Source organism: Camarhynchus parvulus, chromosome 4A (assembly GCF_901933205.1).
Source record: "Camarhynchus parvulus chromosome 4A, STF_HiC, whole genome shotgun sequence".
NCBI lineage: Eukaryota > Metazoa > Chordata > Aves > Passeriformes > Thraupidae > Camarhynchus > Camarhynchus parvulus.
This window is the reverse complement of record NC_044600.1, coordinates 7,179,294-7,437,454: the sequence shown is the minus strand read 5'-3', so window position 1 is coordinate 7,437,454 and position 258,161 is coordinate 7,179,294. Positions and strand designations below refer to the sequence as shown.

General features: G+C 46.0%; 2 protein-coding genes across 7 annotated transcripts; both read right to left on the bottom strand.

The window, feature by feature from the left end:
- Nucleotides 1-9,506: 9,506 nt before the first annotated feature.
- Nucleotides 9,507-101,375, bottom strand: MBNL3 (muscleblind like splicing regulator 3). Of its 6 annotated transcripts, none has more exons than XM_030967982.1 (10): nucleotides 101,245-101,375; nucleotides 68,044-69,050; nucleotides 42,245-42,409; nucleotides 34,127-34,327; nucleotides 32,462-32,698; nucleotides 24,812-24,962; nucleotides 22,537-22,572; nucleotides 20,360-20,454; nucleotides 18,915-18,988; nucleotides 9,507-17,049 (listed from the first exon to the last, which is right to left on the bottom strand). In XM_030967982.1, exons 2-9 carry the CDS (start codon nucleotides 68,215-68,217, stop codon nucleotides 18,932-18,934), a joined length of 1,116 nt encoding a protein of 371 aa, XP_030823842.1. In that variant the 5' UTR covers nucleotides 68,218-69,050; nucleotides 101,245-101,375; the 3' UTR covers nucleotides 9,507-17,049; nucleotides 18,915-18,931. The 6 variants fall into 6 exon arrangements, 4 of the variants coding, with proteins under 4 accessions (XP_030823842.1, XP_030823844.1, XP_030823845.1 ...); XM_030967984.1 differs by having other exon boundaries at nucleotides 24,812-24,857; XM_030967985.1 differs by lacking the exon at nucleotides 22,537-22,572 and having other exon boundaries at nucleotides 24,812-24,857.
- Nucleotides 101,376-119,999: 18,624 nt separating this feature from the next.
- On the bottom strand, nucleotides 120,000-246,772 carry HS6ST2 (heparan sulfate 6-O-sulfotransferase 2). The gene is made up of 2 exons (XM_030967320.1): nucleotides 246,162-246,772; nucleotides 120,000-122,844 (listed from the first exon to the last, which is right to left on the bottom strand). Exons 1-2 carry the CDS (start codon nucleotides 246,671-246,673, stop codon nucleotides 122,142-122,144), a joined length of 1,215 nt encoding a protein of 404 aa, XP_030823180.1. The 5' UTR covers nucleotides 246,674-246,772; the 3' UTR covers nucleotides 120,000-122,141.
- Nucleotides 246,773-258,161: the final 11,389 nt, after the last annotated feature.

The following is a 258,161-nucleotide window of genomic DNA, read 5'->3' as shown; positions in this document are numbered from 1 at the left end:
GGCTTCACCTCAGTTACCATCTAGCTGGGGACGTCATTTGCGTAAATACATGCAAAACCAGCTTAAGGCCCAGTGTCCTTTCTTCTCTGCCTCTTCCAGAGGTTTTGCTAATCCACTTATTGTGCCTTATGGTGTTCAGCAGGGAAGCTGCAGGGTAGGACCAGCTCCTCAGGGCTCGAATGGCTACTGGGGCACCGGGGGCTGCTCTCACATGCAGCTCATTCAAGGAGGTCATGTTACACCAGTCACATAACCGCAATGACAGCTTTTGATCCCAGCCCTGTCAGGTTCCAGTAAAATGTGTCTTAGGGGTTGAATGTGTCCACCTGGCCCAGACTCCTAATTCTGGGGCTGTTTCAGAGCCTGCAGAGATGCTTTTCTTTTTTGCCAGCTTTTCCTGCCAATATAGAGATGACTCAGAGGCAAATCCTGAGGACCTTTCTCAGAAATTTCTGATTTTCTGCCATCCCTCAGCTTTTAGCCATTACTTTAGTTGCAACAACAAGCATGATGGTGCTTCAAAAGAGGTAAAGGATATTTTCCAAAGCAATTACCAATTCTGAAGCAGAAGTAGGGCTGCACTGAAATATAATTGATACAACAAGGAGACTGTTGGGATTTCTGAGAGAAGCATCTCTCTCTGGCTCACAGACATGGTACCAGATCACCAGCCATTTAGAAGAGCTTGGCCCTGGTGCTTATCAGCACCACAGGCAGCCGCAGTCAGTGCCTGCAGCCCCTCAGCTCCCCACCAGCCCTCTCTCCCGGTTGTCCCCTCTGATGCTGCACCTCCTGCCCGCAGGAGCAGCATCTCTGTGTCTCTGGGTGGTGATGAGTCACTGCTCCACGTGAGCCGGCCGTGCTGGTGAAGCCAGCAATGTGCTTTCACGGGTCATTCCTCTTCCTATTTTCTCCAGACGTCGAGATGAGCTCTCTCCTCATTGCCCTTCACAGTCCAAGCTGCTGTAATCCTTTCTGCGGTGCCTGGAAGCGCCTCCAGCTTTTGCTCTCTGGGTCTGTTGGGCTCACACCGAGCTGCAGCTCCTGGCTCTCAGAGTGGCCTGTCCTGCACACGCCCAACACGATGCCAGCACAGCACCCTCTCCTTGGGTACCACCTTCCACAAATTTCTGCAAAGCTGAGCAGGGCTGTCCTCAGATTTGCCTTTGTTAAATCATCAACACATGGGACAGCCTCTTCATAGAAATACAAATACATATTTCAAAGTTTCTAGCCCACAGTAGAGTAAAACTGAAAATACAGCTCCTTAAGGCTAAAAAAGGCAACAGTGAATACATAAAACCAAACCTGTTGCTTTAAACTCCAAATGAAAAGAAAGGAGGGGGAAGGTAAATACCCAGACAATATATATTTTTAAGATTTGTAAGTATAAAACAATTTTAAACTGATGTCTTACAGAAAGGTTTCCATTTGCTTTTAGAATTCCATGTGTTTTCCTTTTTTTATCATATTCCTGCAGCATTTGAAATTCAAATGCTACAGAAATGTGTAACCTTGCTCATGAAATTTGCTGGCCAAATGAAGCAGACAACAATTAATTAGAGTGAAACCCCCTGCTTTACTCCCATTGGTGAGAACAAGAGAGAGAAAATGTAAAATTCAACCCAAATGGGGTATTGAGAAAATACTTTAATATGATGTTGATCTTAATAAGCAAAACCATTTCTTTCCTCCCTCCTTTTTCAGTAAATTGCTTTTCACTTGACAATTTCCTCACAGAGAAGTGACAAGTATTATTCCGAGTCGTTAATTCCTCCATGCAGGCTCTGAGCTCATTAAAGCGTGCCGGGTCCCGGGGCGGGCACTGCCAGGTTGTGCGGTGACCTGAGACCAGAACACCCCTGCCTTGTGCTGTCCCCTGCCCTGGACAGGCAGTGTCACTGAGACAGCCGAGCACCTCGTCCTCGTGGCTCCCCAGTGCCTTGGGTGGGTGACACGGGGACATTTCTGTAGGAATACTGGTGGCCCTTTCCTTATTGTGCATGGGATGCACAATATGTGAGTCTGGCAGCACTCATGGTGCTTCATGGTGTGGGAGATTCTTCCCAGGTGGGCAGTGCCACTGTCACCAAATGCTGCAGGGTGGCACATCCCACTTGATTTAGAGTCATGGAATATCAAATCAGAATATCACAGGCCATCTCCCAGGCATGGCCCTGTTGCCCATGCTGAGGACTCTCACTTTCCCATCCAGCTCTTTTCCCCAGCCACACAAACACATCAGCAGAGTCCCCGTGCCTGGCACATGTCCCCAAATGGCCACCCTGCACATCTTGGATGAGCTGCCTCCAGAGATCAGCCTGAGGCCAGAGGGAAAGGCTTTCCATAGCAGTGCAGTGGCAGAGCCATGGGCAGTGGGAGCCAGGCAGAGCTTCCCCCCAGGCTGTCTTTGCCAGCAGCCAACAAAGCATTGCAGAGCAGGAACACGGCGAGCTCATTATGAGACACTTGATCAGCTTTCCTGTCAAGGGAGGCCGATGGGACAGAGCTGTGTGTCCTCCACACCAGAGCCTGTCAGCTCTCCTGGAAAGAACACCTGGCTGCTTGGAGACAATCCAGACACCAGTAAGGGTCTTCATAACACCCTGGAGATCTGCAGCCTGGATGACATGTGGCATCCATCATCATCATCATCATCATCCAAGGGAGCCAAACCAGCAGACCTCAGAGGCTGACTGCTCCAGGAGCCTGGGAACCAAGGGGTTAAAGTGGTTGGCCAGGGAAAGTCCTGGGAGGAGAAAAGCACCGAAACTACTTAATTAGAGTATTCAAATTAGATGGGGTTGCAAAGCAGTTAATTTCTCGACTTGAAAAAAACCAAAATTAATATTTGCTAGCCAGGACCAGAAGCAGTGGGAGCCATCGACAGCTTTGCTGGGGCTCCTCATGCTGAGAGGACTCCAGAGGTCTCTGCCATAATTACCTGCAGTCTTTAGTATTTTGTTCTGCAGTTTATGAACTGCTTGAGCATTTTGTGGATAAAAGCTGGTGATCCAAACCCCAGCTGTATTTCTGCTTAAAGAAGCAAAGGGCTGCTGCCTGGCATTGCAGTGTGACACTTCGGTGTTTCAGAGTTTCCTAATTTGCACAGTCTGAAAAGGATCAAACCAGTGGCTGGTGGAAGCAAACTGTGACTCTGCCAGGCTGGTGCTCCCTCCCAGCCTCCAGGACCAGGCAGGCACTTTTCATCCCTGCACAGATGGACCAACAGCCCTGCATGGGCTGAGCCACCACTCAGAGGGCTCACTGCCTCACTGATCCATTGCCTCACTGATCCACAGCCATGGGCACCTCATTGTCAGCAGCCCCTGAGCCAGTCCAGCCATGCCAGTGCCAGGGAGAGGATGCTCTTCCCTCTGCCTTGTGCCACAGCTCCAGTGTGGGAATGTGGACTTGGGATGCTGTGGGGACAGTGCTAGGACTCATCCCTTGGTTAGTCCTTATCCACAGTCCTTGTCTGTGGGCTGACAGCTTTCCTTGCTCTGGTCCATCTGCCTCACCCCTCAGGCTTTTCTCATCTGCTTTTTTGCTGGTCTAATCTTTTCCCTAATATTTAATCCCATGCCAAATTCTTTCCCATCATCTTAAAATTCTGAAATTCTCTAAATTTTTTTTCCTTATCTTGTCTGCATAATTGAGAACTATCTTGAATCCCTCTGTGTTCAGACTTTATACCTTGTGCTGCCACAATGCTCCAATCACTTAAACATGAGATCTTTGCATATTATTCCTGTGGAGACAAATTTTTGCATGTTCCCTAGAAAGAAAGTTGTCCTCCATTAGCAAGTGGTGAATGAGAGGGGATGTCACAGCAGGAGCAGAGGCAGCAGTGGAGAGTCCCACCCTGCACTGTGCCTCAGAGTGATACTGATGTCTGAGACAAGCTGGGGTTTCTTTCCCAGCAATATCTTTGCTCTTCAATGGCTGTGAGTGAAAGGCTTTGACACCCTCCATCAGCAGAGCACCAGGTGAGGGCTGGCACACGTTCCCTGCCACCCTCCCTCTGGCAATGCAGCTGCCACTGCCCCTGGTGCCACCCACCAAGGCTCAGCACAATGGGAAGGGAAGGAAAAAGCCACTTCCCCCTGCACAAACACATTGCACCAAGAGCAGAGAAAATTGATCTCTGGCTGCTGAGCCTCTCTAGCACTTTGTGTTGCTGAAAGGAATAATCAAGCCTGGCCCTGGAGAAGGCAAAGACAGAAAGGAAATTAAAGCTTTCCCTGTCTGATGATTTTTCTCTGGGGTTGGGGCCCTCCCTGGGGACCCCAGTGGTGGTTTTGGGAGAGGCTTTTGCTCTGGGGCCTGGTTCAGCAGCAGATCCACAACAATCCCACAAAATTTTGCTTTTCCTGCTCATGCAGCAGCTCTGAGGGAAAAGGGAAGAAGCTGCCAGGGCTCCCAGCTGAGCCCCCAACAAGGGGGCTGCCACATGCACCTACACTGGGCTTGCCTAGGGATGTCACTTGAGCCACAGCACAGCTTCTCTCCTGTCCTTCATGAGCAGCCATGGGCTGATGCAGAAGCCAGGCTTTCTCCAGGTTGTGGCCCTCACAACAACTGCAGGGGTTGGAGTTTGGGGACAAGGATCCAAGTGGTGAAGTGTCACTCACGAGGCTGAGCAGGGAGAGGAGGCTCCTCACTTGCCCTCAAGCCAAGGGTTGAGCTTTGCCCTCCACAAGAGTGTGGGCCATTTGCCACAGCCCATCACCAGAGGCTCAAAATCTCTATCTAATACTCTGTTGGCTGAACAATTACCAAATTAAAAGAAAAATCCACACTGAAAGGGGAGTCCAGAGGCTCCTCCTGGCTCCCAGCAGCAGACCCTGAGCTGGCCCAGCCCCAGCTTCAGCTACTTACAGTCCAGGGGACACACATTTCCTCAGGCAGCCCCCTCAGCCCCATCCTTGCCAAGCTGTCCAAGACCCAGGGGTAGAGCTGAGGCAGTGTCAGACACCTGCGAGCAGGGCTGGGAGGGCACCATCACATCCCCACACTGGTCCACGGGGGGTTACTGTCACCTCAGCCCCAGGTAAGCGCTGCCTGAGGGATACCCCATCATTTGGTGCCCTGTGGAAGAGGCAGGCTGGTGAGGCTGCAGGTGGGAGAGGCAGAGGAGGAGGCAGATCTGTCCCAGCTCCTGCTCTGCAGCCCAGTGCCAGGAGTGGCCAGGCTGGCTGGGGTGGGCGTTGGTGACTCATGATCCCTGCTCACCACCAATGACACATTTACTGCCAGCAGGATGGATGGGCCCCCTGCCAGCACAGCAGCCCTGCAGCCTCACGGGAGGGTGGCTGGGCTTTGCCAGCAGCTGTGCTGATGCAGAGGGGTGGGGAGGTCACCAGCTGCAGCCCTGGGATGCACAACCTGAGGTACCCCCTGGCTGGGTGGGTAATGGGGCACACCAGGACTCTCTGTTCCAATGTTCAGCGGGGGAGCACAGGGGCAGGGATGGGACCTGGCCAGGGCCAAGCACAGCAGGCCTTGGAGCCAGCCCAGCTCCCTCACCTCCCCCAGCACCCTCCCTGCCTGCCCAGAGAGCTGGCTCCCAGCAGCAGGCACGGTGACAAATGCCTTTAAAACATTCTTTATTAAGTGAGAAATCTCACTGTGCTCCCTATGCCAAGCCCTAATACAGTGCAGACCTAAATACAGCACTAATGCAAAAGCTTAAAGGATTTCCCATAATTGAGCAAAGCTGGCAGAGGGGCGAGAGCCTGGTGGGGGGAACTGCAGCCCACCTCCCTCCTCAGCGTGGGCTACCCTCAGTCTATCCCCACTGGTCCAAGTGTGGCCACAGCCCCCACCCTCAGACTGTTCACTGTAGAAAATTAAAATCTTCCAAGGCCTCATCCTCCCCAGCTCAGAGCCCCAAGTTGCCCTCGTTGCCCTCACCCAAATCCCCTTGATTTATGCAATAGCACAAGTGGCATCGTGATGTGTGACCTGTGCGTCACCCGTCCTGCTGCTGCCAGCACTGCTGAGGCCCTGCCTGTCCCAAACCTCACTGGGGGTCACAACACAGCCAGGACAGCAGGGCTGGGCACATCCAGCTTCCAAAGCACAAGGGATGCTCCAGACAGGGGAGCTGCTGAGCCAGCACCTGCTGCTTCTGCACACCCCAGCATCATGGGGTGTGGGTGGCCACCAGCACCTTGCACCCCAGAGAATACACGGTCTTACCTTTGTATTTGCTCTGCCTTGGCACAGCCACACATGGCTCTGAGAACTGCGATGGAATATCCTGTGTCTCCTTAATAGCAGGGTGTGACCGTCAGGCAGGCTCACCCCACAGGGCAAGTGGCTGATGGCTTTGATTCAGGCTTCTGTGGGGGAAAGCAAAACACAGTTTCCTTCAACAAGAGTTTTCCAGAAGCTTTACAAAGCACAAGCACCTTTCCTTTGGTGCAGCCACATGCAGCCCAAAACACCCCCAGCGCCCCTTGATGTGATCACCAGGAGCTGTTCACCACTGGCAGCCCTGCCAGACATTCAGGTGCACTGTGCTGCAGGTGTGGGGGCAAAACTGGGGGCTGGCAGGGCTGTGGGGCAGGTGGGGCCATGGGGGGCACAGGACATGCAGAACTGCAGCAGAAGCACTGCCATGGAGATGGGCTGAGGCTTGGTGCTGTGAAGCATTAAAGCAGAAGCAGCATCGATTACAGACACAGGCTCAGAGCAGGCAGTGGCTGCCGAGGGTGGGAGGCAGCAGCTCCCTTGGGAAGGCTCTGATAACATTTACCAGCAAATCATTTGTACCAGCCATGGAGCAAAGCAGAAATACCTCTGTGGAGCCCAGCTGTGGCTGTGAAGAGAGAAATGGTGCAGCAGCACTGTGCCAGGGCCTCCTGCCTCAGGCAGGGGATGAGGTGTCAGTGCCATCCCCTCGGGGCTGGGCTTACACATTCGATCCAGGGGAAGGGCAGTGGGAACAGCAGGGCAGATGCCAGGGCATGTGGTGCTAAAGACTCGCAGCACTGCCCTGAAAAGGCGAAAGGAGGAGGGAAGGGCAAAGCAAACATCTTCTGACTGAGCCAGGCCTTGCTGTGACCCATCAGAGCTGGGTGGCTGCTCCTCCAAGCCTGTCCCCCATGGCCTTCAGGCTGTGGCTTTTTCTGTCTCCCTGTCCACAGAGAGCTCAGAGGCCTCCCAGCCCACTCACTGAGCATGGGAGGCCTCTGAGCTGTCTGTGGACAGCAAGTGCTGCCATCTCAGAGATGTGCTCAAGGCACATCTCACCTGGGCTGGAGGAGGCACCTGAGTCCATTGTCTGCAGTAACAGCTCAGAGCACAGGTGAGAGGGTGCAGGCTGCTCCTCACACTGCCCTGCACTCTGACACAACCCCTGCTGTGGGCTGCTTGTGTTGGAGAGCATATTTTAGATCCACAACTCATTGGGGATTAGCCAAACTTTTCTCCATTCTCTTATTTCTCATAATAAATAGATCAAAAATCATCTATTTATCCAGCACTAAGACCAGATTGAATAAAAACTGGCTTTGGACCATCTGAATGTGGAGCAAGTCTGGAAAAATTGAATTTTTCCCATGTTCCCCACTGAAGCTTCAACAGCCAAAGAGCTAAAAGAGGTTTTTGTATGAAACTTGACTTTCCTGCACAAACAAGCCCCAGTGAAAAAGTAGATGGGCCAGGTGCTGCAAGACTTCAAAATGACACATGCTGTAAATAGAGCATCATGAATAATTTTGGTCAGATCCTTTCATCCAACTCCACCTATAAAGCAGTTTGCAGCAGCTCCTCCTGTAACTTCTGCAAATGGACCCCAGGTAAAATCCCACATCCCTGGCCCAAGGATGCTGTTTGGCCTTGAAACACAATTTAACGTCTCTTGTTGATGGATTACCCTCAATTTTTAGTTCTAGTGTGGGACTCCAAGCCCCAACCTCCTCCATGGGGAGGCTTCTGAGCAGAGCTGGTGTCTCCAGGCAGCCAAGGCCCAGCCCATCCCAAATCTCCATAAAATGCATCACTTGAAAGCCCCTGTCTCCATTCTGCATGGAAAGAAGGTCAGACCAAAGCTAGCAATAGAAATTATGAGTAACCATTCAGGAAAGATCCCATGCTTCCACAACAACTGCCTAGAAAAGTTTCAGTTCCACTTTTTTTTCATCTTAGAAACAATTCAGACATTTAACTGTGCCATCAGATGAGGCAGGAGTCATTTATAGAAGAAAGCTCTAAGTGGCCTTGACACACAAATAGAGTCAATTAACCTGCAAAGATAAGTCAGGGGAACAGGCTGATGAAAAAGCAGCAGTTACATAATTTGTCCTGGGCTCAGTCTGTCTGTTCTCAAAGTCAGCAGCTTGTCCTACTGAGCAGTGTCTGCCCAGCCTCCCCTGGCCACCACTCCTGCCCCGAGCAGCTCTACTGCACCCACATCCCCTGAAACACATCCTCAAACTCCCAATCCTAATCCCTCTCCCAAGTGCCAGGAGTCAAATTCTTAAACTCCTTCGGGAAAACAGCCAAGGATCCCTCCCCTGCTGAGAGGGGACTCCCTCATGCTGGCACCAGGCTGCACCATCCAGGCTCACCCGTCACAGCCGTGTCCCGTGTCCCATGTCCCGTCACGGCCGCCCGGGTGCTGAGGCTGCACCGCCACTGACACTCGCCCATCACAGGGGCAGTTACTCACACCCTCGGGGCAGTTACGTCCTTGGGGCAGTTACATCACAAGGGCAGTTACGTCCTTGGGGCAGTTACTCACATTGGGGAAGTTACTCACATCCTCGGGGCTCCGACGCTGTCCTCTGCCTCCCGTGAGCCAGGTGACACTGTGGCCTGGCACAGCCATGTGTCCTGGCCTGGGTGACACTGTGGCCTGGCACAGCCACGTGTCCTGGCCCGGTGCCTCCAGCTTTAAGCCTTGGTGGAGCACGTGGTGACGGTGAGGCAGTTGAGGGGTGAAAGCCCCTCTGACGCAGCACTATTGGTAACAGGATGGTGACCAGGGTGGCCTCACTGTTGAGCAGTTTTTCTTACATCTAAATCTACATAATGTTACAGAAAGCACAAACAAGCTCATCAAGAAGCAATTTTCTCTTGCAGCAGCCCAGACCCAGATCGGCCAGGGTGGCTCCAGACCATGGTGAGAGGCAGCCCCAGTTTGTGCTGGCCAGGCAGCCCGGGATGAGCTGGGCACTTGGAAGAGAGCTGGGGAATCCAGGCTGCTGCCAAAGGGGAGCTCACTGCTGTATTATTGCACTGGGACATTCAAAATGGCACGAATGCTGAAAGAGAAAAATTAATACACAAACCACTGTTCTACAAAAGCTGCAGGCCTTTGAATGGGAGTTGATTCATTCTTCATGGTTATCTTCAAATGCACAGCTCTGATCTCCTCTCTAATCGCATCACAGACAGGGTCAGAAAGGAAGCATGGAAAAACACAAGCCAAGCAGACCACATCACATGTGTCTCCAAAGGTCTAAGGCACGAGAGAAACCAAAAGGCAGCATCTGGAAAGTTTTACTTTTTATTTTTCTAAAATACAAATGTCTGTCTTGTGTTAGTAACTTTAATATGATAGGCCGAATGCATCCAGTAAAAAGGAGGCACTGGCTACAGAATTCAAAATACTGAAGGTATTTTCTGGAAAGAAATTTATTCTGTTGATCTACACTTCAGATATAACATTGATTCAAATTCATTAGTTATTATTTTTACATCAGAATCTTTGAAGTTTGGGACTAATAAACTGGAACTTGAAAAGTTTTTAAAGTAAACTCCTATTAATGTGTAGATATGGATCCATAAAAAACATAACCAAGAATTTTATACACTTTATTAAAAGATCAAAAAATAAACAATAACAATATAGAAGTAACATACTAAAATGAGTAGCATTATGCACATTTCTAAAGCACGTACAAGCACTACAGCAATATAATGTGGCAAAAAGAAACATAAATTCAAAGCGTACACCCTGTTGGTAGCAGTTGAGGGAATGAACTATCCTGTTATGGAACTGAAATACTGCATTAACCTACGCCTGTCTGGATCCAATGATATTTTAATTTCTTACAATTCCACAGGGCTAAGTGTAATCATTTGTATATATTTTCTAAACTATTCCATTAAATTGATATCTAATGTTTCCCTTACATTGTTTTACCAGAAATGCCTATGAAAAGAAGAATGTGCTTCAAAGATCTACTTTACACAGTACAGTATAAATGTTTTTATATATTTAAATTAAAAATTGACAATTTAGGAGAACATTCTCTCTTTGATTTTAGTGATTGCCTAAAATACAATTCTCTATTTATAAAAAAAAATAGTGATCTTTTGTCAGGTGATGTAATAAAGGGTGAGGAGTCGGTTCATTTTCATGATCTAAAAAAAAAAAATTAAAACAAAGCTAATTGGAAAGAAAAAAAAAATCCCATAATCCAATCTAAGAATGGTCTTATCATCCCCTCATCTGCTAGGATACAAAAGCCATGGCAACAAAATCATTTGGCTTCCACCACTATCAAATAGCATCTGTGTACAGTAATAAAGAACTGGAACCTTGTAATTCGGTGTCAGGTAATTCTCTCTGTTGTGTGTTTGGAAAAATAACTTCATTTTATTTAACAGTTGTGTTATTTTGCATGTTTAAATATCTCCTTTGAGAGGCATATAGAGTTATTTTTGATGATAGAGGATGTCAGTAAAGATCACTAGCAAAGATTTTAGCAGTGTTGTCATGATCATGCTCATACCCCGACAAAGTTTGACCAGCTATGATTCATTTCACATAGTGCAAAATATTTTTTCTCTCATAATCCTAGAAATGAGAAAGAACTTGATTATAGAAACTGATGATGGCAAAGGGAAGCCATTATCGTGTGGTGGCTTGAACTAGCTGATTATTTTGTATTAAAATCTAGGTTATTACATAACACCATGGAGAGAAGCAACATCTGATTTTTCCTCATTTTAAAGACCCTGGGGCTGTTCCAATTCAGCAAACCACCACTTGCACAGCACTGTGGTGCAGAGTGGGCAGGCTGGGCACAACTGGCATTGCCAGGGGTTGGGAATGCTGGCCAAGGAACAGCTCTTGTGCTTGGCAGCAGCAGCTCAGCCCCCAGCCCTGGGGCATCCAGCAAAGGCTGACAGTCACATCGGATGCCACTTCCCACCAGTTCTGCTCTGGGGGACTTGCCCCTCACTGCTCGAGTCAGGACCAGGCTCATGGCAAAACCAGTTACTTTTCTGAAGCAAAACTGGGGCTTGGGTTTTGCAGAAAAAAAAAAAAGAACGTAAAAAAAATCCAACAAAAACCAAAACTTGTTCCAATCAAAAATAAATGGGTCAACACAGGCACTTCAGCTGCTCCAAAATCCCCCAGCACTGCAGAGTCCCAGCAGTACCAACACAAAGAGGAGCAAGAGGCTGCTCACTGAGGACCCACAGCTTTGCTCTCCTTTGGTGGCAACTCAAAGGGGCTTGTTAGTCCCAGCCTGGAGCACCCAACTGGCCACACTGCCACCAGCCTCCACCTCCTTGTCCCAGCAGCACTACCTTGTGCCTTTCAAATCACACCATGGCTGTCACACAGCAGAAAGAACTGGTCCCAGACAATCCCAACCCATCCCTGCCCATCTATGGTTCACCAGCTCCTTCCGTTTTGTTACCTTGCCCCAAAAGGTTAAAAAAAAATAAAAATCAAGAAGTTGTGACATTTCAAATTCACTCTGAGATTTAAAACACTCACCACAATGACAGTCACCTCCCACAGATAAACACTTCAAGACAGAAATAGGATTAGGTGCTAGGAAAAATGTGTGTGTGCTGCCACGGACCTACCAGTCCTAATAGGATTCACCGAGAATACAACCTATCAGAAACATGACCTAGGGTGTGTTTGAAAATGTAGGCTGATTAAAAAAAGTAATTTGAATCTTTGCTAGTGACCTTACTAATTAATTCCACACCGTTTCCCATTCTCTGTGCTGCAGGTTGGAGCTGACCTGTTATCAGTCTGCTGTATAATAAGCTATGGCAAACTACAAAGCTTTTACAACAGCAAAGCAACATCATGCTTTCAGATAAGTTTTATAGCAAAAAACTCCTCCTTTTCAAAGCCTTAGTAATACCTATCTCTTTTACAAACTTTTCCTGTATTATTACAGACTTTTTATATTCAAAATAAGTTCCAAGGATTTCTTTCGTGGACTATGTACATAAGTGCAAAAAAGGTGTGTCTCACACATTCGTACACTAACTGAATCAGTTTAACTGCAGCATATTTGTATCTTCAACACTGTTACGGGGTCATTCCACAATATTTTTTTTCTTATGTACAGTTTTTGCTAATATAAATTAGTATTAAAATAGTTATATGCTTAATTATTTAGCCCTGATCGTAACGTAATCGTGTGAGTGTTCAATTCCTGGAGAAAAGAAAATTGCAGGCAAAGCTACAGTACTGAAACTGATTAATTCTGAATTGCCACCGTGTGAATGGATGTGAAATGAAAGCAAGACCGGTCACTACGCTGTAAATACAGGCTGCTGTGTTTCCCAAGTGAAAATACTGTGGAATAACCCTTGCCACACAACAATTTCTACAAGCTATAAAACCTGACTCTAAATCCATGTGTTGTAAACTTCTTGACTGAAAAAGTGACCTTAAAGACACAAATTCAGCGTTCACATGGGACTTTGGGATTTTAAAAATATTCAATCATATCTTTATCTGACAGTATCGAACTGTACCTTTAACAAGCTCATACTGTTACACATCACTTTTAATTTACATGTGAAAATTTCACAAATAATGTATACAAAGGTAGCCATGTTGTAGTTTTGTTGCCATAGCAACAACAACTTAATATAATTAGTTAACAATGAATCTATCATTGTAGGAGTTACATACAAAGTTAATTTTGTTCTTAAACTGTAAACTATACAAACTAGTTATGGACTGTATTCTATACCTTACCATGCTTCAGTGTTGGTTTAGAATATAACTAAATGGGCTGAATACATGTATTAAAAATTTTAAACTTTCTCTAACTCTCCTTCAAAATTAAATTCATTAGTTACTAAAGATATCAAAAAAAGCAATAATGAAAACCTTAAAAACTAATGGTAGAGAAATGAAAATATATGACATGAATTAATGCGTTGTAGCCTAGTAACAATGAGTTGTAGCTCTATTTACATTTGGATTAGGCTATCAACTATTTTTTTTTAAAGTTATTACAGTCTTTAACATACAGTATATACTCTAAGGCCTTCAACAGGCACATGGTAAAATCAGGTCAATATCAAACTAAATCCATTCAACAGGAATGGGAAATTAGATTTTCCTCATAAATTTCACCTTTTTCAATTTTCATGTCTGTGAAATGTACAAGGGATAAACAAAACGAGGACTCCAGTTTCTCAATCCTTGTGTACCCGGCGTGTCCTAGAGCTACTCCTACCGCGCCAGTGCCAGCCCCAGCCGGGCCAGGGGACGTCACCGTGTCCTGCTCCGGCCACCTGTGCCACCGAGGTGCCCCCGGCTGTGGTGCCAGCCCCGCAGGGTCCCCGCTGCAGGGGACAGCGGGAGGAGCAGCGGGAGGAGCAGCAGGACCCCAGCCCAGCCCCAGCGCCGCGGCCGCCGCGGGAGAAGCGCGTCGGGAACCGGCGCGGGCTGCCCGGGGAGGTAACGGCTTCTAGAACGTTGCGATGCAAAAATACACAGTCAAAAATCATCAGCTAAAAATTTCCAACTAAAAAACACGGCTGATTGTGAAATCATGTTCCAAATTACTAAAAACACTGTATTTAACAAAAATAATCTTAATAGTTTTATGAATCCATTTTATTTTAAATCCCTCTTTTATTGTCTGCTTATGTTACAGTTTAGTAGTAGTACTCTTTATTGAAACTACTAACAACCTTTTTTCGTGAAAATGATCAATCTCAGCTTTCATTTTCCCTCTGCATGACCCGTTTTATCCAAGTTTCAGCATTTCTTGCATATTGTTTGCATAAGGCTGAGAGAAATGGACAAAGAGAAATAACTTTGGATAAATAAAAAATATAGGTTCATGGAAAGTGGGAAGCTTATAAAAATGTCACTAAAATTATATTGATTTAAACAAACTTACATACATCTCTTGTCAAATAAAGGATGATATTCATGCTTTTATGACATTTGTTTAGAGTCACTAACTAGCTCGGTGACTTTGTAATAGTCTATTTAGGAAATTTATAGTCTGGCGACTGGTTTTTTTTTCTTTTCTTTCTTGAACAAAGAAAATTAGAGCAAGTCATTGCACAACTAGTTTAAATAGTGCTACCTCAAAATGGCATTTTTGCCGAGATTGTTTTGAATTTGGTGAAGTTTAGTGCTTCAAGCTTTTCTTTCCTTAAACTCATTTACAAATTAACTCTAAATTTGCCAGCAATATAAAAACTGTTGTGGCACCTAATATAACTACCCTGAACATCCCTCATTGGACCTCTTTAATAAAAAATAATCCTTAAACGCCTTTTTTTTTCAGTGCTTTAAATGTGACATGAAAACAGCTGTATTCTAGGTTTACATTCTATGCACATCTATGCCAGATGTTTAAGTCGATAAATAAAATAGGAGGTTACATCAAAGTTTCAAGATATACAAAAATCCATTTAGCACTGAAAAAATTTCAACCTCCTTGAACTCATAAAGCCATACAAGCTTGAATGCATCCTTTCTGGCTTAAGAAGATCAGCTCTGTTCTTTGTTGAGGCACTGGCACAGGTTGTGCAAAACCCATTTTTGATACACAAATAATTTCAAACAGGAAGTACTCAAATCCACTTTTTCCACTAACAATGTTATGGTTTCGGGAAACAGAAACACAGTGGTGAAAAGAACAGGTATGTGGTCACCAATACAAATGAGAGTCACTGATTTCACCCCTCTGCTTGTGAGCACAGATGGCTGGGGAACATCCACGGACACAAGCGACTATCAAAACTCAGGGTCCATAAAGGAGGTTTGGGGGGTATGTTTTTATCCCCTTTCTATCAGGGTTTGGTTCAAAGTCTGCTGAATTGAACAAAAAGATTCCTCAAAGCTTTCTTGAGCTGGGCTCCTCAAATTTTCGTGCTATGAGTGAGTCTCCATGGGCAGATGGTCAGAGCCTGCCCTGGGCTCACAGGCTGTGCCCTGGGTGTGCCACCATCACTCGTGGCCCATGGAGATACACATCCAGCAAACTGTCTGTGCTCATACTGCAGGAGGGGGAACATGGAATATCAAACCAAGGCCAAGGAACTGGGAAAAGAGAAGAAAATCTGGTGTCTGAATTTGGCACTCTACAGGACCACTCTGAGCTCGGGGTGGTCACCCCTCCAGACACTGTGAGCTGGCCTCTTGCTTGATTCTCTTTCTCCCTGTATGGAGTTTGTGAATTTACAGCAGCAAATCCACCTCTTCCATAATGCCAATGATACTGTAGAGCTATAATAGGGATGAATTTGGCAGTATCCTCAACCAAAATGCATTTCTGCAGCCAGATTGTTCAGCAACGCAGCATAACGACAGGCGGGGCTGTCCAGGGTGCACGGGCTGAAATGGTTTTATTCGTGCGTATGAAAAGGAGGTATTGAGAACTAGCCCTTGTTGTGCAACAAACATTGCTCTTGATCAAGTAGAAGGTGCCAAAATAAATCCACTTGGTCAGTGGCACCTTCTACAGGAACTCCATTAAGACAAATGTTTATCTTCAGCAGAAAGCTTATGCTGAGCTTTTTGCTGCTTTGTTACTGCTGTGTTTGCTTTAAAGGGCCAGAGATCACAGGGATGGGGGAAATAATCACCCACTTATGGAAAATGGTGATTAAATAAATGGGGCATGCTGACAAAATTTCAACAAGAGACACATATAAGATTTCAGGCCAAAATGTTTCAGCATGCTTGGTGGAGACAAGTCCCAGGGCTCGGTGCTGCCCAGCCTGGGCTGAGCCACGGCCCCGGGCCCTCCCCAGCCACGGCTGGCACCTGCTCCTCTCCAATGCAATGAGCTTTTGCCCAACTGAAGCTGTCTCACTCCACCACCATTTTTTTGTTGTTTGTTTTGACTGCACCACGAGAACAGCGAGAGAGATTGTGCGCCGTTTGCAGCTGAGAATGCACTTCAATGGACAACAGAGCTGCAGAAATCCCTTGATGCTTACCCCTGTCTGAGCAAATTGTTCCTGTCCCCTTACTGAGCCTGGGCTTTTGTGTTTGTTTTTTTCCCCCAAAAGTTTCCAGAATCAGCTCATTGTATTGAAAGAAGAACCCTGAACTGGACTAAAATGATAGCTGTCTTTTCACATCACTTGTACTAAAAATTTGGAGACTATCTGAAGGCAAGTTTTAAATGATAAAAGGAGCATTTAACATAAGCAACTTTAGCTGACATTAACAGCAAAATCCAGCAAAGGGCAGAACATTCTGTGTCGTGTTTTTCAAGCACATAATTCCTGTTTCCCACAATAACATTTTTAGTAAAAAACAAACAAAACCCCATAAAACCTACAGTATATGAAAACTTAAGACATAACAATAATGAAAAAATGGTATTGAGTATACTTGATAATGATGTACACTTTAAAACAAATCAATAGACTATGATGTAAACAAAACAGTAAGATAACACTTTAAAAACAAGACAAACATTTATCCATCGATAGTATACAGTAAACCAACAGTCCGCTGTGCAGATGCACTTATCATGATGGTAGTCATAAAATGATTAAGTGTGTTAAAGTAATGTGTTATAAAAGTCTATTATAATTTCCTACTTGTATATCTCATATAACAGAGCGCTGTTTGTTAATTGTTTCTATAGTGCTTTTTTTTTCTTTTTTTTTTTTGACATTCCCATTGATCAGTTTTTGGTTAACATGTAGGCTGCAACAGGCTTACTGTAGAGGTGGTAGAGAATGATAGAAGAGGGGAATATATACAGAAAGGCCATGCGCAGCTTCCCACCAAGAAGTCCTGGTGCTCCATAATTTCACTGTTCAGAATTTCAACATGGTCTGCTGCAGGGGAAAGAAAAAAACAACAAAGAAATAGTGAGAAGTTAATACATCTATATTTTAGAAGTCATTCTAATACATTTACATCCTCAATGTGTTGCCCAAGAAGTTGTCATTAGTGTGTTGCAGACAGACATTTTATTCCATTAATTTTCTGATGTAGGGAGAAATTGCCAATAACACACTTGGCATCCTCTTAAATCTGCACTTTTGACTCCCTCTTTCACACAATGACAGGGCAAATAGTGAAAGAGGGAGGTGAACAAATAATAGTCTTGATTTTTGGATGGGATGCCAAGTAGAGGGTGGCTAAGGAGAGGGCCAAAGGAATCTCTGATCTGTGTTAGCTCTTGTTTCCTTTAGACAGTCACGTTAAATCTGATCCTAAGGATTTAGGCTACTGAGCCCAGAGATAAAACACTGATACAGAAACCCTGTGCTCAGGGGACCCTCTTCTGGGAGCAAATTGCCTCTTTGTGATGTACTCATGAAAAACCTCCACTGAAGGACCCAACAACTTATTTCCTGCAGAGCTAGACCAATCAGCCTGGCTACCAGGACTACTTCAACCATGGAGGAAAAGAAAAACATCTGTCAGAGCAGTGAGGGTTTCAGTTACCAAAGTCCCACTGAGGGAAAGTCTCCTGAAAAAATGCTGAAAACATTCAAGATGAAGCTCTTCCAATCAAATGATCTCCTTATTAGGTACAAGAGGCTCGTTTACACATGTTATGGAAATGGCTTAACATGTCATGTCTGTCTGCCATTTGGAACAGCAGTACAGTCTAAACTGAACATTTTCACTAATGTGGATAAGCTTGGTGTCACCCCTCATGAACAGGGTCCACAGCCACAGTTAGCAGGTCATGTATACATATGGTATTTAATTAAGTTCAGCAGAGATAAGGGCCACCACTGAGAAAGTAGTTTCTGTTGATTGCTAATAGATATCATTACTGAATTGCTTGCCAAATTAATTTCCAGTATTTAAGGACTTGCCTGTAATATGTGACCTAAGGAAGAAATGGGTTTGCATATCTGCATATACTAAATGGCTGCTTTGAGAAAGACCTCTTGTTGAATTGGCTGAACTTTCTTGAGGTAAAAAAAAACACAGTCAAGAACTGAAACTACCCAGAGATTTTAGCTCATGAACATCAGCTGAAATTCACAAAGAAAAGCAATGGAAAAATGACACTGCTGCTATGGCCGTGAAATAGTACTCTGTAACTCCAAGGACAAATTCCTCCATCATTCCCCTCAGAGAAAACTATCATCTCAGGGAAGCCCAGGATCTGCAGGTGGGGTGAAGACTATGTTGCTTATGACATTCATTCTGGTCTCCAACCCACCATGAGCCAAGGCCCTCTCTGCAGCTGACCAGCAGAGAGTTCTGCCCAGACTGAGCCAGCCTTGCAGATGCACAGCAGCTGCTGCTGACCCAATCCTGCTTACCCCAGGAAAGAAAATATGTCACTAACAGCAAAAGAGAAGTTACACCTTTTCAGCGGACTCATTACCAGAGCAGTCTCTGCCATCAACACTGCAAATCCCTGACGCATCTGCAGGCAGCTGGGAGCTGTGCAGAGCAAGAGCAGCCTGTAAACAGAGCCATGGGACTGGGGGATGCACAGGGAGGCTGTGACCACCACAACACAGGTACCTGAGACACAGGAAACTCGTTATAAACCACAGGGCTGGTCTGTGTCTGTGCTGCAGCTGCTGAATTCCTATTGAGTCAGCAGAGCATGAAGCCAATGGGGTCCCATGGGCTCAGTCCCTCTGCCTGAGCCAGCCCTGTGTTTAGGGATGCAGTGCCCATGTACAAATCAATTCACCATAAAGAGAAATACCAAAAAGGAACTTACTGTTCTATCGGGAACTTCTACATCTGTGAAACAAACATGCTGCTACTCAGTTCATCTACTGATAACTGGGATATCTACAGCAAAAAAAACAAAGAACACAACACATTAAAACATTGCCTTGAGATCAGGCTGTTCATTCTGTCTTCAGCATCAGATTAATATGTACATCAGTGTCTTATAAAACAGGATCCACTCCCAAGCCTTTATTTTGCTACACATTAAATACAATGTAGCTGCACCACTACTGATGCCTTGTGGAGTAGCTGGTGATTGTACTGGGATTTTGACTCCATAGACTACAAGTAAAACAGAAATGCCCTGAAACTATCTGGCTCAAACAGGACTCACACAGCCACAGAGCAACGCTGCACAGCAATTTCTGCTTTCCTCTCATGACCAATACAAGTCTGAGTAAGACCTGCTCTACCTGAAAATAACAACAAAGCACAGAAAAAGACTGGCAATTCCTATTGCAAGCAGTAAAACACTGCCTAGGACTTATGCAGGCAAAATTCCTACTGAAATCCTCATGACCTCACACCAGCAAAAGCCTAGAGGATGCCCCCAGAGATATTACTGGTATTCAGCATGGATAACAGCCTCCTACAGAGCAAACTGACACCCTCATTCCTTTGCAATAGCTCTAAACCTGAGAGCATGACAAATAAAAACGCTAAAATTAGTCCTGGGGGAAATATTTTTTGAAAAGTGTTTGAAATGTCTCTGGTCTAACCGGGAGAAGTTGTGTCACACCAAATTATCAGGACGCATCACTAGGACAGGTTGTGCATATACAGTTCAGGACTGGTGCAGAAGCAGCCATCACACTCAGTATCTTCAGAGGAAAGTTCTGGAGAGAATTATGGCTTGGCACACATGCATGGAATCCTGTACACTTATGGCAGTGCTACAATGGCACGTACTGCACATCCAGAGTCCTCTCTGTAGGGATGGGTGACATGCTATTGGCATAAAAAAAACTGTACACTTCACAGTCTCACCACCGATTTTTGCTTTTTGGTTGTTTGGGGATTTTTTGGTAGTTTTCAGAGCCCAATTTTGTGGTGGTGGGGGGAAGCCACTTTATATTTCCACTTCCACTTTCCAGTCCAGAGAGAACAAGCCAAAATACCATAGGGAAGGATGCTCAGGGTGGTATTTCTGCTTGAGACTGAAAGCAGAAGCGCTGCAGGGGTTGCGTGACTCTACGCTCGGCAGATTCACCGCCCGTTGTTTTTGAGGAGCCGGGGAAGGTGTGGTTTTGGAGGAGAGCCTGCGGCCCTGCCAATCGCCCATCCCTACGCTCCGGCCGGGCAGGCAGGAGCGGCCCCTCTCCATCCCCGGCCTCACGCTCGCACACACGCACACGCTGCATCTGTGGGACCAGCCCTCGCCCGGTCCTCAAGATCTGAACACGTGAAAGAAAGCCATTGAAAGGGCCAAACCTGATTGGCGGTAGCTGTTGCAGCGAAGGGGACGCTGGTGGCAGGAGTTGTTGCTGCAGACACAGTGGTGGGCGTAGCACCGTGCATCATGGGCACTTTCGGAAGGGAACCATGGAAGCGACATACAGGAGGGTGGAGCGTATATATATTTTGTTTGTTTGGTTGGTTTTATGTAACCATGGCAATATGTGGTGGATTTGGGGGCGTGGCAGGAATCACAGCAACAAGCCATGTGACATCGTCATGAAGGACACATCGGGGCGCAGCATGCAATCACAGTGCAAAGCAAGACAGCGTTGGGAAAAAAAATAAACAAGAGAGAAGGGGAAAAGCCAATTACAATTATAATTAAGGAAAAAACCAAAACATTCTCAACACTTAGTACATTTATAAGCAGAACAATGATGTATTAGACTCCGAGGGCCAAATTTCCAAAGGGGGGAGAGGATGGGTGTGCTAGCAAAAGCCCACGTCAGCTCGCACCCGTGGGGAGTTAGACACAGCCAGTGCACGTTCCTTTGGGTGGGGACATTTTGGCAAGCGCACCCTCCCGCCCGCCTGGGAAAGCTTGTCCCCTTCCCTCCCCACCCCGTCCCCGCCAGCAACCAGAGGTACATGATGCACTTTGCAGCGGCTGCCGCAGCCCTTCCACCAGGTTTTCTCGCCTCTCTCTAGCAGGGACAATGTTTTGGCACGGGACAGAGCTGGAGGCACGGCAAACGAGCGGCTGGCAGACTGAGCTCTCTGTACAAATTCAGCATGCTCCCTTTCCACCCTAATTCTATAGGATTTGGCAAAACTCCCCTCTTGCAGGGTGGGGGGATGGAGAGGGGAAGGGACAGAGAGGGGAAAAATACACAAATGCATCTGAACAGCTACAATTTGCAGGAAGAGCATCCGAAAGGACAACACGGCAGCAGGGAGCTTGGCAGCCTCCTGAAGCTGCACGTCCCGCAGAGCACAGTGCTGGAAGGGATGCTCTGGTGCACACACGGGCATCCCCCAAACCCAAGGGGGACTTGTGGGGTCGAGGAGCCCCCTGGAAGGCCCAGCCATCCCCACAAACATGCGGTGGGGAAGCAGACTTGCCTTCCCCTCCACCCCAGCAACCACGGCCAGCCCCAGCAGGGAAGGAGCGTGTGCCTGTGGCTGGGAACACTCCGGCCACGAGATGTTGGAACGTGTGGGTTGGGGTTTCCTACAGGCAGAGGTGCATTTGAGGGACTCAGCTCCCTGTCATGCAAGCAATGTGTCCTCCCTGTACTACAGGGATAGGCAGGTTCAAGAGCAGAGTGTTTAAGCCATTCATGCCAGAGCTTCCAGGCCTGCTCTTGGAAAGCTTTGCATCCCCCCAGGGCTCCTGCCTCTCTCCCTCTGGCTAAAGCAGGCACACACCTGGATGCTGGTAGTCTTGCATAACCTTGGCTAGAGGATGAAAGCTCAGCTTTCACCTGCCCTGCTGTGCCCAGCAGCTGTAGACAAGAGGAGAAGGTCCTCAAAGGCCTGCAGAGGTTTCATCAAGACCCAGATGCTGAGCCTGAACAGAGTGGATCCCTGCAGCACTAATGAGCACATACTCACTGCCTCCCTTTATCCCACGTGCACTTGCAGTGGTACCTCCCTATGATCTCCTGTATCTGCACACCTAACACTGTTCTACAGAGATGACTCTCCAGCCAGTCCACGGTCCAAACCCTGCTTCTCTTGCTTTACAAGCAGCACCCTGCTCTGGCAGAGGGGTTGACCCCAGATGTGCTCCTCCTGAGCACCTTGTTAAACCAGTCTCCTAAAATATCCTCAGAAGGACAACTAAAAATCCAAACTTAAGTCCGCCTGTTGCTTGATACAAAATAAAACAAAAATAAGCCAACAGGATCCTCCCACTTCTATTTCCTTGTGTCAGATGACTTAAATGGGTTGTAAAGACATTTAAGTGACAGATTCTTGTCTTTAAAGCAGAACTAAATAGGGGTGGGAACACATCACCTTGGATTCTCTTATTGTAAGTCACATGAAACACTGCACAGAAATTAAAAGGGATACAACCATTTAAGCCTCAAAGAAGACAGCAGATAGACAGTCACACCACTCAGCCACCCAGGTTCTCACTGATGCATACTAACTTGCAGTCTCTTTCAGATTAGGAAAAGTTGAGAAGTTTGTGTAGAAAAACCTACCAACGCTTGCAGTGGGTGTCATGCACAGAACTGACCCTGCACACCATGCATTGAAGCGTGGAAAGATGAACAAAAGGGATATTTCATTAGTGAAGCTTCAGTGTTAGATATCACTTTAACTAAAAAGCAGGTATTTTCTTTGCAGCATTCAGTATTTAAGCACATGCAACCAGATTCTGCATATTGGTACATCAATAGTTTAAACTCAGTTTAAAGAGATCATAGCAAACCAAATTAATTCTTTAATTCTTGGATAGTGGAGAAAAAACTCCTCCCACCTTGGTATTAAATGATATGATTGATCCCAGAAATCAGGGTTGTTTGGGATTTTTTGGGTATTGGGTATGCTGATTTCTTTCTGATCGTGTCAACAGAAAACAAATTGCCCTTAGAAGAATGTCACACTCATGTTAAAATTGACTTTCCAAAAGCAATTTACTCCCGCGACCAGGGACCGTGATTCAAAGTCTCTAGTTTAAGCTGAAAGAGGCATTTATTTTTCTGGACTCGAAAAAATTGCAGTGGTGATGCCATTTTCAAGAGACAGCCCGACTCCCCCCTGCCATGGCAACCCATGATGCTGATCTCTCAACAACTGAACAGGAGATACTAAGAAAAGCAACAGCTCCCTTCCCTCCCCACAGCGAGAGCTGCGACATGCCATCTCTCTGCTTTGCCTTCCTGAGCACTGCCAAGGCTGAGCCCAGAGCTGGAGCCTGATGTGTAACATAAATTCATCACAGACCTGTCCTCTGACTGGAAATTTGCTGCTCTGCCCAGCATTAATGTCTTCAGACAGAGCAGGTGCCAGTAAGCAGCCCTGTTATGGATCAGCCCTGTGTGTAATTTCATTGCCGTGAGCCCGGTACCAGCGCAGCGAGGGCTGGGCACAGCTGATCTATGGTGCTCCATGAGAAATGCCTGTCCTTATGTCAACTTTGGCAACTGTGACCTTGAGGAGGAGCAGTGTGTAGCCAGCTGGGGACTTGGCATTCCCCAAGGTGTCCATTTTTCCTGAAGAAGTATTTCACTTGGCACCTTCCAGAGCTGTGGGAAGGTCAGCTCAGCCCAGCCTTTCCAAGGTTTTGCAGAGCACAAGGTAAAAGGCTACTACTCCATCTCTGCATGAGATTCTGCTTCCCTGGAAAAACATCTTGGTAGCTGCTGAGTTCTGAGTGTTTCCAAGGGCTCTCATAACAGAAAGGCCACACAAGGACAGGGTTTAGGTCCCTGCCCCCTGGACCTACACTCCACTTTGCTCTCAGGACCAGATTGTCTCTAAAGCTTTTCCCCTGACTCCAAAGAACAACAGTGCCAAGGTGCAAGTCTACTGTGTGTTCACCTCCAGGGGTCAGCCCAGAGAAACACTCTGTGTATTTTTTAAAGTATTATCTGACAAGTAAATACAGCATTAAACATTAAAAACACAGGGCATTAATTTTCCTATAATACTCTGAATGATAATAATGATACTAAAATATGAGCTATCTGGAATATTCCTAATTCAGCCACTTATAATACTTTCCACTCCAAGCAGGTTTTGTTTTCCATTTGGCTGCAGTTAATTGGCCAGTCAGAAGACAGTCACATCTGCCATATTAATATTTCCAGTTCTATAAGAATTACTGAACTGCATCTTTCAATTTAACTCTGAGACCTTAAAGGTACAATAAAAGCTGGGAGTTAAATTGCTTTTAAAAAGCTTAGGGTATTGTACTGGTCAAAAGACAAGGAAGAGGGAAATATATGCCTTTAAAGAGGATTATATAATTTGTATTTACTAAAGACTAACCATTCCCTCTATAAACATCACAGCTGCTGCAATATGTAGGTCAGTGAGATACAAGCTCAGGGAGGTGCCTACAGCCTCAAAAGAGCTGCCATAGACGTCTATAGACATTTTAACATGAGTCCAAAAGAGCACTACACAAGAGTCAAAGAATTAATTTGGGATTAACCAGTTGAACCATAAGGAGGAAAAACAGAAAGTATGAATTCAAGAAACATGCAGACATTTTTCTTAGTTTGACTGCTTAAAAAAAACCCCAAACCACACAAAAAGGGCTAAGAAGGATCTTTACATGTGAAAAGCTCTACATTGTAGTAGGTGAAGGGAAAAAAGTCAAACAACAGATGTTAATTTTTCATCCATTTTTAACATGAAACTACACACCAATATTCTTTTGCTAAAGACTCTTACAAAACTGCTCATTAGCTGAACACCAAGGTCATAAAATAAACAACCATGATGATGGGAAAGCAAGGAGACACTTACCTGTAGGGATGAATGTAGGCTGTTGCAACTGCATGTTGGCTAGAGCCTGTTGGTAGTGGAAAACGCTTGGGTTAAAGACTGTGGTGGCACCATTGTTTTTTTCAAGTGCTGGCCTCTTTGGTAAAGGTTGAAGTGCACCAGGCGGCAGGGCCTGTGGATAAGGGAGTCATTAAAGACAAGTGGAGTAAATAAAGGGGCCCAGATCTGTAGGTCAAGCATGCAATAAATAACAGGGGGTCTTGGCTGCAAATCACCTGCAACTCTATCAACTTAGCCAGACAGGAAAGAGAAGAGCAGCTAAGTCACACTACAAGTAGGAGGTGAAACAACAGCTTCACTAGGTGAGCAGTTAGTAAATGCACCAGGAGGAGGGGCAGAGTCCAGAAAGAGGAGAGATGCTAAGGAGCTTTTCAGCAGGACTGACTTGGGTACAGAGGGAGAAAAAAGCACTGGGAAAAGGAAGGGGAGAGGTGATCACCTGGACAGGATGCTACAAAGAGCAGTTGCAGGCAACAAGCATTAAAAACCCCAAAACAAACAGGAAAAATATAGTAGATGACTATTTAAAACCCAAGAAGATTAGCATAAGCAACAAATGCCATGGAAACAAAATGGATGCTTGCCTCTGGTTCAACACCTGCCTACATGTATGTGTGCATGTGTGGAAGCGTGTACACTGTGCAGCTAACCCATGTGTCCAGATGGTAAAGCTGTAGCTGTTGCCAATTACACACATAACTTTACATTCACAGTAAAATGCATTTCCACTTGTTAGTAGAGAGGCCGAGCAACATGGTCAAGACCAGGCCTGATTCTCCACCGCTCACACCAGAGGCACAGCCCACCACCAGCAGATTTGGACCAGATCCCACTTTAGAGAAGGTGGCCTACATCAGTCAAATTCTGCTCACTCATTATTAACAGTGGAAAAAGCCATTGACAAATCCCTTCTTTTCATTCTATCACACCACCGGGCTTCTTCCAGCCCGTCAAACCTGTTTCATGATCGGACTTGGTAAAAAGCATTAACCCAACTCAGGAACTTTTCTCAGTGAGTTACTCATCATTCATCCAAGCATGTCTCAACAGCAAAGTAGTATGTCAGGTTCTTAAGAGACAGGAATGTTTCTAATGATTTACAGCTTTTCATTGTACCCAAGTAAGAAACCACATTTTTTTCTCCACATTGTGATAGAAAAGGGTCCTTTTTAATTATGCCCCGCAGTCCTTTTGCACGTAACACTCCCATTGACGTCAATGAGATTTACGCACGTGGAAGTCATGCAGAATCAGGTCATTTCTGACTAGTTGTTAGTCTGTATCATGTAGCAAAGCAATGGCTGAAAAATAGGGTTATCACTCCTACTTTTATTTTAATAGGTCACAAATGAATGGTAGGTAATGGAGAAGGTTTGGCTAATGAAGGGTTAAAGCTACAAACACACAATACTCGGAAGGAAGGACACAAGTAAAGAGATTTTAAAGAGTTATGAAGTTCAACACACAACAGAATGTAAGTGAAAGCTTGCAACAGTTTGTTGCTATCTAGAAACAGGTTTCACTTTAATTTGCTATAGGAGACTGCTCATCTGAGAAATGTTAAGCAACATACTTCCAGGCAAAACATTACTCCATCCTATCTCTACTCACATGGTTGCTTTTGGGTGGTTTTAATATTAAAAAAGTAAATGAGAAGAAATTGCATTTGCAAAACTGCCCTCAGACATGCACACATCCTTTGCCTATGCTAGTGGGCATCCACTCTCAGCACTAGGATTTAATTTTCCCAGATTTCTTCTGGTTGCTACCAAAAGACAGCAGTCAAAGATGGGACAATATTCTCAGACACAGACATCAAAATTTTTTACTTAAGATCCATATTTTAGGATGATGTATAAGTTTTCATTTCTAGGTAAGCTTTCATTGGTATCTGTGTTAAATCTGCCTGTTATCTACAACTTGTCTATTTAATGATGGCTACATGAACGTTCCTCCAGGCATGGGACAGATCTGCAGCTTACACAGTCTGGAGTAGTTTCATGTACATCACAGAGGTTTCACAGCTTTAGAACAACTCAAGACCTTGCTACTTAAATTCAAGCTCCTTATGGTACCCAATTGCTAAATAACCCTTTCCAGACACTTCCAAAATCTGCCTCAGAAGAAGAATGTACTAATTATAGCAAAGCAACTGTGTCAGGCACATAATGGACTTTTGACTCCCTGCTTCTTGGCCAAAGGCTGTCACCACCCCAAACCCCACAATGGCAGCGCCAAGAGCAGAACAGCTGAAGGCTTTGAGACCTTGCTGTCTTGTCCTGGCACATCACAGGACAATTCCAAAGCCAGCAGTGCAGTCAGAGGGAGACACCAGCAGGCCCCAGGGATGTCAAGACACATCAGACTACCCCATCACCCTCCCTCCTAGCCTGCTACAGCCCCTTGGGAGCAAGGGAAAGAAAGAAACTATAGCAGCCTCTCTATTGCTCTCTCAACAGCAGACAAGGGGAGAAACACAAATAAATGCAACATTTCCAGAGTGTTGTAAAGAAACAGGCACTCTGCAGCAGCTCCTGTGCCACCTGATGTCCAGCTCTCACATGGGCTCTGCGGGCAGGGGAGCAAGGAACCCATCCTGATCTGCTTCTGGTTTGATCCAGCCCTGTGGGTCACCCCTCCACCCCAGCAGCTGCAGGAGTGTTCCCACAGGATACACGAAGATGTATTGGCTCCTCCTGTTGCCAACTGATCTTATTTTAGATGCCAAGGTGTAGGAGGGCCCAAGGAGACAGAATGATCTGGCTTCAGCCCTTTTCCAGCCTGTGTGCTGAGGTAAGAGCCTCAGGACCATGCTCACTGAAAGGTCCATCTATAATGCCTTGAAGAGGCATCTAAAATTGCACATGATGAAGCTGGGCCCCTACAGCTCCTGCACGGGAAGCTGGCAGGGACATAGGATAAAACAAACGTGTCTCATTTGACATGGGCTACAATTTTTGTATCACTCAGGACCTGCAGGAATTGTAGCAGCTCGAGGAGATACAACATTTCATTCTTGCACCATGTCCTGGTTCTGAAGGAATCCTACAAGCAGAATATACAAAAGGCAACAGAGACTCCGAGCGACCAAATTCTGTAGCCTGTGTCACACTCCAGCAGAGGAATTAGACTAAACCCTCCTAGTAAAGAACTTGATGAGTTTACCTCATCCAGCTGCTTGTGCTTTCCCTCTGGACAAGCTCTGACCACCACAACTACAGCAGCAGCTCTTGGACAATAATTTTTTCTGACATTACTTTTTCCCTGTGTGTTTGTGTGCACACATGGGTACGCAACCTTTGCAACAGGATCTGGCCATCTGCACCGGTGAAAGGGTTAAGTCAGTTTAGAATCCATGTGATAGTCCTGCATTGATCCAAACTAACAATTTCCACTAATTAAATGCCAGGCAGCCTCCCATTTTCAGGCTGGGAAAGCCACATTCCTGCTCAAATGAGAATCTGAACAAAGAGACTTGTGCCACTGCTCTGCATGGCATGGAAAGCAATTCTTCAGCAAGACTGACAGACAAAAACACACTTCATCCTAAAGTCAGAATTTCCCACGTGCTGGTTAACAAACCTCTCGTTATTTTTTACAAGACAAGAACTGGATTAAATCTTTGCAACAAACAATTTAATTGCACCTCAAACTTCCCCTCAGATCTCTATCTCCTGGGACCAGATCACACTTTTACCCTTCTGCACTCAGCAAGGAGGGGCTGGGTCTGCTGCCAGGCATGACAAACAGAATTATCTGAGAGAGGGCAGAGGTAGCACCCGTTCCCTGGCAAGCAGCAGAAGCCAAGTGAGCAGTTTCCTTGGAAGACCAAACATGCTCTTATCACCCATGAAGGGTTCAGAGGCGGTGACATATCCTAACGAGTGGCTGCCAACCTTTGATGGGTCAGAGCATGAGCACTCCCTACAAGCAGCTTCTCTTGGAGGGTTTGTTCAGTGGGGGAGCAGTTATGGGCTCTCCCACTCTCTGCCAAACTGTGTCTCCTCAGAGTGGTGGCCCTTGGAGAGGGCAGCTGTGCAGGTCCTGCCTGTGCTGGCTCTGTGTCAGCCGTGAGCAGAGCGAGTAAGAGGCTGTGATGCCATTCACAGCATCATTCCACCACAGCTGCCAGAAGCTGGGCCCCAGCAAGGCTTCCTACTGTTGCTGCCTAAAACTCTGATAAGGAAGCCTCTTGACTACTTAAACCCAGAAATAAGTCTCTGAAGAGGAAAGGGAGCAGATCAGCTTCTCCTCCTTAGTTCTAGCAATGAGAAGCAACATCAGCTTGATGGTTTCACAGCTCCTATGTGTCCACTCTTCCCTCTCCCTGCTATAGCTGGGCAACAGGAGCTCTTTCTTTTAAAATGTATTGTATCCCTTATCCTTTGGGAAAACAGGGAGGCATTGTCTTCTATGGAGCCAGGACTGACAGCACTGTGAGTATGGCTTTTGCCTCACTATGAGCATCATAAAGCCAAGTAAAACATATTGAGTCATAAAACAACCAAAGACAGCATATATGAGGACAGGCAGAAGCTCAGGGAGCAGATTCCATGCCTGAGACTGAAGCAAAACACATCCAGAGCAAGGTCCCTTTGGTGACATTATCCCACTGGGGAATGGGGAATGAACCACAGACAGAGCCAGCTGAAGGGCCAGCCACCTCCCCAGGTTACCCAATGCATGAGCCAAGTCCCACACTGCACCTGCTTCAGTTCCTAGCACAGATCCCCAAGGATGCTGTTTAGCCCTCTTGCCCCTAAATCTCAGTTGTGCTCATTCACAGAATGCTCTTGTGCAGGGCAGTTACCAGCATGGCACTGCCAGGCAAGGCTGTGATGTTGGGAATACAAAGAAAAGTTACTGGATCTGTCCTGTAACCACGCAGTCCTCTGGCATTTAGAGCACACTGCAGACCTAATGAGCTAAATGCTTAAATTCTCCCTCAAACATTGCATCTTGTGACTCCAAAGCTGCCAGTGTTTGGAAAAACACTTCAAAAGCCAGAGCTGCCTCCCCCCGAGATTATTCATTGTCTCCAAAACACATCTAGGCTTCAGGAGGCAAAGCTCAGACGTTAATGGATGGTATGTGGGGCACAGGATTGGCATGTCTGAACGCACACTGAGCATTTCTGGCTGGGATGGGCAGTCTCCCCAGGCACTAACACCACAGACCAAGAGCAGAAGGCTTTCATGCAGATTAAGATGGTTACGTGCAAAGCGAGAAGGTGAAAGGTCCAAGTACCAGGTCAAAGGTTGCCTCGAGCGGTCGCTTCAGTGATCTGACAGCTGGCTGAGTCTTAATTAGCAGGCAGCGAGCACATGATGGACATGGGCCGGGGAGGGGGATCAAGCACAGTAACAAAAACAGCAAGCAGAGGTGTGTCAAGAGAGAGCAACAATTTGGGAAGGCGAAGAGAAAAAAAAAATTAAAAAGTGAATGCGTTATACAATATATTAAAAAGATGAGGCATGCACAACATGGGGTGGCTGGGTAATTACCTGGCCTAGTGGCAAGTCAGTTATTTTGCCTCGGTAAGTTTTAAAAGTAAAGAAATATCATCACAGGACACATGTTTTGGAGCTTTGTCACATCAGCTAGCACAGCAGGGCAGGAGTGCTCAGGGATCAGCACCTACACAGGGACTGGGCTCCAGCCCTCATGCTGCAGCTACACACCATGCAGAGGCCAGCAGAGCACTCGTGGTGGGGGAAGGACCACTGGAAAAGGAGGGAGCTTCAAGCACATGCTTAAGTGCTGTCCTGAACTGGGGACAGAGCCTTACCCAGTTCGTCCAGTGCTGCACTGACTTCAGCCAAGCAGGAGTGAGTAAAGCTGCTACTTGTGCACATCAAGTAACTGCAGGATTGGGTCCCTCAGAAATGCTGAATTTAGATTTGAAGTCATTCTAAATCTGTATTAGAACGTAGACCCATAGCCTGGCATCTGTTTTCCCCTCCAAAAAAATGGAGCACCTTTCTTCCCTTTAATAAAGTCTTACACGTCAACAGGTACAGTAAATGCATCAAACCTTGAAAAGTCAATGAATAATGTAGGCTGTTTTGGTAGCAGGGGTGATGCAACAAGCCATCAATAAATATTTTAAAGGTTCTCGTTAACAGCATACAAATGGGGTTAATTACATTTTTAAGAGAAGCCAGCTGGATGAATAAAACATGCATTGGCTTTGGTTAAGTAGCAGTGTCCTAGATAATTAGTGAAAAAGTAAAGATTCAATTGTGAAGAATACAAGAGTTTCATTTCAGAAGGTTATTTTTCAACAGACCTGGACTCTTATTTCAACAACAATAAAAACAGTAAGAAAACTAATAAATAAACTCTGCAAGACAAATAAATACTGCAGTATAAATTAATTGTTCAAATTACATTCCAGGTAATATTGATGCTACAAGGAGGGCACTTGTTTAATTTCTACAACTGTCCTGGCTCTGCATTAAATTTCATAATGAATTAAAAGCAACCTCCTTTAATATCTTAAAAAAAAGAAAAAGGTATTTAGAAAAATTTTAGTGGCCTTAATTCTAAATCAAAGAGGAAGCAAGAGCCTTTTTAATATTAATTATAAAAATTTTAAAAAATCATAGAAGAGATGGAAGGGACCTCTAGAGATGAGGTAGACCAACACCCTGCTCAAAGCAGGGTCAACTACAGCACCTGGCTTGAGACTCCATTCAGGTTCAGATACAGCTTCTCAGTATCTACTAGGATGGAGAATCCTGTTGTAGTGCTAGATCTTTCTTTGGTAAATAAGTTTTTCCTTATGTTTAAATGGAATGTCCTGAATTTCAGTTTGTGCCCATTGCTTCTTATCTTTTCATTGGGCACCACAGGGAAGAGTTTCCCTTCACCTTCTTTACCTCCCACATCAGGAATTTATGCATATGGATAATATCCCCTGGGCCTCTTCTTCCCTCCCCAGCTCTCCCATCTCTGGAATTAACACGTCCCATTAAACCCAACTCAACAGAATGGCAAACATTTATACAAGCTAGGGGTCACCTGGTGAGACTTCCTTGACTCATGTTCAGATCTGTAGATATAAGTAGTCACAATTCAACTTAAAATGCAAGTGGGACCATCTCTACCAGGTCCAAAGCATCAAATAGGTCAGGAAGTCACCCTTGTTTTGTGTGTTGTAATTTCACTAAGTCTTGGCAAAGGTATTGGACACAAGTTTGCTAAGCTCAGGCAATTGACACCATCTGCTTTTTGCAGAGAACAGGCCAGGTTCTCCCTGAAAAGGATATATTGTGTATTGAGGAAGCTGAACTGACCCCTATGACTCAGCCAGGGAAGGTGTTGGGCGCTGCTGCACTTGCATTCATGTCACATCACAATGTCATGTCAGCAAATCACAGAGCTGGGCACCATGTCCCTACCTGGTGAGATGTTCTGATGTACTGTGCCACTGAGGGCTTCATGCTGTGGTGAGCACAGAGACAGGATGAAGAGATGGGATGCATCTTGCACATGCTCTCAGCTCTCTAGTCAGCCATTTACAAAGCTCTCTACTTTTCCACAAATGACACATATGACACGTGGAATCTCTTAGCAATGGAAATGCAGCTTGACAAGAGCTCTACTTACCATTGCAGCTGCAGCTGTCTGGTTCACCTGGTGTTGAGCTGCCTTGATTTTGGCTTGCAGGTGTGCAGGGGGATGAAAGTACTTGCATTTCTCCCTAGAGCATCGACCTTTGATGTAATCCATGCAAACTGTAACAGTATTTTCATTTGTGTCTATCATTGCAATATCTATAGGGTGAGCATAGCGGCAATCATTCTCACCACGTGTGCAATTTCCACGCTGAAACTCTCGACAAACCTTAAAAAAAAGTCACATTGTTGAGCAGAACATGAAGTTACTTTTCATTCAGTTTTTTCAACACAGAATTATCAGTTCAGTTGGCCACATTAAGCCATGTGTATATTCTAAATCCATGCTCATCTGGGGTAGCACATATATCAACACACACAGGGGCAACTAGTTCTACTCACAACTGCTTCAGGGGGTGAAAAGAATCACAACATTAATAAGGCAAATCACCAAATGCAAGCGAAGTACAGAATTTGTGCAGAATGGACAGTGACCCCAAAAAATCAATGTCATTTTGACAAAACTTTTGCAGCTCAGGATTCCTCCCCTGCCTCTAAAGCTTAAATGTTAACAACTCTGCCATTTGTGTCTCACCTGGATTATGTATTTGTTATGGAGCACACTCTTAGGCAAGACATTTAATTTTAAATGTTACATGCTACTGCTATTTGCAACAAGTACTTTTTCTTAAACATAAGGTGCCTCTTTCACATAAATAGTCTCCCTGCCCTTCACAATAAATCCCCGACCCTGGCATTACGTGACAGCACATTTGGTTACACAGCAATGTGTTTGAAAGTGCTGCCAAAATTACTAGTTGTACTAGGATCTCACAGATCCTCCTAAGTTACGACCACTGAAGCATCAGAGACAGACAAAAAGGTTTCACAAAAAATCTGCAAGGTTTCTTGTCTGAGGAACTGAGAGAGGTTGTTGAATAATACAGCAAGGGGCATAGCTCACGTACCAATGTGCAATCAGACTGAGTGTGGGGAAAGGTGAGACATCAGCAAGGCAAGATAAAGTACATAACACAGAACAATGTGTTTTGAAATTACACCCTTCTCTGCTATCTTCCTGTGTTACAATTTACACCTGCAGGGGCCTCTGAATTCAAGTCCTCAGCCCTTATCTCCTGCAGAGTCTCTGCTTCGGGTTTGAAAGACATTTACAACTCCTCCACTGTTAAGTCCCAGCATGTCCAGCCAACTGGGGAGGGAGAGATGTCTTTCCAACACCACACACTCTCCACTCCCATCAGTGTAATGCCTAAAGTTTTCTGTAAAAGCTCAATAAGCCCATCTCTAGAAAAGGGAAACATCTGTTATCGCTAAAACATCTCCCACCCAATGAAGTTTAAGAGCAGACCATCTACTTGGCTTTTTGGGGTTTTTTAAGCATGGCAGATTCACATACAAAAAACCAATCCTAACCCTGCTCTAATACCTACTGATACCAGAGGAGTGAGTTTTCCCAAATTTCCAAAGATTTGGGAAAAGGCCCCGCAAAAGCATCTGCTCTGGTAGAGAGCAGCAGCCCTGTGCTAGGAAAGCTGCAAGTACTGTGCTGCATCAGGTCATTTTAGCAGAGAGCAACAGCTGGGAGCACATGTCCTGTTCATGCCTGTCAGCAGTATTGTATCAGATGTCCAAATACCTCCAGTTTATCCGTACGCATCAGTTTCTGCCCAGCAGAGCCTCCCGGTACTGTAACAGTAGGATTTCCAGAAACCAGGACAGGAGTATTTGGTAAAAGCTCTGCAGGAACTAAGCCCATCCCAGGAGAAACATGACTCAGGTAGGGACTAAAAGCCATCGTGGGGCTTGTTGCAAGCGATGGAGTCACAGGAAATGTTGTCTGTGTACAGAAAGAAGAAAAACAAAGTATTAGTTAAAAAGTTCTGCCTTGGATTTCCCATCAAAGCCTTGCATCACACTTCAATCCTTTTAGACAATTTGATTAGTCACATCAAAATGCTGTGCTCTCCAATCTATTCATTTATTGCCATTTATTTGCCATCCATTCGCTTCTCCTGACTCACAGATTTGTGACTCATCCTGAATACAAGGCATCTTTATTTGTCAGATCAAAGCATATTGATGATCTTTATAGTTTAATGACACAATTAAGGATTTCATGCCAGCAATTAGGGCAGGCCCAAATTAAACAGACTTCTCATTCCCAAATACACATCTCAGCTTCCTTATGCCTACACCGCAATGCTGTAGAGAGACTTCAAGGTAAACTGCAGCTTCAGGACCTGGAAGCAGGTAACCCCATTAGCTGCACTGCTGCATCCACCATCAGCCTGCCCTGAGCTCCATGTTAGCATGGCCAGTGGGTTTCAGGTTAGACCAAAGGCACCATTCAGTCAGGTGATGTAGCTCTGCTTGCAGTACACTCGGTTGGTCAGGCATCCTGCACATCTGGAGGTGGTTTCAGAGTGCCAACAGAGTCCAGGCAAAAACATTTTGGAGAAGGATCTAAGCCTATGCTCCATGTGAACGGCAGCAAGAGGACACCAAACTCATTAATGTCACAACATGATTATGTCACAACAGATGAGATGGCTCAGGTGGACTAGTGTGAGGTCCAAAACCCCACCTGTGCTACAAGGAGCCATATTCTCTTTGGGACAGAACAACAGACCATAAAGATCTCAACCACTTCAGGTCCCTCCATTGTGTTAGGCAGGTCCTCTGAGTGCAGCAGAGCTTCAGTGCTGGGGGCCAGAAGCACTTCCCTGACCTGATGTGACCCAGCAGGGCTCATGTGGAAAAGGAGCTGCTGTGCTGGCAGGCAGGTGAGCACAAGGCTCCTAAGCAGATGCTCAGTTTAAAGTCTGGGACTAGCCCCTGTAGCCAGGGAGTTTGTGAGGTTTTAAAGCACCAGATCCAAAGTATTCTTGGGAATGAAACCAATTCCAGCTTGATGAAAGTCTCCACCTGACCTCACTGAAGATGACTGCATGCATGGCAGCACTCCTGTTCCTGTAGCAGGGGCTCGAGCACCCCCCAGGGAATGCAGCCTGAAAACTGAACCATTCTTATTTTCCCTCCTGTCACCTGCTCCACTGTGAACTCCGGGTTCCAGTTAAAGCTGCTTATATTGGCAGGTGTCTATGACACCATCCTTGGAAGCTACAGCCTCTATTTGGCAATAAATACAAGTGTGCTTACACAATTGCCTGGGGCAGTTTTTTGGTCACACACATCATTCCCTCCTTTCTTTTGTTTTAGTACTTCTAGTCCTGTGAACTTCTAAAAGAAGCCACATATGGACAGTGTGTTCCTCAACAGCACCTTCATCCTGGTACTTCCATACTTTGCTTGTTGCAATGTGGAAGAAGTTAACCTAGCCCAGCTTTAGCTTAACAATTCCCCTTCCTAAGGTCAGTGACAGCAAGCAGCTCCCCAGCCAATGAGAGAGAGAATAATTGACAGAATATATCCCATTTTCACCTCCTCAGTGAGGAGAGACAGCTTCCTGCACCAGTGGTGCTGGATGCTTTAAATGTAGCAGAACTAAATAATTCTTTTTCTGGAAGGGATTTCCAATTTTCCTTCTTGTGAGCCTTAGTCAAGCACTGCTTCACCTGTTGGGAGACTTCAGCCACTAAAGCCAGAGATCCCCCAATCCACAGCCCTTTATTAAATAATTTTCATCTCTCTTTCAATTCTCTGGTGGCTCCCAGATATTTTACATCTTTTACTGCTAAAAAGGCTCTTTAGGATTTTCAAATCTGTGACTCCCTGAACACTTTAGTGAAAAAGCAGCATCCATTAGTCTGTTTTCTTTTGTGCAAGTGCCAGTAATTACAGTGGTATCTGCTGAACTTCCATCACCATTTGCACCATAAATGCTGTTTTAAGGAGCTTCTCCTGTCCTGCCTGGCCAGTCTGCACAGGTTATAGTGGGGCCTGACATGTTGTCAGCATTTGTTTTATGTACCCATAGTAACCTAAACCTTGCACTACACATGGCTTGCACAAATGTGTGGGCAAACCTACCCTATGTTTTTCAGCACAGCAGAAGTATCCTGACTGAGCAGGTGTGGCACAAACACTGCTCCAAAATGCCAGGAGATTCTTTAAAGCAAGCTTCTCCTGCTTGGTTGGGTTCAAACACAGCCATCAGCCAGGCCAAGGACCTTGCTGGCTTCTGAGACAAAGGGAAGATGTTCTCCCATTGCTGAAGGAAGGATTTGTGCAGACTGTGGGCTTGCAACACCTCACACTGAATGAATTCACCTGAAACATTCACTAAGAGATGGTATACCAGCCTCTTCACCAAAGCTGCTACAAAGGTGGAAGCAGGACTTGCTCCCTGAAACACAATCCCCAACCCCCTCAAAAGCAGTTCCCTCTTCTCACTGGGAGCAATCAGCAGGGGCTAATGGATCCAAACTCAAGCTGAAGTGAGTGGAGGAAAGATGTGCATGAGGAACAACTGAGTAGTACAATCCACTTGCGATCCTGAAGACCCACAGAGGGATGCTTGTAGGAGCAGGAGGAGTTTTTATTGCTGCTGCTGTTTGTTCACCCCTTTCTGTGCCCTGACATCTGCTGCTGCCTTCCCAAGGTTTCCCAAGGCTCCTTCTGCCTGCCTGTACTGAGTGCCTGCTCCCCTAATGGGAAGTGCCAGTTGTGCTCCACACCCTGCCCGCAGGCTGGGGCTGCCGCTCGCAGCCAAGCGGGTGCACAGCCAGGGAACAAGCAGACCTCACTCAACAGATTAAACCTACAAGAGCTGGGGTTTTAAGTCTGGAGTGTGTGAGGCACTCTGAGAACTGTGCCTTTGTGAGCTGGCACCAGGGAGCTCTGTATTTATTGTGGCTGATGAGGGGAAAAGATGGGCTGTGCTCACTGCCAGACCCGGCTGCCTGTCTTGGATTGGGAAATCCAGTCTGGCTCATGCATCAGTACCAGTAATAGGGATGCTGCCAGCCAATGCTTCCCTCTACGTCTGTGCAGGTCCCCCATGTCCTCAGGGAATGTGAGCAAATTTCCTCCTTGCAGCCAGAACCCAAATGTAATTTTTACTCCAAACAGCACTGCCCTCCTCAACGTGCCTCCTGTCCACCTCCTGTGACAGCTTTTGGCTGGGATACAGCAAATTTTCTCCACAGTAGCTGGTATAGGGCTGTGGTTTGGATTTGTACTGGAAACAGTGTAGATAACTCAGGGATGCTTTTGCTGTTTCTGAGCAGTGCTTACATAAGGTCAAGGGTTTTTCTGCCTCTCACCCCACCCAACCAGCAAGGCGACTATGGGGGCAGCACAAGGAGTCAAGAGGGGACAGAGGACAGCTGACCCCAGCTGACCCCAACTGACCCAAGGGATATTCCAGACCAAATGGCACCATGTTCTTGATATAAAGCTGTGTGAGGAAGAGGAAGGGAGGGACAGGAGACCTGACAGAGCAACGTTACAGCTGTACACTAAAAACCATATTCTCAACTTAATTGATTGTGTGCTCTAGGGCAAAACAGAGGGATTCAAAGTATCAGCACTTACTCCTGCTGCCCCCCTTCAAGCTCTTTCTAATTCAGGAAATAAAAAGACAGGTTTGCTAATTCCTTGCAAATTAGCTTTTACAAATCATAGCACGGAGACACTACCAGTAACTCCTGTGCAGAGGGAAACAGGTTACAGTGCAGCAGCAAAGGGTTCAGGCTGGTAGCAGCTCACAAGACTGGTTTACTGAGTATTAAAATGCTTGTAAGAATAGTAATAATTTTAAAAAGCTGAAATGGCTGTTGTGAGAACACATCTCAAGGGGAGGGAGGGCTGCCAAGGACTTGGACAGCTCTGAGCTCCTCACAGACCTCAAAGCATCGAAGTTGTTGGGTTGAAGGTGTGAGCAGAGAGAAGGAACCATCCCAGGGAGGGGGATTTGTCACCACTGGCGACAGCAGAACCTGGAACAGCTGATTTTGTTAACAATCTAGAAGTTGCATTCGATTTGGCTAGCAGAAATTGTGCTAAAGCTAGAGAAGAAACACAGAGTGGGTGTGAAGAGGAAGGCAGAAGAGCGGTTGGTGTTTTGTCAAACACAAGCACTGTCTCAGCCAGGAAGTGTTGATTCTGAGTTACCTCAGACCCTAAAAAAGGGAAAGCCTGAAAATGAGAGGCCCACTGTAAATACAGAGGTGATGATAGCCTGAAGGAGGGGAGACAGGTCACTGCTAAGCAGCTATATATGGAAAGCACACAAAAAACAATGGCAGCTTACAGTCTGGTGTTAGAAACTGAAGATAAAGATCTCATACTGACAAGATTGAAAACCTTGATATTAAAAACATACTTGATGCTGTCAGAAAACCCAAAAATCTGCCTTCCCCCCAGTGTAACTTCATGGGTGTGGCTGGCTGCAAAACCACCCTCCAACACGAGGGCTGAGCATGCTGGAGTGAATCCAATGGGCCAAAGCATCCAGCTACCTACCACCACAGATGCTCATTTCCCCAACCAGACTGCAAAGACACACTCCTAGCTCAAAAGATCTCTCATTTGTGGGCTGCTGTACTGTAAAAGACAGGTGTTAACACTCCACAGCACTGCCTCTTGGCAGATACCAGCTCCTGGGTGGGCCAGGATACCTGCATTTATTCATTCCTAGCATGTCTTTGACTAGAGCTGAGATATAAATCAGGTTTTTGCTGCATAGAAAAAATGCCTGTGCAAAGCACCTGTTGAAATCAGCTCCAGCACTTGCTCATAGCATCACTGGCCAAGCAAGTTGCTCACCCTCTGTTTTAACTCCTCCATCAGCACCAAGGAGTGGCAGCAGGATCCTGCTGCCCCAGGAGGGGACAAAGGGCTGGGTTAAAGTCTGGGCTGTCTTCAGGGGCATGGGTGACTCAGAACTATCAAAATTGTCCTGTCTACAAAGACCTTGGCATGAAGAAAAGACAAAGAGCTTGAAAACAAAGAGAGGAAACAGCTTCCCTAGGCAGCAGCAGAGGCAGCTGCAGGGCAGGAGTGGTGGCAGGTGTGTCACCACTGCCATTCTCCATCAACAGTTTGTTCAGGCACTGGGCAAACCAGTGCCCTGCTCCACCATGTCACTTGGACTCTGGGCTGAAGCACCTCCATGGTCAGCTCCAAAAGTCTGCCCCACACTGCTGCAAAGGGATAAAGCAGGATGGAGAGGGTGGGCACTAGGCCCAAGGTGCAGCACTGGCACACACAGGACACAAAGTGACCATATCTGGGAAACCAGACATAACATTGACCAAAGCAGCTCTTCCTATCAATGCCAGAGCCCAGCTCATAGACAGACACCATTTCAGGAAGCCTGGTGAAAAACTGCTCTGTCAAGTGCTGGTTTGGTTTGGATTTGGTGGGGTTTTTTTGGTGGTGGTTTGTTTTTTGTTTTTTTTTTAACTCAGTAGCTTTTCTGGTGCAACTGCACTTTAAAATGTCTAAGCATTCAGCTGCTGTTTGGAGCTATTAAATGTGCTGTTTCAAATCTCATCTCTGGCAAGCATCCCAATTAAGCAGCCATCCTGTTGATCAGCTTTCTGATCACATGGGATTTGTTCTGCTCTGCATCAGATACAATACTTTCTGCTTTGACGAATTTCATGTGTACCCAGAAGGAGGCCCCACCCTTCTCATTTAGAGAGAAAAAAATTCTCAAAGCCAGCTTCCACTGACAGCATCTTCGGGAAATCAAAGGCAGTTGAAAGAGCAATCTCTTGTCTGTCCTGAAATTGGTGTGGAGCAAGTTGGGCAGCAGGAATCAGACCAAGAGCTTGTTTAGTCTGAGTAAAGTGTGGGAAAGCACGAAGGGAGCAGTCACTGCAGAACAAATTTTTATTTTTCTTCTTTGCCCATGTCTCCCTCATGGCACAATTTAGAAACCAGGGGCCTTTCTCATCAGATAAGGTTACTTCTGAAATGAGAGCACTAGCTAGACAAACCAACATACTCAGTCTCAGAGGCAACTTAAAAGGCAGGCGTAAAATTCAGGAGCATACTGGACCTGCAAGATTGCAAAGTGGGAAGATGGGAACTTTCCAAAAAGGAAATCCCAAAGATGCTTTGAATAGCCAGCCAAAGAACATCCACTGTGAATTCCTCACAGAATAGGAAGGGCTTGCTTTTGGTACAGGGCTTGGAAACCAATGTGTCACTGTTTTGTGGGAATTCGGGATTCCTTCTGATTTAGACATACTTTCAAGCTCCACAAAAATGAGGTGCAAGACTACAGCAGATAAGAGCCTAAGGTACAGCACAACTAAAGACCCTCTCTGTGGCCAATTTTCTCTTCTGTCTCAACTTTCCATCTTTAAAATGGGAAGAATAAACAGCATTTTCTTAGCTTATAGGGCAGGATAAAGCTACTAGCAGACACACAAGATGATCAGAGTGATGGCAAGCATGGAAAACCCCCCAAAACACAGGAGGAATATGCCAGACTGAGGAAATAGCCCAGTCTTGTGGCAGACCACCATCATGAAAGGACACTGACCAGCTTTCCCTGCTAAAACAGGGAAATCTCCATCACAAGCTCTTACACCAAACATCACAATAGCCTCTAATGAGGAGGAATCCTTCACTGTTCTCTGGTGAGAATAAACCAGAAACACCTGAGCTTTTCAGCTGGGGTGACAGATGCTGTGTCCCACATGGGCAGAGAGGCCAGGCACTGTAGGTGGGACACCAGGAGGCCAAGTTCAGACTGGTTCACAGACTTGACACCTTCAGGCTGGAAGAGCTTGCCCAAAGGATCTGGCCAGTCCTTCATAGGCATAGCACAAAGAGCCTCACCCAGCTACAGCACACTAAGTGCACACTGCCCCAGGAAAGACACTCAGTCCCAGCTTCAAACTGAGAACTCCTAATTAACTCTCAGTGCAGCTTATTCACATCAGCATTGAAGAGCTACTTCAAGACCTCTGACAGCTCTTAAAATAGACATTGTGACAGACTAAAACTCAGCTGACAAGTGTCATCCCCTCCCAGATACACCAGCCAGCAGACACAAGCCATCCTCTCCCTGGCATAACAGGGCTCTCCAGCCTGAAACCTGTTTTAACTGACAGGCAAAAGCAGGGACAGGCAGTGAAGGCTTCTCTGAACAACCTGCTCTGCAAACATCTATCTCCCACAGGCTTCCCTTCCTACCTGAAAAGAAGCAAATCCTTCCTGCTCTAACTCTAAATCAGCATTCCTGTGAGAAACAAGTGACAGGGCTGTGACATTAGTACAACTCTCTGCTGGGACAACTGCAGTGAAATGGTCTCACTCCCAGACATTAAAAGCTTAGGTAGGATTAAAGTCTAGGTAGGATTCATCTTCCCCAGTGTTAGTCCAACAGTGCCACACAGCTAGTCCAAGGGAGTCAGCATCATCTCAGTGGAAAACAACAATCCAAAACAGGATCCATTGGAATTGAGCCACTCAGAACTTCTGGGATGTACATCAGTCAGCTGGTCAAATAAGCACCTGGTGGTAAGACCCTTCCACTTGAAGCCCTGAATCTCACAGTTCCTCAGTTATCAGAGGAAAAGAGAAGCACAGCTTTCAAGGAGATGCAAAAGTAGCATCAGACACCCCTCTAGAAGATTTTGCCCAGTTCTGTGCAGCACAGACAATGGCCTGAGCTCAGGCACAGGGCTGGGACCTCTGTGAACAGACAGGGAGGGACAGGGAGCAGTGTGAGCCCAATGGGCCAGGGCTGTAACTCACAACTGGCTGTAGGGACAGGGAGCAGGGCTGTAACTCACAACTGGCTGTAGGGACAGGGAGCAGGGCTGTAACTCACAATTGGCTGTAGCTGTGCGCCCGGGAGCATGAACTGCATCTGCTGAGCAAACATGGCTGCGGCCGTCTTCTGCTGGATCAGGTTGTTGCGTCCATTTATTTCAAGCTGTGTTTTTAAATGTGGGGGAGGGTGGAGATATTTGCAGTTCTCTCGGGTACACCGGCCCTAAAAAACATAATGGAACAGCATTTCAGTGAATGTAACACCCAGGGCAGCCAGAGAAATTTAATTAAGGATTGTTTGGGTTACTGGAACAACACAATCATCGAGGCGGAGGCGGCTAGGTAGCTACTGCGCCTCTTTTGTGATTTTTCTATAGTAGGTGAAGAGAAGAGCAACATGACTTCTCCTGCAGTAACACTAACTGAATACTATCAAGCTAAACCAAAAAGTCAGGCTTCCTGATGTTAAAATGATTGTTGTAAGAAAAAACCCCAAACAATCTAACACAAACACCAATACTTTCAGAAACTAGTGGCAACAGTTCCAGAAACAACAACAAAAATTCCCTGTTTCCTTGCGTGGGTTGCTTTTCCCCTCCCTCCCAACACCAGACCACTTAACTGGCCCTGACAACCAGACAGAAGAAACAAAACTGTCTCTACCACTTCCCCAGCTGCACTGGATGAAACTTTAAGAGGACAGCTCTGTAAGGTAGCACCTCTGATCCACAACATGTGGGTACCCCAAAATGCTGAATGATTTCCCCCCTTCACACTTTCATTTGTCAAAAGTGATGTGTGTTGCATCACTGACTCCCTCCCCCCTGCAATAAACATAAGCACTAGCCATGCCAGTGGCTCCTAAAAGACAAGAGATCACTGATGTTATCCCTGCAAATCAACTGAGATCACCACTTCAAAAACATGAATAAACTGTCTTACTTTAATAGTGTTTGCAAGTAGACATAAGAAGATAAGTATCACTAAATAAGAAAGTTAGTAACAAATGTTGTCATTAAGATGAAACAGTTCTTGAAAAATAAGGTTTTCTCTCTCCCACCCTTTCTTTTTGAATTTCTTCCTCAAGAAACAAGAGGCATACAGAAAACATGAAATACTTAATATAACTTTATGCAAAAATTGTGACTTTTTTGAGGAACAAATTCTTTTGAGCTATTCAAAGCTTATTATAATAAGGCCAGACCTGGAGGCCACAGAGCAGTTCCATGACAGATAATTAATAACAGCTCCTGTAGCCAGCAAAGGTACAGGACCATCCATTATCCAGCCTATCCCAGGCACAGTCATCAAAGGGCTGGACACAGAGTTCTCAATCTCAGTGTAATTAAATTTGTTTCCCAAAAGGGGGACTTCAGATGACCCCATGTACCTGCCCCTGTTAGCAGGATCACGTGCAGCAGAGCTGTAACCCCACAACCAGGTCCACAAGGATATCAATGTTACACACCACTCACCCAAGGCTCAGGTGGGAACCTCCTGGGATCAGCCCCTGGTGCATCCTGGATACTCCCCTGGGGGTTCTTTAAGGCTTTTGCAAACATACAGGTGAAATCACCGGACAGTCCAAGTAGCACTGCAAAAAGCCAACACCATGACCCACTGCAGGGGCTGGTTTTGAATCCCCAGCCAGGCTCCCCAGCATGCCAGGCTGCTGTAGAGCAGCCTGAAATTTCCAAGCTTTACTCTGCCTCCCTTCCTGGTGGGGATAACAGCTTCACTTGAGAGAGGGCTGCAGAGCTCGACTGCAGCTTAAAAGGGGCTGTTTGACATGTGTCATGGGAACAGGCTCCTCTCATCTTCTCCAAGGAGATCAGAGTTAAACAAAAGGCAAATAATTAAATGCAAGAAGTGATGGGCTAAAGCCAGTGGGACAGAAAAAAATACTTCCAAACTTTAGCAGCCTGGCTTGCTGGAATGAAACCCTCTGCCCTGCTCCTAAAAGAGCCCAGTGGCTCCCAAAAACCCAACTCAAAAGGAAAGAGGCTTTTTAATGCTATTGTTTTGGCTTCTCAGCAATCCAACAGCCCCAGATCCCCAGCAGTGAGTTAAGTGCTCACAGGCCCTGAGGACACGAATCTTCACCCCCAGACACTTTCTCACATCTGTGTGAAGTGAGGGCAAAATGGCACCACTGCAGCTGGCTGGTGCTCAGACAGCCAGCGCCACTACAAAGGAAATAACTGCACTAATCTGCAAGGAGAACACTGGGCAGGTTTGGGTCATCCTTCTCATGCTGCACAGGACCAGGCATCTCTACAGCCTTTCCCATCCTCTGGGACCCAGCAGAAGTCCAGGGTTCAGCCTCAGAGCATATCTGCAGTGTCCCACCTCCACAGCTCCTGGAGGGCTGCTGCTGACCAGGAGCACACCCCATGGAACCACAGGCTGCTCCAGCCTCAGAAATTCCTCCTGACTGTAACTTGGCACAAGTGCTTTGGGTTGGGGAAACACTTATTTCTACCAAATTTGGAATAAATCTGTGTAGATGTTTCTACACTGCAGGAATGGAGAAGATGAAAAAAAGAACTACTATTTTTTGTAAACAATACTTACACAGTTGACTTCAACTTGAGAAGGATTCTGCTATTTCAACTGAAATTGTGAATATCATTGATACCAGCAACCCCAGCTTGGTGTGAAGCTTTGTTCTATTTTTTTTTTCCTCAAAGCAGTTTGCTTAATTCCAACAGGGGGTTCTACAAACAGAATATTTTTACTACCAATAAAAAAACCACCATGCAGCACGAGGCGTTGGTCTTGCAGACAGAGTCTGTAAGCTGAAACCAGTGCCCACATAGTGCTACTGGTTTCAAGGACATGTATTTGTAAGAAACACAGCTGTGCAGGTGCTGCTGCAGAGCAAAGGCTGTGAAATGCTGTCAGTCAGGCCTGTGAGGGCTCAGAAAGACTAAATGAATCACTGCTACACTCAGATGCAAACCCATGCCTTTGGTCTAACTCCTCCCCACTAACATTTTCATCCTGAGCACCATCAACCACTGTGTTTCACTGGGGCATACTGGAAGCCATAGCTGAGTTGAGCTCCCCTCTACAGCACCACAGTAAGTTCTTCATCTCTCAGACAATGAATTTTAGGAAGTGGTGATGGGACAGAGTGACACAAAACGTTCCCAGTTTAGACATCTTGCTCTGTAACAACTTTCAAGATGCTCGCTCTATAGTGATGGGCACCACCAGTACCCCTTGAACTCCAACACTGGTAGGGGTGAGCCCTTCTTCTCCCCTTCCATCACAACACCCAGTTCTTGGTACTTCTGAGAAATACATACTGTCTTCAAGACCAATTTCAGCTCTACAAAAGCTGCCAGAAGGACAGAGGAGATGACATTTTTAACTCCTCAGTACCAGCTGCAACACAGCAGGGAAAGCAACAGGGAACTGGTAGCAAATCTGCTGTGTGGATACTGGGCTGGGGATAAATAAGGACAACTCCATTTTATACCTGAGTGGCCTAGGAATACAACATGAGAAAATACAACAAAGAGTTAGCCCTCCAATTTTAGAGCATATTTATGCTACAAGGCACAGCTTTCCTGCAGGGACTAGCTGTGGCTTCAGCATAACAAAAGCTCAGCACAAGGCACAGGACAGTTCCAGACCTGTGCACAGAAGACCAACTGAGGCATTCTCCAAGCTGAGTGTTGCACCAAAAAGCACCATTACAGCACCTGGAGTGGCCACTGCACATGTTGGCAGGGGGCTGGTGCTCAAAAACTGATCTGTGCTGGCAAGCAGCACACTGAGCCTGCTGGCACCAGTGCACCATCCTCCTGTAACTGGAAATCTGAAATTTGCTGCTGTCAATTTAGGCTCAGTACTAACTCCAGGACAGGCACATTCCCACCCTGTCCCGGGTGGCACACAAGGCTGCAGCCAGGGAATCACCACCCAGTAACAGACTGCTGCTGGCCTTGGCAACACGCTAAATATAGCTCTGTTTTCTGGCTCCTCACAAAATGGAAGGAGTCTGTAGGACCATGTTCATCTGCTTCTTTGCCAGCTACAACCAGGAGGGAAAAGCATATGGACTGCACTTTCCAAGGCTTGAAAAATGGATATTAAAAATAAATCATTAAAGGATTTTATAAGAGTATCTTCTCCCCATTTCTTCCCACACACTCCCCCACCCTTACAGTAGGCTGCTGGCATGTGATTGACTCTGTGTTGCCAACTTAAGTCATGCTGTGATGGCGTATACTGTAAATGGCTGGCATCTGACACCAGCTAACGTGACAGCAGCTTGCACTGCAACAAAGCCAGCTGTTTGGAGTGCAGCACTGAAGGCAGCACACTGAAACCCAGTAAAAAAGCTGCATTATACCTGGTTGTGTGGAGTTTGCACCTTGTCATCTGCATCCTAGCTCAGCGGGATGCAAATAAGAGCATTCTGGGTACTGCACCAGGCTGGATGAACCTTCCCTAAGCATGTTGCACAAATTCTCTCCTCCCTGGCTGCTGAAGTGAGTGGAACTGTGCTGCAGAAACAAGGCTCCCAGCACAAGCCCCAAGGCTTGCTCACATGTGCACCAGTAATGCACTTTGTTACAGTCTCTTTAATCCCGGACACCAGCGAGAGGTTCCAGACACACATTTCTGGTTTTAATGACTGCACACTACGTCCCATCAATCACAAGCAGTTCTCATGTGAAAATCTTCAAGCTAATGCGGCTGTTCACACACTGGAGGCTGCAGTAGGTTGGTGCCCTGACTGTGCAGTCTTTTCCACAGATACTGATGACATGTGCAATGACTGACAGCAAAAAGAATGAAAAGAGACCAGGCAGGAAAGGATTTCCATGTTTTGCACAAAACCAGGCACCAAAACACAGCTTGTCTACATAACTTTTCTCCGCATGAAGCAGCAGATCTCCACCTCCCCAAGAGGAACTCAGTGGAGAGGCACATTCAGAGATGTGCTGGCCCTGCTTACTCAGTGCCTGTCGCTCCAGTGCTGAGGCATGAAACGCTCTCTGCTTTCCATCCCACTCACCACATGCACACAAAGGCTCTCTCCTGGCCATGGATCCTTGCTCCTGCCACAGCCTTGCATGGCTTTCTCATACACAATACCACCTCAGCCACCATGGTGTCTGCTCCACATTTGCAGGGCAGGCTGCAAATTCATGCCATAGAGCATGAATTGTCCTGCAACAGCGGGAGGCAGAAAGTGGGGAGCTCAGGGTTGCATCCCCACGTCCAAGCAGCACAACTAAGAACATTTACTGAGCAGCATGTGCTGCTTTAGGTCTACCTTCCTGCCACCTGCTCTGTAAGAAAAGAGAGGTCCTGGAAGGCAGAGTTGGTACCTGGTGCCCAAGCTCTAAGTCCTCCACCCATCCTATAAGAACCTGCAGCTTTGAAGTTACACTTCTAGGACAGCAAATCACCAGTGCACCACCTCTACTCAACTGCTCACTGCAGTTTGTCCCTAAGCAACCTGCTCCAGGGCTGAGCAAGTGGCATGCTGGCTGGATTGAGTGGCTCATCCTGCCACCTCCAATGCTGCACCACACTCCTCTTTCCACACAGGTAGAGAGCTGTGCTGGAGAAAGGGAGATAGCTGTCCATCTCACTGCTGGATCAAACACCTTCCACTGGCAAACATCAAATAGCATGGAAATAGCATGTTTTCAACTGGAAAACAAAGGAGGCTGGAGCTGACAAGTCAGTCTGATCATTAGCAAGTGTTATGTCTCAGATAGGTGTTCATGCAGCCCAGCTGTCACTCGCTGCAGTTCAAAGCCAGCCATGAACACACCTTTATCTGCAAGTCCTTTCTACAGGCTAATGGAATTTCAGAAATTATGCTGGCAACTGAATCAGTGAGAACTGCAACCTCACAACCTCCCTTGAACATTGACCCTGGCCAATACATCAGGTAACTTCTGCTGAAGAGCAATGCTTTCTTTCCTCCTAGCAGTGTTGGAGCAGCTCACTTTCACAGAGAAGTTTTAAAGGGAAATGATGTAGAAAGCACTCCTTGAATATGTTCTCATGGAAGGCTGTTAGACCCCCCTACAAGCATCCTAAAATCCAGGTCTAGAAGGATATAGTGAAGTGATATATCTCCCCATTGCCCACACAGATCACCTATTTGCTTTGTTCCCATTACTTGTGTATTTCCCAGACACAGGACTCCAACACATCAGTCTCCTCACAGCTGATTTTCAACTGCAGTTTTGCTCCACTTGCAACAGAAACCTAAAACTTTTGATTTAGGCCAGAACAGGAATTATTCCTTTCCTCCTTGAGGAAGGGCCCATACTTAAAGGCTGTTGTCACATCTACTCCCCTTCCCTGCTCTCAGCTCCAGACTATGCAAACCATCCTCTTCCAAGTCTCCCTGCACAGTCTCCCAGTTTTTCCCCCAGGCTACTCCCCCAGTCCCTGCTGCTGTGGGCACCTGCACTGTGCTCCACCTAACCCATGACCAGTGCTATACAGGTACACAGATTTTTTTCCCAAGTCCTGCAGATGACACTGCTGCTTTTACATCCCTGCATGGCATTTTCTTTCCTACTAACAATGTAACACTCTTTGATTCACTCTCAACAAGCCTTTCCCAGAACTACTCCAGACCCAGCTACGCTGCTCCCTGTATGAGGCAGCTGATTCACTCCAACTCTGTATTTCATACTGCTTTTATTGAACTCACTCACCTTTTTATGGATTACTTTTCCAACCTGTCAAGACTATCTGCAACTCCACACCTGGTTCTCTAAAGAGTGTCTGTAGTTCCTCCCAGCTCAAAGCACACTACCAATTTAACAAGCATACTCTCTCTATTCCATCATTCAAGCCATCAGAACAAAACAAAACTGAGCAGTCCTGTCAAGCACATCCTTCCAGACTACCACTGAACTCAGTTTTCCAAGCTGTTGTGGGTAGTCACATAAAAATTTATCCTATGCTTTGTTCCCTGTCTTGTTTGGAAGTGGATTTGTGCTGCATCAAAGACTCCCAAACCTAATGCCAGCACTTCATTCTCCCTCTCTGAAATAACCCAGCACAAAGGCTTTCCAGTTCTACTGCTTTTTCTGCTCCTTTTGGGACAGATGTTGGGATTCTGGATAGTCTGTGCTCTGCATCCCTCCTACACCAGCAGCCCTGCTTAGACAGTATTGGGTACAAAGAAGCTGGTGGTCCAAAGTTACTTGTAACAGCAATAAAAAATACAGCACAGCTGGCTGCTGACATTTTTCAAATGCAGGTGTAACACCCATTTACAGAGAGCCCAGAGACTGCTGTTATGGTGAGGATCCTGCTGTGAACAGATCATAGCTGGAAAGAAAAAGCAAAATGTATCTTCTAGTTAGCATTACCAGATGGCAATCAGCCTCCAAGGCAAGGGAAGCAACACAGACTTCCTACCATACAGAAGCTTCAATTTCAATGTGTGTGAATAAAAATGCTAGAGTTAAGGTTAATCTGGTGGTTTCCAGCTATGGATGATACAGACCCTGTGAAATTCATGTTCTAGCCAGGAAAGAGTACAGTTCATGAATACAGAATTTGCTGGAAATAGAAGTCAAACAGCCCATGAAAAGCACAAACCACAGTTTTACAATATCTCTAGGGTGAGTTTTGCCTGACACTGAAATTCCCACCTCTGAGTATAAAGAGCCACCTCCCTGAGCCTGCGCAGATGAGAAGAAAAATGCTAAAAACTGCCCAGGTGTTATTTTGGCCCATCTCAGCTCCCCTGCAGTCACTGGAGAATCGTTTGCAGATTTTGTGCGGTTCTGAACGATGCTCTGAGCTGCAGCAGCAGCATGTCAGCTCTGACCCAGGGCTGCTGAGGTGAACAGGGACATGTCTTTTGTCAGGATACAGAGGACAAGAGTCAGACCTGCCTTTCCACACAGCTTCAGTGGAAAAATGAGAATAGTTATCACAAGCTCCCAGGGCTACCAATGTTCCCAGCACTCTCAAGGCAGCCCCAGCTTGTCACTAAAACAGCAACTGAATTTCATGGCTTCAATGAATGTTAGGTCAAGCCCTTTCTGAGCAAGCCTAGACTTGATCTTGACTGAATGAATGAACCTTGATGTTTTGCATGATTCCAAATGAAAGCAGGTGACATTTGGCAGCTACAACAAGAGTTTTGGGGCCTTCTGAACTGAGAGCTCAAAGCAAAGCTCAGTGGCACATACAAGCACAAAGCAGCTTGAAAACCCTCAGAGCACACCAAGCAGACATTCTGTGTTCACCTCACTGAAGGGAGGCTGGTACACTTTGCATAGTCCCAGTCTACCCAGTTTTCCTCTGCCTACAGCTGTGGGGCAGAGCCTTGGGAAGCCAATCAATGTTTGAGCTTAAAAAACCTAAAACATTATATCCCTCTGCAACAGTTCAGTGAAACACAATCACTTCACAGTCCAGGTAGGCTCTAGCTCTGTGTCCAGGGAGTTAGAAAAATGCACAAGGAATGAAAACAATCCCTGGCTCTAAGACACTGACGCTGCTCTTCAGCCTCCCCCTGTGACTGTTCTGCTGGGATATTTTTGCTTTGCAGGGAAGATGGAAAGAAGGACACACAAGGTAAAAAAATCCAGCATAATTTCTACAAAAGGTATTCAAGTCCAGAAATAAAGCTGCCAACAGCCAGCTGAGGAGAATGCTGAACAAACACTGCTAAAGAGCCATAACACTTCCATCTGTTTGTCATTCCAGCCTTTGTCCGTGAAAGACAACCTCTACCACAGACACAAACCAAGCTGTAGGGGCTGTGTTGTGTGCCACTGGCTCAGGGGGATGTGCTGTGCTTGAAGGTTCTCTCCCATCACAGGACTGGAAAGCTGCTCCTTGCCACCAACACACGATGACCAACCCTGTGGCACATGGCGAAGCTGACAGGGCTTTGGTGATCTACTTATTGCAGAGTTGCACAGGTCACCACCTAAAGGCACATAAGGGATAGCAGCACTTTGCCCAAGCAGGGGACACATTTCCCATCACATGGCACAAACAGTTTAGCAGCTGAACAATTTCACCAGGATATTAAAGATGTACCCTGAGCACATCACAGTGCTTCCCTCGCACCAGGGTAAGAGAGTGATCAGGTGCAAATGCTGGGAACAAACAGATGCACAGCATGGCCAAGCCCTACTGCACATGCCAGTCCTTTCAAATAGTCTGTATAAAAGTGCAGAGCACTTGGACAGGGGGGTTGCAAAATCAGATGTGCTCTGCAGGAACTCAAACATGCTTATCTGGGACTCGCTTTAAAATCTGCAGCCTCAAAATGCTTGTCAAGCTTGTTTTTGTTACATAGCTCAAAGCAGAGCAGGAGACAAAAACAAAGCAGCATTTCTATGTCCTCATCTCCCTTTTTGGTAGCACCTTAACTGGTGACAGCCACTCACAGCCATTGCCAATCACTTCAAACCACTGACCTCGGCAAGCAAATCCAGCTCCAGAAAGAAACGATGCCTTGTTACCACAGAGCTCAAGTACTATCACCCTGACATTTAAAAATATATTTTAATTAGGAACAGGGGGGACATGCAACTACTGCATTCCAGTAGATTCTAAGCAGCCACAGGCACTAGCCTAAATTCCCAAATCCTTATTCACCTGGCAATTAGGGAAGCTGAGAGCTGCTGTGAGTGAAGTTTTGCACATTGCTGAATACAGCAATGTTCCACTGAGTTTCCCCAGGACAGCACAAAGAGGTCATGGCTGTCCTCCTGCTCTCACGCAGGATTTTCATTCCAAGCTGTTTGTTATACTTGAAGGTTCTTAAAAACTCAGAGCAGTTATTTTGCTGGGGAAAAGCCCTGTAGCTCCTTCATTATATTTTTACATCTTGACAACTCTTTCCACCTCTGTTCCCCTGCCAAGCTCTCTTCTTTGAGGCCAATGGCACGCTCTGTTATGCTCAATGAAAAAAGTGTATTGATTTTAATGTTTTTGGTTTGTGGAACATTTAGCTTGCTCCAAGCAATGGACAGTGTTTACCAAGCCCAAGAAATATATATTAAAAGAGTATGGCACTGTCAAAGTATGTTTTTTGAGCTGTAGAGCCACAGAGCAGAAAAACATGTTTATCTGAGAGATTACTACTTCCAATAACAGCAATCTCATGCCACAAAAGACAGGAATAAAGACTCCATCAAGCCCTTTTCTTTTGTATCCACCAATACATTTTGATTATGCCATGTTTGTGAACCATATCAGTCTGTTACCACCACATATTTGAAATTAGGTTTAAACAGAGTAGAATTATCATCATATAGAGTTCTGAACTGAGCATTTTTAATGTCTTCCAAGTATTATTCCACTACTCTCCTAGGTTCAGGAATGTTAAAAAGCACAATTAAATAGGCTTCTTTAACACAGTATCAAGAACAGGCTCTCTCCAAGGTCTTTACAGACCTGCCTGGTCACAGAGCTACTGAAGGAAATGATCGATAACAATTACAAAAGGAGGCATTTAGTGTCCAGTAAAGACAGCACGTTTAGGAGCATGTTTAGCCCTGGGATCACTGCAGGTACAGAGCAGGATGTGGAGGAGGTGACATCCACCAAAGTTAATATTCCTGTGGGTTTCAATGTGGGACTATTTCTAAGTAAAAAAAAAAATCAATTCTACCTGGAAGATAGAAACACTGGCAAGTCATTGATTTTTCTTCTATAATAAATTACAAAAAAAGCCCACGCCAGCTCCCTGGAACAATACTGCACAAGTGCTGTATTAAAAAAAAAAAAAAAAAAAAACCACCACAAAACCCCAAAGAAAAACAAACAAAATTAAACTTCACATATGTCTTCTACCTTCCATCCTCAATTGTGTCCCTCCTGATTACTATTATACCAGGCCAGCATTTGAAAACAGCAAGTGCAGTTTCTCTTGTCCCTTAAACCATCTTTTCATTGTAAATCCCATAATCCAATTCTATAACTTTCACCAGCTGAATCTGTCAAGGTCATATGGAAAGTTGATGCTTCTGACATTCCTCTACCTACAGCGTCTGTTGAATATTACAGTTGCAGCAGGCAAACCACACGTAGACAGAACCAGGCAAAGTACATCAAAGCCCAGGAGAATAAATGTTAAAGTACTGTGTTCATGAATACAAATATCGGACATGTGACCACCTTTGGCAGCCTCATGGCTCAAGTTTACACAAGGGAAAAGGCAAATAGGGAAGAGCAGAGATTGATAACTAAGTGTCTGACCCAAACCCTCCCTCCTGTCCTGCAGAGGGCAAAGTCATGCTCAGAAAACCTCATTCTCACTGTGATTCAGAAAGCAAAATGAAATTGCAAATAAAAAGATATGGAGGTGGCTATGTTTGGTTGGGTTTTTCTAAGAATTTGGCAGAATACAACCATTCCCTGAGCAGGGAAGGATGTGGCTGGGCTCTGCCACTCTGGCTTTCCACACTTCAGGTGGAAAAACCAAGATATGTCAGAACATGACATGACAGTCCCTCTGTGCAATAGCTTAAGCCAACAAAGGAGGTGAGTGAAGGGCAACAGCAGATGCAGCAGCACAGGAGGGTGATGGCCTCAGTTGCCACCACAGGATTTGCTCCCTGGTATCTGTCAGAGCCAAGGGTCTGATGTTCCAAGGCACAGGACACCTTTCTGCTCTTGGCTAGGATTTTGCCCCACGGCACAGAGCAAAGCCAGCTTGCCCTGCTCTTCACCCTGATGTCCCACTGATGTCCCCAGTTGCTTTCTCAGGCTATGGCTCAGTTCACCAAAGACCAAGCTTTGTCCTCGTGCTCCTGTTTCAGCTACACGTGCCAGGCATTTTTGTGCACAGCAGCACTTTTCCCCTCTGCTCTGGCTTTGCAGAGAAGCTACCAAGCCACAGAAAAGGGCTGACTGTGTGCCACCAACTCCATGCAGCTCCAAGAAAGGACCCCAAAGCTTTCTGATCCATGCCAGGCCTCAGATTTCATGCCCACGGTATAATGAACTTGCTGTTGGTCAAAGGATTAAAGGTGCAGATACAAAAAGTACCTTTAAGAGAGGTCCTGCAGCCTGCTAGGCACAGCAGGCAAGGACCACACATCTCACATGGACCTTGGCTTCCAAAGAGGACATTCAGGCCAAGTGACATTGAATCACAACTCTCCATCTAGGAGGTAGAAAGGCTTGAAGAGAAAGGAAGAAAGAGAAAAAAGGAAAAAAACAAGCAAAAATAAAAAGAAAGCCTGCCTTGCCCTAGGCAAATATTCCACCCCAGTCAGCTTTTGCAGACTGATCTATTTAGTGAGTTGTTTATTACAGCCAGTAACATATGCACATTTAAGTCACAGAGGGGCTTTTTCTCTTAAAAAACACCTTCAGAAGTGCTCTTTAAAAAGCACCTGGCACTAGAAAGCAGATATGTGACCAGTATTTGCTACCATCTCTAGTGAAAGGAAGGTTAAGGCATTGTAAATGTTTGCTAGGAGCTGAGCCCATGGAGAAGGATAGCAAGCTGTGGTGGCAACAGGACAGACCTTTTTCCACAGAGGCAAACATGATGGGCTCACAATGCCAAAGATAATACACTGACATCTCTGTGGGCAAAAGGAGAGTTTGGCAGAGACAATTCTGGGATAAAACTGCAATTAGTGAGACATATTTAGGTGCAGTTCCCATGCACTAGTCACAAGTGCCACACCAGCAGCCAGCTTTAATGAACACGATGCCCAATTCTGTGCCAACATCTGAAAACCTGCTAATATACAATGGATTTATTACAACAACCTTGGCCAGAGCAAAACTTCTACCTGTTCTAATTACAACACTGCTCACAGATCCTGGTTCTCACAGTCTGTTATGCAGTCTCGTGAGGTCTGTGCAGATTCACACTCCTAACCTCACTCAGCCAAAGCAGATCCATGTTACAAACTAACAAAGCCCGGCAAGGAACAGTAAGCCAACACAGATGCTGCAAACCACACAGCTCAAGGGGGCTTTCTGCTTACCCTGCATTCCATACTGACCTAGATAGCCAAAATTTGGGGTCTGTAGGTCTCTACACTGACATACAGCCCAAAGACCCCAAAATCTAGCAAGAGTGGTCTGCTTTCTCCATGTGACGCCAGGAATGGGTATTAACTGATAATGCATTTTGCAGAAACCTTGATTTCAGCTGCTGAGAGATGAATTCCATGTAGCCACTGGGATCTGTTCCCTTCTGTGTAACAAGAGCTGTAGGACAGGACACTGAAAAGGTTGTATGCCTAGTTAGGTGGATGTATTCATTTACTCCTGCGGGATGCAACTTTTGGTCTGACCTAAATTCTCCTCTGCAGCACTGGTCTAAGTGCCAGAACAGCTAAGAAAGGAATGTGTCCTGCGTGGGCATACATGTGTGTCTGTCCATCCATCTGTCCCAGCTGACCAACAAGAATGGAACTGATCAGGGCTTTCCTTCCATTTACTTGGTGCTTTGGAGTTCATGTTTTTAATAACCTCCAGATTCACTCACTTAGGTTTGAGAGCAGAAGAGAAAAGCTGGGGGAGGCAGAAGCAACTAAAGCATATCCATGTGGATGTGCTTGCTTATTCAGACTTGAGGCACAAAAGCAAACTGATCAAATTACCATGGGGTTTTTCTGTCCTTCCTGTATTGCTGCTCTGCTTTCCAAACTCCTGCCCTGAGCTGCTTATCCTTGTCCTGTTCACCAAGTGCAGTACAGACTGCCTGAGATGCCCAACCTTTCGTAGATGAGGAGGTGTGCAAGGCTTACCTTTTGAAGGCTGCTTTCTATTAGAAAGCAATCTTAACATGACTTCTTTAGGCAGCAGACACCTGATCTCACGTATTTTGCTTTTGCTACTGACAAGAGATATCTTCAGATGCAGCACAATCCCTCCCTAAAAGGGTAGCAAGAAAAAGACCTTTCACTGCCCTCACCGGGCACAGTCAGGATGAGTCAGCTGCAATGCAAATGTTCATTTGTTTTTAGGTGGGATGGACCCATATAGATGGGGCTGGGAGGGATTGGAGAGATTTTTTCTGCAAGGAAGAGTGACCTTTCTTGAGGACATCTGCAGTCTCTCCGCCACGTGAGACGAGTAGCTGCAAAGAAGCTCCAGGGTCATTAGCAAGTCTGGAATGCAGCAGGACCAGTGCCTACGTAAGCAAACACTTCAACACTGCTGAAAAAACGCTCTAACTGGTTTAAACCAAGATAGATGGACTTCAGATAGGGCCCCGGCAGAAACCCCTGAACAAACTTCTCTTCAAGTGCCTCTGATACAGGCCACAAAGTAAGAAAAGTGCTAACACTTTTCCCCTGATTGGGCTAAGGACTGAAAGGATGCTTAAAATCATTCTCCAAGAATTAGCACAATCAAAACGGGAAAAAAAACAGTTTTGAGTAGTGTTTTTGTCCTACCTAATGTGAGCTCTATTCCAAGTAAAGACTTCTAAAGATTTTATATTACTGTGGACTCTTCAAAAACCCATGCAGAGAAACACAAAACAACAATGAAAATCCTCTTAATTCAATCTGTGCTTTATCGCACAAGGCCGCAGCAGGGGATTTCTGGCTGTGGGAATACAAATACTCATCAATGCTACAGCTCAGGGTCCTGCTCCAATTACTACTCAAACACAAAATGAGACAGTCCCAGCCTGAAGAGTTTTCAGTCTAAATACACCAGACTTGGTGGAAAAACCCCAGGCAGCCAGGGGAAGCCTCAGCAACACCCAGACTGCATTCCAGCTGCTCTGTCCTGAGCTGGTGCAGCCGTCATGCCTTTGATGCCTCCAAGCTCCTTCCTCCCAGCAGCCTGCCTTGTCCCACCTCTGCATCACTAGGTAAAAGTGATCCTGTCCATTTGTCTCCCACCCCCCAAGGGATTTCCCCCTCCCCTCTCCCGAGGATGGTGCAGAGCAGTTTGAGTGGGCTCTGGTGACAGGAGTGAAGTGGGCTGTGCGGGGAAATCCACGCCCTGCCGTGACATGCCAGCAGATGCTGACAGAGCTGGCAGTGATGGGTGGCCGGGGTCCCTGCCACATCCCCAAGCTCCCCAGTCCTATGGGAAAGTGGCTTGGGCAGCTGCATGGCTCCTCCCCAGAGTCACCCCCACCTCCCTCCCTTGAGGTCGTCCCTTGCAGCTCAGAGGTTTCAGACATCCCTGCCTTGCTTTTATCAGCCCTGACGGCTTTCCAGCTTCAAGCACCAGAGTCACTCAGCCTGCCTGCCTTGCTCCAGCTCCCACCCTGCAGCACATCACTGAGGTTTTACAGGCAACAGGATTGACACAGCAGGGAGTCAAAGTCTGCAGGGAGGAAACCATGATTACATCTTCATCTGCAAGGGCACCAGATGCACTGAGAAATAAAAATGACTGCTGAAGCAACAGGAGAGGAGTGCAAGAGACTTGTCAGGCTGCCTTGTACAATCCCTGCAGACACTACAACAGGGACAAAGAGGACAGGGGAGCTGCACTATGGCTTGGGGACAAATAGGCCCAGAGGGGAGGAGGAAACAGAGCAGAAAGAAGAAGCAGGGCATTAGAATAAGGCTGCAAGTCTTGGACCATCGGAGCAAGATTTGGGAGGGTTTCTGCATAAACAGGGGCATCTTTTAACATCTTCCCCTACAATGTTTGGGAAGGAGCAACATTCCCTCCAAAAACAACTGTCTTGAAAGTCCACTGGTTTATGAAACAAAATTCCCTCACAGGGAGGAAAGAGCTTTCCTTCGTACAGCTGACCTAAAACACCATTATCTCTGCCATGCCTGGATGATCTTCCAAGCCCTCCTTAAAGGCTCATTTCTATGTCTGGCTTTCAACTCCTTGGGACCCTGAGCACTAAAGTGCTACAGCATGGGCTGAAATGTCCAACCCCATGAGGCTCTAGCTTTCTCCTGGCAAGCTCATCCTGGGTTTGCTATCTGCAGCATCACGTGGAAGGGACTCTGGGAGCAGAGCCCAAGCACTGCACGCAGCACAACACTGCACAAACCAACCATTTGGGATCAAGAGCACATAATGGCTGCAAGCCTTACCCATGCTCTGATCCTTTAGGAATGGACAGCAAGAGGAAGAGACATAGACCAGTGGGATCAGCCAATACCGTTGGGATTACACACTGAGGTTTTGTATTCAAACTGTGCTCAGCTGAAGCAGGGCTCTTTAAGGACCTAATCTCCGTGTGACTGTTCCCAGCACCAGCCATGCCCCTGTGGATAACAGGGACTTAGGGAAGCAGCGTCATGACAGCCACAGTCTCAGGCACACAGGCTGCAGCTCCACTGTATTGGTGCTGCCTGGCCACCTCTGAACCCCCAGATACTCCACACTTTCCCAAACGCCCCTCTGTTTGAGAGGTGTCTCCCCTCACTATGCACCCAGAGCTGATCACAGCACCCAGAGTTCCTAAGGCAAAGAAGAAGTGATGAGACAGAGTTAAAGCACCACGTTTCAGCCTATTGGAGTAAATCCCCATCAGAACCTGGTGTGGGTACTGCTGGGCAGAGATGTGGACATCACTCATGCAACTCAACTGGATTTCAGCACTCTTATCTGTAGTGGTTGTTTTGGGTCTTTTTCTGACACCAGTGTAGGAGAACAGCTGAAAGTTAGTGCTGTGCTAATGCAGAGCCAGAGGCAAGATAAAACACAGACCACTCAGCAGTCACCTGGGCAATGCATTGTGATACGATACCCATTCTGGAGCACTAGCTAAACTGCTCCTGGTTCCCATTCCCAGAATTAAGCAGAATTTGCCTCTATTTTTAATGGTGCTCTGTGCACCTACCTCAGCAAGGGGTGGGGGCCAGAAGCACCCCTGCAGCAGTTATGCTGGAGTGAGTGGTGGGTCTCTTCTCTCCACTGTGCAGCCATACTAATAAACAAAGTAGCTTGTTTTAAACATTCACATTCCACTGCTGCAAGAGGAAAACTTCTCCCCAGAGCACAGGCTGCCACCTTCCAAACAAGGTCAGACACTGACCTCCTCCCCCACCACCAATGACCTTATTAGCACTGATCATGGTTCTAATAATATCCCACATTGTAAGCAGGCCATCTGCTGTAACATTTCACTACAAACTTGGGGAATTGCTTGATTCGAGTATGCTCCTGTCCCAGCAAGCCAATTGTGCCCTCTCAGGAATATGCTTCTTCATCGCAGCTTTAAGCTAAATGTTGCAGAAAGGCACCTCCAGGACTCAGCTTTCCAGCTTGGAGCTGAAGCACGCAGGGAACAGCCTCGAGCCATTCCCACGTGCTGGCTTCAGACAGAGGAGGTAAAAACACAGAGTTAGTGCTTAATAATCCCTGACTCCAGTATCCAGCTCTTCTGACAGTGGAGACATCAAGAAACCATGTCACTGCAATCCTAAACCCAGGCCAAACACTAACCAGACATTCAGAGAGCCAGATGCAAAACCCAGGGCTCCCGAGAGATCAGCATTCCTTTTGTGCCATGTACTTTCTGCTGTGTGGACGGCAGAAAGATTTTACTATCCTAACACATTAGCTATGGTTAAGCTGAATATTTTCACTGCCATTACAGAACTGGGGGCTTTCCTAACAGGCAGGCAAGATTACAGAACTAAGCATCTTTGATAGCTATTCCTCTGGAAGGAGCCAGGGTTTGAAATGCTTACTCAGTCAGGACACCTGTCTAAAACACCCAGAGTCTTGCTATTACAGCAGCTCAGCTACACTCAGCCTTTGAAGACATTTTTTTTGTACTGCTCCTGTGAGGTCAAAAAGTGCAATTAGGCACAGAGACCGACATTACAACACCTTGAAGCAGTTTGCATCATCACAAGGCTCTGAAAGGTGGTTTTCCAAATCCTTGGTCTTTCCTCTAATCAAAAGACTGTCATCAGACATGGCACAAGGACTATAAGGGGTGAGGAAGGGGGTCAGTGCCTGGGTCCCTGCTGTTTTATGAACAGCAATAAAACAGTATTAATAAGCCAGAAGTAAAACTGTGCCTGTATGGGGCAACATTCACCCAAGGTCTTCAAAGCATTTATTTTAATACCAGCAAAACAGTACTTATAGGGGCAGAATTTCAAAGAGCTCAGCTCCTCTCTTGGAAATCTAACCACTTATTGAAATGCTCTGTGGGAGATGTCAGGCGATGGGCCCTCCAAAAAGCCTGGCACATCTTGTTTATATTTGTTTTAAAGCTTCTAAACAGCTCAATTACATAAAAGCATGTTACTGCACCCTCCTTCAGAAGGGTGAACCAAGTGGCAGAAAGCTATTGTCAGCTAAGGGATTACATCAAACTGATGCTATGCCACCGAGGAAATCCGCCAACTCCACATGCTCCTTCAGTCACTCCCCTTGAAGGCATCTTTCACCACCTTCCCCCCAGCTCATTTTGGTGGCCTAATGCAATCAGGAGCATGAGAAGTCCCTAGGTAGTTTCACAGCCAAGCATCTTCTTTGCCCCAGACTCTGTCCAGGCACAGAGGCCGGTAGGTTTGGTGCTTCTATTTCAATCCCAGTGTTAGCTACTGCTACACATCAGGGCTGGAAAATGTAATGTTTGAACTTCTTCCCTAGAAGAATTTGGCAGTGCCACATTTTGCAACATAGCACCATTTGAGGTGCCAGAGCTCACTGTACACACACACACGCATCCTTTTCGTGCTCCCTTGGCCAACTTCTGACTCACAGCAGGCAGAGCCAGCACTTGCTATCTGGGCCCAGCACCTCATCTCCCTCCTCCCTGTGCAGAGGAAGACCCTGGGGCTCACAGAGCATCCCCCTGCAGTTGTGCTGGGTCACAGGCATGGAGCTTGTGGTGGCAGATCCCAGCAGGCTTGTCAAGACTGCAAACTCAAGGTGTGCATGTAGAGAAACTCCCAAAAGCCAAAGGTGGCAGAGCAAAGAGCTCTCCCCCTTTATGGACTGGCTGAGATGACTACTTCCGACACTCAAAACTTGATGCAACAGCTCACTCCAGCACAAGGAGCTCTCTGCTGCCCGCAGGAACTCTACAGCACTTAAAATCAGGCTTAAGTATTTTGCAGAACCAGAACCTTGGTCTGGAGGGCTTTGCTCTTCAAACAGGAAAGCAAGCCTCAGGAGCAGGAGGTGGCATGCCAGGGCCAGTGGAACATTGCAATATGCCCATAAAAGGTTTCAAAATGTATCTGCTAAAGCACACACAGAAGCTCAGAAGGGTTTAGAGTCAACATCCCAAAAGAATTCCTCTCCTGCTTTTTTAGGCAAGTGTGAGCAGCAGTCAGCACTTTACCATCATCTTCCCAACCAGAAACCCAGGGTTACTCTTGGCTAATATTAATAATGTAAATGCTGCTGGCTTTACCCTTTGAGGATGGTGGCTTGCTCACACCACAGGGAAAAGAACAAGGCAACATGAGCTGCAGGCAGGAGCAGAGGCCCTGCATTGCCAGGGCTGGCTGGTGAGGAAGGGAGAGGCGAGGCTGGCAGCAAAACCCCAGTGCTGAATTTGCTTGGCCCATCTCCCTGAAGAGGCTGGCCTACAAATTGTGGTCTCAGGAGCAGTTTGTGGGCATAGCTCTGCTTTCCAACACATACAAGGGGAAAAGCACATCAGTCTGAGGCCAAAGGAAAAGCTGCAATCAATTAATCAGCTGTAAGAAGATGGACAAGGACGGTGTTCCTGTCCTTGCCCCTTGCACTGGGAGAGCTTCCCAACTTACCAGCCTGTGCCTACACCTCTGCCAGCCTCTTGAACCTGTCCCAGAAACATCACACATGAGACTGGCACTCACACACAGGCAACAGCAAAGGCATCTGCTCCTGTGTGGGCAAGCCCTCAGGAGAAATGTGGGGTCAGGAGGTCTGGGGCACAGATGGTGCTCTCCACCTACTGCACAGCAAATACCCAATCACCAAATATCCACCCTCTGCAGGAATATGAGCAATGAGCTGAAAGAGAGCATCCCTCCAGGGTAGCACCAGAACTAGACTATGCACCAGGAAACCTACATATATCTCATCTTTCTTGCCATGTCACCATGGACAACACCAAGTTTCAAAAAGCCCATGTCCTTGTAAATGTAAAGGCCAAGGTAGTGCTCCCTGCTGAGGCTGCTCAGACACAGAAAGACCTGGCAGAGATAAGGCCAACCTCTTCACTCTCCATAACACACCTCAAAGATCACTTCCTTGCTTTAGAGCACAGACAAGAATTCTTGTCAAGGACTCTGTCTTACGCCTTTGCAAATGGCTGGCAATGAATAAGACCTTCCTGCATCTCCCTGTCTATTGCTGTCCTTGCAGCACAGTCACCAGGTAACACCAGCCTGCTCCAGTTACACGAGTTCATCACCCAGCAGCTCTGCAGAGAGCAGGACCGAGGGAATTCCAGCTGCTGGATTTTGTATTCAGTGCCTAAGGCTCTTTGTCCTCCTCCTAACCCTGCCACAGTGGCAGCAACCACTGCTGCAACAGAGCAGCAAGGGGACAGCTCAGAGCAGCAACCTTCCAAACCATGACTGCAAAACCCACCAGTGCTCATCTGCCATGGATCAGCTGTCAAAAAGTCACAGATAAATGAAATGTGACTACTGGGCCATCGGAGGAAGCATGGATAACACTAAACAAATCAAACATGCTGCGCACAGTCATCTGTCCCACAGAAAGATCAGCTAGGCAGATTAAAGGAAGAAGGTGTATCCTTTCCCTGGAAAGCTGAACACACCTAGGGAGGTCACACATCATCTTCATGTAACCAGCCTTAACCCCACAGAGAATCTGCAGCGCAGACAATGGGGCAGGCCTGGGAGATGCTCAGCACAGGTAGAGCCAGGTGAGCTTCTCCATCAGTGCTCTCCATCCCAGAGATGTGCCAAAAACTTCTGAAGACACTAGAGAGAGTATAGACAGCAAGTGTGCCAGTTAAATTAAACTGTGAAAATGTGGAGCTTGTTATAACCCATAGATGAGAAGGGATCATGCCTAAATTATTTTTCCCCCACAAGCTTTCCTGTTCTCCTTGAAATACCAATTTACTTCAGAGAGAAATACAAAGAGAAATATAGAAATCAAGAGAAAAAGACAGAGAAATACAGTATTAACAGCTTTTATACATAAAATTGAGTCTAAATACATTTTCCCCCACTTTAAGTTGTTTGATTTAAACAGTAGTTTTAAAAAGCACTGATGACATGCTGTAAGACACACCAGCACCCAGAGTGGACAGAAAGCTGCTGCAAATCTGCTGTTGCCACACAGGTAAGTGGCTTAATGACCAAGGAAAAGTGGATTTTGTCACACAGGTGACTTGGCTCAACACTGTTCTTGTGGAATATTTACATCTCCATCACACTGAGCTGAGACATGGAGTCGGAATGTCTCCAAAATTATCACTATGGCTTTGTTTGCTTTCTTCTTCCTCTCTAAAAGTGTAACCATATGCTAAGTTTAGTGGGTGTTTTTAGTTGTTTCTTAATTTGGAGTTTATTTAAATCTAAAAAGAAATAGATTTGATTGCCAACCAGTAAGTCAGAAATAATTCTAGTCAAGTCAGCATAAACCAGGTACAAATTAGCATGAAAACTGTGAGGAACAGCCTCAGGTACATCGGTTTCAAGATCATATAGTACATCCATTGCCCAAGCAGTATGAACTTTTCAGATTGCCTTGGGATTTTGAATATTATTACGAGAATAACACTTCTTTTAGAAAATAGACAATTTAGACAAAACTACTTTTAACTTCTTTTTATGCCTGTTCAGAGAAAACTTTTCACCTTTTTTTTATTGAGTACTGCTTGAAACATGCAATAGTTTAACAGTGTTTTTCACATTACACCTCCCAAAGTCAAAATTCATATTACTGAAATTTTTCACCCCACTATTTTCACCTCAAAATGCTCCCTGAAGCTTCAATTCACATTAAAATTCAAAAAGAAAATTCAAAAACCCCTCAACAGCAAAAAGCCCCAGCTCACACCTCACAAAGCTGCATTTGTAAATTTTTTTAAACCTCAAGTCCTCAGCACAGATACCCAAACTGTGAGCAGTATAAATCAAAGCCTCTGTGAACACCTGATGTGCATTACCTACACATTTTTATATAATGTCACCATCTCCTAATGCCCCATCTCTCAGCTCTCTGCTCCATTAGTGACCAAAGATGATGCTTTTTTTTCCTTCCTGACAACACCAGAAACTGAAAACACAACCAATGACTGCTGGCCAGGAACTAAGAGTCAGACAAGCTCATATCCTGCTCCCCTGATCCAGCCTGAATAGGAAAGTTAATGACTTGATGAGCAGCCCACCAAAGTGCCAAAACAAACCTTTGTAGGAATTGCCATGAGCCAGCAAAGCATGTCCCAGTCCTTACAAAAAGCACTGGCTCTGCATGGACGGTGCACACTCAGCCTGGGAGAGAGGCAATGAATGAACCCAGAGGCCACCCCAGTTCACAGGGATGACATGACATTCCTCTCCTTTGCTCAGAACATCTCTGAGGTGCCACAGGACCTGCCTAGGAGGTACCAGAGAGCACTGGCCACTGACCAGCAGCCCTCGTGGTCACTTCTGGAAGCAGGGTGGCCCAGCAGAGGCAGCTCTTGGGCCTCTGGATTGCCCTGCAATCAAGCAGTGCAGACTCTCCTGCCATTCACACAAATTAATTCAGAGAACACTGCTTCCAGAATAACAAGGAGGGATGCATGAGTAGAGTGAGAGCTCTCTTGGCATCTGATTCAAATAGCAGCTTCTTGCAAGGAACTATTTTTAAGTTTTGTATCAATCTGCTTGAGAAAGGTTCCTTCTGCTGCCTACAAATGTGCAAACTCCCCCTTTGAAGAAACACAGCTCAGGACAGCAAGATCCAGCCTAGCACTCTCAACCTGATCAAGACCAGATATTTCACAACCAAAGCATTGCACAACACACACCGTTCCTGCAGAGCATGTTCTGGTGACCCCCACCTGAGTATCAGTGAGGGCCCCCATTAATTCAATGAGTCCTGTGTGTTCTTCACAAGATTACAGGTAGCACACAGTTAGTTACCCGTGAAACAACCTACACTGAGGCACTCTGACTGCTTCTGGAAGCATCACTGCTTTTTCCACTGCAACAGGCATGGAACTGCTATTGGAGATTAAGGAAAAAGGAGAAAAAAGGGCAATTCAGTAAGCCCTGGATGCTGCGCATGACCTGACCAGTGAGGTGAAACCATTGTTTGCTGGGTTATCAGAAGTTCCTGTATGAAGGCATTGTTCAAGCTTAAGAGGTCTGTGCGAGAAAAAAAACAAGCAACAGCAGCACACAATGGATGCAGATAAGCAACGTCTGAACAAAGCCCTGGGCGGCTGCAAGACAACGGGAAAACTTATTAGCCACAAGCATCCTATATCCTGCCTCCCATAAAGCAACACAGATGTTCTGCTAATGCAGGGCGTGAAAAGACAAGAGAACACTAAGCAGCCATTGAGCCCTGCACAGGAGAGAGGGTCGGTGTTCCACAGCTGCTGGGCACAAAACCATCCTCAGGATGGGCACAAAAAGCCTCTTAAATGGTCTGAGAATGTAACACCTCGCTGGTGACCGGTAAGGGTGGCTACCCTTACAGCCCTGAACCCCTTAAGACCACTGCAAACAGTGCTTTGCAAGCCCAGCTCTGGCCCAGGAACAGAATGACCATTGTTTGAGGGTTTGGTCCCCAGGGGAGTTATTTCCACTGGGAAATTCATGGCATTAGACATGCACACACTCAGGCTGTAGCACTGGGGACCACAGCCCTCCAGGGCACAGGGAAACAGGGCTCTGTCCTGAGAGCTGCTGGATCCATGGGGCTGAAGGAAGTGCTCCAAGACCCACTGTCTTGTCTGCAAAGAGGGGTGCAGAAACAGCCCCATCACCTTTGGCCAAAGTGCTCTGCATAAGTCAGACCTCTCCTCAAGTACTTCCCATAGACAGAGCTGTCAGCCCTCCATGAGGCTTTCCCAAGCCCAAAAAACCTATTCTCTGGAAAATTCAGGCCATTCAACCAGCACATACTGGGCATCTGCTACTGTGTCGTGAGGAAACTGCAACCAGCAGGTCATTTAACAGCCAGTTACACAGGAAACACTCTGAGCTGTAGAAGATCACATTCTGCTCCTTTCCCTGAGTTTTTTTTGTTGTTTTCTTAACATGGTGTTCCCCATCCCATCCCCACTGCTGAAGTGGGGGAAGTGTTTGCTCATTCCAGTGGGTGGGATTTGAACCCCAGCTGCCCATGGACTTGGTCCTGCTGTGCAGAGAGGGGCTGGCACAGCTGGGTGTGCTGCCGGAACTGCACTCAGCACCCATGGGCAAGTGTCACATACGGGGTGACAGCACAGCTCAGAGCCCAGCCAAGCTGGGTGGCTGCACAGGGACATCTCCCCAGGATGCTGCAAACCAACAGCAAGGGGAACAAAACTATCCTGCACAGTGTGACAGCCCTCCTTTCCATTCACAAATATACACTGTAAAATATGAACACATTAATCTCTTCATTAAAAGTGTCTGCACTGCCACTGGCTACAATTCAAAAGTTTCAATGGCATAAAGAACACAATTTTTCCCCCCTTCAAAAAAACGATATTTGCCTCTCACTGTCAGCAAACCAGCAATGTAAATGAACATTTGAAAGTCACTGTATAACTCAAGAGTCATTTCACATAATCAGATTAAAAAAGAGAAAACTGAATGCAAACAGAAAACTTGAGCTTCTTGGGAAAAGAGAACAGAAATGAAAACATGAAGAAGCCACTAACAGGAACAAAATGGGTAAACCAGTGTTAGTCCAGATCCAGTCCTGGTCTGAACCTCTGCATATATAACTCTACCAGTTCTGTTACTCATTATGTTCATAAAAATAAAGTCAAATATTTTCAAGCAATAGTTGAAGTTCAAGAGAAAACTTATAAGATTATAAAATTTTCCAGACTCTTTCTAGAAATTTTAACAGGTTGATTACTTTGGTCAAAACATTAAACACAATGTCACGAATTCTCATCTGCTATCAGTTATCCATATAGTCTTAGAGTAAAAAATACTTTTGAGGAGTCATACATTTGGGGAAAAGAAAAAAAAAGAAAAAGTGGATCTTCCTTTCCCAAGAGCCATGGTGAAGCGAGGCCAGAAAGAGATGCCCACATCCCCCTCCTGTGAGCTCCTCCACTCCTCTCCCTGACTCACAGTCCAGGTCTTTGGTATTTTTGAAAGTCATCCCTGGAACTCCAACATGGACAAGCAACCAAGAGCTATTTACTGCCTCCAAATTCAACTCTGCAAGGATAAGCACCAACCTCAAGGCTCAGCCATAGCTCCAACAGGCCTGGCAAAGCCACTGAGTTCGTGTGTCCCAAGCAGAAAGCACTTCCCCAATGACCATTTCTGGAAATGTTGTTGTCCAAACATTTCGGCTGGTCCTCATCTACAGGACAACCTTAAAGTGCATTTGCAACTCTGTCTCCAGGAAATACATGTAAAGCTGATTCATTAACTTAAAATGCTGCTTTCATTTTTGCTCATTAAAAACACATTTCAGATCCCTGCACCAAATGCACAGCTGACGTGATCGGGACACTCAAAACTGGATTTCAGTTCTCTCTACTCCTCTTATTTCATTTGCTGCCCACAACCTGTGTTCTCTGCTTCAGGGACAGCTGTATCAGACCTGAGCTACCACTCAAAAACGCCCTGGATAAAATCCTCTCTCCCTGCAATGCCTGGCACTACAGGCAATGGCACCCCAAGTCAGACTCAGCCTAGATTTCAGGAGCAGCATCCTCCCTGCAGACACAGAGCAACAAACAGCTGTTCTGCACATCCCACACCCCTGCCTGAGCCACTGCGAAGGGAAAGAAAAACAAGGCAGCTTAGGCAATGCACGCGTTACAGTCCTCACCTTTAGGGAGTCAAAGCAGGCAATAACTCGACCATTTTCCACATGGCAACTCCGTGACGGATGGGCGAACTTGCACTCTGCATCAGACCGAGAACAAGTCCCTCTCTGAAACTCTCGACACACTTCTAACGTCAGCCATTTTGTATCACGAACCAGGGACACGTTTACAGCCATATTAAAAAACAAAAATTAAAATGCAAGCAATCGTACCCTTCCTCAGGGTAATGTTTACTGCTGATCTTCTTTTTTCTTCTTTTTTTTTTAAAAAAGGGTAAAAAAGTGAATTCAAGTTAAACGTGAAGAAATAACTAACTTGTTGCTTTGGTAAAACTCCTATTCATCAGCACTTAGGTTTTCATTTAAGTCAAATCGTGTTTCTTTAAACAAGAATTAAACATAAAGCCAATCATAAAATAGAAATCTTATCAGAACAACTGAAAATCAAATTAGAGGCCAGCTCCTAAAAGTGCAATTGTAGAAGTTAAAATACAAGTGTTATATTTTGTGCCACTGCCAAAGTTACTTGCAAATAACTGGCAGACTTTCAAAAGAATTCTGTGCTCTCCAGTTAATGGTTTCAATTATTCTTGCAAAAAGCATATGCTGCTGGCAGCACTTCAGTTTGTGGAATGGTCTCGGTCCTTGGGGAGAAAACTTCGGGTTTGTATTTTTTTTTCCTTCTATTTCTTGCTTCTAAAAATTATGGTTCACGAGCATCAAAACAGGCAAAAGGATGTCTGATTTTTTTTTCCTCTTTCTTTTCTTTTAAATATTTGCTACATAGTCGGGGGAAGGAAAAAAATAAAATGGCTGAGCAAACTGCGTGTAAATGGGGAGCAAAAAAAAAAAAAAAAAAAAAAAAAAGGGCAAGGCCGGAGGAGCCGCCGTCAGGGCACGGACTGCAAGCAACGCCGAATTAAACAGAGAGGGGGGCGAGGGGCAGAGAGAGGCAGCCCTAGACAGAAATCCAAGCAGCGGTGGCTTCAGGAAAGGCACTTTTCAGCAACCTGCAGGAAAAAGAGAAATAGAATCAGCCAGGAGCCTGCGACCCCGCTCGGGCGGGCGAGCGGGCGCGGAGCGGCGCCGGCGGCCATTGCGGGCACGGGGGCACTGCCCGCGCCGCGCTGCGCATGGGAGGCGGCGCCGGCCAACGGCGCTCGCCGTTGCAGCGGCAGCCGCGGGCAGCCGACCAATAGCAGAGCCCGTTTCATAGCGCCGCGGTGGGCGCCGCAGCCCCAGGACCCTCAGGGCCAGCCCCGACTCCACAGCGGCGGGGGCTGCGCCGCGCGAGCCCTCCCGGAATACCGGGGAATACTCTGCTCTACCATATTATTTGTTTTAAATTAACATTAACTAGCCCATCCCTTTTCTGTAGGAAACGTTGAGGCAGGAAGAGCAGCTGGTGGCTGTGTTACATGCCGGGGTCCAGCTCGGCCTTTCCAAGGTGTTCCATCAAACCATGCCCAGCGCGGGGCTGCTCCTGCGATGGCTCTGGAGACAAACGGCTGGCTCGGAGCCGCTCCTCCATGGATTCAGACCCTACAGAACTAAGAGCAAACCCGACAGGGAAACCTAAGCCACACACACACACACACACACGGAAAAAATTAACTCATTGCTCACAGCTGTAGTTTTCCACCAGACCAAAGGCAACTCGAATTACTCTGACTCCAGCAACTCGTGTTATACAACAAACAACTTTCAATGCATTCCAGTTGAAGGCTTCCTTGGCATCCACTAAAATGTTAAGCTGTCTCTAGAGTCTCCCATTCTAATATTAGCTGTACCATTGCCGCCTGACAGGACTGGGCTGTTTCCGAGTTCCCAAAATCCAGCCCTTTATCTTCCTAAAGTAGGAGCGTCCACTTCTGCAAACATTTGACAGGCGCGGGATGTTGCCTGTGTGACTGCTATTAAGATTTCAAGCTTTCGTAGGAGAAGAGCCTTCAACTACAAAAAAAGGAAGCTTAAATTCCTCTTTCATTATTGGTGTGTTATTGCAATTACACTGATCAGTAACTGAAACCTACTGGAGCTGGAAACAATGGAAACAATGCTACCAAGGAAGAAGTGTGGGAAGAGGCTGTCATCAGCAGCAGGGGATGGGGCACAGAGGCTGTTTGATTCACAGATCGAATTATTTCAATTTAGAAAAAACAACACTCGTTAAACCTACACTGCAAGTACTTTCTAGGCTTAATTAGACTCAAGTTAATAACAAAACCTGCCCAGATCCCTGCAATCCAGCTTGAGGTATCATCACAAAGCTTGGTCTGACCCATGCTTCTGGAAGGACCTTTGCATTTTTGCACATCAGGTGGGGAACAGACACTGCAAACGTCATATTTGTTAAGCGTGTTTTAAACTTCAAAGAGAAGGAAAAAAGGCACACCTAACCATGCTCGTGTCTTTTGGGTTTTGTAAAGAAGAGCTGCTCTAAATTAATTCCAATTTTGCAAATAGGGCAAATTTATACAGGAATCCCATTCACTGATATGTGGGCTCCCTGTTCATATGAACTCAGAAAGCAAAAGAAAGGTAAAGATGGGCAGAAACCTTCTGCAGGGAGCTAAGGACTAGCTGGGTGCAGCTCTTAAGAACGAGCTAGAACAGGTCAGATATGGGTGGGGATTAGAAAGAATGCACTCTCAAAAGTTCTTCCGAGAAGACTGAAATACAACCATCTTGTGGATTAAGTCCCTATTCCACAGCTTCAGACTCCCAAGGGAAGTGAGGGTCTCTTAAAGCTGGGGATGGAATATGATGGGTCTGACTTAACACACAGTTACACCAAACACCAAGATGTCCAAACTGTGTAGTAACATTTGCCTTCCCAGCCCCTGAACCTCAGGAAATCCCAGTGTAACAAACCAAATGCTGATCTTGCTCTTAAGCCATGCAGCTCAGGATCACACACTGCCCACAGGTACATGGCTGCACTAAACTGCTCAGTCCTCAAAATGAAGGGCATCATGTTAAGGAAAGGTAAATCAAATGAATTCTACAAAACATTAAACTACAAATATCAAAACATTCAGACACATGTAACACGGTGGATATTTTTCTTTACAACTCCTGGGGGAAGAAACAAATCAACTGATGGAAATTGCCCCTGCACCACACCCTGCAGAAGGGCACACTCATCTGTGCAACATTTAAGAGACAAGAAATTTTCCGTGCTGTGGAAACAACCCCACCTCCCTGCAGAAGGATTGACTCATCTCAGACCCTGGCACTAGAGCTCCTGTACTGGAGGGATCCAAATTAATGAATATATTTTTCATAACGCAGTTCTGCAGCCTGCAAGGCACCTGGCAGAGCACTGCAGCAGCACACACTGCCCCATCACTTGTTTGCTGGGCACTCAGGAGAGCAGTTAAGCACATGCTTAACTCTGAGCATGCCAACAGTCTTTCTGGAAAGAAAATCTGAAGCATGTACTTAAGTGCTTTGCTGAATCAGGGCCTAAATAAATGAATCTGCTTCACAGGTTTATCAGGATGGGAGGCCAGCAAGCACAGGCAGCAGTCATCGTGCTTCGGCTTACATGACCACAGCCCAGAGGAGCACGAGTTAGGCTTTTCTGCAAGTCAACAAATACAGTTCTGTCAGTGTTTGGATTGCTGCAAATACCTCTCCATGTGGTCACGGGGAAGGCTGGAAACGCGTGCATGCAGGGCTGACATCACAGCGAGCGCTGCACACTGCTGCAGCAAGGCTCCCACGCACAGCCCAAGGACAGCACACCTCACCAGGAACCCGCCACTGACAGCACACAGCTCCAGCTCTCCAGGTTCCACCTCCTGGCTGCAAACAACTGATCTCACCAGAATGCACCCTTACAATTCCCTTGTATTACTCTTTTTTGGGGAGGGAGGGTGTGGGGTGGCTGGTATTTTATTCCCTTTGTTCTCCTGTATATTTCAAATAAGAGGAATTAAAAAAAAAAAAGCATCTATGCCAAAACCAACATACAACCTACAAGGATTAAAAAGTAGCTCCAGAAATCAGGGGCTTCGTTAGCTTGCAGGAAATACAACAAAGGGTAGGTGCTGCCTTTTGAACCCTTCCCACCAAGCCAGACCCGTCTGGCAGGGCTCAGCTCCTCCACTACCAGATGAGCCAATCTCATTTCAACGGCATCCGCATCAAAGCTGGAGAAAGCAGCAGAGCAGAGAGAAAAGCCTGTGGCCTTTATCCCTGTAAAAAACTACAATATCCCTGAAGCCTTTGCTCCAGGGCCACTTGCTGGGCCAGGCTCTAATTGCCTGAGCTGCAGGAGGATGGGGCTTGCTCCAGATGTCAGCCCCAGCCTTACAGATACCAAAGTGCAGGGGAACAAGGGCAGTCTGAGGAGCAGAGGTCACAGCAGGGCTCGCCTCTGGCGGGACTAAGATGCCCTGACTGCTTGAGGTAACACGAGGACGAGTGTATTGCACTTGACGCTTGAATTCCTCCTGCTTGCCACGAAACTGATCCCCTTCCACTGACAGCCCCCATGGATGTCAACTTGTGAGGACACTTCCTGACAGCCGAGTTCAGAAATGGTAATTTATGTGACAGGACGGATTCGAGCAGCTCCCAAGTGTAAATGATGCTATTTAAAAGAGATTTTTTTTCTTCTTTTTTCTCTCTTTTTTTTTAAAGAAAAAATGACTCGGAAGAAGTGCCAAGGTGTGTTCTTCATTTACTGTTTTTCAAGGATTTCTGGGTCACAACTGCTCAGTTGGGAAACAGAAGTGCTGTTGCCCTAACTCACAGTCCAGTGAGTAAGAACAGCAGCTATTCCCTTCACCTGAAGAGGAATAGGGATACTGTAGACACACTGGAGTTTTCCCAAGGTTAAGTTCCAGCTATGCCTGTTTTTTATCATATGCAATGCTGTCCATGCTCCTCTTCCACTCAAACCACCAGCCCATGACCATGGAACTGAGGACTGGCTCTCCTGAGTCCAAGCTCAGCCCTACACTGCCAGGCTGCAGTGTGCTTTACCTGGTTTTGCAAGTTATGGTGAATGAAGGCTCGGATCCATCATGGATGGATGGATGGATGCCCTCGAGGCACAGCAAAAGAGAAACTGTGCTTGCGAAATCAAGACATCCAATTTTATACCAATTCCACTAAAACTAAATATTGCTATTAATGTTCACTGAGTGTCTAGATACTGTCACAGCCCAAAAAAGACTTTAGTCTATGGGTTTTCCTCAAAGCACTAAATTCAGCTGGCGGTACAAATGCCACACTCACTCATCAGTCCTTGCACCTTTGAGATGATTCTGTAACTTGGGCTTTTTATTGCACCTAATGAGTATGGAAGAGCTTGGTGTGCCTACCACCACATCCTTAATAAGCCAGAACAGGGAACTCCTCACCCAAACAGCAGTGAGATGTTTCCATTATCAAACAATCTTCCAAATAAACACAGTGTTCTTGGAAACACTGCAAGGCAAAGAGAAATGGGAGCAATGAAAATAGCACACTGAACTGTTTTGTTCTGAAAGAGAAAGAAAACTCTGTGGAGAATACCACCACCCATCCAACAGCCTCCCTTTCTCTTCCACTTTCATAGCAAGTAGTAAAAAACACATGAAACTATATCCTTGCTTATCAAAGGAACCAAAAAGTTATAGTCAAAGGCAAGGTTTTACTGAAAAGCGTTCTAGTGTTACATTTATTGGCAGTGAGGCATGTGTTAAGATAATGCACATTTCCAAGTTAGTGAGGAGGTGAAACAAAAAAATTTAAAAATCTTCATCTAGGGTCTACCAAGCCAGGAACACAGTGACATTAGTTGAGTTGGCTGACATTAGAGATGTTCATTTTGGGCCTCAGAAAAGCCCATGACAAGGTAGGTGCTATCACCATTGGACCACAAGGCTTTACTTGGGACTGCTGCAGAAGTGCAGCCTGATGACAGCCAAAGAAACCACAAAAATAACCCCCATAAAGTCCAGGCATGGAACCTCCATTGCTGAAGCACCAATGGCAATGCTCTTCCCCTACCTCACATAAAGCACAGCAGTGCTCAGATTCCCACAGACACGACTCCTTTGCAGGTGGAACAGTGACAGTTTGCACACAGCGCGGCTGTGCACTGGCACCGGAGCCATCCCGGCAATGGCAGCTTCTCCAGGGCTCCTCAGCGCTTGTGCCCTTAATGGGCTGCAGTGTCAGGACCAAAGAAGGTCAATTTATTTTCTGTCACCTGCAAGAGGTATTTTTGCTTTTGCAAATTAGAAAATAATCTTCTATTTTTTGCTCTGGCCCTCATACTTTAAAACAAACACTTCAGGGACACAGCAGACACTTTGAATATTTCCTTTGTGAACATTCTGTACCTGGACACTTTCTCCCTCAGGGAACAGTTTACTTAATTTAAGGTAGACCTTTACAGCTAAAAGAAAATAAACCTCCTTTTGTTCTTCTACCAGTTACTCAGAAAAAGAGCAAGTTCCCTCTACCCTGGGCATGCATGAAAAGTTTCTGTTCAAGGTCTAATCACAGATGTTGGGGGCCGTGAATCACCAGGGGTCACAACGCGTGCCAAAAAGTCAACTCAGCTCTGAGCGCCGTCTGTTCAGAACAGGATGGCAGAACCCAGACAGAAATAATAAACCCACACAAGTAAAACAACCCCCCAATGCTGCTGCAATGGAAAAACCTCATTTTCAGGACATAAACCCACTACAGAAGTGACAGGGTGGATGTTTGGGCACGCAGACACCACACAAATCTGTGCTGAAGGAACCACTAACACTTGTCCTTCTTTCCCCACACTCCCATTTTGCTGGCTTAGGCAAACTTTGGAGAGTGGCCATCACTGGTTGTGACCTCTCTGGACAGAGCAGCACAAGGAACATCCTCCTGCCCCTCATGGGGGGAAGGCTGTACAAACTGCACCCCATCTCTTCAGAGGCTCGCCAGCCCTGCTGAACTCCAGGGTTTATGGCACCCTGGGAGATGGCTGTGGGGCTCTGCAGGGCCAGCACTGCCCTTGGGAAAATGGATCATGCATCACTGGCCTCTGTGTGCTTCCCACTGCTCTTAGCTGCCCTGACACAACCTCAGCACCTCTCTTACATGCAGAGGTGGGCAACTGAAAAAAAAACAAGGGGGGGAAGGAAAATATGCAAAATAAAGTAGTATGAGGGAAGGAAGCCCTTCATTGCAGAGAAAAAGAATGTACAAATGCAGGGAACTTTATCCTCCCTTGTGTACATGCAATTCTCCACACTTACACCCTGAAGCAAACAATCACAGGAAAAATTAATGCTGAGTTTAAGGAAGTATGGAAAAAATCCCTTTGTTTTTGAAATCTACCATTCTTCAATGTGCACTATGGTGCTCCTATTCCCTCAGCCACCTGAAATCTTCAGTCTGTTTTCCTTCCTTCTGAATCTTCAGCTGTTCTTGTCCACCAAAGTTCAGGGAACTCCTCTCTCCTTTACTCCTACAGGATTAGTTCCAAAATGCTTCCACAGGCAAATGGCTGGGAGTTATTTCTCACTATCTGCTGGGGTTTTCTAAGCCAAAAATGCACTACAAAAACATTGCAGTTTAAGGAGCTTTTTTGTTTATTTGTTTGTCTTTGAACAAAGTCACAGAAGCTGCTGTGCTGGACCCACACACGTGCCTTGGCAGAACAAATACCTTTCCATAGGGTGTTCCAGGGCAGCATGCATTGCGGTGCTTCAAAGGGAACTTCCCCTCTTTCACTAAATAGATTTGTTGTTAGAATAACCACATGTGCACATTTCTGTTCTTTTGGGCGTTTGATTTTCTGCCATCAGCTTATTTGGAGCCAGTTAGAGGTCAAGACCCCTTTCCTACTCCAGCTCTCTACTAGGACTGATAGTGACCCACTGCCTGTGGGATCTGGGGGATGCTCTGCTGATCACAGGCAGCCAAGTGGGAGTTTTGCTTGACTAAGGCCATCGCCAGTAAGAGACACATGGAGAAGGATGCTTCCTTCTATTAGGACCTGCCTGGCAAATCCCTTCTGGCCTCCTACATGAGGCAACTTCCCAGTGCAGAGGGCCAGGGACCCGCCTTACAGCAGGTGGCTGACCCGAAAGGAGCATTTCCTCTGCAGTGCAGAAGCAGCTACTGCACTTGCTGTGAAACAGTGCTAAAATCCTCTCCAGTGCCAGCACCGCTTGGGAGGGGTTAGGACCACAATTACACCAGCTGCAAACACAAAAGAAAAGGGAAAAAAAATTGTTGGCAGGGATCTCTGGAGGTCAGCTAATCCAAACCCCGTCTCAAAGCACAGCCAGCTTCAGAGGTGGATGCTTCCATATCCAAGCACAAAGAGAGCTGTCTCGCACAAAGGGAGCTCAACTGAGTCAAACAAATTTGCAGAGGAGACAGGAAAGGCCAAGGCTCATTAAGGCTTGTTCCCCACCACGTAATCGTAAGAAATAGGATCAAGCAGATGTATCCCACAATCTATCTGATTATCCTACTCAGTGTTCAAGAAACCCCCAAGGTCCTTGCCAATCAGGTAAGTGTCTGCGTGTGTTTGGGACAGCTGAGGGGAGGGAATGCTTTTACCCAACTGCCCTTCCCAGGATTCTGTTGACAGGAACAACCTACAGATATCTCCTAAGCTCCAAGCATGATCCTAGCCCTCAAGACAGGCAATATACTCTGTCAAGCAGGAGAAAAACCGAAACAGGAGCTCAGCTCAGCCATTTACTGTGCTGCAGAGGCAGCCTGGGACTTTCAGGAGGTATCAGATGTGTTCTATATACAGAGGAGACCAACCCAGGTCTGGTGTTTCAAAGGTACCTCTGCCCAGGCACACATACTTGTGCCTGGAAAATTCCCACTCCAGACTTCTCCATCACAGAGCCTTCTGCTCAAAGAGACAGGTTTTTCTCCAAGAAAAAGGCACTTTCCCTGCAGGTCCCATATTATATCTTCTATAAGCACATATATGCTCCTACACAAACACTACAACTGAAGGCACTTCAGTGTTAATTGCCCTACCTGGTCACCACAGGCCTGCAGAAAGAGGAGACAGCATTTGGACTGTGGTTTGAATTCTTTCTCAGCTGGAAGAATTCAGAGAAAACAAAAAAAGTTTTTCTTTTAACATTCTTTGTACTGAGCGCTTGGATAAGCCATAAGTAACTTGGCAGCAAACCAGTTTGGTACAAACACAGCACACCAGAACACAATGCAGTCATCACAAAGCCACTGCTCTGGGCCAGACAGTAATTTTCCCCTTCGCACAGGGCAGGCCTCCAAAGTCTTTGTGCTCCTACATTCGAGTCCATCTGAGTTACATGAGGTGTTAAAAATGAGACTCATGCACAATAGGGAAAACACCTATCATTTATGGGCTACATGGAAAGCACAGAGGTACTCAAAACACATTTCTCAAACAATTCAGGACTGGAGAAAGTAAAGCCTTGACTTATTTCTCAACTCAGACCTCTAAACATCATCCTCAGGTTGCAAATCAAATACGCAATGACGGAAGGAGACTGAAAGGCTGGTAACAAAAGCATCCAATGTATTTACAGTAGTTTCTTTCAGAATTAAAATAAATAAGTTAGAACATGTAAGAAAGCAGGAAGACCAAACATAGTGGCAACTGAGAGCATATTTTCCACTTCCATATACCAGTGAAAATCCAGACCAGCCTAGTCCTGAACCCCAAAGGCATTATCATTGCACAGGTAGTCATCACTTTGACAGGAAAGATGCTCTACTGGGACCCTGGAAACAGGGGCTCAAACACTGCTGCAGCCACTGATGCCACAAGTGACAAGTCACTTAATCCCTCTGCAAAGGGAGGTTGTTACTTCCCCACCTCTCAGTGATGTCTGGCAGATAAAACACAGGAACTGCAATCAGGCATTAAGAAACTGCTGCGGTAAAGGCTGCACAAGCAGCAGATGAACAGATCTGTTTCAGACTCCACAGCCATTACAGAATGAAGCAGGATAGAGGAGAGAGAGCAGAAAGCATGCACATGCACAGAGATCTGCCCCATTAATCCAGCAGGCTGCAACAGGATGAAAGGCACGTCCAACAATTCCAATCCTGCTTGCGCAGCAGCAAACACCCTCCCAGTGTGCAAGGGAGGCACTGCTGTCATACTTACAGGGCAGCAGCCAAACCAAAAGGCACCTAGAGGTGTAAGGGCTAGTTCTGGCAGTATACTTTGGCACCAAGCACCATCCACTCTACTCTCTGTCCAGTGCCCCTGCGGGAAACAGGGTTCAGGGTGCATGCAGAGAGAAGCCAGCACAGCCAAGCCCTAAAAAAGGCAAGAGGAAGTCAAAATCACCCTTGAGGCACTTCCCAAGCCATTCAGAGTTAGTGTGTTGGCCTCTCCTGCCTTCCATGCACCCCAAAATCTGTTATTCATTACTCTTCATCTCACTGCCAGGTGGATGAATCAACTTTTCAGGGACTGAATATCCTCTGTTTTTCCTTACATGCCTGAGTCATTGACACCAACTGAAATCCTCAGATCTTCAATTATCTCATTACCCTCCTGCATCTGTAACACCACAACCTGTAACTCCTCTCCCCCTGGAAGTCTTAGTGACCTGAATTATTTTCAATTTCCCCCTTAATGCCTGTGGGCATGCTTTTCTTCAGAAAGCATCTGAATCAGCATGAAACCTCTGAATCAAAACCAGGAGCCCAAGAAGGTGGGCAGATGTACAGATGAACAGTGTCTTCCATGTGCCCCACTCTTCCTGCTAGCAGTCTGCAGCTCCCAGCCACATGCGAACACACAAGAACCCACCCCTACTTGGATGTGTGTCTGTCCAAGCTGAATTTTAAAGTTGGCAGAAAAAATCCCAAGTAGGGATATATTCTGTTAAACCTTGAGCACATGCACTGAACTACCATCCATTAATGCACTTCTGTACCCCGACCCAAGAAAAGGAGCTTGGGTGATGGCAGAGGGAAGATGGGATAGATGGCAAGCGAAGTCTTTGCTTTAATTGGCTGCTGTTAAGAACATTAGAAGGATGTTTGAAGGAGAATGATTACGGGCAGAGTGCAGAGGAGGTAATCAGAGGTGTCCAACAAACTGAATTTATGATGTGGCTTAGCAATCCATCACCTGGTTATCATTCCTATGTCCACGCACATACATAAGCCTCAAAATACACTTAGCTCAGAGAGTCTGGAAAAAAGAGGCTTTTCTTGCAACCCCAGCTAACAGTACTTTGCTCCTTATAATATTACAGAAGCAATCTTCTTCCAACAAGGGGGGAAAATCAGATATAAAGGATAAATTGTTTTAAATTCTTCTTAGTGTGAAGACAACTTTGTTTACTAAACGCATACGAGGGAACATATGTGTACAGCACAAACTCAGCAGTGGAAATTTGGCTCCCTGCAATTCCCTGTTATATAGATGCATTTTTTCCAGAGGAAGTCCAATGGTCTTGTTTGTTTTCACCACTAATAGAGGAGTTCAATGAAATTTTCTATTGGGAAAGTCTAATGAGGTCAGAATAAGAGAACAGAGTAACTAGGAAGGAATGTCATTGCGTTTTATTTTTAGAAGAAGGATAAAGGTGGGGCCTCACAAGAGGCAGGGGATGGGCCTGTTTTGGCACAGAGGGCCAGGCTGGAACGCTTGGTCCTGTGAGCCTGAGGGGGTTTAGAGCTTTTTATTTTTTTTTTGCAACAAATCCCTTGCCAAAATCAGTGACTGAGTGGAGGGGTCCAGCTGGGAGAAGAGCAGAGTGGTGCCTGGGGGTGCACAGACAGCGGGGTGGCAGCAGCCCTGGGAAATGACTGAGGGGCAGTTCTCAGCCACACTCCCCTCCCCAACCTGATTCCCTGGGAAGATGAGCCCCTCGAGCAGCTCCACTGACCTGTGGATCTCACACTGCAATTTAAAAGGAATCCAAGTTACAACAGCGTAAACACGGAGGGAATCAAGTGCACAAAAAGCTCAGTGCAGAAGTGCAGAGGGGCACATGGCTCTGCAAAGAGAGCAGTCATGACTATGACAGGAAACAGGACTGACTGTTGTTAAGGCTGGATGTCAAAACCCAGAGAGGCAGCCTCAGGGAGACAAGATGGGCCAGAGTAAGGCTGTGAAAATGAAAAGGAAGGAACAAAGCTAAATTAAAGAACCGAGGCAGAGCGGAAAGGGGCTTGACTGGGATAAACAGGTAAGGAGGAAAAAGGGTGCATTCAAGAGCAAGCAGGCCGTGGTCTGTTTCCTGGCATCAGCTAATCTGATTGGCACAGAGATACAAGAAACAGAGGCTTAAATAGCTCATGGGAGCAGACCTTCAGCTGGAGAGAGCCATCATCACTCAGCAATTAACTCCCTCGCAGGCTCTGCCCTCAAACCCGAAGTGCAGAGCTGACCCTGCTGAGCACTGCCAATGCAGAAGGAAGGAGCACAAGAGGAAGTGTCTTTCCAAGGGTTAACAGACAGCAGAGAACAAGCTGTTCCATGCATTCAGGTCACAAAAAACAGAACTGGGACTCGCCACACGCACCATGCAGACGCTGCTCTGCCAGGATCACCAGAGCTCAAGTGCAAGAGCAGCCAACTGCCTGCTAGGAATGAGACTGCAAGGAGCTTCACCTTAAAAACGTGCAAGGACAGCATTAACCCAGGGGAGTATTATTTAGGGAACATTGAGGCATCTGAGAAGACCAGAGACTAGAATCTCTGTTCTGCCTCCTTATATTCTGTCTAGGAAAGGAGTAAGGGAAAACTCTTTAGAGGGAATGTGGACCAGGATCAGGCATAAAGCACTCTTTCACCTTTCCCGTGCTGTCAGGTGCTGCAGGCTTCCTACTTGTGCTTGTGTTGAATATATAGGTAGAAACAATGCAGAAGACTGGAATCAGAAGCCCAGGAATCATTCAGGGAGGGCAAGAAAATTCTCCTTGACAGGGAGTCATGAGAGGCTGGACTTCCCCTCCAGCATGCAAGCCCTCAAACATCGTGTTTCAGAGTGGTGTGCTGTTTGTGGGTCCTTCCTCTGCTCCTGTCCACAGGCAGGCGTGGGCAAAGAAGGCAGGAGCAGCAGGAGTGTGGAGGAATGACCCTCCTTCCAGCTGGGCTACAGCAGGTGAAAACCATCCAGCAGCCCCCAGAGATGCCCAGGAGTAACAGCACAGCAGACATGCACAATCTCCCACCCTGGTGCTCCCACTCCTTCTGAGGACTCCTTAAGCATGCCACTGTTTCCCTTTTGGCAAGAACCTCCAGAGCTCCACCATGACCCATGAAGGGAAAGACCTCCTGTAAGTCCCTAGCCACAGGCACGCCCTTGTGATGTCCCTGCCCTTCCCCTGGCTGGCTTTATGATATTTTATGATATGCCAGAGACTGAGCATCAGGCTCTTCCCAGAGACTTTGGGGCTTCTAGTATCAGCAATGAACTAAAAATCTATGTACAGAGCTTTAAAAAGCTTATTTTCCTGTTAGATAAAGGGAAGGGGCAGAGTGAAACAGAGTAATTGCAGAATGAAATGCCACAATTTCCAGCCCTTTCTGAGAGCTTGACACAGCAAGTCTCATTTCCAACCCCAGACTTGGGAGAAAGCTTGCAATTAAAAAAATTAACAGTGACCTTGAATACAATGGCTACAGCTTAACTAACCCGCATTCAGTCTTTGTTAATCAAGAAGCCCTTCTGTAAACTACAGCACAAAGGCACTTTTCCAAAGATCAGGTTACCTCAGCCCAGCCACACCACGGTGGAAATTTTAGAGACCTTTATTTAAAAGCTCAAAAGGGTTCTCCACTGCTGAAACAACCCTATTTGCTCTTCAGCCTCTGCTCTGCAAGGAGCAAGGTGAGCAGGAGCCTGGCTCAACCCATGGCTAAGGCAGGGCTGGCAGTTAAGCAATAACAACCACAAAGCCTTTCCAAGGCACTGATGACCAGCTGGGTGGGGTTACATCACATCCATGCACAGCATCTCAACCTCTGGAACTGCACAGCAGAGGCTGCACCACGATTATAAAACAAAATGAGAAGATACTCTTAAAACATGCATCTTTCAAGGCTCTGGAGAGCCTTACAGCTACAGCTTCACAAATAATCACATCACAGGTAGAGGACAAGGTTAGCAAGGAAGTGCCCAGAGCTAATGAGCCAGTTTATCCATTTTATCTAGCAGAGAAGTGGTTTCTACCCTCCATTCCATAGTAATGTTACCTTGACAGGTGCAGTGCCCACAGTAAATACTATGTCTGTCCCATATTCTGAATTATCCCTTTAGGGATGAAAGCAAAGATACATATTCAGGAAATGGATGTTTCCTGCACAGCTCCTGCACAGCTTGCAGCATCAGAAAATTAAGATGACTGGAAGAGCAAAGCCTGATGCTGCTCCTAAAGCAGAAGTTATTTGGTATCATTACTCATAGGCCAGTTAAACTAGGGAGTTGGTTACTCTGGACTCTTTTCTGCTTACTTTTTTATGGATTATAGAGCAAAAAAAAATTTCAAAGAAATGCCCTGGAAATGCCATGTGCCCTACGCAAAGCCTAACTTTGCCCCTCTCCTTAAGTTGTTACCCTTAACAAAATATCAACTGCATGCCTTTGCTCTTATTGACCAGCTGGAATACCACTGAAATGTGGTGGCAGTTGGTAACTAGTATTTTTAACTCTTGAGAAGTGTTTTTTATGGCAGTACTTCCTGCTGGGGTTGGTTTAAACACGTTGTCCTCACTCCTCTGGAAGGCTCACCAAGACCACATCAGATGTCAACATCTGTGCATGTGGATGGACCAAGGTCTTAGAAGTGTTATCAGACTACAAGAGAGCTATGGGGTCCAAATGGTCTTGTTTCCATCCAGGCACATGTTCAGCATTCTAGATTTGTGCAGTTTTCCCATCATTCTCCTCTCTTGGCAGTTTTAATTGCTAGATCAGCACATCCCCCAAGCTCCACACTATTTCTGCCCAGCCTGAGCTCTGCCTGCAGACAGGAGGGCTCTTTTTGTCTGGATCTTTGTTCTTTCAACATAATCTAAATATCACTCCCTTAACACCTGATTTAGTATTTCAACCCCTCTAATTACACACAGTGAGATTTTATCGGAAATCTGATTATTGTTTGAAAGTCTGAGCATTTCATCCCAGCCTCAGAATTGATCTATTGACTGCCTTTAAATCTCACATTTTAATTTAACATTTAACACTTTTTACCCACATTAATTACATTTCCCATGATCAATATCAACAAACACCATCTCTGCCCCTCTCCTGATAGAGAGACCTTGGAGACCCTGCTCTGCCAAACACTCAAGACAGCTTTGCTCTTAAATATGGACATTTACGGGGTTGATCTATCCAGTGGACGAGGAAGAAAAAGGAAAAAGTCATGAGAAACAGCAGTAGTGAGTAAGTAGCAAGGTTTAGTAAGCAACACCACTGATGATGTGCAGGTACAGACCTGGCCATGGTGTTGGCACAGGGACTGGCCTGGCCCCAGGACGGGGGGAGCAGAGACTCCAGCCAGCTCCAACAGCCACCTGTCCCACCCCCACCTTGGCTGGAGGGCTCTGAAGCAGGGACCCACCAAGTACAGGCTCCACTGTAATTCCTGTTCACTCCAAACAGTGGGTGAGCTGGGCTTGGCCTGTCCAAGAACTGCACGCAAGCCCTGGGCCACAGGAAATGCCTGAGTGGCTCGGTATCTCCTGGCATTTAACCAGCCTGCAGGTCTAGCCCCCCGTTTGCCTCCACACAGCACAACAGCAAGAGCAAAGTGCCCCTCTGATCTCCAAGTCTAGCAGATCTCTTATTAGCAGACACAAACTGCACCGACTAATTAAGGAGACACCCATCATGCTGCCTTTCTATCCAGCCACTGCCAGTCTCAAAGGTGGCTGCTCTAAGGCACTCGATCCAGCTTTGCCAGGAGGACTGTACCAAATATCTTTCTCTAGGCCATAGGAAGCAGAACTGGCTGTGCTTGAGGAGGGCCACGTCCTCCTTGTACCCCATCTGCAATGCATTTGTGTTTGTGTTGTGACTGGAGATGGAAGATGACATTGTCCCCAGTACTGCAAAAAATAGGAATATTTGTCCCTGAATAGTTTCTCTAGCATATTAAGCACAAGTCATTCTTATGCAAAGACTGCCCTGTACAGCTGCCAAGGTCAGTGAGACCTTGCTTTATTTGCTGCATAAGGGCTGGCTGCGCAACTTTTACCTTGTACATATTTTTCCATGCGTTGTCTTAGATTTCCCTGCTGCTAGTGTCTATGCATCTTGCTGTCTGTTCAGTAGGTCATGCTACCTTCTCTGGCTGTTAATAATAACTACCCAATACCCAGTGCTCCAGAACAGTCAAAATTCCAGCAAACCAACTCTTACAGTATGTTTAATTCAAAAGACAGCAAGAACAACATTGAATAACAATTTTCAAGGAAAACATGCTCCACAGCTTTTGCTAACAACATCAATATGTTTCTATTTTCAGGGGGTCGTGACCTGCTATCCACTCACACAGACATCACTGTTCACATTCTAGTATCTACATACAGATGATTTTTTGTGCAAGGATTGCATTCAGCCACATGGCACTGCCTGCACACACAGGCTCTGGATTACAGTATCAGTGAGTGCAGTCTTCAGGAAGCAGCCAAATACTGAAGAGCCTGCATTTAATAAGATTACAGGATCTGAAAATAATTCCTTATGTTTTTTAAATTGTGCACACATTTTTACAGACTACAGCCTATAGTTATACCTAAACTAAGGATTGTCCCTCTCCCCAGTTTACTAAATCTTCTAACACTGCAGGTGCAACAGTCAAATTCAGATAGCCACACAAGGAAGAAAAATAGTATTTTGAAACTGTACAGTATCATGATACTGCACAACTCAAAGTTCTTGACATTCAACCCAAGCAACTCCTTTGCAGAAGAACAGAATTAAGTGATCTACCTGAGGTCAGTGGCCAGTTAAGAAAACTTGTCAACAGCCTGCTTTGCTCAGGAAGCCTCCTGCCTCACCCCAGCCTCTGAACCCAAATCAGTGGGGAGATGACAAACAGAAATTTCTAACACATCCCCTGATTGCCAGGAGCAGTGCAGCATAGTCCCCCAGCAACCTTGCTGGTTTATTTCCCCACATCTGATCCACCACAGCAGCATTTGGTGCTGAGCTCCAGCTTATCAGTGTGAGGAGATCTGCTCTGGTGAGAACAGCAAGCCAGGACCCCAGACAGTGGATCATACATCCTTCTCCCAGCTCAGAAATCAATCTGGTTTAACTGTCTCACTTTGCTCCCCAACATTTCTTGAACCCCATTCCCAATTTACAGTTAATAACACTAATATCACATCACCCTGAGGGCTACAAGCTCCTCGGGGTAGAAATCCTCTTCCCCTTTACCCTGCAGCAGTTTCTGACCTTGGTAAAGCCCCACAGCCAGTACCAGTAACACAAACCATCATTCAAACTTAAACACATCCTGGTGCCAGCAGTCTCTCAACTGGAGACAGGCAGCATTACAATGGGGCTGCACAGAGGGGTTAAGAAGCACTGCTGAAAAGGGATGCAAACAAGGACTCCAGGCTCTGAGCAAGCACACTCTGCCATACAAAAGGTGAGCATCACTTGTGAGCAAGAGCTGTCTGGCTGAGTATACTGCCTTTGTTAACAGAGAAGGCTGCATGATGGAGTGGGCTAATTACCTGCATTTTACTTGGGGAAACCCAGGCTTAAATCCTGGCTCTTGTCACAGTTGAAAATGAATTTAGGGACCAGAATAAAGGCCAAGATAATTTATTTTCTACAAAATCATCAAATAGTTGCCTGTCCCTTGACAGAGAGGCCCAGAATTCTATGTGAGGCCACTACTGCTTATGCAGTTATTTCTCCAAATATAAAAGTTACTGACTGATGTGAGTGGTGATCATGCTATCCATGCTGCTTAGCTGGACTGAGCACCCCAACGTGATGAATCACACCATCCAACATGGCCTGTGCTTTGTCATGCAGTGCCACATGGGTTGCAGGTCATACAGGGAGCGGACATCATGCCTGGCAGGATTTAAAATCCAATTTTCATTTTCAAGGGAGTCATTTATCCCTTAACTTTGAAGAACTAAAGCACAGCTCTGGTGTAACTCTAGTTACTTCACTGGAAAACCACTAGGACTGGTTGTGGTCCAAGGGAGCTGACGGTAATTTCCCCACTTCCTCCTGGCTGAAGGCTGCCCAGCAGAGCCACGAGGGAAGCAAGTACTTTCCCCATAAAGTCATTCTCTATTTTTATCATGGTAAGAAAGTTTTTTCATTTGGAAACTAAAACTCCTGCTTCAGAAAGAAGCTAAGCACCCTCTTCCTTTCTGATTTATACCACATAAGTGTTCATCCAATCAAATCAGCCATTTTTTCTGAAAGGAATCATTGTGGAAAAAAATCAGAACAGTAGACCAGCTCCTGAAGGTCTCCAGGCAAGAAGTAGAGATAAATCACATTCCTGACCCTGAAGGTGGCATGTTCCTTCACACTACTGTTTGCAGTGTCGCCTCACCCATCCCAAAGGACAGAGATGCCCAGTGTCAGAGCACTTCTGAGAGCCACATTCTAATGTGTAAGCAGCAGCTAATGATAATGAAGCACAGTTTTGGGCACAATATGCTGTTCTACCAAAGTATGGGGTTAGTGCTTCTGAAGTGCCATCACCCCCCCCCTTTCCTTCTCTCTCAAAAAAGAGACAGCCTTCAACATCCTCAGCTACCTGCACAACTGAATTTGGGCAGGAAGACACAATGGAGGTCAAAACGAGCACGGAAACATTTTCTGAAGCAGCTTCCAGCACATAATGCTCCAGCATAAGGCACAGCTCAGCAATACAGCACCTTTCATCTGCACCAAGCAGGAGACCCAGACACTTAACCCTCCAACACAACAAAGTGAGGGGTGGTTGTTGTCATCACAGCAGGGTTTTACACCAAGCCAAAGCTTTGTGTGGGAGGCTTCCCTTGAACAGCAGAAGAGGAAAGCTTAAGTCAAACTTCTATCCAAAAAGTCAGACTCAGTCAGAAGACTCCCAGGAACTGGAGAAGCAGCCACAGAGAACTCAGGGACCAGGAGGTCCCTGCTCCCAGGCACAGCCAGATTCCCACGGCCAACCCAAGTTCTGCAATTAAGGGCCACACATCTCCCTTCACTGTTATCTTTAAATCCTCTTTACTCTGCAGAGCTATTCTCCACCCTCCTTCCCTTTTAATCAGCCCTGACCTACAGATGTCAGCCTCATTTCGGCTAAGTCAACACAAATGCCACATCTAGGATGCTGTTACAGGAAAAAAACCTTACACTCCTGGCTGGATTCCAGAGTCTACTTCTTGGTCTAGACCTGACCTCGTTCCTTTTCTGCAAACTTAATCCTACACCTTAAGGGCACAGGGAACACACAGTGACTCCAACGTGGGCCTGTCTGTGCTGTCTCCCCTTCAGCCTGCAGAGACTCTTTTGATCACCCTACACAATTATCAACCATTATTGACAGGAGGCTCCCTCTGAACTGATTGTTCTTAAAACCACACATGTTCAAAAGCCAAAAAGCAAACAAAACACACAGTACTTTCTGAAAGCTGAATCCTTACCCTAGAGCTCACCCAACAGGATGTGAACCTTAAATCAATGGTCCCCAAAGTTTCCTCAGAAGCAGCTCTGGCCTCACACTGAAACCATAGCCAAGTTTGGTATATCCAGCTTCACCTAAAAGTTAGAATGAAAAAAAAAATTTCTTTCCAATGCCTCTGTCATGGGCAGGAATACCTTCCACTAAAACAGGTTGCTCAAAGCCCTATCCAACCTGGCCTTGAGCACTTATTCATCCTTTGTCAGAAATACAAGTCAGGACACCAGCTGAACACAAAGCACTTCAGCCAGGTACCACAGCACCTTACCAGGCACAGCTCAGTGACCTGCTGCAGTGGAATAGTCCAAGAGGAAGCTCGCTCCTCTACTCTGCCACACATGGCCTGGTCCCCGCTGTCCCCACCCCATGTGGCCAATATGCAGGAGGCACAGGCTAGAGATGGATGGACAACAGCTTGTCCCGTCTTGCCCAAACACACCATACAAACAGGGTATCAACACTGAGTGGGATCCAGCTCCTGCACTCCACCTTGTGACCCAAAACCCTCATGTATCAGTAGCAGCAGTGGGAATATCAAACCACAAATAAGGTATTAGTAGCTAATTTGTTATCTGCTTATTCCAAGAAGGCACCTAGCTGTGGATTCCACCTTCAGGCAACAAGGCAGGTTTTTGTTAGCTCTCAAAAACATTTGCACAATGCTTTGTTAAGTGTTTGTGGGCGATGTTCGAAACCCCAATTATCTGTATCTGACACGGTGCTGAACCAATACTCTCCTAATTCACAGAAGCTATAAAAGCAAAACTCCATCAAGGCTAGGAAGAGCCTTTGGATCAAATTGTCTGAACTCTGAAACAGTCCTTGACTATGTGCTGCAAGAAATCCTCCATACAAATACACCTTTCATATTGTGGGAGTAGGAGGGGAGGGAGAGAAGAAGAGATTAAAACCAAAAGCCAGATCCTCAGGTAACAGAAAAATCAGAAGTTCTCCCTCAGTTTACAGTACCACAGATTTGAGCCAAAGATGCTTTTCAAGTCCTTTCATGAGATATTTTAATTTTTTTACCTGCTATGTGTGCAAGCTAGGCAGTGCTTTTCAGACAAATTATTTATTCAGCTTTACAGTGACTAACCTGAATTTCCAGACTGCTTCAAAAGAAAAACTAAAGCATTTCTTTACAAAAGGCAAAGAGCATTAGATTTCCTCCCTCCTTGTTTTTCCTTTTCTTTTTTCCTCCATCCCTCAGCTGAAACATCTCTACCTCTCATCTAATAAATAAACAAATTATGTATCTTTCCATAAAAATATGATCTTCCCTTCACCTCTATGCCAAAAATGTGCTGACAATTCTTTCTTTTTTCTTTTATTTTTCTTTGCTGATGCCGCTTAAAATGGAATAAATTCCTTTCCTATTTTCTTTAATTGATTTTTCAGCTTAGCTACATACATGAAAAAAACCCCAGCAAGTCTTACATCACTGGCTGCAGTTTTACAACCTGGAATAAACTGAACACCATGCTGAAAAGCATGGGATTACCATGGGCTTGGCATTAGTGGGATACCCTAGGAGAAACAGCCACAGCCAAGAGGAAATTACAGGGTCAGTGAAAGTGGCCACCCTGTTGCATGAAATGCCTCAATGTTACTCCCCAGTAAGTAGCATCACAACACTTCTATAAAATTAAGGCTTTAATCCAAGCCACCTAATGAAGGACCAGTTCCAAAAGGCATGGACTCACCAGGATCCATTTCCTGGCACCCGGGGTAGGTGTCCTGAGGACAGGGAGCTCAGGTAGCACACACCTCTCTTCACCATGCCTTCAGTATGTGCCTGCCACAGGGGAAGCAAAGTCACAAACAGCAGGTCTGGTTTAAGGCAAGGTTTAAGGTTCTTTAACTGTATTTCATCGGGAGCAAGCTCCAATTCCGTGATGTGGAGGGTGGATGTACATTTCCTTGGGTGGAGATGCCCTCTACTCAACCCAGCCTAAGACCTTCACTTACACGGAGCTGTGATTAGGGGATTCAGGTCATAAGCAAGCAGATCTCACGTTTTAATTCTCTCTCATTTTGGTTGCCTGGATCTCCAGGATGAGCAACACCACATTCCTACAGAGAGCTGAGCTCGCGTGCAGCAGCTCTCTCCCTCAGAGGAGGGAAATGCACGAGGCTGATCATGATAACCTCCCACCCAAAGATGTCTGATGTGCCACAGCACTCCTTCCCCACACTGAAAGCTCCAAACAACAATCCTGAAGCCAGTCTTGCCTCCTCACCTCCACAATCCAGCTAACAATACTGCATCAAATTCATCAATACCATTGCATTTGTACCCTCCCGCTCTGGTAAACCATTCAGAAAGTTGTGTATCCAAAACTACAGCAGCCTGCACCCTCTCACACTCTTTCAGTTTCCTCCCGAGATCACCCTGCTGAGAACCTCTTCGGCAACACACAGGTTCAAGACCATCCTAAAACCACCCACAAAAGGATACCAGATTGCAGCCCTTGTTTCACTGTCCTGTAAGCATCTGGCAGGATTAACCCCTTGCTAAATGATCTGGGACTATGGTAACATGATCTCAGATTCGCTATTTATTTGTGGCAGCTTTCACTACCTTCAGATGCTGTCCAAAAATACAGGAGAAAAATGTGTGCCCTTGGGAGCTCAAAGTATAAAGGCAGAGGTCAGGAGAAACACTCTGTTCTTATTAATGCAGTTCTACAGAGAGCTGGGAAAAAAAAGGAAGCCACGTCTGTATGCTTCTCAGAAGCAGATTATGGTTAATAATACAAAGATTACCGACATTAAATGAATTTAAATTCATTCTTCTATCATTCAGAATATTAAGGTTTTTTACCTTCCTCCCAGAATCACTCCCATTTGTAGTCAGACTCACTTTCTGCCTATCACAAAGTTATTAGATTTGGACAATAATCACCACAGTGGACTTCTCCCCCTTGACAGTTTTGTTGTATTAGGCGTCTTATAGAAAAAACTATTTGTAGCATTACTTTAACCTAAAAAAAAAAGGGAAGATAGGATGCTTACAATTGCTGCATAAATCTCTGAAGATGTTTCTGCAATCCTAATGGGTTCTTTGCCTATCAACAGGCAAGGGGAAAGTCTCACTTGTGCTGTAGTAGTGTCAGTCCTGCAGACAGAACGAGTGGTGCTCAGCCCTGGGCTCTGCCAGGGAGAGGGAGCTGGCACTCACCAGTGTGGAACATGCCACAGCACCAGCACGTGTCACAGGCACATGGGACCAACAAGAAAGTGTGTTGCTGGTGACCAAAACATGATTTTAAATTCCGGTTGCTCCTTACTAATGTTCAGATTCAAACTGAAGACACTGCTCTGCACCACCCCACTAGGAATTTAATGGTTCTACAGCCAGCACCAGCAAACTGAAGATGAAGCACAGTAAGAGCAGCAAAGCCAAACTCAGATTTATTTTCATGAGAAAAAACTCCTTTTGAAATTTAAGTTCCAGTTCAACGCTAAAATCCTTCTCTCCCCAGTCATCATGACACTGACAGAGAAGTATCTGAGGATGCTCAAGAGAAAGCCATCAGACAAGCCAGCCACCAGTCACGTGTTTGCTGCTGAACATCACAAATGACTGCGCTAAAAAAGCGTCTCACAAGGGTCTGAATCTACATTTTACTGAGAGAAAGGAAATCTCATGTCAAAAACCTGCAAATCACTGCCAGTCAGTCCCAAATCTGGCATGCCTGGCTGGTCTGTGGCATTCCCCACTTGCTCTCCTGGTCCCTACGTTGGGAAGTCAAGCCACCACATCCCCACACCTACAAAACCAGAATCAGTGGGCAGCTGTCTGAAATGTTGTGTGTGGTGAACTGCCACTGCATGAGATCAGTTCAACTCAACTGTCCAGTCCTTCTGTTTCAAAAAGGGAATTACTGCTTTTAAAAGGCACCTGCCTTAGCTCATGGCCTTATGCAATGGATGCTCTAAGCATTTTTTAATTACATCAGTACATAATTATTAGAGTGTTTTACTGAACCAAAAAAGCTCAGCACCTTGCAAAAGCGCTAGATACTGACTCACCTCACCCATGCAGACGCTCTCCTGCAGCACTGGGCATCCTCCAGCTCTGCTTTCATCACCTTCTCCAGCTGACCCAAGCACAGGCTGCATTGGCCCAGGTATCATTCCTGCCCTCTCCCTCAGCCATGACAAGCATTCATGGCAAAGCAGGGGAAAGAGGAGAGCAGCAGTGAGGAAAGAGAACACACCTTTCAGTGCCAAAAAACACACAAAGTGTGTGAAGGAGCAGGCTTAGGTCCTCATGGCACCTGTGAAGCCAAGAGCACTGGGCATAGCCTGGGAGCTCAAGCAGCAAATGGCTCTGCCTTGGCAATGTCCCATTGTCAAGAGGTTTCTACCTCTTGTCCCAAATACACATATTCCCCACAAGATGTTCCAAGACCTAGGGGAAAACTTTATCATGTAAGCTGGCATGCAAAATGGCGTCACTACCCAACCAGGGGCACCTACGACAGTCTCTGCACCTGGGCTGAATTTAGAAATCCACTATCTCTAGAAAAACAAGAGGGTGGCACTGTACAGAAAATAAATAAATCTGTTATTAAACACGTGAGAAGCTTCCCTGTACCTTATTAATAGATCTCAAGGTCTTATCAGAAGGACAACCTTCCACCTAACGCAGGGCACAGAATGAATTTGGCGTTCGCCAACAGCACCCTCATTCCAACCTTGGCACCTGAGCATCAGCTACTGAATGAGTCATATTACAACACAGTCACCAGAGCTGGAAAGTCCCCAACCCAGCAGGTCTTCCCCTTCAGCAAGGTTCATAAAACCTCATGCAGAATCCGCCCTACATGCCATATTCATCTCCACAGTCTCAGAAGAAATGTGGATCACAGCTACTCAACCTGCTGCTCTGCAGACCCTGAAAATCATGATGAAGGTGGTCAATCCTGTGAGAGAGCCACCCAAGAGAGGTGCCCTGGGCAGACTGGTCCAAGGGAGTGTGCAGGGCAGGCATGGGGAGGAGTGGGGATAACCTGCCTGCACTTGTGAGCAAGGGGGAGAGGCTGGTTGCACCCAGAGGCAGGAGGGGAGGTGTCACCTCACTGAGGAGATGCAGGAGGGAAGGGGCTCACTGATCATCCTGCAGGAGAGCAGCCCACTCTGGTTCCCTTATTTACATGACCTGAAGTGCAGCTTCCTCAAGCACCTTGTGAAAGGTGCTGCTTCATTAGCCAGACCACACCTGGGCACTTGGGACACCGCCAACCTGAGCTCGTTACCGAGGCTCTGCTTAACGAAGGGCACTGGGGTTGTCACACCGAGTGCTTCACTGAGTAATTAGTCAAGGCAAATTCATCAGTGATGGACTTGGAACGAGCAGAGTACACAGAATGGAGGTGTATGTTTGTGGATCCAGGATTCAAGTACAAACACAAGGTGGAGATGGCAGTGCCAAAACCTGGGCAGTCTAAGGGCATGGAGGCTTCACAAAACACCTCTGCACTCTGACTTCCTCAGTCAGATACAACTCCAGCATCTGGAGGCTTAAGAGAAAGGAGGATAAACCACCTGTAACCCTGCTACTGTTTCTTTCCTGTGCTACTGTTTCTTTTTTGTACTTCAAAAATAACTTCACTGAAATGTATCTGAATGCAATACAAGTCCCCTGGGCCAGCACTACTTATTACTGTTTATATAAAAATGTTCAGACCATGAAGGACCCTACTGATACCTGGTATGGCCATAAAAAGATTTATCCATCCTGACTTGCTGGTTCCAGAGTAGGAGAGCCTACAACTGAGTAACTTAAGAAGAGTGACCAGCATTAATTAAGAGTTTTGACCAGATTTTGACGAGAGAAATCCAAACACTTCTGCTGCCCAACCAGAGAAGAGCCTAAAGAGCCTGACTCTTTCTTCTCCATCAGTTTTGCACCCTATGGCCTGTGGTGACATTTTGCATGCTGTGGACTAACCCAGTGCTCTGGAGAACAGCTCCCAGCAGCAGCCCAGCAGTCAGCCATGGCTCAGAGCTTGTCCTTTACCGGGCAGGATTTCCCATCAATGACACGGGGATGTTTTACAGCTCACCACTCCAGCCTTTAGGACCACTTTAACAACTGGTCCATCAACCCACACAGGTTCCTCCCAGCATCACAGACCTGCATTGCACAACCACACCTCACCACCACACAGCCCCAGAACCTTCCACCAAAACATTACTAAACGCTTCAGGAGCACTAATGAATTAAATCCGAGCACATCCCAATTAACTCCAGGAGAAGAGAAAGAGGCTGAGGTGTCCCCATCTCCCTGCAAGCCTGCTGAGGATCCAGGCATGGCAGACAGACATGCCAGCTCCCTCCCTCTGCTCAGCTACAGACCTGTAAGATATTTCAAAGGCTCTTTCCAAAACAGAGGGAAAGGAGAAAAAAGAAGAAGCTTTCTGTTTTCCTTGAAAAGCAGGTCGTGCAACAAAGAAAGCACTAATAAAGGTTTCACCATCCAAATTAAAAGTCAAAGGCAGCAATGAAGTGCCTCTGAAATATAAGAAACACGTTGTGCATGGTGTAAAATTTATTGCTGCCTAGCAGAATGAAGCCAAACATCTTAATATGGAAAAACACCGCTTCTTTTGACCCAAACAGATTGGGAACAGGAAGTAAAAACAAATCACCCAGCTGCGGCCTCCCCACACTGAGCGGAGCAGCAGCCAGTGCTTCCTGCCCACCCTCGCCCTGCCCATGGCTGCCAAGGGCTGCACACTATTTGCTCAGGGGCCAACCCACCTCAAACAGTTTGTTACTAAAGCTGTTGTAGGCAAGATCAGGCCTTTATTGAAGGCGATTCAGCTGGGAAGAGCCAGGAAAATGGAACTGCAGGAATCACCCCAAATGCTGCATCCATTTGCTAACTGCACAGGAACAGGCACCCCTGCAAGGAGATTCCCCTTCTTTCAGTGGCTCTCTACATTTTCAGCAGCCAAATTCCTGACTCAGGACAGGCATATTGCAAGAGTTAATTTTGGTTTTACTACATCATCACCAACAAACCCTGAGAAATTAAGTCAAGCCTCAATTGGCTCAAAACATAATTGCATTTCTCTTAAATAATAGCTTTGCATTATTTCTTTTTTTTTTTTTTTTGAGCTCGTTCATATTACATTCTAATTATATTTTAAAGCTTTCATTTGCAGCTACAGGAATAACCCAGAAAGACATACAGATGAGCTAATTTTCAAATCATCACTTGACGAAGGACATGAAGCTTTAAAAAAGTGACACATAGACCAAAGGACTTAGAAAAAAAAAGAGAAACATGCAAAACTGAAAGTCCATTATCTCTTTTGTTAAAGCCAGTAACTCAGTGCCAAAGAGAACGGCTTTAAGACCTCGGCAGAGCAAACACTGAACATCACATACGTAATGCAGCAGAAAATGCCATTTACACAAATGCTACACACTGAACAGTAGCTCAGAACCTGGTATTCTGACTAAAATTCTGCTTTCCGTAAATCTCATAAGTATAATTTTTATCAGCTCAAGAAGATTTTTCCTACAAGATTTTGAAAGATTACATGCCAGGTGTAGAATACTTCATAAAGCAGAATTAGATTTTTGCCTTGCGTGATTTAAAAAAAAAATGTATACATTTAATAGCAACCAGCAAATTACAACCATTAGTACAACACTGCCTTCACAGCAGATTTATGACAACATTACCAAAAGCAGAATTTCATCCAACAACACTTCTGGATAACACAGACATCTGCAGAACCAAGGGGGGAAAATGCACATAAGCATGCACAACCACACATTTTGTGCATTACCATCCAAGACTTTTACAAGGATGGGTGCTTTGTGCCACTGTTCTGCAAGACAGTACCCTGAGCACGCACAAGGGTATGGTACACTCTCCTGCACACAGCGACCTCCAGTCCTACCTCATATTCTTTTAAATCCCTCACCTTCATGCTCATAAATACAGCTTTGGCAGAGGAGCTGCACTGCAAGGAAGGAAACTCACCCCACACTCCTGTTACAGCGCTACATGAAATCCTCCTCCCTCTGCCCCAGCAAGCTCCCAGCAAAAATATCCAAGTTTATCATGCCGAGGAAAGAACAATAAGTGGGAGTCCGAAAAGGCAGTCAGAAGTACCGCCAAAAAATCAGAGCTCTTTCTCAAAAAAAGGCCCTCCCTTAGGAAGCCTGCCAATCAAACCTGATCACGAGGCTGTTTTCCGAGGGTGAATAGAGTTCTTATTGACACAGCTTATGTCTGCAGCATGCAGCCCTCCACAAGGCTTTCAAGAGCAGATCGGATTACACAGACACATTCTCTCTGATTTTATGCATTCAGAAGCCCTCAGACATAAAATACCCGGCTCAGAAGGCCACTGCTTTTTCAGCTTGCTATCAGCCTACGTGCTTTTACAAAAAAAAAAAAATAATACCAGGCAAACAGATCCTGGCACCTTTACTTGGGCTCCCAAAGCCCTCACCCTCACTCAGCAGGGCCTTATAATTTGCAGGCCAAGCCACAGATTTGCTCCATGTGAATAATACAAGACGACTCATTCCCATGGTGAGTACTTAGCATCAAAATGAGAGAAGGGAAAAAACAAATATCTGCTGACACCATTTAAAATGGGAGACGATAACATCGCTCTGGGTAGACAATCCTTCCTGGAAGATGGCATGGAAAAAGGGGAGGATGCACACCTTTTAAAACTGCACAGCTTAGCAGAGAAGAGGTGACCAACTGCAAAAGCATCAGAAGGTAAATCATCTATTCAGGGGTAGCAATTTGCACACATGGAAATCTGGAGAAAACAAACTAAAAGGATCCATTTATACAATTTCTATACTTAGGGGGCACAATAAGGAATTCCATTTCAGCAGCAGACACAGATGGAAAGCCTGGGAAACCTGTGGTGTTGTATTAGAGGTGAACAGAGAATTACAAAATGTTTTATTATAAATCTTCTAGCTTAAAGGCTGAATTTCAGCAAAAGACACAAGTCTGTGTTTAAATAATATGACAAATTAGAACCTGAGCACTGCCCTAGAGATGGATGCATGCATTGCCCAGAGGTCTGAAACTAAAAGAAGCTCACAGCCCCCGCTCCAAAACCAGTCTAAAAAGCAAACAAGTACAAGCAAAACACATGGGTAAGTGGATCCCTAACACCTAAAAAGAAACTCTTGCATCAACTCAGCCACACTGAATTGAAACTTCTCACTGAAATATTACATATGGCAAACACAGCAAATCAAGCAAGCTTGAGCTTCAGAGCTTTTAAGGGATTTTAAGAGCAAACACACACTGTTCAATAAAGACATCCTCTCTTCCCTGCTTCCAGGCTGCAGTCGCTCCCCAGCCAAGATTTTCTAGCATTTTGCAGAAGATTTTTCTCACATTTTCCTGATGGCTGCTAGGAGGCTGGAGCTGGGCAATGGAAATGCAAGATGCCATGTCTGTCTGACATGGCAGTTCTTTGGTTGGATGTCTGCACTGTTCTCAAAGCCCACCAAGAGAGCCATCACTCCTATGACTACCTTTGAATATTGAGATCTAAGCAAACTGTGCTTTGCAGTGCTCAGCCTCACTCTCAATGAGCAGCCTCATGTTTCTAGTACTCAGTTTCCACATGTGACTTCTAGTATGTTCATGGTCCAAAAAGCTTGCTCCTATGAATGCTCCATACTCTTTCCCAACACATCTGAGTCATGCAATGGTTCACTCTACCAACAAAGCCAAGTTGTAACCACCAGCACAGAAGGGGTGTCCTGCTGTGGGCATCAGTCACCAAATCCCAGCTGAAGATTCATCATCTTCACGTGTACCTGCATTAGCCACAAAGAGAATTTTCATTTGCTTTCATGCTCCTGACTGAGCTGCAGACACTGGTGACTAGGCCAGCCATGGTTTGACTTGTGCCTTTAGGAAGATCCAGACATTAGCAATGCAGTTATGCCATGGCCCAGCCTCCTCCTGTCCTGTCTGGGCCCCCCAAGTCCTTGTGCCAACACAACCATTTCTGTGGCCACGTGGAGAAGCTGAGTGATGACTAAAATGAGCGTCCTTTTTTTCCTTGATATTTTGCAAGATTATTCTTAAATTACAATGAGGAAAGAGACTGGAGGGAAAGGCCAGAAGCAAGACCACTTCCACAACAGCACCAGCTTTGAAATTGATTTGCAAGCTATCCTGCAAAAAGCAAGAAAGCCATCCTCTCTCTCTGCAGTCACAACTTTTTGAGTTGCACCTTGAGATTCCCTTAAATGTGCAGAACAACCCCTCAAAACTTCATGTGATGGCATCATAAGTGCAAAATTCTAAGCTCCATATATTCCTCTTGCCAAGATGGGACAAGCCCAGAAGAAAATTTCTAGGTCTGTAAAATTCTAAGAATAACGTGTAAGGCTTATGCCAGTCATTCCCCAACAGAGAAAAAGAGGGCAGAGCAGGCCCCCATTGATGTGGAACTGGGCACAAAAACCACTAGAAAATCCTCTGTGTGGATTCAACATCTCAGAGGGACAACTGCCCAGCACCCCTACTGTCAGTAACCTTCCTGCAGCACATGGTCCAGCACTGGAGGGAGGATTGACAGGTCTAGATCCACTCCCTCTTTCCCCATGTGGGTCCCTCACTCCCTCACAGCAGTGTAAAGGATGTGGCACCCTGAATTCTGCTGACCTGGCCAGATGCTGCAGGAGGCTGAGCAGGACAATTTACAGCACTGTGGAGCTAATTTCCTTGCTGACCACCAGGTCTGCTTTGGGCCCCTGCCAACACATCCCAAAAGGCTCATAAGGCAGCACCAGATCTGCAGCAGCCACACAGCTGTAAACAGCCTGAACCAGGTGCACACATAAAATTCAGCTGCTCCTAGGAAGGCCATCTGAGCCCAAAGTAGACTGCTCCTTCTCCTGTTATCACCATATCCCATATTACCTAGAAGCTTCAGCACAGTCCATTGTCTTTGAAAAAGAAACACTCAAAACACTGAAATAGTTCTCAAAACTTTTCTGGGCCATCTCTACTTTAAAATGACTTCGTTTAAATATGTGCCATGTCTATATATACACACACACACCAGGGGAAATCAGCACCCGTGAGCAGAGCTGGTGCCCACACACTGTACTCTGCACAGCCTCCAGGTCTGCCTGTGCAGCTCCACACCAGAACAACCCCACAGCAAACCAGAGCTGCCTGAAGCCACCCCAGAAGATCCTGCCCCACTGGCAGGAGCACTGAAAAGACCACAGTCTGCAGGCTCTACACTGGACTTGCTACCACTCGTCTTTCTTGGGGTATGGAGAGTAATGGGGACAGGGAAGTTTTAAGACCAAATTACAGAGTCCTTTAAGTCCTTCACTTCTGCATGAAGCTGAACCCCCAAGTCCCCCCTTCAGGATTTTCTTCCCTCCCAGGACCAAGATGCATGATTTGGACGTTCTTTAGCCAATTAAGCTCCAAGGAGCAGGATTGTGCCATGTAAGGCTTTTCTCCAACCTAGAAAGCAGCACCATTGCAGCCTCCACATATTACCTTAACAGCAAAACACCCGCAAGGAGGACCCATAGGGGAAAAACATCTCTGCAACCCCATGGAAGCTGCTCTGTGGAAACTTTAACTGCATTACTTCTGCTTCTGTATAATCCCAGAATAACTAGCTTAATTCAGACTGATCCAACACAGACACCCGATAGTTTCAACATGATATAGACTATAACCTCACTCTAATTACAGGATCATGTTACATGTCCAACAACTGCTGCAATTTAGTCTTGCCTGATACACCCCAGCTGAAAATTGCTCATCCCACCTCTTACTCTCTTACTTTTTGGCAACCTTTGAATGGAGGCAGGAATACCTTGCAACACCTCAGCATCTAACACACTCGCACCCCAAGCCCCATAAAGATTATTTCCTTGCAGTAACAAAGGCAATGACTTCCATCAGTGCCGAATAAACTCGTTTTAGCCAAATAGCACAGACACGACACTACTGTTCATACACCTCTCTTTGCAAACGTAACATAGGATTACAGCTAAGAGCCACAACACCACGAATTCGCACATCACTCCCCGAGCCCGCTGCTGATCGCACCGGAGCCTATCTGAGCAAGAGGGGAGTTCTCAGAGGCAAAAGCTGCAGGACCAGGCAGTCGGACTTTCACTACCTCAAAGGCAGGGGACATTTCTTACAGCAGCGCATGTCTTGCCTTTGAGCTCAAAGCTGCATCCGCGGCTCCCGCTGCCATGAAACGGGAAGGTTTCTGCCCGCAGCCGCTCGCCCGCGCCTGAGCCGAATGTTAACAGGTCTGTGCCTCGCGTCAGCTCCGCCACCGCCTCATGCTCGGCCGGGGAATGCTCCGCTGCCCGGGCGGACGAGCTGTCCGGCCATGGCTCGGCGATGATTCAGCAAGGGGGTGGCTCCCGGTGAGAAGGCACACCTCCTGCGAGCTGTCACACCGCGGGGCCGGGGCAAAATGGGAGAGAGAACTTGCTCTGTCTATCATGGCTGCACTTTTCAAAATGCGCAACCTGGCCTGCTAGGGGCGAGGGGGGCGAACGGGAGAGGCGGGGAGGGTGTGTGTGTCCATCAGCAGGCACATGGGAATAACTGAAGGAAACATCTCGAGGCTTTTACCGAGGGCACAAGTAAATGAAAGAAAAGAAGAAGAAAGAAAAAAAAAAAAGAGCCAGACACTTCGGGAGCCAGCATCAACTTCGCCAGGCTATGTTCTTTGTTTCTAGGCAGACTCCAGTGCGGTGGCAAGAATGAACAAATGCGCATGTCTTCATAAGAAAAAAAAAAAAGAAAAAATCCCCCCTTCCCTCCGGCCTCTCTCTCGCCGCTGCGGCGGCCGGAGCCCTCCGGAGAGTTTGGGCTGCTTTTCCAGAACTAAAACTCCGCTTCCCGCTACTCCGAGCAAGGCTTTGCCACGCTACCAGGAGTCCGGGGGTACGGCAGCGCCTGCAACACTTTCGGCTGCAAAAATTAGTTCTGGTGTGGGCTTTGTGATTTTTTTTTTTTCCTATTAAAGAACGGAACGCCGCCCCCGCCACGCTCCTACCGCGCCAGCCGCCCTCCGCAGCCGCCCGCCGGAGCGGAGCGAAGCCCGGCCCGCCGCCGCCAGACAAAGGAGCGATGCGGAGCCGCGCCAGCACCCGCGGTCAGCCCGCCTGCGCTGCTCCCGGGACAGCCGCCCGCGGGACCGGGACCAGCCGCCGCCGCGCCCCTCCCCGGAGCGCGCCCCCGTCCCCGGGCGCCCGCGGCTCGGGGGCACTGAGCGCCCCGCGGCCGCCCCGGCCTTACCTCGCAGCGGCGGCGGCGCTCGCAGGCAGCGGCGGCCGCTCCGTGCCACGCGCGGCGGCGCGGGGCGAGCCACGGGGGCCGGTTTAGCGCGGGGCCGCCTGCGCGCCGCCATTTTAACGCCTCCCGCCCGCCCTCCGCCCCCTCACCCCCCCCCCCCTCACCCCCTCCCCCCCTCTCCCCGCGGCCACGCGCGGCGTGGAAATGCCACCCAGCGTCCCCCCTCGTCCTCCCCGTCCCCTCCGCCCCCGGTCCCCGCCGTTACATTGACGCAGCGGCTCCTGGTCGCCGGGCCCGCCGCGGCGGAGCTATAGCAGCAGGGCAGCAGCAGCAGCCGCCGCCGTCGTGGCCCCTCCGCCGCCGCCTCCCGCCGCCGGGCGCACATGGTACGCTCCGGGGCCGCGCCGCGCCGCGCCCCGCCGGCCGCGCGCGCCGCCCGGCTGCTGCCATGGCAACCGCCCCGCGACCCCCGCCCCGCCGGGACCCGCGGGACGCGCCCGGAGCCGCCGCTCCCGCCGCTGGCCGCGCTGCCCGGGCACCTCCCGGCACCCGCACCTCTGCCCTGCCGCTGTGCACGGAGCCACCGCGCTCCCGCGCCGAGCCCACCTGTCCCCAAAGCCGCCGCCACCTGCTGAGCGGCTGCATCGCCACTGTCCCCAAGGCACCGCCATACGTCCCTGCCGTGTCTCCTCCACCCCCAGCTGTCATCACAGCTCCCTGGCGTGTCCACGCCATCCCCAAGGCCACCATCGCGCCTCCCTGGCATGTCCCCTGTATCCCTGGAGCCACTATCACCCTCCTTGCTGGGGCCCCGCTATCCCCAAGACCACCGGTGACATCCTCCCACTGAGGGGCTGCATCCCTACTGTCCCCACATCACCATCACGTGTTCCTGCTGTGTCCCCTCTGTCCCCAAAGCCACCATCATACATTCCCACTGTATCCACACTGTTCCTAAAGTCACTATCACATGTTCCCACTGTGTCTCTGCTGTCTACAAAACTGCCATCACACTTTCTTGTTGTGTCCCCACTGTCCCCAAAAACACCATCACATCCACCTTCTAAGGAGCTGTAGTCCCGCTGTCCACAAAGCCACCATGATACCTTCCCACTCTGTACCCTCAGTCCCCAAAGCCACTGTCACAGCCCCCTGATGAGGGGTTGAATCCCTACTGTCCCCAAACCACCGTCACATATCCCTGCTGTGTCCTCTCTGCCCCCAAAGCCACCATCACACCTTCTTGTGTGTCCCCGCTGACCCCAAAGGCAGCATCACATCCACCCACCCACCCACGGAGGGGCTGCGTCCCCATTGTTCACAAAGCCACCATCTCACCCCCCATTGTGTCCCTGCTGTCCTAAAGTCACCATCACATACCCCCCACTGTGTCCCCTCTATTGCCAAAGCCACCATTACACCTTCCTGCTCTGCCTTCTCTGTCCCCAAAGCCACCATCATATGCCCCCACTGTACCCAAAGTCACCATCATGCCTTCCCACTCTGTACCCTGTGTCCCTAAAGCCACTCTTTCATGTCCCCACCATATCCCTGCTGTACCCAAGGCCACTATTACACCTTCCTGCTCTGTTCCTGCTGTCCCCAAAGCCACCAGCACCTCCCCATCCTTATGTCCAAAGCCATCACTGCACCCCCTCACTGAGGGGCCATATCCCCCTGTCCCCAGGCAATCACCGCATCCCCCAAACACATCCCATTTGTCCTCAAAGCCACCATCACAGCCTCCCGTCGCCGAAGCGGTTGTCACTCCATCCCCCCCGAGGGGCCGTGTCCCTGCCGGGCTTGGCCGCCCTTACCTGGGCAGCGGCACGGCTCTTCCACGCTGCAGTGCTCATTTTCACTCCTGTTTTGCAACAGAAGATTGCGTACGCCAGGACAGTCGCGAGGGAGAGTAGGCGCAATGTGAAGCAGATGAGCGAGTAAATCATGAAGCCGCCGTACATGTTCTGCATACTGCAAACGAGGAGCTAATTTCCTGGCAGCCGGCTTCAGGATGCTTCCAGCCAGTCTCTGCCGATGTGGCCCTTAAAAACCTCTCAAGCTGTGGCTGCAAGCAGCCCTGCTCCTTTCTGACTTTAGCATCTAATTCCCACAAATATAGATAATTGAATTATGCATTTCGTTAGGGCGAGCGGAAAACAACCAGCAACCACTGGATCACCGAGGAAAACAAAGTCAGTCACTTTTTTTGTTTTTCCTTAATTCAGCATTTTTTGGGGGTTGGTGACATTTTGTCAAGCATGAACTCAACCAGAGGCAGAGAGAAGCAGCTGAGGGTTGTTTATTGCACACAGAGTAGCCCTCCCTGACAGCAGCACTAATGGAAATAACACTAATAAAGCTGTCGTGTTCATGGTCTGAGCAGCAAAATGGGAGCCCTGGTTTCTGTGCCCTGTTCTGACAACCACTTCCCCAGTGAGCACCAGCAGACCACTTCACCTCCCTTCCTAGTTACCACCACTGATTCATAGTTGAGATCAATTAGTTAATGTTTGCAAAGTCAGTTGAAGATGACAAAGCGTTACACGCTGCTAATAAAACCATAATGATCCCACTGTTAAACATTAAACACACAATGAGGTGTAAAAAAATACCACATTTATAGAAAATTCCTCTTCCTGCAAGGACAAAGGATTAGCTCCTAAAACAAAACAAGGATGAGCACAAATTTGCACCACAGGATTGTGTCTCAAGGGCTTGGCTTCTGCTTGGGTGTTTGGCACTGATTATTTGTGTGTCCATGGGCACACCACTTGGGCCAGCAGTCTCTGACCCATCTGAGCATGGCAACTTAATCCAGAGCTAGCCAAAAACCACCAGAAGGTTTTGGAAAGGGATGGTCCTTTCCCTTTTGTGCCTCTGCTTCCCAGTCTGCTAAACAGGATGAGGACTGCAGCTGTGTAGCCTGATTTTTGCAGGCAACATAATGCAGCAGTTAGCAAACCCTCACAACATGGTCATTAGAAGCCTGGGGAGCTGTGCTGCCTGTGAGACACGTCACACCGGAGTGCGAGGAATGGAAAAGTGGGGGTGTGGGACTTTCTAGGAGATTTTTCTTGGCAATGAGTCTTGCTTTAAATGTAGAACTGGTAGCTGTGCCACTGGTAGGGCCCCAGGTCGCTGCATGCAGAGCAGCGCATGTCTGATGCTCTGACCTACAGGCAAGAAGGAGGAGAGGAGCCAGGAAAACCACGTTTGTCTGTAGCTTTGGGCCTGCACGGGGCCAGTTCATGGTGATGAGGCACTGGTGTTTCTGGCAGGGCAGAAGCCATGGGTGCGGATTTGCACAGCAGGAGCTCCAGGCAGTTTAGGATTTGGCACAGCTATTTCAGAGAGGAGAACTCCTCTCCAAAAAAAGAGCAGCCCTTTGACAAGGCATCCCTCATTTCCTCCATCAAACTGCCCTTTGCAAGGAGCACGCCTGAGCTGCAACAGCCTACTGCATCTTCCTCCTGAAATCTGATGCTGCCCTGCTTTGATGGCGATCAGTTGATGACTGCAGAAAAGCTGAATCATGAAAGAGAGGTTATAAACAAGGTTATTTTTAACGAAGGAAATGGATCCCACATCATTCAGAAGTCAGGGCAAGGGACTCTCAGCTAGGGCTTGCAGGTCTCACTTCTGCCCTGATATTCTTTATGTCCTGAAGCAAATTAAAATCTCTCTAGCCTTTAATTTACCTCCTTGTGGCATGGACAATGCAGCAGACTCCAGTTGTGCTTTCTTTGTACAGCAAAGCTCCTGGTGTGACAATGAAGCGCTGCTGGGAGCTGTGTGATGCCAAGGGCTGGCTTGCACTGCCACCAGGCACCTTGCAGAGCTATTTTCAGCCATGCAAAACGATCACACGCACTATTTCAACAATATTCATAGACATTTCAAATGCAGAGAGAGACTAACCAGTCTGATTCCTCTCTTCCATATTTCACAGTCTTACATTTCAATTCCCACATGAAGCCCAGTAACTTCTGCTTCATTTTGCTCACTGCAAACTCAAAATAGATAAGTTTTGCAACCCAGACACTCATGCTGTGTCCTTCAGGCACTGGGGTGCTGCTGGTGTGCTGTAGGTAACCAGCCCAGGGGGAAGGAAGATGGGTCTGGTTCACCTACAGCTAACTGAGAAATTTCCTGAGTCTGCCACTTTCTCACATTCAAATTCTTCCCAAAAAAGCATATTTCATTTTTCCTACAAAAGATGATTCAGAGAAGCAGGAGATTGAGGCTGGGGCTGGCCAGGCTTCTGTGTACTTCCCAAGAAATATGAACAACTCCACATACAGCTCCTTGCAAACTGTCTTCTCTGTTAACAAGTGTTTTGGGTGTGTCTTCCCAACATTACAGAGATAACTACCAAGGTTAAAGAACTCTAGATTTTTTTTGAAAATGTTTTGTAAATATTCGTATTTAAATATATACACACGTGTATTTATGAAAACTTTAGGAGATTGTAAACTTCCCTGCCTTACTTACTCAAAATGCTGTTAAAGAGAACTTTTGCTCCTGGAGGAGCTTACCTTGCTCACTTGCTTTCTTTGAGTTAAGCAGGGATTTCCACACAGAAAATATCAGATAGAACCCAAAGCAGAAATGGGTTGGATCCCAAGTGTGTTCTGCTCTCCCTGGCCCATCTTCACTTACCTGCTGTGGAAGCAGACACCAAACCTGCACTGGCTTGGGGCACACAGCAGAGCCCTGGCACAGGTGCCCAGGAACCTCCAGCCCGGCTGTGAGAAGTGGAACAGGACCAACCTTGCAAGCCAGTTCCCTCTCGCTGGTGCCTACAAGGACACGTGGCTGCATGCCAGCAGAGGAATAACCATTGCCCCGTGCTGGTTATGGGGCAGGGATGCTGCAAGGCTGTGCTAATTAGTGCTTGAGACGCCTCTGTGATCTGGAGATGAAAGGTGATTTACAGCTGCTAATTATTGCTCTCCTTCATGTGAAGTCTATTATTTCCTGGTGTCCCTCGCTTTGACTCATGCCACATCCCGTATTTGGCACAGGGCAGGTTTGTGGTGCTTTGCATCTCCAGCTGCTTGCACATTGCACAAGCGTGAGATCTGCTCTCAGCATCCATTCCAGGCAGCCTGGCTGTGTCCATGCTTGGGAAACTTGGGCTGGAATTTGCACTAAGCTGCAACATTTGGGCAGGTGGCTTAGCTGGTGGATTCAGAGGGGCTGCGTTCAGTGCTGGGTACTCAGCTGGGTTGTGCACTCAGCTCTGTGGGCAATCAGAGGACCAGCTGGGTGACTCAGAGAGGACAAACAGGAATATCCCGAGCTTCTCTGCTGGGGACTGCCCCAGGGAAGGGGAAGAAGCCAGAGAGGACCAGACTGGGGCCTCCTGCTCTATGGCTTCTCATCTGTGTCCCAAACCTCCTGGGCAGGAATTACAAAGCAGGAGAGGTTCGTGTCTCTGGCAGGTGTCTGGAGGGAAGGGATATAAACGTGGTTTTGTGAACAGCCCATGGATAGCAGAAGGAACAGGTATATTCAATGTTCTTCCCACGTTATGCCCCATGGCACGTACAGGTTGCAAAAGCAAGTGACATTTTGCTCTTATTGCAAAATAAAACAGCAGAAAGTGACACGTGGCATAAGGTAGTTGTAACAACAGAGGAAGAAATATCCCTGATACTCTACACCAAAACAATTCTAGCACAGAGTGGGATTTCCTTCCCCCTCACTCACTGTGCAGCTCTCCAGCTGGGAAGTAAATGGCCACTCACACAAGCTGGCAGAAGGCAGTCAGGGATTTTTACAGCTGAAAGAGATCTACCTCCTGCCTAGCCCACAGCAGTTTCCACCTTCTTCCCTGAAGTCCACAAGATTTTAAACCTGAAAATTATAAGACTCCCAGGCAGCCTCACGTACCAGAGAACAAGGAGGACTGGATGGGGCTTCAGGTCCTAGAGCAGTCCCCTCTCCATCACCCCTTGGCTCCACCAAGCCCTCCTGGCAGCTGTTTGCCTGCACAGTGAATTGGTCTGGGGCTGCTCTTACTCTCCCTACGGACACAACAGCCACACTCTAATTCCAGCCTTGGCTTGCTCTCAACAAACCCATTTAGGTCCTGTGCCAGCTCCCCAGGAGCCATCGATGGCAAGAGCCCTGCCTGTGCTCTGCCAAAGCCCCACTGCTGTACCCACAGCTGCCCACGGGTGTGGAGCAGGAAGGAACCCCAGTGCTGAGCAGAAAGCAGATTGCAGAGCTGCACCCCTGCGGCAACGCCATGCATACAGAAAACACTACTGTTTCAGAAGTGTTTGTGCCAAGTGGGCTGATGAAGGCTGCAGTGGCTCTCTGGGCCAGTGTCACCCTCACACCCACCTGCAGATCCCTTTTTGGGGCCATGAGACCCATGGTCCCTGCAGCCCATGCTGGAGGAGCTTGGTGCTTCAGGCTGATGTTGTGACACCTTCCCCTGCTCCACATTCCTGCAGTATTTTGAGTCCTCTGAGGTACCAAGAAAGCCACAAGCCAATTCGTTTTCTTGCTACAGGATGATCAGTGGAGTGAACCAAACACTGCTATGGGGAGTGTGATTACTCATTAGAGATCCCACCTGTGCTGCCAAGGGAAAACACAGAAAGACCCCCACCATACAATCTGCCTTCTGCTGTGTTGTATTTTTTTGCTGCAGCATTTTCTTCAGGTTTTGTCCTGAATTCCTCAATGAGTCAGGGCAGAGGAGCCTTGGCTCCCAAGTTGCTTTGCACATCACTCACCCTCATGGCAGTGAAACCCAGCATTTGCTGGGACAGGGTCCTTCATTGTATGCCTGCACTTCTGTATGGATTCTACTAACTATGGAAGATGCTGAAAATCAGTCTTCAAAACCTTACCTTGCTCAAGTAGAAGCTGATTTTAATGGCCACTGCTGAGTATTAACCTTAAATGTGTTACCAAGGAGTGAGCAGACTCACAGGTCATGAGCACCTCTTAGAAATTGACATTTTACATAAGAGGTTGACAAACCAGGATCATTTTGACACATTCAATAGGATAAATCACGGTGGAGTATTAGAATTCTTTTATTTTTAGCAGCTGAATATTCTCAAATAACAGTTTTTAATAACCACAAACGATGACATCAAACTGCCACACCCCTAACTGAAATCATCACTCACTTCTTCTGGCAGGTAGGGAGGGATTTCTCAGCTTTCCTCCTCCTTTTAAACAACCTCTGCAGCAAAGAAACATTAAAAGGTGGAAAAAACACACAATCTTGCGTGGTGGTGACATTGACAGATGTGATGGTGCAGGCTGTACATGACGTTGTGATTTTTTATTAATAACTCTGCACTGCAGAGCTCAGTTAGGAAAAGAAGGAGTGCCTGAGTGCGTGGGGAGGACAGCTTTGTTCTTTGCACTTGCAAGAGAAAGAAAGAAGGTAACGTCAAAGGTAGAAACACAGGAGGGGAACAAGGCTCACAAAGGAGGCAATGGGCTGTGGGTGGCTGTGAGCATCAGGTACAGGCAGAAACGAGACCCCAGCCATCAGGCACCCAGGCTTCCAATCAGTTGACTTGGATCAGCAACAGGAGGGCAGGAAAAGATGCTCTTGATTTGTGGAGCAGATAAGAGAGGTGCAGTTGTTTTAAACAAAAGGGTTTGGGAGTTTTTCTTTGCTGACTGTTATGGTGGATTACCCACAGAAAACGCTCGGTCCCTTTCTCCAGCAAGGCAGTGTTCTTGTGTCCCCTGGCCCACGCAAATCACCCACGCAGAGGTGAGCAGAGCCAGGCGAGAAGGGGAAGGAGGGATCCCTTCTCCAGAGCCAGCAAATGGCTGCAGCAGCCCCACTGGCCCCTGTCCCGAGCAGCCAGGGAGGAGCTGCTCTGCGGGAGGACATGGGCGGCTGCAGGAGCAGCAGAGGGCCCGAGTGCCAGCGTGTGGCGAACACACTGTCCCCAGTCACGTCGCTGCACCGCCGAGGGGAAGGAAACCGAGCTTCAAAGGGAGGGAGGCAGGAGGGGCCCGAGTTTCCGGGGGCGGCTGCTCCCCAGTGTTTGTCATCATCCGAAAGAAGAGTGAAAGTTTTCGCTCTTGGGATAATTATTAAAGACATTTGGGTCTTGCTTTCACATGCCCTCTTCTTTTTTGTTTTTTTAATTAACTGTAAACCCCATCCTGACTGCTAAACAGGGATCTGTGGAACTGAAGCTTGTATAAATGTGGTGATTTATGTTCCTTTGGAAGTGAACTGGCATTTCTGAGGAACCCCACCCAAGCCTAGCAAATACCATGGGAGCGCACTGACTCACTGGCTGCTGGCACTCGCTCCTCTCCCTCCACGGCTGGAGCCTGCAGCCAGTTTGGGCACATGTGAGACAGCGCTGGTAAGCGAAACCCGGGTCCCCAGAGACACCTCACACCGAGGAAGTGCCTGCCAAAACCTCGGGCTCCCAGGAGAGGCTCAGAAGGGAAGAACAGCAGCGCTGCGAGGCTGAGTCAAGCTGTAATCACCGAGCGGTGCTGGAGGAAGCAGCGAGCTGGCGCAGCCCCTGCCTCCAGCCAGGCTAAGAACTGCTGCCAATTAAGGAGCGTTCGAGTCACCCGGAGGCACAGGGGAGCCCTGCCGAGCGGCCGGCCTGGCAAGCCTTGGCAGAAGCCCCTTTGCTCTGCGGCACCGTGAGAGCGGCCGGGAGGGCAGATGAGCTTGAGGAAGCTGTAAAAAATATCCAGCGCTGCCTGCAGAAAGATCGGCCGAGGCAGCAGTACCCGCTGAGCACCTGACACGGAGGAGCCTGACTTTCAGAAATCAGTTCAGCCATTTGCAGGTGCGATCTTGGTGAAATATATAAATAAATAAAAAAGACATCACCACATTGTTAAAATGGCCCCTGCCTGCTCAGTGCTCTGCTCCCTCACATTAATGCAATTGTGTTTGATGAACTGAGGGAGAAAAGTCCCCTTTGACTGCAGTGCTCCCAACAGGCTGCAGAGCCACCCTTACAGGCTGGCTCTTGGTGCATCTCCCAGCTTCTGCATACATCCCATATACGAGAAAGTCTCCTTGGACCACCTGTTCACTGCCCCACCCACCCTAAGGAGACCCTTTTCCCATGCACCCAGCGAGAGCAACACTGATCATGGGCGTACCTGGGTGGTGTTTGCCTGGAAGAGATGTGCTGGGCTCCTACAGCTCCCCAGTGCCATACAGTGAACCAGCTGGGCCGGTCTTCCCCGTTGGGTTTATTTTTTTTGTTTGTTTGTTTGTGGTTTTTTACTAGCTATCCATCCAATATCAGCTGTAATAAAAAAGGCAAATCAGAAAACAATGCCGTCTGTTTGTGTGTTGTAAACTGGGAGAACAGCTGCTACTCCTGGGCTAAATGGGAAGCCTTTCCTTGAGAGCCATAAAAAGCAGGATTTCTCCTTTCAGTTGCTGCATCATATCACAAAGAATGGCTTCTGCCAGCCTTGCTGCCTTTTTTCTAAATAAAACCAGGTACAATGGTGGGGAACAACACACAGGACACAACTCTGCCCCTCAGTGCTCAGCTGTGCCTTTGGCGAGCCTGAGAGGCATCTGAAAAGCAGAAAAATTGTTTCCCAACAATGTCCAGCATGCAGGGGATGCTCTGTCCCTGTGTGTCCCTCTGAATCATCTCCAAACACAACCAGCACCATCCCCCTGGAGCCTTTCCCTGCATATCACAGCACTGAGAGATGCTGGGTCTGCTGTGCATTGCAGATCACTTTGGAACAATATCTCCATCTTAGGTTGAAACAAACCTCCCTGGGTCATTGGGGGACTCAGGATATGATGATCTATGGAAGTATCACCCTTTCCCAGATGGGTTCTCATTTCTTCCTCCAGGGTCACTGCTCCAAGCAGAAGTGTGTGACAGGCTTCATCAGAAAGTCAAAGCTGCTCTAAATCTACTCTTGGTAGCCCAGCCTGCACACTCCCCACCGTCCCCAAACACACAGAGGCTTTGTTTAAGCATTACTCAGCTAATACTTCTTTTTCCATGACTTACAAAAGGTGCACTAATCACTGTGGGAGAGCAGGAGAGGCCAGGAAGGATTGCCACTCCTTGCAGCACCACAGCTCCAAGCCCTGACCCTCAAATGTGGCCGTGTGTGCATCCCACCCATCAAACTGCGCATCCACCTCTGTGCCAGGGTTCAGCTGCAGTCCTGGAAAGCCTTCCCAGGTGGTTACCCAGTGGCTGCTACTCTCTCCCAGCCTGCTGCTGGATTTATTTACCTCAGTGACAGGTAAGTCTTTTGGGGACTTGCAGCGTCAGGCCTGGAGCCCCTTTGAAACTTTATACAGATGGGAGCACAAAAAGAGCACAGGAGCAAGAGGATATAAATAAATGGGAGATGGCTGCTGTTGGCTGAGAATAACCCTGTTTCATGGGAGAAAACTTTTGTCCTATTTTCTGTTTTATCAGTGGAACAGCACTTGACAAGACCACTGCTCAGCTTTTCCTGTCATTCAGAGGGAAACATTTCTGCCTTAACAGAGCTGATGTTTCCTTGCAGACAGAAAAGCAGCCTGCACCCGAGCTGCAGCAGAGACAGCTCATCAAAGCCCCAACAAAGCTGCTCTTGTGCTGTAAGGCAGCAAAGCAAACAGCCTGCTCCTGTTATCATCTGGGCTTCACATATGCAGAGCTGTGACCACCATTAACAACAGCATGGGCTAAATTCTCATATCCCTGCTCCGATTCTGTTCCACCAGCAGCCCCACTCTTTCCCATGAAGCTGCCAGGGCAAGGAGTCACTCTTTGTGAAAATGCAGGGCTTGCAGTGCCTGCATGGCTCCTCCTGGCCTTGCACAGGGCATTAACCTCCTCAAGGATCCATCAGCACACAGGGATTGCACCACCAGCTCCCAACATCAGCTCCCAAAGGAGGCAAAAACGAATATCTGCCGTCCTAAAGCATGCCTTATAAACAAGCATCATTTAGCTGAGGAAAACGGGGGCTCAGGAGGCCGCCAGAATCTGGGGCTTTGCTGGTGAGCTGGGAGCTCCCTTTCCCCGTTTCCCAAGGCAAAGAGGGCTCAGGCAGAGGGAAAACAGAGGAGCTCCCTCTCCCCCAGCCCCAAGGACTCCCCTCTCTGGGAATCAGTACTGGGAGCACAGGGGACTTCAAGAAGAGATTCGATGAATTTGTGGGCGGTGGGCACACAAAAATCTGGGAAGCAGGAGAAACAGATGGAATTTCAGATGAAACAGAGCTGCAAAAATAATCTCCTGTCTTCTGAAAGATTTTAATTGACTCCTGGATATCTTCAACAATGGCTGTCCTCCTGAGAGTGGGATACTGTGCAAAAGCACCTTCTGGGTGTACAAACAATGTTTCAGTGGGGAAGAGGAATACAGGGCAACATCCAAAAGGACCAACATCGCCTAACGTGGGACATTCTCAAAAGGCAACATTTAGATGTATTGAAATAAATACCTTTTTCCATCTAAAATTTTGACCAACACCAGCATATTCAAGCAATGCACTTTAATTTCAACAAACTGCTCCTACAGTTTGTTTTTTGGGGTTTTTTTTTGGTTGTTTTTTTTTTTTGTTTTGTTTGTTTTTTGGGGTTTTTTTTTAAGGGTTTGCTCCTCAAAGACACCCATTATTTTCCCAGGGGAGAGGTCAGGAGCAGGCAGGGCCCGGGGCTTTGGGGAGAACGGCAAGAGCCTGGCAGCAGGCTGGGGATTGGTTTTTCCATGGCTCCCTCTAGTGTGTACAACCCAAAATGGGATTGAACACAGACAATCAATTTCGTGCACTCAATGCAACCTAAAATAGATTTAATACAACAGGCACTTAAAATGTATTTCCAGAGAAGATGTTTGCTCTAGTAGAAATTCTGCCACTCCTGCACAGAAAAACAGCTACTGGGGCTGCAGGAGCAGCTGGCTGAATTTTGCATGCTCACAGTTTGATTTCCTGTGTTTCTGAACCAAAAATTAAAAGGTCAGAAAGACTCTTCTGTAATAGCAGCTCTGGCCTATTTTTCACCTATTGCTTTTTCATTTATTCATATCTTCCTCAGGGACTGATCTACCTTTTAGAATAATAGGGTTATTTTCTGAGACTAATCTAAGAAAATAAATTAAAAAGTCTAAACCTTTCATTAGATCTCAAAGAGACAGAATTTCTCGGTCAAGGAGAGCTGAGACACTCAGGAATAAATGTCCAGCAAATAACATTTATTAATTATGCATATTCATACTCACAGCCATGGACAAAGGCAGCCTCCACCAGCAGACTTGCAGGAGGCTGCCTGCAAACCAATGTGTTAAGTAAACAGCTCCTTTATTGGTCTATGTGGTCACATAGTAAAGGAGCTCACATTTCCAAGTAGCTGTGGAGCAAAATAATAGAAAAGCTATTAAAGTCCAGAGAAAGATTGCATTATATTGCCTAAATTAAAGCCTAAATCAGCACTGATGTAAATATTACGGTTCCTACTTTCTTCCACTTCTGAATACCAAGCAGAACTTGGCCAGCATATAGAAATCCTTTCAATAAATGCCTCTTTTCCCCCTGGACCTCAGATGGGGCCAGGGAGGGGAGAACTTTGCCCTGAGGGCAGAGATCCTGGCACTGGGTGAGGGCCAAGATCAGGCTGGGTTGTGATGTCCAGGCATCTCTGCTGCTTGGCAGGTGGGAACATCAAATTCTGTTCCCCATGATCAGCAGCAAAGTTTTCCTCACACAACAGCCTAAGGCAAGGAGCATCCTTGGCTTTGGGGCCCTGAGAAATGGGCTCTTCTCTGAGGTCTCACAAGAAAGTCAACCTTGAAATGTGCTCCATAAGTCCCCTCCTATCCCGACTGCATTTTCTTTGCTTCCCTGCATGCTGAGCTAGGCTGACCATCAGACAAAGCAAAAGAAAAGAGCCACACCCCAACACTAAGGTCAAGCAAATCCAAGGTGCATCCTGCTTAATTATTATCTGCCCTGAGAATTAATCAGAACAATTTCCCAGCTATGGTGCTGCAATTGCAGGGGATGCACCCAACTCCCCACACAAGGTCTGTGAGGAAGATGAGCAGTGCCAGTGTCAGATGAGGACCACTGGCCTCTATCATAGCCAATATATAAATGACCAATATATAAAATGGTCACAGGCTGCAAAGCAGGACAGTTCTGTCATGCCCTGACTGATGGAAGGCAGCTTTGCCACGCTGTCGCCCTGAGGGCAGCCTCCCTCCCACCCCAAATGCAAAGTGCTGCGCTCTCCATGCCCGGGTGTCCCTTCCAGGGAAGACTCAAGGGCTGCACAGAGTGGCCCTGCACAGCACCCTGCAGGGGACAGACCCTGGCAGCTCTTGCACCATCCCACGGGCACAGGGGACAGCTCCACTGCCCCAGAGGCTGGTGCCAGCTGAGATATTTCTTTAAGGGGACAGAATGAACTGACCCATGAATATTCAGAGCCCACATAGCAGCAGGACCTTTTCTAAGAGCACAAGTGTTAAGGGTGGCTGAGATGATTGGATTGTCTCCGCTTGGCCTCTGCGCTTGGTGGGCTCCCTCCACAATTCCGCTGGTTGCACTCACACAGAGTGCAACTTTATCTGGCCAAAGTGTCCCTCAGAGAGCAGCAGCCAGCCTTCAACTGGAGACAGCAGGAGCTGGAGGATCCCCTGCTCCCCTCTGTGGCTTGTCCCAGCAGTTAATCACCCTCGCTCAGAAATTTGTGCATGCACCAGAAACACAAAATTAATGACTTCTTTCATCTCCTGCCTTGGCAGCCTGCTTGGGCTGCTTGTTCTACTGACAACAATGATTCAGTAATCTGAAAAACTTTGTGCTTCATTTACAGTATTAACAGCTGAGCCTACAGATACAGAGATTGTATTTACCCTCATGGAAAGGCTGTCCTGCAGTGTGCAGAATGACTTACCTTTACATCTTAACTTCTAACATTGCCTCTGCAACCTTTGGTTTGGCCTTCACTTTTGTGCAGAAGTGACAGAAAAGCAGCCAGGTCAAAGGGGTGAAGATTTAGGGCGTGGGTTGCCAGATTCAGCAAAGAAGAAGGAGGAAGGAGTTTGTGGATCCCACTCTCCCTTTATCACAGCTCATGGTCTGTGCCTTACAAACCTCCAGCCCAAGCACTGTTGTCTTATCCACCACCCAGGTGTCTTGGGAGGAAGAACTCTGCTGACAGAGTGAGTTCCATCCTGCTCAGGAGCTGAGCACCACTGGGAAAAAGCAGAGAGTCCAACATTTCAGTTCTGATCTTCTCCCCATCCAAAATCTGACCTGCCACTCCCAGAAAATCAATGCAGCCAAACCAGATAATGCCACCCCTCTGCCCTTCCACGGGAAAGGGAGAGATCAGCTATGACAAATGCAGAAGGCCACAAAATAGTGCACTGCCTTAAAGAGCCATCAGAGTAATTTTAAAATCAATGTGATGTTTGACAAAGAGCCAGCACGACTCCTTCCAGACTGGCAGTGCCATCCCAAAAGGCCCTGGAAGGGACTGGGAATTCTGCAGGCAGCACTTTGCACACGTTGATGCCAATGCAGCATTTTCTCAGCAAGGCCATAAAAGCAAATTAAAAAAAAAAAGAAAAAGGCAGCATTGCAATGGCGTGAGCAGCTGGTGAGGGGAAGGGGCACCGTGAGTGAGTCAGCAGCACCACAGTGACCCTGCAGAGCCACCCACACACCACGGGCATGGATGGCCAGGCAGCCACGGGGCAGAATGTGCTCTGAAGGGCACCAGAGAAAGGCAGGACGTCCTTAATTATAATCTGTGCTCTCTCCACGATGGAACTTGAGGACACCATAGAAGGGACTGTTTGGGAAAGCTGCTGTTGCTGAGGGCCCCTGCCCAGCTGTGGTTTCTCGCCCAGCCATAAAATGGCTTTCTGCACTCTCTCTGTCCCCAAATCCCTGTGGGGCCGGCTCAGGGGCAGCTCTCAGCCACATGCAGAGCACACCTGCACATCCAGGGATGCTCCAGGAGGGCTGGGCCCCCTGTCCCATGTGTCCCTTCCCCAGCAGCTCCTCCTCAGGGCATCCCCGGTGGGCTCTCACCAACCCCAACAGGGACAAGGACCCATCAGCAGGGGATTGACTTCAGAGACTGATGCTGCTGAGGGTGCTGCAGCCATCCAGACAGCTTTATTCATTAGTAATTAGGCAGGCGTTGTCTGGCATCTAGATTAATCCCACTTTTAATTATTTTGAAACTGTGTGAGATTTCCCAGGCATTAAAGATTATGTACGCGCTTGCTGATTCCACAGCAATTATTCTAATGTAATGATGTCTATTAATACTCTTCCCAGCTTGCCATGCCCAGAGGGGAAATTCCCAGTCTCCCCCTGCGGAGCACACGTCTCCCACGAGGCATAACCCCCCTATTCACCTGCTTACATGGCACAAAAGAACATTTTCCATGTGCTTCACCTAATATTAATAACATTACAGAGCTGGTGCTGGATCAAGTACCAAGCAATGGTAGCAAAGGGGAGAGAGATCCCTTACAGCCACAGCCCACCCCAAAGCCAGCATCTTATATTTGTAGGATGTTTTGAAAGGAAAAGGTTACAATATTTATATCCCATGTTAGGTTAAACCATTTAATCTGAAACCAAAGGTTTAATTCAGCTTGTACATAATTCGAGCTCATTACAGATTGCCTTTACAATCTAAAGACAGCATTTAAAAGAAGAATGTCGTTTCAAAGAGGGACAATGAAGTGTGAGCTGACAACCTCAAACCACATAGAACTATTCCAAAATCTCACCGTTTCTTTGGTCTAAACATCCCCCAAAAGCATCAATTTCCAACTAGAATTCCCAAAATTCATGTATCAGAGAGTTTGCTATTCACTGGCAAAGCAAGTATTGTGCCATTGGCCACCAGCTGATACTGTGGAGCTGAGACAGTTATCAGAATGAGGGATCAAGTGAGTGCTGTGCCAGGACCCATTTGCATCCCTGTGCCCATGAATGCCCATCAGAAAATACATATATTTGACATTAATCTCTCCAGTTCATATAGAGGTTTATGTCCACCACTGCTTGTGCACATCCTATCAAATGAAAACCTTATTTGCAGTCATATGAGGGAACAGATTAAAACAGCTGAGATACCAAAAGGCAGGGGTTGTACTGTCCTGAAAATGAACACTCAGCTCTCACTATAACTATTTTGATTGTTTTGCATATATATTGTTTCAGCATTTCATTGCTCCCCAAACAAAAAGCGATATAACCTCTCCTGCCTGGCCTAATGTATCCTCACAGAGCTAAACTGCATGACAGAGCTGCTGGGTAGAGACCACGGGTAATTTGGCTGATAGATCCTCTGGAAGCTCAGAGCTAAATTCGATTTCAGGCCCAAACTCGTCAGCCTGTCTCTAGAGATGGCACAGCAGTGATATTAGCATGATGGCAACGCCGCTCACTCTGAACTCAAGAAATGGATTAAATGAAATTACACTCTTCCCTGATGAGGCTGGTGGAACAGGGAGATTGCTTTAGGAAACCCAGAATTGAATTTCATAGGTAAGAGTTCAGATGCTGGGCTATTTGCTGGCTGCAGGCTGCTCCTCCGTGGAGCCACAGCTGCCAGGAGGGCAGGAAGGACACGGTGCCAGCTGCCTCCAGAGCCTGGAGCCCACCCTCACTCGGATCACTGCTTGGTTTGGCAGTGCTCCATCCACTGTGGAGGCAGGAGATCCCACATCCCCATCCCAGCATCCCCATTCCCACTTGTGAAGGACTCTCCATTTCTCCCTTCTCAGGCACTGCCCTCCAGCAGGGTGCAGCAACAACCAAACCACCCCCAGCTCCTCCCAAATGCTCTGGAGACAGGGATATTTCTGTTAAGTGAAAGATGTAAATTTATCACCTGCTTGGAAAATACCTCTCCTGCAGAAGATGTCTCTGTAAGGATGACCTCTCCACCCAGAGCTGCTCTCTGTGCCTCCCTGCAGTACTGGGCCAGCCTGGCAGCTCAGGGCTGCAGCTCAAGGTTTGCATTAGTTTGACAGGTTTCCTCAATTACCTGATAATTCTGGCTCAAATTTAAGAAAGGAGATGTATCAGGTTTTCTTCTCGTCTTCTCACTGATTTCATGAGCAGAAACAGCTGAAACAGCAATTGCACTGGAATCTGTCAGGTGCTACCCATGGCTCTGATATTTTGGATGTGTGAATTTTAAAAACTACACAAAAAAGCCCATTAGTTCATTTTCACTCAAAATTAACATCTTTGAAAGCAAATTTATTATAGCACACTAAAATGGATCATTTGCCATATAAAGAGGATGCAAAGGTCATTTACAAAAATCAGCTGAGCAGTTCATGCCCAACACCCTTTACATACCAGGGTACCCTTTAGGAAAGCTTTAGTCCCAAACTCTAAGACCCAACACAGCCTTTTGCAAGGTCACACAGGTCTCACAGTTATCAACATCCCAATTTTTTGGAGGGCAAAAGGAACCAAGACTTTCTCTCTAACATGAATTTTAGCACTGCACATCACCATCTCCTCAACAGCCCTGGGCTCCACACTGACTGGCCCAGGTGGGTCTGGCAGTGCCAGAGGTGCTGACATCCCTTTCCATCCCTGGAAACTTAAGAGGCATCTTGGTGCTCCAAAGAGCTTTCCTAACGCGTCTCCAGGTTTTTCAAAACTCACCAGAGGGTTTGAGAGCTTCTTCACTCACGGCTGCAGCTCCTCACCTTCTGAAGTTTGTCTGTCCAAACACATCCCCCACTCCCCCATCCTTCCCCTCCTGCAGAAAGAGTTTTCTCAGCTGTTGAATTACTCCTCTCAAAAGGCAACCCCAATTGGTTTTACGCCAGACTTCACTGCTGGGTGCTTTTTTAGCTGCAGGGAGGCCTCTCTCACGACCTCCATCCCATTAGCAGCTCCTGCAGCACTCTCAGTGCACTAACAGACCTGTCTATAAAGCCAGTCAAATGCAGATCTGCTGGCACACCCCTCCACCCCCTGTCCCCCCGGGCTCAAAAAGCCTCACAGAGGTAGGATGCCCCTGCAGGTGCTCACAGGAGAAGGGCAGCTCTGTCCTCACAGGGGAATTCCAGCAGATCAAGGCAAAGTCTCCCGTGGACACCTTCATGTCAACTGTCCTGCTGCAAGCCTGGCAAACTTGTGGACCTTTTATAGATACCAAGAAAAAAATGCCTCCATCCAAACTGTCAAAAAGTGTCTTTGTGGCATCTCCGGCCAAGATGCTCAGAGGGCTGGAGAACCTCATCTCTGGAGACAGGCTGAGAGAGGTGGGGGTACCCAGAGCCTGGAGAAGGCTCTGGGGAGATCTCAGAACCCCTTCTAGTGCCTAAAGAGGCTCCAAGAGAGCTGAACAGGGAATCTTGACAAGGGCATGGAGGGATAGGACAAGGAGGAATGGCTTTAAACTGAAAGAGAGAAGATATACCTAAGATATCAAGAAGAAATTCCTCTCTGTGGGGGTGGTGAGACCCTGGCACAGGTTGCTCTGAGAAGCTGTGGATGCCTGGAAGTGTCCAAGGCTAGGCTGGACAGGGCTTGGAGCAACCTGGGACAGTGGAAGATGTTTCTGTCAATTTTTTTTGTGTCCCCAGAAGGGATAGAGTGGGTTGCACTGGAAGTCAGTGGATAGGCAGCATCCTCCAGAGTTAACATAGAGGGTGGGTATCTCATAAAGGATAAAAAAAAATAATAAATGTACACACACATATATGTACACAGAAAAGAAAGAATTCCTTAATGCTTCAGACCACTAACAATCATATTTAAAATCACCAGAAACCACAGCTTGTTTTTCTGAGGGCTGCTTATAAGTTGAAACCTCTGCAGTAACTCCAGAACCAGACAAAAGCCCAAAGTGGTTTTGCCCTTAAAGGCTGTAGCTTAAATACAATTCAGGAAAGCTGTGACTTCAAATTCACATACTTGCTGTCAACTGCTATTTCACTCATGTTGGAATTACCATCCGCTCTCAAATGTGCAGCTCTCAACACATCGTCAGAAAAAGAAATAATCACACGAAAATCAGAAGTCTGTAGTTAAATTTTATTTATCAGTTCTATTGTTAAATGACACAATCGAAGTCAGTGAATTGGCCTTTAAATCTACACAATAAGACAGCGTCTACGGTGGAAATCAGTAGAATTTGATATGGTTATGACAAAAAGACATCCTTATATTCATACATCCCCTATATACAATAAACAGTATACACAAAGAAAATGCAACTAGTCTCTGTAAACCATGCACACCACAGCATAAAAACAAGATGCACCTCCTGCAACAGGCCTCCAGCTCACCCACAGTTAAGTCCTGTTTACAGCAGTGCCTTTCAGTTTCAAGAGCGAATTATTTTCCCCCGTGAAAACCAAAATACAACTGAGACATCATATTGGCAACTGCAGTTCTCATTTAAAGAAAAAATTGCTGTACATGAAGTTATTCTCTTCTCAAAGCTGCTAATGCAGGGTATTGGTTTGCTGCTGCTTTGCTCTCCCCTTGCCCTTGGCAGGGCTGCTGTCCCCAGGCAGCCACACATCATCAGATGTAAAACCACTTCCAGGTAACTCAGGCGTGGAGCCCTAAGATGTTTTTAAACCCTTCTGCCTCATTTCCTGCCCCCCTGCCTTCGTGGTGTATAGAGTATTACAGGTGAAAGGCAACAGTGCAAGTGAGCCTTGTGAGCCTCGTGTCCCCGGGGCCACAGAGGGCCCTCCTGGCTGCCTCCGCTGAGCGCCAAGCTCGGCAGCCCTGCAGGACAAATGTTCTCAGCTTGCTGAAAGTCTGGCCCAAGCCTTGCAGAGGTTTGTATTTTTTTTTTTGCATAGAGATTTGTAGGAGCCCCTCACGCCACGTTTGCTGTGCCATGGGTCTGGGGGAGGCCGGAGGGCTGCGGGGATCCCGCTCCAGCTCCGCACCCCGAGCCCAGCAGAGCCTGCTGGGGAGCAAGCTGTGCACCCCATGCACCACACCTCCTTCTCCTCCTCTAACTATGGCTATGGAAAAACTGGCTTCTGTCATTTCCAGTCCTCATCCGTCATCGCTATGAAGGGCTCAAGAGCATAGGAAAAAAAAAAAAGCCCTGTTCTTATCTGGTGTAGCAAAGATTTACTGGAAGTAAATCCTAATTCAAGTGTAAATCTACTTCCGTTGAGCAATTCTCTTTATAATATTGCTGGGATTAGAGAGTTTTATGACTTTTTAAAGACACTACACAAATATCAGCAACATAATTTCATCTAGTTTATACCACCAATTATTAAGGAATGATAAATTCAGCATTATGTATTCTAATGGGTAAGAAAGACTTAAAATGAGACACTGTCACAGGATTATAACTTGGAGAAGGCTTTATGAAACAAACATGAGAATGTGCTGTAAATTTTCCAGAATGGTTAAAATCATACTGCCCTGAAAAATTCTGGAAACAGTGTCTTATAACGTTGGCATTGAGTTCAGAAAAGTATGCATGTATTTTTTTTTTCTTTTTTTTTTAATATGAGATAGACCAAGCTTAAAACTCTAAACAGCAGTAGGTAGAAAAAGTCTAAAATTTTAAATATTTATATAACTAGAGAAATTACTTCTATTCATTTTAAAAGCCAATATTATACATAAAACTAGTCGATAATTTTTCTAGACCTTTACTGTTCCCTTCATTGTTCACTCATTAACTTGGTAAATATCATAAGCAGTTGGTGCCCTTGAAAGCACATTATTAAAATAAAATTAAGATAAAATCAAAGTAAAAGGATTTGTTCATATACTGTATTGTGAGAGTATGCTAAATGCTCGTTATTAGGAAATGAGTTTGCTTCCCAGATAGATTTCAGCCGAGCATCATAAACATTTTCCAGCATCCCATTTTGTACTCATAACTAATTTAAGGATTTTTTTTTCTTTCACTTCTTTTAAATAAATGTCCAAGCAAACATTTCCGATGAGCCGAGACGGCTCCCGTATTTCATAAATAACCCAACAAACCTAAAAAGGACAATTTAATTACACGCTAGGATTAAGTGTTCCACGTACAGTACAACATTTACTGCAAAGGCAACTGCAAAGGCAACATTTTGACCTCTTTTTGCTTCAGACCCTCGAGAAGCATCACTTGGTTTGCAGGCTGGGTTGGGCTCTGCTTATTTTCTGCCCGGCAGGTGCCCCCCACTACCGCCGCCACCGCTCCACGTTCCCTGTGTAGTCAGTGCTGGAGCTGTTCTCCCCCTGCTCCCTCAGGTGCGCCTGCTTCGCCCGCAGGATCTTGCGCTGCTCCTGGCGTTTCCGCCGTGCCTCCTGGTGCTCCTTCTGCCGCATGTACTGGTACCGCTGCAGGAACAGGTCTTTTGCATAATCGTACAATTCCATGTCTAAAAAATTGAGGGCCTCGATGCGCTGCTGAGTCTGCTTGTCTATCTCCACGCTGGAGGCCCTTGTGCTGTTGTACTGCGTGAATGGCGAGATGAAGTTCATGTTGAAAGTCTTCTCAAAGAGATACTGAGTCTTGCGCTGGAACTCGGTCAGGCCGAAGAAGGCCATGCGCTTCAGGTTCTCCTTGGCACTGTCCAGCAGAACCTTATTCCTCTGCTCCTCGGGCATCACCGACAGGTTGTAGCAGCCCACCAGGCTGAGGTCGGAGAGCATGCGGACCTGGCGGTTGTTGGCCAGGTTGTAGGGGCAGTCCATGAACTCCTGCAGGGAGCAGCCCGACCAGTCGTCCCCGGTGTAGCAGCTGGGCAGCTCCTCGGTGGTCGGGGAGCGGCCGTCGCAGACGTGCAGGGACGCCTTCCATGTGGCTCCCCGCTGGACGTGGCGCCACTCGCTCAGGTACCGGGACACGGGGTCACGCAGGATGGTGATGTAGTAGAAATTCCTGCCAAGGGGAGAGGAAAACAGAGCGTTCAGTCGCGTGTGTCTCCAGCACAGAGAGCATTAACGCTCACAATCGATACAAACAGGCAGATGCACTTAAGAGGCTTTCAGCAGCCCTGCTGCAGAGGCTCCTTTGTGAGTTCACCTCCACAGGGTGAAGGACGGCTGAACAAATCCCTGGGGGGAGTGTGAAGGGCTGTATCTACCTGCACACACACAGAGCTGTCTCTGTTCAACTGGTGGTGTCTCTACAGAGGCCAAGGCAACCCAAGACTGCCCTCTGTGCTGGGCTGTCCATGTGGCGACAGCTGGTGCTCCAAATGATGGTTGCCCCAGACCTTGGGAGAATACTTGAAGTATCTCCCAGGATTTAAGCTACAACCCAAGCAGGACACAGGTAGCTCTGGCTCTTTTAATTTCCTTGTACCACAGAGCTGCACTGACAGGTTTCCACAGACAACAAAGAGCTGCCCATGCTACGTTCCTGATGAGCAGTTGTGAGTCTCAGCTGCACGAGCCCCAGAGCAGCATAACACCCCTGAGGAAGGCATTTCCTACAGGACCTTTTCTTTTGCAGGCCAGATCAATGGGGTGTGCCCAGAAGCCCCAAACCACTTCCACCCTAACAAGCACCTTGGCAAAGTCCACATAAATCCTGTTTTATTCTCCTGCCTTCATCTGATACAGGACTGAAATGATGAGAGAGGAGAGCTGAGTGACTAACAAGAAATTAAAGGATACATTACGGCATTTTCTAAGAGAAAACTTTTTCAAGTTTTGGTTTCAAGCTTTGGTTTGAAGCAACAGGACAGTAGCACATGTGGGGGTCACACTGCCACAGGGAATCCATCAGGCCACCAGCTGGAAAAGCTGCAAGTTCAACCACAGAACTCACCCAGAGTTCACTCTGGGATGCACATTAATATCCACCATCAAACACCATGCTGTCCACCATCACAGCCTGAGGATGGACACAGCTCTTTGAACCTCCACTGACATGACCAGGGCCTCACCTGGATGATGCTGGAGGAACACCACCAGGATGCCAGCCATCTGCTTAAGCAAATGGAATTAAAGTAGCTCAATAAGCAAATTGCCCTGCCAGGGAAGGCCACTCCTCCAGGAGGAGGACACGAAGGAGTGTGTGCCCAGGAGCCCGGAGGCCCTGGAGTGTGATTGCCATGTCCTTGGTGCTGTGCAAGGAGGAGAAGGACGTTAATTTGCTTTCTCAAGTGACATTGTGACTGGTCACCTTGAAGTCAAACTTTTGTTCCCTGTTGTTTCCTTTGGCAGAAAAGCCACTAGATGTCAATGTTTTACAGAAAATTGTCTTTGAACGGACTAAAATGTGAATCACAAGCACAAAAAGGATCCAACTGCACAGGGAAAGAAAACCTGGAGAATCACCATTCCTCTTCCTATTTAGAGCATCCACACTCATGAATAATTTAAGTAAGTAGAAAGTACAATAAACGTGCAAAGCCAAATGAAGCCAATGAGCCCAGAAAAGCATCAGCGGCTGGAAACAACAGCACTCAACACTTGGAGCTGGGACACCACAATCAGCACCCCCCCCCGCTCAGAGGGATTTGGCCACAGATTCACACAGGCAAAGGGAGCAAAAGTCCCTGCCACAATCCCAAGGAAGGTCCTTTTCCACAGAAGTGCCATTCAATGATTTCACTGTGAGAGCTGGAGGTAAGAGGGAGCAAGAATAAAGCTCACTTTCATGAGTGAGTGGCAGCTGCTAACCCCACACTGTGCCTTGCAGAGATGGGGAAAGTTTTGCTCTGTCTTATCTCAGCAGGTCTCTGGTAGCACTGGAGAACCCAACCTGGCAAAGAGGAAGGGCTTTCCATGAGCACCACCTCAACCAACTGCTCCAGTGAGCAGGAGCTGTCCCTGATTATGCTTGTGCCTCAGGCTCCTTTGATGCAGCAGCAACACAGCCTTGTCAGGATCCCCAACACGGGGAAATGGAGCAGCTCTGGGACAAACCCAAGCCCTTTCTTTACCTTCTGCCAGGACTCCTGAGCCTTGGATCTAGTTTACTGGGACACTGCACTAAAATAATGACCCAACCATACAGCACTAACCTCTACATTAACTATAGCAACTAACATACAGCAACAAACCTCTGATGACTGTGGGGACAAAAGCAAAGCCCTGCTTGCCCCAGAGCCCCTTGCAGGAGCTGGCCATGAGCAGCTCAGCTCAGGGGAGAAGGGTGCAGGCACAGGGGTGCTACCAGCTGGAGGAGAAGGCCAAGCAGACTGTATGCTCTAAGGTCATCAAAGAAATCGATGGGGAGTTAATGCAAGAAGGGAAACAAATCCCGAGCCAAGATCGATCCAGTGAGCGTTTTATTACAGCCCAAACTCTTCAGCCACTCTCCCTTTGTGCTCCTTGGTCACAGGTGGTGACAAAGCGTCTCCCTTGGCTGCTGTTGTAAAAACAAAAGAATGAATAAAAACTCAGGTTGGGGGAAGAGGCTGTGCTGTAACAGAGCACTGTCAGCCTGGGCTGCCTCCATCTGTGCCTGCCAGGGAAATGCTGCAGTCGAGGGACACTGGGTGGGATGAGGCAGAGTAAAGGTGCTCACATGGACTCTGCAGTGAGCATGGAGGTGTCTGGGCCTCCCCAGCACCGTGAGCTCAGGATGCCAGGCAGGGACACTCACAGGATGGCCCAGGCAGGGCCCTTATCCTCCCTGGCCTAAGCACAGCTCGCTGAAAAAGGCTCACAGCTGTTACTTATTCCACCTTGCTATTTCCCAGATGAATCCTGCTTTCAAAAAATGAGAAGACATGTCTTAGAGAGAGATGCTTTGTCAGCTGCTGGGCCAATCTCAGTAATTTTATGCATTTCTCTCCTGCCTATTAAAATGTTACCAAAAGAGGCTCTGCCCCTTTTGGGAACATCAGCTTTTGCCCCAAGCCTCTCCTCTGAGTTAGGAATCATGGCAGCTCCAGGAAAGCAGCTGTGCTGCTCTCTGTTCATCTGAACTAAGCTTCAGAAAGTCACAAAAGCTTTAATGCATCCTCAACTCAGAGCTGTGCCAGAGATGAATTCGGCCATCAGCACTTTGAGCATCATTCTGCTGCAACTGAGGAAGACTTAAAGCACTGCAATTATTTTTAGCTCTGTAGGTAACAGCTTGTTCTTTCTGCTGCCTTACCAAGGGGGTGCTGAGCTCCTGCCTGCTCCTTGAAGCGTGTGCTTCAGAGCCCAAAACAACACGTTTGCAGGTAGAGCTCCAACTGCTGTGACTCATCCCTCCAACTCAGAGCTGCACTCACCAGAAACTTTGCTCTTCTGATGAACTTGGGGGGCCATGAAGCAGAGAAAGGGAGTTTGAGGGCAACTCACAAAGTAGGTTGACCTGGAGGCATCAGAAATGTGGGATGATGTGGCAGTGACTTGCTTCTGGCCTCTCCCTGAGCACTGCTATTCCTTGAGGAACATGGGGACTGAACAGTCCCACAATGCTGAGTTTGCTCCTCATGCTGCACCTGTTTGCTTTGAAGGATAATCCTGTGGTCACACAGTCCATTCCTGCCAGCCCTTTCCCCACCTCTGCACAGGGACAGAATCAGATTCCCTTTTTTTCAAATAATCAGTTTTTTAAAGAATCCTTGTATCAAACTTCAAATTGAAAAAAAAATAAATTGAAGTTCAAGTAAGGGACTGTGAAACCCCAAAGGATGACAACACTGAGTAAAGCCAGAGACTTCAGATTCAGAGTCTGGAGAAGCTGCCAGGGAAGGGACATGCAGGTACTCACAGCGCTCAGAGGGCTCATTGTGTGCAGAACTAAAGAGGTGAGGAGGGGGGGACTAATTATGCATCAAAATGGGTCAGAATCTCCCAAAGTCAGAGCGCAACTCATCCCAACCCCACTGCCCCACTCTTTAATTGCCTGCTGAAGTCAAGGGAGGCTGGAGGTCAGATGCTGGCAGCTGCCATGGCTTCAGCCTGGAAACCTGAGCCTGGCTTGATGGAACTATGAGGTAAGGACTGGAGAGGGGAGCTGAAAGCTGAACACCCACTCACCATTACATCCATTAGTGGATTAGTAGGTAAGGGACTGAGTGACCTTTTCCCATTTCTGCTGAGAAATGAGGCTGCAGCAAGAAGGGCTTTGCAGGTTACTGAGGGTAAGAAAACCTACAGCCTTTGCACAGGAAGCACTGCAGCCCCAGAAACATCCCTACCTCCCCCACAGGCTGTTCCCAGGGGCAAACTAACACAGGAAAACACAGCTTCAGCACAGGGCTGAGGAAGCACAGCTATGATTTCCAGGGAAAGTACTGGGGCAGTCCCATTCACCATGCAAAAGTAAAGCCATGCTTTTAACTGGCTCAAACACACCCATTTGTATCTAGGTCAAGCTCAGCCAGATGGCAAGCCTGGCTAGGACGTTTGGAGTCACAGACGGGGCTCGTGCAGTGAATGGGAGGCAATTTTATACAAGTATCTCATCTCTTTGAGTGGAGATGGGTGAGGCAAGGAAATTTTTAAAGTTTCCAAATCTGTGTGGGTTTTTTTCCCTAGTTCATGGACTTTGTGGTACATTAATGGGCCAGCGTGATTCCAAGTTCTGCTTCAGGTGAAGATGGATATTTTGAAAGAAAAGTTCACTCTGAAGGTGCAGGGGCAAAGGGATGGACCAGATTTGTGCCACATCCAGCAGAAATGCAAATAAAACAAACTAAAACCCTGCAGCAGAGATTCTGCATATGATGCAAAGGATTAAGGATGGAGCTACTGAAAAAAGAAAAATAATCATAGGGTTGGCACTTCAGCACCAGAAACAATGCACAATCACCAGAAACAGCAAGCAGCACAAGGACATCCATGTCCTTTCCCCCTCCACACAAACTGCTCATGCTGCTGAATAAAAATCTAGAGAGCTTGCTAATAAAAGAGTAGCCACATACTCATTCTTTTAAAAGCTCAGCAATTTGGGTTTTTTTTTTTGAGATGGCAATTTGTCTCAGCTCATCTGACCACAGGCAGACACTCCTAAGCTGTGGCCTCACGCACAGATCTGAGATCCCATCTCCTTCTCCTCCACTGCTCCCAGCAACTGTGGGGAAACTGAGAAACTGTGTCACAGGCAGTGTCCTGCACTTCTCCCTCATCCCACACCACTTGGAAAACGCCCCTGCTCAGGATTATTTGACAGCAAAGTCACAGACAACGATGGAAGGCCAGGAACGCGAACGGTGCGAGTCTCACATTCCTTGTTGTGCTCCGAGGAACCCTCCCCGTGGGCTCCAAAGCTGCTGATGGATTTTAATCTCTGGCAGAGGGTCTCCAGCCCATCAATCATGGCCACCACATCTCTCTGAGAAGTCAAACTCAATTACGCCATGCCAGGCGCCAAGTGCTTTGCTCCCAGAAGTTGAGGTTAATTCCCATCAAGAGTGGCCCACTGAGAATTTGATTTGCTAATACCACAAATTGTTCCTCCAAGAGAAATACCGCTGCTGCCTAATTTGTCGGAGTCAGGCATCTGTTTGGAGATCACTCAGAGAGAGGCAAAGTGTTCATTTAATGCTGTGACTCATCCTGGTTCTTAACAAACTCTGTTACCTAAAGACACAATCAGGGGTGAGCATCCTGTGAGAGCCTCTCCTGCCTCAACCACCCCTGATTCTTAACAAACTGTCACCTACAAACACAATCAGAAGGACAGGGGTGAGCATCCTGGTGAGAGCCTCTCCTGCCTCAACCATCCCTGCTTGGAACCTGCCCCCAAAATGAGAACACCTCTTCCCTGCCAAGAGCTGCTCCTGCAGCACAACTCACAGAGATGAGGCCAAAATATTTGGCAAGTTTACTGAGGCACCACTGGAATCAAATGTTTGCATCCACTCTATATTGGTTCCAGATGCTTCCCAGCAGTGATGTGGATGGCAATGGCAGCAGTGGAAATGCATTTGTGGCCCATGGGCTTCCCACAGTGCTGCTCTGCTCCAAGGCCTCCCAGCCCCACAGACAGCACCTACAAACCCCATCTGGGAGTGGGACAGGAGCAAGGGGGGCTGTTGAGTTCCCCTGAGCTGCAGGGAGAAGATCTCATGCCCACTATTCCATGGCTGCCTCCATGCCCTGGATGTGGATCTGCAGCCTGGCTGCCCATGCCAGGGCCTCCCCTGCCACTGTCACAGCTCGTGCAAGGAGGTGACCATGGAGCAGGGGTGTGGGAACAGGACTGCTCCCCTTCTCTCCTATCCCCAAAGACCTCAGTGCAGCTCAGCCCAGCTGCACCCTGGGCTGGCTACTACTTGTTCCTATGAGACCTCTCTATATTCAGGCGTTTAAATGAAACCAAACTTCCAGGTCCACCTCATCCAAAATTCAAAGTACAGTAAAATCTAAATGAACAAATCCCTTCTTCATGAAAGAAGTGATGGATAAAGATTATGGAGAGGGAGAGGAGGAGGAACAAACACCCCTTTCCTCTGCAGCAGCCTGCAAGACTACCCAGATTATATTCCTTTACTCTGGGTCTCAGGGTGGCAGAAGCAAATAATGCATTAGCTCTGAAAAAGGGCCTGGAAGGAAAGGAGATAAGTATTTCAGGACTGTGAATTAAAGCTGTTAGCAAATGCAAATTTACATTTCCTCTAAGTAATCATTATGTTTTCACTTCTATCAGCACCCAATGAATCACAGAGATGTTTTGTCTAGAAACACTAATGGTGGGGGTAGGAAGCCAGCAGCCTACCCACAGCAACGGCAGCAGAAGTGCCAGAGAAACCCATAAAAAGGAGCTGGATTTTTCAAGAACAGCAATTACATCAGCCCATCATTGCCCGTGAAATTACCAAAAATAAAAGATCTGTGGAAAAAAAGCATTTCAGGCACAGAGGAAGGCAGTGATTTAGCAGGTCAAGGTACACATTCATATATGTGCAGGCATGGCATATGCAAACAAAGATAATGAAAATAAGGCCTTAAATAAGTAAAAAATATGCAGCCTCACACACGCACATGCTCCCAGCTACCCTCACGCACAAAATAATTGTCCACAGTGCTGCCTGCAGAGGGGAGAGCAGCCCTGCAGATCTGCCAGAGTGGTATTAATTTCATAATTGCCTGTATTATTAAGATCTCTGCAGGACACCCCTGCTCACAACCAATTCAGCAAGAATAGTGACCTTTTAAATTACTTTTTTTTTCAGTAGTGCATAAAAAGAGAAGCAAGTTTCTGTTTTTAGACTCAGCAAACAGAAGAGTGACTCAGCTGCTGGTGCCATCCCCACTCCTCTGCCTCCACCCTGGAATCTGGCATGGGAAAGGGTGGCAATGCTGGGCAGAGGGGCCCAGACCCATCCCAGCCACCTGACCTGCTGGATAAAGGACTGAACTGCCCTTTGGAAACACCCAGCTTCCATCACAGCCGATCTAGAGCAGTAAAGCTCCCCACCTCATGAGCTTGCTTATATGACAGAGGCATCAGGATGGAGGCAGCAGTGGTGTGGAGGTAAAATATGGGAGGTAAAACACAAGGAAAGGAGAGAGAAGGTGACAGGAGGATCAGTGTGTGTGCCATGCCTCCATCGTGCTGGATGACAAGCTGAGCACAGGTGACACTGGATTTGTGAGGTCTCAGCAGCAAAGCCTTGGCTTTGGAAAGTGACTTTCTTGCCTAGGGCGATTATCCCTTAATAAACAGAGGCAGAGCTGAATTTTACTCTTAATACACACTAAGAAAACTCAAGGTGTGAGCGATGTCTTTTGAAACACTGAGCTCTGGCACCCACAGAGCGCCAGGAGCACCTTCCTGCTCCTGGTGCGAGGAGCCGTCCCTGTCCCCTGGAGCTCCTGGAGCCACATCACACACATTTTCCAGGAGTGGTACAGCATGGCCCCAATCACAGAGCTGTTACGGATTCATTAAAAAGCATGGCAGATATCCCAAAGCAAAAAGGAGGCCACTGCAACAGAGCTGGTGAATAACCACAGGATGCTGCTATAAATCAGATCTTTACAACAGTATTTACCCCATCTAAATGCTGCTGCAGGAATTAGTTTCAACGTGTAACTGATATTTCTGCGGTGGCAAAGATCGAGGTTTGCAAAGCCTGCACTCCATAAGCAGCGGTTTACAGAGAAGGAATAGTGGCAGTTTTTCATTTTCCAGAGTCCACTCACCCTTCCAAGAATCTTAATGCCTCATTGATTCATAATACAGTACATAAAGATTTCATTTTTTCTTGCACACAGTGATATATTATGGAGGCAATCTATTTTGCCACTGAAAAGTTTGCTTAGTAGAGAAATTTGGAGTTTTGACATTCAGGAAATTACAGTCATCTGTAAAGTGCGATTGATATGCCAAGGCTAACATTTTCATTGCACTTATGGAGCCAGAATAACTATGCTAAAATATTTATTATATTCTAAAAAAAAAAAATCCAACTTCTTGTTTATAAAAAGCATATATTTAGCAATAAAAAAGCTTTATCCTTATATCCATATATATTTTAGCTATGCCTTAAATGTGCAAAGCCCCATTCTCTTTGACCAGATTAAAATACTTATAATAATCAAATAAAACCAGTGTTTTAGACAGGCTCTGTGTGTGCAAGCAGAGGGTATGAGCTGACACGTGGCTGCATGGAACTGCACAACAGCAGAGAAATGACATAGGGGCTGTCACAGTGAACCTGCCCAAGGTCCCTAAGGGGCTGTGGACATTCGTCCTGCCAGCCACCAGCCACCCACAGGAAGCAGGAGATCACTGAACCCTGTGTGCTTCATTTGCCAGTTCTGTGGCTAACATGATCCAGGAGGAAGTGAGTGTGGAGAGCTCCAGTCTCAGCTTGGCACGCACACTTGTCTTCTTTATGAACACACCAATGTGTATTTAGAAGTTGTGATTTATCCTATATCCTGAACACTCACTGCAAATTCATAATTGCTGCCTGAACACCCCTCCCAGCTCCTCTGCACACGAGAGTAGCTGCTATTGAACATCCCTGCCCGGGCTCTGGAGAAACCTTGGAGCTCTCAAGAAAAAGATCACACGATCAGCCCCAAGAGCTCCGCATCTCCCACAATGGGAAATTAACTCCAGAGAGGTATTTATAAAATCATTTGTTACTATATCAGAGCTCAATCAATTCTCTTCAATAATACATAAAAGGAGGAGGTTTGGCTCACACGAAAGAACGTAATTCCTTCACAAGCCATTTGCACATAATCTTCTGTATGCCAGTTAATACATCCCACGATAGGTTATACAAAAGTGCTTTTAAAAACTAAAAGGGAAGATATATCGCACATGAAAAGGGCACATTAGTGCATGTTACATTTTGCTTATCATGACTATTGCGCATACAGAAATCCAGGGAAAATCCTTCCCAGTCTTTCTAAAATTTTGTCAAAAGCAAGCATCTATTGAAAACATCTTTGCAATGTAATTAATGAACTGATACTAATGAAATTCTCAGCCTGCTGCCAAAACAGGGATAGAGGAACGGACAGTGTATTTACAGCTGCAACTTCTACAGTTTTAATTTCAGCTCTCATTGATTCCATTCAGCACCATGAGACTGCATAATGAAGAAATCTGTATCAATTGAAAATACCAAGTGTGCTTCTGCCCCACTAGGGCACTACTGTAATATCATGTAATGGAAGGGGATTCTCATTTAATTGAATTGGAAATGAAACACATATTAGCTAAGAAAACTTAATCAGTGCAATAATATTAAAATGGGCCACTCAGACAAACTATACTGATTAAGTCACTTGCAAACATTTCCGTAATCATCAATGAGACTTGTGGCATTAATGATTTAAACTCACTTTTCTACTCCAGGGAACTAAACTGCAATTTCATAGCAGACAATTAGAATATTTTAAGCCCTGCCTCACACACTACAATACCGTCTCCTGGCAGAAGCACAGGATCTCATCCTGCAAGGATACATCTTGAGCTGTGACGTACAAAGTCTGCACGGATGCTGGGATGTCTGATTTAAGATGGGAAACAGCCCTGAAAGCAACTGGCTGGCTGGGAAATGTTTCTGAGGTACTGGCTGTGGTTTCTTTGCAGACTTCATCTTTAATCCTGACTTGTTACTGATGGCACACTCTGATGCACTGTAACACTCTGAGCTCCAAATGGCTCCCAGCAGACCAGGATTTTAAAACTTGTGTTCACACACAGTTGACATAACTGGATTTAAAATTTTCATGGAACAGCAGAGTGCATTTCTAGTAAAACTCCATGGATGCATTTGTTGTGTCAAAGCTCAGCTGGGAGGGGTTTTACATCAGCTAGGCAAGCAAGACTAAGTAAACATTACAAGATGTGCAGAACATCTTGTTTCCCTCTGCTAGTTCCAGCCCGAACATTTAGTGAAAGTATATCTTACTCAGTCTGGATCAGTGAGGACAATGCCCTTAGAAAGCCATGTTAAAAGAAAATGAAACTTTAGCCTCTCATACAGCAACCCTGAACAAACCAAGGGATGTGTGCAGAAGGACTATCCACACAGTCCAAGCTCGTGGTGTGCCTGGAAACTGGAGACTGAGCTGCCAAAACCTCATCAGATTCTCTCCTGGCAGTCAGTGACAGCACATTCAGCACTGACATCAGCTCAGACACATTGCATTTTTCTGGACTTCAGATGCTCCCTATATTTTTAATTAATTTGTAGCATTAAGACATTAAAAATCCTACTTGCAGACAGTCAAAAGCAAATTCAATTCTTCTATCTTTTCAGTGCCATGAAACAAACTCCAGCCAAAGTGGCAGCTGAACTGAGGCCACCACAGAGAAACAACAACCTGGGCTGGGCAAGGAGAGCAGTCCAGCTCCCCTCTGTGCCAGCTAAGGACTGGCACTGCTATGCAAAAGGCACCCAATTTCACTGCCCATGAACAGTGCTACTTGCTTCATCCTTTACTCTGGCTCTCTCACTGTGAGGGTATCACAAGCTTGGGTCAAGATCTAATGTTTCTTTGAGCAGCTTCTCACTGCAGTTCTTGAGCCCGGAGCTCCCAGCCCTCACTACCCACAGCCAAACAAGCAGGCAGCACATTGAACCCTCAGCTGGAGGGAAGTCTTAGGCTAGCTGAGAAACCCTTAAAACCAAGCTGATTTCAGCTGAAGCCAAAGATAACCTATCCCTGCTAGAAGGGACATGATAAACTTGGTATGATAAACCTAAAGCAAAATAAACCACATGACATGTAGGGCTATTCACTAAGGTCACAGCTCCTTCCAAAAGAATCTGCCATTGCTCCCACTCCACCAACCTTGTCCTCAAAATATGAAAGAAAAAAGGAAACAAACAAAAAAGACAAGAAGCAAAGCTCTTCTAAGAGCAGGAAGACATGGTTCAAAACAGTTTAGTTCCTATCTGTGAGTATCTCTTGAAAGATTTTCAGAAGACACAGTTCTACTCCTCTACGGATTATTCTGGCTAAAAATGTGTGACATTTTAATTATCAAGTACAAATGTTACTGCAAGTAAGCAATGAAACAGATGGTGTCCTGAATTTTACAGTACAGCCACATTTTCCAGCTCAAATTTACAGTTCACCGATCATCAGCTTTAAGCTCTGTCTCTACTGCATCTCCCCTACCCATCTGAAACACCACAACCCTCCAATGCTGAGAGCACAGCTTTGGGAAAGTTGGGAAATTTTGGGAAATTCAACCCAAGCTGTCTCCCTCCAAGCAAATGTTTCCAATGAGGAAACAAAGTGGAGCACAGCTCTGTACATCAGAAAAGCATGGCAGGTAAGGAGGGGGAGAGCACTGAGGAACTGCCCTACCCAAGCAAGCAAAGAGGTGATCCTGATACCTCCATCTCCATGAAGGACCTGATTCGTTTATCTCATTCTCTTCCTCAGTGAACTCCACTCATACAGTTATCAGTCCTGAGATTTCCTTCTCTACCCTCTGGTGTACTCAGCAGCCCCCTCAGAGGGTGTCCCCAAGGGGAAGGGACAGGATGGAATGGGTGTCCCTTCACCCATTGTGGCCAAGTCCCACATCACCAGGGAACAACAGAATAGTAAAGCCAGAAGCTTTTCCATTAATTGTTGGTCTACCATCCTTCCAAAAAACCCTCAGTGCTTAAGATCAGAGTTGCAGTTTCACGTGTTTATTTCCCCCCTCTTACAAAACACGAAATAGAATTCAACACAGGAGCCACACATGTGGATGGGGACAAGGAGGACCTGGGGATACTCATCTCCTGGATTGACAGCACCATGGCAAATGTGGTCCTTGCTTTGAGAAGCTTTATTATCCAGTTCAGACAGCACACTAGGAGAGTGTGAGTCCAGTCACTCCTGGGGAACAGATGCAGCAGCATCTCCAAATTCAAGCAGCAAACACAGTGAGTTTTCAGCTGTCCCTCTTAGTTGTGTGTGGCCAGGCTGAGGAGCATGATGCCCTCATTGAACAGGCTCTTGATTTAACAGGCTGTGACCAAACTGAATCCTGGAAAGCTTTCCTGATACTGCACTCCATTCATCTCCACTAAAAGGGAGCTGCTGCTTGGGCTTATGGCATCAGTGCTGCAATTATGACAAGGAAACGTTTTCTGGGAAGGTGTCCCAGAAAGTAATACACTGAACACTTCCTCTCACCACTCACAGTGCTGAGCAATAACTCCTCTCACTGTTAGCATCAGCTTCGAGCCAGGTCTCCAAGGAAGGGCACCCCTCCTGTCATGCCCCTGTGCTGGCACAGGGCTGGGACCACCAGCTCTGCTCTCACCATTCAGCTTCTGCAGACACCCCTGGGACATGGAAGTACTCCTGCAAGGATCAGACAAAGGGAAATGCTGCACAGGCCAAGGCATGTATCTTTTGGACCCCAGACTTTTCCCATTTTGCTTTGAAATGGACTGGAGCTTTGCAGACAGGCAGTGATGCTCAGTCACAAAAGCATTTGCAACATGGGCTCTGCCTCCTGTGCAGGTTTGCTCACTGTCACTTAATCCAGCACCACGCTGGCTGAAGGTGCAAGATCTGCGCTCCTCTAAGCCCACCTGGGAACCTCTTCCTAAAGGGAACCAAACAGGGCACTCGTAGACCAGAAGGGATCCGAGGACTGAGCTTGTCTTGGAGCACAGCTGCTTTAACAAAACTTTCCAATGAACTTCTGAACCCTCAGGGAAACACATCTGGTTATTCTGTCCCCAGGGAGAGAAGCCAAAGTAGTGCCCAGTGCTGGGGCATGTGGCCTGGCTGGCAACAGATAGATGCTCCTGCATTTGAACTCAGCAAACAGGAGTTCCAGAGCATGGTGAAGTGCATGGCAGCAGCTCAGGCTCTGCTCTCAGTCACACTGGCAGCTGGATTGCTGCGATAAATAAACCTGAAAATCGACTGTCTGAGCAGCAACAGCTTCTTCTTATGTCTTCATCCCTGGAGGGGTTAATCTAGAATAATCTAATTTATTCCCAAATTGCAGGCAGCAGTGTCTTTCCCCATTTAGCAGATTAAGAAACTGTGCTCTACCAAATTTATCTGAACAATTCATTCCCACAAAATTACACTGGGTTTTGAACTGAGGTTAATATACTCCATTGTATCTGCAGGCTAAGCAATCCACAGAGGGGCCAGATTAAAGCACAGCTAAACACCACCTGAGTGGGCTTTTCTGGCAAAGCATCTGTGCAGGGATGGGACAAGAGCAGCAGGTGCAAAAGGGATCCCAGCAGTGACAATCTGGGCCAGGGCTCAGGCACATCAGCAGCATCTTCAGCTGCATCTCACCCATCCTGTCATTAAAATAGCAGAACCCCCATAACTCATTTCAACATACTGCAACTAGGCTCCTCTTCACATTATTTTAAACAAAATGACACTTTCTCTAGACACTTAAATGCATCCTGGTCTCATCACATCAACAGAGGAAGCATATTTTTTCTGTTTATGTGAAAGGTGATATTGGATGCATCATACATTGAAATCGTTTGCTGGCTTCCTCTCTTGACATAAGTAAGGGGAAAGAAAGTCAGAGAAGACAGATTTTAAAGATGTATGCATATGCATGATCATTTTCTAACCTAGAACGTTATTAAATTCTTTCGTATATTCATGTGAGAACTGCAAAAGATTATGAAAGTAGAGATGCTATCACTCATACTTTCCCAGAGCAAGGATTAGGGAGCTTTTCTTCTTAATAAAAGTGATATATTTAAATACTATCTGTTTGGCCAAACCCTAGTTAGTACTGGCCAACAGAGGTACAGCTCACATCCTTGCTTTGCAGAATAAACCTGTCTGCAGGTCCAGCCAAACACAGGACAAGACTGAGCAAGAGATGTCACATTGTTGTCAGAGCTTTGACCTTTTTATGGCTATTAAATAAATTTAAATTTCTTCAGTTTCACAGGTCTAGCACCCTCTACCAAAAATACACCCCACATGGCCCATCCAGCTCCTTCTCAGCCCTTGGAGAGCTGAGCCCTGCCAAACCCCGCCTGAGCCATTTTACCCAAAGGCGTTGCAGAAATCTTCTGGTTTGCAAGTGATGCTAAATTCATCTAAACAGCTTTATTTATGAGTGGTGTTACATCCCACTTCTTGGGGAGACAGATCTGCCACTAGAATTGCCTTTTCCTGCCTGCAGAAACTGTAACTCTGCATCAACATTACACAATTATTTTAAAACCACTATTTAGATAGCTCTGTGGTAATGGATATGTACACCAACTCTAGCGCCACAGAATTTGCACAGCAGAATTTTTTATGATGCTTCTTAAAGATTAATAATTTAAAGCAAGTTGTAACTGTGCTAAGATTTAGTCTTATGTTTTCATCACTGCTTTATATTCTCATAAATATCCAACATTCCCAAGTACATAGGAATCTGAGATGGTATTCAAGAGAAAAAACTGCAACCAATATATCTTCCATTTATGGAATTGAATATAAGATCATATTCAAAGTGCTGCATTTACTGACTGATTTTGAATACATAAAATATATAGCCATTGCAAATTCAGCTTTCATTGCAAAGCTTTGTTCTTGTAGTGACATAACTTATTGCCAGATTAGAGCCCCAAGTACAGCTGGGTCATTTTTCGTGTTCTCCATTCCCACAAACACGACTGGGAGAGACAGGTCGTGCTCTCTATCAAAGTTGTGCTTACCACACAGCAACATTGCAACACGTCCCATTAGAGTTATGTCTGCTGAGACTGTGAGCACAGACTTGGCTGCAGGCACCTCCTAATGGAATTACATAATTGGAGGCATGTCATCTAAATCTGAACAAATTGGATTCCCTTGTCATGCACTATTGAATCAGAACGGGAAGAACACTCCATGCTGTTATCTATGGTAAACCAACAGTGGCAAATCCAGCGTCACTAATATTTTGATAATGTGATGTTTATTAAAAATGGGAGAGAAAAAAAAAAAAGATAAAAGTTTCATGTAAGGCATGTCAAAATCATGTTGCATGGAAAAATGAGCTCATCCGAGCTTGGTTTCAGATTGGGAATTACGTTAACGGCTTATGACGGTTGTGATGTTAAGAAGATGTAACTGAAGAACCACACAAGGCTGGTTGCCTGTAGCAGCCAGGGAAGTGCAGGCAAGGGTTTGAGACAGGCCCCACCACCAGCTCTGCACCTGGCAGCAGTGACAGCCACCAAGGTGTTTGCTCTGCTACAGCCCCTCCCCGCCCAGTGTGTGGTGGATCATGGCATTAACATTCCCATCCTGCAACTGAATTCTCCAGCCCTTGCAATTCACAGGCATGCCCTGCTTTTCGTTTACAAGTATATCAACTTTAATTTGGAATTACTGGAGGAATCATAACGAGGGAGCAATAATTTTGAGCACACTGAACTGCACATTCAGGGCAAATTTTCACTGTGCGCTCAGCCCGACCTCCAGCTCTGCACGTATGAAAGAACAGAGGCATTAATTACATTACCAGAATCACTAATCAGCTCATTGCATCTTTACATTTCATCAGCTAAATGCTGGTGCAAAATGAGAGGCTTTTTTCCCCCTGTAATTCAGCTCTTCAAGCCTCACCAGGATACTTCCATGAGCACATGGAATGAATTCATTAACAAAAACAGCAAGAAAAAAGAAACTAAGAAATTAATTGTGAAGCCTTACAGAATTCATGGTTCTCTTAGTTAATTAACTGTGGGCCAGCTCGGGCTCCTGTGTCCACACCAGGCCATCAGGGCAGCTCATGGATGAGCTGGCCCCCAAGGCAGAAGTAAGTGATGAGTTGGAAGGGCAGAGCATCCACTCACTGTCTGGTCCAGGTGATGGCTGAGGGTCTGTGAGGATAAGAGGGGTTGTTTGCAGTATGACTCTCCTGGGGCTGGCACACTGCAGAAATTCAGGTTTCAGCATGCCAGCAGCACCTTGGCTGCACACTAACAGCACTCTCTCCACTGCTCTGCCCCAGCAGCACTGCAGTCCTGCAGGACTGTGCCAAATGCTGATTTTTATTCGGCGGGAGGGAGAAACGCTGTCAAATCACCAAATTACCTCAAGTTGTGAGAGCACACAGCAGGGGGAAAGTGTTAACTACTTAGTGAGCCTCTGCCTGTAGATCAGCATGGAAAGGAGTCAGGTGAACATTTACTGAGCTCTGGGGTCAGAGCATGCCCCCAGTCACAGCACAGGATCACACCATGGCGCAGTAGGATCACACCACAGGCAGCCCCACTCTGCAGATGCACAGTCCCACCCCAGCAGCTCCTTGCAAAGAGACCCCCAAAAACCTGTCCCCTAAAATATGCACAAATGCCTGGTCTAAAGGGCCATTAATCTATATGGACAAAAGAACTGCTTGAAGAACTGCTTAATCCAACACCAATCCATCTTTTGTTAATCTGCACCTTCAGCCTTTTCTGCCACCACATTGTGACCTGCCTCCTCATATGCCCATCTCCACAGAGGTCTCTTCCTTGATGGCAGTGCCTTGCTCTCCTTGACCAAAATGATCCTCTTAAGTGATTGTCACACATGCAAAGGACCTGAGAGCCTAAATTACATGATACACCCTTTACATCCTCACAGCAAGCGCCAGCCTGTCTTCAAGCCTCAGCACATCTGGTTACACAAATGACCTCAACCACGCTGCTGAGGCTGAGTCGTTGCAAGGCTCGATGACACTGTGCTGTATCCTCGAGTGACACCACTGACGCCACCAGACCAGGACGACTCGACACAGTCGTGTTGTAGGGAGGCTGCTGTTTTGGCAACAAACCTGGAACTGAACTGTGGCCCTTCAGGATGGGCAACAGCAGATCTGTTCTTGGCATTAGAGCAGGGAACTGGGGCTGACTCAGGCTTTCAATCTGATATGGCTTAGAAGGAGCCATGACAAACATTCCCCGGGGCAGTGGTGTGGAGTCAGGAGGACTCACCACCTTCTGCAACACCACTTGCAGAGCTGAGCCAGCAGAGCCCTCAAGCCACACGGACTCACCACAGCAGACAAAATCCCCAGAGCACCACAGCCAGAGGGGAGGTGGGAAGGGCACCCCAGGATGCTGAACAACAGAAATGTCCTCAACACATAGGCAAGAACAACAACCACTGAGCTGGAAGACAGCAGCACAGCAGTTGTGATCCTGTACATACAAACAACATCATTAAATCAGTATTTCAACTTCTAAATGGTAGGAGGCTCCTACTAGCAGTAATGGACAAAGCCACCTTTGTTACCTGGCAGGCATTTCCACAACTCTCCAGGGCACCTCTGATATTCAGAAAGAAACCTTTACTCATCCACAGAAAGGTTATGAACCACATTCTTGCATTCAGCCTCCTTTGCTTTAGAAGTATCAACTTGCAATTAATACAACTAATTAATATCACTAATTAATGAATTGAAGCAAGGGCAGGGAGCTAGGAGAACATTGCTTTTGATAGCTATGAAATGGACTAACAAGAGCCAGCTGGATAATTACTCCTCTCTTCAGGAGTTTTTAAAGAGTTTGATTTTTCCATCAAAAAAGCTCCTGTGAATATTTAAAGAAAAAAAATGTAAGAGTAGAGTAAGAAAACTGCTGTCCAGTTTTGCCAGTGTGATTCACCCTTCCCCCACAGAGCTGCTGTCGGGTTTTAATGGACATGAGGGAGTCCAGATGGGAGAGGGATGGCATGTGCTCCAATTAGCAATCACACCTCTTTAAAACCAACTGACCATGAGACATAAACCCCCGAGGAGAAGATCCTGTCAGTGCTCATGGGGATGGTTTGCCTGGAAAGGACTATGCTGGAGTAAGGACTCATGCACAGGCATGGTACTGAGCTGCGGAGGAAACACTGAAAAACACCCCTGGTGTCTCCACAGGACCTCATTTTCCTCCTTAATGGCCAGGGCAGCCTCGGTGTCTCCCTTGGATGCTAATTTGGGGCTGCTGGTCACCCAGCCTACAGTCATGTTCTTCCATGGCTGGGAGGACACCCAAAACCCACACCTGAGACAGGGCTGGGGTGTATCTGTGTGGAGGGGTGGGTTACAAAGTAATAACAGCTGGCTGGAATAATAAATTAGCACCTAATTAACAGGAGTGTTGGCTGCAAAACACTGAGTTAATGGAATAGAAAAAAAAAAAAAAGAAGGCAAAGAGCTGGGGCTGTGAAATAGGGAGATTGCTTTAGAAGCTGCTTTGTCAAGGACGTCTTCGAAGTCGAGGGTTTAAAAGCTGAAGGAAGAGAAGTGCTTTTGTGGGGGAAAACCTGCCCAGCCCTTACCCAAGGTCAGGATTTGTTTCCCAAGCAGGCATTAGTGCCCAGCACTCACCAGACTCTCCCTGTCAGGTAGAAAAAGGGGCTGTAATGTCTTTAAGTTGCATGCCAGAGGACAAGGTAAGCATTTGGGATGCAGATAATACAGTCAGGACAAATATTTATTGGGTCAGTAGTCACTGGTGAGAAAGAGGAGCTATAAAGTGGAGATAACAGGGAATAATGCTGCCACAATGGGAAACTGCACTAATGACTTAACAGCTCTTTGCACCTCTCCACAAAAACCTCCTAAGGGAAAACTCCTATTCAGTGCAGAGGAAACAGTGGTATAAATCTGCTTCCTGCTACATCTGACCCCCTTTGCTCTCGCAGCTGCTGCCAGACCAGCTTCTGCCTTATTTTACTGTGCTTCTACCCTGGTTTTGCTCCCCTTCTCCGCACAAACCAACATAAATCCTCTCCCCAGCTTCATGGCAGGTCGCAGCAGCCCTGGTGGAGCAGAGCAGGAGGAGAGACCCCTCTCACACTTCTCCTGTGAGCTCGGGGACAGTCCCAGAGGGCACATGAGAGCTGGCACAGCCGCAAGGCTGACCTGCACCCTCCCACACCAGCCACACTCCCCAAACCCAGCCAGCACTTCAGGGGACTGAGCATGCAAGGCAAATGCAGAACAAGCCCCTCTTCTAGGGAGGAGACACTAAGGACACCGTTTAAATAAAAGTGCCGTTTAACTGTCTTTAATTAATATTCTGAACTACACGTAAGCCTTTAACACACAGCAGGATCACGGTGAAAGATTTATGAGATTGGTTCACCTTTTGCAAAGTGCTGCCTTGGGTCATCAGCACAAACTTATCATCAGCCCACACCACACCAGTGGGGAGCTGGAGCGAGAGGGGAAGGGGAACAGCTGCACGAATATGATGTGACCTACTTTCACAGTAATTTGAATGCATATCTGGGAAAAAACCCCACCCTCTAAAATTTTAAGGGAGAATTATAAATCAAAGCACGACAGTAAACAAGTCATTTGTGAAGTCGTACTGTCTACTCAGTACAAACAAGAGATTCATCAAATAATAAAATACTACTTTAGAAGAAAACAAGCACAATTATTTTATAATTATGGCTGCTCTAGTCTTCTGAGGGCAGGAAACCTTCCTACCTCCATAGAATCATAATCAAGACTCATCAAAGTCCTGTAAAAGCAAATCAATAGCTGCTCTTGGCAGGACGAGTTAATTAATACCAGAGTGCTCTCCTGCCTGGCTGTCAGGCTGGTGGTGCTCAGCACAGCTCTGCCAAGATGCTCCATGAAAAACCACCCAGCACCACTGGCTGCTGGGGAGAAAGGGATGCCATCCCTGAGGGTCTGGGTGTAGGGGCACTGGGGCTGTGCTCTGCTTTGTAAAGGACACAGACATCAGGCTGCTCAAATCTCTAAAATGCAATCGACTCCTCACTTCTCTGGATCCTTATTTCCATCAAGCAGGAGACTCAGCCAGCGCCATATGGCTAATTTTATAAAGCCATGTCCTTTTCACCACGACTGCACTTGTGGAGTTGGTGCCTGGTTATGTGTGGTGATCTGAGGTGCTGTGCCACCTCCACATCAGACATGCCAGGGGGAGCTGGCTGTTTGGTATCAGGTAACTGGCTCACACCACCAGCACTGGTGTGTTAACACCCTGCCAGAGACGTCTGAAGCGCCACTTCCAACGTTGGCTACCAGAGTGCAAGCTTTCATCTTTCCATGGCAGATTCACTGGAGTTCTGTGCCTTTTACTGCATGACTTCCTTCTCTTCTTTTGCTTATTATGAGACCTTTAAAACTGAAGGTTTGTCTGCCCTCTGTGATTAGGAAAGATCTCACAGCCTCTCTAAAAGTGCAGAGAAAATTACAGCCAAGAACGTGATAGCAGCTAGAAGCCCAGAGCAGGAAGCAGTGAGACACACTCAGCAGATTGCTTTGAAGCAAAAGCTCAGTAAAACATTATTAAACTTATTTTTAGTCTAATTTTCTAAAGAAATCAGCCTCTTACAAGCACACTGTCTACCTCCCTCCTCTCTCACCCCACTCCCCATAATTTTTTAATTGGTTCCTTTATCTGGAGACTCCTCTGTCAAATTGGGGTGGAAGATAAATAAGCATTGAGAAGGGAGATAGGGGAAAACACCCAGCTGGCTATGGAGAGCAGGAATTGCTGGGAGCTGCAGTTGGCCTGACAGCAGCAGTGTCTCCTGTCACCTGTGCCTGAGATGAGATGGACATGCAGGATAATATTTAGCATGGAAGGCTGGCAGATGCAGCAGGGGCAGAACACAGAGGTGCTGCTTGATGGCTTTGCTGAAGAGCAGCATTCACCACGTCCCAAGAGTGCCAGTGACGTTTCACAGACCTCCTGCCAAGAGCAGCTGATATGTCACCTCAAATCAGGCATAAAAATGGGACAAAGATGCAAAATGCCAGAGGAGTAGGAAAAGCCACTTCTGCTGAGTGCCACTGCTGATGTACTTTTATTGTTGTTTAATGGTTTTCTTGGGTCAAACAAGGGAGAAGATACAACTGTGCCGACAGAACTGGCTGCTCCCCATCACAAGGAAAAGGCATCAAACAGAGAAGGGCTCAGCAACAAAAGTACGTGGGTCAGAAGAGTACACACACAGGAGAAATGGGTGAGGAAACTGGCTGCAAGGTAACAGGAGTGCAGGAGTACAGCTGCCAGTCAGCAGAGAGGCTGGAGCCAGGACCAGATCGTAGGTGCCAGCATTTGGCTGGGAGAAACAGTTCTTCTCTGCCCAGTTAGCACAAACTCCACCTGGGTCAGAGTTTTACTAAGAGGATGAGGAGAGATTGCAGGCTATTAACTTGCCAGAGGGCTAAGTGATGTTAAAATGCATTGCTGGAGCACAGGTAAGTGGCTGGGTAAATACACCCCCCTGCCCAACACTGCCTGTCCATTAGCTGGAGAGCAGCAGGGACAGCAATCCATAGGGATGCTCTTGTTTATAACCCAGCTCTCATTGCAGTGCAGTCTCTGAGCAGACTGAAACAGTGCCAGAAAGTGGGTGGTCAGGAAAAGGCTCCATCTACATCCCACCACCCCCTTCTTTCCATGTAGCCATTCCTTCAGGGAGCAGACAAGGACAATCACATTGCAAACTCACACTGGTTTCAGCTCATTTTATCCCCTTCCCTCCCATTCCTTAGGTTTTGTTCTGCTCTGGGATTTAAGTAAAAAATAAGTATAACCTCTCCAAACCTTTTGGGACCAGCAAGGGCAGCCAGTCCCCAAGAAACACCCAGCACACTCACACACATCCACAGGCTTTCTACTCCTCAGAGCAGGCTCACAGCACTGCCAGTCTGGCTCCCTGCTGCCTTTGGCTGAGGAAGGAATGCAGTGGACATCACTGCACCATTCAACATCTGTTAGGGACTTTGCTTCAAACACTTCTCTGGCAGATGTGGCTGAGAGGCTCACATTATCCATGAGAGAGACACTGAAGGAGCATGGCAGAGAGCCTGGGTGCAATTTGTCTGCAAACAGCCGAGCATCCCACTGCAGAGCTGGCTGGCCCAAGACAGTTTGCTATTTCTGTGTGCTGTTTTCTGTTCCAAATAAACCTCTCCATGCTCTTCTGCACCCAGACAGGGAGTCTGGATACACACTCCACTTCCCTGTGGTGAGCAAAGGGGGCCTCCCCACAAGCACCTGCACCAGGCAGCCTGTGAGGGATAAAGCATTCTGTAGGCTCAGGGTTTATTTTAGAAGATGCTCTGTGCATTCATGGCTCTGTGGTGCCCCAGGAGCCAAAGGCAGGAGGAAAGCTGCCCCTGCACAACTCCAGCCTGGTAAACAGAAATCTCCAGCCTCTTCTAGGTCACTGCATACAGAGATGCCCATTTGTTTTCAAAACTAAATTTTGCATGGATCTATATAGTAAAGGCAGCATTTTTTGCTATCTGGGCATCTTCCTTATCTCTGCTTTAGAGAGACAACAGCTAGAGCAAGCTGAAGAACAGAAAGGCACAAGGCGAGCACACTGCCAGTGAGGTTACCAGAGCAGTGGGGCAGCCCCAGGGTGGGACAAGCCCTCAGGAGGAGCAGGGAAGGAGAACTGCTCCCCTCAGCACCAGTGCAAGCTCCTTGCAAGCTTGCTTGTCAAGCCCTTCCAACCAGACAATCACATCTCAGGTACAGGCTTGGTGTCCTGTGCCAAGATCCCACAACAGACCAGTGCCCCAGAAACTGTGCTCACACTAGAGGATATGATCTGATTTTTTTAAGATGCAAGTCTTGGACTTGGCAAGCCAATACAAAGACCAGACTTTGTATTCTTGCTATTTCAGGCAAAAATACTTCTCAACAGTCTAAACATCTCTCCAAGCACATTACTTTCCCTTGCATCCAAGTACTCCTAACACACTGCTGAAGGAGGTTGTGGAAATGGGAAACACCACAGACATTCCTGTCTTGCAAGTCTCATCTTTCCTGTGGATTTGGCAATTATTGCAAAGAACACAGAATGAGTTCAATAGTAGGTGAGTGAAAAATTGGATCTGACAGCCCTAATTGAGCCTGAAGTCCCATTTACTGAAAATGATCTGGCATAATTAAAAATTCACAACTGGAGACCAGTTGTGAACACTATACATTATAGGTTCTCTGAATTACTCTGGGAAACATATGCTCTCCAGGCTTTGGTCTTGCAGCCAAAACAGCTTGAGCCATGTTGATGGATTCATTTGAGAAGAGTAGCTCTGGATTTCAGGGAGGGAGGGATGGCAAGAGGGCGGCTGTGCTGAACTCACACCAAGCACAGGTTTACAAATATTCCTACTGCTTCCAAGATTTCTTCTGCAGCAATATGTTGCCATCCTTACACCATGGGGAAATGCTCTTCACTAGCATGTTAAGGCAGTAACAGGACAGCTCCTGCTTTTCTATCCTATTTCAAGTTTCTTGTGTTGTCTCAGTTTAAAGCAAAGGGACAAATTTTCCTGTGAGCACTAACAGGAACAGCTCTGCAAGCTCAAGGGCTCTTGAAACCTCAGTCCTGTGCCTGCTGCTGACACTTGGCATCCTCAGTGCCCCAGCACAGACCCACGTGCAATTTTCCAATTGCTTTCTCCTTATTAACGTAATTGGGATTTAATTCCAGCACATCATTTGCAAGCCTCACTTAGCCTGAGACAACTTAGGGGAATGTGACTGAAAACATCTTAATTTCTGCTTTTAACAAACCACCAAGCTATGGCCAATAAACAGAATATTTGAACAAACACAGGACAGCCTTCACTAGGGCAGGGTGTGGGACCTGGCACATGAATCCAGCTGCAGTATGTTAGGGAAATAAAAGCCTCAATAAACAAAGCACGTTCTGTTCTGCACACATACATACCAATCACAGCTAAATAACAGGCTTTAGATAATTTATAACAAGACATAACTTTATAAGTGTTTTTAGGAACAGCTCTCAACCAGGAGATTTAACTGAGCTGAACACTGAAGGTACTAATCAAATGGTCTAGTGCTGGATCTCACTTGATAGGCAGGATACATGCAAAAAAAGAGAATAATTTCCTAATATTAGCATTTTTGAGAGCAAACATATCCAAAACTGTAACTGCATTATATTTTTACCTGGCCTAGTGTAAGAACCACCCCATCCTATACCAAAGGCTGCAATGAATAGAATATGCCATTCAGTTTTCTTCTCTAGCAGGGTTTTGTTGTGGGGTGGACTTTTTTCTCCTCCTTCCTGTCAGCTGCTGAGAACCAGCATGACAACCAAAACTTTCCAATAAATCACAAGGCAGTGACTCATTGAAAGCCCTCACTTCAGAGGAACAGCAAGGTGTCACCCTCCCAGCAGCGCCGCAGCCGTCGTTAGCGGTGCCACTTTTCCCAGGCATGTCACCTGTGCTGCAAGCCAAAAATAGGCATCCCAAAATAGGCTGAAGAGGCAGGAGAGGGATCTGAGTGGCACATGCAGGCTCTTCCAACAGGTAATGCAAAACCTACTGCATGCCCAGGATGGAGAAAAAAGCCAAACACGTTTAAATCCTGGTTAATCCTGCAGAGCATCTGGACCTCTCCGGGCTCTGCTGTGATGCTGATTTGAGCACCGAGGTGTGAGACAAGCATTTATGCACCAACGTGCTCATCTGCTGCCAGAGAAGAGCCCACAGCAGTCACACCTTGTCACCTTCCTGTTCTGGAAGGTGGAATGATGCAGGAGCCAGAGCTGGGCACCTCTCCACATGCTGCTGCAGCAGATACAGGGCCACTGAAGAGAATTCCACTGTGGTGGGGGACAGCAGAGCATTGCCAGAGTCCAACACTCTACTTGGGGCTATGAAACATCAGGATTCAGCTTCATTCCTCATTTAACCAGGGACAACTGCAAGTGGGTTCTGCTTCTCTGACAGCACCATGGGATCAAATGTGTTTTAGTGAGGGAACCTCAAACTCCCCAAAACTGTTCCCTGTGCATCAGATTACAAAGGATAAAAGCAGGTGTAAGCCCTCCTGTCAAACTAATGCCCTTTTATATTTCTTTTGTGGCTTTTTGTCATCACCATCTAATGTCTCCCTAAGACAAACTGCAGAGAGGCAAACTGAAGAGAAAGGAACGGGGCTCAGATCAGATACTTCAAGGGCGTGTGAAAGGATTTAGGATAAGGCAGCAATATGAACACTGAATTTTCATGAATTTCACTCATTTTCTGGGCTATGTACAGGCTCTGGAACAAAAGATGAACCAAAAGCACCTTTGCCTGCCAAGTTTGCAAAAGCCTGACTTAGCCCATGCTCAAACTGCCTAGGTCCACCAAAGCACAATAGAGTCCAGAAGACTCAAACAATAGTAATCTGGAAGAAAAAAATGACACCCAGCACAAGCTACTCTCCCTCTGCTGCTTTGAACCACAGAATTTCATTACTTTTGCTGCTGTCTTGCTGATTTTCTGGCACAACACTCAGAACACTGGAACAGACTATTTTGCACAGCATCTGCCATCACCGAGGGACTCTGCAGTCTGCAAACTTGCAGGCAATTTATTGCCCATATTCCTCCCCTGGACAGCCCCTCCTTAAGCTTTATACAGAAAGCATTTGCAGCAAGCCTGCTTCGATGCTTTCTGTACAAACTATGACCTCTAACCCTGTCCCCAAGCAGTGATACTTTGGATGCTCTTATTTTTGTACTAGTTTGGTTAAAAAAGAGGCATCCCAAAGCTGCAAAACAATAATAAAAAAATCTCCTCATGCCTAGGTTGCTGCTGCCCTTAGCCAAGATCTCCTTCTGTCCTTTAAGGTGTCATCTGATGTTGATAGCAAAATATTCTCCTGAGATCACACACAGCCTGTCCTCATAAATTGCTGGCAAGGATCCTTCTAAGCTTGCCTGAGAAGCATCTTGCCTCAAACAAATCCATATTTATAGGCTCCAGATATGTTTTTCAGCTTGCGTTTATTTATTACAAACAAAGCTAATAAAACAAGAAAATTCAGTTCTATGTGCATGCTGGATTCAATGAAGAGAGCAAAATTTGCATAACTTTGAAGCATAATCTTCCAAAGCAAGAGCTAATCTGCTAGTGATTATCTTTCTATTTGTTTATCACTGCCTGTATTGATGGGGAGATGAAACAGGACAGCACTGCATCAATAGAGGGGCATCCACGACAGAGTTCAATAAATATGAAGCTCAGGCAGGTATCCAGGTGTTTGTTTTTAGTGAGGCTAAAACTTATTCTATCTTACAAATACCTAGCCTTTCCCAAGCTGCTGGATCCCAGAGTGTTCCACAGCCTTGGGAGAGTCTCCAGGGTGTGGGTTCAGCTGCCAAGTGATCAACTTTCTATCTACTAAACATCTGAAACGAGCTCAAATCTGGCCAGCCGCCACTTCACAAGCCCACAGAATAACAAACTCATTGTGGGTCCTTTTAGCATGGATTAATTGGTGCACAGAGCCGGCGGTGTGAAGAGGGCACGAAAACAACCACCCAGCTCCCCCTAAGAAAAGGCAGAAGGCTCATCAAATTTCATTTGCTCCGGATCCTGGGTGAGTGAAGACTTCCGTGCTACACGAGCAGGCACAAGCTGTCACCGAGCCTGGCCTCAGCTGTGCAGCACCCTGGCTGTCTGCTGCTATTTTAGCATTTCCTGCCATTCCAGCGGTTGTTTGGGAAGGGAAATAAATTAAAAAAGCATCTGGAAACATTGCAGCTATCATCACAGTAATTAAATGAAGGGAAAACAGCCCAAAGTGCATTGGTGAAGAAAGGAAACCAGAAACGTGAAGTTCTGTTAAGTTCTGGCCAAGCTCTGTGGCTCTGTGTTCTCCAACTCCCTCACACGTTAAAAAAGAGCATCAATAGTGTCTTAACATACTGCAGGAGCATGGGAAAGAGGTTTGTTTACATAAGGTTAGGATGCTGTCACTAAGATTTTTAAAAATATTTTTCTGGGGCTCTGGCTGTCATTAATCTGTTAAGAATATCCCTGGTGCCAAGTCAAACACATGAACTACCAGGTTTTCTGCAAATCACCATTCTCTGCCTCCTTTATCCTATGTCCTCCAAGAGGCACTTGCTGTCTTTCAGCCTGGATTTTGGCCATGTGAGTACCTCAGCTCAGGAGACTGCATCTGTTCTGCCAGGCAGATCTGCACTGCACAACTCTGGGCAGAGGGTTGGGTCACACTTTTTGGGTGCTCAAAAGCCCCCAGTGTGTCACTACGAGCCGTGTACGATGTGTGTGACCCCAGGGAGCATCAGAGAGGAGAAAGAACTGTGACGAGAAACAGGAGGAACATTCTGACATCCCAAGATGCATTTTTCCTGACAGTTCACTGGGCAAAGGACAGCCAAAGGATTGTGTTGTCTAATGAATCAATAATTTTTGGAGAGAATTTCATTAGCTCTGACACCTCTTGCCGATGGAGGGGTAACTGGAAGTCATTCAAGTCATTGGACCCCGTGATAGTATCTGCATACTGATGGAGTGCTAATTGTATTTGGGACATCCAAAGGTCATAAATCAAACTGGCTTCTCCCTGGGAATACAATAACTCAATTCATACAGGAAGGATTTTAAAATTTAAACTCATGATCAAATGGGGAACTACACTTATTAACATTTCTTCCACTGTGCTCCAACCCCTCAGTCAAGTGGCTGAATTGTCCAAACAGGCTTAAAACTACAGTTAATCAATACTGAACGTGTTATTAAGCAGCATGCGGCCAGAAAACTGCCTGCTGGTTTGTGTCAGCCCATTCTTCTTCCAGAGACCAAATGATAGAAGCAGTCTCTTTATTCCCACTAGATGCCTGCAAAAACTCAGGACTAAACCTCAGCTGATTTTACACTTCTGCCTGCCCTAACATTTCTCTTCTGTTTGCAACTCAAAGCCTGGCTATGCATCATGTGGCTGAAAGAGCATGTGATGCTGGCAGCAGGTGGCTGCTGGTGGCCAACTTCCCATCCAGAAGGTGTCACAGGTACAGAAAGCATTGCTCCAGAACCAGTGCACCAGCAATTATTAACAAAATAAAAAACTTTTACTTTGTCCAGATGAAAATTAGAACTAGTAAATGCAAAGGAAAACAAAGGGGGAACACTCGAGTGTTCAAGATCACAACATGCAGATTTGTGTACTGCTCTGCAGAATGAAATCATGAGACAAATTAGTTACATCATAAAAGAATTGGGCAAGTTAGTGTCAAAGTACATGAATCTGGCAGGAATATATATCCACAGTGAAGCCAACTTTAGCTATAAATGTAAAAACCATGCTGACACTTCTGAGGGTTCCAGTGGAGGAATAATGCCATGCCCTTATTTTGCAGTCAGATTTTGACTTCTCAGCTCACTGATCAGGGCCATGAAGAGGAGTGAGCTTCAAGCAAAGCACAGCACAGAATGATGCCCATGGGCAAGTGTGCCACTAACCAGGACACTGACAGATTGCCTGGGGAAGAGGAGGAACTTCTGCTCTTTGCAGTTTTTAAGACACTTCTTACCAACATTGAGGATGGCAAAGGCACAAGAGAGTCTGCCTTGCACAGGAGCACACAGGAGGAAACTTGGATCTCTAGTGAGGCAGATACAGCTTTAAAATAAAGCAAAACCTAAGAATAAGGCAGCTTTTGGAGTTTGCAAATCTCCTTGCTCTCGTGCTTTGGGAAGTCCCTCCTGCTGAAAACCACGTCCAGATAATTGGCTTTGCACAGCACCGGCTCTGCAGCTGCCTCCCTCCCTCCCCCAGGGGTGTTTGCACCGTCAGCAAGGGCTCCTGCCCAGCACTATTTGTAACAGGGATCAGAGCAGGATACACAAACCCACTGCATGCTCGGCTGCCCCAGCCAGGCTGAATCAGCTGTCACACACTGTCTGGATCACAGATGAGCACCTTCCCTTGTCTCTTACAGCAACCTCTTCTTCACTGTGCTGAGCAGCAAATATGGCTCTAAATACAGCCCCATAAAGACCCCAGGATCCTTGTTTCAGCTCACAAATCCAAAGGAAAATTCCCACACTCTAATGACAGTTCGTGCTATCCACGCTCATGCAGGTGGCTAAGGGGGAGTGAATTAACTCCCCTGGGGTCACACAAAGCAGGGCTTTGCAAGCACAGCCAGCATCATGTCACAGTGAGCCTGACCAAGAACAGAGCACCAGAGCAGACCACCAGGTAGGGCAGGAGCTTCCAGAAGCTTCTGCCCTGGACCAGAGTGTGGGATGCTCCCCTCCTTGCCTAGCACATCCCTGTTCAGCAGGGCAGTCTCCCAGGCTTATTGCTTGAAGAAAAGGGGAAAGGAGAAAGGAATTAGCCTTTAGACAACCCCATTCCTCCCCTCTTTTCTGCAATGGTAGCCTCACTCCAACAGGCTTTAAATTCCACATAATCTTCAGACATCTGAAAGACGGAGGAGATGAACTCCCTCCTGCTGACCCAAGACTGACTCAGAAGTAATTATGTTTAACAGAAGTGAACCTGCAGGCTGAGACTGTGACACCTGTGAGAGGAGCAAGCAGGAGAGGGACAGTCTGTGTTTCACAAGCTCAGCCTCCTTCTACAAGCAGAGGGAACACATGGAGGAGCAACAGGGAGCAGAGAAGAGAAGCTGTGTCAGAAACGTGAACACCCAGAGCTGCTGACCCCAGCAAGTCCCTGAGCTCTTTACCTGCACACTCAGGATATGGTGCAGCCATGACCCAAGCAATAAAATGCATGGAAAGCCAACACTCCTGTGTCCATCCAGACAGAGACCCAGATGTCCATTAGGGATCTCAGTCTATGGCGCAGGTGGCAGGGTGCACGGGAATACAACATCAGATATGCCACACCAACAAGGTTTTCACTTCCCCAAGAAACATATTCACACCCAAAGACAGATAGAGTTTGATCTATGTATCTTCTATAGATTATAATAAAGGTTCTGATAAACATTTTCTTTCAGCTGCTTTATTCCAAAATTTGTGCGATTTTTCTCCCCTTTCTTTGTATTTTTAATTAAACTGAACTCACACAATCTAAATGACAACATAACTTCTTGATGCTGATCTCTGCAACAACAGACCCACTCAAAAGAACATTGTTTGGGTATTCCCAGACTATCCCTCCATGTTTCTAATAGCCAGGGTAGTCAGTAGAGCATGAAATTATTATATTAATGGGTTCTAAATGTGCAGGTGTTTAACCGGAAAACTATGATCAGAGAGAGGGTGGAGAAGCTGCAGGTGCATTTATTAAAATGGCTCATTTCCAACTTCTCCCTCTGCTTCAGGACCTGCACCCTGCTGAACAACTCCTCCATACACCTCTCATAGACTGTGTAGCCAAAAATCAGAACTGGCTTGCATGGCCACCTCTTCCTGCCATATTATATAGGATACACAGCACAAGGACCATCACTTTCAGTGTGGGCACTCTGATGCTGAGTCTTGCATTTACTACCTGAAACACTGCCTACTTTTATCCCACTGCCTTATTCCTTCTGCTAGCCCCCAAGTCCCATAAGATCAAAGCATCATCCAACATCGATGAGCTACAAGACTCAGGCTCACACAATGCCTTTGGCATCTGTAGACTGATAAGGTTAAAGAATAAATGGTTGGGGCTTTTTGGGCAAGCTGCAGAGAGCTCTGCTGAGATGAGACACTGGCTTATGAGGCTCATTATGATCATACTGCAGCAGTGACCTTCAGCACGCAGCAAAGGAAAGCAGGATTTAGTGTTCATGTCAACAGCATAATGAAACAACTCAGGGGAAGGCCAGCCTCAGCCACAACTTTTATCCCGCTAAAGAACTTGCAAATCCGCAGCAGTGAGAGGGAGTTTGCAGACAAAAATAAAAGAAAACCTTCAGCTTTTTCATCCCAGGTTCCCGTGCTACAGAAGAAGTCATAAATAAGACAACAAAACATTTTGCTGGATAAAAAGCCATTAGAGAAAGTAATTCTCTGCCTTTCCTCTGGAGCTTTCCTGGCAGTGGCCATCTGGGTGAGATCAGGTCCCCAGGGACTGGTGGCCCGTGCTGGCCAGGTGCATCAGAAACCCAGCCCTGGCCACGCAGCATAACACACTGAGGTGAGGCACCTGAACAGGGCTGGAGTGCCAGAACCAGCAAAGAGGAGTCGTCCACCAGCATCACCAGCTCTCAGAAAATCCCTTCACCCCCTGGTTTCTTTCAGAGGAGGATTGAGCTACAGTACCCTCTGTAACCTCTCACCCTATCCTCAAAGCAATGTGATCAAGCTGTTGCAGCAGTTGAAGTCAGCAAGACTTCCCTCAGCAACTTCAAAAGAGCCTGCATGTAGCACTCTGAGCCATGCAAACACATCTAAAAATGCAGCAGGCCTTTTAGTTCCCTCTCATTAAACCAAACACATCCACAATCCCTGGGAACACGCTGACAGGCCAGCTACAGCCACAGATGAGGGACAGGCCACAGCTTCAGATGCGCTCCACAGCTTAGCAGCCCTCTGCTCTTGAGCCCTGATGACTTTTCATCTTGCTAGTAAGTGAACACAGTGTGACAAAACAAAAGGTACTGGAGAAGCCCTCCAGCACCACACGTGTGCAGCTGGTTCTGCTGTAGTGGCATAAGTGTCAGATGATAATTTATTTTCCATATGATTTAGCCAGATTGCAATTATAGATTTGATTGACTTACTGGAAATCCCAGAAGACCACCTGCCTCAGAAGGAGAGTCACCCTCTAAGACTCCAAATTAGTAGCCAAATTAATCAATCCTTACATAGTGATTTCACTAATTTGATGAATTACCATCAACACTGCATTGATGATTTACCCTGGCTTTGATACTTATTTGATAAGCATATTGCTTTGTTGCTGCTTTAACACTGTTGACAGCACTGGGGGGATATGTCTTTCTCACAAGTGTTTAAAACACTTTGCCAAGACAGTGGTGCACTTTTGTATTGATAAACTGCACACGAGCTAAGAAGGAGGGACTTGGGCTCACCTCTCCTTATGCCCACTGCCACTGCCTTGGGTTAAACCTTGTCTGTTCTGCAGCCCAGAGCAGACCAGGATCTGAGTTTTGGGTGATGGGAATGATCACCCTTCACCTCTCCCAGCCATCAGCCCTACTGGATGGGGCAGGACAAGGACAGCCTGGGAACCATCTGCAGAGGAAGGAAGGTATTTTCACCAGTTACTTATTCAAGTAGCTCTGCTAATGACCAGACCATTCAGGGCTGAGCAGTGGAACAAGAAGAGATACAAGATGACAGCTTTTGTTCTGTCAGTTTATGAATGAAAATAAGATGCAAAAATTGTATGATCATGTACAATGGATGGGATAAGCTCTGATCAGGTTTGAGTGTATCTGTGAGCAGTATTTCCTTTCCCAGGCAAAGCTGAATGCAAGAAAAGAATGTTTCAAGCACTGTATTAGTTTTCCTATATATTCTCTACTTTTAGGTCACTTTAGTCAATTAACACTGAATCTAAGAAGTGACTTTCTGGAATGCCTCTTTCAACCCAAGGCAAGTGATGAATCAAAAATCAAACCCAGCCAATTAGCTGCAAAGGTAAGACAAGGGGACGTGGGTTAGCAAGAGGTACCAAACAATCAGACCAAAGCTCCCTTCAGGGACACCACCAGCACACATGAACGGAACAAGAAAATGAAACATTGATTATTTAAACCCGAGATGCTGTTGGCAATGCAAATCACAATTACAATCAGGAATTTAACAACCACTTTCTATTGAAGAGCAGTGCATTGGGATGGATGATTAATGCTTGTTTACTTGTGGGGTGGCTGTATTGGGGAAATCAAGCTGCAGCCCCTTCCCTTTGCTGCAAGTCTGTCTGCTGGGGGAACAGGAGGACCTGTAACACATCAAGGTCAAGTCCCAGGTTGAGCATCAGGAAGGATCTTTAAAAATCTGCCAAAGTAGTAGCAGCAAATCTGGAACAGAACAATGACCCAAGCAGTGCTTTTCCATTATACAGATGATGCAGTCCAAATCTTAAAAAGGTTTGAACACTTGCCTTGGCTGTTTCTCCTTTTGCATAATGAGAATCTGCTACTGAAATGAAAAATAGTTTATTGCAAAAAAACCTCCCAGCAACCCGAAACTGCTGTGTTTGAGCAACTGGTGACAACTGTGCAGCCAACAGTCTTCCCAGAAGACAGAGAGATGTACAAAAAAGCAGTCTGAAAGGCAAATCATTATCTTATCACCTGTGGTCCTTTATAACTAATTCCTAGAAAAAGACCCATAGGTCTTTTAACACACTTATCTCTACATAAAAGGAGTCTTAAAACCTACCAGCATCGTTTCATAAACCTGCAACGATGGCACATTTGTGAGGATGCTCATGTGTTCACAGGCTTGGATTTGCTGTTTCTGCCTAGTGAACTTTTCTGGGAAGAGAGAAAAAGGCATCCATGCCAGGAGAGGCTTGGGAGAAACAGCTTCTAAAACTAGGAAAGCTGATGGACAGGCTCCAGTTTTTCTTTACATGAAAATTTAGTTGCTTAAGATGCTCAACGAGCCTGAACCCTCAGCTGGTTTGAGCTCAGGTCTCTGGGGACTGGTGGTGCACCAGGCTGGAAGGGATCACAGTGCATGATCCTGCACCTCACAGTTAATTCTCACATCCACAGAATCACACAGGCATCTACAGCTCCTTGCAAAGAAACCCTGGTTTGACTCCTCTGTCCTCAAGCACCACCAAACAGGTCCTCATCTTTGCAGAAGGCTCTAAGTGCTGCTGTAGCAGACATGAAAATCCAGTTAACATTCCCTTTCAGTTTGATTAACGTGCCTTAATGCAATCCAATTAACAAAGTATTATGGTTTCTAACATCATAGCTTTTATATCCTTTTCTAACCAGGAAAAATCTATGACATATGATACAGCCATTAGAAAGGAGCAGATAGCTCTCACTCAAAAGGCTCCCTATCACCTGATCCAAAGCCAGATAGGGTCAGCAGAAAGACAATTGCTGACTCCAGCAGGTCACGGATCAGGCACTAGAGAGTGAAATCTATAAATGCCCTTTCACTGGGGAAGTCACATTACTGAGGTCCATGAATTATGTTGGGGAAAAAAAAATCCCAGCTAAGAGCTGCAGTATTTACAGCACTGTCTCAGCTGTAAAAACCTTTCCTGGGAATCAGAGGTTGGGCAGTGGAGACTGCAAAGGATTTAGTGAGAATTACTATCAGATGGATTAGCTAAGCACCATCAGGCCAGAACTGTACAGAAACATTAGACAAGGAGTATTTGAAAGCCAGCACAAAGTCTTTCCAGGATTAAGTCCTTCCACTGTTATTCCTTTCAAAATAAGTAAAAGCAAGGTAAGATTAATTCCTTGTCAAGCCCATGAAGAACAGACTCCAGCACAGAAATAAACACAAATTGAATTTACTTTGGTGGCTTCAGATAGGTCACATCAAGCCAGAACTAATGCAGTATTGACCTGCTCTTACTCTAGGACCACATAACAAAGCAGCCAACAGCATTGCAGGCACTGCAAATTCATTTCCTTTAATAATGTCTGGGCAGCAAAGTTAGCCTGGGATACAGGCTGCATTCAATAGGCACCTCCAGCAGCAGGAAGCAGGATGAATACTAAAATTTGGACATTTAGGTGCCATCTGAGACAGACAAGTGCCTGCACTGCTCACCACAGCCCTGACCACTGAACGGCCACACTGCTGCTCTCACCAGTAACACCCCAAGGCCTGACTGGGCAGGCACAGCCCAAGGGGAAGGCAGCATCTGCAGGCACTCAGTGCACATTTTGAAGCCACACAAAGCTGCCAAATTTTAAGCAGCACAGGCACCAAAAGAACCCCCCATCCTGTGCAGAGCCAGGTTTTGCAGTGCTGTGCTTGACCTCTGCTGTGCATTTCCTGCAGATGCTACTGGGATTTCATCCATCTCTGCAGCCCCCAATGGAAATCAGCTGCCATCACAACAGCTGTGCTGGGAATCCCTCCCCTCTTAGGCCCCAGAAATCACAGAACCACAGAATGAACTAGATTGGAAAAGATCTTTGAGATCAGCAATTCCAATCTATGACCTAATACCTCCTCATCAACTAAACCTTGGCACCAAGTGCCAAGTCCAGTCTTTTTTTAAATATGTCCAGGGATGGTGACTCCACCACCTACCTGGGCAGATGATTCCATTGCCCAATCACTCTTTCAGTGAAGATTTTTTTTTGATGCCTAACCTAAACTTCTCCTGGTGCAGCCAGAGACTGTGTCCTCTTTTTCTGTCAGCTGTTGCCTGTGAGAAGAGATTGACCCCACCTGACTACAACCACCTTTCAGGGAGTTGTAGAGAGTGATAAGGTCACCTCTGTCTCCTTTTCTCCAGGCTGAACAATCCCAGCTCCCTCAGTTGTTCCTCACAGGGCTTGTGTTCTGAGCCCCTCACCAGCCTTGTTGCTTCCTCTGGATCTGCTCAAGCATCTCAACATCCTTCCTAAACTGAGGGGCCAGAGCTGGATCCAGGACTCAAGGTGTGATCTCACCACTGCCAAGTACAGGGGAAAGATTGGGGGGTTCAGGACTGATGTTTTATTTATTGATTTTCATGCAAGGCAAGGAACTTGAAGACAAAGAAGAAGAACAAAGCATTACACCGTACCAAGCTGATGGCTTAAGGAAGTTTTGAACAATCTCCCTGCCCTTGTACTGGATGACCTTCCACAGATCACACAAAAACATCTCAGAATAAAATATTTATCATATTCTCCAGTAAAGCAACCATGCAGCTTCTAATGGAAATGGCATACAAACTTCAGATGGAGCTCAGTGGACATGCACCTTCTGTGCCCTTCCATCAAACCAGGGCACTGGCCTGTCCTCTCTGTAATTAAACTATTTTCAGCCATGTAACAGAATGGAAACCAGGGTGAAAAGCACAATGCACCAACAAACACAGCTACACAACATCCAGAACATGACCATGTCATTGTGTACTACAGAGCGATGCTTATAAATTAATTTCTGCTAAAATTCCATCAAGCAGTCCCTGAGACTTTGGGTTGTTCCCACCCATTAATGAAATCTTGGGAAGCATCAAAGAGTTGCTCCCACAACTTACTCACAACCATGGTTGCTTTCAATGGGAATTGCACGATACATCAAAGGGCAAAATAAATCACACCAATCACACCTACTTCTGCAAATAAAGGGCAAGTAAGACCAAAGATGCATGTTCCTAAGAAGTTTCATCAGAAGAGTTTTGAAGGAAAACTCGGCTGTTGACAAAACTATTTATCACAAACCGTTTCTTTTCCTCAGGGAGCTTCCACAGATCGGGAAGGTAAACATTTGAGACAAAACAATCAGAAAACTTTCAGCCACAAAGAGAAGCTATGCTGCCACATCTCAACAGGCAGTCCTAGAGCTGCCTTTTCTCAGCATTTTCTTCTTTCTGGACAAATTGGTTTGGGCTGCATCTCTTACCAGGCTGCAGTAGCAAGAGGGGCTGTGCAGCACACACTGGGAGAGCTCTTCTGGCCCTTGGGACACAAAAAGCAAATGGTGAGAAGAAGGATGTGAAATAAGGATGCAAAGCCTCTCTGCAATTCCCGTTTCATATCTTCTCATTGATAAAAGCTAGATTTCCAGCAGGAAACACACAAATTTCTCACCTGCCTTAGCTATTCCTATTCTAGGATACCAGAGTTGCTAATTTCTTCCCTTTCTTGTTGGAAACAGGGAACACTCCAATAAGCAACTTCTCTCTTGTTCTTATTCAATCTGCAACCCCCTCCAGAGAGAGATCTGTTTGGGGACCCAACCTTGTAGGAGAAAATGGCTCCATAAAAGGAGAAAAAATTTTAAAAGGAGCAAAGAACTCCTTAAGATGTCTTCCCATTTCTCTCTAATGATTTATGCCCAACTCTTCTCCTCCTCACATGAGCATTTATTACTTGTATTACTTGTGTTACCTGATGGCTGAGGAAAGGTGGGAGAGATAGATGAGGGTAAGGAAGACTGCAAAACATCACCATAAGTATCTCCAAGATCTCTCTTCCCTTTCATAAGCAGTTTGATTTCTAAGTTCCCAGCGAGCAGAGAAACACAGGTTATGCCCCAGAATACCTGTTTCAAACCCATGCAGTCAGAGCAAGACCCTGTTTCAGAGGAAATGGTACAAATGCTCCAGAAGAGCATTCCCAGAGCCTGATGAATTGAGTTGGTGGCTCATCTGCATTGCAAATAGGCACTGCCTTGCACAGCTCAGCCCCAGGAAGGGCTGAGGGACCCACTCACACAGCTTTACCCTTCATGCCTCTAAGCAAGCATTATTTATAGCCTCACACTCAACCTGTAATAAACGTGGATCAGATTAAAAACCCGTTAATAGTTCATATTTATTAGCAGTGCATGGGAGATGCTCATAAAAATAAGTAAATTACGTTGGTGCAGGCCGGCACATTCACTTCTTTAAATGAGATTTTGGGTTCATTGCATATTAAATCATTCTGCTCTTGGATTACACAATATTCTCATTTCAAGCAAGCTCTCTGAAGACACTGTTTTGCCCTTTTAGCCACCATGTAGCAGGGCCACCATTTAAGAGCAGTCTCAACCTCATACTGAGGTCCCCATGATTTCAGTGGCCTGTGCTTCATGGCTCTTGTAGCAGCAGTGCTTCCTTTGTCAAGACACTGTAAATGTTTGCTACCACTAAGGACATATGTTCCACAAGTAAGTTACTTTTCTCTAGCATTATTTATGCAGAAAGAGCTGCAGCTTAGTACAGGAAAAGACCTTTAGAGGATCCTACATTTCAGGATTGCCACCAAAAGCTTAAAAGGATCTTCTCATCCAATCATTTTTCTAAGCTGCTCATTTTTTTTTTTCTAACTCCTCACTGCACAGACTCAGCCACAGGCTCTGCAGACCTTCTTCTGAAGCGGGCACAAACTTGCTGCCAGCAGGGAGAGGTGTGCTCCTTCCTAAACACCAAGGAGAAAGTGGCCATGGAGCCCTACAGCACAAGGCTGGGCAAAAAAAGGACCAGAAAAAACAGAACTTGTGTTTTCGTCAGGATCCAGCAGCTTCCTGAGGAAGAGCCATGTGCTTTTTAAAATTCCCAAATAAAGTCTACTGCAGCTCAGGATTCAGCAGACACTCAAGAAATTGATCATTCCTAGAGTTAGGTTTTGCCAGCTTATCCTTTGCTTCATCTTACTAATCCAGCTCTACATCAGGCTGTGTGACACAAAACAGAATTCACCCAAGACCTACACCTAAATGGCTTCAAAAGGAAATGCTGCTCACAGAGGTGGATTTCCCAGCTCCCACGATTTCCAGTGTACAGGAGTGCAAATAAAACCATAATTTTGTACAGGTTCAGTCTGGTCCTTCACATGGGCATAACCAACTTTGCACCCCATTTTCCAAAATCACACCCAGATATGCAAAATTTCTTTTCCAAAGGTATATTTTATCATCTGGAGTACAGGAGCAGAACAGGTAAAGCCAGAAAAAAAAGGCAGCTCTCATCTTCTGGCACTCACTAGACAGGGATGCTCTGGCAACAAGCAGGTACCCAAGGTATCACTGGTACTTTGGCTGAGCCCTCACTTCTTATGACAACAGCAGATACAAGGATCCATTGTTGGGAGTCTGAAACACAGCCATGACTACATACACTTCCATACATTTCACTGCTTAGACAGAACCTTGGGAAAAGACAAGACTATTGCAAACACAACAAATATAATCTGGTTACAACCGACTGCAGAGCCTATGATACTGCTGGCTGTGGGGAAAAAAAGAGAGGTACTCTGAGAATTAATGTTCTTCCAGTCTATAGAGAAACAAATGAGTTTCTGGTGCTGAACAATTAGTACTCCTGTTAATTATGCGTGTGGGTTAGAAATAACACCAAGCATTTGGGACTGCTTCCATTTCGATTGTTTTCTTTCTGCACTGGATAACAAAAATATATTCAGACAGCTAAATAAATCCTTCATAACACTGATGGGACTTCTTGTTCACAGCAAGCAGTTATGCAAATTGCTAATTATGAGGCAGAGATAATCATAATCTAGCACATTTATGCAACCACATGTACAACAGGGATAGCTAAAGCAATAGTTGCCTTATTGTCCTCACTGCATTTTTAAAAGTCATGCCAATGGCTAGCTCACTGCTTGGCAGCACAGCCTGGCACAGTGGGTGCTACAGCCCAGGAGCAGCCACATGCCCCTGGGATGCCACAAAACAGAAGGTTTAATATAATGGAAAATAACACAGTCACAGGAATAAAAACTCCAGGTAGCTCCTAGAAAAATAAATGGGAGAGTGAGTATCAAAGCATTCCCACTGGTTCTGAATTGTCTCTTGAGAACTTGCTGCACCCTAAGCTCAGGTACGTACTCAGCTACTTTTCAGTGGTGCCAGGCTCCAAATCCTGGGCTCTCAGGACACCACTGGGTCGAGTTCCCCCCATTCAGAACCTGTCTGAAATCCAGACCTGCTGTACCTGGGACAGAAGCACATGAGACGGCAGGGATCCTCAGAGTGCCCACTTTGCAGCATGAACTCTCAGGCTTGAAAGGAAAAAGGCTGAGAGCTACCCAGAAAAGTTATCTTCCCACCACTAATGAAGTAGGCACATGAAATGAAAGCTTCAGTGCTTATCCTGAACTGCATTTCATGAAAAGTATTAGCTTCAGGGATGTCCTTTTGCTTCACACTTGGGGAGACTGATTTAAAACACCTAACAGTCATAAAACAAAAACCAAAAACATGAGAAAGAAGAAGACTGCATACAAACACAAACCTGCCCAGCCTAGAACAGTTCCTGCTCATTCACTCTCATCCAACACACCCTGGCCTTGCTATTTCTGTCCAGTTTCCCAGACCAGTTATTCCAGCTCAATAAAACCAGCAATGTCTTATCATTTTCATTTAAGGGTCCAAATTCCAAAGTTTACACCACTTACTGCCAAAAAAAAAAAATGGAGGTAAAAGCACAAAGTACTGCAATGCTGGGAAAAGTGCATGGTGACATCCAAAAAAAATCCCGCAAGGGAACAGCCTGCAAGGTGGCCTGTTTCTGCCCTAATTAGCTATTGTTTTGGCAAACCCAAGGGAAATGCAGTGAAAACAACGCTGTGACTCCACATACCCAAAACACAGAGAGAAGCTGTGGATGGGCTCTGAACTGGAAATGATGGATGTGGCTCACTCGCACTGTAATTAAAGCTCCTTCCACAAAATAAGAACAGCGATCTGTGTCCTGCTGCAGAAACCTGCTGCATCATGGAAATGGAAAAGACCAGACAGACCTGAGAGGAATTACCAATGATTTTGTTATGCCCGTTGGTAAGATATTAAACTCAAAAAAAAGAAACCGTTTGCTCAGACCTGAATGTCTCTGGTGAGTGAGCCGCAAGAGCAGGGCATCAGGAAAGGGGTCACAGCTGGAGATCCCCCTGAGCTGGCACTAGAACGCAGCCACCACGCCTGGGTGCTGCTGCTGCTCACTCCTCTGCTTGCAAGGAGCTGGAGGTGAGCAGGTGAAAGAGTAAATTTGTGCAGGGCTGGACCCCGCTCATCGCATGCCAGCCAACCTGCCTCTTGCCTGGTGGTGCTCATGCATGTGCCAGACCCAGCACACTCACAGCAGGCTGGGCAGGAGAGTAACTCAAAACCAGCAACCAGAGGCAGTCCAGGATCAAGCCTTTAAAACCTGAAAAAAAACCCTAAAAATCCTTCAGCTACACAAACACATCCAGGCTTGGTTATTTGTATTTGGCTTCAGCTTGTAGCATTTAGGTTCTTGTCTTCGTGCTGTTCTTATGAGCAGAAGGATTAGAAATTTATTTTGCTCCTTGAAGAATAATGCAAGAAAAATCTTAGTTCCTAGAGAGGACCCATCAAAAAAAAAAAAAAAAACAAAAAAAAACAAACCAAATTCAAGAGGCTGCATTTGGTAGGTTCCTAAATGTATTATGCTGTGTTTGACATTCACACGGCCCACCAAATTCAGTTTTATCCTGGCTGGTATTTTGCAGCACTAATACCTAATCACTGGGGACAGAATGGGGCATCCCACAGACTGTTCCATTTCAATTGCTGACTATTTCCTCTTCAAAATGTAAAGTAAAAGCCAGGTTAGACAAAAGATGCAAATCTGCATGCATTGTGTGATAACAATGAGCTTACCTGCAAGTAGGAATTTCCAGAAGAGTTAAGATGAAAACCAGAAGATACCAAATATCCAATCATTTAGAGTGTTTCCAATCATTGCAGGTGAAAGGCATTAGGAGGGAAACAAAAAGACACTGATTAGCATAACAATACAGTGTTTGCAACACATTTTTAACACTCTTAATTGCATTCATAATACCAGTGAGAACCAGGAGCCGTCATGCCAGTTTTCCTTTATAGGATTTGCTTATATTTCAGATTGGATTTACACCATTTTTCACAATACTGGGCTCCAATTTACAGCCCTCACTCATGTAAAGCTCACACAACAACCACAGAATTGCAGACGAGACAAGGAAAACTTTGCAAAGCTTGGCCTGAATGTACAGGTCCTCTAGCCAAGAAAATACAAAAACCCCCAGAAAGGTCCAGAAAGGAGACAGCTGTAATTTATACCCTGTGGCAAGCGGAATTCAAAGTCTGCTCTGCTTTTACCAAGATTTCTATCTGCAGTTGCATGGTGCATTTCAAATTCCTCCTTTTTCCTTGTGGAAATCAAAACAAAGCCATAAGAACTTCATTCCAGCACCAGTCTGTTGCCCATATAACTTTATGTGATCAAGCCTCACATAACTGTAATAAAAGAACTCTGTAAAACATAGTTTTATAATACTTGAGTATACATTTAAACAGCTGAGGAGTTCCTCCAACCTGATGGAGCACACTGCTTTCCATCTATTCCTGGAGACTGAAAATTTCAGGTGGCTTTCACTGCTCCTTTGTGGCTCACATTCCTGCCCAGCAGCTGGATGGAAACTCACAGGGCAGTTACTTACAACTGACCTGGCTCCTGGAGAAGAAGCAATTCTCATTTGAGCAGCAAGAGGAATCTACCTTTGCAGTGCATCCTTAGGAAAAGACACACTGGGGGTTGCTACATAGAAATTCTGCCTGGAATTTGTATTTCTTTTTCTTACTGTGTTTATTTGTTGGTTTGGTGTTTTTTTTGGTTTTTCCTCCTTCTTTAAAAGTTAAGTGAACTGGTATCTCAAAGATAAAATAAGAAACACAGGGTAAACAGATAGTTCCTTAAGGTATTTCTATCTCTTTACATCTGATTACACACCAGACAACCTGAGCTCCTGTAATCATATGAAATCACAATCTGAACTACTGTTAAACACATAAATAGTTTCTACTCCCTGATTACTAGGAAAAGCTTGAAAATGTGATCCCCACAGACCTGGAATAAGCAAATAAAGAAAAACCAAGTTTGGCTGTGATCCTGCAAAGCACTTAAGCACAAGCTTAGCTTTGCAAAATCAATGGGACTTTGTGAGCTTCTAGAGAACTTCAAGCTCATGAGAGATTTGTGGGATTAAATCAGGGAAAAAAAATCGGAAGGTCTTAAGTCTTAACCTAATGGTATTTCAGATTCTCTAATGCCTAAAGTTTTAATTTAAATGCTGAGGACTAAGCTTAATATGTTTGCATAAAATTATTTACTCAGCAGTCTTTAAAAAGGTGAAAGGTCTCAGAAGACCTTCAGTGGAGGATCTGACAGAGCACCTATCAACCACCACCCCAGTGTCCCTAGGTGGGATGGCAGCAGAACCAAAAATGTAGAAGACAAAACCCCACTTACATCTATCATCATTACAGTCTTCAACATAAATATTTCTTCCATGCCTGTGTCACTTCAAGTCTGCTCAGTTTAAAATAGAAAAAACCCTTCAAAATTGTTATTTCACTTCACTCCAAGCTGTTACAACCTTGAAAAGTAAAATAAAGGAAACTGTCTAAATTTTGAAGCATTTGGGAAGAAAAAATTTAAAATGTATAAGGATTTTGCTCAAATGTCTTCCAGGCACTGCGTGGCCCAATGAGTCTTCAATCAACATGTTTGCTCATATCAGCTAACAAGAAAGTGACTATGAACAAGAGCTCAGAATGAGCTAACACTGTTTTTTGTGGTTTTTTTTTTCTTTTTAATTCAAATAATTCAGCCCTCGAAACAGACATCTTTCTGATGGGAATTCACTGGTTTAGCATCTCCCCAAGGATCACTGCACGCAGTTACTAACAACGGGAAAATCAAAAAATCAATGCCAGACTCAACAGCAACTTCTTTAACTACTGCTGTTTTTAATGAGTCTGAACTAGAAAGTCAAGGAGGTACCTGATGACAGCGAACAGCCCTGATGGTCCCTGCAACCAAAGGGGGAGGGAAGAGGGAAAGGCAAAGTTCCTCTCCCACCCAAAGCGCCCACTGTAGAATCATGGCTCTTTGTCCAAAGAGCCCAATGAGAAATGCCAGCAGATCATATCAAAGCTGATACTGTACAAGAAAAACCATAAAAGAGTGACTGCACAGAATTCAAGGACAGGAAATAAACCCTGAACAAAAAAGATATTGTACTGTAAAGCAAGCTGAAGTGCTTTCCAGCCAGTATCGAAGTAGACTAAACCTCTGCTATCCCCTTGTTTTAAACCTGACTATTTGCAATCAAAAGCAGCATAAAGACTACACTCAAAAGCCATTAGCAAACTACATTTTGAATAATTCCTTTATAGTAGCTGTTAAACCACAAACACACATTTTGCTAATGCTCATTTCTCATGTTTTTCCCCAAATGTTGTTTTTACTGCTGGATTGCAATGATAAACACCAGCAACTCCGATATGTCTTCCACTTTCTTTGAGAATGAAGGCACATTCCCCCAGCAATGTATTCACCAAGGTACCAATCACATTTTTTAAAGTAAGTGGATTTGATGATGAGAACTGCTGAACAAATCTTCAGCAAATGGTGTTTATTGCCCATGCGAACGTTAACCATGCCACACCAGCTGATATACTGGTGCTTAAAGCACTCAGCGCCCTGTATTTATAGGAACAGCTCTCCTGATCCAGAGCAGGAATTAGCTGAGCAAAGCTTGGCCATTTCCATCCCTCACACACCCTCCAGTGCCATTGTGATTTGCATTGCAGACTTCACGCTCATCCGTGCACATCTTCCCTGTAAAATACATTCCTGCCTGAAGCTCCGCAAAGATTAAAGAGTCTTACATCCTGCAGTTGGTTTTCCTAAAGTGCTTCCTGCCTACCTTAGCAAGGGACATTTCTAAGCAGGAGGGTTTAAATCATTTCTTTCTGATGACAGGTTATGTGATGAGTCACTTGTCCAAGTGCAGGGATATCCAGGTCCACACGTGGATTTTTGCCCCAAAAGCAGAAATCACCTTGCAATTCCTGCAGGCCACCTGACCTGACTGTGAAGCTGGCTCTGCTACAAGGAAAGGATTGAAAAGATGGCCAGAGACCCCTTCCAACTTCCCACATCCTCTGACTCCAGGCAGACACCAAGGCATTTACAGGTAGCCCCTGCCAGCATGCAGAACCCACAGCCCAGAAATGCAGATGTGCAATTCTCTGCCCAAGCACTGTGAACAGCACCAGCCAAAGGCAGCTGCAGGGTGCTTCAATACTGCAAGCAGTGCAATATTCCCAGTTTACAGACAGGTTCCTCTGACACAGACGAGTTATTTTGCCATCTCTGCAGCCTCTGTAGAATGCCACATCTCCCTAGAATGAACCATGGGCTGGAACAGCTCTGGATGCACATGTGGTCACTCAGTTTGGACAGGATAGAGCCTGCACTCACTTTCCTCTGTAAAATCAGTTTCTCCAGAAACATAAACTTTGTATGCCACAAGGCTAGGAAAAAAATGTTACAATAAAATTTGAATATTAAGAATTATTAAAAGTTAGTCACTGAATACCATAGTCTAAACTAATTTTTAATACCCTGAACACTTTCCAATTTGTCTGTTTTTCTCAGTCAAGAGTTTGCGTTTGCAGAGCTCTTGAGAAATTGGAGAAAATGTGCGCACAGTGAAACAGAGCAAGTCAAGGACAAAGCTACAAACCTTAGTGTCCATTTGGAGTTTGCAAGATTCTTAAGAGATATTTTTTTCCAGTCAAACTGATTAATGCTGTTTTAATGTGCAATATTTTGTGTTTAATAACCCTGGCCTTGCTTCTGAAAGGAGGAAAAGGTTTTACAGTTCAGCATTTTACAGTCAGTTTTGCAAAGGGCTACCACTAGATTGCATCCATAATTTTTTATGCTGCCACCTCCGACAGCAGATGGCAAACTGCCAAGGCAGAGTCCAGCTTCCTGCCTGGAATGGCAATGTTTTGGGGCAGAGGGGGACAAATGTGGCTGCAAAAAGGAGAAATGCAAAACCAAAAGCAAAGCAACATAACTTGGCTAAGGCTGCTAAAATTAATCATGCAAGTATATATTTATCTTAGAAATCTCCATCCCCCAGGAACTCCTCAAATGACTAAAAAATGGAAAACCATTTTACTCCTCCCTCAGTCAATGCCCACCCCAGCCTGAGATTATATGCACTAATAAAAGCAGGATGGGAAGAACATCTGGCAAAAAGCATTCAGGGTCAGCGTTCTGCATCACTGCGCTGAAGAAGCTGAAGGTGAAGAGGGGAGAGCTGCCCCAGGAGAGCCACTGCCCACCTGCCACTGGTGCTCAAGAGAGATGCTAATCAGGACAAAAGCCCCATGACAGGGGGCAGGCTATTCCTGCTATACATTTCTGAACCCCCTCTTGCAGAAGGTTACATCCAGACCCAAAGCCTAAGCCAAAAGACAGCCAAGAAACCTGTGCTGAAGAGGATTTGCTTTAGTTAAAACTTCTTTGCATCTCCACAGAGCAGAAAGCCAGAGTTTTATTACGATAAACTTCGACCACAGGAAGGGCTTCACTTTTAATTACACCATTTTAAGGTTATATATTGTTTTCTGGCCCTTAGATGTAATTAAATATAGATGTTCTCAGAGCTTAATGTCAGTTTAAATTCCAGGCCGGAGCAAGTAATTTGTTTGCATGTTCAATGAACAAACCACTTCTCCCACGTTTCAAAGACCTGTGCTCATGCATCATGTATAAAGGTTGCCTTTCTCCAAGCTGAAAGGTCAAACAGACCTGAAATTACACTTGGCCCTCTAAGGAGGCCTAAAAGCCAGAAATCAAAATTTTGATCTTCCTGCCTTGAAAACCTAATAATTCCAAATTTTCTAGTCTAGTTAGTGCCTGACTCAGTAGTGTGATCTCAAATGCTTCCACACTGGCTTGTGTCAACAAGAGCTGCACACAGCTAAGGGTGCACAGCTATTGGGGTGATTGGGCAAGGATTTGGGATTATTCTTCCTGGGGTCATCTATCTCGATGTTGATGGTGAGCCACAGTCCAAGACAGACCATCAGATTAGATGTAAAAATGCCCATAAAATAAACACTGGCATCTCCCAACCTTTGCACCACCAATGTTTGCTCAATTACAGCGGATTAAAACTGGTAGCAGGAGACTTGTGAGAAATGAGCTGATGGGGACAACTCACAGCAGGAACCCTGGGGTCTCCTCACCTCAGAGTTCCCAGCTGAGCTCTGTGTGGGACAGATGGCAGCAGGATGGCACACAAACACCAACCTGCCACATGTGCAGTCACTCCCCTGCTGAGCCAGGACTACAGCCCTCCAAATAACTAGGCTTAACTTGGTCAAAACCCTCCTTTTTTGAAAATTTTCTTCTCTGAAGGCCTTGCCCACTATTTGTTTATTTATAATATTTATTTAAGGCTGTCTGAGTTGCAATGACTCCTGCACAAAAGCAGCCACCACCAAAGACGTGCATGTCAAGACAGTTTGCCTCAAAATTTCAGAGGAAACTTTCCTGTTCTGTAGGGGGCTTCCCTTTTCCAGCATGGGGTCAAATCATGTACAGAGGCAGCCCCACATGGAGCAGGCTGTGCTCTTCCTCTTCCCATGCCAAAAGGCCTAAGAAAGCTTCTTCCACGAGCAACAATGAGTTACTAATCCCAGGTTTCTCTTATCCACTGTGAATGCATCCTTTTCTAAAAAGCATTGTTCGATCCCCTAAAAAAGCACTGGAAAGACACCAAAATCATTGTGTTGCAGTAATTGCTAGCGATTTTGCTCAGCTTACAAGTACAGAGCTTTTATTTCAATATCACTTCAAAAGTCAGCTGGCACAGAAGATTGGCCCATTTCTTGATTTACTTTGCATCGCTCTTGGTAAAAAAATGTTTTACAAGTCAAGTGCTCCACTGAGACCGAGTGGTAACTTGTTTGTTCTCAGATGCTTCCTCCACTGGGATTACACTGCTCTCACTAGAATTGGCAGTGAGGGCACTGGGGTGAAATCACACCTTCACAATTCTGAGACTTCCACAGGACTGTTATTTAAAGTTGCAAAAGTTTATTCGCCTAGGGAGGTAGAGGGGCTGTGCAAGCAGACAAATTCATTTCCAACCACTGTCCCCTGAGATCAGCCTCCCCTCTGACACCAACTCTGCACAAACCAGGTCTGAAAACAATTCAGAATGTCAAAGCCCCCTTGCACTTGATCCTGTGCAAGGCTGTGATGCTCTTGTTGTTGCCTGCAGCTTCCCACCCACAGCAGCACCTTGGAGAGGGAGCTGCTCCAGCCCTTTACAAAACACACAATTCATGACTCCTCCTGGTGCCCATGGCTCATCCTTCCTTGCCATTGCTTTATTTCCACTTCTGAAAGCATCTGCAGCATCAGGGGCTCTGCAAACACCACCTGTCCCAGGACCCACCACATAAAATTGAGTTTTATCTATTTCAAAGCATAAAGAGGAGACCCTGCAGAAAAATCAGGAGAACCCTGGCAGCTCTGAGGCTGCATCAGTATTTCTCATCTCCTCTGTTCTGGTGCACTTTTTGTACTGAGCACAGACATGCAAGGAAATCAGGCCCAGGTTATTCAGCTTCTGGCCTCTGGCTCTTGCTATGGATCCTGCACTAGATTAAAGAGCATTTTAATAGAAGTGATTTTTCTCTGCAGGAAGGTATTTAACCACAGTCCCTTGGCCACCTTTGTGGCAATTTGAAAAGATCAAGGAGGTCTGCATCCCACTCCAGCACCCACTTTTGGGTATCTTTTTTAAGGAGGTGGTCCCCATGATGTGGATGGTGGGACAAAGCAGTGGCCAGTGGGACAAAGTGCCTCCAGACTGTCCAGTGAGCCCAGGCTGGCACCAGCTCCCACAGCACCTACTCTGCATCATCCTTGTCATAGGACACAGACCATGGGGGAAACACTCATGCTGGGGGACAAGGGGGACTTTCACCCTATGCAAAAACAAACAAGGATTTGGTCAAGTGATTTTCTTCTTCTCACTGATTGTTTTCTGAGCTAAAATAAATTAATTAAAAAACAAAGTCAAATCTTCTGATAGGTTAAAATTAAAGTATTTCCTGATCAGCTGCACAATAGATTATTTGCCATGACATTAAATATGCATTATTTACTTAATACATGGTAATTTATGTTGACAATGGCAATAATTCTCTGTGCTGAAGGTGCTGAATGCTGACTAGTCACCAAGGGAGATGCCACTACCTAGGCTGAACAAAATACTTCACAGTCATTTCAGGCAGTAGTAATTTGATACCAGCTTTGAGGAGACGGAAAACAGCAAAAATGTCTTAAACAACTTTCTAAAATTTCTGTCCACTGAGGTGTTTCAGCACCTATTTCATCATAGGAGCAACAGGATTTAGCACTACTTGATCATCTGGGATTAAAAGGGAGAGGATGGAGGAAGGTTAAGTGACGGTGGTACAGGAAACTCCATATTTTGCTATCAATAGTTAATCTACTGTGTCACATTTCTTAGAGAACTAAATGAAATGCAGCAAGTGCTGTGTAAAATTGGAGCTAGGGAGCAGAATGATTTTGTAGAGCAAATAACTGTCTCATACTGGCTGTTTTATGCCCTATTGAACAACCAGCAGTTTATGAAAACAAAGTTTCATAAATACCGGTGGAGGTTTCCTTCCCAGGAAGCACTCTGTGGATTTAGAGGGGCTCAAATCAGAGTGGGAAGACCAACCTGAGGGCTGAGGAGAGAGTCCCTGGCCAGTGCTGTGGGTCTGGTGAAGAGAGAGCAGCAAGAAGCACAGGGCAGGGAGGCTCCTTCTGCAGCAGCATCACTGCTTTGCTTCATGCTGTCACAGCTGGACAGCCTCAGCAGCTGGAGTGGCCCAGGGAGCAAAAGGAAACCCAGTGGTCAGGGTTTTGAGTATCAGAGCTCATAAAAGATCACATATTAGGAAGAAATTAGAAATTCTTCCTTCTGAGGGTGAGGCACTGGCACAGGCTGCCCAGAGAAGCTGTGGCTGCCCCATCCCTGGAAGTGTTCCAGACCAGGTTGGACAGGACTCTGAGCAACCTGGGATAGGGGAAGGTGGGGGTTGAAATGATTTTTAAGGTCCTTTCCAACCCAAACCATCCCATGAATTCTGTTTTAAACCTTGCTGCTGCTGGTTGGGGTCCCTGCACCTCCGACTGCGAAGGGACAGCGCACAGCACTCAGCACAGGGATGCAATTGCAATGGGGGGAAAAGGGCCACTTTGAGGGCTCTCCTGGCAGCAGGATGGAAGAAAACTTCTGGGAGTACCCCTGAGAACTGTGAAAAGTAGGATCTTAAATTTATTTTTTTTTCAAGAGACTGCAGAGAAAACAAAAACAACCCATGCAAATCACATACAGGTTCACTGAGGCTTCTTGCCACATACCAGGGCTCATCCGGGAAGAGAAAACACACTGAACCTCATAGAGCATTAAAATCCAAATGGAAAAATCCTGGTCATTAAATCACCTGGTGTTGTGGTACACATGGCTGTTTGCATTATTGAGTCATTTTCACAGACAAGTCCCAAGCCTTTACCCAGAGCTCCGAATGCTCTGTATCACCCACGGCATGGGAGCTCGGGCCTCAGCATTCGCTGAGAGGACTTGGCAGACACAAAAATGTATTACTTTCATCTCAACTAAAAACCTGTTACCTCCATGACTCAGCCTCACCTACAGCATAGGAGTAGGTCTGACTTTACTTATAAAACCAGGATTTTTGCCAGATGCTATTGCAATTAGAAATACTATTTTTAATACCTCAAGTGCAGCTAATTTTTTTTAAAGTTTAAATCATAGTGAACCTAAATTAACTTCTACTAAATGAGTCAGGAACAAACACTTAGCACTGCAATCAAATATTTTCCTCTGTTGCCCTCTTGCCGTCCTCACCTCCAAAAACAACCAACAGCATCAGCACAACATGCAGACACACACCAGCTTAGTTTATGGGATGCTCCAATACACACAAAACAACTTTCTGTGTGGATTTCCCAAGGACAAGCAAAATTTAAGAAAAACAAAGAAACCATTATCGTGAACCACGTTGGTAACGCTTCAAAAATCCAGATTGAAGAATTATTGACTGACTCTGAAAGCCCTTTCACTGTGAGAAAAACACAGTCTGAGCGTCACTGGGTCTGAGGAGAAGTGCTAACTCCCAAAGTATCACGGCCCTGAAAACAAAGCAATAAAATGTATGTTTTATGAAGTTTCCCTGCAAGAAGGCTCCATCAGTTACAGCCCCCACGGGAAGCGGCAGGCGGCCAGCGCCAAGGGCTGTGTTTTTGCCATAATGTGCTAATGCTGCCTGTATTTTACACCTCTCAGGTTAACACCACGGCACCCCAGCTCTCTGCTCTGCAGGACATAAGGCTGAGATTGAGCATACCATAATTTTCAAGCGTCCCTTCATCTCTCTGTTCAAGCTACACCACAAAACCCACCCTGCACCCCTCTCCCCTCCTGCAGCCCTGCTGGGCCCTGCCTTGCCTGCTGGATGCAGTCAGCAAGCATGCTGGTGGGAGAGAGGGCGAGTCAAGGAGAAGGTTGCTGTCGACAGCTAACTTTCCTGGCCTGACCCTCTGATAGCTTTTTTTATGTTTAAATGATGTGATAAAAATCAGCAATGAATTATGCAGCATCACTTGATAAGTCCAACGCCAACAGTTCTTGAAGAATTCCATTTTAAAGTTAAATTGGAGTTTGATCCTTTATCTCAAAGCTTTAATAAACTAAGCAAGCCATGTGCTGTAGTCTCCACTGAATTGCTCTTCAGCAGGCTGGGGTGCTCTCTCCCTCCCCATCCACAAGTGCACAGGAAGCTCAGGAGCTCTCCCTGACCTGCACAAGAGCAACTCCTGCAAAACAAAGGTCTTGCCCTCCTCCCCTGTGCTGCAAGCAGTTTAATTTGCCTGCGAAGTTCTTCCAGCCTTGCATCCACCAGCTCTCCCTAGGAAACACCCATTACTGTTGCTGTCATACCACGCCCCTACAAGCCATCATTTTGGGAAGTGCAACCATTTTTCCTTGGCCTTTGCCGGCTTTCACCCACTCCTTGAAGACACCTTTGCAGTGTCTGTAAGCCAGCAAGTCTTGCACCCAGTCTTTATCTCAGTTTTGCAGAGTTTAACCTAGAGAGCATCCCTGCTACTACCCCAACACTGCTCTCCCAGTCTGGGAAGGTGATGATTCCTGACTGATTCCAGGACAACTGGCCACTCTCTGCTTTGTGGAATCATCAGCAAGAAAAATGGCTGTAGCCATTAATAGGACAGGTATTTTGATGGATGAAATATCACAGTACTGCTTGCTGTAACATTTCATACTGCAGGCAGTTCCTCTCTTGCCAAATGATGGAAGACCAAATCTGCAAAAGTAAGGGTTTCTACTTGTCCATCTGTTTTACCCACTCTGGGCGGCAATTTTAAAGATTCCATCCATGAGTACTTTAGTGGAGAGGCTGAACAGGTGCCCTGCTGGGATGTTAACCACAGTTCAGGTTTCCAGACTTCTGGGGCTTCCCTTTGAGCACTTTTTGGAGATGAGGTGCAGAGGGTGAAGTGTAAGACCCCCAGGATCCCAGCATTCAGCAAAGCAGCACTGGAGATACGAGCTCAAGTTTCATCTTGTGAAAGCGGAGCAGAGCACCACGGCAGGATCATTTTCCATTAAAGAGGCTGGAAAAAAGGACACTAAGAGCACAAATCTAAATGTCCAGAATGGGAACACCTGCCTTGGCCTCACTGCCGAGCTACAGCACTAATGGAGCCACCACTGAGGGAAAACAACACACACCTCTACCAGAAGTCTTTATAAAGCACTAAAAGGCTGTGTTAGCCTGTGCCACTCCAGGCCCTGACTTCCTGTGCCTCGTCTGTGACGTTACCAAAATGGACAATGTAATTAATTAAATTAAAATGCATTAAGCAATCCAGCAGGAAGGCAGAGCTGCCTATTTCAGTTCTACTGAAGTACCAATTATTACAGCAGGGGGAAAGAAAACAGCCATCATCACAGCCCTGGTGCCATTAAAAATAAAATCCAGGGGGGAAATAAGCATAAGGAATAGCAAAGTACAATGTGCAATTGTGGCCCAGTAAAAACTGGGAACAAGAACAGTCACTGCAGAGAAAACCAGGCAGAAACAGGAGTGAAACAGGCAAGCTGCTTGCTCCCTGCATGACTCCAGGGCAGTCCTGAACAAACAGTGGCCAGTGGCTCATTACACCCACCCACAGACTGTGCTGGACAGCCAAGTCATGAACCCCCAAAAAGGAGGCAATGATCTCCGTAATTTGAAGCCAAATTACTTGGGTGTAGCAGCCAGAAACAGAACCTGTCCTGGGGAAGGGATCAGTTTGCTCGTTAAGAAAATTCATCTCTACGCCAGCAGCATTTTTACAGAGGAGGATACCCCAAGAAATGCCAGAGGATGAGAGTGCCTGCATCCCAGCTGGAACACCCAAGCACCACCACCAAGCCTGCCTGGCTTGGTGACAGACATGAAAATAAAACACATCCTTGTCAACTGATGCTGCACATAGAAGGAAATTCACTGTCCTTGCAGGAAACAGCCTTCAAGTTGCAGCCAAGGCTTTGAACAAGCCATTTGTTCCTGTATCTATGGCAGCAGCCTTTGGTGCCTCCACAGGCATTGGGACAGACCAGTGGCCCTGCATGCCTGGCCACACAGAGCCAGCCTGGAGCCAGCTGAAACCCGACAGAAATCTGGAGGATTGTCTGCCAAGGAGGAAGTCTCTTCCTGAGTAATTCTTTTGGGTGCAATTCTTTTGAGCTCTCAGCAAATAAACTGAACAAAATAAACACTAAGATATGCCCCTGGATGTTTGGTTGGAACCTGGCCCCTGGCTTTGTCCATAGCATGGTGGTCCCTACCTTGCCCAAGCCTGCCTGCCCCAAAGCACAGGACCAAGTGATGCCATCTCAATTCCAATGGCTGATGCATTGTTTGAGCCAATTGTCAGAGAGAGGCTGCAGCATCCACATGCAAGTAAGGGCTTATTCTGCAATGATGCTGAGCTACAGTATCATCCTGAATCCTGATGCAAAAGGAAGAAGCACTGAGGGCCAGCAAAAGAGATTTCCCATGGAGAGCATCCTCTAGTGGGTCTCTCTGCAGCAACACCAAGCTACGCTCTCATGCCAAACCACCTCAGTTTCAGTAGGACCACGGTAAGGCAGAAGACTGCATGGATTTTATTAAATCCAGACCTTCCCTCCCGTCCAGAGATCCTGACACGCAGCATCTGCTAATAGAACATTTATCTTCTGGCACGAGGTGTGTCATACATACACCCCCAAGAGCCACAGGCAAGGGATGCAGGCATGAGGTTGGAATAGCTTGCTGATATTTTACTTTAACAAATAAAACCAGAGAAACGATCGCAGGCATGGGATGCCCAGCAGATAGCTGAAAGAACTGATTTGGATCGACAGCTAGAGGCTCCTGCAGCTGCAGGAGAGAGGTTAAGACAGAAAAATGTTCCCATAAAATACCAGTTTATCACAGGCACCTCCGCCAGCCCTCCTCCATCTTTCCACAAGAATAACAATAAATGGTTTCTCCATTATTTTGCTATTTCATGCTGCACAGAGCAAGCACCACCACCAAGATGAGAAAGTTCCTGCAAGAGATGGCAAGCCTGATTCCTCTGCTTTGACCTGCAGACTTCTGAGAGAACCTGCAGAGCCATTATCAGGCCTGGCTCCCATCAACAAGCCTTTCATCTGCTAAAGTCTCATATTGACACTTGCTTATTTATAGCAACTGCACTGCACCATTCATTTAAACACATCAGCATTTGTGAATAAAAGATAAAGTGGACTTTGAAGCACTGGCCTCAAAACACACCAGCCAGAAACAGGAGACAAAGCTCTTTAAAGGTGAAGCTGCAATTGGTTGTTGTCCCTCAGCTCCCTGCACCTGGCCTGTACCTGCAGAGGATGCACATCCATTCCCCAAACCTCCTTCTTTCCAGCCAATCTGAACAGCACCAAAAGGTTGCAAGGTCATCAGTATTTCTTGGCTTCACCCAACTCACCTTTAAATAACCTGCTCTTAATTATTTCCTTTGATTTACTACACTCTAGTACAAAATGCCTGCTACAGAGCTTTGCCATCAATGTTGACTGTTGGCTGTCAACATTTCCATCATCATAATTCTATTTAATCATCACCTCTCATCGAGACTTACCAGCAGAAAAACAAACAGAACTGTTCACAACTTGACTGCAAAGAACAAGCCAGCTGAAGGGAGAGAAGGGCTCTAATCCCCTCCAGCTGCAGCAAACATAACTAAGTTACAAAGGTAATCATAAAATATTGAAACAATCCAGGGATAACATGAAATATTTAGCGACCATGGCGTGAAGTGTGTGTGCTTTTCACTTAATATCATGCACTAGTGAAGCCAATTTTTAATTAACCAAAATCAACGATAAAACTTCAAGCCTGGATCTCTGAGCGGCAGAAGGGCAAGATCAATGCCAAAGAAACTTGGATGCAGATAGGAGCATCCAAGAATGTGACATTTCCAAACCCTGTGCAAACATGAGAGCCCCTTCAGGCTGAAACAGCCTAATTCAGGGCCCATCTCATGCTAGCCTGAAGCAGATTAAGAGGGTTAATTTGGGTTTAAGTGAGTAGAGGAGAAGAAAATCAGGATTCAGCATTGATATTCATGTGGTTTCATGACACAACTCACAATATTGTACTTTCTTATAGTTTCAGCTTTTGGCATCTGGCTTTCCAGCTATAAAACATTTGGGTCTTTGTCACTCTGGAAATGAAAAATGGAAAAAACGACCAAAAATTCAATGTGATTCAAGTGAATTCAAAGAACTCAAGATACAAAAGAAGTTGCTGCTCCCTCATTCCTGTGATTTTAATATTACAGTCAAACATATTTCACAGGGAAAAGCTGTTGCGTGTGAGCTCAGGTCGTGGATGCTGCTATGTGAAGCATCATACACACATTATCAGTCATGCAAATCATGATCCAATTTGAGCTTAAATCCTCATAGAACTCAAATCTCTTTGAGAATAGTCCAAGAGCTCAAATAAGAGGCTGAATTTCAACTTGGCTGAGCCCATTAACAGCTGATCAGCAGGCACCTCCAATATGCTCCTGCAATCCCAACTCTGGGTAGATTTTAACTCACAGGAGTTCAGTGGGAGCAGCTCCCACAGCTCTTCACAGTGCTGTCAACACTCCAGCATCCAGATGTGCATGAGTGGGTATTTATGACCTTGTATTATCAGGTACACCCTATTTTAGTGATACTTTTCTGGGTAACTTCTGAATCACAACAAAGGGAAGCGCATTCTGCAGCAAAGGAAGTTGAGCACTAATTTTTTTAAACCTTTGTCTTGTTACGTTGCTTCTGAAAAAAAGTAAGAAGTACAAGCAGGCAAAAAAAGCAGTGGCACCATGTGTGAACCATGGGAACTATTTTTCTCTAGGCACACAGACCACAGCCTTACACACTGTCTGGCTGCATCACCAAACCTGGGTGAGTGCCACTGATGGGATATAGAAGGAATAGTTGATTAGGATAAATCTTCACACATGAATCTGCATAATGGCAATGTTTATAACCATGGCTTTTCATCAGTCTGGTTTACTCCACACCATGAGCTCAGTGTTGTCAGCTGCCTGCCTTAATTATGTCAAGAGCCTGTGTGGGCCAGAGAATCATTTTTTTCTCCTATCTCTCCTAACCCCTTTAAGACCATCATATTCTTTTCTGTCACTGGCACCTGGATGCTCTTCTTGGTAGCAGGATGCTCAATCCCTTTTCAAAAAACAGCAAAATCCTGCATTTAGGTGGCCAGTAAAAAGGAGGCAAGCTTGCTTTTTTTTTTTTTTTTTTTTAGCACCAGAATATGTGATAAAATGTTAGGCTTTTAAAAGCAGAAAGATTTCACTGGAAGCAGCATGTTACCTAGAGCATTGTTTTCAGCAAAGAGACAGCAGGAAAACAGTCCTTCAACATGGGAAGAGCTCTCTACAGGAATAGGGAAGGTTTGAGATAACCTGCTTTTCTCTTCACTGAGATGAGCAGCACTCTGGCAGCCAGAATGAGGGGCAGCAATATGATGCAGCAGTTCTGATGGTCTTACCAGACACACAAAAATACACATCTCGCCATTAAAATCTTCTGAACCCTCTCTCCCACAAGTGAATTGACAGCCTGCGTTAAAAAAAACTTAGTTTGCTCAACACTAAGTGCACAATTTTGTGCTAATGCACAATTCTGGGTCTGCAGGAGTACCACACTCCTGTGGCCAAGAGCAGCAGGGAACCACTGCTGAAATCAATATTGCTTATCAATGAAGGGGAAAATACATCCAAGTCTTTGAAGACTTCTAAGCTCACTGTAATGAAGCTTCCTGCTCTAATCTAGCCTGTGCACACAACAAAACCAGCCAGAGTTCTGTTTGCAATTCCTGCATTTTAAATAATTCACAAAGAAATCAAGACAGCTTATCACAGTGCACAGGGAATCACGGTGGATGCAGTCTTGCTGCAGTGCTCTTCTCTCTGATGCCTGTTGCTCCTGGTTCTGCAGGACAGCCCTACCCTTTGGTGCCATAAATGTTTTAGGAACAGCCCAGGGCAAAGGACCACCTAGACCCTCTGCTCCAGATGTCCTCTGGAGACTTCTCCCACCACTGAGGTAAACACTGAGATTTTATACAGGAGACTCCTCTAGCAAAAGAGCAGTGCTGGGAAAAAAGGTGAAACCTTCAACAGAATAAAGAGAGGCAAAGGCAGACCTTGCCAGGTCAGGGTTCTGCATCCCTGTGGGAGCATAAAGCCTGTTCAGAGCACAAAGCATAAAGCTCAGAGCAGTGGGATCTGCCACAGGACCTCAGTGCTGTGCAGGATGCAGCCACCCCTGACACTGCTCCCTGCCCTGGGGCTGGCCTCCATCGCTGCCACAGCACAGTCCTGATCACTGCCAGCAGCCCAGGGCAGATAGAGGTGTCCAAGGAGAAGCCTTGGAATAACAGAAAGCACAGAACATTGGTGCATGGGGACACGTGTGGGTACACATGCAGGAATGGGAGGGAAGGTCAGGGAAGCCCCCCAGGGGGACACAGCCCGACACCACAGTGAGAATGCATCTCCAGTGCAACGTTTTCCCCTGTTCTCTTACGCTTCAGCATTTCCACTCAACCATGTCCAGCCAAGCTGTTGTCACTGGCCACAGCATTGCTGCCCCAGGGCTGAATTAGTGCTTCTTCTGCAGCCAGCCCTGCTCTTGCCTGAAGGGCTGCCAGGGAGGGAGTGGAGGAAGGCTCCTTCCAGCAGCCACCCTCACGGCATGGACATGCAATTCTTGTATAACTCACTTTGAAGCTCCCTGCCTCCGGGCATGAAGCAGCAACTAACATACACTTGATCTTGCTCTGTAAACTCCCAGTCAACAGACAGCATTTCTCAGCACTGGTGTCTTTCCTGATGTGTCTGTCAGCAGCTTTGCCCCTCTCAAAGAACAGGTTTTCTGGAGGAGAGGAGGTAGCAACCCTTCACCTGGGATGGATACCAGTGGTCCAGCATCCCTACCCATAGAGGCAGGGGCTGCTGGAAGTGTCAGGGTGCTTGGCACACACCTACTTGCAGCTTCATCTCTTGCACTTCTGTTTTGCTTTCCCATGACAAGCATTACTGTCAGCAGCTATTTTTCTTCTTCCAGTTTTAGTTTTAAAACGAGGAAAAAGTCGGCTTGCTTTCCTGATAAAAATCAGGAAGCCTTAGAAGCAACTTTATCTAAAGAAACTGTTTTTAAATGATGAAGAACTGTGGGAAACTGTTCTCACCAGAGTTCACCTGGCTTGGAACCAATTCTCTGATTCTTTTTCCTCCAGAAACCTCCCCAAGTGAGTATGTTCATCAGCCAAGTGGCACAAGCCCCATCAAAAATACCTCTGCAGGGACTTGCCTACCCAGACTCTCTTCCCTGGGTCCCCCAGGGCCCCATGTCCTGAGCCCACCTGAAGGGTGGAGTGCAGCCCTGAGGCTGCTCAGCACTGGGCTACAGCCCAGAACCCCTGAGGTACCAGGAACAACTCATTTCTCCCCAAATTCCTTGTGTAGCTGCCTCCAGCTTATAGAGAGCACCATGTTCCTAATGTTGTTCTTGCATTTCTGGAACCTGGAGGATGAAGAGCAGAAGATGCCATGAGGGGACTCCTGGAGCAGACCTGAGCAGGGGAGTGGGACAAGCCAGTATTTCCTGCAGAAGCAGAGCCTCCCCCTGCCAGGTCTTGCATGGAGGGACAAGCAAACACCCAGACAAAGCTGCTGGCACTCTACAGCCTATTTCCTTAAATCTAGTGCATTTTCCCCTCCCCTGACTGAGAGCCATGGTACTTCTCAGCCCCAGCTTTTTAATCTGATGCTCACATTTAAGTGTTCTGCTAATTAAGCATTCCATTGCAAAGCTGCTGTTGGATGCCCCCCTCTCCCCTCGCCAGAGCAGGGCAGCACTGTGGAGCAATCCACTCTGGAGCAGCCTGACAGTCCTGATAGCTTTGGGAATAAGATGGCACTGGTCCCAGAGAACACCAAACCCCCACAGCTTGGGGATTATGTTACACTTCAACCTGTCATCCATCAAAACCCAGAAACCAATCTCACCCAGTGGAAGAAAAATCAATAGCTTTCTCTTTCAGCACCAGGGGATGTATTTTGTCTCCTATCCCAGGGTCTTAATCAAGGGACATGATCCCAGATAACTTATCGGTGATGGTTTTGTAGCAGCTAAGGACATCTGGCACATCACAGTGGGTTTTAACCATGGGCCATTCTCTGGTTCAAAACTCATTCTTGTTATGAGAGTTTCATCCAAAGCATTAGATAGAGCACTGCAGGTCAAGCCACACAGGTCCCTGCTGGAAGGAGAACACCACATACTTCAGGAGCTGAGCTGGAGACAGCACCAGTGACAATCTGGATTTCTGACTGGATGGCAGTCCAGCAGCACCTCTGTGCCAGCAGCTCACCTTGCCCTGCACTATTTCTGAGATGCAGGAGCACTGCAGTACCTGGGAGCACCAGGAGACTGGAAATGCTGAATACTCCATGGCAGAAGGAAAGAACTTGTAACCCTATCACTGAAAACCCAAATGGGGCTAATTGCCACGTTAGACATCTGAACAATCACCACATTAAACAACTACAGTTAATGCTGTGCTGATGAGCAGTGCCACACTGCCCTTACCTTCAGTGCCCTGCATGACCACCCCAGCATCAGATCAGCTGCAGGGTCTGAACTGGTCCCAGTAACTCTGGACATTCCTGCTCACCAAACCCATGGTGGGGTCATTTCCCCTGGCAGCCCATGAGTACAGCAGCAGCACACAGCATCAGTGACCTGCTTTCCTTCTTTTGGCATGTCCCTTGCAGAACACAGCTGCAAAGTGGGTAGAGATGTGTTGCTGAGTAGTGTTTTATTTTCAAAACCTTTTGCATTTTGCTTCCTTCTTCTGGAGCAGAAGGGGAATACTCTTTGGAATAGAAAGGTGTTTTAGCACTTTGCTAGCTTCTAAGCTCCTGGAGGAAGTGCAGTGACAAGGGACAGACAAGGACATGGCTGCTTTTGGTCCTGACACTGGTCATAGAGCTGGATCCTGTTCCCACACCAGTGGTGCCCAAGGCAGCCCCATAACTCTGCTGGGATCAGCCAGCATGACTGAGCCTCCCATCGACCAGGAGACACCAGGGAGAGCTGGACCGTTTTTAGAGCCTCTGGCTTGGCAATGAATTTAATTTCATTTATTTACAAAAACTGCATTTTTGCAGTAAGCCCGGGTTAAATGCATAAATAAAACATTTTATGTCACACTGGATTTTCACAGAAGGAATCAATAGAGTTTTGATTTAGTAATAATGAGAAGAGAGCCCTGTTTACTACCTGTCAGAAGGGCAACAAAAAGCTCCAAAGAGTCTCCCTCCCTCTTGGCACTTTCAAACTGCCACTTTGCACTGGCAGTGCAGGGAGCAGCCTGCGGTATCCCACATGGCTGGGAGAACATTCCAAACCAGGCAAAAGCAGACACAGCTCACTCTTACATTTTTCCCCTTTTAACTTTTCCCCATGGCCTCACTGGTTTGAGGTCTCTGGCCCTTTTCCATCAGGGTTTCCAAGTGCTCATATTGAGGGGTTTGCATTAAAAGTAGCACCTAAACCTGAAATATCTTTGCTTGACACACAGGACCTGCAGGCAGGGATGGTAAGGAACAACTTAATCACTTCTCTGCAGCAAGGTGCCCAAATCCTACTGATTGGGCATGTTGCACTCTCCCCTGCAGATCACTCCCATCCTCCACAGCATCTCCAAAGCCCCACATCCCAGACTGAAGATGATACTGCCAACTAAAAAAGGGGCCTGGAGCACAGCAGAGCAAGAGCACGGAGTTGCTAACCTCTAGGGCTTTTTCCCCCCAAAATCCATCCTGAATTGACCAATGCCAAATCCAATGAAGAAACAAGGCAGCAGATCTCCAGGAATGTGTTATGGGGATGAGAAGGTGCCACTGAGCCCTTTCCCACTGAAGACACATCCACCCTTGTGCTGCTACTGCTGGATGGAAGCAGGAATGTGGGAAAAGCCAAAGCATTCCTGGCTGGAGGTTGTTTTGCTGCTAATTAGGCTGGAAGCACAGCATTGCCTCTGTGGCCCTGGCAGACGTCACTCAGTGTCACCTGGGCACAGGGGAGCAATGGGCCAAGGCAGGCACCACCTCACTAGCACAAACCCACTCCCAGACCTGCTACATCCTCCTCCCAGGGGTCAGCCACCAGTTCCCACTGGATCTTTGTCACTGGGACTGGAAAACACGGAAGCATGAACTTGTTTGCTAACTCGCTCATCCCTGTGTTTCCAGGTGAGGAAAATGAAAGGTTACAACAAGCCTAGAACAGCACCAAGCCCTTGCTTGGGCTTGTCCCCTCCATACCTGAGAGAATAAAAGCCCCAGTCCTCTCCCCAACATCCAGAGCGATTTTCAAATCAAGTCTGCTCACGTAGTCATCATCAGATACATGGGACTTCCAGTTAATTAGTTTCTAATGTTATTAATTACCTGTCTTGCAAGCATTTTACATCAGACGCACAATGTTTAATTTCATACATAAGAACCCAGAGCACTCAACTACCAGTATTAATTGGGAGGATTGTTTTTAATGCCAGTCTCGTTTTCACAGCACAGTACTAGCGCTTACATGAGGAAAGCTCTGCTACATCCCATCATCTGGCACTCAGCTATCACCATGAAGCACAAGAACCACATGCTGTTGTTTAATCAAGTCTCTGCAGCACAAGGGGGGTTGCTGTGTTTTTTGTTAAGAGAGAGACCCCACGGGTACTCAGCACTGCTCCTGTGGTGCCCTGAGCCCCTCCACAGAGCACAGCCCTGGGGACTCTCCAGGCAGCTTTTGTATTTTCCTCAGATGTTTGCTCTCACTGCCTGCCCCTGAACGGGCTTCCTTCACAGTTTATTTTGGGAGGCTGAATATTGCACTTGGAGCACGTTTCACAGAATGCTTATACCCCACTTTGTCACGGAGTTGCATGCTGCTTCCTTCAGCTATCACTCACCCTGAGTGGAGGCAGGGAAGAAAGGGTGGGTGTGGGAAAACCATGGTTTAGCACCATCTGTAAAATAAAATGAGGCATCTCTCCACGGGTCCATTTGCACAGAGAAAATGCCCAGCCTCATTTGCACATACTGATAATGACCACAGCCATGAACGCTCCAAGCCACAGGCTCTGAGCTCAGTGTTAGGAAGGAGGAGACTGTGTTCCTCGCAGACAGCAGTCCCATGGACCAAAGGAGCCATCACCAATCCCACCTGGTGAGCTGATACAGCTGAGGGTGGACCAGCAACATCAGGGGAATCCCAGCCCTTGCCACACTGCACCCATGTTCCCCAAAGCTAAAGCACCCCGGGGTTCCCCTGTGCTCCAGGCTGACTTCAGGCCAGCTGGGTGTTCTCTTTGCTAACTTGCTTGGAAAACCCCCCATGATACTTCAAGCCAAGGGCTCTCAGCTGCTTAAAACAGCTCTACAACTGGGTGAAGTAGGAGACAGTATTGGCACAATTCTGATGATGAGGTGCTGTACAAACTCTGTTTCTATGGCAACACCACATTACAAAGCTATTTGGATATTCATTATGGTTTTCTAATTCTTATAAACCTACTTAGTCCATAATTCCCATTTATTCCAAGATCCTCTGTGCAATCTGTGTGACTCTCCAAACTGCACAGCAGACCCTTGCTTTGAAACACTCTGCTCACCTGCCCCACCAGGGAGGAGACCTTCACTCCAGGTGTGCTGGGGCCAGCATGACTGCAGAGGGAAGTGAAAGATGCTGCTCTGCATCTGGACTAAGAGAATCAAGAAAACAGTGGCCTTCTGTGATGCTCTTTGAAACTCCTGTCATGGCACGTTGAACAATTTAAGCCTTAAAATAGGCTGAGAATAAAAGAATAATATCATTAACAAAAAAAAAAAAAAAAGACTAAACGAAAACCAAGAAAAACCCAGACAGTAGAAAAGTTCACAAGCATAAATCAAGAGAAGAAAAATGATCACCAAATCAACCCCACTGCATTTAGGCAATAACCAAAGGACAGAGCACCGCCATCTGCTAGACCATGGGTTTCATGAAGCAACAGGGCAAGCACCCCACTGCTTATGCAAGGAAGGTCTTTGTTTCAAGAAAAATCACCATGATCAAAGTACTGCCCCTTGCACCGTGTCACCCCAAAGGCACATGGGTTCCTCATGAACCTCAGACAGCCATGAAGAGGAAGAAGTCCTTCCCCATCACAACCAGGAAAGGAGAAGGGGTTGCACACGCTAAATTAATCAAAAGAGCAACTAAAACTGGATCCCCCACCCTTAAATGCAGAGATTCCCTTTTTCTACCACCTTCCCCCTTGCAAAGAGAGCAGACTGAAAGAGCAGCCTCAGGGTACTTTCACAGGCATCCAGCTCAGTCTGCAGCACCTCAAGTAATAGCAGCAATGAGGTCAGCTAGGAGCAGCTACAGCCCTGAAATTACAACATACTTTTATTAAACAGTAAAAAAAAAACAAACAAACCAAAAAACATCAACAACTTTATTTCTCACCCCAGCATGTAGGGTTATAGTAGAACTCAATGCTGGAGGCAGAGGGGGGAGGCAAGGATGTCCACAGGTGTGACAGAGGCATCTGCCACCCCTGGGCATCGCCAGGATCTCTGGGCTTGCCACAAAATCCAATAGTCTTTGGAACAAAGACTGTGGTTTCAGATCTTGCAAGTTACTTATCTTCCTGGGTCTAGGTTGTGGTCTGTCTGCACATTGCTCTGAACCACCATGGATCTGATCCCATTTAGCAATTCTCTGTTTACTGCTGGGTGAGCATGGGGACTATCCCATTAACACCTTGAAAACAGACAGAAAGCAAATGAAAGCTTCAAACATTAAACTATACACCAAAGAAAACCTGCAATGTTTTGCTGCAAACACCACAGACAGGAATCAAGACCACTTTGCTGGTTATTTACGGTGTACAAGGCTCCATCCCCAGCACTCACTGTCTGCAATAAGACCCATGGCTGTATCAGCAGCACCATCTGTGACTCCATCTGAACTTGTAAGCTAAGCCACACTGGACACAGTGCTTTCAGCTAGAGCAGCAATTCCCTGCTTCCCTGGTGTGCAATGCCAATGACAACAAATTGTGGCTGCTTATTACATCCCAGAAATGGCCCCACTGCAGCAGCAGAGCTTACTTAAAGTTAAATCTAACGTAACATGCACTTAAATATGCACATGCAAAAAGATCCACGTGGCACTTTAGGCACAAGTATTACTAGAAGTCCACTGCCAATTTAAGGTATTAGTTTAAGAACAGCTATAAAAATCATCTCTGCAAACAAAATGGCCATCTCTAATAATCTTGCCAAAAGTAAAAAATTTATGGTGCACTATAATTACATTTCCAAAGCTAGAGGAATCACCATGTGAAACAAGAGTTCATGAGATGCTACAAAAACGTGTCACCACAGGAACACATCTCTGTTGGAGCAGGGAGTGATGGAAAGCTGTTTGCTTATTCTTAGCCTCTAGAGGTCACAGCCTCACAGTTAAATCCCTGAAGTCAGACAAGCAGTCGCTATTTTTGCTCCAATACATGATTTATAAGACGTTGCAATCTTTTAAACAGCCCAATTTAAGGTCTCAATTTTGTGGAGATCAAAAGAAACTTTGCTTGTCCTTTCTAGCTCCATATAATCCACAGGGCTGAGTGCAGGGAGGGTGTCACAGCAATGCCTCACCTCCTGCAAGTTGCACGGGTCCCATTTGCAACCCATGGTGCTGAGATGACAGGAGTGGGTAGAACTGCCGAAGCATGAAATTGGTTTAAAATGATGAAGAGAAGATCTGTTTTCTTTGAGATCAAGCCACATCTGAGAACACTAACAGCAGTCTATTCCCCACTGAAATCTGATCTGTACCATTGTTTTTCATCCTCTTATTTTCTTGTTTGGAAACCAAAACCTACCTATACTATTACCCATGAGTTTTTTATTTGACCAAATGTCATCAGGCAGTTTGCAGCAAGTTCTTGAAATGGAGAGGACAAAATGCCTCCTTGACAATTCCTCCAGACTGTGGGATACAAAGCACCATGTCCTATCCTGTGCCATTCTGGAGATGTTCCCCAAGTCACTGTAAGTCAGGGCCACTCAGCAGCAGCAGGGTCAGCTGAGCAGTGCAATATTTCTGGCAGTGGTGGACACCTCAATCCAATCACCCAAGTGTGGCAACTAGCTGGAGTCATTTTAACATTCCATGAAATGGTTAAAGGCAGTGTGTCCTCCTGAGGAGTGAGGAGGAAGCTGAGGATGCTTAAATGATGATGGATGCTGGGGCTCCCCTGGTGCCAGGTGTCTTACCCACACACTTGAGTGCCAGACCCATGGTGCCATCCCTTCTAGACTTTGCATTATCAGAATATACAACATAAATGCATGCTCCTAGACCTTAATAGGACTTTCTTCCAGAGGCAAACAAGCCCTCTCTTTTCACACTGCTCCTGCTTATAAATAGTTCAAACTCATTAATAACTTAAAAGCAGGTGATGCTTGGTATGGTTCAATTACAGCTGCAGCATTTAGTGTACTACCACTCTCCAGCACGCCTCCATCATGTACTAGCTTGTAGCCAGATAACAGGCTTCCCCAGAGGGAGCAACACCCTGACTTCCAAGCAAGAGAACTGGTTTTTGTCTAAACCAGAAATTTTAACATGAAAACACTGCGGCAGGTTCCTTCTGGACACAGAAAAGCTGCGTCAGAAAAGCAGAAGCCAAGCCCAGGCCAAAGCTGAAAATACAAAATGAGGTTCCTATTTTGCAAATATCACCAATTAGACAGTGAACCTATTCTTCCTCCCTTCTGCTTCAGTGACTGCCTGCCCACATTGAAACACACTGATAGAGAAGTCAGACTTGAAATAAAACATGAAAGGACCTGCCTGAGCACTTCTGCAAATTTCTCTGAGATCTTGAACAAATGTAAGAAGCTCAGGTCATAACACAGCACTTGCATAAGCTTCATTAAGGCACCTTCATTTAAAACCTACCTTTCCTAAAATCCTTTTCCTGTCACCATTCCTATAGTAAGCAAAGCTCATTCAGGCCATACAGTCCTAAAGAACCCACACAACTCTAATGTCTTGAAACAGCAGCCAAGAAAACATTCTGAAGGAATAAAAATCAATCCGCTCCCAGTCCCTTCAAACATTACATTTTATTGTTTGGCTGTTAAAAACCTCAACACCACACCAAACACAGAGGCATCTGCCAGGCACTTCAGCCTCACTTCAAGATTCACTGCTGGGAATGAGCTGTTCACTCCTCACTCCTCGTATAAAATGCTGTGTTTGTCCCCATCCTCCTGGGGAGCACAGCCTCCCCTCCACCCCAGGCTCTCTAAGCAGCACCCACTGCCAGGCACCTCTCACAAACCTTGGCTCTGCCACCAGCAATAGTCTTACCCTAGAAAAGTGGACTTGGAATAAGAAGAAGACATATTACTTACAATTATCAGATGACCATGCTCTTGTCACAGTGTGACCACAGGTCCAGACCAAAATAAAACAACAGCATAACCCAGCCTATGTCACCCCACAGAACCCACAGAGACAATGGCTTCTGTTGGGAAAACTGTTAATACAGTGGCCAGATTCTGCATCCTTTAATCAGCTGAATCTGATGATTGCCATTTGTGCTTTATCAGTCTATTAGTGACATACCTACATTTCAAACTGCCTCAATGAAAGGTACATAAATGTAGGTAAAGCAAAGCTGACAGGTTTGTCTCCAGTTGCAACAGACGAGATTTCCAAACTTTAGCTCAGCATTTCTAAATGCTAACAGGGGTGCATTTCCTACTGGAATCAGCTGCAGTTCAATATAGGAGTTCATGAGGTGCTTACTGTGACTGCTCCAGAAGTCAATGTTCATATCCCCATATTGAAGATGGAACCCTGCTCCTCCTGGGTCACAGGGCCTGGGGTCAGGTCTGCTGATCATTTTTATTACTACAAGGCTCTAAGAAGGGTCTGAGAGGAATATATATCACCATCACTTCCAAATTTCTCTTTTTTCCCAGCTCCTAAGTAACTTCTCAATCTCAAACAAATACAAACTAGAAAATATCCTCTCTGCACACGTTAGCTAGGCTGAGAGGGTAATTAAAGCAACTAGATCTTCAGTACAAAAGGAAAAGACCAAACCCTGCCTCCATCAGCTCTAAAACCATGGAGCTGCTAAACAGTGCTGGTCCCTCTACCCACCCCAAAGGATTCCCACTTGAAATAGAACCTTTAACAACTCTCCTTTGCATATGATGATCCAGCCAGTTCCCCCCCATCTTGCAGCCCACCCATCTCCCTTGTTTGGCTACAAGGATGCTGCAGAAGATTAGAGTCCAGCTGGCATTGAGGCGATCCAAATCCCCACCACGAGTTCAGACTGCAGCTAGCAATCTTCCAGCTATTAGAGCAAGCTTCACCCACCTCCTCCCTTTCAACCTCTGCCCACTGCTTGCATCCCCCTGCTGACCCAACTTCTGGTCCTGACCCATAAGCTCTCAGCAAATATTTATAAAGCTACAAATGCCACATAACCCATAGCAGAAAATGAAAATAATACATACCTACATCTGCACAAGACATTTACATTTATGTGGTTTGAGCTGGCCTAGAAATACCCATTTTCCCTCAAATAACTGTTTAATTAAGAAGAAGTACTTCACCTCAGTACCATAAAAATGGTACAGCAAATCTGCAAGCTGTTTGCTTAAATCAGTTTAAAAGACTGCATTCAGACCAAGCCCATCCAACAGAGCTGGGCTGGAGAGTTGTTTCTCTGGAGGTTGGTCCTGGTATTTTTAGGAAAACATACACTAAAATCCCTATTAATAGCCACATACAAAAATTACTAATAGCTATGAGGTCTTTTTTTTCCTTTTTTAATATGTGCCTTGATACAAATAACCTTCAAAAACCTGAATCATCTGCCTGCTATCAGTTTGAGCCCAACGGCTGTTATTTTGTTATTTTTGAACACTCAGGTGAATCAGTGTTCATCCATGCACTTAAGAAGGTGAAATCTGGAAGAATCGCATCAGGATTCCCAGAGTTTTGGGAATGCTCTAAGTGCAGATTCATCAGATTGTGCCTCAGAACCAAACCATCACTCTGCTAAAAATGACTCAGTTGTACGCCCCTGTTCATTTGGAAAGACGATGCTATTGTTAGGAAAACAAGCTAATTAGGATTCCTGTGCTAGTTTCAGCCTGAGTTTCTCTTCAAAATCTGCCCCTAGCAAATGCTGAATCCATTTCTTTTGTTTAACTAAAACAGGCTTATCATTTCTTTTTTCCTTTTCTGTATTTTACAGCTCAGATTTGAGTAAGAATTTCAGTTTAGAAGTGAAAGAACTCTTGCCAAGAATACATTTCTGTAACATTGCAATTTGACGGTTTGTTTTATTATTTTTTCCCCATGTAGATGTTTATTTGCAAATGATTAACCACCCCATATATACACACACAATGCAAGTCAGTGTTTTTCACCTACTCTTTGTCTGCAAGAGCTTAGCTACCATAAGCCAACCTGCATATTTAATGTACTTTAAAACAGTCGTATTTGTTGCGTTATTGCTGCAGAGTTTTGGACGGCATCCAAGGGTACTAAGTTTAGCTACAAAACGGGCTCTTTTAAAATCATTTCCTTGTTAAGAAGCTGACTGCAGAGCCTCTGGCCGCTGTTTGGCATGGCAAAGCAATAAGCTGGGTGCTGCCAGCACTAGGAAACAGCAGCAATCCACAGGCACATGTGGAATTTCTCCCCATAGGTAACATCCTGAATGGTGCATCTGAGGGAAGAAGCGCTGCTGTCCTGTCCATTCCCCACCTGTGCTGTTTGATGAAACACCCAGCACTGATCACATCAATGCTGCCTGCATGGCTCTGACACAGTGATTTACTGCTGGGCAACCTCAGAGAACCCAAATCCACCTGTAGCTGGAAAGCAATTTCAGTCCCTTAACAACAGCAAAGAGCAGGAAAAGCTCCCTGCGAACACTCCCATGTCCCTTCCTGCCTTCCTCCAGGCTTGCTGGAACACGTGTGCACAGAGCACAGTGTGGCAGGATGTCACACTGGCAAAGAGGGACAGCACCTCCTCCTCCTCCTCTGGGCTGTCACTTCAGGTGAACAGCACACACACAACATGCCCGTCAGGGCTGGGATGCTGGAGGCCATCCCCCAGAGCATCCCCGGGGCTCAGTGCACAGGGCAGTGAAGGCACCTGACAGCTCCAGCAGAGACTCATGTCTGAAAAGCCCTAAGCCAGACCTAGCCAAAGGAAAAGTGAGAACAGACCTGACACCTCTTCTTGGTAGATCTCTTTGACAGACCCCCACACACTGCACAGAGCTGCTGACGAATGCCCAAAGCATACAGATATCCTAGGTTCTTCCCTAAGATTTAACTGGATTCAGAGGAACCAATGATTTGTAAAGCAGTATGCAGCTGCATCAAGAGAAGTATAGAGTTTTCTGTAATGAATTACTCAGTATTATTATTTCTTTTATGATTTCTGATTTAAATTAGTAATACTGCAAAAACACCCTACTCCTACCCTTTCTCAGCTGTGCTGGCAGAAACAGAAGAGATTTCAGGATTTTTCAAACACTTATGCTTAGGGTCTCCTGAAAACAAATCCTTATTAGTTTGGCCCCAATCTCAGCAAATATGTAACACCACTCCAGGTGAGATGATCTCCAGGCCATAGAATATTATATTCAATTCTTTCTCCTCAGAAAGATCCCACACTATAGTTACTTCCTTGGCCTCTGTGTAGAAGGAGATTTCTTCCACCTAATCTCAGCTTTTATGAATACATTTATAACTACATTTAACTTTCACACAGATCATCCTCTACTAGGAAAACCAAACACTGTACTAATCCCAATTAGATTTGGGAGAAAGAATAGTCTATCTATCTCTTTATAATTATTATGAGAATGTATTCAATTTGCTACTTTCATCTAACAGCAATTACAACTGTTTACCAGTTCTAAAGCACATCCTTTAGGAAGCCATGAGTCATATTTCATGCTAATCACTGTTTATTTGGTATTCTATTCCAAAAATAAAGGGATCAGCTCACAAACCCTTAAACAGAAATGATAAGAGAAAAAAAAAATCTAATGAAGCGGTGCATAAGAAAGAGATAAAAAAGCTAAGATCTTCCACATGCTAAACAGTTTTACAAAGCACCCATTGTAAAATTCATCCCCAGGACAAATGCTGACTGCAAGTAAGACTGTTTAAGGCACTGCTTTGAAGCTACTTGGAAAAAATTAGCAGGCTGCTGGTACTACAAAAAATATCTTCCTTCAAGGAGATTTAAGCTAAGTTTTAGAAGAAGAAAGATTCCAGCAAAGAGATGAGATAGCCATGAACAGACCACTAATGAATGCACTGTGTCTCCTGGGCTGTAAAACAAGTCTGTGTTCTCCTGTTTGGTACAGTCTGGGGGTGATGATTGTGCTCCCATAGCAGAGAAATGCCCTCCTGCTTCTGACATCCTGAGGCACAGCAGGTTGCTGGGAGCCCTTTGCATCCAGGAATTTCTCCTGCTTTCCTTGCAGCCCTTCCATCAGCACGTTTTTGACAATGTCCTTAATGCCAGAAACACACACAGAACTTCTCCTTTCTTGTTGAAATCTACAGACGTGAAAATATCACAGAAATTGAGCAAGAGACTGATAAAGTATGATTGGTGATTAGTATGGTTGTACATCTCAAGGAACAACATGGCTGCGCGGCAGGTCCATGCGCTCTGCCAGGGATGTGACCTGAGACTGACCCCAGCCATGCCATGGCTGGCTTCAGGCATGGAATGCTGACCAGTCCCCCAGCATCTCTGTGTGGTGGCTGTGCTGGGGCAGAAGGTCAGAGCCCAGCCAGGGAGGATTGATTTGACCTTATCTGGAGTTGGAAAAGACCCAGCTGGGAATAGATGGAGCCCTGCTGGAGGGTCACTGGAGCTGGTTTGCCAATGGCAGCTCTCCTCTGAGGTTGGAACACAGACTAAGATAACTCTCCCAAGGATGAAAGCCTTCACCTCATTGGGCGAGTGACTGCACATTCTGGGCTGTGCTTTTTCAAAACATGAGAATTCGTAAATGAATCACCTAATGAGTTTTGACATCACAAATCTGTACTTACATGTTGACGAGGCTTAAATTGGTTTAATTTGTTTATCTGGTTTAACTGGTTTATAAAATATATCTAATTTGAAGATACCATTTGTCTCAATTTTATAAGCTGCTGCAACAGGTTGTCATGTCTAACCACCCATCATGCACACACAAATCAGGAAACCAACAGCTGATGGATCAGCAGTGCCTGGCAGCCCTGCTCAGCTCCATGTGGCACTGTGGCCTGTTGTGCTTGAGCAAAATCAAGCTCCAACTATTTGTACTGGCCATTTAAAACTAATGGGAAGCGAATTCCATCTTAATCCAATTATTTGTGCTAAATTAAAATCCCTCACTAATCCTTCATCAGCGCCTGGTGATGTTACAGAGGAGAAAAGCTGGGAGTTCCTGTAACTGATGGGAAGCTGCACAAGGTAATGCAAGCACACGACCTGCTGCACACCAGGCATGAAAGGGTGGGAACCAGCAAGAGATCCCTGGGCTCCATCCCTGGGCTGGACACAGGCAGTAGGTCCACACCATGGAGCAACCAGGCCCTCCTCGGCAGGCTGCACAACTGGTCATGCCACAGAAAAACAAGGAAGGGGGGAACTACAGAATTACTAAGGCTGAAAAAGAAATCTTAGCTCATTGAGTTCAACCATGAACCCAGCAGGGCCAATCCCACCACTAAACCATGCTACCCTTTAGGCTTCCATATGCAGATATGAGGTCGGTGTGGCACATGCAGGGCACAACTGCCTTACAGAAATAATTGTGGCTGCATCATAAAATAATGAGAAACCTGAGCACACTGCAAAGATAAACAAAATCTCAGTTCTTGTCCTGATGCAAGCAGCTCCAACCAGAACCACATGTCCAAACCGGGGTCTGAAACCCCATCCTGAGGTCTATGCAGGCAGTTCATCCCTCTCCTTACTTAGGCCATCTGTCTCCAGCTCCTCCCAGCTGCCTGTGCATCCAGCTGGGGCAATCCAGCAGGGCAGTGTAAGATTTCCACAAACCCTGCCCATAGTGCACTTGCTCTGGGGACACACAGACGTCAGCACTGCCATCTCAACAGGCTTTACAAGACAGCCATTCACACCAGCACAACCCCCCCAGCAGCCACCACCCACGCCTTTTCCACAGCACCAAAATAAACTCATTCATTAGAACATTCAACAGCATTTTCCCGCAGAGGAGGAGGATGCATGAAGGCTTCTTCTGAAAGCAGCATCATTCAGTGCTCAAGTTGTTATTTATTTGTTAGACGATGAGCAAGAAAAGGAGACATCGATGCACAACAGCTCTCTTGAGCAGTGTTGTGAGTTTATTCTGAATGTGGACAATGGCACAGCAAAGCCAAGAGGTGCTTCTCAAACCACAGCGAGGCAGAAAACCCTAATTCCAGTGACTCCAGAACCCAGCAGATTTCCAAAAAGACTCCATTGGTGGGTCACACAGATCTCACAGTGCGCAGGCATTTCCCTCATCCACCCACACTGATCAATGACCCAAGGCCAGCAAAACAACACAAACCACGGAAACAACTCCAGGAGCCCACAGGCCAACAGCTGGAATAAGTTAAATATCAAGCTTTTTAAAATAGCACCTTTCTAAAAGGACAGAAAAGAAAAAAGGAAGAAAAAATATTTCAGGCACTACTAAAAAATAATGCAGATTATATTTACTATACCTATCCAAAAAAGTGCTCTTCTGCTTTAGGAGATGTTGGCAAGGACATGACCTTTAATGCTGTGAGTTAGAGCAAAGGGTGGATTTAGTGTCAAAGGACCATCTCCTGTGGAAAGAGGTAATTACAGCAGAAACCCATCTCATGGGGATTTTTATCTAAGAAAAGGTTTTAAAATATAAACCAAAGGTGCTCCTGTTAAGTACAAGCCCTAGAAAATACCTGGAGATTTTGCTCTGATCACCATAGGCTGTGTTCAGAATTAAGAAACAGTCTCACTGTTAAAAAGAACCTGTTGGATGTTAGGATTTTTCTTTTTCTCTCAGGGAATTTTCTCCTATCTGCTGCCTAAGGGATAATAACTACCAGTACTGAAGAGAGACAAAAGAAGTGGCCAAGGTGGGGTGAAGGGGTGCAGCTGGCTGCAGCCCCTTAGCTGGGGGCTTTTATTTCGGGAAGGACAGAGATAGTTTGACATTTTGGGTGGGACTGAGGGGCTGGGCTCGGCTCTGAGCTCTCTCTCGGGATCGGAGGAACGGTCAAGTTGCTGCCACGGCTGAGCCCAGCCCGTTACTGTTTCCTCCTACCGTGATTGAGGCCTTTGCCCACAAGATCTGGGACGTTATTAACACCCTACCTCACTGCAAAGTACCCTCACCATCCACTCAGGGGAAACACTCGGGACCCGACCTCCTCCCCTTTTTCTGGAGGCCACATCTCCCGTCTGCGTGTGGCAGCGGCTTGCGGAAATCCGGCTGCTGCTACCCAGCCCTGCTGCTTTCTGCCACTGCCTCAGGCTTTTTTGCTAATTTTAAGCACTCTATGTCCCCCAGAGCTCCTGCCAGCGCTGCAGTGCCCAGGGCGTGCCCGACCCTGCCGCTATTACCGTGTGGGCTCTGAGCTCGGCCACAGCGCCCCCTGCAGGCGCGGGGGAATCATCGCACACCCTGCCCGGCCGGGAGCCAGCAGCGCCCCTGCTGGCCGCGCCCGGAACTGCAGCCAAGGGGAAACGGCTTTAGAGCGGGAAGAGACTTTTGGGTTTTCTGCTCTTTGTTGTTATCATTGTGTTGTTTGCCTTCTTATACATATATATACTAGCAAAGAATTATTGTTCCTTCTCCCATACATTTGCCTGAAAGCCCCTTAATTTCATAGTTTTAATAATTCCGAGGGAAGGAGATAATATTTTCCATTCCAAGGGAGGTTCCCGCCCTCCTTAGCAGACACCTGTCTTTGAAACCAAGACACAAACCAAGAACCAAAATCAAGCAGCAGGGACTCATTAAATGGTTACTAATCAAAGTGGAGGAAAAAAGATTCCTTATCTTCTAGACATCAGTAAAAGGAGGTTTTGCAAGGTCACGTGGTAAAAAATTAACATTAAAAAAAGACCTCAAAAACACACCAAGGAGAACGTTACAAGAAATCTGTGCATGCATCCCCCTCTGAAAACATGCTTTTCACTGGCTCATAGACATGAGAAGTCAAGGCATTGGCTCAAATAGCTCATCTCTCCCCTCCATACATCTCAGGGCAGAAATCAAATATTTGGGACATTCATAATTCAAGCTTCTTAAATCTCAAAATTAAATTAAGTTTTCTTAATAAGCTACACATCATGCACTTCTTCTAAAGGGCTTCTTTTTTGAACGATTTAATAAACTTTAAATAAATAAATAAAACATTGTACATCAAGAAGTCATAAAGTTCAAATATGATAACCTTGAATTTAGTTTCCTGCACATGGTAATGAAGCTCCGGAGTATTGGAAATTCCTGCTGCTGCAGAGAAAAATAAATTGGGCAGACACAGTGAGTGCTATCCCTTAGTACAAATGAACATAAACAAGATGCAAGAATGCAAAGCCAGCATGTGCGGCCAGCTATAATTTTCTGTGATTAGAGACTAAAATGAAATGTAAAACAACATCCCAGAGTGTCAAATTAGTGAAAAAAGTCATGGACAACATAAAAAGAGAATTTTTGAAAGTCTTACAACCTCTTATAAAAATGATGAAAATGAAAACCAGACTCATCTTGGTATATTCTAATGGGTTTTATCCTTAGCTTCCTCTTGAAACCACTGCTGGATTTTTTAAGAGGAGGCTTGGTGGGGTTTGTGAGGTGCAGGCAGAGTCCCAAGCATCCCTCTGCTCTCCTTGGGACAAGGTGCAGGGGTGGCACAGAACCCACAGCCCTGCAGTGCCCTTGGCTGGGGCTGCCTCCCACACCTGCCCTCAGCAGCATCAAAAAAGAGAGGGATGATACATGACTGGGGTGTTTCAGGCAGAAAACACTGCAAGATGAGCCCTCACCCAAGAGCAATAAAGCAATATACTGCCAAACAGAAAAAGAAGTCCAGGAAAATAATTTGGTGCTAGAGAGCATTCCTTCATCCAAACCCAGATATCCTAGCAGATGTTCCTGCAATGCTCTGACTGAGGTCACCAGGAACACCACCACACTCACAGGAGGCGACACAGCACCTGGCCTGCACATACAGCTGAGTGTTTCTATTGAGAGCAAGCCTCATCCAAGGCCAGAAGCACCTGAGGAGCTCAGAAGAGGAGGCAGGCTCATCCATGGGAAATGCTCAGTCCAAAAGGAACACTGGGAAACACAGGGGCAGTGTAACCTCCTCAGACTGGCAGACAGAGCATACAGGCAGGTGGACCTGTACATGTGCAAATCCTCATTCCATTGTTCCCTCTGCAACCACAAACATGCCCAGCAAGGTGGGATGTTGCTACCTTAACAGTGCACAGCAGGGCACAGAGGGCTGTGGGGACAAAGTGCCTCCCCAGGGAAACAGAAGATTTATCACTGTGTGCCATCATCAAAAATCCCCAGGCACCTTTCACCTCACCGATGCTAAAGAAGGCTACAAGGTTTGAAATAAGAATCTTATTCTGCCATGGGGCTCTGTAGGAAGGCTGGGACACCAGTCTGGAAACATATCCTTACACTGAGCTCTCTCACAGGCAGCTGCATGGCTTCCTCCCTGCCTCTAAGAAATAAGCAAGCTCTACCCTGAAAATAAGCAGGATTTGTCTTCCCCAGGAGGCTGTGAACAACTGCTTGGTCTAATGAACATTTCGACATCCTTAATTTCTAGCCAAAATGTGTTTCTGGGCAGCTCATCCCCACAGTAATACACTGCCCATAAGCATTCAGCTTCAGGTCTGAAGCCTTGCTAGCAGATGAAGATGCATCTGCTTCTCTGCAGATAAACAGCTCTGCTGAGGAGGCTCCAGACAACACATTAATCCTCCTAAAGTCAGTTGCAATTTAAGGTCATTAAACAAATTTAAAATTAACAAACTCCAAGCAGAAAGCTGGTGTAGTGGGCTCCTATGGACTGTCACATCTATCAGCACATCTGTGCATCAGGCTGCTTCCCAACATGGTTCTTCATTATCCCAAGATCTAGAGAAAGCAGTCATTGAGCTCTGGAGCCAGAGCCAAGGGGAGGCAATATGGAAAGATCTGTTCTTGCCTTCCTCCCTTCCATCCCAGAGTGGAGACTTCAGACTATGTGGAGCTGAAAAAAATGAGATGCATCTTCATTCATCCCTTTTACCTGCTTCAGGAGCCCAAGGGTCTTGACAGATAACTTTTGTTAGTTTATCACCTTGAGAGGGCAAGAGTACGCAGTACAGAAATGTGTTCAGATCACATAGGGAGCAGAGCCTCTCCTTAAAAGCAGAAATAACCTCCAGCAGAAAATCATAGAAGATAGGGCTGAACGATCCTGTGAGACCACCTCCCTTGCCAAGCTGTCAGTCTGTAACTCATGGGCAATGCTTAGCCTTTCCCACCCAAGAGCACCTCTCAGTTGCTAACACTTGCAGCTTTAGCTGACAGTCTCTTGTCTTTTCTTAACCTTTCATCTGGCAGCAGTATCAGTCATTAGAGATTTTTCTTTTAAGACATTCAGCTCCAGCACACCTGAAGGTGAAACAAAGTGAGAGGTTATGAATGCCTGGCTCTGTCATCAACCCAGTTCAAGCTACAGCAAGTCTCTAAACTTATTTAACTGCTGCCACAAGACTTTGATATGAGCTTTTCCAGGACAGAACTACTGGAACTGCAGCCAAAAAGCACCATGCAAGAGCCCAGCACAACATGCTTGAACCAAGGACTCAGTAAATTCTTTTTGGGATGGATGCCCTGGGGACAGACCAAGCTTTAAAGACACCCTGCCACAACTACAGATCATCAAGGAAATACCACAAATGCCTGTCCTGTTATCCCTGGGTTTGCCCAGAAGGCTGCACATCACTGAAGGCACAGCTTGCCTCTCTCAAGGAAGAATACAGAGAGGAGCATGGCTGATTTCAGCAGCAAAAGTGTAAAGTTTCTTTAAAACATAATGACTGTGATATCTGTGTAGGCCAAAGATCCCTCTAGCCCAGAATGCTGAGGTGATTTTGTTCAGTCTTTGAGCTGATATAAATTTGGAGTACCCACAGTGAAGAGGAGTCGTGAGGATCCACCTCCCACAGGTTGTTTGAAGTTGATGCCTGCTGGCCCTTGCACGGTGAGACAGCAGCCAGCGATCCCCTGTCTGGTCCCTCCAAGCCACACGTGGTTTTGCAGGTTTTGATCATATTCTCCCTCCCCACCATCAGGTTCCCAGGCAGTGTGAGCTCTCCTTTGTGTGCAGCTCTGAAGCTCAGCCCTGCTGCTGGCGGTACAGCTGTCACAGCTGCTCCCCACGGGGTGTCACCTGTGCACAGAGACTACTGTGGTTCTGGGAGGGATGGGACATTCAGAAGTCAAAAGAAGAAGTCTCCTTAACTGAAAGAGGCTTAAGGTAAGATGCAGAAAAAGAATAATTAACCTGTGATCAAATCTATTCATCTTTTTTTTACTTCAGTTGCATAACTGAAGCCCAAAGACATGGCTGCATGAGATGCTCAACGGCACCCTGTGGGAGGGGGAAACCAGCAGAGTTGTAACCTGTCCTTCAGGCTGTTTACTACATAAAAAAAAGTTTTGCTCCCCTCAGACATAAAACTCACAGACTGCTTCCCACACAAGCTGCAGCATAAAATCTGAATCCTTACAAAAACAAGGATGGTGGGACAGACAAAAACCCTCCCGTGCTGTAGCCTGGATTGGGCAGGAGCACCAGCAGGTCTTGCTTCCCACAGGTTTGCTGGGATGTCAGCCTGACCTGCAGCCAGCCTGCAGAGGGAACCACCATGAAATTCACCCAGGGAAAAAGGCAACAGGCCTCAAAGGTTTTACAAGAAACAATGCCGGAAACATTGCTCCAGTCCAGTGCTTTCCATGGAACACAGAAGACTATTTTTTTGCTTAGATAGAAGATAATGAGTAAATACAGAGTGGTGGGGACAAAGGTTTTAAATAGGATTTTCCATTAATGACTTGGTCTTTATAATTTCCATTTCCCCACCTCTGCAGGAACACTGTCCCAGAGCCTTCTCCTGGGAAGCATCACATGATGGTGCTTGCACAGCACCTGGCAGGGTGAAAAATCAGACTCCAGCCGAGCTCCTGGCACATTACTTTTTATAAATAAAAACTTTATTTGAAACTATAAACATCCCTATTTTAGAATTTTGTTTAAAATATAAAAATCTTGAAAGACTTTCTCCAGATAGTATTTTGCTTCTAGATTCCCCCCCAGCAATTTGGATGTCTTCTTAGTGGTTATTCTTTCCTTTTTCTTTAGAATAGAAAGTATTCCTCAGCCCCCAGGAAATCTGTCTACACAGAAGGGCAAAAAGAAAGGAAAATGCTTCATGGGCAAAAAAAGCAGAGCTCTACAGAAACACTTTATATTCTCTCAATGAAGAATCATTTAAGTATTAACAAGCTGCAAATGTTAGAGAACTAATTTCACATACTTTTCTTTCCTCCAAATTAGGCTGTTATTCTTTAAAATAGAAAAAATAGCATTTTGCATTGTAAATTACTTCCACTTCTGATCCATGCAGCCTCAACAAGCCACACTGAAATTCACACGCACAACAATCTACACTGTGCCATGAGCCTGAGTATACACCCTCCTCCTCTCGAGCCCAATTCCTAGTAATTCTGTGAGCCTTTGAAAATGACATTCTGAGCACAAAAATCCAGCAGCTTATTCCTGTCAGAAGGGCAACGTGGGAAATGATGTGTGTGCACCAACTTTCCAGATTAATTGGGGTCTGATGGCATGCGGAGCAGCAGTGGGCAAGGAGAGGGGTGTGTGACCAATTAGCATTTCCCTGCTCCCCAGGCAGGGAGAGATGTGACTGTGCTTCCCTGCCATCCACATGGCACCCTGAACCCAGGGCTCCCTTAATGAAACACACCACCACGCAGGGGCAAGGATTTCGGGGGGATTTTGACGGGAAAAGGGGAAAGGAACCCAAAATATTGTGGTATTTCAGATTTACTTTCACTGCAACCTTTACCAAATGTATCCCTAGTGGCACTAGTTGCTTGTTATCATCATACATGAAGGAACTCTCCATCAAAGAGCTACACTCATGGAAAATAGGTGTAAGGTCAGATATAATCCCATCCTGAGCTACCTAGAAGAAAACAGGCAGCAGTGTCCTCTTCTGCAGTGAATATCTTAGGATCTACTCTCCTCTTACAGGGCAAGGTGCACCAGGCAGGCCAGAACTGAAGACTGACAGCATTTAAACAGAGGAAATACTTTCATGCTGGTACATCCCACCACTTGAGTCAAATGGGTATAGAATTTTTTTCTATGAAAGCCTTGCATATTGAGCAAAATGTCCACTTCTTTACAAAACAATACCCTAAACCCATCCTATTAGCACAGCAGGTATTCCACACATATCATCCTGGAATAATTTTCATTCATAAAGTATCTCCTTCAACCTTTAAGATGTTCCCCTGCCACAGACACTTGCAGTGACAGCACTGTACATTGCGAGTGAAAAATCAGAGTTGACATCTACATTTTTAAGTTTAACAGAAAATGCAATTTACAACTTTCATACTTCCAGATGAAAGAAATCTAGTTATCTTTTATGAAAGCAATTATTTAAGCTATCAGAAATAAAACAAAGCAGCAACATATTTGACAAGCTACATGCCCCAAAACAGGTGAAAAAAAGCAGTAATACCTTTTTTCCACTAGCCTACATTAAACAGGAGCAAGAGGAAACATAAATTAAATTGACACACACAATATCATCTGCATTAGGAGCACACTTTAACTGACAAACAACTCAAGCTACGAGAGAGCCCTTCCCACTTCCCCAGCGCTCAGAAAGGCGCGTTAATACGGGACCGCATCAAACGCGGCGGTGATCCACACCCAGTAACTTAGCAACTGCTTTTATTTCTCACGGCTTTTCTGAGAGAGAGGGGCAAGAGGGGGCTGAAGGAGTGTGGAGGAAGCAAATGTCATGTTTGGTTTCTTTCTGAGGAGCTGATGAGAGGGAATAAGGACACGTGGTCGTTGGGGATGGGAAGGACACGGTGCCGGCGAGTGGCAATCCCAGCCCAGCAGCTTTGCTGCTTCCTCATCCTCGAAGGCATGGAGAAATAATCTCACCACGTCTAGAGCACAGCCAAAGTAGAGCAAATGCATTATTTATTACCAGAAGCTTGGGAGGAAAAAAAAAAAAAAAGATGCTCAGAGACTCCTTCCTCCCTGTAGCTCTCCAGTTCTTTGGTCACATCAAAATTCTTCCTGCTTAATCTCTGCTGCCTGCTTGAGTGGGGAAGAAAAGCCTGACTAACAAAAGCCAGAGCGTGCCCAGGCCCAGCAAGGCTCTGCCTCCAGCACAGCAGCCCACAAGCACCCCTTCTCACTTCCAAAGATATACATATTATTACCAGAATACTTCACCTGAACAGCCTTAATAAAATACGAGGGGATATTAACTAAGCTGTAAAAATCTATAAAAATTCTGCTTTACAAGAGATATTTACCTATGAATCAGCAGTTGGGTTAATTCATTATTCAGTAGGCTTGTTATTTACAGTGTATTACAGCTTTGTAAATTATTTATATGTGCTTGTCTCTGTCTGTGCATGGTTTTCCCTTAAGAGACAAGAAATGTTTATTATCTCCCACACAGGGAGGTTGTTTCAGTCAGAGGTAGGATATTAAAGCATCTGAGGCTTCACTCAGGATTTCTCTAACCTGCATTCTCTTGTGCTGCTGTGTATGGGATTCAAACACACTGAGCACAGGGACCCAAAGCAAATCCACCCAAGCATCTGAGAGGTTCCAACTCAAACCCAGCCTTTTTGCACCATGTAAGCAAGGATCCATTCAGACAGCTACCCCAGGGCCACAGCCAGCTGCAGCTCCAGGAGGAAAAGACTTTAAATTTCATTTTGTGTCAAATTGCAAATACCCACCATCAAACCGGACTCTTTTTAGAAAAGGACACTTTTTATCTGTGAATGGTAGGTGAGGTTTTAAAATTTGTTACCTAATTGGCAAACATGTGAGTTTTATGTAGCATATGCAAGAAAACCATTGGGGGGACCCTATCCCCATCCTTCCAGATAGAGAGCTGGACTATAGTGATGGAAAAAATGAGCTATGAGGAAAAAATTATTTACTCAGAGGGTGGTGAGGCACTGGAACAGGTTGCCAAGAGAAGTTATGGCTGCCCCATCCCTCAAAATGCTCATGGCCAGGCTGGGTGGGGCAATGAGCAATCCAGCCAGTGGAAGGTGTCCCTGCTTAGGGCAGGGTGTTGGAACGAGATGATCTTTTAGATCCTTTCCAACCCAAATCATTCTACGGTTGAAAAAGAAGAAAAGTCATCAAACACAAGAGCTCTGCAGCACTGCTGCCCAGGGCCAGCTGCTCTGGGCACCCAGCATGAGCTTGGGAACACTAAAAGCTCTCTTAGACCCGAAAAATATCAACAGGAGCTCAGTGGATTCTTTCAAGCATCCCAAAATCAGTCAGCCACCCAGCTCCCACAGACACCAGCTGCAGAGGAGTCTTGCCAGTCCTCACACAGGTCTAACAAGCAGGGCTTGGCACCCACGTCCCTTGAAAAGTACTCCAGTGACTGCTGTGATCCCACCATTCCTTTCCTTAGTAAATCATGAGAAAATAATGATTAAACATGGGTTTTTTAAGGCATCTAGCAAATTTAAGACTTTCCATCAATTAAAAAATATGAAGCCCACATTCCTGTATTAATGAAATTCCAACCCCCGTGCAAACGCAGCTTGGTGCTCATCCAAGATAAGCAGTTCATAGTAAATATAAGCCATGGCATTTCCATTCCCAACATGAAAATACGTGCAGATGGACATGTGCTAAGCCACATACTAGCTCTGAGTGTGCCTGCCTGTTCAGCAAGTGTAAGAACAAATTTAGAGCAGGAATGCTAACAACTGTAAATAGCACGTTTTAGTGCTCTATCCATTGATAAATGAGAATTACTTAAAAAATATCAATTTAACCTGGAAGATGGAAAAATATTGACTCCAAACATTTCTCTTGCTAGCTTGAGTAGTGATGAGAGGACTCAAAAGTGGAGTGAATGGGGGAAAAAAAGGGTGGATGAGCCTCAGTGCAAATAAAGGTACCAGAAAGGTACCACTGAGGAGAAAACATCCAGGGAGGAGCAGCCAAAAGGCCTGAAAGAACAGAGATGCAAAGGGGCAGACTGACACAATCACCCCTTGGGACATCTCTAATGTTGGAGGCAATCAAATTTGCTCAAATTTCAGGCAGACAAGGATGCGGCAGCTCTGGAGAGGCAGAGGAGCCCATTTTCCATGCAGACCTGGGGCAGGCTGTGACCAGCCTGCACTGAGCTGGCACGTGCTGGCAGCTTTGCAAGGTCTCACACCACCCCTGCCTGCAAAGCAGACACAAAGTGTGTTTAACTTGATTAAATATTAACAACGTTCCTATGCAAAGCCAGCATTAAATCACTAATCGCATTACCAGTTTTTTTAAATACTATTGGCAATGTCTGGCCCAATTTATGTCAAGCCACTCCAACAAAGAACTACAGTCTTTTCATTACCATTAAAATTACAAAATTTCTGACCTCAGACAAGTCTGTCACACAGCTATTGTTTTTTATTCCCAATCTACTGATCGTGAAAACTTAATGAAACTGCTTATAGATAACTTTCTCCCTTTTGAATTAAGTGAATGGATTTCCTTCCCATATCAGAAACCACAGCAGCCCTGAGATGGTCCATTTTTCACTCTCACAGTCAGAGTTCCTATCCTTAGGTCTTAAAGAACATTAGTTTGCTGTCTTGCAAGCTTTTCCTTAGTAAATACTCAAAATACAGTTTATTTATTCTTACACATTTTGATGATGCTATGGTTTCTCCATTCATAACTGACTTACCAAGAAATGAAGATTTTCATTGACAGAAACTTGCTTTTCCCTCAGCTGCCTGAAAAGTGAATTTATTAGAAATACTTCCAGCGGCTAAAAGCCTGCACTTACATCTGGGCAACAAATTTTCCAGTGGCTCTCCTACATGAAAGTAATATCACTGCAAGACCAAAACCAGAATCTGAAGCAGCAATTTGTGTTGGGAATCTGCATGGCTGGTTTATTTTGAACAAAAAAGTATTCTCAAACCACATCACAGATACATTTTGTAGTACTCTTTCACTATCAGCTAAAGATTTCAAACACTTCTATTCATTATTTATTACCAGAAATCATGAGATTTCAAAGAGAAAACTTTTTAAAAATAGGTTTGGTGACAAAGTTTTACAGAAACCATGCCACCAAACTGGATTAAAGGTGACTTCTGTGTGCAGGGGCTCAGCAGATCCACCCTGTAAGAAGGAACTACACTAGTCCCAGACTTTTCAAACAACTTTATCCTTTCACACTTGAAAAACTAACTGGATTTAGACAAAGTGAGGAGCTTAGTAGAGTCTTCTCTTACGAAGAAACAGTGAGATCTACTAATCCTCAGATTTTCAGAAGCATGGTACAGACAGGCCATCAGACCAAATTTTTCATATTCTAAACTTGCTCATTAGAAGCACAGCCCTAATGCAAAGGACAATATTGTGCATCTGATACACTTTAGATAATTATATTTCAGTACAGCTATGCAAATGCTATTTTTGTGCATAGTAATTGAATTCCAGTTTCTTTTCAAAGAAAGTTTGAGACAAAATCACAGGCAAAACAACAGCAATTAGTATATCAAGAATGCTACAAATCCTAACACACACATGTAAATCTATACAACTGATTAAATATGTATGCATGGATACTAGATTTTTTTCATGGATAAGAAAGAGGGAACACCAAATCCAATTTAACACAGCCTCTCTTCCTCAATATGTTTTATGGCTACCAGCCCATAAGAATCACTTAAAGAAATATAAATGCAAACCCAATATTCAAGTCAATTATTTAAATGAGGGTTGTTGCCTTCATTTGTTGTGACTAAACCCAGTGGTTTAAATCCATCAAGCCCAAGTCTGAAGTCTTACACAAGCCTGCCCATCACTAGACTATTGATGCTGTGGTTTGTTCACCCTACCATTTTTAAGCAAAAGGGGTGAAATCCTGTCTTTTGGAGAAATCCAGGGGATTTTAACCATCCTTTTATATGCCCATTGTTCAAGGATTGTCTGGGAAGCTGCCAACCCAGCCTCAAGCCATGCACAACTCCCAACCAGCCCCTGGCAGCAAACCCCTCAGCCCTGACACTGGGGAGGGTAATTGAGTCCTGTGGCGAGGAGATGGCTCAGCTAAAGTCACAGCTGGCCAGAGCCAGGACAAAACCACAAGCTTGGTGATGAGGGCAAGGAGAAGGTGCCCACAGCTCCCCATGGATGCGCTTTCAAGGATTCCTGTACATGCAGAACTGGGTGCAGCCCTCATGACTAAGGTAGAAGCACCACAGGCACCCCAGATAACTGCATGCCTGCTCACAATCCATAAACTCAAAAACTCAGAGCCATGCATGACAGCAGAGGGCCTTTCCTGCAACAGCTTTGCTGCTTGTTAACAACCCTCTTAAACTAAATTAAAGATGGAATGAAAATTGTGCTTTTCTCTCTTCCTTCCCTCCCCACACCTACCCCACCAACACATAACACATCCCTCAAGGCAGCTCCCTGCCTAGAAGCTGTTTCAGCATTTAAACTCTGGATGGGCTCTAACAGGAATCATTCAACTGTCCTCAGAGAAAACCTGGCTTCCCAGCTGTGTGTATCGACCGGGTATCTGCAGTGCAGAACACTCCGTAAGCAAACAGACAACGATGCCAGCTCTTCCCCCTGCAATCTGGTCCCTATTAATTTAGAATTATTTGAAAACTCCAATGAAATATTGAATTAAAATGTAATTGCAGGGGTTGGGAAAGGTTGTGGCACTAAAGCTCTTATGAAGCTGCTTCATCTACATGACATTTTGGCAGCATTTACTGCCAGCTATGCAATTGAAGCGTGGAAGCTTAATAGCCAAAGGGAGAAAGATCCCAAAGCTGCACATTTTGGAGCGTCACCCCACATTGTAAGATAACCCTCCAGAGGCAGGATATCTCAATATACCAATCCTAAGCCCCCCCTGCAGTGAAAGAGAGTTCATTCAAAGGAAGAGACATTCCAGCAACAGCAAGAAAAAGTGTAAAACCAGCTCTTGGTTGGTTTCCACGTGCCATCTAAGACTCAAAACATGCAATGTTCTTGCTCCAGCCCTGTGGGCACATTTTGGCAAGCATTTCCCTCAGTGGTATGGTGTGCCATAGCTGCACTCTCTCTTCCAGCTCAGTCATTTTTACTCTGCATTGACTCCCTAGCCTGGTTCACTATAGAGCCATGATGAGGAAAGCAGCAGAGCAGAGGCAGCTTCAGCTGATGAAGAGAAATGCTCTTTAAGCCATGGTCTGAAACAGCGTAGGCAGACAGTGAGTTAGATCCATGTTCTGCTGCTCCTGTTTCATATTCATTATCATCCAGCAGCAGCCACCAACGCACTCACCCGCTCTTCTGGAGCTCAGCCGTGCATGGCCACCCTGCTCCCTCCCCAGCACATGAGGCACGTGGCCTCCCTCCTTGCTGGGCTGTGCCTAAACCCCCCTCTATTTCTGCAGGAATAACCCACAGCACCATCATACCACCCTCTTCCTACAGCTACAGCCTGCCTGGTCAGAGCGTGGCATTCAAGGTGAGTACTCCGCTCCATCTAAGTCACATCCTGCACGTGCTGCAGCCAGAGTTAGCAACAGGACAGCAAATATACCAGGTATTACGTAGAGCCCCACTTTGGGAAGGCAGAGCATCTCTGACCTCCCCAGGATCCATCTGGCTGTTTCCTATCAGCACAGACAACAGCTCACGCAGCAGCCCGAGAGCTTTCGCACGCCCACCATCAGCTGCATGTATAAATAGAGACTCGTCTGCTCCACAGACACTGTGTCCTGCAGCCCAAAGTAACTCAATATCCTCCCACCACGCCACCAGCCTCTCCCTCAGACGTCCATATAAAGAAGCCTTTGCAGGCATCTTTAAAAAAATCCCACAGCAGAGCAGAAGCAAGTTGTAAGTCAGCAGATCCCACACGAGCCTCACGTTTCAACCAGGATGCTCTGCCCACAGCTCCCTCCTGGCATCTACCCTGCTAAACTGGGACACGTGGAAGCAGTCAGACTCCTGTGGCACTTAGCCACATCCCAAAATAAATCCTTATCACCAACCAGCATCGCACTGGAAGGCAGTGGGGTGCCACTGGGACACACAGTCCCGTTAAGGTGAGAGGTTGAGGAAGCACTGCCACAGTTTGTGCTGTCCCCAAACACATCCCTGCGTACCCATCAAGAGCTGACACTAAGATGGCACTGAGTGCCACTGACTTGGCCTCCCTGGTTGCAGGGACAAGTCCCCATGTGCTGTTACTCCATCACACTCAAGAAGGGTTAGCCAGAACTTGTTATCTATGCATGTTTGCCAGAAACACCGTGGCTGTTGTTTTATTCAGCCACAAGGAATGCAAAGACACTTGCTACAGACATGGCAAACGTACCACTTGTGCAGCTGAAAGTACTAAATCCTGTCTCCCTTCAGGAAAAAGCAGATCCAGAATACAAATTAACCCAAGTCTACTAAGGCTCTAAACAAGAGCTCCCCTCTTACCCCATAGCTCTCCACCAGCCCCAGAAGGATGTAGGAGGCTTCACAGAGATGGATCTTTATTTATAGACACAGATTAGCATACAGGACTCCACTGTACAATATGTCCCCATGAGACAGAGTCCGAGGCGACACCAGCCACAGACAGTTATTGATTACGAGTCAAAATGAAGAACGGTCTGTTTTGAACCAAACAATTTTATTACAGTCTTTGCTACCAAGACACAGTGGCTCTGAAGACTGGCTTCAGCAGGCAAATCTCCAGGCAATCTGTCAAAGGCAATGCCAGCATATTATTCTACAGGGTTATGTGAGTGACCTTAAAGAAACTGTATGGCCCTCTGATATTTGTGCAGGTCAAAGACTGTCTTCATACATTCTGAAGACATATAGTAGATATACAGCATTGTGTCAAAAGAGGAACTTTTTTTCTTACTAAAGCCTTTTAGGTCATTTAGTCACCAAGAACATGGAAAGTTGAGAAGTACCAAGACAACCTGAAACTCACTTTAATGTTCATGCTTTCTATCCCCACAAAGATCTACCCTACTTCATGGCAAATACCTTACAGAGCCCAATATCCTCTCACTCTCCAAAGGTGGTTATTTCACTTGGCTGGACACTAATTCCAGTTTCATCAGATGAGTATCAGCTTCCAGAGTTCAACTGAATCTGTAACATGACATGGAAACTAAGCCTAGTGAAACAACTCCCATATATTACCACTTTTAAAAACACACTCCTGCACAGCATTAGCATGACAGCAGCTCAGCTTCAGTTCCTTCATTCTCAAGTTGAGGGCATTTATTTAATGTCTGTCTTAGCTGCTTGGGTCAGTGGGTATCCACCCATACTAACAGATTTCTGCACAGCACAAAGTAGTGGTTTTCTCCTAACCTGTCAGCCTAACCTGGGCAGCAGCTACACCAGGTAGGCAACAAAGCCATGAGCCTGCTCCCAAAGAGCTCTTCCCACCTGTCAACAGATGCTTACAACACCATGATGAATACCAAACAACCAACTTGCACACCAATGTGCAGCTAAGCAGATGCTTCCTGCCTTTCTAATAAAACAGCTAACAAAAACAGTTTATTTCTTTCTGTATCTGATGGCAAACAACAGTGAGTAGTCCAAATATGCAGCTTTCTACATAACACACCCACTCTGTTATTCATCATACTTCAGTAGAAAAATAATCACTTTCAGCAGAAGAATAACCACAATAATTGAAAGTCTTGCAGTTCAGGCCTAATCCCAAACACTGACCCATGCAGGTGAGGGGACATGAACATGCGAAGGCTGAGATCTGTCCCATAGCTGGGATTATAGCAAGTGCATCCTCACTCATGGGTTAAGTAACATCCCAGTGGCATTCCCCACAGCAGAGGCAGGAGAGCAACGTTCATTCTCCCAAGGAACTGACAGAGAAGGTACAAGCATGACTTCTTCCCAAAAGGGAAACTTGTGCAACTAACCTATCCTGCAAAAGCACTCACATATCTGCCTCTTTCTGGCTACAATTACCAGGCATTTGGTATTTTGAGAAAAGCAGGACTGCAATTAGAGCTCAGAGCCTGGAAAGGCTGTTGGATGAACTCTGCAGAAAGGACCTACTGGGATGCATGGGTTTCTCACTTAACCAGCACATAAAATAATGATCCATCAGCCATAAGAAATACACTGCTGTTTTGTTTCTGCCATTCCCAACTGGTACATTCTCCTGCTTCAGCTACCCGCCATATTCAGAAAAGCAGATGGCATCATTCAAACAAAATTAAAATAGATAAGAGCATGCTAACTTTTTATGCCTTATGACGATCATCTTTATGATTTTGGTTCGAAAGTGCGAAAACTATACCAGATCCAAGGTAGTATAAAGTGCGTCAAGGGAGAAGGATTAACAAACATCCTTCCACTCCTACAGCAAATGCAGAGTCCATAAAGGTTTTGCAAACGTATAGTTTTAATATTAATGGGACTGAGGTTGGCCACAGCTCGGGAAAAGTGAATTGAGGGCACAAGCGTTTATGTACAATTATGTGCACATGGCAGGGAAAGCGTGCAACACAAACATACACTGGGCTGCATCACAAAATCCTGGGGCCAAGCTGCCTTGCAAAAGTCAAACACTTAGGGGTGAGGGAGTATTAAAAGCACATTTGAAAAAAAATAAATTAGTTGGAACTGTTTTACCAACACAGCAGTCAGCACTGTGGGAAGTGAATAGATGGGCAGACTGTGACACTTTCACCCCTTCAATACCCTGAAAAACAGAAGAGAGGCAAGGGTGGGTAGGGGAGGAAAGCCTCAAGAGAGAAACGCCTCCAGTTCAGCCAAGTTCATCCATTTCCAAATTCGCCTCATCTGTAACACCAGTGTCACCAGAGGTGGGTTTCCATGGCTGTGTGCACCTGGTGCTCAGACTGCAGACATCCACCCACGCCAGGAGCCACAACAAGGGATGGTTATGGCCCTGCAACCCTGCTCCACACCTCATCCAACAGGCACCTGCAGCCTGTGGAAAGGCTCTGTGTGTGTTTGTTTTTCCAGTAACAGGGGAGTGGAGAAAGGAAAAGATTCAAAGTCATTGCAAAGGCACATCTGAGAATACAGCTTTGTGCAGAGATGTTGTGATACGTGGAAAGCAGCCGAACTCATTTTTGAAAGCATTTTTCTTCCTCCTAAAGGCTCTGCTGCCATCCTGGCAAAGTGTACCCTTGTCAGTCAGTGGCTAACCTTGTCAAGGGGAAGAAAAGGCTGGGATGTGACAGGTTTGACAACCTGTCGGATGCCTGGTGCTCTGCTCTCCTCCTGATCTGATCACTATCAAACATTAAACCATTGTTCCTCCACACAGGAGCGCAACTTGATGCTTGCAAGCCTCAGCCAAGAAAGATAGCGAGGCTGGTGAGCTGCCAAGATCCTTGCTTTGTCCCTTCCTTGCATGTTCTAGACTTCACTTTTATGAGCTGATTGTTGAATGTGTCACACGGGGAGCAGTCCCACAGGAGTCCCAAAACAGGGGCACTGAAATTGCCATTGGTTTTCAGCAAACTGAGAACTAGAAATGGATGATGGACCTGTAATGCATGAAAGGTGATAACCTGGGTGATAAATGCCCGGATATCAGTCTGCACAACCTAGCTTGCAAACCAAATCCAAAACTTGGAGAAACCCCCAATAGACCAAAATCTCCCCCATTCCTTTAGAAAAGCAAAACAGCCCTGCTCCCATGCAACATGTACTGAAAACCCTGGCACAGTGCACATCACTCAGCCTTTAGACACCCACTGAATGAGATCATCTAAACATAAGCACTCTCTTTCTCTCTGTTCAGGAGGGGATAAAACATTTTAATTCATCTCTTCCCTCCACACACAAAACCTCTGCTCTTCCGGAGCAGCTTTCAGGATTCAGGAGTAAAAGCAGCAGCAATGACTGTAAAACCCTGCTCTTTGTGCTCTTTAATTCCACTGACACTGCAAGAGTCAAAAGCTGAATAGTCAGGAGTAAAATGCATCCTGCAATCAGGAGCTTAGCTACAGCAAGTGAAGTTGGAGCTCTCGTGTATATTTGAAGAGGCCATTTAGCCAACAGATGCCAAGGACAGACAACAAGTAGCACTTAAATTGTTCTTTCATAGAGTTTATATTTAACTTATGGCAAGACTGTCTGTTATCTTCCCAGCTCCCAGTGGGCTTAAGTCAGAACTTGCATCTGGTTAATTTGCTTCATGAAGACCTCAGCAACAAAAGCAAGATGCCTGCTGCAAAGCCCAGCTGCTTCAATGTAGCACGGCCTCCTTACAGGTAAGATGGGAGTTTCCTCAAGGGTAAACTGGGGGTTTCCTCAAGTCGCAGGAGGCTTGTTAACTCTTCACAACCTTCTCTGTTAAAATTCAAAGCAGGCTGGGGAGCAACAAAAGAGTCCTCAAGTTGTACCACGCTAGGAGGAGGTACAACTGGACTTCCCAGAACTTTTGAATGTGGTCTGGCCCAACTCATCCTAACAGATCTGAAGTGGGGCAGGAGGTCCACCACTGTTCAGCACCACTGCTTCCCCAAGACACTGAGTGCATGGGCACATGGCTGCAGCATCCATTCCCTGGGGCTGGAATGAATGGGCTGCTCCTGCTCCCAGCTGCGGCAGGTAAGGAGATGGAAACTGCTGGGCTTGGAAGCACAGAGACCTGCTGGGTGAGGACAGTGGTGCTGCTGTGGGACAGGACAGGACAGCAAGGCTGGCTCTGTAGGGAGCTGTCCTCCTTTAGATAAGACCAAACACACTAACTCAAAGGACCAGACAAGCTTTATGGAATATGCAAACCCTTTTCAAGTCTTTGTAGCTCATTTGCCTGAAGACCTGTGGATTTTTTTCCCCCTCTAACAGAACTAACTGCTGCTTGATTCTGCAGCTCAGGACATTGTTAACACAAAGGATGGGTGAAGCTGCCCCTTCTGGCTCCACCCTGCAGCCTCCCCACCTGTCCTCCCCACTGCAAACAGGTGCAGAGATCCCACACCATACATTCATCCAACCACAACGTTCCTCTGCTCTGAACAGAGCCAAAACCAAGCTTGTGCAAAGTTTAAAACACAGGTAAGAATTTGGGGAAGAAATACAACAGCAAGAATATTTTTGTCTTTCATAAATGAAGTTCCACATCTCACATCGCTCACGGATTTCCAGGGCTGCTCCCTCGCTGCAGACAGCTCACTGCTCACTTAGCTTTAAGGATCCTCCCTCTCTCTTTATGCACCAAATTTGTTTCTTTTTTTAAACAAATAAAATCTAAGGCTTTTTAAGACTGATTTCCCTTTTCAAGGCAGTGAGGAAATAGATTCCTTTTAGCATGCTTCATGCTTGAAAAGGTTACAGTGGCCTTTCAAAATACCACATGCTGTGCATTCTGTACAGCATTAATGACTTGGAGGATGCTCTGATACTTTCTAGTACATCTTAACCTTTTAAGATTGGGGCTTCATTGTCTTACCTTAATAAGCAGTTTGTTCACCTTATGTCACTTATGTCTCACAAAGGCCACCCCGGCTGAAAATATACATTAGATGTAAAACCACTTGTCCTGTGTGAATAGTTTAGCACACGTGGCAGCAAAGCAATGGCACAAAATAGAATTTGCTTATTCCCTCCTCCCACTATTTCTCTTCACTGTAACTAAAGCTACCCAATAATCCCAGAGGAGCAGTTCCCTGGCTCTTCACAGCGCTTCTTTTAAACACAGGGCAAGAGGGCACCAAGAGAGGGGTAAGATTTTATTCACTGCACACAAGTTGATGGGCCAGTGTAAGCACAATGGCTCTCTGGGAAAAGGGAGGGCAGGAATCAATAAGACATCTACAGTGATTAAAGCTGTTTGACAATTCTTCTACATTAAACACATTTCCATGCTCTTGTGAATGAGAAGTGCAAAATCTATAGTCATAAAAGTGTAATTGGGAACACCCTATCTGCACTGAGAGGTGGGAGAGAAAATCTTAAAAAAATTATGAAATATGTAATTTTAAGTGATACACACAATAGCACTTTCTTATGCAAAGGAAACCTGAAAAGCAAAGAGAGCACCCTGACATCCTCCCTGCCTGCTGCAAGCCCTGCCACTTTAGACCATGCTCCCTTTGTCCAATCTGCCAGCTCTACCATTATCAACCTGAGAAGAAAAAAAATCATTAAAACACACACCTAGAAGCTAAGATACAGTCACAACAAGAAGTCAATCACTCTTGCTAGAGAACAAGTTACAAGATGCCACGGAAAGCAATGATGTCTTCATTAGCTTTTACAGTAAACATCCCCTTGGAAAGCAGCCTTTATGATCCACCAAGGGCAATAAAGATGTCTTTACAAATTGATGAGACAAATACTTTAGAGGCATAGTTTCCTCCAGAGCTAGTGGGAAACAGAAGATAATAACATTCTCTAAAATCATATATAGAGGAAAAAAACTTATTCATCATTATCACGGCAAGTTCACACATATAACAAAATTAGGGTCAAGCACAGAAAGGGCTTCAACATCAACAAAGAGTGAGGGGAGTTTCTGCCCAGCGAAGGTGCACTGAGGTGCCTGGAGAGGAAAGGTCTGGTTGGCTCAGTGTAAGCTGGATACCCAGGGATCCAGCTGTACTCTCAAGTCTCACCTGTAGCCGTGAGGACCATTCCGGGCGACGGCTTTTCACCATTAATTTGGGGATGTTCCTGAGTGATAAAACAAAGGAGAAGGAAAACAGGAAGATAACAAGCATCTGATACACAAGACAGCAGGTCTGAGATTCTCCTTGCACTAATAAGATATGATGCTGACCAACCTCATTATACAGAAAAGCCATTTTTGAGCAAGGACTGAGTTACCAGAAGCTAAAGAAATTAAATTTCCAGGTCTCAACCGGCAGTCTTAAAATTTAATTTTATCCAAGGCCTCTGCTAGCATGAAAATGTGGAATGCCTCGAGTAGAATAGCTCTGCTCTTCAAAGCAGTTGTGCTTTTCAGAACGGCACTGGAAGCAACTGGAAGGCAGCAGCACAGGTACACCTGGGGGAGGGGACAGACAAGCAAAACAGAACTAAGAACTAAGGTTCTTTCCTTGTATTTTTTGCTCTAACTACATTAATTATGGATATTTCAAAATCACATTTTGGGCCACCTGGAGCACCTGGGGCTAAGCCCAGGGACAGGGAGATCTGGCAACAACGATGCCCAGCACAAAGCCTGGCCACCCCCTGAACCGGCTGCAGGACCAGAGGGTTTGCCAGACAGGGAACCTGAGGAAAAGGACTGGCTGAAGAATTTGTCACCGTTTCTGTTACAGCTTTGCTGCCAAATTAAATACACTGCACCCCAAAAGATTACATTTGCCATAAAATCAACTCTGAGTACAGACATCACAGACAGCTCTCCCTTGCAAGGATCCAGGGACGTGTATGCTCTCCATACATTTCTTACCACACTCCACATGCACCGGGTGAGCCAATCCAGTTCTGCAAGATGTATTGCTTAATTAATAATTTTGATGTTGGCAATTAAGGTGTGTTTGAAAGAAGATAATGAATATTTTTTCACATGAAAGCACCACCTTTTTAGTGTAGCAAACCTCTGTGCAAACTATAATTGATAGTTTGGTTTAACGTGGAATATTCCCGCTGCAATTATGGGTTTTATTGCTCTATGCTACTGCACTTCAGACAAAAAATATTTTCATTATCATAAATTCCTTTGCTAGCAGATTGCTTAGGATGGGAATGGAAAAAAGCATCAGTTTCTCCAGAGCTGGAAATCTTGGCTTGTTTCTTGTAGCACAGCAGTGGAGGAGCTCTCACATGAGGTGCTTGTGGCTGTCCAGACTCTATCCTGAAGGCAAAGCAAGATTGCAGCTCTAGGGTATTCCCCGGATGGGAAATGTTAACCCAAACAGGTTTTTCAGTTCACTGCTAGATTTGTTTCTGCCTTAGCTCCAGGAAGGAGCCTGCAAGGAAGCAAAGCAGCACCAGCTCCCTGTGTATCCCAGCACATCTTCTGGGGCTACCACTGTCCTTGGTTGGCCCACAGGTCTCTGAAGGACTCTCTAACTCTCTCTGCATGAGCTGCTGTTCATGGCAGGAGATGTATCCCCCTGCTCTTGGAAAAACACCGCTTCTCTCACCAAAATGACACAGCACAGCCTGCCTCTCCCAGAGCTCCAACATGGTGCCAAAGAGAATTCCCTTTTATCTGTGGTTCCTACCTGTAAAACAGGAAAGCTGCTCTTGCAGGACAGCAGAGCCTTGCAGGAAACCAGCTCTCCATCCAGAAACCCACCTAGGGACCCTGACCCCAACCCCTAGACCCAGTTTCCAAGAGATGGTCCTGTAACAACAGGACATGTGCTCCCACAGAGTCAGTGCATAGGGACACTGTGATCTCCCACCACCACCACCACGACAGCCATTTGATAACACATCTTCTGGAGCACTAATGACTTTCTACCATGTCCTCTGCCATGATCAAACCACTGCTACCTGGAAAAAGCCTTGCCCAGGTCCAATAAAAGTTATCCATCTCCTCTCAGGAGAGATGACATTTACTTAAGTTGAAACAAGAAAATTCACAGTTTCAAGGCTTAGAGGTGGCACACAGCATTTATTTTCCAGAGCTCCTTGGTGCTGCCACCAAGCCCCACTCTTGAGCTAAAGCTCTTCCTCCCCTGATTAGCAAGAGGGTTTACCAATCAAGAGCTGCAGAATACACTCTAATCCAGAAAACAAACATGAACCAGCATGAAATAGACACAAAGTTATTTTAATACAGGGCTCCCTGTGGAAGCAGAGCTCCAGCCACGCTTGGCCACTCTGCCAGGACCTGGACCAGCAGGAAGGTTGCTACAACCACACAGCTTCTGCAGGACCATCCCAAACCAGAGTAAGGAAGCAAAGCACCCACTCAGCCAGACACTGACACAGCCCTGTGTTCTTGCCCAGCCTCAGCAGTACGAACGTGCTTGAACATGAGGTGCACAAAGCTGCTCAAAAATTCTGCTAGACTTGCTCTAAAATAAGTCTCGGAGGAAATGGCAAACTTCACTTCATAAGCACTTAAATAAATTTAATGCTATCTATAGTTGCAGTTCTAACTATAGCTACAGCTCAGCAACCCTGCAGAGTTGCATTTTAAGACATTCCTTAACTAGAAACAATTTGCATCAAGCTGTGTAAGGTGCTGCTTCTTACCAAGAACAGAGAGGTAATTTGCGCTTTTCCCCTCCTCGTGCTGTTTAATTTCCTAGGAGGCTCAAAGGCTCACCTGGCCATTAATATCACAATACCACTGAGTTTGCAGAACTGCTGTAGACTGTGATCATTAGAACAGCTGTGCCACAAGTACAAGCTTCCACAGTTCTGTCCCAAAACTCTGCTCTGCACACCTATAAAAGGACCATGACAATTTTGCAGTACTTGTGAGAGTGCATAAACCTACTGTGCATATGGCACAGCAGCCCACACCACTTCTGGGATCTGAACCTTTGACGTTTGCACTTATAGAAGAACATGTTGCATTGAAAAGCAATGGGTCCATGTGTCCACTGCACACCTTGTGAAGAATGACTTCCTTTCCATGTTACACTTGCAGCAGCAGCCCAGCTACGACTTTTCCACAGTGAATTGGGCCCTAATTACTGAACAGTTTGTGAACAACTGCCCTTAAAATGTTAACAGCTGAAATGATGATAACAATAATTCCATTTGCAGTTATAATGGCCCCTCATTAGAGCCGCTTAATTAAATATTTTCCAAAACTATCCCAGAAAAAGAGTCTGCTCTCTCAACTGTAAAAGCAGAATCCAAGGCAGCCTCAAGGAAGTGGTGGCTTTTCCAGCTGAAGTATTTCCTACAGCCAAAGACAAGGAGTGCCCTCACCCACGTTCCTCACACGGCAAACGTTGCCATCATTAATCCGTTCATTCAACAGGAAAGATGCTGCAGGTCTTACTGAGCATATTCCCCTGTGAGCACTGTGCCATAAATTAGAAACATTTAAACCATTTACACTTCTTTAGCCTTTATGCTGTCTCTCCACCCTGTTTCCCAACTGCCTTTGGTAGGATGATGCAATTATTTAGCATTCTCCCAAAGTCAAAAGTAATAAATGTGCTTCCTTCAACCCAAACACAGCAGGATACAGAGAGAGTTTCTTTCAAATAAGTGTTTATGGAATAAGCAGTACTATGGCAGATGCTCTTTCACCACCCTAGCTCCCCATCATCTGCCCCCACCTCTGCAGAGCCACATCTAATCCTTTTAGCCACGCACCAACAAATAAAATCTTCACACTACCTTCCACCCCATGCAAATGAGACTAAACAGATATAATGTAACACATTGCTGTTTGTTAGCTAATCAAGATTTAATGGTGAACCATGATTGGTTTACTCCAACACAACCAGCTTATTACAAACAGAGAGATGGCCTGAAAAATCAAACACACACTTGCTGTTGGGGTTGAACTCAACCCCAAATGAGTTATAAGTACTTCTGGCACACAAGGAAGGTGTCCCTTTTTCATCAGTGCAGTTGACAGAATCACAATGTCTTCATGGGCAATATTGTTCCTTGTTCTCCCAGGCATCCCTGCCTTCCTTCAGGTCTTTGCAAAGCTGTTGGTAAAATCCAGTTTATCAATGAATGCTTTCCAAACTGCTACAGATAGCACCAGGGTTAAAGCATCCATTGAAACCTTGGATAGTCACTTGGAGGCAATATGCAAAATGTACCATAATCCCTGAAGGGGATTACACCTTTGCAGTCTGACTCAAAACAAATTTCCATCTTGATTATGCATCACAAAAAGATCCATCCTGCTCTATTAATCTGAGGGGAAAAAAGCCAAACAGACTAGCTTGGACAAGTCTGAATTAATTTTTATTACTCTCCAAATGCAACTTCAAAATATTTAGGGCCTTTCTACCATCTACATCAGAATATGAAATAATCAACAGCAATTTTTCCAAAGCCATAGCTGTATTACTTTGAATTCAAACTTCAATTTAAAGCTATTTTAATAGACAAAAACTGTCAGAGCCCTAACATAAACTGCCCTTAAAGGACGCCCATTGGGTTGGGAATTAAAAGGACATTCAGCTGCAGCCAAGAGGTAAGAACCAGCATCTTCAGTGTGATTTTATTCTGTCAAGATTTGTGTCAAAAGCCTTCAGTGAAACCAGGAAACACTTCCTGAAGTACAAGAAAGAGTCAGGAGCCACAAAACAAAAGCAATGATGCTAAGAAAAAGGAAGACTGGAGAGGAGAGAAAGCTGCTGGGGCTGGAATGGGGAAGGACTCTGCAGGTAGCCCAGCTCCAGGAACAGAGCCCACACCCAGCCACTGCACAGCACACGGGGAGAGGTTCCAGGAGCCTGTGTGATACAGCCAGCTGTTAACAACTCCCCCTGAATTTGGGGCACAAACACACACAGGAGCACTAACCAGATCTGAGTGTTGCTGCCTTTCCTGCAGACTCTGTCAGGCAAACATCTGTCAGAACGTCTCACTTGTTTAATCACATAAAATGTTCCCTCTTCATTTTTGGCACCTTATACTGACATAGTCTATGGCAAGATGTCTCTGTATCATGCTCCATCAGCGTAAAGCAAAAGAAAAGTTGTTTATAAACAAAGGAGGCACAGTTTGAGCCTGATATTAGGTTTTCATGTGCTTGCTAGCAGCCAAACATACATTACAGCAGAATAATGGCAAATAAAGCATGAGCATATGCACAGTGCAGGAAAAGCACCCCTGAGCAGTTCTGTACCACGCTTTAATTTCCTCAAACATTATCTCTGTAACGAACTGCAAGCATGATGAATGATCCTGTTCCTCTGCCTGGCCATGTTCAGACTGTTTCAACTGCTGTCTGTTGGTTACTGGCTCTGGACACCTGAATGCAATTTTTTTTTTCAAAGCAGCACTCATTCAATATTGATTTTAACACGACAGGGAAAAAAAAAAAAACAAAACAAAACCAAAAACAAAATAAGAAAAAGTCCCTCCCCCACAAAAAAAACCAAAACCCAAAAGCAGAAGAGGAGAAATGCATCTCGCCCAAATTACTACTGCAGGTCTTCACCTGCAATTCAAGAATATTTCTGTGACAGATTATATATATTGAAGATCCTGCCAAATACCAACTGCATGAATGTTAAAAGCTAACAGGAAAGCAGTTAACAATTCCCCCTGCTTCTGCAACTCCTATCCTATGCAGAATCTGAGACAGTAAATCACAGGACCTCTGTCTCAATAGCATTGCTAAAGGATAAAGCAGAAACAGCCAACATCAAATGGTTTCACTAACACACTGTTGAGTCATTTTAGAAGCCATCTCCTTTTTTAAATAAGCATAATTTAATCAGAGCTTGAAAGCAGGGCATAGGAAGGAAGAACCAGTTACAACCAGGGAGGTTGATCTGGTTTTCCAAGGAGCATCTCTCTGCTGAAGACTCCCTCTCCTGCCCACCCCAGCTGCAGTCACCACCACCACCACAAATCAGCTCCCAAATAGCTGCAAGGCAAACTGATCACAGTACCTTAGTCATTTATTAAAGTCCTACTAAAATCCAGCAAAACAGTGAGAGGGAACCAGCAGAAAACCATCAGTGGGTCAAACTACCTGCACTGTTAAACACTTGCTTTTCCTCTAGGTTTTTCTGTAAGCACCCTGCATCCTTAGTGGCAAAATATTAGAATTTTTGTTCCTTTTTGCAACACAACACATTAGTTCTCCACATCTGCCACCAGAAATAGAAAGCTCTGGGGAGCAGCACTGTAGCCAGAGTGATGACTCCATGTACCTGTGACTCCCAGCCCACCTCTGCCCACCTTCCTGCTTTCCATCTGCTTCTTGCCCTCGCCCTCCACAGACTTTTCCCACCCAGGCTTGGATGCACTTGTCTCTCCAGCTGTTTTCCACATCTTCCCTTCACCTCTACACTCCTCAAACATGCTTTTAACAAACCACTTGAGATCCTCACAGCCAGCCTGAATCTAAGGACTGCTGATTCTTTCTGAATAAGAGTTAAAGAACAGCTTTTCCCTACCCAGCCACACGCAGCAGCTTCCACCCAGGGACAGCTCATTGCACAACTCAATTACAGCACGTTTCTTGACCTCTGCAATGGAATCTTGTCCTGCTCATATCAAATCTTAGCTGAGAAGAAAGGCCCTTCTCCTAGCCAGCAATTTCAACTGCATCTCCACTGATACAGTCCTCCATTCCTGCTTTTACACTCAGCCAGCTGTTTGGCTTCAGATAAAGGAAAACCTTCCCACCTTTCCTGACTGTTATCTCCCAATTCTGCTGGGAAAAGCTGAATCCCACCTCCAAGCCACCCACACCATCCACAAGCCAAGCAAAACAACCAGCCTCTGAGCTTTCTTCCACAGCAAGATCTTCCATACAGCTAAAGAAAAAGACCTGGAAAGTAGCTCTGCTTCTTCTACAACATTTTCAATTAAAAAGTATTTTCAGGAGCCTCCAGCTCCTTTAGGTCTCTGCTGATGTTGCCAACAGACTTGGTGGTCCTGGGCTCTCCTGTATCCACTGACATAATTTTGAAGGTGAGAACATCACACACCTTGGAGCACCTTTCAAAAGAATGGGAAGACCAGCTGGATCCTAAGACTTCACTGGTTTTAGCAGTAAAAAACCAAGCAAATACCACTTGAAAAAAAAAATCTGCACTGCAGAGGGACCCTGACAGCCAAGCCAGTTTTGAAGATGAGCACTATTTCTTCCACATCCCATTGCTTTTTGGACCCTTATGCATTTTCTACAGTGTTTCTGGAGACAGGAGGAAGATGGATGGTCATGGCACACCTGCACTGCCCAAGAACAGCCCAAACCACTCAAATTTTGCTATTTCATTAGGGCTCCAGCAAAACTACTTATAAGTAATTCACAGCAATAGATTCTTTTTCATCCAGGCATCCTAGAGGAATTTCCAGACCTAAAATGCTGCCTTACTTGCATCTGTTGCTAGACACAAACCCATTCATCTAAGTCAATGATACAAGAGAGTTGTGTAAGCACTCCTTCTGTCCATGTCCATCCTCCCCACAACCAGCCTATTTCTTCCTCTCTCCTACAAGTCCATCTGCTGCATGCACACACTGGCATAGAAATTTTGAAGTCCCCATCCCAACAGCTTCTGTTTAGGATGTGGCTGCTGAACCACATTCAATAGCAGTGGTTGAACAGAACCAGTTGCACACGATGAACAGCAGTGTCTGAATCAGTCCACAGGTCTGTTTAATTACAGCAGGAAGGCTCATTTATTATTCCCTTTTCAAGTGTAATTTTTCCACTTTTGTAGGTTTTTTACCTTAAAAAGTTAGTATAACTGGGTTAACATCCATGAAGAATAGGCAGTTAGTTCTATGGATGAGATTAGCTAACAAGCTTGAGCAGGTTTTATGTTTGACTATCAGCTGATCTGGGCACATTAAGTCATTTATGTGGTCTCTGCTGCAGACACTCATTACCTCACTGCGTAGGATTCCTCAAAACTACTTTTCTTTTTTTTTTTTTTTAAGTCATACTTGAAGTAACCCTTAATTATTTGTGGTCTGGCAGAAGCTGTAATACTAACCTACTAATAAGAGAAATACAGCACACACAATAATTATCTGCCACTATGTGCACTGAAATGAAAGTGAGCATGTTAACTTAAGCCTGAAAGACTATTTTAACTCTAAATTTGAAAATAGAATTTGATGGTGCATGATTAAACCTCAAATTCTGCAATCAGGCAGGCGTTATTGGAGCAAGAACATGTTAACTTTATAACAGCGGGAAGTTTTATGAAATCTTCCTTTAAAAAAAAAATCAAGCTAAAAATAAGTACTCACTCTAAAACACCGTTTTGCTCTCCTTCTACAAATCTTTATGATTTACTTTTGAGTCAATAACTCACTAAAATTAACAAGATGAAATTATGTTTTGACAAGTTCCAGTGCTGATGAACAGATTTTTATATCACGAATCCAGCTTCACCTCATTTTTCCACCACGGCTGACAGTCGAGACGTGAATCATTCATTCCTTCTGGCCTTTGTGTATTTTATCAAATGCTACAGAGAACAACTAACTTCAATTCCCTCAAGTCATTTCATAAAATGCCAAACTTAATGTTCTTTCATACTTTGATAAAACCAAGTTCTATAGGAAAGAAAACATACATCTAGACCAGCTCAACCATTTTGACCAGATTCTGCCATCAGACCAAACTTACAAACACAGATCTACTATACCTAATCCTGCCACTCAGTATATATATAAAATATACTACTGGATAAGCTTTCCACCATTATTTGGCAGCATACGAAGTTATCTTCTGCATATAGCTTTGCAGAATGGGTGAGTGGGTATGATGAATAAACTTCATTTAGATAATAAATATTTGTCCTTAGAGCCAAGGAGCTGAAGTAATTACAATACACCCAAGAGGACAGGCACACGTAGCACATGCCCAAAACTTAGTGGAGATTCATACAGAGGAGCTCTGGAAAGCTTCTGAAAGATGCTTAACAGCCAGGACAGCAGTCAGAGCACTCCCAGAAGGATGAAGACCTGAGACTCCGAGGGGAGAAAGAGCAAGGACCACTTCTAGGCTGAGCAGCAATCAGAAAGGATGAGAAAGGAAACTGTTCCCTCTGGTCAGTTCCCTCCGAAGTTGGTCTCCAGCTTCATGAACAACCTCCCCTCCTTGGCTGGATAGCTCAGAAAACTTCAGATTTTGGGTAAATGGTCAAAAAGGAAGTAATTCCCTTTGGACAGAAGTCAGATACCTGCAAGCTTCTTGTTTCTCCCAGAAAACTGGAGCTGTTGGGATTCTGGCAAGCTCCTACCACACCAACAAAATTCCAGGGGGAAAAAAACACACCATATTTTCACCACAGCCACTGAGAAAGGCAAATCTTAAGTAAGTAATTCTTAAAACCAAAGTCAATGGGCCTGCAGCAGAGAACATGATCCCTGTGATAACTCACCAAATCCATAAAGCCTCCATTTTCTTACACAGACTGGATGTTTTCCATTTAAAGCATTTAAATGTAGTACCTGAGGTACCCTGCTGAAGTCAGCAATGACAGCAAGTTCCACCAGCTCCTATACCCCACAAGGACATCATCCAAGGTCAGGAAGTGTGGAGGGACTTGAAGGATGCCTCCTCCTCCTTGCTAAAACTGAGCATCTCCTCCTCTTGTACCTTTACCAGGAACACCACCAATTGGAGCCACCTGAGAGTGCAAGAGGCTGCTCTGTTTGCAGCTGCAAACATTTCATTTATTCTGAAAATTCAAACAACACAGCTGTGAGATCTGAAATATGACTCGGTGGAGTTTGCGTCTTACTGCAGGCAATCACATTTATTATAATAAATAACTATAAATAAATAATGAGGTTGCTTAACAGGGACACTGGTAACCTGTCTAGACAATTGCAGTGGTGATGTACTCTGCACTGGAATGTCCTCCACATTAGCAATAAGTCTTGATTAAAAGAATTATTTTTTTTTAAGCGAGACAGTGATTGCTTATTTAAAAATACTAAAGCCTGCTTCTCAGCTCTGCCAGCATGCACTCAGCAAGCTGAGCTAGCAACACCTCACTCTCTAGCAAGCCTTCAGCAAAGCAGACCCTTAGAAAAATCAGGGAAACACTCCAGCATGCAGAATTTCTTGCCACATAACCCAAATTTTCCTATTTGAAGCAGCAAATACCGCTTCATCAATAGGCTGGCATACCCACGGTTTAACAGCACCCTGTGACCATCACCCCAGCCATGGTGGTGCTCTGTGGGAGAACTGCTCTTCCCTTCCCTGGCATTTCACTATCTGCTTAATGGAGAAAGAAGTGGCCAAACTAATAGCTGGGACATATGACCTTAATTAATTAGCAGACCTAGTGGAAAATGCCAGCTCTGCACTGTCACTGCCTTGCTTTCAAGGACCCTGTGCCTGCGTCAGCAGCACAGAGACACCGGGGCCATTAACGGCGGCTCCGGGGTAAGGACAGATGATGCAAGGGTGGCTTTAGCAACCTGGAACAGAGAGAGAAGGTCTGAGACAAAGGAGTGACCTCCTGTGAATCTGTTTGTGGTGAATGTCTTCCCTCTCCATAGTGACGGGCCCTAGGAGGAGCTCGCCGAGAACAAAGCTAAGGTCAGCTGGAAGGGATGCAGAGAGAGCAGATGGCCGCCTGCCACCTCACCAATCAGCAAAATCATTCACTTCAACTGCCTCATGAAATATTTCCTCACTTCTTTCTCTCCCTCTCTCTTTTGCTGTCTTCTTTCATCCATGCAATTGCGTCCATTTAGGTTACAAAACCCATTTAGCACATAGAGGGGAGCAGCTGGGAAAGCGACCAAAACAAAAACAATCAGACCACGACCTCCTCCAATGACTCCCAAATCCTAGAGGCAACTGCAAGGAGCAACACTCTGGGAACAACACAAAAAACATTCCTACTCTATAGAAATATCCCCTGCCCTCAAACAGGTCTGCAGTTAAAAACCATTTCAATACTTAACTTTATCAATACTGGTCACCACTCTTCAGGAAAAGATCTTTTTTCCTCTAAGCCATTTGTATGCCCAAGGAGGAAAATCCCAGTGTTACGGACTTTATAGAAATAAATTCTGCAAGCAGCAGCTCCACTAATGTTCACAGGGTGGCCACAGGAAACTTGACCAAGGATTTGAAAGACTATGCAGGATAGATGTGCATTCACATGGGCACAGTTTCATCAGTCAGGTCCTAGCGCTGGCTCAAAATCTTGTGCATCACAAAAATGAAACCCACTCTCACAGCTGCCAGTTGGGATTTACATATTTATTTCTATTGTCCATGTTAGGGAATAAATATTGTGTAGTTTTGCTACTAAAAAAAAGGTTCTGTTATTGTTATCAGCTCTAAATCATTAAGGCACATTCAGATCTGGGTTAAGCACAGTTTGAATACCTGTAATAAATAAAACAAGTAGATTCCACACAGACTACATTTTTTCAGGGAACACGACGTTACCTAGCTCCTCCAGGACCACAGGCAGCCTTGCAATTTAAATCCAATTTCTCCCTCTAATTTCCCATTTCCTTTTTTTTAAAGCTCAATTCCTTCAGTATCCATTGCACATTAGATTTATAATGCTAATCAAACTTCTCCAGGTAGAGATAGAGTTTATAAATTAATCCTGGGTAAAATAAATACATCAGCCAATCTTGGTACAAACATTCCTGCTTCTGATTAATCTGAATTCCAGGACGTGTGGCATGCATTTCAAAAGGGAGAAAAAGCAGGAAAGATGCTCTCCCAGCACTCAGCACAGCGTATTTGCATCAATGTGACCTCAAAGCCACAATGCCTGGGCAGGTGGCAGGATGAGACTCGTAGTTATTATGCAAAAGTACAACTTGCTGTGCTGTTCCTTCACGCCTCCTTACCCAGGCAGGGAACTCCAGGTGCACGGTGCTTGCTGCTGCCAGGGCTGGAGGGTTTGGCTCTGAACCCCAGGTACAGGAGCTGGGGTGACCCAAGCCCACAGCCCCACACCAAGGGGCACAAACTGAGCCTTCCAAGGCTTCCTGGCTGCTCTAAGATATTTATAAATAAGTGCCCACAACTCCAGTTGTACTTTCCTGTTTTATGCTAACTACAGGCACCTATAAGAAGCGATCAATAATAGTCTGTGCCATACCCTAAGAACCCTAAAATGTTAAGTGCAGGAACCCTCCCAGACAAGACATTACGGCATTTATAGAGGCTGAACAAAAGCTATTTATACACTAACTCAGCAGAGCTAACAAAATTGGCTGGCTGGTTTAAACAGGACCCAGGGCCAGAAGTCTGAGCAGCTCTGTTGCCCCGTATCAGGGGTAGCTCTACACTGAGCCAGCTCCCAGAGCAACCAACAGAAAGAAAATGCAAGAAAGCTGCAACTGAGCATTTATACATGAGGAATATAAGGGCAGCAGGGGTATCTAAACCCACTGAGGGGAAGAAATAATCTCAATTATACTGTTTTACTGCAGTGCTAAGGCGAGGCTGCCCAGCTTGCCATGCAAAGCCCATGAGCACAGCAGAGGGCACAGAGCTGTCCACCAGTCAAGGTGGACTCAGCCTGGACTCACCCACCTGAGAGGCAGAGAAGCAAAGGCTCCTCTGGCCACATCCCTACCAGCCATGTCAGCCCATACCTCCCATGACACTGGCACCAATGGCTCCTCCTTGGTTGTGCCATTGCACAGAGTCATGGTTAGTTGCTATCAATGCCCTAATTGATCATTCTTTTCAGAGTGTTATTATATATCTGATAGGCTTCACTTAAGTGGACCCCACTTGGTGTAATAGGCACAGTCTGAAGAGAAGTACTAAGTACCTTCCTCATTAAATGAAAACACAGTGGTCCCAATCTCTGCCTTCAATTCCACAGTGAAATTCCCTCTCTTTCACCATGGACATGATATGATTGCCAATTAAAGAGTGAAAGCAGAACTCAGTGCAATGCTAAAGCAATTAAATAGGAAAAAAGTCACGAGAGCAGGATGAACACAGTCTGCTGGGGAAGAAAAAAAGGAATTAGTCCTCTAAAAGCAACAGTAAAAAACCTGTATGTACTGGATTTGATTTTAAGAAAATGTTAGCAATAATACATATGCTCAGTTGAGTTGCCCAGAAGAATTAGTTTTAAAGAGAAAACAGAGTTTAAAAAATACATTTAGAAAGCAGTACTATTGTTCTGGTTTATGTATTGTCACTGCCATACACTGCTGTACTTCCAAATGCTTCAGAGATCACAAAGTGCTCTCCCATCCCCAAAATGAAGCCCAGTAAATTGCTAATGACAACACTTAAAGCAAGACATGGAAACCAGTCCTAAAAATGAACAATGTCAGAAACAGCACTCTGGTTTAACAGCCCTAACCAGGCAGCCAAGTGCAGCTCACAGGCTTGACCTCCCAGCAGACTCCTCTAAAGAGCCAGGGCAAATCAGGAATTACTAATTACGAGTATCCGAGGAGGATGCAGTGACATTTCTTTGTAAGGCTGCAGCATTTTGTGGCTATTACACTGGCTCTTAACCTCTCATCCCATCACACAACTCCTATGAGTTTTGTGGTCCCAGCATAAACCCGGTGGAAAAGAGCTGACACTGCAGAATCCCAGCTCTTATCATTAAAGCTAACCGGATCCTGATCTTCAACCAATTTAAGACAGGGCTGATGCAGGGCATGAATTATCTCCTTTCCTGGCAGGCAGCCTCTCCAGGGAAGGGGGCTCTTCATGAAATCAACGGGATGAGCACCATTGTCTTTAACAGGGGTGAGCTGGGCCATGAAAGCACCATCCCTGCCAAGTCCAGGGCACATACAACGGGGAGTCTGCAGATTTTGGCTCCACAGCAGCCAGACCAGGCAGCTTTGGAGATCAAATCAAGATCAGACCTGGCAGCACCCCAGGGCACAATATCTGCTTTGACATTTTCAATGCCCTGTGGATGCCTCCAGGAGCAAGCTGAGGATGAGCTGCCAGAGGCATAACAGCCAGTACAAACTCCTTCCCCAGGCAGTTCAAACTCACAGCAACCTTGCTGTTAACTCCCAGAAAACTTAATTTCAAGACAGAACTGAAGTCGTCTAATGTTACCTCTTCTAAAAGCTTACTTTGTGCTCAAGAACAAAAATAAAGTTCTAAACCCAAGGGAATGAAAGGGTTACATGATCTGTGTGTTAGACAGGTCTTAAAGTGTTCTAATGTCTGGGCAACTGGTAAGAAGGGGGAGCTGACCTGAAATATCTAAAAATTCCTATGTGTTTAGGAAGCTTTACCAATAAACTCAGCTATCGATCAGAGTACTGACCCTTTCAAGCTTGCACAAACCTAGAATTTTAATATCTCCTCCAGGTATCAAGAAGAAATTCCAAACTAAGGCCAAGTCTTAACAACACCAATAATGTTCTTTTTAAATGGGCTATTATATCATGCTATTAAACTACTGACAGTGAAGCACTTTCAGGTATCCTGTGAGCATCTCTAGCGTTAACCACTGTGGAAACAAATATTCTTGGACAACAAAGCAACCAAAGAGCTTCAGGATGCCCAACTGCACACGCTCATCCCTTAACATAAATATTGTTCTGAGACTCTAACATGCACAAATTCAATGAGACTTACTTGCTCATTCTCTAAATCTCAGGTTAATTTCATTTTGACCACCTCCACCCTTGGCTTAAAACCCAAGACAGAGTGCAACAACAACCTTCAGACGAGCTCACTTTCAACTCATAAGCTGAAGAGTAAGGAAAAACACTCAGTCCTGCAGGTCATAAGCCTCTCCTAAGCAAACAACACCCAGCAAGATGCCGGTCATTCAATTCAGAGCAATAACTCCCACCCCAGGAAGGCAGAGAAGGTGCAGCTCAGGACACTGCACACAACTTCCATCTGTGGGATGTGGGAACACACAGCCAACTGCAACAAGCAGGGAGTTATCTCAGGGAAAAGGTGATGTTTCAAAAGCAAAACAGGCAACACCTTCCACTCTCAGGCTTTGCTTAAAGCAGATGCTATTTGATTTTTAAACCACACCTATATATAGTTAGAGTTAAGTGAAAATGTCTGTTGATACTTGTGTTACTCAAGAGTCACTCTAATTATTAACTAAGCTCCAAGGCCTTTGGTGCCTTCTCCAAAGAACCTGCAGGAACATCTCCAGCACCATTACCAGAAATACCAGTCCTGACCTCAAGGGGACCTGTCTGGGAGCAGCCAGAACCCTGCAAAGCTGCAGGAAAGAGAAAGGTTTGCAGCACATGGGACTGTCCTGCTCCAGCTCCATCAGCCACTGCCTCCACCTGCACCTCCCGTGCATGGAAATCAGCACACCAACCCTCTAGACTTCCATGGAGCACACATGGAAATAACCACAACAATCACTGCCACCACAACCCTCTGGCCTTCCATGGAGCAGAAAGAAAAAGGCTAAAACTCTACAGGGAAAAGCTGCCTGCTGGTTTGCTTCTTACACTGAGTTGTTCCTCCAGCATCAGCCTGTCCCCTCCAAATTGCTTTTATATCTTGCTGTACAAAATGTCTTTTTCTTCTCAGGGAGGCTGGAACATCTCATAGGAACGATGACCGGATTTCACAAGATGTGGTTTTGAAGGTTGGTGTTAAATTTGACACTGTAGCTCCAAAGTAATTGTGACTAACCACTAAATCAGCATGTGTAATGGATTCCTCTGAACATTTATAGCTAGCAGTTCCATTATGCTCTAATCTGGAAAATGTCTAAACGACTCTCCACAAAAATTAGATGGGAACATAAATGTCTTGATAAAAACAAGATTCCAGAGATACTCCACTTAACCACAGTGACTTCTAAGACATAATGTCTAGTGCAATAGCATCCACTGGAGTGCAGTCATTTGCTATTTGATTTTTAAACCCATGCTTCAGACCATCAATCTAGAGAGCATCAAGTCTATGTGAAAGGTGAAACAATTAAGAACAAACCTCTAGGACAGTGCTGGGATCTGCAAGGAGAGTGAGTGGCAGCAAAGGAAATGAGGAGCACCAAGGGGCTGCCTGGGAGCTGTGGAGGGAAGCTGCCTCTCCCTGCTGCCAAAGGGTAAGCTCAAAGTCATCCTGTGCTCCTGAATGCTCATCCCTGCACATCATTTGAATGAAAACCCCTCAGTCCACAAGAGAACAACACACTGTAAGAACTGTCTGTCCTTGTTCAGATTCACAAAGCTGTGATTTCCAAACTCTGAAGGTCTGGGGATAACACAGGGAGAAGCACCACCTTAGAGATCTTGTCTGCCCTGTCTTATGCAGAAAATGATGCCAGAAAAAGGCCTTTATGCAATCAAAACCACAATAAAAATAATACAATTAGCTAAGCATACAAGAAGCAGAAGAGAGAAGCATCACTGATTCATTCCATTTTCCTGGAAAAGCTTGAACTGTGCTTAAGCAGAGGACAAGTTGAAATTTCCCATTAGTGGGAAAAAAAAAAAAAAAGCTTGTTTAAAAAGAGAAGGGGAAAACCCATTCAGGTTAGTGTTAAAAGTACAAGCGCAATAAATTTTACCACAAAATCTCTGCTAGGCAGAAACCCCGCTCCCAGCTGAAGGAACAGTGGAGCTTGCAAAAAGGCTGCTCATTTAACACAAAAACTGTGTATAAGATAAAAGGCCATAAGAGAACCCCAATCTTCAAGCTGGGAGGGAACAGACAATTTTTTGACAGTCCTCTCAGAAAATTTTCCTCCAGTCTCCCTGCCTGGGGGGCACCTTGGAGGGGGAACAGGGTGTGAGGAAGAGGTGGGTGGGATGGGACTGCTGCAGGTGACCCCAAAGAGCTCGATGGCCCTTGCAGCCTGGAGTGATCTCATCTTACCCTGGGCCAGCAACACAGGCGTCAGTCTAAACCAGGGACTCAGAAACACTTCACCACTCCACTTTCCTGAGCTGTGCTGTGCTCTCCTACACCACAACCAAGGATCAAAGCCAAGTGATTGCAGCACATCCCAGCCCTGCTGCCTGCATTAAAGCGAAGGGCTTTGCTTTTGTCCTTAACAGAAAGGGATGTTTCATCGCAGCTGCTCAAGCAAAGACGAAAAACCTCTTGCAAAATAAAAGAATGTCATCCACATGAGCTAAAAAGTCTGTCTTCTGCTCCTCACTTCTCCAAATATCCAAGATTGGCTCCCACAGCTATCACACCACAGATTTTAGGATCACTTACACAAGCACAGATCATGCCCTTGTACACAAGGACACAATGTACTCTTCAGCTTCCATAAATCCTACAGTAACCTAAATCCAAAAGAAAGCACATCTCCCAAGTCCTGTAATAGAGCCCAACACAAACTTCAAAATACAAAAGAAGGAATGACTTCTGGCAGCCCAGGACTGCAATTCCTACCTTTGCATTGCATCCCAGATGCCTGCTTCCCTTTCCCATAGGAAATTACATCAGTCCTCCACCGTAATCAAAATTATTAGCCATGCCTTAGAAGATACAGTCCTACAGAGGCAAGCCATCTGTAAATGCTCATGTGTCCTATGACTGCTGTCTGCCAAGTGCTTGGCTGGGAGGAGATGAGGCTCCCACCCCAAAGCTGTTCTCAATAAGGGTCTCGGGAAGCCAAATGCATGAAAGTCACAGGAAAGCATTTTGGTAACACCTGCTGCCAAAAGAGAGCACCTCACTTCACAGACTCTGTTACCTTCTTTTGATGATCAGATTTCAGCTTGAGTGCCCATCACCACGAGATGACAGACCTCAGGTTTAATCAGCCTAACCTCTATTCTAAACAACTAAAGGTACTGGGAACTGCAGCATGTTCTGAGACACACAAATATCCTTAAAAAGAGTTTTAATCATAAGAGTAAAGAGACCAGAATATCACTTATCTTGATGGACCATTTTATAAGACATTAAATATTTTTACTGTAAGGGAAAAAATAAAGTATGATACTGCACTTTATACCCATAACTCTTCTATGATTACAGAGGTTTATTGCAGGAAGCAATTCACCTTCCTGACATCAGATGATACATGAGGAAAAAGCAGAAACAAAAATATTCTGCTAATTTCAGAAAAATAACATAACATGACGGGAAAAGCAAAACCAACTCTTCAGAGAATAAACAAGAGAGCTTTAGATTCCTTAAAAAAAGCCTATAATTGCAATTTCCAAAGTACAGTTAATTTGTAACATTTAATACACAAGTTGTCATCAGCCTTAAACCTCAATTTCCAGACTCAGCTGTACCTGGCAGAGAAGCAGGATGGGATGAGCACACAATCAAATCCTCCAGCACAACTGCTGAGCCTCCACAGCCGAGCCAGAGAATCTGCTTATATATTTTACAAATAACCAGATCCCTCCATAATCCAGGCTCTGAGAAATTTTTATCTCACCATGAGCTCAGTTATTCTTAAATCCTTTTTGTGTTTTTTTCTCCAGGCTGCCTGATACACTGACCAATTTTATAAAAAGGATTGGCTGACGGGAGGTCTGGATTCAGGTCAAACAGAGTTGGCCTTTTCAGTGTGCTCTTTCAGATGCTGATGGAAAACAGATTTAAAACTCCCATTTTCACCTGTACCCTCAAACAAACCAGGATGCTGCCCAGGAAAGGCATCTCATCCTACAGCTTCTCCTGCAGAGGCCTGGCTGTTGCACAGAGTCTGAAGCAGCTGCTGCTTTTGGTTCTCCAGGTCCCCAACCCAAGGCTGATATACCAGCCAGGACGGACAACATCACATGGCTCCATCAATTTACCCAACCTCTCCCCAGGTCTTTGGGTCCTGGAACAGGGAATCTCAACTTTCACTTGTCTCAGCAAGTCTCTGGACCCTGCACCCTCTGCTTGGTGCACACACAGCTGCAGCACTGAGCACCCCAAGGTATAAAACAGCAAGAATTGCAGCAGGAGAAAGATGGCATCCCAAACATGAGAGAAAACACTCAAAAGCCCCAAGTCTGCAGAGCACAAAATTCTGCCACTCCAAGGCAACAAAACGTGCTGACACTGTTACTGATCCCTATTCTGCAAAGCCCTGAGCAATAAATTTAAACACTTTGAGCCTATGCTTAAGCAATATATTTAAGTACTTTCGGTAGCACAACAGAGTTCGGGCTTGACAAGACATAGTTTGTGTGCCTCTTAAACCTAGTGATGCACAACCTCCTTCTGATCCCATCTCCAGAAATATCAGCACCATTACGTGCTTACACTTAAATGTGCTAATAAATAAATTTAAAACCATTTATGGCAGATTTTTCCAAAAGCTGTATTGTACCAAACCCCAGGCCACATGCAATTAGCACTTTCATCCTTGCAAGCAACAAAATAGCTCGGTAATTCAAAACACAGGGCAGTGCTAACACATTTCCTGTACGGTATTTTCTGCTGATTGTATTTCTAGCAGACCTGCAATTTCTTCTTGCACATGGTAGCATGTTAACTATGCCACAAAATACTGGGTGATAAAGCAGCTTGCAGAACTCTTTCCCAGTTCAAAACTCATCCCTAGCCACTGCCCTCTTGTTCAGCTGCTCTGCATCACTGCTGGCAAACTGTGAGCTCCAATCTCCAGCAGGTATTATCAGCAATGCCCCATAAATCTATCTCAGTAAGGAAGTTGTCTCTATCCATAAAATTCCGAGAGGGCTCATATTCCAACCCAGAACGCTGCTGACATCCAAAATGCAACTCTCAGCATGGAAAGTGAGCCAGTAGAAGGCTGCCTCATCTCAGGAAAAGCAGCTGCAGGTGCACCTACTCTTTTCATTTGTTTTCTGCCTCTTCTCTGGAAATGGGATGAAAAAAAAAAGGATTTCATAACTCTGCTTTGCCAAATCCATTAGTTGTGTTTATGGGCTCACCTGGGGTCCATCTGAAGCTGGACTGACTTTAATGACAATACAGGATAGTCTTGCAAATTAACAGAGTTTAAGAGATACAAGGAACTGACTTCTGAAGGAAGTCTCATGTCAAGGAACTGAAGCTTCTCCTAGGTCCCTGCTACCACTGTGCCTTCTGATGGTCTAGTCCCCTCCACTCTGAGCAGCTGCAGCCTTGACAGCCACCAGACAAAGCAGCAGCTCAAAGCACAGCAGTTTCATTCCTACTGACTTTGGTCAGGACATCTGGTGTCACACACCCAAAGTCTCCTGTTTGGAGGGCAGGTCCTGGCTTTTTTCACCACACCTTTCAGTCAGAGCACCACAAACACACCTTTAGAGCATGATTAGATCTTACTTTAGGACTACTCTACTTAGGATCTTCCTAAGTTGTTAATTTCAAAGAGCAAAGTTGTCATTGCTTCATTCATGAAAAGGGGTGAAACCAAGACGATGCAAGAGGTCTGGCCTGGAAGCACTGAGTGGTGTGACCCCACAGGAGCAGCCACACGGACAGGGAGCTCCCCTCTTACCTTCCTGGGAAGGGAAGGAACACCACAACCCTCCCAGCAGCATGTACACAGCAGGCTGCAGTCACCTGTCACTACAGCACTCTGGTTTTCTATCTAAACATTACAGATTCCCTAAATTCAAACTGAACACAAATATTTCCACAGTGCCTCTACCTAGGACCAGGCACGTAGGCAGCAAAGCTCCTACATGCAGCCAGGCTAGGAAATTCACCATCCTTTATTCTATGTACAGATGGAAAGATATCCTTGTGCAAAGAGCTGAATTACACAGACAAGGCAGTGGCTGAGAGGAGATGACAGACTTGGTGATGAAGACAGGATTCATCCCAGGTGTAATGTCCTGGCTTTTCAAATCCCACTCTCATGTTTATGTACCACTTTTCCTTCAAGCTGACCAGAATTAAGCAGCAACACACCACCTGAAAGCCAAACAACTGACCTTTACAGTCAGCTGCATTTGAAAGCAAAAATTCTACCCCACATTTTATTGACCTATAGCTACTGGAAATCACCAAAGCAAAAAAACTCAAACCTACTGAAGTTTTGGCTAAAGACATGCACTTAGTAAAAGAGAAAATGGGGTGAACATGCCAAGATGCCAAGACAAGTTTGTTCTCTTACCAGAGACTGACTTGCAGCACACAAGAATTGAAGGAGTTAAAGACTAATTTATGCCATTTATGTTCTTGCAAGTCACTCAGCTACCATCCAGCAGGCACATTCTGTTGTGTCTGACATTTCCTTGAGCGCTTTTGTCTTCTCCGTTCTCTGTGCTACCACTGTTCTGATTAGATCCAGCACCCCCCAAAGAAAAAGAAACAGCTCTGTGAAAGGCAGAAGCCACACAGCCATCTTCCTCCCCTTCTACAGTTGGTGGAATTAGTTCCAGGAGGAACACAACCTGCCACTCTTCTGGAAATGCTGCAGGGACAGACCCTCCTCCCACCTCCAGCCCCCTCTGAGTCCTCCATGGGGAGGAGAACCCCCACAGCACCTTCACCATCAAGATGAGTTAACTGCTGGCAAAAAACATGATAAAGTTAGTACCTGGCAGGTTTTGCTTAAGCAGGACACAAGCTTATTCCAAATAACTTTCTCTGAACCCACAGTAAAAAAAAAAAACAACAACTCACTACCTCAGAATGGCTTGGGATTGCTCCCGGGACTAACTTTCCCACAGGCAAAAGGAAATGCTCTCCCCTCAGTTACCCTGAAAAAGAAACTCTGAAAAGCAGCTTCTCTGGCTCTGACCAAGGAAACATTGTTTTGCTTAACAGGGGGGTTAAAATAGTTGCTTTTCTCTGAACCCAAGGAAGGCTGAAGGAAATAATCAGTGGCAGAGAGTGTTTCAGTCAGTCGATTTGGGCGTCTGCCGAAGGATCTTACAGTTCAAACAGAGCACTGAATGAGCAGATTGCCATTGCTGGGAGCCTTGCAATGTTTTAACTGAGCCAAAAAAAAAAGGATTTATGGCAGAATTGATCTTCCAGCTACTCGGACCTCTAAGAGCATCAAAACTGCACAATCCTTTTGATTACAGGAAATTAGGAGTATTTGCTACAAGGATCTCATGAAAGGCATACTCTTCTTCATGCCTTTATGGAGATGTGCAAAATCATTTATGCTGCAAGATTATCTCCCTCATAGCTGCATATATTTAGTTATATTACATCAAAAGTTTGGCTCCTTCAGAGTTGGATAAGCAGCTGAGAAGCAAGAAGTAACATGATTTGAGTCTCACCCCTAATGGATCTTATGATTTATAGGCCTCTAAAGACTAATGATTTTCTTCAAGACTAAAAAAGAGGAGATTTCACTCAAAGCTGTATATAATAGCTTAAATGGATTCTGTCTTTAAAAGCATGAACAGCTGAGAAGGAAGGCTAAAGTCAGGGAAGAAGAAAAAAAGCTGGTCCTAATTGCCACTTATTCAAAAACATTATCTTGTTATATGCATATATTCACTATCCACCCAGAGATATGGGAGTGGATGGAAAAGGCAACAGCACATTAAGTGTTTAGACTTTCTATTTCCACAAAACCCACCCCACTCGATGTTAAACACAGGTCCCACCCAATGAAAACATATTAAAGGAAATCTACATTGGCTGTTTACATCAGCAATATGAACTTAAATGCAAAAGAATGGATTGCTTTGGCTTCTTAGTCTCACATTAGCAAATGCAATTATCTTTCATTAATTTTACAGAGTGTTCACAGTAGAAATTAAATAATTTCTTCATGTCTAAGAAAAACTTTACTGTGTTAATTATTCATAAATACCAAAGTCTCCTACTTATTACTCATCACAAATGTGATTCGTTTCAATAACGCCTGAATAATTCGGTGCTACCCTATTAGTCCCAGAACACAATGTACAATTGCCAGCATCAGCAAGTCAATCACAAACAATAATCCACGCTTGCCAGCTGCCAAGGAAGAAGAGGAGGAGGAAGGAGGAGGCAGGAATGGCAGGAATGGCATTTTCCCCCCACCCCAGTCACCGTGCTGCCTCCATCATCCCATAGAAAAGGAGAGTCCCACATCTCCTCTCCTGGTTGGCTTTGCTTCCACCCAAGATGCTGCAGACTCAGGCACTGCTTGGGTGAGAATTCCATCCCCAAACTGGGAGCAGGGAACCAGGCTCCCAAGGGAGCAAGGCAGCAGCTGAGGATGCTCCACAGCTTTGCTTCCCTGCCTATTTGCATCTGGGCAGGCAGCTATCCAGCAATGGGAATTAACTGATGGAGAAGGGAAAGGAGATTAATCCTCACAAGTATTTAAGGAGCCTACAAGGATAATTCCAAAAATGGCTGAGGGCTGCTCACCCACAGTAATCCCTGCAGAATGAAACAAAGCCCAGGCACTATTGCTGCAGCAAAGTGGTTAAATAAGGGAATTACCCAGAGTTTTGTGCCCTGGCCGCTTGGCTGCTCAGCAGGTTGAGCCTATGGGAGGGGAAGGGATGACTGAAAAGTTACTGCAGGAATAAAATAAGCTGAATATGCTGGAGTTACAAGATTTTGTATTATTTCTCCAGTAACTTTAAAAAGAAAAAACTTGCCCGCATCACCAAAATCTTACAGTTGCACCAAATCACAAATACATATAAATACACATATAATTTTTTTCCATAAAAATGTCAAGAAAACTTTTGACACAAGGTTCATTTGAGATGGGGTCCATCCAGCCCAGCTGTCCTGCCCTTGGCATGGCTCCCAAAGGCATCCTGGACCCTGCTGCACTTCCCAAAGCCTGTGTCTTCTCAGGAAGAGCCATTCCAACGTCCCATTTTCAGCCACATATCAATTATTTTTGCTTTCTAGCAAGTTATGTGAGCTAATTTGGGCCAAAGCCATACAGAAATGCTGCCTTTATTATTACAGTTGTGGAGAAAGTAAATTAATGCAAAGGATTGCACACAGAGGCCTAATCCATTTGAGGTAAATCAATGCATTGCACATTTAAATTGCTCTGCTTTCCTTCAGAAAAGTACATTGAAGTGATTCATTAGGCACTGAACTGTTCACAGAAACAGACCAATTCTCTTAGGCATGCCAGTGCATCTCTGCTAGTTAAATTTAAAAAGCAATCAAATCTACTAATAAGTCCTTTTTGCCGACATTTACATCAGTAGAGAACATGATTCCTGACAATTCAGATTAAATAAATGAAGCACAAATTAATCTCAGTTAATATGTCTCAGAACCAATGCTCGACTTGTTAAACTTAAAAATCTGTCTTTTAATAAAAATAACTTATTGGTAACGCCTGACTTCCAAGTGCCTTTGATAACCTTTATTAAAGGTTATAAAGTTATCAAGAGGGATCACAAGGCACAATCTGTGTCTATTTTAATACAGTCAAAGCATTTATTTATAGTTTAATTTTAATATTTATATATTCCAAAAGAAAAATTAACAGAAAGTTACCCTTTTAATAAAAAGTAATCAATTCTTAGTACAGCAGCACCATGCCACAGTGTTCCAATTCCCACTCCCTTCTTTAGGGAGGATCAACTCAGATAACATATGGAATGAACAATTCAAGGTATAACACCTGTGCCTCATACCTTGCTCTACTGCAATCACTGGGGGTTTATTTCTGCAACAATTAATGCCTTCTCTCTACCCACAATAAATTCTCAAATTTAAAGACAGTATGAAACATATACTTTCAAATAACTGAAAGTAAATTTGCACCTTATTAAAGACTTAGAGAACTGAAGAGACCTAATATGAAAAATTATTTTTTAATCCCTTTAAGAAGTCCAACACTTTATCTGCAAAACCAGCAGTATCAATTTAGAGAGCTTTACAAGTCCTATAGTCCAAATCTAAAAAACCCATGAACTTAAGTTTATTACCAAGCCTTTCAAGGTTCGTCCTTGTAATGGGATTAGGTGAAAGAAACACTTGTACTTATGAAAATAGCCCCTTGCTCTTCCCCTCAAAACCCCTTTTTCACTCTGTAGGCTGGTCCACTGCTCCTACTGCTTTGGTCCCAACAGGTGCCATGCAAGAAAATTCAGCTGCTGGAGGTGCAGGTTTGTGGGTGGCAAGATAGCAAATCCCACCCTGCAACCACCAGGCTGAAACAAGCAGGGGAATCAGGAAATCTTGCTGATCAATGAAGCAGCTCAGAGCCACTCAGGCCCGGCAGCATCTCTGCACAAGCTCTGGGTTTTGGTTGGGTTGGGTTGTTTTTTTTTTTTTTTTTGTGGTTTTGGTGATTTGTTGTTTTGGGTTTTTTTTGCTTTATAACCGTTGCTCAGTTTTTCCTGGGGAGTTTCAGTGGTGTGCATTTCAAGGGCAGGCAGGCAGGCACCCTCTTGTGCTCTGGCCAGAGCCCAAGCTGCAGCAGGTCATCCCATCTGCTCACTCACAGCCTCCCCTCTCTCCCTGAGCAGCCCCCCAGGCTCCACCCCAGCACTAGGGGGACTCTATCCTGGGAAATGGTGTCTGCTCCACCAGCTCCAGAGATTCTAAATTGTCCTCCTCCTGCCGCAGCCTGCATTATCCACCCAAAGTCCTGGGGCACCATGGGACCCTAAAGCATCTCTTCTGCCTACAAGGGGTTTATTGCTGATTTATGGGGCTTAACTATTCTCCAACTTCCACCACTACAGGTGAAGCACTGAGTTCATCCGCTTGCACAGCTATGTAACACCTCTGCAGCAGGGAGAGGCACACTCAAAGGCTGCTAAGAACCAAACCCTACAAATGAATTTTCTCTCCCTGGCAGTGCTGTGGATGGTTTTCCCCCTCCACACCAAAGCAGTTCACTGGGAAACTGCTACCAAGACCTTTGTAGCTACCTACACACTGCAGGATAACAAAAACTCAGTGTGGGAAAACTAAAAACTAAACTAACCCCACCTCAGCTAGAGCCAGTACTGCAGAGCTCAGAGTAGATGACTCCACATTTTCAAGAGCATGTGGATTAATCTGTTCAGCCAACAGAGACACACAGTGTATTTCCAGTTTGCTAGGAAATGTTTCAACTTTTTTTTTTCAGATTTTTGTAAGACTCAGCTTGGAAGGGCTGCAGTAACACGCAGGGACAAGATAAGAACACCCATGCATTGCCAGCAGCCTCTGCCCCACATCACAACAGCCTGGTGCCAACATCACGTCTCCCAAAAGCCAGCAGGCATCAACCTGGCCCAACAGGCTTGTACCAGCAGCATGAAGTTCCCTCCAATCTCAGACTTTCTGGCTCCAGAGGCAGCTCTACAAGCTCGTTCTCCTTTCAACAGGGAACATCTCCTTCCTTTAATGCTACCCAGGAGGAACATCAAATACAGCCTGACCTTCAACCACAACCACATCTCTCACCCAAGGAGGGGACAAAGCCATAACACCAGTTAAGAATGCTGGTACCTGTATTTGCTCCTATGTCTCATTATAGTTTCCTGTCTAACCTCAAGGCCTTTTGTTTCTTGCAATGGTGCCACTGGATTTACTGCTACAGACAACTTCAGTAGACACTTCCCATAATAATTAGCCAGAGCTGAGAGAAATCTCAGTTCTGTGATGCACAGTTACTTTGGATGCTGCCTCCGTTCAGTGTGCCAAAAGCTTTGAGGCTTCCACAATCAATCAAGTGACCCAAGTCAGTCACTCATGACTAGGAAAAACACATTTCTCCTTTCTCACCACTAGTGCCAAGAAGCTGAGACAATCCCCTCCTTTCTGCCACCACCATCAGCCCATTCCACACACCTCCCAAGTGGCAGATCCAGAGCACTGAAAGCATCAATTTTGCCTATACCTTCCCCCTTCCCTCTTCTGTGATTTCTGGGTGCTGCAGTGGTGAGCAGGGCTGATGGAACAGAAGACAAACAGGAACAGGAGCACACAGAACATGCACTCCAATGGGATCCAAGGAGAGAAACCCAAAACTCCCTCCCCCCACACCAGAGAACCATGTTCCTCCAGGGGAAGAAAGAACCAAAGAAGGAGAAGATCTGTTTACCTGCCTGCTACTTATTAAGGAGCACAAGCCACCATTACAAAGAAAAGAAGTTTTGGGAACCTATTTGCTCACAGACAGGAAAGGACCGTGGTGTTAAAACCACCTCAGAATTGTGTTCAAGGACAACAGCCATCCTGAGTATTTCTACTGCTCCACTGAGGGAATCTGTGCTCCAAACCTGCAACTCCCAGAGAAAACAGAGGCAGACTATTAACAGAATTAAGAGCAGATGCTGCAGGCTGACTGCTGCAGGCAGCAAGGTTCTCATGTGTACACCCTCCAGGCTGATCCCATCCCATCCTAGCACAGAGATGCTCTGTACCTGGTGCTGAGCATTGCATGGTCCAGGACAGAGCTTCCTCCAGACTAACAAAGACAACTTTTAAAGAAAAAGAAAGGCCCCTAGAGACCAGCCCAGGTAACCAGCAATCTGACAAGCAGACTCGCCACACCTGCAAAGACAAACACCTATGCAAAGTAATCACACATATGTGCAATCTAAAAGGTTTCATGGAAGATTTGGGTATTTCCAGGCAAGGCTACACAGCCCCAAGACAGTAACTACAGACTTGATGCAGCTGCCAAGGAGTTCAAATCACTCTTAAAACAGGTCTCACTTTTCAACCTCAACCATAAATGCCTTTTCTATAAATTCCTACCCTTATGAAGCCAAGGTTCACTTGAGAAAATTCTTCTCTGCTCCTGATAGAATTCTTCTCCCTGCCCTTACAATGCTCCCCAAATGGGCCTTGCACTCCTCCAAGCTGCTTCCCCTTCTCTCAGGATTTGCACACCAGGCCTGTGAGCTCCTTTCCCTTCCCACCAGCACACATGACCCAGGATGGTCAGATCTCCCTCTAAAAACCCCAGTTCAGGAATAGCCAGGCTGACCCCACCTGGAGCCAGCACGGCTTCCCAGCTTAGACACCCCCATCCCACACCTACTGCTGCTCTGAAAGCAGCTTTTATCTGCCCAGAAAGGGCTTAGACTTCCTGTCTGCTACTGGCAGTAGGTAGAGCTGCTAATTAACCAGTTGTCAGCTGAATCGCTGCTAAATCAAGAGCACAAACTAAAATTAAAGACGAGGTATTAAAATGGGCAGAAAGACTTGAAAGGACTATTGTTCATTTAAGAACTTCTCTTCCTGTATTTTTTAAACATTTAGAAATTGCAGTCCAAATAATTGCTTGTCAAGACATTTTTTTGGAGAATAACTGTAGCTATTCAGCAAGCTGTGTAATTAGGTTATTAAAAGTATAATATCATTTGGAAGGCTTTGAGAGAGTAGACCTCTACCTAACACAAAATCATCAAAGCTTCATTTTCCTCCCTCTCTCCTGGCTTCAATCCCAAGTCACAAGTCCTAGAGACCTCTCAGAAGTCAGCTGTGACAGCAGACATTGTTTATAGGATGAGGAGCCATCGCTCTGAACTGAGCAGGCTCATGCACTGCTTCCATTCCAACTCAGGAAAGCATGTCTGGTATCCAACAAAGGAAAAAAAATACAAAGCCAAAAGCTGCAGACAAAATCCCAGCTCTCTGAGCCTGATGCTCCCTTCCCCCTCAGGTGGTGGGTTCAGGACAAGGAGCCTCCCCTTTTTCTGGAGGGCACAGCTAAGACCAAGCACAGACAGGAAAGGAAGGAAATCCCTGACCCACAGGTACAGCACTGCAGGCCAGGCCCATCTCTGGAGAAAGAGGAACACTGGAAGCAGTACAGCAAAACAGAGCACATGTTATGTGATTTACATTTCTGCTGACAAACAACATGCTTATAGGACAGGTAAAATAAACTACATAGCTGCAAGGCTCGGCAGCCTGAAACCAGGAGGCTAATAGATCCAGAGGGCAAAGAACTGGTCCTGATGTTAGCAAATGGGATGTCACAAAAATTAGACAATTAAAATTTAAAGCAGTAGGGAAGACAAAAGAGCAGGAATCACAATAGCCAAGTGTGATGAAGAGCTGCTCCTTGGGTACAGGACCATAATGATGCTAAGCATTTTTCTACTAGATGGCAGTGTAGTGTCACACTATATAAAAGGAATTCTAGAAAGAAATTGCTTTGTATTACAAGTGAATCTGTGCTTAGACTTGACTTCAGATAGCATGATGTATAACAGCAACCTCTTTGTAAAGGGACCTGCTATTAGTCTCACAGTGCAATAGGAGTGATACTCTAGTTTCTAATTTCCCACAAAAGAAGGGGAAAAGACGCTGAAACCCTGAGCAGCTCTGCTACACGGTACAGCCATAGACAAGCTCCTGAGTCTGTTACAACCAAAGGTGGGCTCTGATCAAATAGCTCTGGGAGAGGAGGAAGCAGGTCCTCACTGCCCAGGAGGAAAAGCCCCTGGACTTCTGAACGGCAGGGGCAACTTTTAGGCAACACCCTTGCTATGGTCAAGGGAGGTTGACAACTTCGAGGGAAGATTCAGGGATAAAAAGAGAGCAGTGCCACTAAAATCCAAAATGCAAGCACAAAATTATCAAGGTTAGGGCTGAAGAACAATGCAAATATTTGCAGGTAACTCAGCCATAACAGTAACCTTTACTTTGCATGGCCACCATCCTGAAGCCAAACTTCAGGTACCAAGAAGATACAGCGGCTCACCAACACTCCCAAAACCAACATCAATGGAGCTGCAGGAACTCCGTACAGCCAAAGATGGAAAAGCTCTGGGGGAAGCTCGCAGGCAGCCGAAGCACCGTCCCTCCTGCGAGAGCCGCTCGGGGGTCGCCAGGCTGTGGGGCTGCCAGGCCTGTTCCTGTGTCACCGGGCTCATCACCCCCGGCCTCTCCCCGCCAGCGGTCACAACCGCGACAGCCGGCGGGACATCACTTCCATCACACTTCCATCCCCTCCCTGCAGGCAGAACGGGACAGCTTTTGCCCGCTGTGCCCACCGATGCGGCTCCCGGCGGTGCCAGCCGCTCCGTGCCGGGATGCCGGGCTCACACCGCGCTGCCCCTCCCGCCTCCCGCCGCATCCCCGGCACGGCTGCGCCCCGCGGGCCCTCGCCCGTCCCGCCGCAGAGCGCAGGGAGCCCCCCGGGCACGGCCTCACCTGGAGGGCCGCAGCCGCACCTCCTTCTTGCTGTCCACCACGGAGGGCACGCAGTTGGTGAGCTCGGTCCAGTCGGCGTGCAGCCCGCAGCTCCAGCCGGTGGAGAAGCGGGAGAAGAGCCAGGTCTCCCGCTTGCCGGGCCGGTGGCAGGTGCACTTCTTCTGCCCGGCGCGGCACTCGCAGGGCTGCTCCAGCTGGATGTTGCGGACCAGGTGCCGCCCGAAGGTGGTGCCGCCCGTCTTCTGGATGTGCAGGAACACGATCAGGTCGTCCCCCTTGATGTTGAAGTCCACCCGCCGCAGCAAGTCGTCGGCGGAGAAATTGAAACGGGGAACGAAACGCGCCGGCGTCTCGTCCTCCGCCCGGTACGGGTCGGCGGCGGCGGCGGGGCTGAGAGCGCGGAGCCGCAGCAGCTGGCACTCGGTGCCCGGGCAGACGTACTGCAGCACGATCACGGCGAAGAGGAAGAGCATCACCAGCGCCAGCAGCACCTTGTGGGACCGGTCCTCCATCGTCGCCGGGAGCGCCGCGCATCGCCGCCGCCGCCCCGCTCAGAGCCTCCGCAGCCGCCGCCGCCTCCGCCGCGGCGGGACCCGAGCCGCCGCCATCGCCCGCCGCTGCCCACGGCCCTTCCCGGCAGCCCCCGCGCCCGGCCCCGCCGCTCCTCCGCCCGCCCCGCCGCGGCCGCGCCCCTCCCGGCCCGGGCCCCGCCCCCGCCGGGACCGCCCTGCGCGGCCGCTCCGGCACCGGCACCGGGACGGCACCGGTACCGCCGCCTCCTCCCTCCCCGGGACCGCCCCGCGCGGCCGCTCCGGCACCGGTACTGGGACAGCACCGGCACCGCCCCCTCCCTCCCGCCGGGACTGCCCCGCGCGGCCGCTCCGGCACCGGGACGGCGCCGGGAGCAGGACTGGCACCGGCACTGGCACCGCCCCACCCCGCCAGGCCGCTCCGCGCCAGCCCCGAGAATGGGCCGGGAATGGGACCGGCACCGGGACTGGGACTTCACCGGCAGCGGCACCAGGGCTGGGACTATACCGGCATCGCGCTCCACGCACGGACCGGGACTGGCACGGCGCCGGGACCGCCGGCGGCAGCACCGAGTGTGCTCTGAGAGTGGCCGGCCCGGGGCGCTCCGGGATGCCCCGTCCCGCTGTGCCCGTGCCGGAGCGGGCGGCGGCCCGAGGAGCGGTGCGTGCCCCGTGCCCGCCGTGCCCGCGGGGCGCCGACGGACGGGGCTGTTCGCAGGGAGCGGCCAGGTCACGGTCAGCGGCCGCGGAGTCGCCGTCCCGCCCGTCCAGCACGCACACGCACGCACACACACACACACACACACGCACACGCACACACACACACACACACACACACACACACACACACACACACACACACTCCCGTCCTTAGGCACCGAGCTGTCCACTCTCTTTCCGCCCCGCACACCAACACCCGGTGTTTTGGTTTTGTTTGGGGTTTTTGGGTGCAGAGTTAGCGCACTGACTGCTTTCTTGACGCCCCAAGTGGTTTCTGTTGTTTCAGGTAGCAAATACCTGCGCTATCTCTGTCAGCATATTTCAAAACCTCTCTGCGCAAGGAGAGCGTTCTGTAAATAAAGCAATAACAACAAGGACTCTGTGGATTTATGTCTGATTACAGTCCTGGTTATATTTGTATGCAAATGTTGTTTAGCCCTCCAGCTGCTGGTGGCTGTTCAGTGAGGCCCGTGGGTAGGTGGGTGCTCACCCTGTGTTCGCCCAGTGCCCTTCCACAGGGACACATCCCCACACCACGTGCCAGGACCTGGCAGGGCCATGGAGCACAGCACAGCGAGCCCCAGGCTTTCCTTTCCCTCTTGGTTCAGCTGATGTTGAGGCAATTAATGCCTGTAGCAACTGCAGCCTTGCAAGAAAAAAGCAATAATAAAAATAAGAGGTTTCTAGCTAAAGGTGATTTTCACCCCATCCCCTGTCAGTGTCCTGTCCTTCATGGAAAAGCTGATGGGGCAGGACCATAGGTTTGGGCGCCCCCAGTTTGACTGATGTGCTCCAATACTTAACTGATGTTACACAGGAACCCCCAGTCTCAGGCAGAGCTGGAAATGTCTGAGCTTCTCCTTCCCCTCCCCATCACAGCACCTCACTTTTGCTTCCCTGTCCCTTGTGGTGCCTCTGTTTCTCTGCCTGGCCAATCAGCCTAGAGCTGAATTTTCTATTATGCACAACAGGCAGCAAAGAAAATAGTTTGTAAACACTCTCACTAGACCTTTATTCATCATAAAACCTAAAAAAAAAACAACAAAAATACTTGCCTCCTTTTTCCCCTCCTCTCAAGCAATTCTCTCTAAATAATTTCAGCAGGTACATGTGGTGTTTGGAGGTGATTTCGTTATGGTTTTCATCCTTGAGCAACCTCTCCTGTCTCCCGTAATTTTTCCAGTTGTCCACAATGTTTTGAAAACATTTACACTCACAATAATAGGCAATTTTATCCCAAAGATTCTAGGCATGAGAACTACTGAGTTCATTTTCTTCCATTTGGATCTCCAAAATGAATGGATTGCACCATTTAATGAAAACTCGGTGTTCTGAAATTCAAGCCTTAAAATTATAAAGATGTTTCTGTGCTTTATATCCATTGCTCTCTCACAGTCATTCGTATTAAAAATGTTTGCCTCCACTTTTATTTGTTTTACATTATGAAATAACAAAGATGCGTGGTGAGTTAAAAGCAATCCTGAATGCTAATACCTGGGAATTAAATGGAGAGGATAACAATGGCCTAATGTCTACACTAAATTAATATATACTTTAAAAGATATGATGCGTACTGGGTTGGTGTTCCCAGCAGAGCCATTATTTTGGAATGGGCTAAACAAACAATGATCGTCCTTTCAGTAATGAGTGATGGTCTCCAGTCTGCTGCCTTCTCACTCACAGTATGTAAATGATGCTCCGAGCTTTGATCCAGGGACCCAAAACATTTGCTTAGGCACTAAAGAAATGAAAATTGCTCTGAACTAGATAAAAGTAGGACAGAGCAGAGCTGTTAAGGTTTCACAGCACGGGCAGGATTCCATGGCTGGCAGGGCAGATGGTTTAAGCTAAGAGGTCAAGCAAAAGCACTGAGCACCTAGTAACAGCAGTGAAAAAAATCTCCACCTCCTTTTCCACACACAGCAACCCCAGACACCCCAAACACAGGATCCCTGTTCCCATTCCCCACACATGACCCTTCTCTGCTGGCACAGGGGATCCCCTCACCCCATGTCTCAGCGCATGGTCATGCCCAGATGAGCACATGGGTATGGCCACTGCTCCTCTTCTCTCCCACCTACAAGTTTCCTCTGCCACTGGCTGGTCCCTTCTGCACCCACCCTGTCAGCAGCTGCCTCCCTCCAGTACAGCAGGGCCAAGCTGAGCTGGTAAAGAATCTCATTTTGGGCTGACCCTCTCTTATTACCCACGGGAAGGTTCAGAAAATCAGGGGCTTGTATGCAAAGGCACGGGGTGTTTGCCCAGAGACAGATCAATAAAACACCTTGTGCCTCAAGCCCTAGATTGATCTTTGCTGCTTTAGGAAACTGCTGTTAGCTCATCAGTTGGGGCTGCTCATCACATCCCTGTGTACTTCCTGAAAACCTTTGTTTCCACAGCTTCTGAATTTCACCTCTGCATTTGGCTGGCAAATGACTGCTCGGCTCCAACAAAAAGAAAACACAAGTCAGCTTTGAGATAAGCAGGCTCTCAGTGTGCAAAACAGAGCTTTAGCAGGCATTGAGGCCTCCAGCTTATTGAAAGGAGCAAGGTCTCATATCAGTCCAGCCTGAGGAGGTCCCAGTGTCACTGTTGGGTACAGGTAAGGGCAGGAGTGCAACCAGCTTGAACCCCTGGGGCAGATGGGCAGGGCTGGGCTGTAGCAGCCCTGGCCAGGGCTGGGGTAACCCCAGCTGCTGAGACACCCACAGCTGGTGGGAGGATGGAGTCTTTTTCAGATGAGAGGGGAAACCTTATTTGCACAATAGCACAATTAGAATAACTTGATTAAAAGAAATGCAAACGAGCCATTAGGTTTGCTTTGTCTCCTTGTAATGTGATTCATCTTATAGTACCTGTGCAGGAAGGGGGAGAAGATAGATGAAATAAGTACAGAAAATCCTCCTGTGTGATGAAAATAACATATTTATTAAAATAACAAACACAATCATCACCAGCCCAACTGCTGCAGCTTTCCTTTATGGAATTGTCTGTCTTGTCTGGAATAATGGCTAAACAGGGTTGTGGCCAGGGCATTTAAATTCACTTTTCCCATCATTTGTCATCAAAGTGATGAAGCGGATGCTCCAGCCTTGTCCACAACTGCCCCAAAAGGACCTCTCCTCCACCACTTCCATAAGATGTGCAAACAAACAACTTTGATAATCTGACTTCTCCTTTGAGACTGGGTAAAACCGGATTATGGAGTCAAAAGGTATCACCAGGAGACAGAGAGTGTGGAAGACACCACTCTACTCCCTGAGGAAACAAGTCTTAAAATGAGTGGAAAAGCACAGAGCAGTGAGATGGTCATTGCATGGGAGAGGAAGCAAAGCCAAGAGCAAGGAAATATCAGGGAAAGGACCAAAGAAATGCTGTGGTGGGAGAGAGGTGGAAGCCCTGCTAGCACCTCATAGAATAAGACCCCTATCTAGTATAGGATATGCAAATGAGTGAAGGCATGGAGCAGTGGGGTGATGAGTAAACTAATTAGAAAATGAGGCTTGATTATTCATGGACTTGACATATCAGAGAGCAGCTAATCAAAGGAATAATACAAGTTTGCATATTCTTTGTGATGTGGGCATCAAAGTCTTCCTTCTTGTCACTGTGGCATCACTGCTTCTCACTCCTAAAACCAAATACACTCGATGCAAATGTAACATCTTGCTCCATAATAGGAGATGGGTCTTGGAAAGGCTGAGGTGCTCAAAAGAGCTCTGATTTTTCCATCTATTGAACTGATCTTGCATTTATCTCCACTTATAGATCTTGCCTCCCTGAATACGAACATTGCCCAAAGCTCTTTGGGTGTGTGGTAAACTGGGCAGCCTTTAAAAGCTTGAGCCAAAGACCCCGATACTCAAGGGACAAAACTTGCAAGATAATTGCAAAATAATCCCTTGCAGTTTCATTTTGCTGTGGGCTGATGCTAAATAAACTTTGTGTAAATGCCACATAGCATTTAGATGGACTTGGCAGGAGGTATTTGCACAGAGCTAGGTGCAGGAAGCTTTCAGGAGTGCCTCCTTCCCAACACATGGCATCAGAAACCTCCTGTCCAGGCTGTTCACTGCAGCAAATCTTGGAGCCAGACAAAAGGCAGGCTAGCTTTCAAGTTACAAGGCATCAGCAGAATTTCCATTTCACACATAGATCTCGGCCCTGTGAAAGGTTTTAAAGGAGGACCTGATGTGGGACTGACACCTGGCCATGTCCCAAGTGTCTGGGCAACAGTTGGAGGGTGAATGAATGATACTGCCCCATCACCACTGATTCTTTCCCAGCATGAAACTGGCTGAGAAACTGCTGAAACATCAAATTCCCTTTTGATGAGGACAGCCTGGGACAACTCCAGGGAACAGGATCCATGGGGATGAAAGGGCTCTTTCAAGTATGCCTCTGAATCAGTGGGAAAAGTGAGAAGTTGGGATTGCTCCTGCCACTGTTTGCTTGTCTGGATAATTACAGTGATGGGTATATTAATGCCATCTGGCATCAGATCCAAAGAGCAACCAGGCATTGATAGAGATTACTGGTGAGGTGTGTGAAGAACCCTTTTGGAGGTGCTTATGAGCAGATTAGGAGGAATTAGAAACAGTGTGAGCCAACAAAGCCCAGGGCTGCAGACCATATGTCCAAGGGACACTTTGTGCCCACTTTGAAGATACATAATGCAAAACTGGTGTATCTGACCCAGTTCAGGACAAAACCTGCAGCATTTGCCTGATTAAGGTGGGTAAGATAATGTACAGTGGTCTTCAACAGTGCTTTACACTGAAGAAAAAGGCTGTTAAAAGACTCATACAAATGTTTGTTGAATCTTCCTAAAACCCAGGGGGAGCACCCGGCCCTAAAAGAACAGAAAAGACATAATATTACCTAAACACCACCTCAATACGTAGTCCTGTGCGGAGTGAAAGCAGTGGGATTTGGTCCAAAGTCATTCAAGACATCTGAAAGGTGAAATTCGCCCTTCACAGTGAAATTATTCCAATTTAATAACACTGATTTTGAAATAGATTTGGTTCAACTGGTACCACCTTTTGTCTGCACACTCTTCAATCATAGAGCACTTAGTATCAATTTATCTTAATTTGGTGTCATTCTGTGTACAGACTGCATCTTGGACGCTGAATAAATATTTGCTTGTTGAAATTGATGCTGAATTTGGGTAACACAGTGTTGTGGAATTAACCTATGTGACAGAGGATCAGATGCAGGTGCAAAAAAAATTCTCAGGAGGAGGTCTTAAATTTCAGATGATTTCATGCAATTACCTACTTTTTAAAATGAACAGGAGAATAAATGAAGGTGAAGCAAAAATAAACTCAAGCATTACCAAATAATAATAATAAAAGAAGCTTTGAGGACAGCTTCTTCCAGCAGCAGGGCTGATGAATCTTCAGGGAGTGATTCCACAGTCCAGTGAAACAAAGAAATGCTCGTTTCGCAGTGAGGTTTTGCAACTGCAGATTTACCAGGAATAGCAAATAAATAATTCACAGTTTCTGAGGATGCAGAGATAAATTTTCTTTCTTTTACTTCAGATCTAGGTCTGACAAGCTGCTAAAGGCCTACAGCAAGCATCCCCCTATAAAATAGAAAATGAGGGACAAAACAGGAGTTTCACGTTCCAGTTATGTGTAAAAAAAAACCCTAAAAAAGAAAAAGCTCCCTTTCCTCTGCACCCCACCCCCCACACACACTGCTGCCATGAGTCCACAGGGAAACAGAATATTCGTGTTATTATTACACTGAAACTTCTGGAAAAGAAAACAAAAATACAATTAAACATTTAAAATTTCATCACAACAGAATTCAGTACAAAATCCCCAGCTGGACTGGATGTAAATTACAGATATTGAGTGCAGCAATTTCTTGCAGTTTCCCAAAAACATTCAGGGTTCATAGCATTACCACACTTTGCAATAACTCACAGAAAAGCAAGGCAGTGTGAATTGATACCTCCTGATCCCTAATTCTACCACCTTGGCCTGGGCCAGCCCTGTGTTTGCATCACTGCAGTCCCAGGCTGCCCCTGGAATCCCTCTTTGTGGAGATGCTGCCAGTCCTGCATGTGCCTGAGCTGCCACTTCACTGGATCAAAATAGCAGCAGCTATTTTCATCTGCTGCTGGAATACATCTGAAGAAATTCCCTTGCAATCCCTTCCTTCTGTTCCCAGCTGACACAGAGCCAGTGGCAGGGAGTGCAGGTGCAGATTATGTCTGGCCAGAGCCTCCACTCCCCGCCTTGGACAGGAGATGGGCTCCTCATCCTGCTCAGAGCTTTGGGAATGCTGGATCCATGGAAAGGATGGCTGGGGACCAGCAGAGGCTGACCACAGCCTCAACACCCCCTCACCCATCTGAAGCCAATGTTAGTTTTTCATGGCCCAGGCTGAGAGCTGCACAGTCCAACACTTGCTCTGTGTACTACAGCATCTTGTCCAGCACTGCTTAAATCAGAGGAGCCAGCAGATGACCTTCCTTTGGGTCTTGAACCTTTCTAACTGCTCATTGACATAACCAGTAACTGAGTGGGCAGAGCATAGGGGGTCAGTGCTTTGTTTCCTGCCCTCTCACAGGGACAGGGCCACTGCTGTGTGTGTACACTGTTACTCACAGGTGTGCACTAGGTGTCTGTGCAAGAATTACCTGTCCAAAGAAATTATGAGGTTATATTATTATAATGTATTTTCCTGCTCCTCTTTCCCTATTAAAGATATACAACACATAATGCTGGCCTTGCACACTAAGGGGTGGAGGACAGCACCCCTCAGCGTCAAAGTTTAGGAGATTCCCTACAAGAATATGTGTGCTCCTACTGCACAGTGCTTTTATGGACCTGCCTAAGTCCCAAGTGATATAACAGTTTTCCAAGAGCTCCCTCTAACTCTGAATTTTTGAGAGATTTAGGATAATTAATCTGGCTGTGACACTATGCAGAACACTGTAACAACCAGAAGAAAAATAACTTGTAAAAAATATTATTTTCTTTCATGCAAAGAATCAAACTTTAAATGATTCCATCTGTCACTTTCATCTGCACCCTGTTTCATTGGCTGGATTTTGCTCATTAAGATAAATTTCAAGCCAGCAGATCATTTTTACCTTCAGGGCTTTGATGAAATGTAGTGTTTGGGACTTCCTCCCCTCCTCCATTTTTGACAGCCTTGACAGACGAATAAATGTTTCTCTCTTATGCTGCTTTGCAATTGTATGGAATGGCTTTGACCTTCCAAAAGGGAAACACACTACAGTCAAATTCCTTCTGCTTTCCCCATGGGACTAGGAGCTGGCCAAACCCTTCCAATAAAAGTTTCCCACTCGACCTTGCATCATAAAACCCTCTTTTCTTTATTACTCCATCTCCTCAAAACTTCCTTAGCAAACCTCTAGCCCTTTCAAAAGGTGGGCTGGAGAGCTTCCATGCATGGAAATGGTTCAAATATCTTTGTTTCTTCCCTGAAAAGACATAAAAGCAATTTGTTGGATTCCTTACCCCATAACCAAACCCAACTGTACACTGTGCACTCTGTGTGTTACAGCTCCCTGTGCTTTCAGCCCCAATGACTTATTTTACTGTAAGTGTTAATTATACATTGGAATGGTTTCATGAGGGATGTGATAAATCATCTGCCACTTAAAGTCTTTAAATCACGGCTGGGTGTTTTCAGTGGGGTCCTGCTCTGTGCCTGGAGCACACAGAGGCTCGCAGTGCATTTACAGAAGGGTAAATGATCACATGGATATAATCACATGGTCATGGTCAGCCGTGCTATTGAGGAATTAGGGGATGGGCGGGATGGCCTTTGTCATGCAGGATGTAAGATTAGTCGGACTTAATGGTGTGTTTTGCCCTTTAAATCCATGAATAGGGAAAAGGAAAGAGGAAAAAGAAAACAAAAAAGAACAAAAGTCCCTATTATAGCCAGCATCTTTCTGCCTTCTGAAAGCAGACCCCTTCTGCAGGCAGCTGGGGTGAGAAATGAGTGCTGGGCACTCCTTTGCACTGCCCCTGCTCCCAGAGCTCCCCAGGCTCTCCCAAACTCCCCAAACAGGTCCTGGCAAACAAAGCCAGGAGCCCAAGCCCACTGGGATTTGCTGACGTCTTTCATAAAACAACAGACGTGAGCACACACACAATGCTCAAATGATTTTCAATTTCTTTCTCCCCTTGAGGTCATTTTAGGTGTTCCAGAACCAGAAATCTAATGCTTTTTCTATTTCTAAATTAAGCTAATTAAAATTTTAATCTGGTGGACATTATCTTATTGCATAATTAGAAGAGCTTATATTGCAGTGGTTTGGTTAGTACAATCCTTTTTGCTTTAAATTGTGTTTCATTAATTGAACAGGGCTTAGATAGGTGCTTATGAGGACCTAAGCCAACTATCTGTTCTTAACAAAATACTCAATTCTCCCTTTCAGCTATACCTGCTCTGAGCCTGCAAGCTTTATGCTATAATAGTTTTCCTTTATGAAGGGTGGGTTATTACACCCATGATCCACATGGGAATTTCAGGGACTATAGGCACCCTCACAGACACCATTGTAGACTGACTTCACAGAGCAAACACAAAGGATCCTTGCTGGAAAATGGCAAATCCAAACCCTACCCTCTGACTTGCTGATATCATCTGCTTAACCCTGGGTTATGGCATAATCAATTACTTCCAGTTCACTATTAAGTCCCAAAGAACCTTTCTATAGCCTAGACTGATATTACTCTGCCGTGCATTTGAAAGAGAATACTGTTAATTAATTTAGCTCATCTGCATACCTAAAATTCAGCTAAACCCTCTATTGTGCTACCTGCCATCATTTCAGACATGTAGGGCTCCCAAATTCCTGTAGAAATAGAAAGGGATTAAACTCATCTATAGAGATATAAAACAATTTAAGAAGTTGCTTTTCAAGACTTCCCACAGGGCCCTGTGCAGAGTAGGTCCTGGGATCTGGCAGAACCCTTCTCACTGGTTATCCACCAGGAGTCAGCTTCCCTCCAGGACTTTTGATCCAGTGCTTTCCAAAGGCACTGAATTCCCTGGAAGTGTAAATAACACCTTGAACCACAATTTATCTACTCCTGGGGCTAAGGCACCCGAACCAGTGAGCGTAAATCACTCGGAATATTTATGATGTACTGACACATTTCCATTCTAAAACAGGAGTCCAGCACACATAAATCCTCATAAATGCTTCTCTGGGGCCATCCCCATCCCATTCACCCCAGACACGGTCACCAAATCTGCACGGGAACCTCCACAATGCCTGAGGCTGACATGGATGGGCCCAGGGCTCTGCTTCTACCACAACAAATGAGTAAATAATTACATTAATAATGAGCCAGACCTTCCAGCTGGCCAAGTCACAGGAGCCAGGGCACTTTTGCTAAACAATTTCAGATTTAAAAAAAGCAAGCAACCTTCTGTCAAAACTAAACAGCTCCATGCAGCAGAAATCCCTTAGATAAAAGCTGCTATTTCTCCATAGGGAAAGCAGGAAACAATTCAGTATAAAAATTCTTGGATTCTTTTTTTTTTTTTTAAAACACGGACAAAAACCCTCAGAAGAGTTGAAAACACTGATTATTGAAAACAATGATTATTCCTCAAGTAGCAGCTTCTTCTGAAAAGATGGAGAGTTTTAGTAAGAGATTACATCCGAGGTTAAAAAAAAAAAACACAAAAAGGCACAATTTCATTAGGCTCCATTGTCAGCTCCCCTTCATGAGCTGCTTTGGGATTAAGGGGTTGTTAAGGGGTTGACAGCAGCCCGGTTAGCTAGCAGGGAATCCTGTGGATCTGCGGCGATGTGGAGCTCCCAGCATGGCAGTGAGCCCTAGGGCACAGCAAACCTGCAGCTCCCAGCCCTGCAGGGTTCGGGAGCTGCTGCCAGGTGGGGAAATCCCGGAGCTGCTGTCTCACAAAGCTCAGCTCAAACATTCCCTGCTCTTTCAGGTCCTGTTTGGAAATCAGCACAAAGTTGCTGCACAGTTGCAAAACAGACAGTGCTGAAGCAGAATCCATTTCCTAAGCAATAACTCATTTCCAGAGCAGTCAGTGACTCTGCCCAAGGTGAGTCCCAGCAGCCCTCTCTGTGTTTAATTTGCACACTGGTTTTGTTCAGGATGCAGTCCCTGCATTGCCTCCTCTCCAACTCTGGCATTTTCCAGGCTGACAGCCAAAGGGATGCTTAGGCAGACATTCCTGCAGACAGAAACCTAAAGCTGGTTTGCTTTGCATTTGCTCCAAAAGGGGCAGGATGAAGAACAATGGTTTGCATCTAGGCAAAATATCTGAGCTCATCACTCAGGCAGAGTTTGCTTGCAATGAGTGTTCCACCATGCTCAAGGCAGGTCCCTGCTGACCAGACCCTCTACCTCCCTGCCCTCTCTGCCTCTAGAGTTATGTCTCTCACTTAGGTGATGTCAAAACTCAAGGTGTATTTGCTGGGAAGACAAGGGTTCACACCCTGTTGTGTCACCCTCCCTGAATTCCCTCTCAGGGATCCTGAAGAATGGGATCACAGCAATGTTGATGGGAAGAGCCTCCCATCCAGCCTCCCCCTCAAGACAGGGTTATCACCAGCATTAAATACACTTCTCCATGGCTTTGTCTAGCCAGAGCATGAAAACCTTCCAGGCTGTGGATGCCACAATCCCACTGGATGACCATGCATCTGTCTCACAGAGAAGTTTTCCTGATCTCTAGTTTGAGTCTCCCAAGCTGCTGTTGACCCTTG

Coding starts and splice junctions, on each gene's coding strand:
- MBNL3 (XM_030967982.1), bottom strand. CDS start 68,217: ATGGCTGTAAACGTGTCCCTGGTTCGTGATACAAAATGGCTGACGTTA. Junction 42,410..68,043: donor CCTGCTTTGACTCCCTAAAG/GTGAGGACTGTA, acceptor TATGTTTTTTAG/GGCCGGTGTACCCGAGAGAA. Junction 18,989..20,359: donor CAACAGCTACCGCCAATCAG/GTTTGGCCCTTT, acceptor TTTTTGCTGTAG/ATATCCCAGTTATCAGTAGA.
- HS6ST2 (XM_030967320.1), bottom strand. CDS start 246,673: ATGGAGGACCGGTCCCACAAGGTGCTGCTGGCGCTGGTGATGCTCTTC. Junction 122,845..246,161: donor GTGCGGCTGCGGCCCTCCAG/GTGAGGCCGTGC, acceptor TCCCCTTGGCAG/GAATTTCTACTACATCACCA.